The sequence below is a fragment of the Oncorhynchus mykiss genome, chromosome 26 (genome assembly GCF_057628025.1).
Source record: "Oncorhynchus mykiss isolate SJ-2025 chromosome 26, ASM5762802v1, whole genome shotgun sequence".
NCBI classification, from domain to species: Eukaryota; Metazoa; Chordata; class Actinopteri; order Salmoniformes; family Salmonidae; genus Oncorhynchus; species Oncorhynchus mykiss.
This window is the reverse complement of record NC_143047.1, coordinates 52,861,026-53,080,000: the sequence shown is the minus strand read 5'-3', so window position 1 is coordinate 53,080,000 and position 218,975 is coordinate 52,861,026. Positions and strand designations below refer to the sequence as shown.

The following is a 218,975-nucleotide window of genomic DNA, read 5'->3' as shown; positions in this document are numbered from 1 at the left end:
TTGCAATGAAACAGACACAGTTCATATCCACCACATGACTGTTAAAAAGAAACAGAACTCTGCTCAAGAATTAGCAGTGACTGCTTCAGTGCTCAATAAACAAAAAAAATAACATTTAAACGTTATTTGTAACTGAAGGTTAAAAGAAGATACACAGAATAGTTCATATTCATTTATTGAAATAATTTGTAAAAAATATGAAGAAAAAAAAATACTCACATCATTTTCGGTGACCCAATTCACATGTGGTCTTTTACCCTTTCCACAGCTTTTATATGTGTATGCCGAATACACTGGAATAAGTTTGCTTGTGTCGTAAAGAGTTGCAAATTCATATTGATTTTCATGGTTCTGACAGATCAGCCTGTAACGTTTCTGATCAGAGAGCACCGTCGGAGGTGTCCCATCCAAAAAGAATGTTTTACACTCGCTGAAATCGTTTACTACTTTTGTCCAAGCCAGTGCAGGCAGAGTGAGCAGGAGAAACACCCCACACACAAACCCCATTGTCTGTCTCTGTCTCTTTCTCTCTCTGTCTCTGTCACTGAAGAGCGAATGGAAACTGGAAGCCAGGCCTCTCTGAGAAGTGTGCTGAAGCTCTTCAGGATGTGACCTGTATATATATATACAGTCCAGTCCAGTCTGGCACACAGCCCAGATGCAGGGATACTCGTAGCAGTCCCATTGGCCAGTGTGGAATTTGCATGGGAAATTTGGGCCGTTTAGATGTACGGATGGGTAAACTGACAGAAACCTTTGTGAGAGAAAAGCAATGTTTTGTGAGCTGTGTGCACAAATCTGTAGCTTTTTTAATATTGAAACTTGTCAATTTATTTTCCCCCCGTTTCACCAAATTTGGAATCTGCGATTCAAATCAAGTCAGCTCACCCCAACAACTCCCAGTGAGCGACGAGACAGAGCATACACTCTCCCTCGCACACACAGGCACACACACACGGACACACACAGGCACACGCACACACACTCACAAGTTGGTATTCCTATATTTGTAGGGACTTCCCATTGACTTTCTCTATATTTTTATTTACTATTTCTAACTCCAACCAGACAAAACTCCTCACAGGGTGAAAGTTGACAACCAACTAAATAACCCTAACCCTAAGTGCTCTCTGGCTACAGCCTCCTGTCCTCCGGCTCCTCTATGAAAACACAAGCAAAAACAGGTAATTCAAACTAAAGCAAACACCAACTTCGGCCAGTCGTTCTACTTTCTCAGCACAAGGAGAGGTACTGACGTAGCTGCTTCCCCTTTGTACCCAGAAAACTCCTTCCTGCAATCAATGCATTGCCATGGTTAGAGGGATATAGAGGGATACTGCAATGGAATTGTCCCAAGTTAAACAATTTAAAGGCAATGCTACCAAATACTAATTGAGTGTATGTCAACTTCTGACCCACTGGGAATGTGATGAAAGAAATAAAAGATGAAATCATTCTCTCTGCAAATAATTCTGACAATTCACATTCTAAATATAAAGTGGTGATCATAACTGGCCTAAGACAGGGAATTTTTACTAGGATTACATGTCAGGAATGAGGAAAAACTGAGTTTAAATGTTTTTGGCTAAGGTGTATGTACACTTTCGACTTCAACTGTATATACATCACAACTATGAAATAACACACATGGAATCATATAGTAACCAAAAAAAGTGTTAAACAAATCAAAACATTTTATATTTGAGTATTCTTCAAAGTAGCAACCCTTTGCCTTGATGACAGCTTTGCACGCTCTTGGAATCATCTCAACTAATTTGATGAGGTAGTCATCTAGAATGCATTTCAATTAACAGGTGTGCCTTGTTAAAAGTTAATTTGTGGAATTTCTTTCCTTCTTAATGCGTTTGAGCCAATCAGTTGTGTTGAGACAAGGTAGGGGTGGTATACAAAACATGTCCATATTTGGTAAAAGACCAGGTCCGTATTATGGCAAGAACAGCTCAAATAAGAAAAGAGAAACAACAGTTCATCATTACTTTAACAACATGAAGATCAGTCAATACGGAACATTTGAAGAACTTTGAAAAGTTTCTTCATTGTGCAGTCGCAAAAACCCTCAAGCACTGTGATGAAACTGGCTCTCATGAGGACCGCCACAGAAAAGGAAGACCCGGAGTTACCTCTGTTATATGGGATAGGTTCATTAGAGGTACCAACCTCAGAAATTGCAGCCCAATAGGTTGCTGGGGAAAATCCCTTCTCTGAACACCCATCTTTTGATATTTGGCGGGGATCTGAATTGTGTTACTAGCCCAGCTTTAGACCGCTCCAACCCCAGAACTATGTCTCCTTCTGTCGAAGTCCTTCTCAGATGTTATGGTTCAGAATGGGTGTACAGAGCAAATGTAGAATACAATTTTAAATAGAAATGTAATATTTGGAAATGCATGAAGTATGAGCGGATGGTTTTGGTTTTTGCACCAACTGTTGTTTTGGTAACTGTGGTAGACGTTTAAAAAAATGGTGTTTCCGTGACTGAGAAAAACCGCGTTGATGTTTTATAAATATGTTATACATATTTAAGAGTCTTAGAAATGAAGTTATGCAGCATTAATAAAGAATTATACATATTATAAAATCTGCTACATCAGGGTCTCTGGCTCTCTGCAGGATAAAATCTAATCAAATTAAATTAAATGTATTTATAAAGCCCTTCTTACATCAGCTGATGTCAAAGTGCTGTACAGAAACCCAGCCTAAAACCCCAAACAGCAAGCAATGCAGGTGTAGAAGCACGGTGGCTAGGAAAAACTCCCTAGAAAGGCCAGAACCTAGGAAGAAACCTAGAGAGGAACCAGGCTCTGAGGGGTGGCCAGTCCTCTTCTGGCTGTGCCGGGTGGAGATTATAACAGAACATGGCCAAGATGTTCAAATGTTCATAGATGACCAGCAGGGTCAAATAATAATAATCACAGTGGTTGTCGAGGGTGCAACAGGTCAGCACCTCAGGAGTAAATGTCAGTTGGCTTTTCATAGCCGATCATTGAGAGTATCTCTACCGCTCCTGCTGTCTCTAGAGAGTTGAAAACATCAGGTCTGGGACAGGTAGCATGTCCGGTGAACAGGTCAGGGTTCCATAGCCGCTTGCAGAAAAGTTTAAACTGGAGCAGCAGCACGGCCAGGTGGACTGGGGACAGCAAGGAGTCATTAGGCCAGGTAGTCCTGAGGCATGGTCAATTGGAGATGTATTGTAATATTCTACTGCTACTACTGCTACGTATAATAATCTATTAAACTCTGTTTTAAAGTGAAATGGACACTACAGGAGCTCTGTTCAGGATGAATATCTGTTCTGGCACATTGTTAGCTTACGACACTGTAAGCCCCTACCTTTTAGGGACACACGTTCAGAACATCTCTGTAGATGAGGCTCACACTGAAGTGTGCCTGATTAAACGCACTGTGATCTCCCCTGCCCACCCTACCAAGGGCTCATCACATGGCTTCAGTAACACAAGTTTTGCATATTGTCTCTGTTCACAAAAGCCTGTCCTTCACACAGCCTTCAGATAAGAGAAAAGCCCACAAACCTATCTAATGAAACATCAAAATGCAAATCGATTCTTTTCATGAAAGTTTGTTCTTAACAGAGTCCACATACCTTCCAGATAAAACATGCAAAATGCATATTAAAACATAAAAAAGGTGTATGGACCTTCCTGTCATCGATCATTATGTGAAGAATAGACTTTTGTGAACAGAGTTGATATTCAAAACGATGTTTGCTGAAGCCTTGTGAGAAGCCCTTGTTAGATAAGTAGTCACTCTGTGTTCCAGCAGTCACAAAGGGCTGTCAAACTCAATTAGCCTATTTTATGACAAGAATTTGAAACGAGTGGGCAAAACCGACACACTGCACAGTCACAACCTGGTGTTGTGCCACACAGTGCCATGGGAACAACACATTCACAGTCATGCCAATTAACCAGCATGCCTAGGATATATTTTCCTCCATCTTTACCAAAACGTTACTCACATTTTATTTCTTTTTCTTTTAAATACCTCCCCTAATTGTTGAAAAACCAACAAATAAGTTTAAGAAGAGTTGCAGACATGTTCTCTTGGGAAGGCAGTAAATTACGCTATTGAACAGTTTCTTACAGAACCCACCAGATTAATCTACAGGTTAGTCTTCAGTTTTTATTTTAACAGTTTGCAATCTAAATGAAAAGTTATGCTTTGGTTTCAGAAATATAAAATTAGTAATACTTATTAGAATAGTCATATTCCATAGGCTATATAAATCAGTTCGTAAACTTGCAGGTACAGGGCTCCCGAGTGGTGCATCCTGTAAAGGTGCTTGTCACGCCCTGGTCTTAGTATTTTGTGTTTTCTTTAGTATTTTGGTCAGGCCAGGGTGTGACATGGGTTTATTTATGTGGTGTGTTTTGTCTTGGGGTTTTCGTAAGTATTGGGATTGTGGCTTAGTGGGGTGTTCTAGCATAGTCTATGGCTGTCTGGAGTGGTTCTCAATCAGAGGCAGGTGTTTATCGTTGTCTCTGATTGGGAACCATATTTAGGCAGCCATATTCTTTGAGTGTTTCATGGGTGATTGTTCCTGTCTCTGTGTTACTGTGTTAGGTTGCACCAGATAGGCTGTATAGGTTTTCGTGTTACGTTTCTTGTTTTTGTACTGTTCGTGTTTTCATCGTTCATTAAACATGTATCAAGAATACCACGCTGCATTTTGGTCCGACTCTCCTTCACCACAAGAAAACCGTAACAGTGCTCCACGTTAAAAAATAATTGGCGGCTTCCGGTTTAGCATGTGAATGGAGAAAAAAACTTGTGGACGAGGCTCCTACATATTAGTCAATTTTGCCAAATCTGTACTTTGCATTCCACTTTCTTACATATCATATTTGATTGATGAGTTTGTAAGTTACCTTTTTGATTCAAATGTCACATGACCTGAGGAGCAGAAGACCTGTAACATTTCAACCGAGATGGCAAACGTTAATGGTAATGATGCCGACTCCAGTCCAACCGTTAGAGTCTCATGTGGTCACACTCACGACACTCATCTTCAGAACCCCATACGGTTCTGGTCTCGGAAATTACAGCTACCATTGCCACTCAGCTCAAAACTGCCATCGATGCTGCTCTGGTCCTCCTCTCCACCATCCTGGATGGTGTCCGAGCCTCTGCAGATGAACATGGCCGCCAACTTTACAGCTTTGAACATGACCTGTGTGACTACAGTGACCTCATAGTAGCCCTTGAGAAAATGGTTGCCCATCTGAGCTCTAAACCAAAAGCTGATTGACAAGACCGAAGTCCTGGAATCCCGTTCTCGCCATTCCAATGTTCGGGTTGTTGGTATACTAGAGATATTTGAAAGAGGGTACTCAGTTAAGTTCATGTCAGACTTCTTTGCGGAGGTGCTGGGTCCTGCCATCTTTCCTTCACCCCCAAAGCTGGACAGAGCCCACAGTGTTGGCCCCTTCCCAGCGTGCGAAGATGACAACTCCAAGCCTAGAGTGTTAATTGTCTGTTTTCACTACTACCGTGACAAGGAGCGCATCCTTCAGAGGCAGGGCAGAGAACAGCTACACTTCGCTGGACGCAAGGTGTTCATCTTTCCTGACATCTGCTCGAGTGTTGCCAAGAGAAGAGCTAAATTCCTCAATGTGAAACGCCTTCATGAGAAGAAAGTGAAATTCTCACTACGCTTCCCTGCTCATCTCCACGTTGAACATGCTCGGGGGAAGCTACAGTTTGATTCCCACGAGGACGCCCAGCGTTGGTTCAACAGTCACTTCTGAGCCGTATCTTGGATCTATGACCTACTCTTTTGCCTAGCCGTCGCAAAGCACCAGTCTCAACGTCAACAGTGAAGGCGTTACTCTGGACCCTGATTTCTCTTTTGAAGAACATATCAAGACCATTTCAAGGACAGCTTTTTTCCATCTACGTAACATTGCAAAAATCAGAAACTTTCTGTCCAAAAATGATGCAGAAAAATTAATCCATGTGTTTGTCACTTCTAGGTTAGACTACTGCAATGCTCTACTTTCCGGCTACCCGGATAAAGCACTAAATAAACTTCAGTTAGTGCTAAATACGGCTGCTAGAATCCTGACTAGAACCAAAACATTTGATCATATTACTCCAGTGCTAGCCTCTCTACACTGGCTTCCTGTCAAAGCAAGGGCTGATTTCAAGGTTTTACTGCTAACCTACAAAGCATTACATGGGCTTGCTCCTACCTATCTCTCTGATTTGGTCCTGCCGTACATACCTACACGTACGCTACGGTCACAAGACGCAGGCCTCCTAATTGTCCCTAGAATTTCTAAGCAAACAGCTGGAGGCAGGGCTTTCTCCTATAGAGCTCCATTTTTATGGAACGGTCTGCCTACCCATGTCAGAGACGCAAACTCGGTCTCAACCTTTAAGTCTCTACTGAAGACTCATCTCTTCAGTGGGTCATATGATTGAGTGTAGTCTGGCCCAGGAGTGGGAAGGTGAACGGAAAGGCTCTGGAGCAACGAACCGCACTTGCTGTCTCTGCCTGGCCGGTTCTTCTCTTTCCACTGGGATTCTCTGCCTCTAACCCTATTACAGGGGCTGAGTCACTGGCTTTACTGGGGCTCTCTCATGCCGTCCCTGGAGGGGTGCGTCACCTGAGTGGGTTGATTCACTGATGTGGTCATCCTGTCTGGGTTGGCGCCCCCCCCCCCCTTGGGTTGTGCCGTGGCGGAGGTCTTTGTGGGCTATACTCAGCCTTGTCTCAGGATGGTAAGTTGGTGGTTGAAGATGTCCCTCTAGTGGTGTGGGGACTGTGCTTTGGCAAAGTGGGTGGGGTTATATCCTTCCTGTTTGGCCCTGTCCGGGGGTGTCCTCGGATGGGGCCACAGTGTCTCCTGACCCCTCCTGTCTCAGCCTCCAGTATTTATGCTGCAGTAGTTTGTGTCGGGGGGCTAGGGTCAGTTTGTTATATCTGGAGTACTTCTCCTGTCCTATTCGGTGTCCTGTGTGAATCTAAGTGTGCGTTCTCTAATTCTCTCCTTCTCCCTTTCTCTCTCTCGGAGGACCTGAGCCCTAGGACCATGCCCCAGGACTACCTGACATGATGACTCCTTGCTGTCCCCAGTCAACCTGACCGTGCTGCTACTCCAGTTTTAACTGTTCTGCCTTATTATTATTATTCGACCATGCTGGTCATTTATGAACATTTGAACATCTTGGCCATGTTCTGTTATAATCTCCACCCGGCACAGCCAGAAGAGGACTGGCCATCCCACATAAGCTCTCTCTAATTCTCTCTTTCTTTCTCTCTCTCGGAGGACCTGAGCCCTAGGACCATGCCCCAGGAATACCTGACATGATGACTCCTTGCTGTCCCCAGTCCACCTGACTGTGCTGCTGCTCCAGTTTCAACTGTTCTGCCTTATTATTATTCGACCATGCTGGTCATTTATGAACATTTGAACATCTTGACCATGTTCTGTTATAATCTCCACCCGGCACAGCCAGAAGATGACTTGCCACCCCACATAGCCTGGTTCCTCTCTAGGTTTCTTCATTGCTTGCTGTTTGGGGTTTTAGGCTGGGTTTCTGTACAGCACTTTGAGATATCAGCTGATGTACGAAAGGCTATATAAATCAATTTGATTTGATTTGATTTGTTCCATGGTTTGCTCTCTTTCTGTTGGTTGTATGATCTTGTCATTTGTAGCGCTCTTTCCCTGCTCTGAACCTCTTTCTGTAGGAAACTGATAATCTCAGACACTTTCCATTCATCATCTACTCCCCTCTGACGACTATAGTCAAGAGCTATGTCCTCTGGAATCATCTGCAGTAAGATTGGGCATAGTAGGCTTCCATAGGTTTCTGACATTACACCCAGTGATTCCAAGCTCCTAATCTGAATTTCACATTCATCATATGCCTCAATGCATTTAGATCAGAGGATTTCTTCACAGGCGTTAGATTCAGCAGCTTTGACATATGAGCACTAATCACAAGATCTTTCCTTCCAAATCTGCTTGAGTAGAGCGATTGCATTATCATAGTTACTGTCTGTTAACATCAGTCCTGCTACTGCCTTTGCAGCTGGTCCAGTGAGATATGTTTTCAGATAGATAAACTTCTCTTTATTACACAGTGAATCATTGTTGTGAATAGCAGTCTCATACTGGCTCCAAAACTCCTGCCACATACTGACATCTCCATAGAATTTCTCAATAATCAACTTTGGTAGCCTTACTGATTGTCTCTGTGATATGTTTGAGTTAGCGTCACTCACCCGGGCTGGTAATGGATTGACTTCGTATTTCTTCTTTATCACTCTTTGTGCATGGCTCTTCAGCATGATAATGCGCTCTTTGTAATCCTCCGTGCATGCAATCTCTGCCTCCAATCCGTCCAATGGCGTTAACTGTTCAAATCCAAGATCAAAAACAAACTATCCTCCTTAACTGATAGCAATTCCAACAATGTACTCAAGTGATCGGTATCCGGATTTGACTGGGCTATTTCAACGTCAATCTGATTCAAAATCCACCTTGTGGTGCCTCGAATGGTACCCCGCTTTCATCTCATTCTTTCTGCTTCATGCCGACGTTCCTCCACAGCCGGCGCAGCTCATATCCCTGGTTTCGGCACCACATTTTAGATTAACTGTCTTCAAAGTAATGACTCGGAACGTCGGGTTTGATATGAAAGCTTATTTTAGTAATAATACTTGTTCACGTTACATTTAACAACTTTAGATTCTACAGAGCAATGCAGGTAAGATGCTAGCGGAAAATCAGTTTAATCACTTTGCACCTGTACATAACTCGCGCGTTATCTCTCTCATTCCTGTCGCAAGGCATTCTGGAACTTGCAGTCAAAAGCGTAATTCAATACTAACCAATACAATTACATATGTAAATAACTGTAAAGACATGTCTTTAGATACAGCTCAATGAATTAACTTAAACATTAACTCTGTAACACATTAAAGTTACAACAATAATAGACAGTATATCTAGCTCGTCTGCCGTAATATAATAGGAGACAGTAGATGTAGCTGGTCTGTCATAATTTAATAGAGACAGTAGATCTAGCTGGTCTGTCATAATATAATAGAGAAAGTAGATCTAGCTGGTCTGTCATAATTTAATTGAGACAGTAGATCTAGCTGGTCTGTCAATGTGATAGAGACAGTAGATCTAGCTGGTCTGTCATAATATAATTGAGACATTAAATATATCTGGTCTGTTGTAATATAATTAAGAGAGTAGATCTAGCTGGTCTTCCATAATATAATAGAGACAGTATATCTAGCTCGTCTGCCATAATACAATAGAGACAGTAGATCTAGCTGGTCTGCCATAATATAATAGAGACAGTAGATCTAGCTGGTCTGTCAATTTAATTGAGACAGTAGATCTAGCTGGTTTGTCATAATACAATAGAGACAGTAGATCTAGCTGGTCTGCCATAATACAATAGAGACAGTAGATCTAGCTGATCTGCCATAATATAATAGAGACAGTAGATCTAGCTGATCTGTCATAATGTAATAGAGACAGTAGATCTAGCTGGTCTGTCATAATACAATAGAGACAGTAGATCTAGCTGGTCTGCAATAATATAATAGAGACAGTAGATCTAGCTGATCTGTCATAATGTAATAGAGACAGTAGATCTAGCTGGTCTGCAATCATGTAATAGAGACAGTATATGTAGCTGGTCTGTCATAAAATAATTGAGACAGTAGATCTAGCTTGTCTGCATTGATACAATACATGATGTAGGTGTAGCTGGTTGTTCATAATATAAGAGACAGCAGATCTTTCTGGTGTGCAATAATATGTTTGAGACAATAGATCTAGATTGTCTGCCATAATATAATAGAGAAAGTAGATCTAGCTGGACTGTCGTAATGTAATAGATCTAGCTTGTCTGTCGTAATATAATAGAGACAGATCTAGACGGTCTGTCTAAATATAATAGATACAGTAGATCTAGCTGGTCTGTCATAATATAGTAGAGAATGTAGATCTTGCTGGTCTGACATAATACAATTGAGACACTAGATGTAGCTGGTCTGTAAAAAAAATAGAGACAGTAGATCTAGCTGGTCTGTCTTAATATAATAGAGACAGGAGTTCTAGCTGGTCTGTCATATTATATAAAAGAGACAGAAGATTTAGCTGTTTTGCCATTATACACTGCTCAAAAAAATAAAGGGAACACTTAAACACAATGTAACTCCAAGTCAATCACACTTCTGTGAAATCAAACTGTCCACTTAGGAAGCAACACTGATTGACAATAAATTTCACATGCTGTTGTGCAAATGGAATAGACAACAGGTGGAAATTATAGGCAATTAGTAAGACACCCCCCAATAAAGGAGTGGTTCTGCAAGTGGTGACCAAAGACCCCTTCTCAGTTCCTATGCTTCCTGGCTGATGTTTTGGTCACTTTTGAATGCTGGTGGTGCTTTCACTCTAGTGGTAGTATGAGACGGAGTCTACAACCCACACAAGTGGCTCAGGTAGTGCAGCTCATTCAGGATGGCACATCAATGCGAGCGGTGGCAAGAAGGTTTGCTGTGTCTGTCAGCGTAGTGTCCAGAGCATGGAGGCGCTACCAGGAGACGTGGAGGAGGCCGTAGGAGGGCAACAACCCAGCAGCAGGACCGCTACCTCCGCCTTTGTGTAAGGAGGAGCAAGAGGAGCACTGCCAGAGCCCTGCAAAATGACCTCCAGCAGGCCACAAATGTGCATGTGTCTGCTCAAACGGTCAGGAACAGACTCCATGAGGGTGGTATGAGGGCCCGATGTCCACAGGTGGGGGTTGTACTTACAGCCCAACACCGTGCAGGACGTTTGGCATTTGCCAGAGAACACCAAGATTGGCAAACTCGCCACTGGCGCCCTGTGCTCTTTACAGATGAAAGCAGGTTCACACTGAGCACATGTGACAGACGTGACAGTCTGGAGATGCCGTGGAGAACGTTCTGCTGCCTGCAACATCCTCCAGCATGACCGGTTTGGTGGTGGGTCATTCATGGTGTGGGGTGGCATTTCTTTGGGGGGCCGCACAGCCCTCCATGTGCTCGCCAGAGGTAGCCTAACTGCCATTAGGTCCCAAGATGAGATCCTCAGACCCCTTGTGAGACCATATGCTGGTGCGGTTGGCCCTGGGTTCCTCCTAATGCAAGACAATGCTAGACCTCATGTGGCTGGAGTGTGTCAGCAGTTCCTGCAAGAGGAAGGCATTGATGCTATGGACTGGCCCGCCCGTTCCCCAGACCTGAATCCAATTGAGCACATCTGGGACATCATGTCTCGCTCCATCCACCAACGCCACGTTGCAGCACAGACTGTCCAGGAGTTGGCGGATGCTTTAGTCCAGGTCTGGGAGGAGATCCCTCAGGAGACCATCCGACACCTCATCAGGAGCATGCCCAGGCGTTGTAGGGAGGTCATACAGGCATGTGGAGGCCACACACACTACTGAGCCTCATTTTGAAAAGTTTTAAGGACATTACTTCAAAGTTGGATCAGCCTGTAGTGTGGTTTTCCACTTTAATTTTGAGTGTGACTCCAAATCCAGACCTCCATGGGTTGATACATTTGATTTCCGTTGATAATTTGTGTGATTTTGTTGTCAGCACATTCAACTATGTAAAGACAAAAAGTATTTAATAAGAATATTTCATTCAAACAGATCTAGGATGTGTTATTTTAGTGTTCCCTTTATTTTTTTGAGCAGTGTATAATAGAGAAAGTAGATCTCGCTGGTCTGTCATAATATAAAATGTACACTAGATCTAACTTGTCTGTCATAATATAATTTTTACAGTAGATCTAGCTGGTCTGTCATAATATAATAGAGATCATAGATCTTGCTCGTCTGTCATCATTTAGTAGAGACAGTTGATCTAGCTGGTCTGTCATAATATAAAAGAGACCGTAGATCTAGCTGGTCTGGCATAATATAATAGAGAGAGTAGATCTAGCTGGTCTGTCATAATATAATAGACAGTAGATCTAGCTGGTCTGTCATAATTTAGTAGAGACAGTTGATCTAGCTGGTCTGTCATAATATAATAGAGACCGTAGATCTAGCTTTTCTGTCATAGAGTAGAGACAGTTCTAGTTGCTCTTTCGTAATATAATAAAGACACAAGATGTAGCTGGTTGTAGTAATATAATAGAGACAATAGATCTAACTGGTCTGTCATAATATAGTGTTATGAATCCTTTTGGCCCTACAGTCTCGGGAGGATGGCAACGAGAAACGCAACAGAACTCATGCAAATTCTAACAGAACAAATAACCACAGACAATTTATAATCTACCGTCAAACACTCACGGTTTATTTGGTAAACACACGGTAAAGGGGGGTAGTAAAAGGGCCTGAGCTGGACCCAAGGACAGAAACAAATACCCCAAAACACCCGTAAGCTAGACTAGCCTACTTCAATAACAGCTAACTAACAATACAGTGGGTGGTCCGCCCAGTTCTAACTAGTGTTCTTAGACAAAGTTTACCTATGGGTAGTGTATGCCCATGGGCGACTTGTCTTGGTTCCCCCTTTTCCCACCAACAAACAAACAGTTATGAAGCACAACAATACAATACTCACAGGGGGGGACAAAGTGACATGTCGGTGCAAAAACAAAAGAGAGCTCTCCAGAGAGGTTGAGCTTTTGAGAAACAACTGACAGGGTTTTTAAACCAAGGGAAAGGGGATGTGATAGGGTAAGGGAAAAGGAGCAGGTGTCTTCTGATTGATGACTGATTGGGGAATGATGATAGTCACCTGTGAGGGGAGAAGGAGAGAAAAGAAACACAGGATACACACACAGGATACTTGCATCTGTAACATGCAATGAGAGGCTTTAAGAGAGCATGCTTTAATCTGGAGGCAAAAATAGACACGGTTTTTAGGGATGCTGATGGAAAAGGGGCAGCTGATGAGGGTGGTCCCTCAAGAGAATTTCTCTGGCTGCTAATGAGTGCCATCCAGTCCTCTGCAATATTTAAGGGACCTGATTGGCAAAAATGCCTTTCTTGCGACTCTCAAGGTGAGTTACACTTTTACACCAACAACGTTTGTTTATGGCAATATATATGACTTGAGTAAGACATTTGATTTTTGTATGTAATGTGTGGTTTATTTACTGTTTGTCTTCTGTGTGATGGCACTTTATGATGGCGTATAAATAAAAACTACAGCAAACAGACACTTACAGCTTGTTTGCTTTTGTTCCACTATTCCTGATCATTTGTATAAAAAGTAAAAACATTTCAAGAGCTTTATAAAAGCTGGAAACTATAGTAAGTGAGTACATTCTTGGGGGGCCCATGGAAGAATAAGGCTATAAAAAGCTGTCCCACAGTTGTGAGAGTGAGTAGGTGATGTTTTACTGATGTGGGCTGTGTTACTTCAATGATCATGGTTTTGCATCTAACCTTCCACCTCCAGAAAGTCAGTCCCTCCAGAAATGTGACTCTTCTCTCTATTGCTCTTTGATTGGTACAAGGTGGGGAGCGCTCTGCTTTGAAGAGAGAAGCTATGTCTTTGGCCAAAAGAGGTTTCTCAGCGTAGATGAACACCTCTGAAGAAACTTGAGTGTCTTCATGTATGGCAGGAGATCTAGACACTCCAGACCGTCTTTGAATCTATAAAGTAAAAAAAGTCAATGAATTTGCCCTGAAGAATTGAACTAAACTTGAGATTCCTTAGATATATGGAAACTCACTGCTTAGAGCATCCCATATCCTGCTTTCTAAGTAGAACTTAGTGGCTGACTCCACCAGGGCCTCTCCAATGTACGAATGTATCTCACTGGACCCAACATGACCGCTTCCTGTGCCTCGTCAACAGTTTGTGCTAACTTGATCTTACATTGTTTATTGAACTGTGTTTTGGGACAAATTAGCAAAACAATAAACTGATTATCACTACCCTTAAAAAAGACTGCCAACAAAAGGAAACCAAATCCATGTGGAAAATTATTCATGAACTACAACCCAAATGTTTTTCTAACTTAGTGCAAAATAACAGTAGCATAACATCCATCACAGTATAAAGTGACTTAACTTCTCCAACTTCTCTCTGAAGTCATAGTCCGCAATTTCTTTCAGTTCTGGCACAGGAGGTTGTAGGCCACACACTTGCCTGTATAGCCTCTCTACTCTTTACTCCATGTACCAGACAGACAGCAGTCATGCAGCCCACCTGCTTGTATACTCCATGTACCAGACAGACAGCAGTCATGCAGCCCACCTGCTTGTATACTCCTTGTACCAGACAGACAGCAGTCATGCGGCCCACCTGCTTGTATACTCCATGTACCAGACAGACAGCAGTCATGCGGCCCACCTGCTTGTATACTCCATGTACCAGACAGACAGCAGTCATGCGGCCCACCTGCTTGTATACTCCATGTACCAGACAGACAGCAGTCATGCAGCCCACCTGCTTGTATACTCCATGTACCAGACAGCAGTCATGCAGCCCACCTGCTTGTATACTCCATGTACCAGACAGACAGCAGTCATGCAGCCCACCTGCTTGTATACTCCTTGTACCAGACAGACAGCAGTCATGCGGCCCACCTGCTTGTATACTCCTTGTACCAGACAGACAGCAGTCATGCGGCCCACCTGCTTGTATACTCCATGTACCAGACAGACAGCAGTCATGCAGCCCACCTGCTTGTATACTCCATGTACCAGACAGACAGCAGTCATGCGGCCCACCTGCTTGTATACTCCATGTACCAGACAGACAGCAGTCATGCAGCCCACCTGCTTGTATACTCCTTGTACCAGACAGACAGCAGTCATGCAGCCCACCTGCTTGTATACTCCATGTACCAGACAGACAGCAGTCATGCGGCCCACCTGCTTGTATACTCCATGTACCAGACAGACAGCAGTCATGCAGCCCACCTGCTTGTATACTCCTTGTACCAGACAGACAGCAGTCATGCGGCCCACCTGCTTGTATACTCCATGTACCGATGTAATGGTCACATAAGCCCACTGCTAGCAGTCGTCTTCATGCTACAGATTTTGCCATTGACAGCTATCAATATCGTTAAGCCCTGCATAACTAACGTTGTTTCCCATTTAACAGGTATTTACACATGTTATGTTTTGTATTTTGTTCGCCCAGTATAAAAATGTGATTCAAGGGATTTTGCCATCGATAGCCATCAATATCTTTAAGCCCTGCACAACTAACGTGCTGTTTCCCATTTAACAACAGCAACAGAAATAAATGATGCTCAACTGGGACCACTGGCTGATGTGATTTATTTGGAGAAAACACAACGCAAGGAGAGTACGATATACATCTGTTACACTAGCCGATAAGTCACATTTAGGTAGCTTGTCTTCCTTAAGTCAATGATAAAGACAATAGTCCAAAAATCGAGAACTACCAAGATTTTGAGCATCTCCATTGTCTAATCTATGTCATGTTATGCCTGGCCCTGCATTCAAGCAACAAACTTGCTAGTATGTAATTTACCTTGATACTATTAACACATTCCTAAATGTTTCCATGGCTGTTATAGTTTACATGTTTTTTCAGCGGGCTTTTAATAAAACACAAGATGGTGCAGTTCACTGCGGTTAGCAGTATGACCAGGCAAAGTTTGAGGGGAACTAAATTATATAATATGGCCGGGGTTCGAGGCTACCGACGTTAGCTAAATTAGCTAGCAAGTATCTGATTTAGCTTATGCTAAGCACTGCTGATCCTGGTGCTAGATTAATGTTAGCTGAATTTTATAGCCAGTGATGAGAAACAGATCCTTCCACTGTCAACTAGCTGATCAACTTTACGATTCAGTAACAACACATTTCAAAGACAAAACCGTTACCTTTTAAAGGTTAAACTCTGCTTGCAATGGAAAAGGAAGTTCCTTCAAACTGTGAAATTTGGAAGAATGGAGGAGCTAGTAAAATGTGCATATTAAAGAACGCCTTAAGTTAGCGTGTGTAGGTGTATATTTAGCAGCTGTAGGCGTTAACTTGACCTGTGCAGGACCGCTTGCAGCCGTTTATTTAGCACATGTTGAACCGCCTGCAAGTACATTTGCATGTGCTTATTTGACGCATTTAGGCGTTAATTTAGCGCGTGAAGACGTTAATTTAGCACCTACACCTGTTTACTTTACACACGTAGCATTAAAAAGATTGTGTTTTGAACACGTGCTTGAAGACCTGAACGGGGTTCCATACAAAACAAAAGTTAAGTAATTAAGCACGAGGGGTAATGAGTAGGATTCTGTTTTCACATCTACAAGTGAATGCTTATATGCCTTCCCAATGAAGACTAGCTATAAAATTCAAGCCTATGGAAAATAGATTTTGTTTCTTTCTGGACGATTCACCATGCTGCCTGTTACATTGCGATTTGAAAAGTGTGCTCCTCCCTCACCGTTTTTGCCCGTTCACGTCACGGGCCATAAACCGGTGCCCCGCGGCTCAGCGTAATCAACTCCACCCAGTGATACAACGTAATCATCATGTTTAAAAATGTTGCACTACTATAACTAAAATCCGTAGAACGGAAAACAAGTGATTTCAAGCTCAACAGTTTCCAAATCTCTGAACATGGTTCAAATTGTATAAAATAAAATACAATATTTTGTAAAAAATAATCGTGATCCGGAAGTGTTTTGTTTTGATGCCACGTCGGTTATGGTGGGAGTATAGAGAATGATAGAGGCCTCTAGTAGCCAAAAAAATATTTTGACATAGACAGCGTCATTGATGGCTTCCACCATTTTAACGTAGTCAACTGGGTGGGGCTTCCAACTTTATTGTCTGATCCCTCCTAATGACCCTATCATATCCAAAAGCGTCATTGGGAGAGATCGGCCAATCGCGAAGAAAAAAAATACTATTTCAAATTGAGATCTTATCAATGGTGCTTTCTGTGCGCTCAGACGCCAAAATAGGAACAATATATGCTTTCTCTATCGTTCTCTATGGGTGGGAGCTTTCCAAACTTTTTTTTTTTTAATTTTTTTTTTATATCTCCCTGTCATCACATGAACATTGAAGAAGTGACTGGTTGCGACTTCAACTGTTTGTTGTAGCTTTCATTTGTAACCACATTTTCATAGCATTTGTCCTACAGAATGCGTTCCCTTGGACTGTGTAGTTTGATGTTGCATGTGATCGTTGTTTGTTCCACGGAGTTGACGTTTGAGTTACCTGATAACGACAAGCAATGTTTCTATGAAGAGCTCCAGAATGGAGTGAAGTTTGACCTAGACTTTCAAGTAAGTGATTCAATACGTGTAGTTATGATGCCATTTCCCCATATGGTTGAGTTAGTTAGTGCATTGAACTGCTTTATCTGATCCCATGCTCTAATTGTCCCTTCACACTCACTGGAAGAATGCACAAAAAGATTTTGCAGTTTTGAAACCTCAGTAAAAGTGCAGTTACTGTGGTTATACAGCTCTCTAACTGCAGTTACACTGCAAAATTACTACTGTAATTAAAACGTATTTTGGAAGCAGTATTTGCAGCATACTGCAGTTGTACTGCACTCTGACTGCAGTCTTTTTTCGTAAGGGCTGAATTACTCTAAATGTGTTTCCTTACCATCATCCTAATCTTTCCATGTTGTATATACCAGGTGATTGCAGGAGGGAACTATGATGTGGACTGCTTTGTAACAGATCCAGTGAACAACGTCCTGTATCAGGAGAGGAAGAAGCAGTATGATAGCTTCTCTCACACCACCACTATGAAAGGAACCTACAAGGTCTGCTTCAGCAACGAGTTCTCTACCTTCTCCCACAAGACCGTCTACCTGGACTTCAGGTCTGGAGAGGAGAGACCCCTACTGCCTGACATGAACAGAGACACAGCCCTAACACAGGTAAAACAATGTTAACTATATTCAACTTTCATTATATTACATATGCATTTGACTGACACAGGTAAGATCAAATCCAAATCAAATCAAATGTATTTATATAGCCCTTCGTACATCAGCTGATATCTCAAAGCGCTGTACAGAAACCCATCCTAAAACCCCAAACAGCAAGCAATGCAGGTGTAGAAGCACGGTGGCTAGGAAAAACTCCCTACAAAGGCCAAAACCTAGAGAGGAACAAGGCTATGTGGGGTGGCCAGTCCTCTTCTGGCTGTGCCGGGTGGAGATTATAACAGAACATGGCCAAGATGTTCAAATGTTCATAAATGACCAGCATGGTCCAATAATAATAAGGCAGAACAGTTGAAACTGGAGCAGCAGCACGGCCAGGTGGACTGGGGACAGCAAGGAGTCATCATGTCAGGTAGTCCTGAGGCATGGTCCTAGGGCTCAGATCCTCCGAGAGAATTAGTGAGAGCACACTTAAATTCACACAGGACACCGAATAGGACAGGAGAAGTACTCCAGATATAACAAACTGACCCTAGCCCCCCGACACAAACTACTGCAGCATAAATACTGGAGGGGTCAGGAGACACTGTGGCCCCATCCAAGGACACCCTCGGACAGGGCCAAACAGGAAGGATATAACCCCACCCACTTTGCCAAAGCACAGCCCCCACACCACTAGAGGGATATCTTCAATCACCAACTTACCATCCTGAGACAAGGCTGAGTATAGCCCACAAAGATCTCCGCCACGGCACAACCCTAACCCATGTAAGATCATAATATAATACTATATACAGTGTATTCTGAAAATATTCAGACCCCTTGACTTTTTCCACATTTTGTTACAGCCTTATTCTAAAACTGACTCACCCCCCTCCCAATCTACACACAATACCCCATCATGATGAACCAAAAGCTGTTTTTTAGAATTTTTTGAAAATTTATTCTAAATGTTAAAAAACTGATATCACTTGTGACCCGATTCAGGAAACTAGGCGTATGTCGCAAGTCACGACTTCACAGGAGGCTGTTAGAATGTAAAAAATGATTTATAAAAATGTGTTTTTTTGGCAGAAATGCCTTCTCAAACATGTGAACTTTCATGTGCCTTAATATCAAAGTTGTATGCCATCTGTAAATACAAATACAATTGTTAAATTACGAGCCTAGTTGGTTTAGCCACAGAAAAAGAGCGCAACCTTCCCGCTAGCCTTGATTGGCTGAGATAATGAGTGGGCTGGACATGCCGAGAGATGTTTGGATTGGTCTGCCATATAGCATGCGTTTGTCTATTGGAGCTGGTCAGTATGTCTAGGTAATCATGTCAAACGCTGCTTTTTTGGGGGGTTAGCTACCTTCAGATTCATGCAGGGTAGTAACGTCATGACGTGAGTTTACAAGTTTATCGACTTTCAAAGCAGAATTACTTTCCCATTGTTTCCTCAAATGCAGTGTATGATATACCATTTTGTAGCTCTGAGGCTCTACTTTTATCCAATGTAAAAAAACAAAAATTCAAATGTTGCTACATAAGACCGAATCCAGGTGGTGAGTCACATTTACCTAAGTATTCAGACCCTTTACTCAATACTTTGTCGAAGCACCTTTGGCAGCGATTACAGCCTCAAGTCTTCTTGGGTATGCTACAAGCTTGGCACACCTGTATTTTGGGAGTTTCTCACATTCTTCTCTGAAGATCCTCTCAAGCGCTTGTCAGGTTGGATGGGGAGCGTTGCTGCACAGCTATTTTCAGGTCTCACCAGAGATGTTTGATTGGGTTCAAGTCCGGGTTCTGGCTGGGCCACTCAAGGACATTCAGGGACTTGTCCCAAAGCCACTCCTGTGTTGTCTTTGCTGTGTGCTTAGGGTTGTTGTCCTGTTGGAAGTTGAACCTTTGCCCCATCTTGAGGACCTGGGTGCTCTGGAGCAGGTTTTCATCAAGGATCCCTCTGTACTTTGCTCCGTTCATCTTTCCCTCGATCCTGACTAGTTTTCCCAGTCCCTGCCGCTGAAAAACATCCCCATAGCATGATGCTACCACCACCATGTGTCACCGTAGGAATGGTTCCAGGACGTGACGCTTGGCATTCAGGCCAAAGACTTCAATCTTGGTTTCATCATACCAGAGAATTTAGTTTCTCATGGTAAGAGTCCTTTAGGTGCCTTTCAGCAAACTCCAAGCGGGCTGTCATGTGTTTTTTACTGAGGAGTGGCTTCCGTCTGGCCACTACCATAAAGGCCTGATTGGTGGTGTGCTGCAGAGATGATTGTCTTTCTGGAAGGTTCTCTAATCTCCACAGAGGAACTCTGGCGCTCTGTCAGAGTGACCATTGGGTTCTTGGTCACCACCCTGACCAAGGCCCTTCTCCCCCAATTTGCTCAGTTTGGCCGGGCGGCCAGCTCTAGGAACTTCTTCCATTAAAGAATGATGGAGGCCACCGTTTGCTTGGGGAACCTTCAATGCTGCAGACATTTTTTTGTACCCTTCCATGCACCATCAACTGTGGGACCTTATACAGACAGGTGTTTGCCTTTCCAAATCATGTCCAATCAATTGTATTTACCTCAGGTGGACCAATCAAGTTGTAGAAACATCTCAAGGATGATCAATGGAAACAGGATGCACCAGCTCAATTTTGAGTCTCATAGCAAAGGGTCCAAATACTTATGTAAATAAGATATTTCTGTTTGATTTTAATACATTTGAAAAAAATTCTAACCTGTTATTGCTTTGTCATTTTAGCGATTTTAGAATAAAGTAACATCGCAAAATGTGGGGAAGGGGTCTGAATACTTTCCGAATGCACTGTGTATATAAAAATACAATATAAACGCAACAAGTAAAGTGTTGGTCCCATGTTTCATGAGCTGAAATATAAATCCCAGAAATGTTCCGTACGCACAAAAAGCTTACATCCCTGTTAGTGAGCATTTCTCCTTTGCCAAGATAATCCATCCACCTGACAGGTGTGGCATTCAAGAAGCTGACTAAACGGCATTATCATTACACAGGTGCACCTTCTGCTAGGGACAATAAAAGGCCACTTTTAAAATGTGCAGTTTAGTCACACAACACCATGCCACAGATGTTTTGAGGGAGCGTGCAATTGGCATGCTGACTGCAGGAATGTCCACCAGAGCTGTTGCCAGAGAATTGAATGTTCATTTCGCTACCATAAGCCGCCTCCAACATCGTCCAACCGGCCTCAACCACAGACCACATGTAACCATGCCAGCCCAGGACCCCCACATCCGGCTTCTTCACCTGCAGGATCATCTGGGGGGGGGTTCCTGAGGAGTATTTCTGTCTGTAATAAAACCCTTTTGTGGGGAAGAACTCATTTGGATTGACAGGGCCTTGCTCCCCAGTTGGTGGGCCTGGCTGCCAAGTGTGTGGGCCTATGCCCAATCATGTGAAATCCATAGATTAAGGCCTAATGAATTTCAATTGACAGATTTAATTTTTATGAACTGTAACGCAGTACAAGTTTTGAAATGATTGGTTTTATATTTTTGTTCAGCATGTGAATCTAATAATCTAGATATCTATGCCATTTTATATAACTAATAAAGGTAAGATCACTGACACCAGTACAGTAGATCACAGAAGACCTAGCTGGAAAGGTACTTAGAGGTTCGCTGCTCTTAACGACGTGGGTCTATTGACACACACTAGCGCTGCATTCAATTGGAATGGGTTGAACCAAAACGGTCCACAGGATGATAAAAGCCACCCACAAGTTATTATTTTTTTTTCCCACATATTGTGCAGGACTTTTATTTTGACGAGGTAAGCAGGGAGGAAGTGGGTCAGTATGTTGAAAAATAATTGTATTTAACTTCTGGCTTCCCAGCTAATTGTTTTTGTCCAATCCAATTGAAAGCAGCGCTAGTGTATGTCACTAGATCCGTGTTGCTAAGCGCAGCTAACCTCTAGGTACCTTTGCAGCTAGGTCCATCCAGAAAGCATCCCTTACTCCTAGAGCTATATATGACTAACTCCACCCCCTAGGCACTTGACATATGTAGATGTGAACGCAATGTTGTTTAAATTGCAGATTGCCCCTCTAAGGATGTATTAATATTAATCTCGTCTCTTCTCCAGATGGAGTCGGCCTGTCTGTCCATCCATGAGATCCTGAAGGTAGTGTCTGACTCTCAGACCTGGTATCGGTTAAGGGAGGCTCATGACCGCATCAGAGCAGAGGACCTCCATGAGCGTGTGTCCTATTGGTCGATAGGAGAAACTATAATCCTTTTCACTGTCAGCATTGGACAGGTTCTCATTCTCAGGAGCTTCTTCAGCGACAAGAAGGGCAGTGTTGCAGCCAACACATAGGTCCCACCATATTATTATATATATGATACATTCTATAATACTGGGTTAGTGTTTCAGCCAACACAAGATATTGTATTATAGGTCATCTGCAACTAGACTGTAACCTACCTTCATACCCCACAACAAACTGTAGTCCTATACAGTTATATTAAGACTCTAGCTTGTGGATTCTAGCCTCTGAAAATGAAATACTGTGGTTGCAACAGCTGTTTAGTGATTTCAATCAAACGGTTAGCAACCTAACACATCTGTGGTACACCAAGCCTTTATTTGTTTTTGTCTCAGTGTACATCATTAATTTGTGCTATGACATTAATTTATTGTGTGTAAAACATTTTGTTTGTCTGTCTCGCCCTCTCTCTTGTACACAGTCACACACACCATAACCCCACAATTTGATTTCCATTTGAAATTCTATTTTCCCTTTCCTTAACCCCAACCCCTAAGCTTAAAATAGCCTTTGTCCTTGTGGGGATGTGGTAAATGTTCCCACATGGGAGAATTTTCCTTGTTTTACTATCCTTGTGAGGACTTTTGGCAATTCCTGGGCCACTTGAAGATAGGGGTGTGTCTTGACTATCATTAAAGTCAATAATGTTATATTATCAATTCTCTGTGTAATTATTATGTGATTAAACTTTAACTAGAAAGTCGGGGCACCACGGGAAAATGTTGTTTAAAGAGTTACTATTTCCCGGATTTAACTCTTCAGATATTTTAATATCTTATCGATTAATAAAGTGACAAATGTATTAATACCTCATCAGTCATATTCTGAATGTTTCAAAATCCTTGGATATCTGCTTGAACCATAGCATAAATTATGAATCCGCTATATACATATTGGCTTATTTATTTAGTAATTAAATAATTACATAAACACAATGGTTATTGGTTACTAATGCAATGAAAAGTCCCTAGTGGACTTAGCCCAATATGACGGCTTGGTAGACAATGGAAAGGGGTGGGGACAGATAAAGAGCGGGAAAGACAGAATGGACCCACTACACACAGTTTAACTATGCTCATGTAAATGCTAATACTTTGCACATGAACAGTCGCTCATTCGGAAGGAATTACAATTTATATATTTACGCCTGTATATCTCTGAAATCGTCAGTCCGTCTGCTGGAGAGTCAGTTGACAGAAAGTCTCTTGTTTTGTCCACCAGAGATCAGTCTTTTGTAGTTGTAGGTCTGTTATAATGGGTTCGTCAGGTATACCAATGGTCGTTCGATAGAGAAATGTTCTCCAGAATGCATCTTTCAGAGTACCACCCGGTGGTTCTCGGTCACGTTTACCAGACTAAAGTATTTAAACAGCTGCAGATTGAATGTTCCTGTGTAGTAGTATTCGGTTTTGTAGATTTCTTAGAGCTCTCTGGTCTATAGAGTAGTAACCATTTCAACATGTAGTTACAGTACAGCTCTCTGGTCTAGAGTAGTAACCATTTCAACATGTAGTTACAGTACAGCTCTCTGGTCTATAGAGTAGTAACCATTTCAACATGTAGTAACAGTACAGCTCTCTGGTCTATAGAGTAGTAACCATTTCAACATGTAGCTACAGAATAACGTTGTGTCGTGGAAATTTCCTCTATTTACCAAATCATGGGAGCAAACCACAACACAAGTCAGAGTTAGTTATCAAAGTCCATCTTTAATTATATGAGCTCTATCACAACCCTGTGACTCAGATAAATTCAGTGTCTCTCAATGAATTCTCTGAGAGCCCCTTCTGCCTTGCAACTGCGATCCTTTAATAGCAAAGAACACACATAGTCAGACAGCATAGACATAATAAATCGTTCAGCTTTGTCTCCTTACTCAAACCCCAGAACCATAAACCAATCCTCCATATCAACAGGCATATATCAAATTGTCATTTAGATACAACCAACTCTAAATACAACCAATCCTGGACAAGCTCACGGAGAGGATAGAATGATTCCAGACACTGCCATCCCCGATGTGAAAAGTAGGGAGTGAACTGGCACACAGACACAGTGGAGCAAAAGATATGTTTACACATGATGACCCCTTGACCTCTCCCCTCTCTGCGGCCCATGCAACTTAGTCTTGACATAGAACAGATAACTGCAACCTCGCCACAGTATTATACAAAAATACCATTCTGATGAGAAGTAACTTACAAACATATGATGAATATAAAACATCTTACCTATGTTACCAACCAATTCTGATTATTCCACAACAGTTGTCAGTGTAAATAACAGTAAAGATGATGAAGTGGTGGTGAGGGGATGGATTGTACAACTCAGAATCCCTTTGTCAGTGTAAATAAACAGTGTATTGGACATCACCCGGGGAAAATGTTTTGATACATTGATTTAGCTTGGAGTTTGCGCTTTTGGGACTGTTCCATTGGATCCATTGTTTTAGACACAGCTCATGTACAGTTGAAGTCAGAAGTTTACATACACCTTAGCCAAATACGTTTAAACTCAGTTTTTCACAATTCCTGACATTTAATCCCGGTAAAAATTCCCTATTTTGGGTGAGTTAGGATTGCCACTTTATTTTAAGAACGTGAAATGTCAGAATAATAGTAGAGAGAATGATTTATTTCAGGTTTTCTTTCTTTCATCACATTCCCAGTGGGTCAGAAGTTTACATACACTCAATTAGTATTTGGTAGTATTGCCTATAAATTGTTTAACTTGGGTCAAAGTTTTTGGGTAGCCTTCCACATGCTTCCCACAATAAATGTGGTTAATTTCGGCCCATTCCTCCTGACAGAGCTGGTGTAAGTAAGTCAGGTTTGTAGGCCTCCTTGCTTGCACACACTTTTTCAATTCTGCCCAGAAATGTTCTATAGGATTGAGGTCAGGGCTTTCTGATGGCCACTCCAATACCTTGACTTTGTTGTCCTTAAGTCATTTTGCCACAACTTTGGAAGTATGCTTGGGGTCATTGTCCAGTCAGGAAGCTTTAACTTCCTGACTGATGTCTTGAGATGTTGCTTCTATATATACACATAATTTTCCTGCCTCATGATGTCATCTATTTTGTGAAGTGCACCAGTCCCTCCTACAGATAAGCACCCCAACAACATGATGCTGCCACCCCTGTGCTTCACGGTTGGGATGGTGTTCTTCGGCTTGCAAGCCTCCCCCTTTTCCCTCCAAACATAACGCTGGTCATTATGGCCAAACAGTTCTATTTTTGTTTCATCAGACCAGAGAACATTTCTCCAAAAAGTACTATCTTTGTCCCCATGTGCAGTTGCAAACCGTAGTCTGGCTTTTTTATGGCATTTTTGGAGCAGTGGCTTCTTCCTTGCTGAGCGGCCTCTCAGGTTATGTCGATATATGACTCGTTTTACTGTGGATATAGATACTTTTGTACCCGTTTCCTCCAGCATCTTCACAAGGTCCTTTGCTGTTGTTCTGGGATTGATTTGCACTTTTCGCACCAAAGTACGTTCATCTCTAGGAGACAACGGTATGACGGCTGCGTGGTCCCATGGTGTTTATACTTGTGTACTATTGTTTGTACAGATGAACGTGGTTCCTTCAGGTGTTTGGAAATTGCTCCTAAGGATGAACTAGACTTGTGGAGGTCTACAATTATTTTTCTGAGGTCTTGGCTGATTTATTTAGATTTTCCCATGATGTCAAGGAAAGAGGCACATAGTTTGAAGGTAGGCCTTGAAATACATTCACAGGTACACCTCCAATTGACTAAAATGATGTCAGTTAGCCTATCAGAAGCTTCTAAAGCCATGGCATAATTTTGGGGAATTTTCCAAGCTGTTTAAAGGCACAGTCAACTTAGTGTATGTAAACTTCTGACCCACTGGAATTGTGATACAGTGAAATAATCTGTCTGTAAACAATTGTTGGAAAAATGACTTGTCATGCACAAAGTAGATGTCCTAACCGACTTGCCAAAACTGTAGTTTGTTGTCAAGAAATTTGTGGAGTGGTTGAAAAACTAGTTTTAATGACTCCAACCTAAGTGTATGTAAACCTCCGACTTCAACTGTCAACCCTCAGTGTAGTTTCATTATCTAGGCAGCAGATGGCAGTACCTGCATGGTGGACTCCAAGAATCAAACCCAGCTTTTATTATTTTTATTTCACCTTTATTTAACCAGGTAGGCAAGTTGAGAACAAGTTCTCAATTTACAATTGCGACCTGGCCAAGATAAAGCAAAGCAGTTCGACAGATACAACGACACAGAGTTACACATGGAGTAAAACAAACATGCAGTCAATAATACAGTATAAACAAGTCTATATACGATGTGAGCAAAGGAGGTGGGAAGGGAGGTAAAGGCAAAAAAAGGCCATGGTGGCAAAGTAAATACAATATAGCAAGTAAAACACTGGAATGGTAGATTTGCAATGGAAGAATGTGCAAAGTAGAAATACAAATAATGGGGTGCAAAGGAGCAAAATAAATAAATAAATTAAATACAGTAGGGAAAGAGGTAGTTGTTTGGGCTAAATTATAGGTGGGCTATGTACAGGTGCAGTAATCTGTGAGCTGCTCTGACAGTTGGTGCTTAAAGCTAGTGAGGGAGATAAGTGTTTCCAGTTTGCACAGTAGAAAAATGCTTATTGAAATTTTCAATTATGGTGGATTTATCAGTGGTGACAGTGTTTCCTATCTTCAGTGCAGTGGGCAGCTGGGAGGAGGTGTTCTTATTCTCCATGGACTTTACAGTGTCCCAGAACTTTTTTGAGTTAGTGTTGCAAGAAGCAAATTTCTGCTTGAAAAAGCTAGCCTTGGTTTTTCTAACTGCCTGCGTATAATGGTTTCTAGCTTCCCTGAACAGCTGCATATCAAGGGGGCTGTTCGATGCTAATGCAGAACGCCATAGGATGTTTTTGTGTTGGTTAAGGGCAGTCAGGTCTGGGGAGAACCAAGGGCTATATCTGTTCCTGGTTCTACATTTCTTGAATGGGGCATGTTTATTTAAGATGGTTAGGAAGGCATTTAAAAAAAATATCCAGGCATCCTCTACTGACGGGATGAGATCAATATCCTTCCAGGATACCCCGGCCAGGTCGATTAGAAAGGCCTGCTCGCTGAAGTGTTTCAGGGAGCGTTTTACAGTGATGAGTGGAGGTCGTTTGACCGCTGACCCATTACGGATGCAGGCAATGAGGCAGTGATCGCTGAGATCTTGGTTGAAGACAGCAGAGGTGTATTTAGAGGGCAAGTTGGTTAGGATGATATCTATGAGGGTGCCCGTGTTTAAGGCTTTGGGGAAGTACCTGGTAGGTTCATTGATAATTTGTGTGAGATTGAGGGCATCAAGTTTAGATTGTAGGATGGCTGGGGTGTTAAGCATGTTCCAGTTTAGGTCGCCTAGCAGCACGAGCTCTGAAGATAGATGGGGGGCAATCAGTTCACATATGGTGTCCAGAACACAGCTGGGGGCAGAGGGTGGTCTATAGCAGGCGGCAACGGTGAGAGACTTGTTTTTAGAGAGGTGGATTTTTAAAAGTAGAAGTTCAAATTGTTTGGGTACAGACCTGGATAGTAGGACAGAACTCTGCAGGCTATCTTTGCAGTAGATTGCAACACCGCCCCCTTTGGCAGTTCTATCTTGTCTGAAAATGTTGTAGTTTGGAATTAAAATTTCAGAATTTTTGGTGGTCTTCCTAAGCCAGGATTCAGACACAGCTAGAACATCCGGGTTGGCAGAGTGTGCTAAAGCAGTGAATAGAACAAACTTAGGGAGGATGCTTCTAATGTTAACATGCATGAAACCAAGGCTATTACGGTTACAGAAGTCGTCAAAAGAGAGCGCCTGGGGAATAGGAGTGGAGCTAGGCACTGCAGGGCCTGGATTCACCTCTACATCGCCAGAGGAACATAGGAGTAGTAGAATAAGGGTGCGGCTAAAAGCAATAAGAATTGGTCGTCTAGAACGTCTGGAACAGAGAGTAAAAGGAGGTTTCTGGGGGCGATAAAATAGCATCAAGGTATAATGTACAGACAAAGGTATGGTAGGATGTGAATACAGTGGAGGTAAACCTAGGTATTGAGTGATGAAGAGAGAGATATTGTCTCTAGAAACATCATTGAAACCAGGAGATGTCATTGCATGTGTGGGTGGTGGAACTAATAGGTTGGATAAGGTATAGTGAGCAGGACTAGAGGCTCTACAGTGAAATAAGCCAATAAACACTAACCAGAACAGCAATGGACAAGGCATATTGGCATTAAGGAGAGGCATGCTTAGTCGAGTGATCAAAAAGGTCCGGTGAGTGGAGAGGTTGGTTGGGGGTCACGGCGATTTGGACAGCTAGCCAGGCCATCGGTAGCAAGCTAGCATAGGATGGAGGTCTGTTATTAGCCACCTCTTGCGTTCCGTCAGTAGATTAGTGGGGTTGCGTGTGGTAGAGGGGATTAATCCAAATCACACAACAACAACAAAAATAAAAACAATAGATATAGTTATAGAGGCCCAAGAAGAAAACATAATAATAATAATAATAATACAAATAAATAAATAAATTGTCCGATTGTCTATTCAGATAGCAGCCGATAAGACAGCTAACGGTTAGCAGGCCGCAGATGGGCGTTCAGGTAACGTCGCGACAGAGGAGCCAGCCGGATAACTCCTTCGGGTAGATAACGTCGGCAGTCCAGTTGTGAAGGCCCGGTGGGGCTCCACGTAGGCAGTAAAACGGGTCCGGATAGGTGACTGCAGCCCAGGAGTGATTGATGGAACTCAGGAGTGATTGACGGAGATGGCTAGCTCCGGAATAATTGATGTTTGCTCCGGAATCGACGAAAGCCGATAGTCACACGGATAGCAGCTAGCTAGCTGTGAGATCCAGGTATGATTGTCCTCAGTTAGCGGTTGAAATCCAGGGACATGGAGAGAAAAATTGGTCCGGTATGTTCCGTTCCGAGCCGCGCTGCGCTGCGCCGTACAAAACTGGCGAACAAAACTGGCGATTTTCGAGCCAAAGGATAGCTGATGACCACAAACCGTGGTTAGCTGAATACTAACGATTTGCCAGTAAAGAAGCTAACTAGCTTCTGAACTAGCTTCTGAACTAGCTTCTGATTAGCTTCTGGATTAGCTTCTGGCTAGCTCCTGGCTAGCTTCTGGCTAGTTTCTGGCTAGCTTCTTGGAGTTTCTGGCTAGCTTCTTGGAGGATTACAGATTTGAGGTAAATAATACTTTTTTATAAATATAAATTGGTGAGGCGGGTTGCAGGAGAGTGTTTTGAAGATGAGTTGATGGAAAATTTAAAAAATGTATGTGAAAAAAGTTGTAAATATATATACAGTGCCTTGCGAAAGTATTCGGCCCCCTTGAACTTTGCGACCTTTTGCCACATTTCAGGCTTCAAACATAAAGATATAAAACTGTATTTTTTTGTGAAGAATCAACAACAAGTGGGACACAATCATGAAGTGGAACAACATTTATTGGATATTTCAAACTTTTTTAACAAATCAAACTCTGAAAAATTGGGCGTGCAAAATTATTCAGCCCCTTTACTTTCAGTGCAGCAAACTCTCTCCAGAAGTTCAGTGAGGATCTCTGAATGATCCAATGTTGACCTAAATGACTAATGATGATAAATACAATCCACCTGTGTGTAATCAAGTCTCCGTATAAATGCACCTGCACTGTGATAGTCTCAGAGGTCCGTTAAAAGCGCAGAGAGCATCATGAAGAACAAGGAACACACCAGGCAGGTCCGAGATACTGTTGTGAAGAAGTTTAAAGCCGGATTTGGATACAAAAAGATTTCCCAAGCTTTAAACATCCCAAGGAGCACTGTGCAAGCGATAATATTGAAATGGAAGGAGTATCAGACCACTGCAAATCTACCAAGACCTGGCCGTCCCTCTAAACTTTCAGCTCATACAAGGAGAAGACTGATCAGAGATGCAGCCAAGAGGCCCATGATCACTCTGGATGAACTGCAGATATCTACAGCTGAGGTGGGAGACTCTGTCCATTGGACAACAATCAGTTGTATATTGCACAAATCTGGCCTTTATGGAAGAGTGGCAAGAGGAAAGCCATTTCTTAAAGATATCCATAAAAAGTGTTGTTTAAAGTTTGCCACAAGCCACCTGGGAGACACACCAAACATGTGGAAGAAGGTGCTCTGGTCAGATGAAACCAAAATTGAACTTTTTGGCAACAATACAAAACGTTATGTTTGGCGTAAAAGCAACACAGCTGAACACACCATCCCCACTGTCAAAACATGGTGGTGGCAGCATCATGGTTTGGGCCTGCTTTTCTTCAGCAGGGACAGGGAAGATGGTTAAAATTGATGGGAAGATGGATGGAGCCAAATACAGGACCATTCTGGAAGAAAACCTGATGGAGTCTGCAAAAGACCTGAGACTGGGACGGAGATTTGTCTTCCAACAAGACAATGATCCAAAACATAAAGCAAAATCTACAATGGAATGGTTAAAAAATAAACATATCCAGGTGTTAGAATGGCCAAGTCGAAGTCCAGACCTGAATCCAATCGAGAATCTGTGGAAAGAACTGAAAACTGCTGTTCACAAATGCTCTCCATCCAACCTCACTGAGCTCGAGCTGTTTTGCAAGGAGGAATGGGAAAAAATTTCAGTCTCTCGATGTGCAAAACTGATAGAGACATACCCCAAGCGACTTACAGCTGTAATCGCAGCAAAACGTGGCGCTACAAAGTATTAACTTAAGGGGGCTGAATAATTTTGCACGCCCAATTTTTCAGTTTTTGATTTGTTAAAAAAGTTTGAAATATCCAATAAATGTCGTTCCACTTCATGATTGTGTCCCACTTGTTGTTGATTCTTCACAAAAAAATACAGTTTTATATCTTTATGTTTGAAGCCTGAAATGTGGCAAAAGGTCGCAAAGTTCAAGGGGGCCGAATATTTTCGCAATGCACTGTATATATACGGGACACAACAAGACGAGGACAAAAGACGTCTGAACTGCTATGCCATCTTGGAATTAACATTATTATGCTATGAAACAGGTGCTACGGTATAGTCTACAGTACAGTACCCCCTTCTGGTATTCTGGTGGTGTCCTTTGCCCCAAATGAGAGCTGTGCTCAGTTTAGGAGGAATACAGTCTATATTCTATTCTAGTTGCCAAGTAGACCTGTGCATTTCATTTCAACCTAGCTAATATAATTTAATTCAACTGTAAATGGAGATAGAGTAAGTAGGCTGCAGTAGTAACCTCGGTATCATAGATGGTAAGAGGTTAGATAAATATTAAAACGTTTAGGTACTGAATGAAAAATACAAGTTAAATGGGTTTCCATCATCTTTAAATGTACTGATGGTTTTGTAACACCAACTGTTGCGTTATAAAGCAAATGTTCCCGCTCTGGTCTTGGCGCATGAGCTCTAGTCAACAGCTCGCAGGTACAGTGCGGGTAGGCTACCTACATTATGATATTATTAGTAGTTAATTAACAGCTCGCAGATATACAGCGGGTAGGCTACCTACATTATGAGTTTATTATGGAGAAGAGCGATATTATTAGTAGTCAACAGCTCGTAGATATAGTGTGAGTAGGCTACATACATTATGAGTTTATTAGTAGTCAACAGCTTGCAGATATGGTGTGGGTAGGCTACATACGTTATGAGTTTATTATGGAGAAGAGAGATATTATTAGTAGTCAACAGCTCGCAGATATAGTGTGTGTAGGCTACATACAGTGGGATATATATTATGAATATATTTGCAAATTATGGTGGAAAATAAGTATTTGGTCACCTACAAACAAGCAAGATTTCTGGCTCTCACAGACCTAGACCTTCTTTAAAACCTGTTGTGACTAGGGGGCAGTATTTTCATTTTTGGAGAAAAAAAACGTTCCCGTAGTAAACGGGATATTTTGTCAGGAAAAAATGCTAGAATGTGCATATAATTGACAGCTTATGATAGAAAACACTCCAAAACTGTAAAAATATTGTCTGTGAGTATAACAGAACTGATGTTGCAGCTGAAAGCCTGAGAAAAATCCAATCCGGAAGTGCCCCATGTTTTGAAAGCGCTGCATTCCAATGAGTCCCTATTGAGCAGTGAATGGGCTATCAACTAGATTATTCTTTCTCCGTATTCCCGAAGGTGTCTACAGCATTGTGACGTAGTTTTACACATTTATGTTGAAGAATACCCGTAAGCGGCTACATTTCGCAAGTGGTCACCTGATGCTGCCAGAGAGATTCTCGCGTAAAATACAGAGGTAAGCACTACTCCAATCGGTCCTACTGAAAAACTAATTGTCCCGATGGATACATTATTGAATAGATATTTGAAAAACACCTTGAAGATTGATTATAAACAACGTTTGCCATGTTTCTGTCGATATTATGGAGCTAATTTGGAATATTTTTCGCTGTTTTCGTGACTGCAATTTCCGGGCGATTTCTCAGCCAAACGTGAAGGACAAACGGAGCTATTTCGCCTACAAAAATAATATTTTTGGAAAAAAGGAACATTTGCTATCTAACTGGGAGTCTCGTGAGTGAAAACATCCGAAGCTTATCAAAGGTAAACGATTGAATTTGATTGCTTTTCTGATTTCCGTGACCAAGTTACCTGCTGCTAGCTGGACAAAATGCTATGCTAGGTTATCGATAAACTTACACAAATGCTTGTCTAGCTTTGGCTGTAAAGCATATTTTGAAAATCTGAGATGACAGGGTGATTAACAAAAGGCTAAGCTGTGTCTCAATATATTTAATTTGTGATTTTCATGAATATAAATATTTTCTAGGGATATTTATGTCTGTTGCATTATGCTAATTAGTGTCAGGCGATGATTACGCTCCCGCATGCGGGATGGGGAGTCACTAGAGGTTTAAGAGGCTCCTCTGTCCTCCACTCGTTACCTGTATTAATGGCACCTGTTTGAACTTGTTATCAGTATAAAAGACACCTATCCACAACCTCAAACAGTCACACGCCAAACTCCACTATGGCCAAGGCCAAAGAGCTGTCAAAGGACACCAGAAACAAAATTGTAGACCTGCACAAGGCTAGGAAGACTGAATCTGCAATAGGTAAGCAGCTTGGTTTGAAGAAATCAACTGTGGGAGCAATTATTAGGAAATGGAAGACATAATAGACCACTGATAATCTCCCTCGATCTGGGGCTCCACGCAAGATCTCACCCCGTGGGGTCAAAATGATCACAAGAACAGTGAGCAAAAATACCAGAACCACACGGGGGCACCTAGTGAATGGTCTGCAGAAAGCTGGGACCAAAGTAACAAAGCCTACCATCAGTAACACACTACGCCGCCAGGGACTCAAATCCTGCAGTGCCAGACGTGTCCCCCTACTTAAGCCAGTACATGTCCAGGCCCATCTGAAGTTTGCTAGAGAGCATTTGGATGATCCAGAAGAAGATTGGGATAATGTCATATGGTCAGATGAAACCAAAATATAACTTTTTGGTAAAAGCTCAACTCGTCGTGTTTGGAGGACAAAGAATGCTGAGTTGCATCCAAAGGACACCATACCTACTGTGAAGCATGGGGGTGGAAACATCATGCTTTGGGGCTGTTTTTCTGCAAAGGGACCAGGACAACTGATCCGTGTAAAGGAAAGAATGAATGGGGCCATGTATCGTGAGATTTTGAGTGAAAACCTCCTTCCATCAGCAAGGGCATTGAAGATGAAACGTGGCTGGGTCTTTCCGCATGACAATGATCCCAAACACACCGCCCGGGCAACGAAGGAGTGGCTTCGTAAGAAGCATTTCAAGGTCCTGGAGTGGCCTGGCCAGTCTCCAGATCTCAACCCCATAGAAAATCTTTGGAGGGAGTTGAAAGTTCGTGTTGCCCAGCAACAGCCCCAAAACATCACTGCTCTAGAGGAGATCTGCATGGAGGAATGGGCCAAAATACCAGCAACAGTGTGTGAAAAGCTTGTGAAGACTTACAGAAAACGTTTGACCTCTGTCATTGCCAACAAAGTGTGTATTACAAAGTATTGAGATAAACTTTTGTTATTGACCAAATACTTATTTTCCACCATAATTTGCAAATAAATTCTTTAAAAATCCTACAATGTGATTTCTGGATTTTCTTTTCTCATTTTGTCTGTCATAGTTGAAGTGTACCTATGATGAAAATTACAGGCCTCTCTCATCTTTTTATGTGGGAGAACTTACACAATTGGTGGCTGACTAAATACGTTTTATGCCCCACTGTACATCATGAGATTATTAGTAGTAAACAGTTTGCAGATATAGAGCGGGTAGGCTACCTACAATATGAGTTTATAATGGAGAAGAGCAATAGTATTATTAGTTAACAGCTCACAGATATAGAGTGGGTAGGCTACCTACATTATGAGTTTATTAGTAGTTACCAGCTCACAGATATAGTGCGGGTAGGCTACCTACATTATGAGTTTATTAGTAGTTAACAGCTCACAGATATAGTGCGGGTAGGCTACCTACATTATGAGTTTATTAGTAGTTAACAGCTCACAGATATAGTGCGGGTAGGCTACCTACATTATGAGTTTATTAGTAGTTAACAGCTCACAGATATAGTGTGGGTAGGCTACCTACATTATGAGTTTATTAGTAGTTAACAGCTCACAGATATAGTGCGGGTAGGCTACCTACATTATGAGTTTATTAGTAGTTAACAGCTCACAGATATAGTGCGGGTAGGCTACCTACATTATGAGTTTATTAGTAGTTAACAGCTCACAGATATAGTGCGGGTAGGCTACCTACATTATGAGTTTATTATGGAGAAGAGCGATATTATTAGTAGATAATTAACAGCTCGCAGATATAGAGCGGGTAGGCTACCTACATTATGAGTTTATTATGGAGAAGAGCGATATTATTTGTATTTGTCAATCGGCAGCCAAGCATCGCTCATCATGTCACCAGAATAAAACCCTCGATATTTATTGGAAAGGTGCATCAAGCTCATCACCTTCCACATTCACCACCCGGTGAAGTTCATCATTTATTTTATCTGTAGCCTTATAAATTGCATGCTTTCCAGAGTCCTAGTGGTAGGACCACACAACGTATCATTGTGTGACTCCAAGTTTATTAAATCAATATTTGCGTATCCACCTCCATTTCTCGCATAATACATTTTACAGACACAAAAAGATCCCACCATGTCGAATGAACAATATATCTGTCAGCATTTAAAAAAATAAATACCGGCATTTCATGTTTACATCAGCCCTGTCATTACTTTTTTCATAGGTCAGGTCATTCATCTGCATGAAATGGTTGGATGGAAACTTGATTGGTGACGCTTAAGTGTGTTGAATATAACCGGACGGACGCCCATAAAATATACATAGCCTAATTTATTTACCGGCTGTCGGGTATTCATTCATATAAGGCCTGTCCTCGTGGTCATAACCGTCTCTCCGGTGAACCATGACGGGATACCTTAGGGTTCTGTCCTCCGTCTCGAGGTATGGAGCGACGTTTACCGAAAACCCTGCTATGCTTGCGCCTGCTGCCGCCGTGTGCCAGAGTCTGCGACACAGAAACTGTGAGTCTTTAAACTGAACCAAAACTCCTCTAGCTGCTAAGGTAGCCTGGTTTCACTGCACAGTCGTCCTCGCATGGAATAGATTCATCTGTTCAGAGTATACATTGCCAATGTATTTTATGTACAAAGTAGTGGATGTGCAGGAGTGACCTTTGATTTGTTACGTCGTATTGTTTGTGTCACAGCAATGCGATGTCGTGGCATCAGAACATATGGTGGGAACTGTGAAATTATGGGGATTTGGAATATTGTAAAAGTTGACAAACTGTGTAGAATGTTAAAAAAACAGAGGTAACATTGTCACATCACACATTGTAGGCGACCTCAATACATACAATTACAATTCAACAACGGTATAATGTACTGGCATACTTTATGCCAGGTGCCAAAGTCCAGACAGTATATGAGTGCTAACATTTTAAGGCTGGGGGGGGGGGGGGTTGTCTGGCTGTTCTGAATCTGACATGGTGTCATGTGTTACTATACTGTAGTAATAATGTATGTTTTTAATGTTTAATATGACCTGGTGTTTCCAGATGCAGCTAAACACATCAAGGTGGACCAGACAGTGTGTTACTGTAATAACATGTTACTGTAATGATGTGTTTAATGGTTTCAGATATTACTGTAATAACATGTTACTGTAAAAATGTGTTACTGTAATAATGTGTTACTGTAATCATGTGTTTATTGTTTAATGGTTTCAGATGTTACTGTAATGTGTTTATGGTTTCAGATGTTACTGTAATGATGTGTTACATGTTTAATGGTTTCAGATGTTACGGTAATGATGTGTTACATGTTTAATGGTTTCAGATGTTACTGTAATGATGTGTTACATGTTTATGGTTCAGATGTTACTGTAATGATGTGTTACATGTTTGATGGTTTCAGATGTTACTGTAATGATGTGTTACATGTTTAATGGTTTCAGATGTTACGGTAATGATGTGTTACATGTTTATGGTTTCAGATGTTACTGTAATAACATGTTACTGTAATAATGTGTTTAATGGTTTTTGATGTGTTACTGTAAAAATGTGTTAAATGGTTTCAGATGTTACTGTAATAATGTGTAATGTTTGAATGGTTTCAGATATTACTGTAATGTGTTTGTTGGTTTCACATGTTACTGTAATATGTTTAATGGTTTCAGATGTTACTGTAATGATGTGTTACATGTTTAATGGTTTCAGATGTGTTACTGTAATAAAATGTTACTGTAAAAATGTGTTTAATGGGTTTAGATGTGTTACTGTAATAACATGTTACTGTAAAAATGTGTTTGTTCAATGGTTTCACCTGGTGTTTCCAGATGCAGCTAAACATATCAAGGTGGACCATGTTGAGTCACTGTAATAACATGTTTATTGGTTTCAGATTTTACTGTAATCATGTGTTACATGTTTAATGGTATCAGATTTGACTGTAATCATGTGTTTCATGTTTAATGGTTTCAGATGTTACTGTAATCATGTGTTTAATAGTTTCAGATGTCACTGTAATCATGTGTTTAATAGTTTCAGATGTTACTGTAATCATGTGTTTAATGGTTTAATGGTTTCAGATGTTACTGTAATCATGTGTTTAATGGTTTAATAGTTTCAGATGTCACTGTAATCATGTGTTTAATGGTTTCAGATGTCACAGTAATCATGTGTTTAATGGTTTCAGATGTCACAGTAATCATGTGTTTAATGGTTTCAGATGTCACTGTAATCATGTGTTTAATAGTTTCAGATGTCACAGTAATCATGTGTTTAATGGTTTCAGATGTCACTGTAATCATGTGTTTAATAGTTTCAGATGTCACTGTAATCATGTGTTTAATGGTTTCAGATGTTACTGTAATCATGTGTTTAATGGTTTAATGGTTTCAGATGTCACTGTAATCATGTGTTTAATGGTTTCAGATGTCACAGTAATCATGTGTTTAATGGTTTAATGGTTTCAGATGTCACAGTAATCATGTGTTTAATGGTTTCAGATGTCACAGTAATCATGTGTTTAATGGTTTAATGGTTTCAGATGTCACAGTAATCATGTGTTTAATGGTTTCAGATGTCACTGTAATCATGTGTTTAATGGTTTCAGATGTCACTGTAATCATGTGTTTAATGGTTTAATGGTTTCAGATGTTACTGTAATGTGTTTAATGTTTTCAACCGTTACTGTAATATGTTTAAAGTTGAATGGTTTCAGATGTCACTGTAATAATGTGTTTAATGGTTTCAAATGTTACTGTAAAAATGGTTTAATGTTTAATGGTTTTAGATGTAGTTAAGCGTATCAAGGTGAACCAGCCGGTGGTGGAGATGGATGGAGATGAGATGACAAGGATCATCTGGGAGTTCATCAAGGAGAAGGTACTGTAGTACACCATGGACCTCTAACCCCTAACTCTACTGTACACCATGGACCTCTAACCCCTAACTCTACTGTACACCATGGACCTCTAACCCCTAACTCTACTGTACACCATGGACCTCTAACCCCTAACTCTACTGTACACCATGGACCTCTAACCCCTAACTCTACTGTATACCATGGACCTCTAACCCCTAACTCTACACCATGGGCCTCTAACCCCTAACTCTACTGTACACCATGGACCTCTAACCCCTAACTCTACTGTACACCATGGACCTCTAACCCCTAACTCTACTGTATACCATGGACCTCTAACCCCTAACTCTACACCATGGGCCTCTAACCCCTAACTCTACTGTACACCATGGACCTTTAACCCCTAACTATACTGTACACCATGGACCTTTAACCCCTAACTCTACTGTACACCATGGACCTCTAACCCCTAACTATACTGTACACCATGGACCTCAAAACCCCTAACTCTACTGTACACCATGGACCTCTAACCCCTAACTATACTGTACACCATGGACCTCTAACCCCTAACTCTACTGTATACCATGGACCTCAAACCCCTAACTCTACTGTACACCATGGACCTCTAACCCTAATTCTACACCATGGGCCTCTAACCCCTAACTCTACTGTACACCATGGACCTCTAAGCCCTAACTCTACTGTACACCATGGACCTCTAACTCCTAACTCTACTGTACACCATGGACCTCTAAGCCCTAACTCTACTGTACACCATGGACCTCTAACTCTACTGTACACCATGAACCTCTAACCCCTAACTCTACTGTACACCATGGACCTCTAACCCCTAACTCTAACACTACATATCTACAATACAAAATGTATAATACCGCCAAACAAAAATATTACAATTTACCTGTGTGTAGAGTTTGTGTGCTAGCGCTTGTATGCATGTCTGTATCTTTGTGTTTGTTTCTCTTCACAGTACCTGCTTCTCCATAAGGTCTATTTTTACCTTTAAAAAAAAATCTGATTCTACTGCTTGGATCAGTTACCTGATGTGGAATAGAGTTCCATGTAGTCATGGCTCTATGTTGTACTGTGCGCCTCCCATAGTCTGTTCTGAACATGTGAAGAGACCTCTGGTGGCATGTCTTGTGGGGCATGCATGAATGTCCGAGCTGTGTGCTAATAGTTTAAACAGACAGCTCGGTGCATTCAGCATGTCAACACTTCTTACAAAAACAAGTAGTGATGAAGTCAATCTCTCCTCCACTTTGAGCCATGAGAGATTGACATGCATATCATTCATGTTAGCTCCCCGTGTACTTTTAAGGGCCAGCCATGCTGCCCTGTTTTGAACCAACTGTAAAGTCCCTCTTTGTGGCACCTGATCACACTACTGAAAAGTAGTCCAGGTGTGACAAAACTAGGGCCTGTAGGACCTACCTTGTTGTTAGTGTTGTTAAGAAGGCAGAGCAGCGCTTTATTATGGACAGACTTCTCCCCATCCTAGCTACTGTTGTATCAATATGTTTTGACCATGACAGTTTACAATCCAGGGTTACTCCAAGCAGTTTCGTTACCTCAACTTGCTCAATTTCCACATTATTCATTACAAGATTTAGTTGAGGTTTAGTGAAATGTTGGTCCAAAATACAATGCTTTTAGTTTTGGAAATATTTAGGACAAACTTATTCCCTGCCACCCATTCTTTTTTTTTCTTTTTGAATTTTACCCCTTTTTCTCCCCAATTTCGTGGTATCCAATTGTTGTAGTAGCTACTACAGTGCCTTGCGAAAGTATTCGGCCCCCTTGAACTTTGCGACCTTTTGCCACATTTCAGGCTTCAAACATAAAGATATAAAACTGTATTTTTTTGTGAAGAATCAACAACAAGTGGGACCCAATCATGAAGTGGAACGACATTTATTGTATATTTGAAACTTTTTTAACAAATCAGAAACTGAAAAATTGGGCGTGCAAAATTATTCAGCCCCCTTAAGTTAATACTTTGTAGCGCCACCTTTGCTGTGATTACAGCTGTAAGTCGCTTGGGGTATGTCTCTATCAGTTTTGCACATCGAGAGACTGAACTTTTTCCCATTCCTCCTTGCAAAACAGCTCGAGCTCAGTGAGGTTGGATGGAGAGCATTTGTGAACAGCAGTTTTCAGTTCTTTCCACAGATTCTCGATTGGATTCAGGTCTGGACTTTGACTTGGCCATTCTAACACCTGGATATATTTATTTTTGAACCATTCCATTGTAGATTTTGCTTTATGTTTTGGATCATTGTCTTGTTGGAAGACAAATCTCCGTCCCAGTCTCAGGTCTTTTGCAGACTCCATCAGGTTTTCTTCCAGAATGGTCCTGTATTTGGCTCCATCCATCTTCCCATCAATTTTAACCATCTTCCCTGTCCCTGCTGAAGAAAAGCAGGCCCAAACCATGATGCTGCCACCACCATGTTTGACAGTGGGGATGGTGTGTTCAGTGTGACGAGCTGTGTTGCTTTTACGCCAAACATAACATTTTGCATTGTTGCCAAAAAGTTCAATTTTGGTTTCATCTGACCAGAGCACCTTCTTCCACATCTTTGGTGTGTCTCCCAGGTGGCTTGTGGCAAACTTTAAACAACACTTTTTATGGATATCTTTAAGAAATGGCTTTCTTCTTGCCACTCTTCCATAAAGGCCAGATTTGTGCAATATACGACTGATTGTTGTCCTATGGACACCACCTCAGCTGTAGATCTCTGCAGTTCATCCATGAGTGATCATGGGCCTCTTGGCTGCATCTTTGATCAGTCTTCTCCTTGTATAAGCTGAAAGTTTAGAGGGACGGCCAGGTCTTGGTAGATTTGCAGTGGTCTGATACTCCTTCCATTTCAATATTATCGCTTGCACAGTGCTCCTTGGGATGTTTAAAGCTTGGGAAATCTTTTTGTATCCAAATCTGGCTTTAAACTTCTTCACAACAATATCTCGGACCTGCCTGGTGTGTTCCTTGTTCTTCATGATGCTCTCTGCGCTTTTAACGGACCTCTGAGACTATCATAGTGCAGGTGCATTTATACGGAGACTTGATTACACACAGGTGGATTGTATTTATCATCATTAGTCATTTAGGTCAACATTGGATCATTCAGAGATCCTCACTGAACTTCTGGAGAGAGTTTGCTGCACTGAAAGTAAAGGGGCTGAATAATTTTGCACGCCCAATTTTTCCATTTTTGATTTGTTAAAAAAGTTTGAAATATCCAATAAATGTCGTTCCACTTCATGATTGTGTCCCACTTGTTGTTGATTCTTCACAAAAAAATACAGTTTTATATCTTTATGTTTGAAGCCTGAAATGTGGCAAAAGTTCGCAAAGTTCAAGGGGGCCGAATACTTTCGCAAGGCACTGTATCTTGTCTCATCGCTACAACTCCCGTACGGGCTCAGGAGAGACGAAGGTTGAAAGTCATGCGTCCTCCGATACACAACCCAACCAAGCCGCACTGCTTCTTAACACAGCACGCATCCAACCCGGAAGCCAGCCGCACCAATGCGCCGGAGGAAACACCGTGCACCTGGCCACCTTGGTTAGCGCACACTGCGCCCAGCCCGCCACAGGAGTCGCTGGTGCGCGATGAGACAAAGACACCCCTACCGACCAAGCCCTCCCTAACCCGGGCGACGTTAGGCGTCGCCCCACGGACCTCCCGGTCGCGGCCGGTTACGACAGAGCCTGGGCGCGAACCCAGGGACTCTGATGGCACAGCTGGCGCTGCAGTACAGCGCCCTTAACAACTGCGCCACCCGGGAGGCCCTTCCTGCCACCCATTCTGAAACTAACTGCAGCTCTTTAAGTGTTGGGGCTCCCGAGTGGCGCAGCGGTGTAAGGTACTGCATCTCAGTACTAGAGGCATCACTACAGACCCTGGTTCGATCCCGGGCTGTATCTCAACCCGGCCGTGATTGGGAGTGTCATAGGGCGGCGCACAATTGGCCCAGCGTCGTCCGGGTCAGTGGATGGTTTGGCCGGGGTAATCCGTCATTGTAAAATAAGAATGTGTTCTGATTTGCGTAGTTAAATAATATAAAATAAAACGTGTTCCAGTCATTTCAGTCGCTGTAGTAGCTGATGTGTATAGTGTTGAGTCAGCCACATGCATAGACATACATTTACTTAAAGCCAGTGGCATGTCATTACTAAAGATTTAAAATGAAAGGGGCCTAAACAGCTGCCCTGGGGAATTCCCGATTCTACCTGGATTTTGTTTGGCAAGGTTAAAGAACACCCTCTGTTAGACAAGTAACTCTTTATCCGCAATATAGCAGGGGGTGTAAAGCCATAACACATCCATTTTTCCAGCAGCAGACTATGATCGATAATGTCAAAAGTCTAACAAAACAGCCCCCACAATTTATTCATTATACATTTCTCTCAGCCAATCATCAGTAATTTGTGTAAGTGCTGTGCTTGTTGAAGGTCCTTCCCTATAAGCGTGCTGAAAGTCTGTTGTCAATTTGTTTATTGTGAAATAGCATTGTGTCTGGTCAAACACAATTTTTTCCAAAAGTTTACTAAGGGTTGGTGACAGGTTGATTGGTCGGCTATTTGAGCCAGTAAAGGGGGCTTTAATATTCTTAGGTAGCGGAATGACTTTAGCTTTCCTCCAGGCCTGAGGGCACACACTTTCTAGTAGGCTTATATTGAAAAAATGGCAAATAGGAGTGGCAATATCATCCACTATTATCTTCAGTAATTTTTCATTCAGGTTGTCAGACCCCGGTGGCTTGTAATTGTTGATGGACAATTTTTCACCTCTTCCACACTCACTTTACAGAATTTAAAAGTACAATGGTTGTCTTTCATAATTTGATCACATATACTTGGATGTGTAGTGTCAGCGTTACACAGTTTACAGTTTGAAGCTTTTTCTTGAGTGGGCAGCTTGATGATAGCCAGTCAATATTTAAATCACCAAAGAAAATATACTTCTATGTTGATATCACATACATGCAAAAATCGCTGACGACTTTTATTTCCCTCACCAACTTTAAACATCAGCTAACCGATCGCTGCAGCTGTACATAGTCCATCTGTAAATAGCCCACCCAATCTACCTACCTCATCCCCATATTGTTTATATTTACTTTCTGCTCTTTTGCACACCAGTATCTCTACTTGCACATCATCATCTGCTCATTTATCACTCCAGTGTTAATCTGCTAAATTGTAATTATTCGCTCCTATCACCTATTTATTGCCTACCTCTTCATGTCTTTTGCACACACTCTATATAGACTTTCTTTTTTCTACTGTGTCATTGACTTGTTTATTGTGTTATTGGCTTGTTTATTGTTTATTCCATGTGTAACTCTGTGTTGTTGTCTGTGTCACACTGCTTTGCTATGCTTTATCTTGGCCAGGTCACAGTTGTAAATGAGAACTTGTTCTCAACTGGCCTACCTGGTTAAATAAAGGTTAAATAAATCAAATAAAAAACATCAAGCATTTCACACACTGTTAGTGGTGACCACTTGGTGGTCTATAGCATCTTCCCACCAGAATGGGCTTTAGGTGAGGCAGATGAACCTGTAGCCATATTACTTCAACAGTATTTAAGATGAGATCCTCTCTAAGTTTTACAGGAATGAATATAGACCGCAACACCGCCCCCATTGGCATTTTCTGTAGATCTTATAACCATGTATTGCTACCACTGTATCATCAAAGGTATTATCTAAGTGTGTTTCAGAGATAGTCAGAATATGAATGTCATCTGTTACAAGTAAGTTATTGACTTCATGAACCTTGTTTCTCAGGCTGTTTATGTTAATATGGGCTATTTTTTAGCACCTTTCTGGGTTTGATTGATTTTAATGCTTTACTGGGAAGCTTATCAGAAGTAGACTTCCTCATGTTATTTATAGTGGAGCTGATAGTGCAGGGTGAGCTGCACACAGTGGACTTCCTATGAGTCCAGGAGCCATTGATAAGTCACTGTCCTGACCACTAACAGTACTGTACACCATGGACCACTGTCCTGACCACTCTAACAGTACTGTACACTATAGACCACTGTCCTGACCACTCTAACAGTACTGTACACCATGGACCACTGTCCTGACCACTCTAACAGTACTGTACACCATGGACCACTGTCCTGACCACTCTAACAGTACTGTACACCATGGACCACTGTCCTGACCACTCTAACAGTACTGTACACTATAGACCACTGTCCTGACCACTCTAACAGTACTGTACACCATGGACCACTGTCCTGACCACTCTAACAGTACTGTACACCATGGACCACTGTCCTGACCACTCTAACAGTACTGTACACTATAGACCACTGTCCTGACCACTCTAACAGTACTGTAAACCATGGACCACTGTCCTGACCACTCTAACAGTACTGTACACCATGGACCACTGTTCTGACCACTCTAACAGTACTGTACACCATGGACCACTGTCCTGACCACACTAACAGTACTGTACACTATAGACCACTGTCCTGACCACTCTAACAGTACTGTACACTATAGACCACTGTCCTGACCACTCTAACAGTACTATACACTATAGACCACTGTCCTGACCACTCTAACAGTACTGTAAACCATGGACCACTGTCCTGACCACACTAACTGTACTGTACACCATGGACCACTGTCCTGACCACTCTAACAGTACTGTACACCATAGACCACTGTCCTGACCACTCTAACAGTACTGTACACCATAGACCACTGTCCTGACCACTCTAACAGTACTATACACCATGGACCACTGTTCTGACCACTCTAACAGTACTGTATACCATGGACCACTGTCCTGACCACTCTAACAGTACTGTACACTATGGACCACTGTCCTGACCACTCTAACAGTACTGTACACCATGGACCACTGTCCTGACCACTCTAACAGTACTGTACACCATGGACCACTGTCCTGACCACTCTAACAGTACTATACACCATGGACCACTGTCCTGACCACTCTAACAGTACTGTACACTATAGACCACTGTCCTGACCACTCTAACAGTACTGTACACCATGGACCACTGTTCTGACCACTCTAACAGTACTGTACACCATGGACCACTGTCCTGACCACACTAACAGTACTGTACACTATAGACCACTGTCCTGACCACTCTAACAGTACTGTACACTATAGACCACTGTCCTGACCACTCTAACAGTACTATGCACTATAGACCACTGTCCTGACCACTCTAACAGTACTGTACACCAGGGACCACTGTCCTGACCACTCTAACAGTACTGTACACCATGGACCACTGTCCTGACCACTCTAACAGTACTGTACACTATAGACCACTGTCCTGACCACTCTAACAGTACTATACACTATAGACCACTGTCCTGACCACTCTAACAGTACTGTACACCATGGACCGACCACTGTCCTGACCACACTAACAGTACTGTACACCATGGACCACTGTCCTGACCACTCTAACAGTACTGTACACTATAGACCACTGTCCTGACCAGGTCTTGTAATGTCTGAGGAAACGATGGATTAATTATGGACAGAAAGTATCCACTTCATTCCCATGTTTTATGACCTGAAATAAAAGATCCCAGAAATGTTCCATACTCACAAAATGCTTATTTCTCTCAAATGTTGTGCACAAATTTGCTTACATTGCTGTTAGTGAGCATTTCACCTTTGCCAAGATAATCCATCCACATGACAGCTGTGGCATATCAAGAAGCTGATTAAACAGCATGATCATTACACAGGTGCACCTTGTGCTGGAGACAATAAAAAGCCATTCTAAAATGTGCAGTTCTTTCACACAACACAATGCCACAGATGTCTCAAGTTTTGAGGTAGCGTGCAATTGGCATGCTGCCTGCAGGAATGTCCACCAGAGCTGTTGTCAGAGAATTGAATGGCCATTTCTCTACCATAAGCTGCCTCCAACGTTGTTTTAGACAATTTGGCAATACAGTTAACCGGCCTAAAAACAACGCAGACCACGTGTAACCACGCCAGTCCAAGACCTCCACTTCCGGCTTCTTTACCTGCTGGATCGTCTGAGACTAACCACCCGAACAGCTGATTAAACTCTGGGTTCACACAACTGAATAATTTCTGCACGAACTGTCAGAAACGTCTCAGGGAAGCTCATCTGTGTGCTCGTTGTCCTCACCAGGGTCTTAACCTGACTGCAGTTTGGCGTTGTAACCAACTTCAGTGGGCAAATGCTCACCTTTGATGACACTGGCACGCTGGAGAAGTGTGCTCTTCACAAATGAATTAACTTAATCAACTTTTTCAACTGTACCGGGCAGATGGCAGACGGTATGGCGTCGTGTGGGCAAGTGGTTTGCAGATATCAACGTTGTGAATGGAGTGACGTGTATGACAGCGTGTTCCAGTTCCTGCCAATATCCAGCAACTTCACACAACCATTGAAGAGGAGTGGCACAACATTCCACAGGCCACAATCACCAGCCGGATGAACTCTATGCAAGGGGATGTGTCTTTCTGCATGAGGCAAATGGTGGTCACACCAGATACTGACTGGTTTTCTGATCCACACCTCTACTTTTATTAAAAAGCTATCTGTGACCAACAGATACATATCTGTACTCCCAGTCATGTTAAATCCATTTCCTTATTTGAACTGTAACTCATATAACGCGAACTCCTAGCAACCCAAAGGTTGCGAGTTCGAATCTCATCATGGACAACTTTAGCATTTTAGCTAATTAGAAAAAAAAATTGTAGCTATTTTTGAACTACTTTTAACCTAACTCCTAAATGTAACCTTAACCCCTAAACCCAGCTAACGTTAGCCAGTTAGTGAATATTAGCCACCTAGATGGAATTCAAATCATACAGGATGTTACGAATCATAATTCGTACAATATGTTACGAATTTGGTAAATGTACACTTGCTGACAGGTGTATAAAATCGAGCACACAGGCATGCAATCTCCATAGACACTCATTGGTAGTAGAATGGCCCGTACTGAAGTGTTCAGTGACTTTTAGCAACAGGTGTGGCTGAAATAGCTGAATCCACTAATTTGAAGGCGTGTCCACATACTTTTGGTCAGATAGTGTAAATGTAGCAAATTTGTAACATAAAATACAAAGAAACGTGCGCTCTCTTAACAACAGTCTATTCCTAGGATGCGTGAATTTCAAGTTTGGGGAAGCTACAATTTATCCTACCATTTCTACCGATCTGTTTGCCAGTTATGATTTTCATATGCACATATTCGTGAAACAATTTAATTTCAATTATAACGTATTCATTTCTCATGTGGTTAATAATACAAATCAGGATTAAAATGATAAAAATCTAAAAATGGAAATTCCACCCATGCGAGACCAACAGCCTCTGTCATAATAAATATTATGGACACATTGATTCACCGTGAGCCATTGGCGGCTAAAGAAATGAGAGGTGGCCAATGTACTAGTAAGCCTATAACTTCCATTGTCAACTAAGTAAAAATACATAAATCCAACAAAATATCCTGATGAAAATGCAGGTTCTTTCAATTGCATTCATCTCTCTACACCGCCTGTCTGCCCCCCTCCCTTTCTATCTGTCTTGACTTGAGCTATCACTAGTGAAGTGTAACATGGTAGCCTATCAAATCAATCAACTGGGTCTTGCCCAACGACTGTATATATGAAGCTCTGGCCAAAGATGTTGCTTGCAAACTTGCAACAATGTATCAACTAGCCTTTTCAGAGCCCTCAGAGTTTCCCACCAGTGAGCTCTGGACAGACAGCTGTTTTTGTGCAAAAGGAAATGTTGAGGTATTTTATGACGTTCCACTCGATATATTGGATACTGTGGATTGTTTCAAATCACAAGCCTGTAGGTCTATATACCAAGCCTGTAGGTCTATATACCAAGCCTGTAGGTCTATATACCAAGCCTGTAGGTCTATATACCAAGCCTGTAGGGTCTATATACCAAGCCTGTAGGTCTATATACCAAGCCTGTAGGGTCTATATACCAAGCCTGTAGGTCTATATACCAAGCCTGTAGGGTCTATATACCAAGCCTGTAGGTCTATATACCAAGCCTGTAGGGTCTATATACCAAGCCTGTAGGTCTATATACCAAGCCTGTAGGTCTATATACCAAGCCTGTAGGGTCTATATACCAAGCCTGTAGGGTCTATATACCAAGCCTGTAGGTCTATATACCAAGCCTGTAGGGTCTATATACCAAGCCTGTAGGTCTATATACCAAGCCTGTAGGGTCTATATACCAAGCCTGTAGGTCTATATACCAAGCCTGTAGGGTCTATATACCAAGCCTGTAGGTCTATATACCAAGCCTGTAGGTCTATATACCAAGCCTGTAGGGTCTATATACCAAGCCTGCAGGGTCTATATACCAAGCCTGTAGGTCTATATACCAAGCCTGTAGGTCTATATACCAAGCCTGTAGGGTCTATATACCAAGCCTGTAGGTCTATATACCAAGCCTGTAGGTCTATATACCAAGCCTGTAGGGTCTATATACCAAGCCTGTAGGTCTATATACCAAGCCTGTAGGTCTATATACCAAGCCTGTAGGGTCTATATACCAAGCCTGTAGGTCTATATACCAAGCCTGTAGGGTCTATATACCAAGCCTGTAGGTCCATATACCAAGCCTGTAGGTCTATATACCAAGCCTGTAGGTCTATATACCAAGCCTGTAGGTCTATATACCAAGCCTGTAGGTCTATATACCAAGCCTGTAGGTCTATATACCAAGCCTGTAGGTCTATATACCAAGCCTGTAGGGTCTATATACCAAGCCTGTAGGTCTATATACCAAGCCTGTAGGTCTATATACCAAGCCTGTAGGGTCTATATACCAAGCCTGTAGGTCTATATACCAAGCCTGTAGGTCTATATACCAAGCCTGTAGGGTCTATCTACCAAGCCTGTAGGTCTATATACCAAGCCTGTAGGGTCTATATACCAAGCCTGTAGGTCCATATACCAAGCCTGTAGGTCTATATACCAAGCCTGTAGGTCTATATACCAAGCCTGTAGGTCTATATACCAAGCCTGTAGGTCTATATACCAAGCCTGTAGGTCTATATACCAAGCCTGTAGGTCTATATACCAAGCCTGTAGGGTCTATATACCAAGCCTGTAGGTCTATATACCAAGCCTGTAGGTCTATATACCAAGCCTGTAGGGTCTATATACCAAGCCTGTAGGCCCATATACCAAGCCTGTAGGTCTATATACCAAGCCTGTAGGTCTATATACCAAGCCTGTAGGTCTATATACCAAGCCTGTAGGTCTATATACCAAGCCTGTAGGTCTATATACCAAGCCTGTAGGTCTATATACCAAGCCTGTAGGGTCTATATACCAAGCCTGTAGGTCTATATACCAAGCCTGTAGGTCTATATACCAAGCCTGTAGGTCTATATACCAAGCCTGTAGGGTCTATATACCAAGCCTGTAGGTCTATATACCAAGCCTGTAGGGTCTATATACCAAGCCTGTAGGTCTATATACCAAGCCTGTAGGTCTATATACCAAGCCTGTAGGGTCTATATACCAAGCCTGTAGGGTCTATATACCAAGCCTGTAGGTCTATATACCAAGCCTGTAGGGTCTATATACCAAGCCTGTAGGTCTATATACCAAGCCTGTAGGGTCTATATACCAAGCCTGTAGGTCTATATACCAAGCCTGTAGGGTCTATATACCAAGCCTGTAGGTCTATATACCAAGCCTGTAGGTCTATATACCAAGCCTGTAGGGTCTATATACCAAGCCTGCAGGGTCTATATACCAAGCCTGTAGGTCTATATACCAAGCCTGTAGGTCTATATACCAAGCCTGTAGGGTCTATATACCAAGCCTGTAGGTCTATATACCAAGCCTGTAGGTCTATATACCAAGCCTGTAGGGTCTATATACCAAGCCTGTAGGTCTATATACCAAGCCTGTAGGTATATATACCAAGCCTGTAGGGTCTATATACCAAGCCTGTAGGTCTATATACCAAGCCTGTAGGGTCTATATACCAAGCCTGTAGGTCCATATACCAAGCCTGTAGGTCTATATACCAAGCCTGTAGGTCTATATACCAAGCCTGTAGGTCTATATACCAAGCCTGTAGGTCTATATACCAAGCCTGTAGGTCTATATACCAAGCCTGTAGGTCTATATACCAAGCCTGTAGGTCTATATACCAAGCCTGTAGGGTCTATATACCAAGCCTGTAGGTCTATATACCAAGCCTGTAGGTCTATATACCAAGCCTGTAGGGTCTATATACCAAGCCTGTAGGCCCATATACCAAGCCTGTAGGTCTATATACCAAGCCTGTAGGTCTATATACCAAGCCTGTAGGTCTATATACCAAGCCTGTAGGTCTATATACCAAGCCTGTAGGTCTATATACCAAGCCTGTAGGGTCTATATACCAAGCCTGTAGGTCTATATACCAAGCCTGTAGGTCTATATACCAAGCCTGTAGGGTCTATATACCAAGCCTGTAGGTCTATATACCAAGCCTGTAGGTCTATATACCAAGCCTGTAGGGTCTATATACCAAGCCTGTAGGTCTATATACCAAGCCTGTAGGGTCTATATACCAAGCCTGTAGGTCCATATACCAAGCCTGTAGGTCTATATACCAAGCCTGTAGGTCTATATACCAAGCCTGTAGGTCTATATACCAAGCCTGTAGGTCTATATACCAAGCCTGTAGGTCTATATACCAAGCCTGTAGGTCTATATACCAAGCCTGTAGGGTCTATATACCAAGCCTGTAGGTCTATATACCAAGCCTGTAGGTCTATATACCAAGCCTGTAGGGTCTATATACCAAGCCTGTAGGCCCATATACCAAGCCTGTAGGTCTATATACCAAGCCTGTAGGGTCTATATACCAAGCCTGTAGGTCTATATACCAAGCCTGTAGGTCTATATACCAAGCCTGTAGGTCTATATACCAAGCCTGTAGGTCTATATACCAAGCCTGTAGGTCTATATACCAAGCCTGTAGGGTCTATATACCAAGCCTGTAGGTCTATATACCAAGCCTGTAGGTCTATATACCAAGCCTGTAGGGTCTATATACCAAGCCTGTAGGCCCATATACCAAGCCTGTAGGTCTATATACCAAGCCTGTAGGTCTATATACCAAGCCTGTAGGTCTATATACCAAGCCTGTAGGTCTATATACCAAGCCTGTAGGTCTATATACCAAGCCTGTAGGGTCTATATACCAAGCCTGTAGGTCTATATACCAAGCCTGTTGGTCTATATACCAAGCCTGTTGGTCTATATACCAAGCCTGTAGGTCTATATACCAAGCCTGTAGGTCTATATACCAAGCCTGTAGGTCTATATACCAAGCCTGTAGGTCTATATACCAAGCCTGTAGGTCTATATACCAAGCCTGTAGGTCTATATACCAAGCCTGTGACATGGGCAGTGTGCATGGCAATAGGCCTCGCTGATTATTGAGATGCAGCTGTCTGTGAAAAGCAATGCATCTAAAATATGAATGAAGATGATATGCCTTCAGTATCATTTGAAATGTTGAGATGAGAAGAAGAGGAGGGTTGTAAGCGAAGATATTGGTGCTTCTCTCTCCAGAATGTGTTCATATCTCCAGAATGTGTTCATATCTCCAGAATGTGTTCATATCTCCAGAATGTGTTCATATCTCCAGAATGTGTTCATATCTCCAGAATGTGTTCATATCTCCAGAATGCGTTGAGCTGTCTCCCCCTAATTCTTGCGCATTCATTGTTTTATTGTGTTAATTGTTTGCCCGTTGATTGTTTATTTTGATCAATTCCCCATTACATATGTCACCAGTAGTAAATTTACCCTTAATCCCCGTAATTTGGTTACATACATTTCTGTTAATGCATGAATTAATTAGGCCTACAGTCATTTACTGTGATGTTGACTGTGAAGTCGGAGTGGAAATGATGTTTGCAGAGTTCATAACCTGCTACACTTGTGAGAAACAAGTTTTGGTTTATTTCATACCATAGTTTAAGAGTGTGGTCAATTTTTTCCTTGTTTTTTTGCTAGGAGCACTCCATGTGAACAATGAGCATGTGTCTGGTTTCTCTGCTCTGTTGAGAGAGCACGAGCATTAGCATGCATAGGCTAACTGGATGTCTGCTTTTTGATTGTCTTTACTCACCACCACGAACATGCTGAGGTTCTCAGCCATTTTTTATTTACCTCACAAAGTCAATGAAGTCTGTTTATTTTTATCCATTATGAATGATAATAGTTCCTCGCAGTATTTGAAAAATTGTTCCACCACTCTCCCCTCAAATAATCACCAGGCCTCGGTGTGAAAGAGACAAATGTCATGCTCTGAGCATGTCATGTCATGTCATGTCATGTCATGCTCTGTCATGTCATGTCATGTCATGCTCTGAGCTTTAAAAGAAGCTGATGATCCTCTGTGGCTACATCATGCTCTCTGGTGAAGTACACTATATATACAAAAGTATGTGGACACCTCTTCAAATGAGTGGAATCGGCTATTTCAGCCACATCTGTTGCTGACAGGTTTATAAAATCGAGTACACAGTCATGCAATCTCCATAGACAAACATTGGCTGTAGAATGGCCTTACTGAAGAGCTCAGTGACTTTCAACATAGTACCATCATAGGATGCAACCTTTCCAACAAGTCAGTTTGTCAAATTTCTGCCCTGTTAGAGCTGCCCCGGTCAACTGTAAGGGCTGTTATTGTGAAGTGGAAACATCTGGGAGCAACAACACCTCAGCCGTTAAGTGGTAGGCCACGCAAGCTCACAGAATGGGATCGCCGAGTGCTGTCTGTCCTCTGTTGCAACACTCACTACCGAGTTCCAAACTGCCTCTGGAAGCAACGTCAAGCACAGTAACTGTTAATCGGGAGCTTCATGAGCAGCTGCACACAAGCCTAAGATCACCATGCGCAATGCCAAGCGTCGGCTGGAGTGGTGTAAAGCGCGCTGCCATTGGATTCTTTAGCAGTGGAAATGCTTTTTCTGGAGTGATGAATCACGCTTCACCATCTGGTAGTCCGACGGACGAATCTGGATTTGGCGGATGTCAGGAGAACGCTGCCTGCCCGAATGCAACGTGTCAACTGTAAAGTTTGGTGGAGGAGGAATAATGGTCTGGGGCTGTTTTTCATGGTTCGGGCTATGCCACTTAGTTCCAGGGAAGATACATTTTTATTTTTACCCCCCTTTTCAATCTTGTGTCAGAGGTGAAGGTGGAGTCATGCGTTCCATTCAACTGGTGACTGAGGTGAGCCTGCAGGCTCCTAGCCCGCCACAAGGAGTCATTATAGCGTGATTAGCCAAGTAAAGCCCCCTGTCCAAACCCTCCCCTAACCTGTATGATGCTAGGCTAATTGTGTGCCGTCCTATGGGACTCCCATCCACGGCCGGTTGTGGCACAGCCCGGGAATGAACCCAGGTCTGAACCCAGGCCTCAGATCTGTAGCTGCGCCACTCGGGAGGCCCCTTGACTGGCCTGCACAGAGCCCTGACCTCAACCCAATCGAAAACCTTTAGGATGAATTGGAACGCCAACTGCGAGCCAGAACTAACTGCCCGACATCAGTGCCCGACCTCACTAATGCTCTTGTGGCTGAATGGAAGCAAGTCCTTGCAGCATTGTTCCAACATCTAGTGGAAAGCCTTCCCAGAAGAGTGGAGGCTGTTATAGCTGCAAAGGGGGGACCAACTCCATATTAAAGCCTTCCCATAAGAGTGGAGGCTGTTATAGCTGCAAAGGGGGGACCAACTCCATATTACTTTTGGTCATGTAGTGTTATTTTTAGTGATTTTATTTATTTCTGTATAGACCGGAGTAATTATATAATTTTGGCAACTATATTTCAATTTACTTTGCAGGCACCCCAACCAAACACATATACCCACTCCTCTCCTCTCCTCCATCCTCATTAAATGTGTTATATTGTTCCAGCTGGTCTTGTCAAACGTGGACGTGGAGCTGAAGTATTATGACCTTGGTCTGCCGTGCCGCGACCAGACAGACGACCAGGTCACCATTGACTCAGCCATCGCCACCATGAAGTACAACGTGGCTGTCAAGTGTGCCACCATCACCCCGGATGAAGCCAGAGTCGATGGTATCTACTTTAATCACAGACATACATTCTCTGGTTAGAAATACATCATACATCCACAAGATGGATATTTGAATCCCAGGGGATAACACTTATTAAAGTGTTTCTATAAATATTTGTTTGACCATGGTTTCAGTGTCAGGAGGTAGATCAGCACTGCAGTTTGACAGTTAACAGCATAACTCCTGTCAGGCCTTCATCCATGACCCTTACTCCTCAGAGTTGAAGATGTGGAAGAGTCAGGGTTAGATAGATAGTTAGTTAGTTACCTGGGCTAGATGTAGTAAGGTCAGGGTTAGGTAGATAGTTAGCTGGGCTAGGTGTAGTAAGGTCAGGGTTAGATAGATAGTTAGTTACCTGGGCTAGATGTAGTAAGGTCAGGGTTAGGTAGATAGTTACCTGGGCTAGATGTAGTAAGGTCAGGGTTAGATAGATAGTTAGTTACCTGGGCTAGATGTAGTAAGGTCAGGGTTAGATAGATAGTTAGTTACCTGGGCTAGATGTAGTAAGGTCAGGGTTAGATAGATAGTTAGTTACCTGGGCTAGATGTAGTAAGGTCAGGGTTAGATAGATAGTTAGTTACCTGGGCTAGATGTAGTAAGGTCAGGGTTAGATAGATAGTTAGTTAGTTAGTTAGTAACCTGGGCTAGGTGTAGTTGGGTTAGATAGATAGTTAGTTACCTGGGCTAGGTGTAGTTGGGTTAGATATATAGTTACCTGGGCTAGATGTAGTAAGGTCAGGGTTAGAGTTATGGTTAGGTCTAATAGGTTAACTCAGGCCTCCATCTCTAACCCTAACAGAGTTCAAGCTGAAGAAGATGTGGAAGAGTCCCAACGGAAGCATCAGGAACATTCTGGGCGGAACCGTCTTCCGAGAGCCGATCATCTGCAAGAACATTCCCCGTCTGGTCCCTGGTTGGACGCAGCCAATAACGATCGGCAGACACGCCTTTGGTGACCAGGTAGATAAGTAACATACAATACGTGTTTTAGATTAGATTTGTATTCAATCACAGAGCATGTGAGGAATGTTCTGTTGTTGATGTTTGTTGTTGTGTTGTTCCACAGTACAGAGCCACTGACTTTGTGATCACCAAGCCAGGGAAGTTTAAGATGGTGTTCACCCCAGCTGATGGCAGCAAGGGGAGTGAGTGGGAGGTCTTTGACTTCGTCTCAGGAGGCTGTGGGTTGGGCATGTACAATACTGATGAGGTGAGCAGGCTGGGGCAGGTTCTTTTTTTTTTTTTAAGTTACACACTTTATTTTCCATCCAAGGAGTGAAATTTGCCTTTGACATTAAAGAACATAAACTGAGCAAAAATATAAACGCAACATGTAAAGTGTTGGTCCCATGTTTTATGAGCTGAAATAAAAGATCTCAGAAATGTTCTCTATGCACAAAAAGCTTATTTCTCTCAAATTTGGTGGACAAATGTGTTTACATCCCTGTTAGTGAGCACTTCTCCTTTGCCAAGATAATCCATCTACCTGACAGGTGTGGAAAGTAAAGAAGCTGATTAAACGGCATAATCATTACACAGGTGCACCTTGTGCTGGAGACAATAAAAGGCCACTTTAAAATGTGCACTTTTGTCACACAACACAATGCCACAGAGTGTGCAATTGGCATGCTGACTTCAGGAATGTTGCCAGGGAATGTAATGTTAATTTCTCTACCATAAGCCTCCTCCAACATCGGTTTAGAGAATTTGGTAGTACATCCAAATGGCCTCATAACCGCAGACCACGTGTAATCACGGCAGCCCAGGACCTTCACATCCGGCTTCATCACCAGCTGGATCATCTGAGACCAGCCAGACGGACAGCTGATGAAACTGTGGGTTTGCACCACTGAAGAATTTCTGCACAAACTGTAAGAAACGTCTCAGGGAAGCTTATCTTGTGCTCGTCGTCCTCACCAGGGTTTTGACCTAACTGCAGTTCGGCATCATAACCGACTTCAGTGGGCAAATGCTCATCTTCGATGGCCACTGGCACGCTGGAGAAGTTTGCTCTTCAGGGATGATTCCCGGTTTGAACTGTACCAGGCAACTGGTAGTGTTTTGTGGGCCAGCGGTTTGCTGATGTCAATGTTGTGAACAGAATGCCCCATGGTGGCGGTGGGGTTATGGTATTGGCAGGCATAAGCTATGGACAATGAACACAATTGCATTTTATCGATGGAAATTTGAATGCACAGAGATACCGATACGAGATCCTGAGGTCCATTGTCTTGTTATTCATCCGCCACGATCACCTTATGTTTCAGTATGATAATGTACAGCCTGTTTGTCCTGTCCAGTCCATCACCTCATGTTTCAGTATGATAATGTAGAGCCTGTTTGTCCTGTCCTGTCCATCACCTCATGTTTCAGTATGACAATGTACAGCCTGTTTGTCCTGTCCTGTCCATCACCTCATGTTTCAGCATGATAATGTACAGCCTGTTTGTCATGTCCAGTCCATCACCTCATGTTTCAGCATGATAATGTAGCGCCTGTTTGTCCTGTCCTGTCCATCACCTCATGTTTCAGTATGACAATGTACAGCCTGTTTGTCCTGTCCTGTCCATCACCTCATGTTTCAGCATGATAATGTACAGCCTGTTTGTCCTGTCCTGTCCATCACCTCATGTTTCAGCATGGTAATGTACAGCCTGTTTGTCCTGTCCTGTCCATCACCTCATGTTTCAGCATGATAATGTACAGCCTGTTTGTCCTGTCCTGTCCATCACCTCATGTTTCAGTATGATAATGTACAGCCTGTTTGTCCTATCCAGTCCATCACAGGGTTCTAATAGTGTTCTGTCTGTCCTGTCCAGTCCATCACATGGTTCTAATAGTGTTCTATCTGTCCTGTCCAGTCCATCACATGGTTCTAATAGTGTTCTGTCTGTCCTGTCCAGTCTATCACAGGGTTCTAATAGTGTTCTGTCTGTCATGTCCAGTCCATCACATTGATCTAATACTGTTTTCTGTCATGTCCAGTCCATCACAGGGTTTGCCCACAGCTGTTTCCAGTATGCCATCAATAAGAGGTGGCCTCTATACATGAGCACTAAGAACACCATCCTTAAGTACTACGACGGACGCTTCAAGGATATCTTCCAAATCAAATCAAATCAAATCAAATCAAAATCAAATTTTATTTGTCACATACACATGGTTAGCAGATGTTAATGCGAGTGTAGCGAAATGCTTGTGCTTCTAGTTCCGACAATGCAGTAATAACAAGTAATCTAACTAACAATTCCAAAACTACTGTCTTGTACACAGTGTAAGGGGATAAAGAATATGTACATAAGGATATATGAATGAGTGATGGTACAGAGCAGCATAGGTAAGATACAGTAGATGGTATCGGGTACAGTATGTACAAATGAGATGAGTATGTAAACAAAGTGGCATAGTATAGTATAAAGTGGCTAGTGATACATGTATTACATAAGGATACCGTCGATGATATAGAGTACAGTATATACGTATGCATATGAGATGAATAATGTAGGGTAAGTAACATTTATATAAGGTAGCATTGTTTAAAGTGGCTAGTGATATATTTACATCATTTCCCATCAATTCCCATTATTAAAGTGGCTGGAGTTGAGTCAGTGTCAGTGTGTTGGCAGCAGCCACTCAGTGTTAGTGGTGGCTGTTTAACAGTCTGATGGCCTTGAGATAGAAGCTGTTTTTCAGTCTCTCGGTCCCAGCTTTGATGCACCTGTACTGACCTCGCCTTCTGGATGATAGCGGGGTGAACAGGCAGTGGCTCGGGTGGTTGATGTCCTTGATGATCTTTATGGCCTTCCTGTGACATCGGGTGGTGTAGGTGTCCTGGAGGGCAGGTAGTTTGCCCCCGGTGATGCGTTGTGCAGACCTCACTACCCTCTGGAGAGCCTTACGGTTGAGGGCGGTGCAGTTGCCATACCAGGCGGTGATACAGCCCGCCAGGATGCTCTCGATTGTGCATCTGTAGAAGTTTGTGAGTGCTTTTGGTGACAAGCCAAATTTCTTCAGCCTCCTGAGGTTGAAGAGGCGCTGCTGCGCCTTCTTCACGATGCTGTCTGTGTGAGTGGACCAATTCAGTTTGTCTGTGATGTGTATGCCGAGGAACTTAAAACTTGCTACCCTCTCCACTACTGTTCCATCGATGTGGATAGGGGGGTGTTCCCTCTGCTGTTTCCTGAAGTCCACAATCATCTCCTTAGTTTTGTTGACGTTGAGTGTGAGGTTGTTTTCCTGACACCACACTCCGAGGGCCCTCACCTCCTCCCTGTAGGCCGTCTCATCGTTGTTGGTAATCAAGCCTACCACTGTTGTGTCGTCCGCAAACTTGATGATTGAGTTGGAGGCGTGCGTGGCCACGCAGTCGTGGGTGAACAGGGAGTACAGGAGAGGGCTCAGAACGCAACCTTGTGGGGCCCCAGTGTTGAGGATCAGCGGGGAGGAGATGTTGTTGCCTACCCTCACCACCTGGGGGCGGCCCGTCAGGAAGTCCAGTACCCAGTTGCACAGGGCGGGGTCGAGACCCAGGGTCTCGAGCTTGATGACGAGCTTGGAGGGTACTATGGTGTTGAATGCCGAGCTGTAGTCGATGAACAGCATTCTCACATAGGTATTCCTCTTGTCCAGATGGGTTAGGGCAGTGTGCAGTGTGGTTGAGATTGCATCGTCTGTGGACCTATTTGGGCGGTAAGCAAATTGGAGTGGGTCTAGGGTGTCAGGTAGGGTGGAGGTGATATGGTCCTTGACTAGTCTCTCAAAGCACTTCATGATGACGGATGTGAGTGCTACGGGGCGGTAGTCATTTAGCTCAGTTACCTTAGCTTTCTTGGGAACAGGAACAATGGTGGCCCTCTTGAAGCATGTGGGAACAGCAGACTGGTATAGGGATTGATTGAATATGTCCGTAAACACACCGGCCAGCTGGTCTGCGCATGCTCTGAGGGCGCGGCTGGGGATGCCATCTGGGCCTGCAGCCTTGCGAGGGTTAACACGTTTAAATGTCTTACTCACCTCGGCTGCAGTGAAGGAGAGACCGCATGTTTTCGTTGCAGGCCGTGTCAGTGGCACTGTATTGTCCTCAAAGCGGGCAAAAAAGTTATTTAGTCTGCCTGGGAGCAAGACATCCTGGTCCGTGACTGGGCTGGGTTTCTTCCTGTAGTCCGTGATTGACTGTAGACCCTGCCACATGCCTCTTGTGTCTGAGCCGTTGAATTGAGATTCTACTTTGTCTCTGTACTGGCGCTTAGCTTGTTTGATAGCCTTGCGGAGGGAATAGCTGCACTGTTTGTATTCGGTCATGTTACCAGACACCTTGCCCTGATTAAAAGCAGTAGTTCGCGCTTTCAGTTTCACACGAATGCTGCCATCAATCCACGGTTTCTGGTTAGGGAATGTTTTAATCGTTGCTATGGGAACGACATCTTCAACGCACGTTCTAATGAACTCGCACACCGAATCAGCGTATTCGTCAATGTTGTTATCTGACGCAATACGAAACATCTCCCAGTCCACGTGATGGAAGCAGTCTTGGAGTGTGGAGTCAGCTTGGTCGGACCAGCGTTGGACAGACCTCAGCGTGGGAGCCTCTTGTTTTAGTTTCTGTCTGTAGGCAGGGATCAACAAAATGGAGTCGTGGTCAGCTTTTCCGAAAGGGGGGCGGGGCAGGGCCTTATATGCGTCGCGGAAGTTAGAGTAACAATGGTCCAAGGTCTTTCCTCCCCTGGTTGCGCAATCGATATGCTGATAAAATTTGGGGAGTCTTGTTTTCAGATTAGCCTTGTTAAAATCCCCAGCTACAATGAATGCAGCCTCCGGATAAATTGTTTCCAGTTTGCAGAGAGTTAAATAAAGTTCGTTCAGAGCCATCGATGTGTCTGCTTGGGGGGGGATATATACGGCTGTGATTATAATCGAAGAGAATTCTCTTGGTAGATAATGCGGTCTACATTTGATTGTGAGGAATTCTAAATCAGGTGAACAGAAGGATTTGAGTTCCTGTATGTTTCTTTCATCGCACCATGTCACGTTAGTCATAAGGCATACGCCCCCGCCCCTCTTTTTACCAGAAATATGTTTTTTCCTGTCTGCGCGATGCGTGGAGAAACCTGTTGGCTGCACCGCTTCGGATAGCGTCTCTCCAGTAAGCCACGTTTCCGTGAAGCAAAGAACGTTACAGTCTCTGATGTCCCTCTGGAATGCTACCCTTGCTCGGATTTCATCAACCTTGTTGTCAAGAGACTGGACATTGGCAAGAAGAATGCTAGGGAGTGGTGCGCGCTGTGCCCGTCTCCGGAGTCTGACCAGAAGACCGCCTCGTTTCCCTCTCTTTCGGAGTCGTTTTTTTGGGTCGCTGCATAGGATCCACTCCGTTGTCCTGTTTGTAAGGCAGAACACAGGATCCGCGTCGCGAAAAACATATTCTTGGTCGTACTGATGGTGAGTTGATGCTGATCTTATATTCAGTAGTTCTTCTCGACTGTATGTAATGAAACCTAAGATGACCTGGGGTACTAATGTAAGAAATAACACGTAAAAAAACAAAAAACTGCATAGTTTCCTAGGAACGCGAAGCGAGGCGGCCATCTCTGTCGGCGCCGGAAGTAGAGATCTTTGAGGAGTAAGACATGCAACTGGCAGCCTACTGTATAGAGTTGCACTGCATTCCACATTTATACTATTCTAGATATAGACTATACCTAACTACTGTAGATATAGTCTATTCACCATATCTATAACTAACTAGATATAGTCTATTCACCATATTTATAACTATATATATAGTCTATTCACCATATTTATACTAGATATAGTCTATTCACCATATTTATACTAGATATAGTCTATTCACCATATTTATACTAGATATAGTCTATTCACCATATTTATACTAGATATAGTCTATTCACCATATGTATAAACATATATATAGTCTATTCACCATATTTATAACTAGATCTAGTCTATTCACCATATTTATACTAGATATAGTCTATTCACCATATTTATAATTAACTAGATATAGTATATTCACCATATTTATAATTAACTAGATATAGTATATTCACCATATTTATAATTAACTAGATATAGTCTATTCACCATATTTATAATTAACTAGATATAGTCTATTCACCATATTTATACTAGATATAGTCTATTCACCATATTTATAATTAACTAGATCTAGTATATTCACCATATTTATACTAGATATAGTCTATTCACCATATTTATAATTAACTAGATATAGTCTATTCACCATATTTATAACTAACTAGATATAGTATATTCACCATATTTATAACCATATATATAGTCTATTCACCATATTTATACTAGATATAGTCTATTCACCATATTTATACTAGATATAGTCTATTCACCATATTTATAATTAACTAGATATAGTCTATTCACCATATTTATAATTAACTAGATATAGTCTATTCACCATATTTATAATTAACTAGATATAGTCTATTCACCATATTTATAATTAACTATATATAGTATATTCACCATATTTATAACCATATATATAGTCTATTCACCATATTTATAATTAACTAGATATAGTCTATTCACCATATCTATAACTAACTAGATATAGTCTATTCACCATAGTTATAATTAACTAGATATAGTCTATTCACCATATTTATAATTAACTAGATCTAGTATATTCACCATATTTATAACTAACTAGATATAGTCTATTCACCATATTTATACTAGATATAGTCTATTCACCATATTTATAATTAACTAGATATAGTCTATTCACCATATCTATAACTAACTAGATATAGTCTATTCACCATATTTATAATTAACTAGATATAGTCTATTCACCATATTTATACTAGATATAGTCTATTCACCATATTTATAATTAACTAGATATAGTCTATTCACCATATTTATAATTAACTAGATATAGTCTATTCACCATATTTATAACTAACTAGATATAGTATATTCACCATATTTATAACTAACTAGATATAGTCTATTCACCATATTTATACTAGATATAGTCTATTCACCATATTTATAATTAACTAGATATAGTCTATTCACCATATTTATAACTAACTAGATATAGTCTATTCACCATATTTATAATTAACTAGATATAGTCTATTCACCATATTTATACTAGATATAGTCTATTCACCATATTTATACTAGATATAGTCTATTCACCATATTTATAACTAACTAGATATAGTCTATTCACCATATTTATAATTAACTAGATATAGTCTATTCACCATATTTATAACTAACTAGATATAGTCTATTCACCATATTTATACTAGATATAGTCTATTCACCATATTTATAATTAACTAGATATAGTCTATTCACCATATTTATAATTAACTAGATATAGTCTATTCACCATATTTATAATTAACTAGATATAGTCTATTCACCATATTTATAACTAACTAGATATAGTCTATTCACCATATTTATAACTAACTAGATATAGTCTATTCACCATATTTATAATTAACTAGATATAGTCTATTCACCATATTTATAACTAACTAGATATAGTCTATTCACCATATTTATAACTAACTAGATATAGTCTATTCACCATATTTATACTAGATATAGTCTATTCACCATATTTATAATTAACTAGATATAGTCTATTCACCATATTTATAATTAACTAGATATAGTCTATTCACCATATTTATAATTAACTAGATATAGTCTATTCACCATATTTATAACTAACTAGATATAGTCTATTCACCATATTTATAACTAACTAGATATAGTATATTCACCATATCTATAACTAACTAGATATAGTCTATTCACCATATTTATACTAGATATAGTCTATTCACCATATTTATACTAGATATAGTCTATTCACCATATTTATAATTAACTAGATATAGTCTATTCACCATATTTATAACTAACTAGATATAGTATATTCACCATATTTATAACTAACTAGATATAGTCTATTCACCATATTTATAACTAACTAGATCTAGTATATTCACCATATTTATAACTATATATATAGTCTATTCACCATATTTATACTAGATATAGTCTATTCACCATATTTATACTAGATATAGTCTATTCACCATATTTATACTAGATATAGTCTATTCACCATATTTATAATTAACTAGATATAGTCTATTCACCATATTTATAACTAACTAGATATAGTATATTCACCATATTTATAACTAACTAGATATAGTCTATTCACCATATTTATAATTAACTAGATATAGTCTATTCACCATATTTATAATTAACTAGATATAGTCTATTCACCATATTTATAACTAACTAGATCTAGTATATTCACCATATTTATAACTATATATATAGTCTATTCACCATATTTATACTAGATATAGTCTATTCACCATATTTATACTAGATATAGTCTATTCACCATATTTATACTAGATATAGTCTATTCACCATATTTATAATTAACTAGATATAGTCTATTCACCATATTTATACTAGATATAGTCTATTCACCATATTTATACTAGATATAGTCTATTCACCATATTTATAACTAACTAGATATAGTCTATTCACCATATTTATAATTAACTAGATATAGTCTATTCACCATATTTATAACTAACTAGATATAGTCTATTCACCATATTTATACTAGATATAGTCTATTCACCATATTTATAATTAACTAGATATAGTCTATTCACCATATTTATAACTAACTAGATATAGTCTATTCACCATATTTATAACTAACTAGATATAGTCTATTCACCATATTTATAACTAACTAGATATAGTATATTCACCATATCTATAACTAACTAGATATAGTCTATTCACCATATTTATAATTAACTAGATATAGTCTATTCACCATATTTATAATTAACTAGATATAGTCTATTCACCATATTTATAATTAACTAGATATAGTCTATTCACCATATTTATACTAGATATAGTCTATTCACCATATTTATAAACATATATATAGTCTATTCACCATATTTATAATTAACTAGATATAGTCTATTCACCATATTTATAACCATATATAAAGTCTATTCACCATATTATACCTAACTAGAAGAACAACTATTCAATCTGTATCGCCTGATAGAGCACTGGAAATGTAAAGGTCATTTCCTATTGAGATGACATCTGCAGTGTTTACCGTGGATGCAGTCTCTGCTAACGCGGGAACATTGCCTTTAAATTTCAATCAAAATCATCAAAGAAATTGTAGTTGTCACATGCGTCGAATCCGACAGGTGTAGTTGAAAGAGATGGGTAATCATGAGATCAGCGGTCTTCTTCGCTGAAGGCAACTTGTCTAAGGCAATGAAATGGGCTGCCTTGGAGAACCGATCAACGACCACCAGGGTAGTGGTAAGCCCTTGGGATGGAGGTAACCCTCTGATAAAGTCTACAGACAGGTGGGACCAGGGCTCGCTGGGAATGGGCAGAGGTTGTAGCAACCCAGCCGGTTGCTGGCGTAAGGACTTGCTTTGGGCACAGGTGGAACAGGGCACAACAAAGGATCTCACCTCAATCATGTTGAGCCACCAGAATTTCTGCCTCAGGAACTCCAGAGTCCGATTAACCCCTGGATGCCCAGGTAATTTAGAGGAGTGTCCCCATTGTAGTACTCGAGAACGGGCTGATTGCAGAACGTAGAGTCTGTTAGTGGGTTCCCCACCAGGGTCAGGTTCTCGGGTCTGGGCTTGTCGGATCGTGGTCTCAATACTCCATATCACAGCGGCCACAATGTGGGAGCTGGGGATGATGGGCTCGGAGTCCCTCTCCTCGTTAGGGACATCTTGTTGGCGGGACAGGGCGTCTGCTTTCTGATTCTTGGATCCCGGGCGATAGGCTGAAATCGAAATCGAGACCTCCGCAGTAGAGGCAGAAGCCTTCGCACATGCACCTGTGGGCTCAGACATGTGCGTCCCAGCTGCATTGGCTCCTCAATAATGGGTTCGGGGAGCTTGGGGTACTCAGGAAACCAGGATAATGGGGTGGTGTCAAAAAGGCGCTGTTTCACGTGTTCTCTGAGGCAGTTGTCGATTCTGGTTGCCAGAATTATCAGGGACTCAAGGTCCTCTTCCAGTTCCCGAGAGGCCAGTTCATCCTTGATGGAGTTAGACAAACTCTCTCCAGAAGTTCAGTGAGGATCTCTGAATGATCCAATGTTGACCTAAATGACTAATGATAATAAATACAATCCACCTGTGTGTAATCAAGTCTCAGTATAAATGCACTTGCACTGTGATAGTCTCAGAGGTCCGTTAAAAGCGCAGAGAGCATCATGAAGAACAAGGAACACACCAGGCAGGTCCGAGATACTGTTGTGAAGAAGTTTAAAGCCGGATTTGGATACAAAAAGATTTCCCAAGCTTTAAACATCCCAAGGAGCACTGTGCAAGCGATAATATTGAAATGGTAGATTTGCAGTGGTCTGATACTCCTTCCAAGACCTGGCCGTCCCTCTAAACTTTCAGCTCATACAAGGAGAAGACTGATCAGAGATGCAGCCAAGAGGCCCATGATCACTCTGGATGAACTGCAGAGATCTACAGCTGAGGTGGGAGACTCTGTCCATAGGACAACAATCAGTTGTCTATTGCACAAATCTGGCCTTTATGGAAGAGTGGCAAGAAGAAAGCCTTAAAGATATCCATAAAAAGTGTTGTTTAAAGTTTGCCACAAGCCACCTGGGAGACACACCAAACATGTGGAAGAAGGTGCTCTGGTCAGATGAAACCAAAATTGAACTTTTTGGCAACAATGCAAAATGTTATGTTTGGCGTAAAAGCAACACAGCTCGTCACACTGAACACACCATCCCCACTGTCAAACATGGTGGTGGCAGCATCATGGTTTGGGCCTGCTTTTCTTCAGCAGGGACAGGGAAGATGGTTAAAATTGATGGGAAGATGGATGGAGCCAAATACAGGACCATTCTGGAAGAAAACCTGATGGAGTCTGCAAAAGACCTGAGACTGGGACGGAGATTTGTCTTCCAACAAGACAATGATCCAAAACATAAAGCAAAATCTACAATGGAATGGTTCAAAAACACACATGTCCAGGTGTTAGAATGGCCAAGTCAAAGTCCAGACCTGAATCCAATCGAGAATCTGTGGAAAGAACTGAAAACTGCTGTTCACAAATGCTCTCCATCCAACCTCACTGAACTCGAGCTGTTTTGCAAGGAGGAATGGGAAAAAATTTCAGTCTCTCGATGTGCAAAACTGATAGAGACATACCCCAAGCGACTTACAGCTGTAATCGCAGCAAAAGGTGGCGCTACAAAGTATTAACTTAAGGGGGCTGAATAATTTTGCACGCCCAATTTTTCAGTTTTTGATTTGTTAAAAAAGTTTGAAATATCCAATAAATGTCGTTCCACTTCATGATTGTGTCCCACTTGTTGTTGATTCTTCACAAAAAAATACAGTTTTATATCTTTATGTTTGAAGCCTGAAATGTGGCAAAAGGTCGCAAAGTTCAAGGGGGCCGAATACTTTCGCAAGGCACTGTAAAACAAAGGAACAGAAACCAAAGGGAGTGACAGATGTAGGGGAGGTAATCAGGAAGGTGATGGAGTCCAGGTGGGTAACAACATTCTTGATCTGGGTGATCTCTGCTGGGTCAATGTTTTGGCAGAAGCTTGCTGTAATGTGATAAGGTTGGAGGCAGGTGCAGAGAAGAGTCCAGACGAGGAATCAGTGGTTCAGGATAAACATAATACTTTACTGAGAAACGGTGGCCACAGGATCACAGTATACTTGAAAAAACAACAAACACTAAGTCTCAAAAACTCACCCAGGAAACGAACGCACATGGTAAATAATTCAAGCTTTTGCAAAGGACAATAGAAATCACTTCGTTTAACAGGGAAATCATAATGGGTAAATTGGACACACCTGAGTGTCGTCAATGTCTCTAGGATGGTCTCTAACGCCCTCTGGTGACAGGTGGACCATGACAGTGCGGTAGCAGAGAGAACAGTCTATGACTGGGTTACTGTAGTCTTTGACACATTTTTGGGCCTTCGCCTGACACGGCCTAATATGGAGGTCCTGGATAGCACGAAGCTTGGCCCCAGTGATGTACTGGGCCGGACGCACTACCCTCGTAGCACCTTATGATCGGATGTCGAGCAGTTGCCATACCAGGTAGTGATGCCATACCAGGTAATGATGCCATACCAGGTAGTGATGCAACTGGTCAGGATGCTCTCAATGGTGCAGCTGAACTTTTTGAAGATCTGGAGACCCATGCCAAATCTTTTCAAGCCCCTGAGGGGGAAAAGGCATTGTCGTGCCCTCTTCACGACTGTCTTTGAGTGTTTGGACCATGATAGTTTGTTGGTGATGTGGACGCCAAGGAACTTGAAGCTCTCAACCTGTTCCACTACAGCCCCGTCGATGTGAATGGGGGTGTGCTGGGTCCTCCTTTTCCTGTAGTCCACGATCATCTCCTTTGTCTTGATCACGTTGAGGGCCACACAGCCAGGTCTCTGACGGCCTCTGACCGACTGTCTCATTGTTGTCGGTGATCAGGCCTACCACCTTGGTGTCATCAGCAAACTTAATGATGGTGATGGAGTCGTGCTTGCCACACAGTCGTTTGTGAATGGGACTAAGGAGGGGACTAAGCACGCACCCCTGAGGGGCCTCTGTGTTGAGGATCGACGTGGCAGATGTGTTGTTGCCTACCCTTACCACCTGGGGATGGCCCATCAGGAAGTCCAGGATCCAGTTGCAGAGGGAGGTGTTTAGTCCCAGGGTCCTTAGCTTATTGGTGAGCTTTGTGGGCACTATGGTGTTGATCGTTGAGCTTTAGTCAATGAACAGCATTCTCACATAGGTGTTCCTTGTGTCCAGGTGGTAAAGGGCAGTGTTGAGTGCGATTGGGATTGCTTCATCTGTTGGGGCGATATGCGAATTGGAGTGGGTCTAGCGTTTCCGGGATGATGGAGGTGATGTTAGCCATGACCAGCCTTTCAAAGTACTTCATGGCTACCGACATGAATGCTACAGAGCAGCAGTAGTCATTTAAGCAGGTTACCTTTGCTTTCTTGGTCACAGGGACTATGGTGGTCTGCTTGAAACATGTAGGTACTACAGACTTGGTCAGGGAGAGGTTGGAAATGTCAGTGAAGACACTTGCCAGTTAGTCCACACATACTCTGAGTACACGTCCTGGTAATCCATCTGACCCCGCTACCTTGTGAATGTTGACCTGTTTTAAAGGTTTTGCTCACGTCGGCTAATCACACAGTCATCTGAAACAGCTGATGCTCTCATGCATGCTTCAGTGTTGCTTGCCTCGAAGCGAGCATGAAAAGCATTTAGCCCATCTGGAAGGCGTCACTTGGCAGCTCGCGGCTGGGTTTCTCTTTGTAGTCTGTAATAGCTTGCAAGCCCTGCCACAACCGACGAGCATCAGAGCTGGTGGAGTAGGATTCAATCTTAGTCCTGTATCGCGCACCAGCTGTTATTGACAAATAGACACACACCCACCCCTTGTCTTACCTGACATAGCTGTTCTGTCCTGCCGATGTACGGAAAACCCAGCCAACTTTATATTATCGTTGTCGTCGTTCAGCCATGATTCAGTGAAACATAAGATATAACAATGTTAATGTCCCATTAGTCTCGAACGGAGCTCATCCAGTTTATTCTCCAGTGATTGCACGATGGCCAATAGAACGGATGGTAGAGGCGGGTTACCCAGTAGCCGACAAATTCTCACAAGGCACCCTGATCTGCACCCATGTTATTTCCTTCCTTTCTTCGTGTGAATAAAAGGGATTTTGGCCTTGTCTGGGAGCAACATTATGTCATTCACGTCATACTCATTAAAGAAAAAAAATCTTCATCCAGTTTGAGGTGAGTAATCCAGAAGCTCTTTTCGGCCATAAGAGATGGTAGCATCAGCATTATGTACAAAATAAGTTACAAACAATGCGAAAAAACACACAAAATAGCACAATTGGTTAGGAGCCTGTAAAACGGTAGCCATCCCCTCTGGCGCCATTTTCTTATCATTCTTTACCATGCTGAAATTCCATGATACGGATTGAATAGAGGCCACAGTCTATTCACCATAAAAAAAGATCACATAAAAACCATATAAAGTTATTGACATGCCAAAGTGGCTTGCCAAGGTAGACAGTATCATTCCTTGCTGATTCTTCCCCAGTGTTAACAGTTAATCTAGGCCTGCTTTAAAAGCTCCCCTGTGTTCTCTACAGGAACTACAAGCCAGAGTTTGACAGGCTGAAGATCTGGTACGAGCACCGCCTCATTGATGACATGGTAGCACAAGTCCTCAAGTCCTCCGGAGCCTTCGTCTGGGCCTGCAAGAACTACGATGGAGACGTTCAGTCTGACATATTGGCTCAAGGTGAGACCAACACTAATATATAATATACTGTATATACAGTACCAGTCAAAAGTTTGGACGCCTACTCATTCAATGGTTTTTCTTGATTTTTACGATTTTCTACATTGTAAAATAATAGTGAAGACATAAAAACTATAAAATAACACATATGAAATCATGTAGTAACCAAAAAAGTGTTAAATAAATCTAAACATATTTTATATTTAAAATTCTTTAAAGTAGCCAACCTTTGACTTGACGACAGCTTTGCAAACTCTTGGCATTCTCAAAACCATCAAGCGCTATGATGAAACTGGCTCTCATGAGGACCGCCACAGGAATGGAAGACCCAAAATTACCTCTGCTGCAGAGGACATGTTCATAAATGCTTCACAGAGTTCAAGTAACAGACACATCTCAACATCAACTGTTCAGAGGAGACTGCTTGAATCAGGCCTTCATGGTCAAATTGCTGCAATGAAATCACTACTAAAGGACACCAATAAGAGACTTGCTTGGGCCAAGAAACATGAGCAATGGACATTGGACAGATTTGGACATTAGACCGGTGGAAATCTGTCCTTTGGTCTCATGAGTCTAAATTTGAGATTTTTGGTTCCAACCGCCGTGTGTTTGTGAGACGCAGAGTAGGTGAACGTAGGATCTCCACATGTGTGGTTCACACCGTGAAGCATGGAGGAGGAGGTGTGATGGTGCTTTGCTTGTGACACTGTCAGTGATTTATTTAAAATTCAAGGCACACTTAACCAGCATGACTACCACAGCATTCTGCAGCAATACGCCATCCCATCTTGTTTGTGCTTAGTGGGACTATCATTTGTTTTTTAACAGGACAGTGACCCAACACAGCGCCACACTGTGTAAGGGTTATTTGACCAAGGAGAGTATTGGAGTGCTGCATCAGATGATCTGGCCTCCACAATCATCTGACCTCAACCCAGTTGAGATGGTTTGGGATAAGTTGGACCGCAGAGTGATGGAAAAGCAGCCAACAAGTGCTCAGCATATGTGGGAACTCCTTGGAAAAGCATTCCTCATGATGCTGTTTCAGACAATGCCAAGAGTGTGCAAAGCTGTCATCGAGGCAAAGGGTGGATACTTTGAAGAATCTAAAATCTATTTTGATTTGTTTAACACTTTTTTGGTTACTACATGATTCCATATGTTTTATTTCACAGTTTTAATGTCTTCACTAATATTTTACAAATAAAGAAAAACCCTTGAATGAGTAGGTGTGTGCAAACTTTTGACAGGTACTGTACATACAGTAATAATATATAATGATAATAAAACCATAATGGAATTCTTCAGTCTGACATACTGTCCCAATGTGAGACCAACACTAATATATAATATACTGTTTATACATACAGTAATATAGTTATTATTATTATGAAAACGTTCAGTCTGACATACTGGCTCAAGGTGAAACCACAGTCTAACTGTACATACATATGTTCCAATCATCGTCCAATATAACCTCATATTTTCTCTTAACTTCTAAGGGTTTCATGTTTTTATTGCTGAGAAAGGTCCACCTTGTAGCTAGCAGGAGTCCTCTTAAAGTATAATCACATCAGAAAGTCTGGATGTACAGTTCCTTTAGAAAGTGTTCACATCCCTTGACTTTTTACACATTTTGTAGAGTTACAGCCTGAATTTAAAATTAATACAATTTCGATTTTGTATCACTGGCCTACACACAATACCCCATATTGTCAAAGTGGAATTATGTTTTTTGAGATATAAAAAAAGAAATTAAAAATTAAAAGTTTAAATGTGACTGACCAGCTCAAATTGGTCTTATGTAGCAACATTTTATTTTTAATTTCTTTTTAATTTTTACATTGGATAAAAGTAGATACTCAGAGCTACAAAATGGTATTTCATACACTTCATCTGCTTTGAATGTTGATTAACTTGTAAACTCACTTTTGAGAAAAGGGCCTTTGAATGTTTTGGTACCTACTGGAGAGCTCTCCTTTGTCTTCACCCATTCAACATTCTTCACAGTGAGTAGTGTAGTAAAGATGAAGACTAAAAGTGGTAGTAGCCTACATCAAGGAACAATTCCAGTTAAACAGAAAGTGTCCAGATAAAAACATGTTATAAATATTAATGACACTTAAAAGTATAAATCATTTCAAATTCCTTATATTAAACCAGACGACACAATTGTAGTTTATTTTTTTATTGACGGATAGCCAGGGGAACAATGTACTTAAGTGTCAAAAGTAAAAGTAAAAATATAAACTATTTCAAATTCCTTATATTAAGCAAACCAGACGGCACCATTGTATTTTTTGTACTTTTATTGACGGATAGCCAGACATCACTCAGACATGATTTACAAACAAGGCATTTGTGTTTAGTGAGTCTGCCACACCAGTGGCAGTAGGGATGACCAGGGGATGTTATTTTGGGTGTCAAGGAAAATGTATGGAGTAAAAAGTACATTATTTTCTTTACGAATGTAGTGAAGTAAAGGTTGCCAAAATTACAGATACCACAAAAAACTACACAAGTCGTACTTTAAAGTATTTTTACACCGATGCCCAAAGGGCCTTTTAAAGAATTTCATGGCTACAGACGTGAGTGCTACGGGTCAGTAGTCATTTAGGCAGGTTACCTTGGTGTTCTTGGGCACAGGGACTATGGTAGTCTGCTTGAAACTTGTTGGTATTACAGACTCAGACAGGGAGAGGTTGAAAATGTCAGTGAAGACACTTGCCAGTTGGTCAGCGCATGCTCGGAGTATGTACAGTCACTGTGGGGACGATGTCCTCGATGCACTTATTGATAAAGCCAGTGACTGATGTGGTGTACTCCTCAATGTCACCGGAAGAATCCCGTAACATATTCCTGTCTGTACTAGCAAAACAGTCCTGTAGCTTAGCATCTGCTTCATCTGACCACTTTTTTATAGACCAAGTTACTGGTGCTTCCTGCTTTAATTTTTGCTTGTAAGCAGGAATCAGGAGGATAGAGTTATGGTCATATTTGCCAAATGGAGGGTGAGGGAGAGCTTTGTACGTGGCTCTGTGTGTGGAGTAAAGGTGGTCTAGAATTTTTTTCCCTCTGGTTGCACATTTAACATGCTGATAGAAATTAGGGAAACTTAATTAATTTTCCCTGCATTAAAGTCCCCGGCCACTAGGAGCGCCGCCTCTGGATGAGCGCTTTTCTGTTTGCTTTTGGTGGAATACAGCTCATTTAGTGTGGTTTTAGTGCCAGCCTCGGGCTGTGGTGGTATGTAAACAGCCACGAAAAATACAGATGAAAACTCTAGAGGTAGATAGTGCGGTCTACAGTTTATCATGCATGAGATACTCTACCTCAGGCGAGCAAAACCTTGAGACTTCCTTAGATATTGTGCACCAGCTATTGTTTACAAATGTCTTACCAGAGGCTGCTGTTCTGTCCTGACGATAGTGTATAACCCGCCAGTTGTATGTTCTTAATATCGTCGTTCAGCCACGACTCGGTGAAACATAAGATATTACAGTTATAAATGTCCTGTAGGTAAGATGTACGTGTTTTCAGTTTGTTAGATTTATTTTCCCAGCAATTGAACGTTAGCTAGCAGGATGGAAGGCAAGGGCAGATTAGACACTCGTCGCCTGATCCTCACAAGGCACCCTGATCTCTTTCCGCAAAACCTCCATTTCCTTTTCCAGCGAATCACCGGGATCTGGGCCTGGTCGGGTGCCTGTAATAGTATATCAAATCAAATCAAATGTATTTATAAAGCCCTTCTTACATCAGCTGATGTCACAAACCCAGCCTAAAACCCCAAACAGCAAGCAATGCAGGTGTAGAAGGTGGCAAGGAAAAACTTCCTAGAAAAGCCAGAACCTAGAGAGGAACCAGGCTATGAAGGGTGGCCAGTCCTCATAGACACCCTCTTGTTGTTGTTGCATAGGTTTTGGCTCCCTGGGTCTAATGACGTCAGTGTTGGTGTGTCCTGATGGGAAGACCATTGAGGCAGAGGCAGCCCACGGCACTGTGACACGGCACTACCGCCAACACCAGAGGGTAAGGAACCTCTAACCCTAATTCTATCCCTGACTCACGCCATGGTAACCAGCAACTGAGCATTAGGACCTTTCCACGCTGGTGGGAAATTCAGTCTAATTGCTAATGCTGCTGCTGTTGCATAGACAGTAACTGTTACAAATATCCTCTCCTCTTGTAGGGTAGACCACCATGTCACTGTTAAAACTATCCTCCTGTATGGTAGAGCTACCAGAACCATTTCACTAGGCATGTTAATACCTGGTTCTAACATGAATTGTTTGTCCTGATCTTGTCCTCATTCTGATTGTACCCACATTTTTAGATGATAAAATAATACATACAGTACCAGTCAAAAGTTTGGACACACCTACTCATTCCAGGGTTCTAGAACACCTACTCATTCCAGGGTTCTAGAACACCTACTCATTCCAGGGTTCTAGAACACCTACTCATTCAAGGGTTTTTCTTTATTTGTACAATTTTCTACATTGTAGAATAATAGTGAAGACATCAACACTATGAAATAACACATAAGGCACAGGTTGACTACTTTGAAGAATCTGAAATACAAAATATATTTTGATTTCTTTATCACTTTTCTGGTCACTACATGATTCCATGTGTTATTTCATAGTGTTGATGTCTTCACTATTATTCTACAATGTAGAAAATTGTACAAATAAAGAAAAACCCTTGAATGAGTAGGTGTTCTAAACTTTTGACTGGTACAAACTTGACTTGACTGGTGCTGTATATATTCTGATATATATTATTATATTATAATATTCTATTGTAAAATGGGCAGGATCAGGATTGTCGTGACTTTACTTTCATTATTCTATTGCCTGTTATTTATCTAATCAACTATGTTTAATTGTTACCCGAATAAATTAAACATGTAACAATGAACTCATTAGGAATTTGAGGCACCATGAAAGCGGTTGTTTAAAGAGTTACCATCTCCCGAATGAAAATCTAAAGGGTTTACCTATCATAAACCAACGTATTAATCATAACCTCGTGTCATATCATCATTCTGAACAGTCGTAACCTGCATCTGCAAAAAACCCAGCCTTACTTATGATTCAGTACTACACAAATTGGTTTAATAATTTATTTACTAGCTAACTAAATGATAACACAGGATAAACAGACACACTTAATACATTAGGAACAGGTCCCTAGCGTACTGACACAACTTGTTACAAAGGAGATGGAGAGGGAGAGAGAGACACTTATCGTTGATACATTGGAGGAACTACTCTCACAGTAATCATATACTTTGGGTTAGGGTAACCCTAACCCTAAACCTTTGATACACTGGAGGAACTACTCTCACAGTAATCATATACTTTGGGTTGGGGTTAGGGTAACCCTAACCCGTTGATACATTGGAGGAACTACTCTCACAGTAATCATATACTTTGGGTTGGGGTTAGGGTAACCCTAACCCTAACCCGTTGATACATTGGAGGAACTACTCTCACAGTAATCATATACTTTGCACATGACACGCCACCCATTTGGAGTAAGAAAGCATTCATGTTTTTATGTGTAAATTCCTTAGTTTGCCATGGATCTCTGTCGGAACCAGGTCCTTCATAGGAAGGTTGTTGAGCCTTTCCGCAGCACGCTTGTAAGGCTCTGATTGTCCAAGAGGGTTCACCCGTCTCTTCCACTGTTGCTCTTCTCTGCCCAGTGACTTGTCGTGTCGTCCTGAACAAAACTACAGAGTTTATTCTCCTTCCATTCGCTCTGGAAGCTGCTTCTTTGAAGATAGGCTAGCCAGCCTTGTTGATGGTTCACAAGGGTGATGAGAGTAGTAGAAAACGACAGTTTGAAGAGTAGTAGAATGGTCCCACTTAAATGTGCTTCTCTAGATACTTTACTTAGGACAGCTAATCAGCTGTACCAGTCATTATCCGTGAGCTTCTCGCCTCCTCTCGCCTCTACCTCGTTGATATTCAGAGTTCGAACCACTTTGGATGTGAGCTGCAACTACACGCCTCTCTGGTCTAAATGTTCATTTTATTACCAATAATTTGATGTACTTTCTGGTCAAAAGGGACCGTTCCGTCAGACTGACACACTCGCTGACCTCACTAATGCGCGGCTACTTACTGTGCAAAGTTTATAGGCGACAAATGATCTCTTATGGCTCCTAAAATCACATGAATATCTTAACATAAATACTTTCATCATTGTTCACAATGTAAAGGATGGAGATTTCGTAAATGAAGTGTATATACTTTTGAAGTTACAGTATTTTTTATGACATCACAAAATAACAACCCATATCACATTAGTTTCAGTGGGAAAAGTCTCTGTGTTGAACATTCCTGTGTGAATTTGGAGAGGGATGTTCTCTCCTTTAATTTACAATTGGGCGTGAGGTGTCAACCCCCCAGCAGCCCCCCCCCCCCCCCCTCTGTGGGTGAGAGGGTCTGATTTCTGTCATCCATTGCCAAGCTGATCTGATCCAGTCGGATCCTCACAGGACAGTCATGACAGGACGAAGGATGCATGTTAGCGGCAGATAAAAACAGGGCACTGTCCTCTCTCGTCCTGTAGGGCCGACCCACCAGCACCAACCCCATCGCCAGTATCTTTGCCTGGACCAGAGGGCTGGAACACCGAGGGAAACTGGATGGAAACCCAGACCTCATCAGGTAATGACTACTGAAACGCTTACCTGTAATATCTCAATAACTACTAAAACCCTGTAATTTCTCAATAACTACTAAAACCCTGTAATATCTCAATAACTACTAAAACCCTGTAATATCTCAATAACTACTAAAACCCTGTAATATCTCAATAACTACTAAAACCCTGTAATATCTCAATAACTACTAAAACCCGTTACCAAGAGAGTTTATCTATATTTTTCTTAGCTGTCTATTTACCACCACAAACCGATGCTGGCACTAAGTCCGCACTCAATGAGCTGTATACGGCCATAAGCAAACAGGAAAACGCTCATCCAGAAAGTGGCGCTAGCTAGTGGCCGGGGACTTGAATGCAAAAACTAAAGCAGGAAGCACCAGTGACTCGGTCAATAAGGATGTGGTAAGATGATGTAGGACTGTTTTGCTAGCACAGACAAGTATATGTTCCGAGATTCTTCCAATGGCATTGAGGAGTACACCACATCAGTCACTGGCTTCATCAATAAGTGCATTGATGATGTTGTGACCGTACGTACATACATGCCCCAACCAGAAGCCATGGATTACAGGCAACATCCGGACTAAGCTAAAGAGTAGAGCTGCCGCTTTGAAGGAGCGGGAGTCTAACCCGGGCACTTATAAGAAATCCCGTTATGCCCTCCGACGAACCATTAAACAGGCAAAGCATCGATACAGGACTAAGATCGAATCGTACTACACTGGCCCCGACTTTCATAGAATGTGGCAGGGCTTGCAAACTATTACAGACTACAAAGGGAAGCACAGCCACGAGCTGCCCAGTGACACGAGCCTACCTGACAAGCTAAATTACTTCTATGCTTGCTTCGAGAATAGCAACACTGAAGCATGCATGAAAGCATCAGCTGTTCCGGATGACTGTACATCACATCAGCTACGCTCTCATCATTCACAAGGCCAGGACGTGTACATTCACATTACCAGGACATGTATTCCGAGCATGCACTGACCAACTGGCAAGTGCCTTCACTGACATTTTCCACCTGTCCCTGACTGAGTCTGTAATACCAACATGTTTCAAGCAGACAACCATAGTCCCTTTGCCAAAGAACACTCAGGTAACCTGCCTAAATGACTACCGACCCGTAGCACTCACGTCTGTAGCTTGGAAAGGCTGGTCATGGTCACATCAACACCATTATCCCAGAAACCCTAGACCCACTCCAATTTTCATACCGCCACAACAGATCCACAGATGACGCGATCTCTATTTAATCTCCACACTGCCCTTTCCCACCTGGACAAAAGGAACACCTACGTGAGAATGCTATTAATTGACTACAACTCAGCGTTCAATACCATAGTGCCCTCACAGCTCATCATCATCACTAAGCTAAGGACCCTGGGACTCAACACATCCCTCTGCAACTGGATCCTGGACTTCCTGACAGGTTGTCCCCAGGTGGTAAGGGTGGGTAACAACACATCTACCACGCTGATCCTCAACACGGGGGCCCCTCAGGGGTGTATACTTAGTCCCCTCCTGTACTCCCTGTTCACTCATGACCGCACGGCTAGGCATGACTCCAACACCATCATTAAATTTGCTGATGACACAGCAATGGTAGGCCTGATCACCGACAATGATGACACAGCCTATTGGGAGGTCAGAGACCTGACCTTGTGGTGCCAGGATAACAACCTCTCCCTCAACGTGATCAAGGCAAAGGAGATGATTGTGGACTACAGAAAAAGGAGGACCGAGCACGCCCCCATTCTCATCGACGGGGCTGTAGTGGAGCAGGTTGAGAGCTTCAAGTTCCTTGGTGTCCACATCACCAACGAACTATCATGGTCCAAACACACCAAGACAGTTGTGAAGAGGGCGTGACAAAAAACCTAATTCTCCCTCAGGAGACTAAAAATATTTGGCATGGGTCCCCAGATCCTCAAAAAGTTCTACAGCTGCACCATCGAGATTATCCTGACTGGTTGCATCACTGCCTGGTATGGCAACTGCTCGGCCTCCGGCCGCAAAGCACTACAGTGGTTAGTGTGTACATCACTGGGGCCAAGCTTCCTGCCATCCAGGACCTCTATACCAGGCGGTGTCAGAGGAAGGCCCTAACAACTGCCAAAGACTCCAGCCACCCTAGTCATGGACTGTTCTCTCTGCTACTGCACGACAAGTGGTACCGGAGCACCAAGTCTAGGTCCAAAATACTTCTTAGCAGCTTCTACCCCCAAGCCATAACACTCCAGAACATCTAATCAAATGGCTACCCAGACTATTTGCATTGTCTCCCCCACCCCCTCTTTCACGCTGCTCGACTAATCGGTGCCACTGCACATCTGTACCGGTACCCCCAGTATATAACCTCGCTACTGTTATTTTACTGCTGCTCTTTAAGAATTTGTTCTTTTTTTAATTAATTTTTTACTTAACACTTATTTTTCTTAAAACTGCATTGTTGGTTAAGGGCTTGTAAAGTAAGCATTTCACCTGTTGTATTTGGCGCATGTGACAAATAACATTTGATTTTATCAATAACTACTAAAACCTGTAATATACTTAACATGCTGTTGTCTCATTGACCCCTGTAGGTAACTAACCCTAACCCCTGTTGACCTGTAGGTTCTCCCAGACTCTGGAGAGGGTGTGTGTGGAGATCGTGGAGAGTGGTGTGATGACCAAGGACCTGGCCGGCTGCATCCACGGCCTGGCCAAGTGACTACATGCATATATACCACACTATACAGTACAGTCATGTCCTTAGTATAACCCTGGCCAAGTGACTACACTAGACAGTACAGTACATTCATGTCCACAGTATAACCCCGGCCAACTGAAACCTATGATTCAATCAGATTGCGGGTTATAAGCCAGTTTCAAAGCTGGAATCCGTAATGGTGAAACTTGTTTTCTGTTTGCGATATTACAACAGCAAAGAAGTTACTTCAAACAACCAATACTGTTTAGTCTCGGAGCTCCGTTAGGGTTAGGTCTCTCCTCCGTTAAGGGTTAGGTCACTCCTCCGTTAAGGGTTAGGTCACTCCTCCGTTAAGGGTTAGGTCTCTCCTCCGTTAAGGGTTAGGTCACTCCTCCGTTAAGGGTTAGGTATCTCCTCCGTTAAGGGTTAGGTATCTCCTCCGTTAAGGGTTAGGTATCTCCTCCGTTAAGGGTTTGGTATCTCCTCCGTTAAGGGTTAGGTCTCTCCTCCGTTAAGGGTTAGGTCACTCCTCCGTTAAGGGTTAGGTCACTCCTCCGTTAAGGGTTAGGTCTCTCCTCCTTTAAGGGTTAGGTCTCTCCTCCGTTAAGGGTTAGGTATCTCCTCCGTTAAGGGTTAGGTATCTCCTCCGTTAAGGGTTAGGTCACTCCTCCGATAAGGGTTAGGTCACTCCTCCGTTAAGGGTTAGGTTAGGTCGCTTCTCCGTTAGGGTTAGGTTGCTCCTCTCCTCCGTTAGGGTTAGGTCGCTCCTCTCCTCCGTTAGGGTTAGGTCTCTCCTCTCCTCCGTTAGGGTTAGGTCGCTCCTCTCCTCCGTTAGGGTTAGGTCGCTCCTCTCCTCCGTTAAGGGTTAGGTCTCTCCTCCGTTAGGGTTAGGTCGCTCCTCCGTTAGGGTTAGGTCGCTCCTCCGTTAGGGTTAGGTCGCTCCTCTCCTCTGTTAGGGTTAGGTCGCTCCTCCGTCAGGGTTAGGTCTCTCCTCTCCTCCGTTAGGGTTCTCCTCCGTTAGGGTTGTCTCTCCTCTCCTCTGTTCGGGTTATGCTGGTCTCTCCTCTCCTCTCCTTAGTTTCATCATCATTACCACAATGCAATCGGATTGAATAGAGCCGTTAGTGTTGTCGTACACACCTGTCTATCATTAAAGTGTTTAATCTAATCCAACCTGTCATGTGATTTTGCAGCTGCAAGCTGAATGAACATTACGTCAACACATCCGACTTTCTGGACGCCATCAGGACCAACCTGGACAAGGCTCTGGGCAAGTGAAGAGGAGGAGGACAACACCAACACCACAAAACAAACTAACACTACCTTAGATTAGATCTGTGTTGCTGCCATGTTGTGGTGTCTCTCTGTAGTGTTGTGGTGTTTCTCTGTAGTGTTGTGGTGTCTCTCTTTATGTAGTGTTGTGGTGTCTCTCTCTATGTAGTGTTGTGGTGTCTCTCTCTATGTAGTGTTGTGGTGTCTCTCTCTATGTACAGTGCCTTGCGAAAGTATTCGGCCCCCTTGAACTTTGCGACCTTTTGCCACATTTCAGGCTTCAAACATAAAGATATAAAACTGTATTTTTTTGTGAAGAATCAACAACAAGTGGGACACAATCATGAAGTGGAACGACATTTATTGGATATTTCAAAAAATTTTAACAAATCAAAAACTGAAAAATTGGGCATGCAAAATTATTCAGCCCCCTTAAGTTAATACTTTGTAGCGCCACCTTTTGCTGAGATTACAGCTGTAAGTCGCTTGGGGTATGTCTCTATCAGTTTTGCACATCGAGAGACCGACATTTTTTCCCATTCCTCCTTGCAAAACAGCTCGAGCTCAGTGAGGTTGGATGGAGAGCATTTGTGAACAGCAGTTTTCAGTTCTTTCCACAGATTCTCGATTGGATTCAGGTCTGGACTTTGACTTGGCCATTCTAACACCTGGATATGTTTATTTTTGAACCATTCCATTGTAGATTTTGCTTTATGTTTTGGATCATTGTCTTGTTGGAAGACAAATCTCCGTCCCAGTCTCAGGTCTTTTGCAGACTCCATCAGGTTTTCTTCCAGAATGGTCCTGTATTTGGCTCCATCCATCTTCCCATCAATTTTAACCATCTTCCCTGTCCCTGCTGAAGAAAAGCAGGCCCAAACCATGATGCTGCCACCACCATGTTTGACAGTGGGGATGGTGTGTTCAGCTGTGTTGCTTTTACGCCAAACATAACGTTTTGCATTGTTGCCAAAAAGTTCAATTTTGGTTTCATCTGACCAGAGCACCTTCTTCCACATGTTTGGTGTGTCTCCCAGGTGGCTTGTGGCAAACTTTAAACGACACTTTTTATGGATATCTTTAAGAAATGGCTTTCTTCTTGCCACTCTTCCATAAAGGCCAGATTTGTGCAATATACAACTGATTGTTGTCCTATGGACAGAGTCTCCCACCTCAGCTGTAGATCTCTGCAGTTCATCCAGAGTGATCATGGGCCTCTTGGCTGCATCTCTGATCAGTCTTCTCCTTGTATGAGCTGAAAGTTTAGAGGGACGGTCAGGTCTTGGTAGATTTGCAGTGGTCTGATACTCCTTCCATTTCAATATTATCGCTTGCACAGTGCTCCTTGGGATGTTTAAAGCTTGGGAAATTTTTTTGTATCCAAATCCGGCTTTAAACTTCTTCACAACAGTATCTCGGACCTGCCTGGTGTGTTCCTTGTTCTTCATGATGCTCTCTGCGCTTTTAACGGACCTCTGAGACTATCACAGTGCAGGTGCATTTATACGGAGACTTGATTACACACAGGTGGATTGTATTTATCATCTTTAGTCATTTAGGTCAGCATTGGATCATTCAGAGATCCTCACTGAACTTCTGGAGAGAGTTTGCTGCACTGAAAGTAAAGGGGCTGAATAATTTTGCACGCCCAATTTTTCAGTTTTTGATCTGTTAAAAAAGTTTGAAATATCCAATAAATGTCGTTCCCCTTCATGATTGTGTCCCACTTGTTGTTGATTCTTCACAAAAAATATAGTTTTATATCTTTATGTTTGAAGCCTGAAATGTGGCAAAAGGTCGCAAAGTTCAAGGGGGCCGAATACTTTCGCAAGGCACTGTAGTGTTGTGGTGTCTCTCTGTAGTGTTGTGGTGTCTCTCTCTATGTAGTGTTGTGGTGTCTCTCTCTATGTAGTGTTGTGGTGTCTCTCTATGTAGTGTTGTGGTGTCTCTATGTAGTGTTGTCGCTGTCTCTCTCTATGTTTGTTCTTAATTGACTTGCCTTGAAAATATATATTTTTTTAATTACCCTAACCCTAGTTCAAACAGACAACTTTGAAATAATCAAAAAATTGCGTCCGTACAAGTTTTTGACCTTGTTTATGTAGCGTTAACCTAACTCGTTTTGACCCCAATATTTCAATTAGCTGTGTATCCTGTTTGAAGGGAACACGTTTGATATTTTCCTGACAGTTTGTGCTATGGACTATTTGTGCCAATCAGATGTGTTACTAGTAGTGTGTTTCTCTGCCTTCCCATTGACAGGGGAGACTTCATTTTATTTTCTTGTCTGTGGTCCAATACATTCTGGATTCATATGATTAATAACCTATTATTCATATAATGAGATCAATACCAGGGATCAATTTAAAAGAACCATTTCAATTAAGCGTAGATTACTCTTGAATGTTGTATAATTGAAAAAAAAAAAAATCTCAATAAATGCAGTATGTACAGTCATCAGTTTCCATGTAAAGACTTCTACACTGTAGACTACCGACACCGACGTCTCCACGCTGTGCCCACGTCTCCACGCTGTGCCCACGTCTCCACGCTGTGCCCACGTCTCCACGCTCTGTGCCCACGTCTCCACGCTCTGTGCCCACGTCTCCACGCTCTGTGCCCACGTCTCCACGCTCTGTGCCCACGTCTCCACGCTGTGCCCACGTCTCCACGCTGTGCCGACTACTCAAATCAAAGACTTCTACACTGTAGGCTGCTGACGTCGCTACACTGTACTAACGTCTCAAATCAAATTGTATGCGCCGTGAAATGCTTACTTACAAGCCCCTAACCAACAATGCAGTTTAAAAAATATGAATAACAATAAGAAATAACAGGAACCAGTAATTAAAGAGCATCAGTAAAATAACAATAGCGAGACTATATACAGGTGGTACTGGTAAAGAGTCAATGTGCGGGGGCACCGGTAATATGTTCATGTAGGTAGAGTTATTAAAGTGACTATGGATAGATAATATCAGAGTACCAGCAACGTGAAAGGGGGGTGGGGGTGGGGGGGGGGGGGGGGGCAGTGCAAATAGTTTCGGTAGCCATTTGATTAGCTGTTCAGGAGTCTTATGGCTTGGGGGTAGAAGCTTTTAAGAAGCCTCTTGAACCTAGACTTGGCGCTCCGGTACGGCTTGCCGTGCGGTTGCAGAGAGAACAGTCTATGACTGGGGTGGCTGGAGTCTTTGACAATTGTTAGGGCCTTCCTCTGACACTGCCTGATATAGAGGTCCTGGATGGCAGGAAGCTTGGCCCCAGTGATGTACTGGGCCGTACGCACAACCCTCTGAAGTGCCTTGCGGTCGGAGGCCGAGCAGTTGCCCTACCAGGCAGTGATGCAACCAGTCAGGATGAACTCGATTTTGCAGCTGTAGAACCTTTTGAGGATCTGAGGACCCATGACAAATCTTTTCAGTCTACTGAGGGGGAATAGATTTTGTCGTGCCCTCTTCACAACTGTCTTGGTGTGCTGTCATGTTAGTTTGTTGGTGATGTGGACACCAAGGAATTTGTAGCTCTCAACCTGCTCCACTACAGCCCCGTCGATGAGAATGGGGGCGTGCTCGGTCCTCCTTCTGCCTTGTCTTGATCACGTTGAGGGAGAGGTTGTTGTCCTACCACCACACGGCCAGGTCTCGGACCTCCTCCCTATTGGCTGTCTCGTTGTTGTCGGTGATCAGGCCTACCACTGTTGTGTCATCGTCAAACTTAATGATGGTGTTGGAGTCATGCCTGGCCGTGCAGTCATGAGTGAACAGGGAGTACAGGAGGGGACTGAGTACGCACCCATGAGGGGCCCCTGTGTTGAGGATTAGCATGGCAGATGTGTTGTTACCTACCCTTACCACCTGGGGGCTGGCCCGTCAGGAAGTCCAGGATCCAGTTGCAGAGGGAGGTGTTTAGTCCCAGGGTCCTTAGTTTAGTGATGAGCTTTGAGGGCACTATGGTGTTGATCGCTGAGCTGTAGTCAATGAATAGCATTCTCACATAGGTGTTCCTTTTGTCCAGGTGGGAAAGGGCAGTGTGGAGTGCAATAGAGATTGCATCATCTGTGGATCTGTTGGCGGTATTCAAATTGGAGTGGCTCGAGGGTTTCTGGGATAATGGTGTTGAAGTGATAATGGTGTTGACCAGCCTTTAAAAGCACTTCATGGCTACAGACGTGAGTGCTACGGGCCGGTAGTCATTTAAGCAGATTACCTTAGTGTTCTTGGGCACAGGGACTATGGTGGTCTGCTTAAAACATGTTGGTATTACAGACTTGGACAGGGAGAGGTTGAAAATGTCAGTGAAGACACTTGCCGGTCAGCGCATGCTCGCAGTACACGTCCTGACAATCCATCTGGCCCTGCGGCCTTGTGAAAGTTGACCTGTTTAAAGGTTTTACTCACATCAGCTACGGAGAGCGTGATCGCACAGTCGTCTGGAACACCTGGTGCTCTCATGCATGTTATTTTTTTTCCACCTTTGTTTAACCAGGTAGGCCAGTTGAGAACATGTTCTCATTTACAACTGCGACCTGGCCAAGATAAAGCAAAGCCGTGCGACAAAAACAACAACACAGAGTTGCACATAAACAAACGTACAGTCAATAACACAATATAAAAATCTATGTACAGTGTGTGCAAATGTAGAAGAGTAGGGAGGTAAGGCAATAAATAGGCCATAGAGGCTAAATAAAAACAATTTAGCATTAATACTGGAATGATAGATGTGCAGATGATGATGTGCAAGTAGATACTGGGGTGCAAAAGAGCAAGAGGATAAATAACAATATGGGGGTAGTTGGGTGTGCTATTTACAGATTGGCTGTGTACAGGTACAGTGATCGGCAAGCTGCTCTGACAGCTGATGCTTAAAGTTAGAGAGGGAGATGTAAGACTCCAGCTTCAGTGATTTTTGAAATTTGCTCCAGTCATTGGCAGCAAAGAACTGGAAGGAAAGGCGGCAAAAGGAGGAATAGGCTTTGGGGATGACCAGTGCAATATACCTGCTGGAGCGCGTGCTACGGGTGGGTGTTGCTATGGTGACCAGTGAGCTGAGATAAGGTGGAGCTTTACCTAGCATAGACTTATAGATGACCTGGAGCCAGTGGGTTTGGCGACGAATATGTAGTGAGGGCCAGCCAACGAGAGCATACAGGTCGCAGTGGTGGGTGGTGAATGGGGCTTTGGTGACCAAACAGATGGCACTGTGATAGACTGCATCCAGTTTGCTGAGTAGAGTGTTGGAGGCTATTTTATAAAGGACATCACCGGAGTCAAAGATCGGCAGGATAGTCAGTTTTACGAGGGTATGTTCAGCAGCATGAGTTAAGGAGGCTTTGTTGCGAAATAGGAAGCCGATTCTAGATTTAATTTTGGATTGGAGATTCTTAATGTGAGTCTGGAAGGAGAGTTTACAGTCTAACCTGACACCTAGGTATGTGTAGTTGTCCACATATTCTAAGTCAGAACCGTCCGGAGTAGTGATGCTAGTCGGGCGGGAGGGTGCGAGCAGCAATCGGTTGAAGAGCATGCACTTAGTTTTACTTGCATTTAAAAGCAGTTGTAGGCCTTGGAAAGAGTGTTGTATGGCATTGAAGCTCGTTTGGAGGTTTGTTAGCACAGTGTCCAAAGAAGGGCCAGATGTATACAGAATGGTGTCGTCTCACCAGCAGCAAGAGGGACATCATTGATATATACAGAGAAAAGAGTCGGCCCAAGAACTGAACCCTGTGGCACCCCCATAGGGACTGCCAGAGGTCCGGACAACAGGCCCTCCGATTTGACACACTGAACTCTATCTGAGAAGTAGTTGGTGAACCAGGCGACGCAGTCATTTGAGAAACCAAGGCTATTGAGTCTGCCAATAAGAATCCGGTGATTGACAGAATCGAAAGCCTTGGCAGGTCGATGAAGACGGCTGCACTGTACTGTCTTTTATTGTTGGTGATAATGATAGCGTTTAAGACCTTGAGCGTGGCTGAGGTGCACCCTTGACCAGCTCGGAAACCAGATTGCATAGTGGAGAAGGTACGGTGATCTGTTTGTTAACCTGGCTTTCAAATATTTTAGAATGATTTTATTTGTCTCGAAGCGAGCGTAGAAGTAGTTTAGCTAATCTGGTAGGCTCGTGTCACTGGGCAGCTCTTGGCTGTGCTTCCCTTTGTAGTCTGTAATGGTTTCCAAGCCCTGCCACATCCGACAAGCGTCAGAGCCGGTGTAGTACGTTTCGATCTTAGTCCTGTATTTACACTTTGCCTGTTTGATGGTTCGTCAGGGATTTTGGAATTTCTTATAAGCTTCAGGATTAGAGTCCTGCTACTTGAAAGCGGCAGCCTTTAGCTTAGTGTGGATGTTGCCTGTAATCCATGGCTTCTGGTTGGGGTATGTATGTATGGTCACTGTCTCTACGCTGTGCTCACGTCTTTACGCTGTAGGATGCTGACGTCTCCACGCTGTAGGACACTGACAGCAATGAGCATCTCAGGGAGGGATGGCAGCGCTCCTTAACACCTTTGGACTCCACACTGTGGTGTTCACACTACACCAAGTTTCATTTGAATATTTCTTGGTGGCTATTCAAGTTTTTTATTGAACTATTTATCAAATGGACAGAGGCGGCTGATCTTCCAGCCCAGGGAAGGAAAAATTCCTCTGACGTCCGGGAGTCACTGTACCACTAATGGAGGGCCACAGATTATTTCACAGGCAAGATTCAGAAAGCTGTTCCTACTGTGTTGTCTGTACAGCAGGTGGCGACATGGAGGCACAAGTAGATTCCAACTGAAACATGACATCACAGGCTGGGCTAAACAATTCCAGGGTTAAAAAGACATGATTAGACTACAGAAGCAGTTGGACTCTTTGACTGTATGATACGGGAGCACAATAGGGTTATATACTGTACTAACTTACAAGGTTGAAACATACTGTCTAGTCATTACAACAAAAGTTCAGTTTGAGGAATTACAGAATGCAGACAGATTAAAACAAGACTGAAAAACAGAAACCAAAGAACCTTTATTAAATAGTAATGTGAGGTTTCAGTTGGATTTTCTTCATTCCAAAAAACAACTATACCACGGTTTTAGTTTTAGTGTGAATCAAGGCTCCCTGCATAGTAGGATGGGGGGGCAGGTGTTCCCCAAAACAGAACCAGAGAGAGGGTGAATTAGTTTTAACTCGCCCATTGCTCCGGGACACTTTAGGACCAATGGAATGGTCTAAAAAATGTGCCCGGGCCAGTTATTGACCACTGTGTGATGTTACAGAGTCCTGCTTGTATTGACCACTGTGTGTAGTTAAAAGTCTTGCTTGTACCATCTTAGGTAGCCTGGTCCAGATCTGGTCGTACCATCTCAGGTAGCCCGGTCCAGATCTGGTCGTACCGTCTCAGGTAGCCCGGTCCAGATCTGGTCGTACCGTCTCAGGTAGCCCGGTCCAGATCTGGTCGTACCGTCTCAGGTAGCCCGGTCCAGATCTGGTCGTACCGTCTCAGGTAGCCCGGTCCAGATCTGGTCGTACCATCTCAGGTAGCCCGGTCCAGATCTGGTCGTACCGTCTCAGGTAGCCCGATCCAGATCTGGTCGTACCGTCTCAGGTAGCCCGGTCCAGATCTGGTCTGAATGTCAAGCTAAACCAAGTGAAACAAGGTGGGGGAAAAAGGTTTGTTTGTAGAGTAAGGAGACAGTACTGTAAGTGGTTACACATCAGCAACATGTTGTAGTATTAGCCAGCAGAAACAGCAGACAGCAGTCAATTTGGGAAGTATAGACCTGACTCCAGATCAGCTCATAGAAGACTGTTCCTGTGCTCCTCCATGCTGCAGAACAGACATGTTGTGAAGATCATTCAAACCTGTTATATGTATCAATGTCTAATAGAAAGTACCTCTCGACTCTTTCCAGATTTGGTTGTTTTACAAAGTGGGATTAAAATGGATTTAATTGTCATTTTTTTGTCAACGATCTACACAAAATACTCCGTCACAGTGGAAGAAAGATTCTAACATCTGTAAAAAAGAAAGAAAAATAAAACACTAATATATTGTGATTAGATAAGTATTCAACCCCCTCAGTCAATACATGTCAATACACGATTACACCTGTGTCTTTCTGGGTAAGTCTCTAAGAGCTCTTTAATTCTTCAAGCTCTGTCAAGTTGGTTGTTGATCATTGCTAGACTGCCATTTTGCCATAGATTTTCAAGTAGTTTTAAGTAAAAACTGTAACTAGGCCACACAGAAACATTCAATGTCATCTTGGTAAGCAACTCAAATGTATACTGAACAAAAATAGATAAGTGTTGATCCCATGTTTAATGAGCTGAAATAAAAGATCCCAGAAATGTTTCATACACACAAAAAGCTTATTTCACTCAAATGTTGTGCACTAATTTGTTGACATCCATTAGTGAGCATTTATCCTTTGCCAAGATAATCCATCCACCTCACAGGTGTGTTTTATCAAAAAGCTGATTAAACAGCATGACCATGACACAGGTGCACCTTGTGCTGGGGACAATAAAAGGCCACAAAAATGTGCAGTTTTGTCACACAGCACAATGCCAAGAAGTCTCAACTGTGGGTTTGCACAACCGAAGAATTTCTGCACAAACTGTCAAAAACTGTCTCAGGGAAGCTCATCTGCGTGTTCGGCGTCGTAACCATCTTCAGTGGGAAAATGCTCACCTTCAATTGTCACTGGCACGCTGGAGAAGGGTGCTCTTCACGGATTAATCCCAGTTTCAACTGTCCCGGGCAGATGGCAGACAGTGTGTATGGCGTTGAGTGTACGAGAGGTTTGCTGATGTCAACGTTTTGAACAGAGTACCCCATGGTGGTGGTGGGGTTATGGTATGGGCAGGCATAAACTATGGATAATGAACACAACTGCATTTTGTCGATGGCAATTTGAATGCACAGAGATACCGTGATGAGATCCTGAGGCCCATTGTCGTGCCATTCATCCACCGCCATCACCTCATGTTTCAGTATGATAATGCACAGACCCATGTCACAAGGATCTGAACACAATTCATGGAAGCTGAAAATGTCCCAGTTCTTCCATGGCCTGCATACTCACCAGACATGTCACTAATTGAGCATGTTTGGGATGCTCTGTATCAACGTGTATGACAGTGTGTTCCAGTTCCTGCCAATATCCAGCAACTGCACACAGCCATTGAAGAGGAGTGGCATAACATTCCACAGGTCACAATTAACAGCCTTATCAACTCTATGCGATGGAGATGTGTTGCGGTTCTTGAGGCAAATGCGGGTCACACCAAATGGGCAGCAGGGTAGCCTAGTGGTTAGAGTGTTAGACTAGTAACCGAAAGGTTGCAAGTTCAAATCGCCGAGCTGACAAGGTACAAATCTGTCGTTCTGACCCTGAACAGGCAGTTAACCCACTGTTCCTAGGCCGTCATTGAAAATAAGAATTTGTTCTTAACTGACTTGCCTAGTTAAATAAAGGTAAAACATTTTTTTTAAAGATACTGACTGGTTTTCTGATCCATGCACATACCTTTTTGTTAAGGTATCTGTATTTCACATAGATTATGGGCTAATGAATTTATTTCAATTGACTCATTTCCTTATGACCTGTAACTCAGTAGAATCTTTGAAATTGTAGCATGTTGCGTTTATATTTTTGTTCAGTGTATATTTGGCCTTGTATTTTAAGTTTTTGTCCTGCTGAAAGGTGAATTCATCTCCCAGTGTCTGTTGGAAAGCAGACTGAACCAGGTCTTCCTCTAGGATTTTGTCTGTGCTTAGCTCCATTCGGTTCTTTTTTATCCTGAAAACCTCCCCAGTCCTTAATGATGAAAAGCAAACCCATAACATGATGCAGTCACCACCATGCTTGAAAATATGGAGAGTGGTACTCAGTGATGTGTTGTATTGGATGTGCCCCAAACATAACTTTATGTCCTGAATACAAAGTGTTAATTTCTTTGACATTTTTTGTAGTATTACTTTAGTGCCTTACAAAAGGATGCATGTTTTAGAATATTTGTATTCTGTAGAGGCGTCCTTCTTTTCACTCTGTCATTCAAGTTAGTATTGTGGAGTAACTACAATGTTGTTGATCCATCCTCAGTTTTCTATCACAGCCATTAAACTCTAACTGTTTTAAAGTCACTGGCCTTATGGTGAAATCCCTGAGCGATTTCCTTCCTCTCCTGCAACTGAGTTAGGAAGGACACCTGCATCTTTGTAGTGACTTGGTATATTGATATGCTATCCAAAGTGTAATTAAAAACTTCACCCTGCTCAAAGAGATAATCAATGTCTGCTTTTTTATTTTACCCATCTACCAATAGGTGCCCTTCTTTGCAAAGCATTGGAAAACCTCTCTGGTCTTTGTGGTTGTATCTGTGTTTGAAATTCACTGCTCGACTGAGGGACCTTACAATTATCTGTATGTGTGGGGTACAGAGATAAGGTGGTCATTCAAGAAACATGCTAAACAGCATTATTGCACACAGACTGAGTCCATGCAACTTGGTAAGCACATTTTTATTCCTGAACTTATTTAGGCTGGCCATAATAAAGGGGTTGAATACTTACGGACTAAAAAAGTATACAAACATAAATTCACCTTGACATTATGGGGTATTATTGTGTGTAGGCCAGTGACATTGAATCCATTTTAAATTCAGGCTGTAACACAACATGTGTAAAAAGTCCAGGGGTGTGAAGACTTTCTGAAGGCGCTGTATACAGTGTGTCTAGTTGGATCTAAGATCAGAGTTATACTGCATCTGGCACGGCCTTCTGTCAAAACATACTGATTGGTGAATGATTCCATGGTAGGTAAGATGTTTCTGTGTAAAACTGATTTCTGAGTGCTGATACAGTTCCATACCACAACTTATCAGAGTTTAGATCTGTCACTATAGTCTTTAGTCATGTCTGATAGAATATCCCAAGGACTTCTAGACCAATCATGTCTGGTAGAATATCCCAAGGACTTCTAGACCAATCATGTCTGGTAGAATATCCCAAGGACTTCTAGAACAATCATGTCTGGTAGAATATCCAAAGACTTCTAGACCAATCATGTCTGGTAGATTATCCCAAAGGACTTTAGACCAATCATGTCTGGTAGAATATCCCAAAGGACTTCTAGACCCAATCGTCAGTCTCAGAGTCACTTCTATCAGATACGGGTGGAGCGGATTGGCTGTTGAAGTGCATGTCCTGCCCCTCCATCAGGACAGGTCAGTTCTGGTTCTTAAAGAGTCCATGAACCCCCTCCCTGTGTCTCACTGCCATAGCACGCCCTAACCTAGACTCACTGCCACAGCACGCCCTAACCTAGTCTCACTGCCACAGCACGCCCTAACCTAGTCTCACTGCCACAGCACGCCCTAACCTAGTCTCACTGCCACAGCACGCCCTAACCCAGTCTCTCTCACTGCCACAGCACGCCCTAACCCAGTCTCTCTCACTGCCACAGCACGCCCTAACCCAGTCTCTCTCACTGCCACAGCACGCCCTAACCCAGTCTCTCTCACTGCCACAGTACGGCAGCCATGTTGTCTGTTCCCCACCCATGGTGTCCTCTCCATTAACAAAAGCTGAAGAACATACACACATCCAGGTACTTTCCACAGGTGCCGGAGTTCTAGGTAAACTCATGGAAAACAGAAAGGAAAACGCCACACTGCTGCTCATGCTCCCAGATATTTATTTATAACAATGTTTCCACCATTAGGTCCTGGATACCTGATGAAGACCTAAGGGTGGAAACGTTATAAATAAATATCTGGGAGCATGAGCAGCAGTGTGGCATTTTCCTTTCTGTTTTCCCATGGTCTGTAGTTAGTCCACCAATAACCCATGGTCTCCTCTACATTAACACATGGTCGGTAGTTAGTCCACCAATAACCCATGGACTCTTCCTCATTAACCCATGGTCTGTAGTTAGTCCACCAATAACCCATGGACTGTAGTTAGTCCACCAATAACCCATGGTCTGTAGTTAGTCCACCAATAACCCATGGTCTGTAGAATGTCCACCAATAACCCATGGTCTGTAGTTAGTCCATCAATAACCCATGGTCTGTAGTTAGTCCACCAATAACCCATGGTCTGTAGTTAGTCCACCAATAACCCATGGACTCTTCCTCATTAACCCATGGTCTGCAGTTAGTCCACCATTAACCCATGGTCTCTTCTCCATTAATCCATGGTGTCTAATGGTCTGTAGTCCATTAACACTATTCTCCTACTGCTCAAGACGTGTTGTAGTTAGCTGTATCCTTCCCAAAGTTGTAATAGTTGTCCATGTCGTCCATGTTGGCCGTGGTGAGCTTGGTGAGGTTCTGGGAGCCTCCATTATCCATGTTGTTGTTTGCCCCTGAGGTCCCAAAGTCAAAGTTGTCCTCCTCATAGTGGCCCTGGCCCTCCATCTCAGGAAGAGCATCTGGGAACATATAGAGAAACAGGGCTGTTAGGGAGAGTACAGTGGTTGAACCAACCCAGAACACAGTGGTTGTACCAACCCAAACCCAGAACACAGTGGTTGTACCAACCCCAACCCAGAACACAGTGGTTGAACCAACCCCAACCCAGAACACAGTGGTAGAACCAACCCCAACCCAGTGGTAGAACCAACCGCAACCCAGTGGTAGAACCAACCCCAACCCAGAACAGTTGTAGAACAAACCCTAACCCCAACCCAGAACACAGTGGTCAAACCAACCCCAACCCCAACCCAGAACAGTGGTAGAACAAACCCCAACCCATAACAGTGGTAGAACAAACCCTAACCCCAACCCAGAACACAGTGGTCAAACCAACCCCAACCCAGAACAGTGGTAGAACAAACCCCAACCCAGAACACAGTGGTAGAACCAACCCTAACCCCAACCCAGAACAGTGGTAGAACAAACCCCAACCCAGAACAGTGGTAGAACCAACCCTAACCCCAACCCAGAACAGTGGTACAACCAACCCTAACCCCAACCCAGAACACAGTGGTTGAACCAACTCCAACCCAGAACACAGTGGTAGGACCAACCCTAACCCCAACCCAGAGGTTGAACAAACCCAGAACCCAGTGGTTGAACCAACCCAGAACCCAGTGGTTGAACCAACCCTAACCCCAACCCAGAACACAGTGTAAGAACAAACCCTAACCCAGAACACAGTGGTAGAACCAACAGGATCACAAACAAAGTTTTAACAAACAGGATATACAACCACCAAGTCAGGCTGCTCATTGACTGTTACGAACACTAAGCCTACAATAAGAAGGCTACAGGAATGGTAGTTAGGTGGCTGAATAAATAAGTGATGGATCGTGAGATGAGAGGAAGGAGAGTAAAGCCCTACCTTGTCCATCAGGGGAGATGTTCATGCTGGGTTAGGGTTATGGTAAACGGGTAAAGCCCCACCTTGTCCGTCAGGGGAGATGTTCATGCTGGGTTAGGGTTATGGTAAACGGGTAAAGCCCCACCTTGTCCGTCAGGGGAGATGTCCATGCTGGGTTAGGGTTAGGGTAAAGGGTTAGGGATAAAGCCCCACCTTGTCCGTCAGGGGGGATGTTCATGCTGGGTTAGGGTAAAGGGTTAGGGATAAAGCCCCACCTTGTCCGTCAGGGGAGATGTTCATGCTGGGTTAGGGTAAAGGGTTAGGGATAAAGCCCCACCTTGTCCGTCAGGGGGGATGTTCATGCTGGGTTAGGGTAAAGGGTTATTAGGGTAAAGGGTTTGTTCTTAGGGTAAAGGGTAAAGCCCCACCAGGGGAGATGTTCATGCTGGGTTAGGGTTATGGTAAACGGGTAAAGCCCCACCTTGTCCGTCAGGGGAGATGTCCATGCTGGGTTAGGGTTAGGGTAAAGGGTTAGGGATAAAGCCCCACCTTGTCCGTCAGGGGGGATGTTCATGCTGGGTTAGGGTAAAGGGTTAGGGATAAAGCCCCACCTTGTCCGTCAGGGGAGATGTTCATGCTGGGTTAGGGTAAAGGGTTAGGGATAAAGCCCCACCTTGTCCGTCAGGGGGGATGTTCATGCTGGGTTAGGGTAAAGGGTTAGGGATAAAGCCCCACCTTGTCCGTCAGGGTAGATGTTCATGCTGGGTTAGGGTAAAGCATTAGGGTAAAGGGTTTGTTCTTAGGGTAAAGGGTAAAAGCATTAGGGTAAAGGGTTTGGTCTTAGGGTAAAGGGTTAGGGTAAAGGGTTTGGTCTTAGGGTAAAGGGTTTGGTCTTAGGGTAAAGGGTTAGGGTAAAGGGTTTGGTCTTAGGGTAAAGCGTTAGGGTAAAGCGTTAGGGTAAAGCGTTAGGGGTTTGGTCTCAGAGTAAAGGGTTTGGATTAAGGTAAATGGTTAGGGTAAAGGGTTAGGGGTCAAGCCCTACCTTGTCCGTCAGGTGAGATGTCCATGCCGTGTTTGACCTTCATGTGTCGGCTGAGGTTCCCCTTCAGGTTAAACTTGGAGGAGCAGTAAGGACACTTGAAGGGTTTGGAGCCGGCGTGGAGGTGCATGTGACCCAGCAGGTTGTACATTCTGTTGAACGACTTCCCGCACACCTGGAAAAGTCAAAGCACGAGTAACAGTATATGTTCATAATCGTGATCGTTTGGCTTGACAACATCAGGACATGGCTATTAACTGTAGTCCCTGCTACAAGTCCCTATTTGAGGGAGTAACCAACCCCCAAGACCTAACTGTAGTCCCTGCTACCAGTCCCTATTAACCAACCCCCAAGACCTAACTGTAGTCCCTGCTACCAGTCCCTATTAACCAACCCCCAAGACCTAACTGTAGTCCCTGCTACCAGTCCCTATTAACCAACCCCCAAGACCTAACTGTAGTCACTGCTACCAGTCCCTATTAACCAACTCCCAAGACCTAACCGTAGTCCCTGGCTGCTACCAGTCCCTATTAACCAACCCCCAAGACCTAACTGTAGTCCCTGCTACCAGTCCCTATTAACCAACCCCCAATACCTAACTGTAGTCCCTGCTACCAGTCCCTATTAACCAACCCCCAAGACCTAACTGTAGTCCCTGCTACCAGTCCCTATTAACCAACCCCCAAGACCTAACTGTAGTCACTGCTTTGTTCTTAACTGACTTGCCTGGTTAAATAAAGGTAAAATAAAAAATAAATAAATAAAAATAATACAGTATATAAACTCACCAGGTCATATATAATATATAAACTCACCAGGTCATATATAATATATAAACTCACCAGGTCATATACCAGGCGCAACAACGACTCAGCCGCGAAGTGGTAGGCCACACAAGCCCACAGTACGGGAACGCCGAGTGCTGAAGCGCGTAACAATTGTCTGTCCTCGGATGCAACACTCACTACCAAGTTCCAAACTGCCTCTGGAAGCAACGTCAGCACAAGAACTGTTTGTCGGGAGCTTCATAAAATGGGTTTCCATGGCCGAGCAGCTTAAGATCACACACAAGCCTAAGATCACCATGTGCAATGCCAAGCGTCGGCTGGAGTCGTGTAAAGCTCGCTGCCATTGGACTCTGGAGCAGTGGAAATGGCAGTCAGACGGACAAATTTGTGTTTGGCAGATGCCAGTAGAATGCTACGTGACTGAATAAATAGTGCCAACTGTTAAGTTTAGTGGAGGAGGAATGTTTGGGGCTGTTCATGGTTCGGGCTAGGCCCCTTAGTTCCAGTGAAGGGAGATCTTAACGCTACAGCATTCAACAACATTCTAGACGATACTGTTCTTCCAACTGTGTTACAACAGTTTGGGGAAGGCCCTTTCCTGCTTCAGCATGACAATGCCCCTGTGCACAAAGTGAGGTCTATACAGAAATGGTTTGTCGAGGTCGGTATGCCTGGCCTGCACACAGCCCTGACCTCAACCCCACCGAACACCCATGGAATGAATTGGAACGCCAACTGCGAGCCAGACCTAATTGCCCAACATGAGTGCCCGACCTCACTAATGCTCTTGTGGCTGAATGGGAGCAAGTACCTGCAGCAAGGTTCCATCTAGTGGAAAGCCTTCCCAGAAGAGTGGAGGCTGTTATAGCAGCAATGTTCCATCTAGTGGAAAGCCTTCCTAGAAGAGTGGAGGCTGTTATAGCAGCAATGTTCCATCTAGTGGAAAGCCTTCCCAGAAGAGTGGAGGCTGTTATAGCAGCAATGTTCCATCTAGTGGAAAGCCTTCCCAGAAGAGTGGAGGCTGTTATAGCAGCAAAGGGGGGACCAACTCCATATTAATGTCCATAATTTTGGAATGAGATATTTGACGAGAAGATGTCCACATACTGTTGGTGATGTAGTGTAAAGCCAACATGAAATGTGATACCAGGCCTATAGTGTCTGAAAAAGTGAATCCATTCTTCTCTAGCTAATAAAAACCTGTCTCCCTATCTTCTGAATCAAGCTTGTACTCAGTACAGTAGCCTATGCTTCGGAGGGGGGAGGGGCAGGTAGCCTAAACACAGACAGGTAAAGATTTTCACCTGGCAGGCAGACAGAATACGTTTGAGTGACAGCGTGGGGGCTTTGTATAGGCGTTTTGTTGTAGGACTAGAAACAAATGCCTGGAACATAACATAACGTTATTAACCGGTTCCCATGCTTTTAAAATAACAGTTATGTTCCGGAACAGTATGGATCACGTTCCTTCCAGGTTCCCTTGCTGTTATTTTCCGGTTGTGTTCCCTGAACTTGTTCCAACCCTGGATATAAACTCACCTTGCATTTGAAGGGTTTGACGGGCAGGTGGACGATCATGTGCGTTTTGAGCGTCTGTTTCTGGATGAAGCTCTTGAAGCAGATGTGACACTGGAAGGGTCTGATGCTGTTGTGGATCAACATGTGTCTCTTCAGGTTGGCTGACAAGGTGAACTCACGGGAACACACCTCACACTTATGACCCTTCATTCCCTGACCAATAAGAACACAGGAGGACAGTTAGATGAGGACAATTGCAGAAGAATGAATGAACATGAAGTTAGTTCAAATTCTGTAAAGAAGCTGAAGGAAAAGCATGACTATACTGGGATCAGACCTAGCTTGGTCAAATACTTCTAAAGGCTTGATGGTACTTAACTTGGTTGGCCTGTTTGGGATTATTGCATTCCATTGCACACTAAATCAAGCACAGCTCTAGTACTGATATGATTCATATGCATCTGAGCCAGGTCTGATTGGGATACATGAAAGATCAAGTATTCTTTGTTCTAGATAGCAGACAGACAGACACAAGTAGCCCAGCGGTTAAGAGCTTTGGCCCAGTAACCGAAAGGTCGCTAGTTCGAATCCCCGTGTCGGCCAAGTTGAAAAGTCTGCCGTTCTGCCCTTGGGCAAGGCAGTTACCCCCAACAACTTCTCCTCTGGCGCCAATGACGTAGATGTCAATTAAGGCAGCCCCCCGCACCTCTCTGATTCAGAGAGATGGGTTAAATGTGGAAGACACATTTCAGTTGAATGCATTCAGTTGTGGAACTGACAGACTGACTACACTGACTGACTACACTTCTCAGGTTGGTCATCTAATCTATACCAACACCACTGACTACATCTCTCAGGTTGGTCATCTAATCTACATCTCTCAGGTTGGTCATCTAATCTATACCAACACCACTGACTACATCTCTCAGGTTGGTCATCTAATCTATACCAACACCACTGACTACATCTCTCAGGTTGGTCATCTAATCTATACCAACACCACTGACTACATCTCTCAGGTTGGTCATCTAATCTATACCAACACCACTGACTACATCTCTCAGGTTGGTCATCTAATCTATACCAATACCACTGACTACATCTCTCAGGTTGGTCATCTAATCTATACCAACACCACTGACTACTCCTCTCAGGTTGGTCATCTAATCTATACCAACACCACTGACTACACCTCTCAGGTTGGTCATCTAATCTATACCAACACCACTGACTACATCTCTCAGGTTGGTCATCTAATCTATACCAACACCACTGACTACATCTCTCAGGTTGGTCATCTAATCTATACCAACACCACTGACTACATCTCTCAGGTTGGTCATCTAATCTATACCAACACCACTGACTACTCCTCTCAGGTTGGTCATCTAATCTATACCAACACCACTGACTACATCTCTCAGGTTGGTCATCTAATCTATACCAACACCACTGACTACATCTCTCAGGTTGGTCATCTAATCTACACCTCTCAGGTTGGTCATCTAATCTATACCAACACCACTGACTACATCTCTCAGGTTGGTCATCTAATCTATACCAACACCACTGACTACATCTCTCAGGTTGGTCATCTAATCTATACCAACACCACTGACTACATCTCTCAGGTTGGTCATCTAATCTATACCAACACCACTGACTACATCTCTCAGGTTGGTCATCTAATCTATACCAACACCACTGACTACATCTCTCAGGTTGGTCATCTAATCTATACCAACACCACTGACTACACCTCTCAGGTTGGTCATCTAATCTATACCAACACCACTGACTACATCTCTCAGGTTGGTCATCTAATCTATACCAACACCACTGACTGACTACACCTCTCAGGTTGGTCATCTAATCTATACCAACACCACTGACTACACCTCTCAGGTTGGTCATCTAATCTATACCAACACCACTGACTGACTACACCTCTCAGGTTGGTCATCTAATCTATACCAACACCACTGACTACATCTCTCAGGTTGGTCATCTAATCTATACCAACACCACTGACTGACTACACCTCTCAGGTTGGTCATCTAATCTACATCTCTCAGGTTGGTCATCTAATCTATACCAACACCACTGACTACATCTCTCAGGTTGGTCATCTAATCTACATCTCTCAGGTTGGTCATCTAATCTATACCAACACCACTGACTACATCTCTCAGGTTGGTCATCTAATCTATACGAACACCACTGACTACATCTCTCAGGTTGGTCATCTAATCTATACGAACACCACTGACTAAACTTCTCAGGTTGGTCATCTAATCTACATCTCTCAGGTTGGTCATCTAATCTATACCAACACCACTGACTACATCTCTCAGGTTGGTCATCTAATCTATACCAACACCACTGACTACATCTCTCAGGTTGGTCATCTAATCTATACCAACACCACTGACTACATCTCTCAGGTTGGTCATCTAATCTATACCAACACCACTGACTACACCTCTCAGGTTGGTCATCTAATCTATACCAACACCACTGACTACATCTCTCAGGTTGGTCATCTAATCTATACCAACACCACTGACTGACTACACCTCTCAGGTTGGTCATCTAATCTATACCAACACCACTGACTACACCTCTCAGGTTGGTCATCTAATCTATACCAACACCACTGACTGACTACACCTCTCAGGTTGGTCATCTAATCTATACCAACACCACTGACTACATCTCTCAGGTTGGTCATCTAATCTATACCAACACCACTGACTGACTACACCTCTCAGGTTGGTCATCTAATCTATACCAACACCACTGACTACATCTCTCAGGTTGGTCATCTAATCTACATCTCTCAGGTTGGTCATCTAATCTATACCAACACCACTGACTACATCTCTCAGGTTGGTCATCTAATCTACATCTCTCAGGTTGGTCATCTAATCTATACCAACACCACTGACTACACCTCTCAGGTTGGTCATCTAATCTATACCAACACCACTGACTACATCTCTCAGGTTGGTCATCTAATCTATACCAACACCACTGACTGACTACACCTCTCAGGTTGGTCATCTAATCTATACCAACACCACTGACTACACCTCTCAGGTTGGTCATCTAATCTATACCAACACCACTGACTGACTACACCTCTCAGGTTGGTCATCTAATCTATACCAACACCACTGACTACATCTCTCAGGTTGGTCATCTAATCTATACCAACACCACTGACTACATCTCTCAGGTTGGTCATCTAATCTATACGAACACCACTGACTACACTTCTCAGGTTGGTCATCTAATCTACATCTCTCAGGTTGGTCATCTAATCTATACCAACATCACTGACTACATCTCTCAGGTTGGTCATCTAATCTATACCAACACCACTGACTACATCTCTCAGGTTGGTCATCTAATCTATACCAACACCACTGACTACATCTCTCAGGTTGGTCATCTAATCTATACCAACACCACTGACTACATCTCTCAGGTTAGTCATCTAATCTATACCAACACCACTGACTACATCTCTCAGGTTGGTCATCTAATCTATACCAACACCACTGACTACACCTCTCAGGTTGGTCATCTAATCTATACCAACACCACTGACTACATCTCTCAGGTTGGTCATCTAATCTATACCAACACCACTGACTACATCTCTCAGGTTGGTCATCTAATCTATACCAACACCACTGACTACATCTCTCAGGTTGGTCATCTAATCTACACCAACACCACTGACTACACCTCTCAGGTTGGTCATCTAATCAGAACCAAGGACTATATACAGTTCCTGGAAATAACTACTTTTAATAAAGACTAACTAAACTGAACCACTGAGAGCAGTCAGTCTACCATGGCCTTTGAAACCTTCTGGGTTATGGTTAGAACTAGGGGTTCCAGTGGTCTCAGACGGTCAGTACCTTGTGGATGAGGGATGCTGGCGGAGGGCTAGGGTTGAAGGTCAGCGGTTAGAGTTATGGTTTAGGTATATTGTGGGTGAGGGATGCTGGCAGAAGGCTAGGGTTGAAGGTCAGCAGTTAGAGTTATGGTTTAGGTATATTGTGGGTGAGGGATGCTGGCAGAAGGCTAGGGTTAAAGGTCAGGGGTTAGAGTTAGGGTTTAGGTATGTTGTGGTTGAGGGATGCTGGTGGAGGGCTAGGGTTGAAGGTCAGCGGTTAGAGTTATGGTTTAGGTATATTGTGGGTGAGGGATGCTGGCAGAAGGCTAGGGTTAAAGGTCAGGGGTTAGGATTAGCTACATGGCCAAAGGTATGTGGACACCTGCTCGTCCAACATCTCATTCCAAAATCATGGGCATTAATATGGACTTGGCCCCCCCTTTGCTGCTTTAACAGCCTCCACTCTTCTGGGAAGGCTTTCCACTAGATGTTGGAACATTGCTGCAGGGACTTTCTTCCATTCAGGCACAAGAGCATTAGTGAGGTCGGCACACAGTCGGCGTTCTAATTCATCCCAAATGTGTTCGATGGGATTGAGGTCAGGGCTGTGTGCAGGCCAGTCAAGTTCTTCCATACCGATCTCGACAAACCATTTCTGTATGGACCTCACTTTGTGCATGGGGACATTATCATGCTGAAACAGGAAAGGGCCTTCCCCCAAACTGTTGCTGCAAAGTTGGAAGCACAGAATCACCTAGAATGCATGCTGTAGCGTTAAGATCTCCCTTCACTGGAACAAAGGGGCTTAGCCCAGACCATGAAAAACAGCCCCAGACCATTATTCCTCCTCCACCAAACATTACAGTTGGCACTATTCATTTGGGCAGGTAGAGTTACCTGGCACCCACCAAACCCAGATTTGTCCATCAGACTGCCAGATCGTGAAGGGTGATTCATCACTCCAGAGAACGCGTTTCTACTGTTCCAGGATGCAATGGTGGCGAGCTTTACACCACTCCAGCCGGCACTTGGCATTGCGCATGGTGATCTTAGGCTTGTGTGTGGCTGCTCGGCCATGGAAACCCATTTCATGAGGCTTCCGACGAACAGTTGTTGTGCCAACATGTTTTGGTTGGTGAATATATTTATAAAAGGCACCTTAGAGAGATTATTACAGCCATCAAAACGCCACGCATGGGTAAGCCCACACAAATCACAGCTCATATTTGAAATGTCTCTAAAAATCCACCATGGGGAAAAATGAAAGGCAGTTTGGAACTCTGTATCGAGTGTTGCAACCGAGAACAGACCATTTTTACGCGCTTCAGCACTCGGCGGTCCCGTTCTGTGAGATTGTGTGCCCTACCACTTTGCGGCTGAGCCGTTGTTGCTCCTAGACATTTCCACTTCACAATAACAGCACTTACAGTTGACCGGGGCAGCTCTACAAGGGCAGAAATTTCATGAACTGACATGTTGGAAAGGTGGGATCCTATGACAGTGCCACGTTGAAAGTCACTGAGCTCTTAGGTAAGGAAATTCCATTTCAAATGTGTGTCTATGGAGATTGCATGGCTGTGCGCTCAATTTTATACACCTGTCAGCAACTGGTGTGGCTGAAATAGCTGATTCCAATCATTTGAAAGGGTGTCCACATACGTTTGGCCATGTAGTGTACCTTTCGGCCTTGTAGTGTGTGAGGGTATGCTGGCGGAGGGTTATGGGTAGGGGTCAGAGTTAGGTACCTTGTGTGTGAGGGCGTGCTGGCGGAGGGTTATGGTCAGGGGTCAGAGTTAGGTACCTTGTGTGTGAGGGCGTGCTGGCGGAGGGTTATGGGTAGGGGTCAGGGGTCAGAGTTAGGTACCTTGTGTGTGAGGGCGTGCTGGCGGAGGGTTATGGGTAGGGGTCAGGGTTCAGAGTTAGGTACCTTGTGTGTGAGGGCTGCTAGCGGAGGGTTAAGGGTAGGGGTCAGGGGTCAGAGTTAGGTACCTTGTGTGCGAGGCTGTGCTGGCGGAGGGTTATGGGTAGGGGTCAGAGTTTGGTACCTTGTGTGTGAGGGCGTGTTGGCGAAGGGTTATGGGTAGGGGTCAGAGTTAGGTACCTTGTGTGTGAGGCCTTGCTGACGGAGGGTTATGGGTAGGGGTCAGAGTTAGGTACCTTGTGTGTGAGGCCTTGCTGGCGGAGGGTTATGGGTAGGGGTCAGGGGTCAGGGGTCAGAGTTAGGTACCTTGTGTGTGAGGGCGTGCTGGCGGAGGGTTATGGGTAGGGGTCAGAGTTAGGTACCTTGTGTGAGGGCGTGCTGGCTGAGGGTTATGGGTAGGGGTCAGGGGTCAGAGTTAGGTACCTTGTGTGTGAGGGCGTGCTGGCGGAGGGTTATGGTTAGGGGTCAGGGGTCAGAGTTAGGTACCTTGTGTGTGAGGGCGTGCTGGCGGAGGGTTATGGGTAGGGGTCAGAGTTAGGTACCTTGTGCGTGAGGGCGTACTGGCGGAGGGTTATGGGTAGGGGTCTGAGTTAGGTACCTTGTGTGTGAGGGCTGCTAGCGGAGGGTTAAGGTTAGGGGTCAGAGTGAGGTACCTTGTGTGTGAGGGCGTGTTGGCGGAGGGTTATGGGTAGGGGTCAGAGTTAGGTACCTTGTGTGTGAGGGCGTGCTAGCGGAGGGTTAAGGTTAGGGGTCAGGGGTCAGAGTGAGGTACCTTGTGTGTGAGGGCGTGCTGGCGGAGGGTTATGGGTAGGGGTCAGAGTTAGGTACCTTGTGTGTGAGGCTGTGCTGGCGGAGGGTTATGGGTAAGGGTCAGGTGTCAGAGTTAGGTACCTTGTGTGTGAGGGCGTGCTGGCGGAGGGTTATGGGTAGGGGTCAGAGTTAGGTACCTTGTGTGTGAGGGCGTGCTGGCGGAGATGGTGCAGCTGGACAAACTCCAGCCCACAGTGGGAACAGGAGTATGGCCGAGGACTCTGGTGTTTCAGTAGATGGTTCTGCAGCTGGCTGCGATAGGTGAAGGACTTGTTGCACTCTGTACACTGGTAACTAGTTGGTCCCTGGTGGCTGGTCTGGTGGCGCTTCAGATGGGCGTAGGTGGGGAACTCCATGCCACACTGGGAACACACGTGGCAGCGCCCGCGCTCGTGTTTGGTCTCGTGGGCGCGGAGCTCGCTGGGGTAGGCGAAGCCACGGCGACAGAAGCGGCAGCTGTAAGGTTTGACGTCGGTGTGCTGCAGCATGTGTCTCTTCAGGTGGGAGGTCTGGGTGAAACCCTTCTTACACACGGTGCATTTATGAGGCCTAGTTCCCTGGTGGGTGAGCAGGTGGGTCTGCAGGTGGCTGGGCTGTTTAAACAGCTTCCCACAGTGGGGGCAGGCGTGGGGCTTGATGCCCTGGTGACCCAGGATGTGAGTTACCAGGTTGTACTTGGAGGTGTAAGACTTTTCACACATACGACACTTCCATCTCTTCAGCCCCTCCCCCATGTCCACGCAGTACGACTCATCTATCTGGATGTTGATGTCTAGACGGTCAACCCTCCGGCCGTGGTGACGATGGGTCCCTCCTCTTCCTGCTCCTGCTACTCCTCTTCCCCCTACTCCCTGCTCCAGCTGGTTGCCCCACATCATACCCTGGCTGTTCTCATGGTAGATCTCCCCCCCCTCATACCCCCCCACCTCACTGGACTGGAAGTAGCTGCTGATAGTCTCCTCCTGTCCTCCTTTCATCAGGCTGTTTCCCTGCTCTCCCTCCTCCTCCTCCTCCCTTGCTCTCTCCTGATGCCCCCTCTGCCCCTGCAGGCCTCGATGCCCCGGCTCCCCTTTATGGCTGTGCCCTGCCTGGGAGTGTGTGTGAGGGTGTGTGTTAGCCTGCTGGCTGGACATGTCTCTGTCACACTCGGCACAGCCTTTTTGGGCGGCGGCACGGAGAGAGGCGGGGTCAACCTGGACCAATCCCCCTCTAGTAGTAGCCAGGTTGTTCAGCATGTGAACACAGGACGTCAGGCCAGTGATAACCCCTTCTCCTTTCACTTGGGATGACCCGTCCACAGGCACTCCAGCATGGCGCTCGGGCCCTACCATCTTCCCCTCGGGGGGTGGTCCGTGCCACCTCCTCTGGCTACAGCTGGGCTGCATGTGTCCGTCTTCAGGCAGGTTGTCTCCCAGGTAATCTCCGTTAGCTCCTATCAGCTGATCAGCGTATTCGTAATCCACCCCCTCTACAGGCAGGGCAGGGGACTCTTTAGGTTCTCCTGTGTAGAAACCATTAGGAGCGATGGTAGCACCAAACACCTCATTCTGAGAGATGAGCCCCAGAACAGCAGCCTGGGCTAGAGACAGAACCACCACAGGATCAGTCTGAGTGCCAGAATCAACCTGTCTGGCCATCTCCCTGGGCTCACATCTAACCAGGCGCCTGCTGGCTTCCTCCTGAGACACAAAGAGGGAGACAAGGTTATTAATGCAGTCAACACATCTTTACTATCTATGATGTTGATCAGAGATAGCAGCAGAGTCAGTGAGGAGAGAATTCATCACTAACATCACCTCTCAACACTGGTCAATCATCATCAATAATATCACCCATCAGCCCCTGGTCAACCATCATCAATAATATCACCCATCAGCCCCTGGTCAACCATCATCAATAATATCACCCATCAGCCCCTGGTCAACCATCATCAATAATATCACCCATCATCAATAATATCACCCATCAGCCCCTGGTCAACCATCATCAATAATATCACCCATCAGCCCCTGGTCAACCATCATCAATAATATCACCCATCAGCCCCTGGTCAACCATCATCAATAATATCACCCATCAGCCCCTGGTCAACCATCATCAATAATATCACCCATCATCAATAATATCACCCATCAGCCCCTGGTCAACCATCATCAATAATATCACCCATCATCAATAATATCACCCATCAGCCCCTGGTCAACCATCATCAATAATATCACCCATCATCAATAATATCACCCATCAACCCCTGGTCAACCATAATCAATAATATCACCCATCATCAATAATATCACCCATCAACCCCTGGTCAACAATCATCAATAATATCACCCATCAGCCCCTGGTCAACCATCATCAATAATATCACCCATCAGCCCCTGGTCAACCATCATCAATAATATCACCCATCAGCCCCTGGTCAACCATCATCAATAATATCACCCATCAGCCCCTGGTCAACCATCATCAATAATATCACCCATCAGCCCCTGGTCAACCATCATCAATAATATCACCCATCAGACCCTGGTCAACCATCATCAATAATATCACCCATCATCAATAATATCACCCATCAACCCCTGGTCAACCATCATCAATAATATCACCCATCAGCCCCTGGTCAACCATCATCAATAATATCACCCATCATCAATAATATCACCCATCAGCCCCTGGTCAACCATCATCAATAATATCACCCATCAGCCCCTGGTCAACCATCATCAATAATATCACCCATCAACCCCTGGTCACCCATCATCAATAATATCACCCATCAGCCCCTGGTCAACCATCATCAATAATATCACCCATCATCAATAATATCACCCATCAGCCCCTGGTCAACCATCATCAATAATATCACCCATCATCAATAATATCACCCATCAACCCCTGGTCAACCATAATCAATAATATCACCCATCATCAATAATATCACCCATCAACCCCTGGTCAACAATCATCAATAATATCACCCATCAGCCCCTGGTCAACCATCATCAATAATATCACCCATCAGCCCCTGGTCAACCATCATCAATAATATCACCCATCAGCCCCTGGTCAACCATCATCAATAATATCACCCATCAGCCCCTGGTCAACCATCATCAATAATATCACCCATCAGCCCCTGGTCAACCATCATCAATAATATCACCCATCAGACCCTGGTCAACCATCATCAATAATATCACCCATCATCAATAATATCACCCATCAACCCCTGGTCAACCATCATCAATAATATCACCCATCAGCCCCTGGTCAACCATCATCAATAATATCACCCATCATCAATAATATCACCCATCTGCCCCTGGTCAACCATCATCAATAATATCACCCATCAGCCCCTGGTCAACCATCATCAATAATATCACCCATCAACCCCTGGTCAACCATCATCAATAATATCACCCATCAGCCCCTGGTCAACCATCATCAATAATATCACCCACCAGCCCCTGGTCAACCATCATCAATAATATCACCCATCAGCCCCTGGTCAACCATCATCAATAATATCACCCATCAGCCCCTGGTCAACCATCATCAATAATATCACCCATCAGACCCTGGTCAACCATCATCAATAATATCACCCATCATCAATAATATCACCCATCAACCCCTGGTCAACCATCATCAATAATATCACCCATCAGCCCCTGGTCAACCATCATCAATAATATCACCCATCATCAATAATATCACCCATCAGCCCCTGGTCAACCATCATCAATAATATCACCCATCAGCCCCTGGTCAACCATCATCAATAATATCACCCATCAGCCCCTGGTCAACCATCATCAATAATATCACCCATCAGCCCCTGGTCAACCATCATCAATAATATCACCCATCATCAATAATATCACCCATCAACCCCTGGTCAACCATCATCAATAATATCACCCATCAGCCCCTGGTCAACCATCATCAATAATATCACCCATCAGCCCCTGGTCAACCATAATCAATAATATCACCCATAATCAATAATATCACCCATCAACCCCTGGTCAACCATCATCAATAATATCACCCATCAGCCCCTGGTCAACCATCATCAATAATATCACCCATCAGCCCCTGGTCAACCATAATCAATAATATCACCCATCATCAATAATATCACCCATCAGCCCCTGGTCAACCATCATCAATAATATCACCCATCAACCCCTGGTCAACCATCATCAATAATATCACCCATCAGCCCCTGGTCAACCATCATCAATAATATCACCCATCAGCCCCTGGTCAACCATCATCAATAATATCACCCATCATCAATAATATCACCCATCAACCCCTGGTCAACCATCATCAATAATATCACCCATCATCAATAATATCACCCATTCAATAATATCACCCATCAGCCCCTGGTCAACCATCATCAATAATATCACCCATCATCAATAATATCACCCATTATCAATAATATCACCCATCATCAATAATATCAACCATCATCAATAATATCAATAATATCACCCATCATCAATAATATCACCCCTCAGCCCCTGGTCAACCATAATCAATAATATCAACCGTCATCAATAATATCACCCATCAGCCGCTGGTCAACCATCATCAATAATATCACCCATCAGCCCCTGGTCAACCAGAATCAATAATATCAACCGTCATCAATAATATCACCCATCAGCCGCTGGTCAACCATCATCAATAACATCACCCATCAGCCCCTGGTCAACCATCATCAATAATATCACCCATCAGCCCCTGGTCAACCATCATCAATAATATCACCCATCAGCCCCTGGTCAACCATCATCAATAATATCACCCATCAGCCCCTGGTCAACCATCATCAATAATATCACCTCTCAACCCGGGTCAACCATCATCAATAATATCACCCATCAGCCCCTGGTCAACCATCATCAATAATATCACCTCTCAACCCGGGTCAACCATCATCAATAATATCACCCATCATCAATAATATCACCCATCAGCCCCTGGTCAACCATCATCAATAATATCAACCATCATCAATAATATCACCCATCAGCCCCTGGTCACCCATCATCAATAATATCCCCCATCATCAATAATATCACCCATCAGCCCCTGGTCAACCATCATCAATAATATCACCCATCATCAATAATATCACCCATCAGCCCCTGGTCAACCATAATCAATAATATCACCCATCATCAATAATATCACCCATCAGCCCCTGGTCAACCATCATCAATAATATCACCCATCATCAATAATATCAACAGTAATCAATAATATCACCCATCATCAATAATATCACCCATCAGCCCCTGGTCAACCATCATCAATAATATCAACCATCATCAATAATATCACCCATCAGCCCCTGGTCACCCATCATCAATAATATCACCCATCATCAATAATATCACCCATCGGCCCCTGGTCAACCATCATCAATAATATCACCCATCAGCCCCTGGTCACCCATCATCAATAATATCACCCATCAGCCCCTGGTCACCCATCATCAATAATATCACCCATCAGCCCCTGGTCACCCATCATCAATAATATCACCCATCAGCCCCTGGTCAACCATCATCAATAATATCACCCATCAGCCCCTGGTCAACCATCATCAATAATATCACCCATCAGCCCCTGGTCAACCATAATCAATACCAATAACAGCAACTCAACTGAGGTAGCCTATCGGTTAAGAGCCAGCAACTGAAAGGTCGGTTCGAATCCCAGAGGCAACTAGGTAAAGAATCTGTCGACGTGCCCTTGAGCAATGCACTTCACTCTAATTGCTCCTGTAATTCATTGTGGATAAGAGCGTCTGCTAAATGACTAAACTGTAAAATGACAGAGGCGGATTAGGAATCTTGATAGAGGAGTCAACTATCTAACGTTGGTCAACTGAGTTGAACTCGGGATAACAGGTGACATGAGAGGCTCACCTTTTAGTCAGCCAATTTCTATGGCAAAGAAACCTTCAGAACTACCCTGCTCCGGGGCACACTGTCTCAGGGCTGTCATTTATGCTGAATGAAGTGTTGGAGCTGTGTGTTGAGGACCAACCAAATCAAATCCCCATTCACAATCCTTTACTTTAGATTCATCTAGATTCTATACCGATCCATAATATAATCTGAACATGTAGCTAACTGAATGAATCCACACAGCTGCAAAACACACACAGTAAGAAGACTACAGCTACACTTTCATGGTAACAAACTGTTGTTCTTACATGATAATATGATATGGTGACAGATCTGGTCTGAGAACAGTTAGAGAGAGAGAGAGAGAGAGCGAGAGGACAGAGAGAACAGACACAGAGAGAGAGAGAGCGAGAGAGAGAGGACAGAGAGAACAGACACAAAGAGAGAGCGAGAGAGAGAGGACAGAGAGAACAGACACAGAGAGAGAGAGAGAGAGAGGACAGAGAGAACAGACACAGAGAGAGAGAGCGAGAGAGAGAGAGGACAGAGAGAACAGACACAAAGAGAGAGCGAGAGAGAGAGGACAGAGAGAACAGACACAGAGAGAGAGAGAGAGAGAGAGAGAGGAAAATGAAAGCAGGTGATGGAGGAGAGGGGGAGGGGAGAAAGAGGATGAATGAAAAGGGGGGAGAAAGAGAGGGGGAGGGAGAAAAAGAGAGAGTGGGAAAAAGAGGGAGAAAGAGAGAGAGGGAGAAAGAGAGAGAGAAAGAGAGAGAGAAAGAGAGAGAGAAAGAGAAAGAGAAAGAGAAAGAGAGAGAAAGAGAGAGAGAGAGAGAGAAAAAGAGGGAGAAAGAGAGAGAGAGAAAGAGAGAGAGAGAGAAAGAGAGAGAGAAGGAGAAAGAGAGAGAGAAGGAGAAAGAGAAAGAGAGAAAGAGAGAGAGAAGGAGAAAGAGAAAGAGAGAAAGAGAGAGAGAAGGAGAAAGAGAGAGAGAAGGAGAAAGAGAGAGAAGGAGAAAGAGAGAAGGAGAAAGAGAGGGAGGGATAAAGAGAGAGAAGGAAAGAGGGAGAGAAAAAGAAGGAAAGAGGGAGGGGGAAAGGAGGAAAGAGGGAGGGGGAAAGAAGGAAAGAGGGAGGGAGAAAGAAGGAAAGAGGGAGGGAGAAAGAAGGGGGAGGGAGAAAGAGAAGGAAAGAAAGGAGAAAGAATGAAAGGGAGGGGAGGGAGGGAGAAAGAGAGAAGGAAAGGGGGGACGGAGAAAGAGAGAGAAGGAAAGGGAGGGGGAGGGAGAGAGAGAATGAAAAGAGAGACACTGGAGAGAAAAGAGGAAGGGAGGGCAGAGAATGAGAGTGAGAGGGTGAAAGAGGCGGGAGGGGGAGAGGGAGGCAGTGAGCAAACAAAAAAGAGAGGAAAGGGAGGGGAGAGAAAAGGGAGGGGGAGAGGGAGTGAGCAAGCAAGAGGGAGAGAAAGAAATGACTAAATGAAAGGCAGACAAAATGAAAGATTAAATCGTGTAGAGAGGGAGAGAGAGACAGAGAGAGCACGAGAGATGACAAAATGAAAGATTAGATCATGAAGAGAGAGAGAGAGATGACAAAATGAAAGATTAGATCATGAAGAAAGAGACAGAGAGAGAGAGCGAGAGACAGAGCGACAGAGAGAGCGACAGAGAGAGAGAGAGACAGAGACAGAGAGAGAGAGCGACAGAGAGAGAGAGAGCGACAGAGCGACAGAGAGACAGAGAGAGAGAGAGACAGAGAGACAGAGAGACAGAGAGAGAGAGAGAGAGAGACAGAGAGAGAGAGAGACAGAGAGAGAGACAGAGACAGAGAGAGCGAGAGAGAGCGAGAGACAGAGAGAGAGCGAGAGACAGAGAGAGAGAGCGAGACAGAGAGAGAAAGCGAGAGACAGAGAGAGAGAGCGAGAGACAGAGAGAGAGAGCGAGAGACAGAGAGAGAGAGAGAGAGATGACAAAATGAAAGATTAGATCATGAAGAAAGAGAGCGAGTTGAAAGAGCTTTAAACAGACATTTGAGGCTGTTGGGACGAAATATGGAGAAAGGTTTCACCTAAAAGGAGGGAGAACATTTTAAACAACAAATATCACATTTTCTCAAACTGTGAATGTTCCAACTAATCACCACTAAACCAAACTACTGAACACACCAAAGGTAAATGTTAACCTTAATCCTGTGGTTACCAGCCCAGAACTCACCACATTCTTCCTGTTGTGATGTTTCAGGTGCTTCAAGGACCTCATTCTCCAGACAGAGAGACAGAGTGTCTCAGAGACAGAAGAGAGGAAGTGTTCTGCTCCTATTTATACTCAGGAAGGAGGCGGGCCTTCTGGCTCCTCCCCCTACCAGAGTGTGTGTGTGTCTCTCTCTCTCTCTCTCTCTCTCTCTCTCTCCACACAAGTACAAAACATTATGAGCGCCAGCTCTTTCCATGACAGACTGACCAGGTGAAAACTATGATCCCTTATCGATGTCACTTGTTAAATCAAACTTTGTCACATGCGCCGAATACAACAACTGTAGACCTGCTTACTTACAAGCCCTTAACCAACAGGTGTAGACCTCACAGTGAAATGCTGACTTACAAGCCCTTAACCAACAGTGCAGTTCAAGAAAGAGTTAAGAAAATATTTACCAAATAAACTAAAGTAAAAAATGTGAAAAAATAACACAAAATAACAATAACGAGGCCAAGTCAGTGTGCGGGGGTCATTTGTACATGTACCCACTGTAGCGCCTTACGGTCAGATGCCGAGCAGTTGCCATACCAGGCGGGGATGCAACAGGTCAGGATGCTCTCGATCTATCCACTTCAATCAGTTTAGATGAAGGGGAAGAGACAGGCTAAAGAAGGATGTTTAAGCCTTAAGACAATTGAAACATGGATCGTGTATGTGTGCCAAACAGAGGATGAACGGGCAAGACAAAGTGCCTTTGAACGGTTATGGTAGTAGGTTTGAGTCAAGAACTGCAACGCTGCTGGGTCTTTCACACTCAACAGTTTCCCCATGTGGATCAAGAATGGTCCCCCACCGGCCTCACAACCGTGTAACCACGGCAGCCCAGGACGTCCACATTGGGCTTCTTCACCTGTGGGATGGTCTGAGACCAGCCACCGAGGCAGCTGATGAAACTGAGTTTACACAACCAAAGAATTTATACACAAACTGTTAGAAACCATCTCAGGGAAGCTCATCTGCTCGTCGTCCTCACCAGGGTCTTGACATGACTGCAGTTTGGCGTAGTAACCGATTACAGTGGGTAAAATGCTCACCTTCGATGACCACTGGCACGCTGGAGAAGTGTGCCCTTCACAGATGAATCTCGGTTTCAACTGTACCGGGCAGATGGTATGGGCAGGCATAAGCTACGGACAACGAACACAATTCCATTTTATCGATGGCAAGTTGAATGCACAGAGATACCGTGATGAGATCCTAACGCCCATTGTCGTGCCATAATGCACGGTCCCATGTCGCAAGGGTCTGTACACAATTCCTGGAAGCTGAAAATGTCCCAGTTCTTCCATGGCCTGCATACTCTCCAGACATGTCACCCATTGAGCATGTTTGGGAATGAAGAGGAGTGGCACAACATTCCACAGGCCCCAATCAACAGCCTGATCAACTCTATGTGAAGGAGATGTGTCGCGCTGCACGAGGCAAACGGTGGTCACACCAGATACTGACAGGTTTTCTGATCCACACCCCTATCTGTTTTAAACAGTTATCTTTGACCAACAGATGCATATCTGTATTCCCAGTCCTGTGAAATCCATAGACTAGGACCTAATGCATTTATTACACTGATTTCCTTATGAACTGTAACTCAGTAGAATATTTGCAATTCTGGCATGTTGTGTTTATATTTTTGTTCAGTATAGTTTCCTCAGATGCTCTTCTGTTATGAAACCAACCAGGTTGATAGTTACACTAGAAGAATACTGACTGAATCAAATAATCATGAATTTTGGGCTCCCGAGTGGTGCAGCTGTCTAAGACACTACAGTCCCTGGTTTGAATCCAGGTGGGATCACATCCGGCTGTGATTGGGAGTCCCATATGGCGGTGCACAATTGGCCAAGCATCTCCGGGGTAGGCCGTCATTGTAAATAATAATTTATTCTTAACTGACTTGCCTGGTTAACACTACACCACTACTGGGGGAAACTGGGCTCAACACTGTCCCCTGGTCAACACTACACTAGTACTGGGGGAAACTGGGCTCAACACTGTCCCCTGGTCAACACTACACTAGTACTGGGGGAACTGGGATCAACACTGTCCCCTGGTCCCCTGGTCAACACTAGACTAGTACTGGGGGAAAATGGGATCAACACTGTCCCCTGGTCAACACTACACTAGTACTGGGGGAAACTGGGATCAACACTGTCCCCTGGTCTGTCCCCTGGTCAACACTACACTAGTACTGGGGGAAACTGGGCTCAACACTGTCCCCTGGTCAACACTACACTAGTACTGGGGGAAACTGGGTTCAACACTGTCCCCTGGTCAACACTACACTAGTACTGGGGGAACTGGGATCAACACTGTCCCCTGGTCTGTCCCCTGGTCAACACTACACTAGTACTGGGGGAAACTGGGCTCAACACTGTCCCCTGGTCAACACTACACTAGTACTGGGGGAAACTGGGTTCAACACTGTCCCCTGGTCAACACTACACTAGTACTGGGGGAAACTGGGCTCAACACTGTCCCCTGGTCAACACTACACTTGTACTGGGGGAAACTGGGCTCAACACTGTCCCCTGGTCAACACTACACTAGTACTGGGGGAAACTGGGCTCAACACTGTCCCCTGGTCAACACTACACTAGTACTGGGGGAAACTGGGTTCAACACTGTCCCCTGGTCAACACTACACTAGTACTGGGGGAAACTGGGCTCAACACTGTCCCCTGGTCAACACTACACTAGTACTGGGAGAAACTGGGTTCAACACTGTCCCCTGGTCAACACTACACTAGTACTGGGGGAAACTGGGCTCAACACTGTCCCCTGGTCAACACTACACTAGTACTGGGGGAAACTGGGCTCAACACTGTCCCCTGGTCAACACTACACTAGTACTGGGGGAAACTGGGCTCAACACTGTCCCCTGGTCAACACTACACTTGTACTGGGGGAACTGGGATCAACACTGTCCCCTGGTCAACACTACACTAGTACTGGGGGAAACTGGGTTCAACACTGTCCCCTGGTCAACACTACACTAGTACTGGGGGAAACTGGGCTCAACACTGTCCCCTGGTCTGGTGTTGTAATAGACAGTATGTGAGACACCATGATTCTAATGAGTAATGGTTAGACAACAACACACTGGGACACTTCTAGAGATAACTAACACTAGCTTTAAGTAGATCAGATTCACAGAGGTTTGTTTAAAGCATATTTCTGAATCAAATATCAGTCAGTAAAGTTGGTATAATACATGGTCTGGAAGAGGGGGAACAACATGATGGAGAGAATATGAAGGAGAGAGGGAGAAAACAGATGGAGAGAACATGGTGGAAAGAGGGAAGAGGGAGGATACGCTTTCAGAGGAGAGGACAAAATGGGGGCGTAATGGAGGAAGCACAGGGAGAGAGGGAGAGAGAGTGAGCAGAGAGAAAGAGAGCAGAGAGAGAGCTAGAACAGATGATTGCATGGAATGAAAGAGGGATTGAGGGGGGAGGGAAGGGAGGAGATAAAGAGAACAGGGGAGGGAGGGAGTGAAATGGTGGAGTGAGGGAGAAGGAAAATAAGAGGCAGCAGCAGTGGGGGAAGGGAGAATAGTAGAGAGAGAAAGAGAGAAAGAGAGAGGAGATGGGGGCAGGGAGCAATGTGAGAGAGAAAGAGAACGGGAGGGGCAGGGTGCAACGTGAGAGGGAGGGAGAGAGAGAGAGAGAGAGAGAGAGAGAGAGAGAGAGAGAGAGAGAGAGAGAGAGAGAGAGAGAGAGAGAGAAAGAGAACGGGAGGGGCAGGGTGCAACGTGAGAGGGAGGGAGGGAATGCAGAGAGAGGGAGGGAGGGAGGGAGGGGGAGAGAGAGAGAGAGAGAGAAAGAGAGAGAGGGAGAGCGCAATGGAGCGAAGGAGGGAGGGAGTAGGAAGGGAGTGAGTGAGTGAGATGGAAACCGAGAGCAAAAGAGAGAGAAACCAAGAGCGAGAGAGGCAGAGACAGAGAGAGTGGGGAAGAATGAGAGACGGACAGAGCAAAGAGGAACAGAAAGAGAGAGAGGGGGAAGGGAAAGAGAGAAACAAGACCGAGAGAGAGAGGCAGAGACAGAGAGTGGGGGAGAATGAGAGAAGGACAGAGGAACAGAAAGAGAGAGAGGGGGAAGGGAAAGAGAGAGAGAAACATATAGAGAGAGGAGAGATAAAGTCTTGCTCCATGATGTGTTGTTACACAAACATGGCGACCACAAAACCGTTTAATACACAGACAGCTTGAGAATATTAGTTCGATCAGTGAATTCAAGAACACAGGTTCATGGAGCTATACTCCCTGTATCTTCATACCCATGGGAGCCGAAACGTCCGAACCACGTTAGCCTATGGTCATCTAGCAAGGCAAAGACCCTGTAGCCTAGCCAGGCATAGACCCTGTACCCTAGCCAGGCACAGACCCTGTACCCTAGCCAGGCACAGACCCTGTACCCTAGCCAGGCACAGACCCTAGCCAGGCACAGACCCTAGCCAGGCACAGACCCTGTACCCTAGCCAGGCATAGACCCTGTACCCTAGCCAGGCATAGACCTGTACCCTAGCCAGGCATAGACCCTGTACCCTAGCCAGGCACAGACCCTGTACCCTAGCCAGGCACAGACCCTAGCCAGGCACAGACCCTGTACCCTAGCCAGGCATAGACCCTGTACCCTAGCCAGGCACAGACCCTAGCCAGGCACAGACCGTAGCCAGGCAAAGACCCTGTACCCTAGCCAGGCACAGACCCTAGCCAGGCACAGACCCTAGCCAGGCACAGACCCTAGCCAGGCACAGACCCTGTACCCTAGCCAGGCACAGACCCTGTACCCTAGCCAGGCACAGACCCTGTACCCTAGCCAGGCACAGACCCTGTACCCTAGCCAGGAATAAATAAATAAATAATAATAAAATAATAAACATTCACCTGCTGTAAGGTAGGAGGTAGACTACCAGGTTAAACATTCACCTGCTGTAAGGTAGGAGGTAGACTACCAGGTTAAACATTCAACACACCTGCTGTAAGGTAGGAGGTAGTCTACCAGGTTAAACATTCACCTGCTGTAAGGTAGGAGGTAGTCTACCAGGTTAAACATTCACCTGCTGTAAGGTAGGAGGTAGTCTACCAGGTTAAACATTCACCTGCTGTAAGGTAGGAGGTAGACTACCAGGTTAAACATTCACCTGCTGTAAGGTAGGAGGTAGTCTACCAGGTTAAACATTCACCTGCTGTAAGGTAGGAGGTAGTCTACCAGGTTAAACATTCACCTGCTGTAAGGTAGGAGGTAGTCTACCAGGTTAAACATTCACCTGCTGTAAGGTAGGAGGTAGTCTACCAGGTTAAACATTCACCTGCTGTAAGGTAGGAGGTAGTCTACCAGGTTAAACATTCACCTGCTGTAAGGTAGGAGGTAGACTACCAGGTTAAACATTCACCTGCTGTAAGGTAGGAGGTAGTCTACCAGGTTAAACATTCACCTGCTGTAAGGTAGGAGGTAGACTACCAGGTTAAACATTCACCTGCTGTAAGGTAGGAGGTAGTCTACCAGGTTAAACATTCACCTGCTGTAAGGTAGGAGGTAGACTACCAGGTTAAACATTCACCTGCTGTAAGGTAGGAGGTAGACTACCAGGTTAAACATTCAACACACCTGCTGTAAGGTAGGAGGTAGTCTACCAGGTTAAACATTCACCTGCTGTAAGGTAGGAGGTAGTCTACCAGGTTAAACATTCACCTGCTGTAAGGTAGGAGGTAGTCTAAAAGGTTAAACATTCACCTGCTGTAAGGTAGGAGGTAGACTACCAGGTTAAACATTCAACACACCTGCTGTAAGGTAGGAGGTAGTCTACCAGGTTAAACATTCACCTGCTGTAAGGTAGGAGATAGTCTACCAGGTTAAACATTCACCTGCTGTAAGGTAGGAGGTAGACTACCAGGTTAAACATTCAACACACCTGCTGTAAGGTAGGAGGTAGTCTACCAGGTTAAACATTCACCTGCTGTAAGGTAGGAGGTAGTCTACCAGGTTAAACATTCACCTGCTGTAAGGTAGGAGGTAGTCTACCAGGTTAAACATTCACCTGCTGTAAGGTAGGAGGTAGACTACCAGGTTAAACATTCAACACACCTGCTGTAAGGTAGGAGGTAGTCTACCAGGTTAAACATTCACCTGCTGTAAGGTAGGAGGTAGTCTACCAGGTTAAACATTCACCTGCTGTAAGGTAGGAGATAGTCTACCAGGTTAAACATTCACCTGCTGTAAGGTAGGAGGTAGTCTACCAGGTTAAACATTCACCTGCTGTAAGGTAGGATGTAGTCTACCAGGTTAAACATTCACCTGCTGTAAGGTAGGAGGCAGTCTACCAGGTTAAACATTCAACACACTTGCTGTAATGTAGGAGGTAGTCTACCAGGTTAAACATTCACCTGCTGTAAGGTAGGAGGTAGTCTCCCATGTTAAACATTCAACACACCTGCTGTAAGGTAGGAGGTAGTCTACCAGGTTAAACATTCACCTGCTGTAAGGTAGGAGGTAGACTACCAGGTTAAACATTCAACACACCTGCTGTAAGGTAGGAGGTAGTCTACCAGGTTAAACATTCACCTGCTGTAAGGTAGGAGGTAGTCTACCAGGTTAAACATTCACCTGCTGTAAGGCAGGAGGTAGTCTACCAGGTTAAACATTCACCTGCTGTAAGGTAGGAGGTAGTCTACCAGGTTAAACATTCACCTGCTGTAAGGTAGGAGATAGTCTACCAGGTTAAACATTCACCTGCTGTAAGGTAGGAGGTAGACTACCAGGTTAAACATTCAACACACCTGCTGTAAGGTAGGAGGGAGTCTACCAGGTTAAACATTCACCTGCTGTAAGGTAGGAGGTAGTCTCCCAGGTTAAACATTCAACACACTTGCTGTAAGGTAGGAGGTAGTCTACCAGGTTAAACATTCACCTGCTGTAAGGTAGGAGGTAGTCTACCAGGTTAAACATTCAACACACCTGCTGTAAGGTAGGAGGTAGTCTACCAGGTTAAACATTCACCTGCTGTAAGGTAGGAGGTAGTCTACCAGGTTAAACATTCACCTGCTGTAAAGTAGGAGGTAGTCTACCAGGTTAAACATTCACCTGCTGTAAGGTAGGAGGTAGTCTACCAGGTTAAACATTCACCTGCTGTAAGGTAGGAGGTAGTCTACCAGGTTAAACATTCACCTGCTGTAAGGTAGGAGGTAGACTACCAGGTTAAACATTCAACACACCTGCTGTAAGGTAGGAGGTAGTCTACCAGGTTAAACATTCACCTGCTGTAAGGTAGGAGGTAGTCTACCAGGTTAAACATTCACCTGCTGTAAGGTAGGAGATAGTCTACCAGGTTAAACATTCACCTGCTGTAAGGTAGGAGGTAGTCTACCAGGTTAAACATTCACCTGCTGTAAGGTAGGATGTAGTCTACCAGGTTAAACATTCACCTGCTGTAAGGTAGGAGGCAGTCTACCAGGTTAAACATTCAACACACTTGCTGTAATGTAGGAGGTAGTCTACCAGGTTAAACATTCACCTGCTGTAAGGTAGGAGGTAGTCTCCCATGTTAAACATTCAACACACCTGCTGTAAGGTAGGAGGTAGTCTACCAGGTTAAACATTCACCTGCTGTAAGGTAGGAGGTAGACTACCAGGTTAAACATTCACCTGCTGTAAGGTAGGATGTAGTCTACCAGGTTAAACATTCACCTGCTGTAAGGTAGGAGGCAGTCTACCAGGTTAAACATTCAACACACTTGCTGTAAGGTAGGAGGTAGTCTCCCAGGTTAAACATTCAACACACCTGCTGTAAGGTAGGAGGTAGTCTACCAGGTTAAACATTCACCTGCTGTAAGGTAGGAGGTAGTCTACCAGGTTAAACATTCACCTGCTGTAAGGTAGGATGTAGTCTACCAGGTTAAACATTCACCTGCTGTAAGGTAGGAGGTAGTCTACCAGGTTAAACATTCACCTGCTGTAAGGTAGGATGTAGTCTACCAGGTTAAACATTCACCTGCTGTAAGGTAGGAGGTAGTCTACCAGGTTAAACATTCAACACACCTGCTGTAAGGTAGGAGGTAGTCTACCAGGTTAAACATTCACCTGCTGTAAGGTAGGAGGTAGTCTCCCAGGTTAAACATTCAACACACCTGCTGTAAGGTAGGAGGTAGTCTACCAGGTTAAACATTCACCTGCTGTAAGGTAGGAGGTAGTCTACCAGGTTAAACATTCACCTGCTGTAAGGTAGGATGTAGTCTACCAGGTTAAACATTCACCTGCTGTAAGGTAGGAGGTAGACTACCAGGTTAAACATTCACCTGCTGTAAGGTAGCAGGTAGTCTACCAGGTTAAACATTCAACACACCTGCTGTAAGGTAGGAGGTAGTCTACCAGGTTAAACAATCAACACACCTGCTGTAAAGTAGGAGGTAGTCTCCCAGGTTAAACATTCACCTGCTTGCTGTAAGGTAGGAGGTAGTCTACCAGGTTAAACATTCAACATAGTTTTACTGGACCATTAAAATGTGTCCTATGTACTGGTTCCATAGACTACAGTTCTACTGCACCTTCCTCCTCTCACCAATGGGCCCAGCAAGTTCTAATGATGACAGTGAAACATAATAGGTTATAGACAGTAGAGATCGAATAGGTTATAGACAGTAGAGATCTAATAGATTATAGACAGTGGAGATCTAATAAGTTATTGACAGAAATATAATACAGTAGATTACATACAGTAGAGATCTAATAGATTGTAGACAGTAGAAATCTAATAGGTTATAGACAGTAGAGATCTAATAGGTTTTAGACAGAGATCTAATAGGTTATAGACAGAGATCTAATAGGTTATAGACAGTAGATATATAATAGAGTATAGACAGTAGATATCTAATAGGTTAGACAGTAGAGATCTAATAGGTTATAGATAGTGGAGATCAAATAGGTTATAGACAGTAGAGATCTAATAAATTATGGACAGTAGAGATCTAATAGAGTTTAGAGAGTAGAGATCTAATAGGTTATAGACAGTAGAGATCTAATAGGTTATAGATAGTATAGATCTAATAGATTATAGACAGTAGAGATCTAATATATTGTAGACAGTAGAGATGTATAGACAGTAGAGATCTAATAGATTATGGACAGTAGAGATCTAATATGTTATAGATAGTAGAGATCTAATAGGTTATAGACAGTATAGATCTAATAGATTATGGACAGTAGAGATCTAATCCCTTATACTACCCACCACTGCGACCTGTATGCTCTAGTCGGCTGGCCCTCGCTACATATTCGGCGCCAGACCCACTGGCTCCAGGTCATCTATAAATCTATGCTAGGTAAAGCTCCGCCTTATCTCAGCTCACTGGTCACGATAACAACACCCACCCGTAGCATGTGCTCCAGCAGGTATATCTCACTGGTCATCCCCAAAGCCAACACCTCAATTTTCATTTTTATGATTAGAGTGATGATAACAACTGTTGAGTTCATTAATTAAGAGAGAGGCAGTGGGCTGAACACAAGACTACAACAAGACGACAGTACACTAGGCCCTCGCAAGAATCCCAAAATAATTTTGTTCTTGCACTTTCCACTTTACTATCAAAACTGGTTGATGGTGGACTACAGGAAACGGAGTACCAAGCACGCCCCCATTCACATCGACAGGGCTGTAGTGGAGCGGGTTGAGAGCTTTAGGCTCCTCGGTGTCCACATCACTAAGGACCTATAGTGCCTTCAGAAAGTATTCACACCTCTTGACTTTTTCCACATTTTGACCAGGGACGTTTTCCAATGCCTCGTAAAGAAGGGCACCTATTGGTAGATGGATATTGAACATTGAATATCCCTTTGCACATGGTGAAGTTATTAATTACAATTTGGATGGCGTATCATTATACCCAGTCACTACAAAGATACAGATGTCCTTCCTAACTCAGTTGTCAGAGAGAAAGGAAACTGTTCAGGGATTTCACAAAGCCAACTGTAACTTTAGAACAGTTACAGAGTTGAGTGAAAATGGTGTAACAGCATCTCTTCAATATCAGGAGGTTGGCCCCCTAAGACCGCCTACAGATGCACCATTGAGAGCATCCTGTCAGTCTATCACAGCCTGGTAGGTTTGGGTGATAATCTTTATATCACACCTTCATACCGACCGTGTGCCATCCAGGGACATTCGGTAATACCAGCACTGAACACCAGGGCTGCTATTTTGGAACCCCACTGAGCCTCTGTAATCCGTAGGTTAGCAATACTAACAAGTACATGTGAAATCCCATTCAGAATGCTACAGTAACTCCATTCTAACCAGCGCATTGCCAACATTTTATAGAGTCTCTGACCTAAACCATGCTGACCCTAACCCTAACCCTAAACCATGCTGACCCTAACCCTGACCCTAACCCTAAACCATGCTGACCCTAACCCTAACCCTAAACCATGCTGACCCTAACCCTAAACCATGCTGACCCTAACCCTAACCCTAAACCATACTGACCCTAACCCTAACCCTAACCCTAAACCATACTGACCCTAACCCTAACCCTAAACCATACTGACCCTAACCCTAACCCTAACCCTAAACCATACTGACCCTAACCCTAACCCTAACCCTAAACCATACTGACCCTAACCCTAACCCTAACCCTAAACCACACTGACCCTAACCCTAACCCTAACCCTAAACCATACTGACCCTAACCCTAACCCTAACCCTAAACCATACTGACCCTAACCCTAACCCTAACCCTAAACCATACTGACCCTAACCCTAACCCTAAACCATACTGACCCTAACCCTAAACCATACTGACCCTAACCCTAACCCTAAACCATACTGACCCTAACCCTAACCCTAAACCATACTGACCCTAACCCTAACCCTAAACCATACTGACCCTAACCCTAACCCTAACCCTAAACCATACTGACCCTAACCCTAACCCTAACCCTAAACCATACTGACCCTAACCCTAACCCTAAACCATACTGACCCTAACCCTAACCCTAAACCATACTGACCCTAACCCTAACCCTAAACCATACTGACCCTAACCCTAACCCTAACCCTAAACCATACTGACCCTAACCCTAACCCTAACCCTAAACCATACTGACCCTAACCCTAACCCTAACCCTAAACCATGCTAACCCTAACCCTAAACCATACTGACCCTAACCCTAAACCATGCTAACCCTAACCCTAAACCATACTGACCCTAACCCTAAACCATGCTGACCCTAACCCTAACCCTAAACCATGCTGACCCTAACCCTAAACCATGCTAACCCTAACCCTAAACCATACTGACCCTAACCCTAAACCATGCTGACCCTAACCCTAAACCATGCTGACCCTAACCCTAAACCATGCTGACCCTAACCCTAAACCATACTGACCCTAACCCTAAACCATGCTGACCCTAACCCTAAACCATGCTGACCCTAACCCTAAACCATGCTGACCCTAACCCTAAACCATGCTAACCCTAACCCTAAACCATGCTAACCCTAACCCTAAACCATGCTGACCCTAACCCTAAACCATGCTGACCCTAACCCTAAACCATGCTAACCCTAACCCTAAACCATGCTAACCCTAACCCTAAACCATGCTGACCCTAACCCTAAACCATACTGACCCTAACCCTAAACCATACTGACCCTAACCCTAACCCTAAACCATGCTAACCCTAACCCTAACCCTAACCCTAACCCTAAACCATGCTGAACAACAATATAAATGCAACATGATGCAACATGGTCCCATGTTTCATGAGCTGAAAAAAAATATCACAGAAATGTTCCATACGCACAAAAAGCTGATTTCTCAAAAATATTGTGGACGAATTTGTTTACATCTCTGTTAGTGAGCATTTCTCCTTTGCCAAGATATTCTATCCACCTCACAGGTGTGTTTAATCAAAAAGCTGATTAAACAGCATGACCATTACACAGGTGCACCTTGTGCTGGGGACAATAAAAATGCCACTGTAAAATGTGCAGTTTTGTCACACAACACAATGCCACAGATGTCTCAAGTTTTGAGGAAGCATGCAATTGGCATGCTGACTGCAGAAATTTCCACCAGAGCTGTTGCCAGAGAATTTCATGTTCATTTCTTTACATTGTTTTAGATCACTCATTTTGCAGTACATCCAACTGGCCTCACAACCGCAGACCACGTGTATAGCTTTTGTGGGCAAGCGCCCCATGGTGGGGTTATGGTATGGGCAGGCATAAACTACGGACAACGAACACAATTGCATTTTATCGATGGCAATTTGAATGCACAGAGATACCGTGACGAGATCCTGAGGCCCATTGTCTTGTTATTCATCCGCCACGATCACCTTATGTTTCAGCATGATAATGTACATACTGTTTGTCCTGTCCAGTCCATCACCTCATGTTTCAGTATGATAATGCACAGCTTGTTTGTCCTGTCCAGTCTAGAGGTCGACTGATTATGATTTTTCAACGCCAATACCGATACCGATTATTGGAGGACCAAAAAATCCAATACCGATTAATCGGCCGATTTAAAAAAAAATCTATTTGTAATAATGACAATTACAACATTACTGAATTAACACTTATTTTAACTTAATATAATGCATCAATAAAATCAATTTAGCCTCAAGTAAATAATGAAACATGTTAAATTTGGTTTAAATAATGCAAAAACAAAAGTGTTGGAGAAGAAAGTAAAAGTGCAATATGTGCCATGTAAGAAAGCTAACGTTTCAGTTCCTTGCTCAGAACATGAGAACATATGAAAGCTGGTGGTTCCTTTTAACATGAGTCTTCAATATTCCCAGGTAAGAAGTTTTAGTTTGTAGTTACTATAGGAATTATAGGACTATTTCTCTCTTTACCATTTGTATTTCATTTACCTTTGACTATTGGATGTTCTTATAGTCACTTTAGTATTGCCAGTGTAACAGTATAGCTTCCGTCCCTCTCCTCGCTCCTCCCTGGGCTCGGATCAGCAACACAACGAAGCAGTGTTACCCATACAGAGCAAATGAAACAACCACTCCATGCAGAGCAAAGGAAACAACCACTCCAAGGCTCAGAGCGAGTGAAGTTTGAAAGGCTATTAGCGCGCGCTAACTAGCTAGCCATTTCACTTCGGTCACACCAGCCTCATCTCGGGAGTTGATAGGCTTGAAGTCATAAACAGCGCAATGCTTGACGCACAATGAAGAGCTGCTGGCAAAATGCACGAAAGTGCTGTTTGAATGAATGTTTACGCACCTGCTTCTGCCTGCCACCACTCAGTCAGATACTTGTATGCTCAGTCAGATTATATGCAACGAAGGACACGCTAGATAATATCTAATAATATCATCAACCATGTGTAGTTAACTAGTGATTATGATGGATTGTTTTTTATAAGATAAGTTTAATGCTAGCTAGCAACTTACCTTGGCTTACTGCATTCGTGTAACAGTCAGTCTCCTTGTGGAGTGCAATGAGAGAGAGGCAGGTCGTTATTGCGTTGGACTAGTTAACTGTAAGGTTGCAAGATTGGATCCCCCGAGCTGACAATGTGAAAATCTGTTGTTCTGCCCCTGAACGAGGCAGTTAACCCACCGTTTCTAGGCCGTCATTGAAAATAAGAATGTGTTCTTAACTGACTTGCCAAGTTAAATAAAGATTAAATAAAAGGTCTAAAAAAATTACATAAAAAAAAAAAAAATCGGCACCCAAAAATACCGATTTCCGATTGTTATGAAAACTTGAAATCGGCCCTAATTAATGGGCCATTCCGATTAATCGGTCGACCTCTAGTCCAGTCCATCACCTCATGTTTCAGCATGATAATGCACAGCTTATTTGTCCTGTCCAGTCCATCACCTCATGTTTCTGTATGATAATGCACAGCTTATTTGTCCTGTCCAGTCCATCACCTCATGTTTCTGTATGATAATGTACAGCTTGTTTGTCCTGTCCAGTCCATCACCTCATGTTTCTGTATGATAATGTACAGCTTGTTTGTCCTGTCCAGTCCATCACCTCATGTTTCTGTATGATAATGTACAGCTTGTTTGTCCTGTCCAGTCCATCACCTCATGTTTCTGTATGATAATGCACAGCTTGTTTGTCCTGTCCAGTCCATCACCTCATGTTTCTGTATGATAATGCACAGCTTGTTTGTCCTGTCCAGTCCATCACCTCATGTTTCTGTATGATAATGCACAGCTTGTTTGTCCTGTCCAGTCCATCACAGGGTTCTAATAGTGTTCTGTCTGTCCTGTCCAGTCCATCACAGGGTTCTAATAGTGTTCTGTCTGTTTGTCCTGTCCAGTCCATCACAGGGTTCTAATAGTGTTCTGTCTGTTTGTCCTGTCCAGTCCATCACAGGGTTCTAATAGTGTTCTGTCTGTCCTGTCCAGTCCATCACAGGGTTCTAATAGTGTTCTGTCTGTCCTGTCCAGTCCATGACAGCGTTCTAATAGTGTTCTGTCTGTCCTGTCCAGTCCATCACAGGGTTCTAATAGTGTTCTGTCTGTCAACTTCACACAGCCATTGAAGAGGAGTGGCATAACATTCCACAGGTCACAATTAACAGCCTTATCAACTCTATGTGAAAGAGATGCATGAGGCAAATGGTGGTCACACTAGATACTGACTGGTTTTCTGATCCATGACCCTACCTTTAAAAAATAAAAAGGTATCTATGCCCAACAGATGCATATCTGTATTCCCAGTCATGTGAAATCCATAGATTCAGGCCTAATACAGTTCATGTAACATTTTACAAAATGTAACTCAGTAAAATCTTTGAAATTATAGCATGTTGTGTTTATATTTTTGTTCAGTATATATAGTTAGAGGAATTTGATGTGAGCTAGCAACAGACAGACTGGTTTCGTGCGGACAAACCAAATACAGTCACTCAGCAACCGGACACGAACACAATCTGTGGAGAAAAACACATGTTCAAATATTTGCATAACCTTTGATTGGAGGATAGCTGTGGGGGTTATCCAATCAAGATCAAATCTTCTGTTCTCCTCAAGTTCATTAATGGCAATTTTGAAGAAAGACCAGTCTCTTTGACACGTAACATTAATTTTAGCTAAACAGACTGGCAACGAGGCTAGATTGGTACCAGTTTAGAGTTGTGGTTTGTTGGTTAGTACTAGTACACCGTATACAAAGGTATTTGGAAAAAGCCATGGGATGGTTTTTAAATACCGTTGAAACTATTTCTTTGAAGTTTTTTTAAACAAATGGTAATATTTGTAGCCATTTTAAGTAAATAGCTGAAGTCAACTTGTGCAATACAACAGGAGATAAAGAAGACCAGGTTCTTAATTTCTTTTTGCTCGTCCTCAGTCACGTGATATTTGTTTACAAGCACACAACAATGAGAGACCGGAGCCTTGTAAGTCACTCACTGTTGTGCAGCTCATGCCAGGTGATCTGGAATTCACAACTAAATGTTTGCCAGCTAGATATCTTATAACCAACTAACTGTCTAAAATGTGATAAATGCAATGCATTTAATGCTTTGCTCTAATTTAGTAGCTAGTTCGCTATCTAGCTAAGTGGTTAACCTCTTCATCCTACCCCCTCTTTTTTCGAACATTCTGTTAAAAATCGCGCAACATTTCAGCGTCCTGCTACTCATGCCAGGAATATAGTATATGCATATGATTAGTATGTGTGGATAGAAAACACTCTGAAGTTTCTAAAACTTGTTAAATCACGGCTGTGACTATAACAGAGCGTGTGTTTCATCGAAAAGCGCAAGAAAAACTTGTCACTGAAAGCTGAAAAAAGTATCCATGCGCCCCTTTCACCAAATTTAATATGGACACGGATGCATTTCCTACAGCTTCCACACGATGTCGCCAAAAACGTCATTTTCATTGACAAAAATCCTTTGAGACATTACCAATAGATCCGTCATTCCATCCAGCCTACCTCAATCGATTTTGGAAGATTGAAAAATGGACATTGTTTTCTTGAGTAGCTGCTATTGAATACTGATCGCCCAGTGATCAATTTGATCGCTTATTAACGTTTACAAATACCTAAAGTTGGGTTACAAAAGTAGGTTGAAGTGTTTTGTCAAAGAATATAGGCAACTTATATCATTTTTAAAAATGACGTTGCGTGTTGGAAGAGAGCTTTTTTCGTGAAGCAGACAGGCTATACAAATGGATATTTTGGGCATTCATGGACGGATTTAATCGGGAAAAAGACCAATTTGTGATGTTTATGGGACATATAGGAGTGCCAACAAAGAATATCATCAAAGGTAATGAATGTTTTATATTTTATTTCTGCGTTTTTGTGTAGCGCCGGCTACGCTAATTATTTTGTTTACGTCGCCTTCAGGCATTTTGGGGTGTTGCATGCTATCAGATAATAGCTTCTCATGCTTTCGCCGAAAAGCATTTTAAAAATCTGACTTGTTGGCTAGATTCACAACGAGTGTAACTTTAATTCAATACCCTGCATGTGTATTTTAATGAACGTTTGAGTTTTAACGAGTACATTTAGCATTTAGCGTAGCGCATTTGCATTTCCAGGTGCCTACTTGAGACGTCTGCGTCTCAAGTAGGATCAAGAAGTTAAGAGTTGTGGTTTGATGGTTGGCACTAAACTGAGTCAAAAAAAAGAATCGTCCCTTTTTCAGAACTCTTGTCTTTCAATGATAATTCGTAAAAATCCAAATAACTTCACAGATCTTCATTGTAAAAGGTTTAAACACTGTTAACCATGCTTGTTCAATGAACCATAAGCAATGAATGAACATGCACCTGTGGAACGGTCGTTAAGACACTAACAGCTTACAGGCAATTAAGGTCACAGTTATGAAAACTTAGGACACTAAAGAGTGACTGACTCTGAAAAACACCAAAAGAAAGATGCCCAGGGTCCCTGCTCATCTGCGTGAACGAGCCTTGGGCATGCTGCAAGAAGGCATGAGGACTGCAGATGTGGCCAGGGCAATACATTTCAATGTCCGTAATATGAGACACCTAAGACAGCGCAACAGGGAGACAGGACGGACAGCTGATCATCCTCGCAGTGGCAGACCACGTGCAACAACACCTGCACAGGATCAGTACATTCGAACAGCACACCTGCGGGACAGGTACAGGATGGCAACAACTGCCCGATTTACACCAGGAACACACAATCCCTCCATCAGTGCTCAGACTGTCCGCAATAGGCTGAGAGAGGCTGGACCGAGGGTTTGTTAGGCCTGTTGTAAGGCAGGTCCTCACCAGACATCACCGGCATCACAAAGCAGTGTCGCACTGCTTTGCTTTATCTTGGCCAGGTCGCATTTGTAAATGAGAACATGTTCTCAACTGGCCTACCTGGTTAAATGAAGGTGGGGAAAAAACACCAATCGGGACAAGTTCTTCCAGTTGAAAAATATGATGTAAAGGTGTTACAAGCCGATGACAGAGAACATAAAAGCCCTTTTCTGAACAATAAAAATGGCCAAATAAAAAGGTAGTAAACCCAAAATGGCTTTATAAAAAAAGTATACCAGTGACTGAGCCTACGAGTGACTAGAGAAGGCCAGTCAACCCTGGTATATAAAGTGCAGTGGTGTGTAAGGGTTTTGCAGTTTAAAATAAATCTCAATGTGCCATGGTAAAGGGTGTCAATTGATTCCAAACACTGAGCAGAAGCATTCATATATAAAATATCCCCATAGTCTAGTATAGGCATAAATGTAGCTGATACTAGCCTCCTTCTGGCTTCAAAAGAAAAACAGGCCTTGTTCCTAAAATAAAATCCCAACTTCAGTTTACATTTTTTTGTAAGTTCTTGAATGTGCAATTTAAAAAAGAGGCCATCATCAATTCAAATTCCAAGATATTTATATGAGGTTAGTCTCAATCTCCTTGCCCTGACAGGTAGTAATAGGTGAAAGGTTCAGAGGTCTATTTCTTGCTTTAGAAAACACCTGTAGTTTAGTTTTGTCAGTATTGAGGATAAGCTTTAATTGAAAGGTATGTTGAACAGTATAAAAAGCAGTTTGCAAGTTCTGGAAAGCTTTTGTGAGAGACGAGGCACAACAATAAATAACAGTATCATCAGCATAAGTGAAGTTGTGCATTTTGCACATTTTTGTCTAAATGATTAATATAAATAGTGAATAAGATGGGACCAAGTACACAGCCCTGGGGCACACCACTACAGACAGAAATGAGCCCATCAAACAGAGTGCACTGAGTTCTATCAGACAGATAGTTAGCAAACCATGCAACTGCATGCTCCGAAAGACCTACTCTCGACAATCTCTGTCTCAGTATAGCATGATCAACTGTATCAAAAGCCACAGTGCTGTTTTTTGTCAAGGGCTTCAGTGATATCATTTAAAACATTCATGCCTGCTGTAATTGTGCTATGTTTTTTACTGAAGCCCGAATGGTAATCTCCTGTACCACCTCAATGACATTACTATTACTATTATCTACTGAACCACCTTCATGACATTACTATAATTTACAGTACCACCTCCATGACATTACTATAATCTACTGTACCACCTCCATGACATCAATCAATCAATCAATCAAATTTATTTTATATAGCCCTTCGTACATCAGCTGATATCTCAAAGTGCTGTACAGAGATGACATTACTATAATCAACATGACCACCTCCATGACATTACTATTGCTATAATCTACTGCACCACCTCCGATATTAATATAATTTACAGTACCACCTCCATGACATTACTATAATCAACATGACCACCTCCATGACATTACTATAATCTACTGTACCACTATTACATTACTATTAATATAATCTACTGTACCACCTCCGTGACATTACTATAATCTACTGTACCACCTCCATGACATTACTATAATATACTGTACCACCTCCATGACATTACTATAATCAATCTGACCACCTCCATGACATTACTATAATCTACAGTACCACTATTACATTACTATTAATATAATCTACAGTACCACCTCCATGACATTACTATAATCTACTGTACCACCTCCATGACATTACTATAATCTACTGTACCACCTCAATGACATTACTATAATCTACTGTACCACCTCCATGACATCACTATAATCAACATGACCACCTCCATGACATTACTATAATCAACATGACCAACTCCATGACATTACTATAATCTACTGTACCACTATTACATTACTATTAATATAATATACAGTACCACCTCCATGACATTACTATAATCTACTGTACCACCTCCATGACATTACTATAATCTACTGTACCACCGCATTGATATTACTATAATCTAATATACCACCTCTATGACATTACTATTACTATAATCTACTGTCCCACCTCCATGACATTACTATAATCTACTGTACCACCTCCATGACATTACTATAATCTACTGTACCACCTCCATGACATTACTATAATCTACAGTACCACCTCCATGACATTACTATAATCTACTGTACCACCTCCATGACATTACTATAATCTACAGTACCACCTCCATGACATTACTATAATCTACAGTACCATCTCCGTGACATTACTATAATCTACTGTACCACCTCCATGACATTACTATAATCTACTGTACCACCTCCATGACATTACTATAATCTACTGTACCACCTCCATGACATTACTATAATCTACAGTACCACCTCCATGACATTACTATAATCTACTGTACCACCTCCATGACATTACTATAATCTACTGTACCACCGCATTGATATTACTATAATCTACTATACCACCTCTATGACATTACTATTACTATAATCTACTGTCCCACCTCCATGACATTACTATAATCTACAGTACCACCTCCATGACATTACTATAATCTACTGTACCACCTCCATGACATTACTATAATCTACTGTCCCACCTCCATGACATTACTATAATCTACTGTGCCACCTCCATGACATTACTATAATCTACTGTACCACCTCCATGACATTACTATAATCTACAGTACCACCTCCATGACATTACTATAATCTACTATACCACCTCCGTGACATTACTATAATCTACTGTACCACCTCTATGACATTACTATTACTATAATCTACTGTACCACCTCCATGACATTACTATAATCTACTGTCCCACCTCCATGACATTACTATAATCTACTGTGCCACCTCCATGACATTACTATAATCTACTGTACCACCTCCATGACATTACTATAATCTACAGTACCACCTCCATGACATTACTATAATCTACAGTACCACCTCCGTGACATTACTATAATCTACAGTACCACCTCCATGACATTACTATAATCTACTGTACCACCTCCATGACATTACTATTACTATAATCTACTGTACCACCTCCATGACATTACTATAATCTACTGTACCACTTCCATGACATTACTATAATCTACAGTACCACCTCCATGACATTACTATAATCTACTGAACCACCTTCATGACATTACTATAATCTACTATACCACCTCCGACATTACTATAATTTACAGTACCACCTCCATGACATTACTATAATCTACTGTACCACCTCCATGACATTACTATAATCTGCTGTACCACCTCAATGACATTACTATAATCTACTGTACCACCTCCATGACATTACTATAATCTACAGTACCACCTCCATTACATTACTATAATCTACTGAACCACCTCCATGACATTACTATAATCTACTATACCACCTCCGTGACATTACTATAATCTACTGTACCACCTCTATGACATTACTATAATCTACTATACCACCTCTATGACATTACTATAATCTACAGTACCACCTCCGTGACATTACTATAATCTACAGTACCACCTCCATGACATTACTATAATCTACTGTACCACCTCCATGACATTACTATTACTATAATCTACTGTACCACCTCCATGACATTACTATAATCTACAGTACCACCTCCATAACATTACTATAATCTACTGAACCACCTTCATGACATTACTATAATCTACTATACCACCTCCGACATTACTATAATTTACAGTACCACCTCCATGACATTACTATAATCTACTGAACCACCTTCATGACATTACTATAATCTACAGTACCACCTCCATGACATTACTATAATCAACATGACCACCTCCATGACATTACTATAATCTACAGTACCACCTCCATGACATTACTATAATCTACTGAACCACCTTCATGACATTACTATAATCTACAGTACCACCTCCATGACATTACTATAATCTACTGAACCACCTTCATGACATTACTATAATCTACTATACCACCTCCGACATTACTATAATTTACAGTACCACCTCCATGACATTACTATAATCTACATGACCACCTCCATGACATTAGTATAATCTACTATACCACCTCCATGACATTACTATAATCTGCTGTACCACCTCAATGACATTACTATAATCTACTGTACCACCTCCATGACATTACTATAATCAACATGACCACCTCCATGACATTACTATAATCTGCTGTACCACCTCAATGACATTACTATAATCTACTGTACCACCTCCATGACATTACTATAATCTACTGAACCACCTTCATGACATTACTATAATCTACTGTACCACCTCCATGACATTACTATAATCTGCTGTACCACCTCAATGACATTACTATAATCTACTATACCACCTCCATGACATTACTATAATCTACTGTACCACCTCCATGACATTACTGTAATCTCCAGTACCAGACTATCAACTCATAAACCAGATGTTCAGTAGCACCTGGTATGCAGTGTTTATTCACCAAGATCTGACTACTATTAATTATCTATTACATTGGGCGTACCTGTAATGCAGTACAATAATCCATATCATTGTGTTGCCTAAATATCTGTCCCTGACTGTATTGTGGGTGCAATTCATTATCAGGTAGAACAGAAAAGCAGCAGTACACCAGACCTGGTAGGGCCAGAACTGTGTTCCCCTGGACTAGATTTTAATTGTTGTTGAGGCTAATGCTGATGCTTCACAAAAGACTAGAGATTGGGTCAGAAATCCATTCATTTGGAACAAGAAGCATCAGCCTCGAGTCTATTGCATGTTGATGCAATGGAGTGTCTGCAACAACGTATCTTCACCAACTCAGACCTGGCAGACCTACATTATCAGTTTCAAAGTAGCCTAACCATTCCTCCATGGTCGTACCAATTGTATCCAACAGCACAAAAAAACATCGGGACTTGTTTCAATTGGTTGGTCATTATTAGCCTCTGAACACGCGCTGTATCTTTAAATGGGCCGATAACTTGGCAGGAAAACTAAGTTGAAGAAAGACAGGTTCTGGACGGGCCTACTAAAGATAGGTTCGGCCAGACCCGCTAGTGGCATGGAGGGCTCAGCTCTGAGATGGGGATACCTAGTGTGGCCTCGCTACTCGTTTATGGGTCTCTTTCACACTCCCTCCATCCCACCCTCACGACGCCATCGGTTTGTGGCATGGGACATAGAGTGTGGAAGTCAAATAAAAGACGACATTTTGGCTACATAGTGGCTGACGTAGACTGGCTTTTTGTTTACAAGCCGATGTTAACCGCCATAAAGATAACGAAACAACCGCGTAAACAAGCACATTACACACTCGCGATACACAGAGAGCCATTTCCAAACCGAGTGAAAAGGAATGAGATAAATGACGCTAGACTAGAAACACTGTCGCCTCTCCGGCCGGTCTACTCTATTCGCTCTGTTGTTTCCTTCCTTTATTTCACCAATGAACATATATTCAACTCACCTGGTTCCAAAAGAGGTTTATGGTGGCGAAGTGATTGTGGTGGGTGTTAATATGAGAAACCAGTTTGAACGTGGTGTCCCCCGTTGACGTTGTATGTAGAGCAGGACGGAAGGAGGAAGGGATTGAAAGAGGGGTGACGTAAATGAAGAAACAACAGAGACCTCCTCCTCCTCCTCCTCGCTGGCAGACAGGAGAGAAGTGCTGATAAACTGACATGGAGAATAGACACCTCGTTCGTATTGCCATTTTTACTAAGATATAATACATTTACCACCTTTACTTTCTTTTTAGTCATAGACCACATTTCGGTAGGCCAATAGGCTCCAACTCAAGGTCTGCCCCTAGCGGACTAAACCTCATTCCATGGTGAAGGAAGTTTATAGTGAACTTCACCATCAGAGAGAGTGGAGCAGAGACCAGGCTTTGCGGAATCTCGCTCCGACTTCATCGATTCGCTCAAGGTCAAAAATCATGAAACGCCTACCTTGTATCTATGTTTGTCCTCTGTAGTTGCGTGCCTTTCTTTGTTTGCTGAAATCTATACTTTTTCAATAAACATTCATCAAATACAACCACCGACGTTTATTCTCGTTTCTGAAGTAAAGGGATGACATGACGTATGCCTTTGTGTCCAATCAAATCACACGATCTACAGCTAGTGACAACCATTCAAATGTAGATCATTACAGGCGCCAGTAAACAATACATTTGTTCCATAACTTTATTGACTTGGCACATTTCTGTCCAGACTCTAGAGATACTGAGAAATAACGAGGGAGAAATCATATAAATATTTTTATATAGGTTTCATTTACACACTTCATCGGATTTACATTGACACGTGTGCTGAGTTGCCACCTTCGAGAAACGGAAACAAGCAAAAAGTCGGTGGTTGTATTCACGTTTATTGAAAATGTATGGATTTCAGCAAGCAAAGAAAGGAAAGCAACTATTGTTACAAAGGTCTCTAACCATGGAGTGGACTTTGGTCCGCAAGGTCTGCCACATGCAACCAATAGAGGCAATAATTATAAAAATGTTCTTCTCATTACTCTCTATTTATAACTGATAATAATAATAATCGATATAGTCGGGGCTAGATTCCGCAAAGCCTGGTCTCTTCTCCACTCTGTTGGTGAAGTTCGTAAACTTCCTTCACCATGGAGTGGAGTTTGGTCCGCAAGGTCTGCAACCAATATTGGCATTAATTATTAAAATGTTCTTCTCATTACTCTCTATTTATAACTGATACTAATAATGAATAATATCTCATTAAGTCCTTATTGAGCGTTAAGCCACCAGAGGGCGCTCTAGCACAATATACCCTGCAGACAGGCTTGGTGCAGACCATAGAGAATAATAGAGGCCCCTAGTCGCCAAAAGATTCTATTAATATAGGTTGTATTTAATATAGTTAACTGGGTGGGACTTCCAACTTTATTGGCTGATCCATCCCGATAACCCTGTTGGAGTCATGTCCTATCTGGATCATCATGAAGAAAAATTACTACTTCAATATGGAGATTGCCTCAATGGCGCTGCCCATGCTGTTATGCTATAATGGGAGAGATTTGATTTTATGCTATAATGGCAACAGATATAAAGATGAGTCCTCTATCTATCTCTATGGCGCAGGCCCAGACTTGCCTTGTATTTTTGAAGGAGAGTAATTCCTTTAATTCCTCAGTTTGGAACTCGGTAGTGAGTGTTGCAACCGAGGACAGATGATTTTTATGCTGTACACACTTCAGCACTTGGCGGTCCCGTTCTGTGAGCTTGTATGGCCTTCCACTTCTCGGCTCATAGACGTTTCCACTTCACAATAACAGCACATACACAGAACCCAAACCGGCTGCGCGCGTGCGCCATCATGCGCTATCATGCATACATTTATTTTGTCCCCCTACACCAAATGCGATCATGACACGCAGGTTAAAATATCAAAACAAACTCTGAACCAATTACATTAATTATGTTATTCTATAGACCATACTGTATTAATAATACCAGGGTAGGTTACTTTATGTTATTCTATAGACCATACTGTATTAATGATACCAGGGTAGGTTACTTTATGTTATTCTATAGACCATGCTGTATTAATAATACCAGGGTAGGTTACTTTTTGTTATTCTATAGACCATACTGTATTAATGATACCAGGGTAGGTTACTTTATGTTATTCTATAGACCATACTGTATTAATGATACCAGAGTAGGTTACTTTATGTTATTCTATAGACCATACTGTATTAATGATACCAGAGTAGGTTACTTTATGTTATTCTATAGACCATACTGTATTAATAATACCAGGGTAGGTTACTTTATGTTATTCTATAGACCATACTGTATTAATAATACCAGGGTAGGTTACTTTATGTTATTCTATAGACCATACTGTATTAATAATACCAGGGTAGGTTTATGTTATTCTATAGACCATACTGTATTAATGATACCAGGGTAGGTTTATGTTATTCTATAGACCATACTGTATTAATGATACCAGGGTAGGTTACTTTATGTTATTCTATAGACCATACTGTATTAATAATACCAGAGTAGGTTACTTTATGTTATTCTATAGACCATACTGTATTAATGATACCAGGGTAGGTTACTTTATGTTATTCTATAGACCATACTGTATTAATAATACCAGGGTAGGTTACTTTATGTTATTCTATAGACCATACTGTATTAATGATGGTAGGTTACTTTATGTTATTCTATAGACCATACTGTATTAATGATGGTAGGTTACTTTATGTTATTCTATAGACCATACTGTATTAATGATACCAGGGTAGGTTACTTTATGTTATTCTATAGACCATACTGTATTAATAATACCAGGGTAGGTTACTTTATGTTATTCTATAGACCATACTGTATTAATGATACCAGGGTAGGTTACTTTATGTTATTCTATAGACCATACTGTATTAATAATACCAGGGTAGGTTACTTTATGTTATTCTATAGACCATACTGTATTAATGATACCAGGGTAGGTTACTTTATGTTATTCTATAGACCATACTGTATTAATGATACCAGGGTAGGTTACTTTATGTTATTCTATAGACCATACTGTATTAATGATACCAGGGTAGGTTACTTTATGTTATTCTATAGACCATGCTGTATTAATAATACCAGGGTAGGTTTATGTTATTCTATAGACCATGCTGTATTAATGATACCAGGGTAGGTTACTTTATGTTATTCTATAGACCATACTGTATTAATAATACCAGAGTAGGTTACTTTATGTTATTATATAGACCATACTGTATTAATGATACCAGGGTAGGTTACTTTATGTTATTCTATAGACCATACTGTATTAATGATACCAGAGTAGGTTACTTTATGTTATTCTATAGACCATACTGTATTAATGATACCAGGGTAGGTTACTTTATGTTATTCTATAGACCATACTGTATTAATGATACCAGGGTAGGTTACTTTATGTTATTCTATAGACCATGCTGTATTAATAATACCAGGGTAGGTTTATGTTATTCTATAGACCATGCTGTATTAATGATACCAGGGTAGGTTACTTTATGTTATTCTATAGACCATACTGTATTAATAATACCAGAGTAGGTTACTTTATGTTATTATATAGACCATACTGTATTAATGATACCAGGGTAGGTTACTTTATGTTATTCTATAGACCATACTGTATTAATGATACCAGAGTAGGTTACTTTATGTTATTCTATAGACCATACTGTATTAATGATGGTAGGTTACTTTATGTTATTCTATAGACCATACTGTATTAATAATACCAGGGTAGGTTACTTTATGTTATTCTATAGACCATACTGTATTAATAATACCAGGGTAGGTTACTTTATGTTATTATGTTATTCTATAGACCATGCTGTATTAATGATACCAGAGTAGGTTACTTTATGTTATTCTATAGACCATACTGTATTAATGATACCAGAGTAGGTTACTTTATGTTATTATATAGACCATACTGTATTAATGATACCAGAGTAGGTTACTTTATGTTATTCTATAGACCATACTGTATTAATGATACCAGGGTAGGTTACTTTATGTTATTCTATAGACCATACTGTATTAATGATACCAGGGTAGGTTTATGTTATTCTATAGACCATACTGTATTAATGATACCAGAGTAGGTTACTTTATGTTATTCTATAGACCATACTGTATTAATAATACCAGGGTAGGTTTATGTTATTCTATAGACCATACTGTATTAATAATACCAGGGTAGGTTACTTTATGTTATTCTATAGACCATACTGTATTAATGATACCAGAGTAGGTTACTTGATGTTATTCTATAGACCATACTGTATTAATGATACCAGGGTAGGTTACTTTATGTTATTCTATAGACCATGCTGTATTAATAATACCAGGGTAGGTTTATGTTATTCTATAGACCATACTGTATTAATGATACCAGAGTAGGTTACTTTATGTTATTCTATAGACCATACTGTATTAATGATACCAGGGTAGGTTACTTTATGTTATTCTATAGACCATACTGTATTAATGATACCAGGGTAGGTTACTTTATGTTATTCTATAGACCATGCTGTATTAATAATACCAGGGTAGGTTTATGTTATTCTATAGACCATACTGTATTAATGATACCAGAGTAGGTTACTTTATGTTATTCTATAGACCATACTGTATTAATGATACCAGGGTAGGTTACTTTATGTTATTCTATAGACCATACTGTATTAATGATACCAGAGTAGGTTACTTTATGTTATTCTATAGACCATACTGTATTAATGATACCAGAGTAGGTTACTTTATGTTATTCTATAGACCATACTGTATTAATGATACCAGAGTAGGTTACTTTATGTTATTCTATAGACCATACTGTATTAATGATGGTAGGTTACTTTATGTTATTCTATAGACCATACTGTATTAATGATACCAGGGTAGGTTACTTTATGTTATTCTATAGACCATACTGTATTAATAATACCAGGGTAGGTTACTTTATGTTATTCTATAGACCATACTGTATTAATGATACCAAGGTAGGTTACTTTATGTTATTCTATAGACCATACTGTATTAATAATACCAGGGTAGGTTACTTTATGTTATTCTATAGACCATACTGTATTAATGATACCAGGGTAGGTTACTTTATGTTATTCTATAGACCATACTGTATTAATGATACCAGGGTAGGTTACTTTATGTTATTCTATAGACCATACTGTATTAATGATACCAGGGTAGGTTACTTTATGTTATTCTATAGACCATGCTGTATTAATAATACCAGGGTAGGTTTATGTTATTCTATAGACCATGCTGTATTAATGATACCAGGGTAGGTTACTTTATGTTATTCTATAGACCATACTGTATTAATAATACCAGAGTAGGTTACTTTATGTTATTATATAGACCATACTGTATTAATGATACCAGGGTAGGTTACTTTATGTTATTCTATAGACCATACTGTATTAATGATACCAGAGTAGGTTACTTTATGTTATTCTATAGACCATACTGTATTAATGATACCAGGGTAGGTTACTTTATGTTATTCTATAGACCATACTGTATTAATGATACCAGGGTAGGTTACTTTATGTTATTCTATAGACCATGCTGTATTAATAATACCAGGGTAGGTTTATGTTATTCTATAGACCATGCTGTATTAATGATACCAGGGTAGGTTACTTTATGTTATTCTATAGACCATACTGTATTAATAATACCAGAGTAGGTTACTTTATGTTATTATATAGACCATACTGTATTAATGATACCAGGGTAGGTTACTTTATGTTATTCTATAGACCATACTGTATTAATGATACCAGAGTAGGTTACTTTATGTTATTCTATAGACCATACTGTATTAATGATGGTAGGTTACTTTATGTTATTCTATAGACCATACTGTATTAATAATACCAGGGTAGGTTACTTTATGTTATTCTATAGACCATACTGTATTAATAATACCAGGGTAGGTTACTTTATGTTATTATGTTATTCTATAGACCATGCTGTATTAATGATACCAGAGTAGGTTACTTTATGTTATTCTATAGACCATACTGTATTAATGATACCAGAGTAGGTTACTTTATGTTATTATATAGACCATACTGTATTAATGATACCAGAGTAGGTTACTTTATGTTATTCTATAGACCATACTGTATTAATGATACCAGGGTAGGTTACTTTATGTTATTCTATAGACCATACTGTATTAATGATACCAGGGTAGGTTTATGTTATTCTATAGACCATACTGTATTAATGATACCAGAGTAGGTTACTTTATGTTATTCTATAGACCATACTGTATTAATAATACCAGGGTAGGTTTATGTTATTCTATAGACCATACTGTATTAATAATACCAGGGTAGGTTACTTTATGTTATTCTATAGACCATACTGTATTAATGATACCAGAGTAGGTTACTTGATGTTATTCTATAGACCATACTGTATTAATGATACCAGGGTAGGTTACTTTATGTTATTCTATAGACCATGCTGTATTAATAATACCAGGGTAGGTTTATGTTATTCTATAGACCATACTGTATTAATGATACCAGAGTAGGTTACTTTATGTTATTCTATAGACCATACTGTATTAATGATACCAGGGTAGGTTACTTTATGTTATTCTATAGACCATACTGTATTAATGATACCAGGGTAGGTTACTTTATGTTATTCTATAGACCATGCTGTATTAATAATACCAGGGTAGGTTTATGTTATTCTATAGACCATACTGTATTAATGATACCAGAGTAGGTTACTTTATGTTATTCTATAGACCATACTGTATTAATGATACCAGGGTAGGTTACTTTATGTTATTCTATAGACCATACTGTATTAATGATACCAGAGTAGGTTACTTTATGTTATTCTATAGACCATACTGTATTAATGATACCAGAGTAGGTTACTTTATGTTATTCTATAGACCATACTGTATTAATGATACCAGAGTAGGTTACTTTATGTTATTCTATAGACCATACTGTATTAATGATACCAGGGTAGGTTACTGTATGTTATTCTATAGACCATACTGTATTAATGATACCAGGGTAGGTTACTTTATGTTATTCTATAGACCATGCTGTATTAATAATACCAGGGTAGGTTTATGTTATTCTATAGACCATACTGTATTAATGATACCAGGGTAGGTTACTTTATGTTATTATGTTATTCTATAGACCATGCTGTATTAATGATACCAGAGTAGGTTACTTTATGTTATTCTATAGACCATACTGTATTAATAATACCAGGGTAGGTTACTTTATGTTATTCTATAGACCATACTGTATTAATGATACCAGAGTAGGTTACTTTATGTTATTATATAGACCATACTGTATTAATGATACCAGAGTAGGTTACTTTATGTTATTCTATAGACCATACTGTATTAATGATACCAGGGTAGGTTACTTTATGTTATTCTATAGACCATACTTTATTAATGATACCAGGGTAGGTTTATGTTATTCTATAGACCATACTGTATTAATGATACCAGAGTAGGTTACTTTATGTTATTCTATAGACCATACTGTATTAATGATACCAGGGTAGGTTACTTTATGTTATTCTATAGACCATGCTGTATTAATAATACCAGGGTAGGTTTATGTTATTCTATAGACCATACTGTATTAATGATACCAGAGTAGGTTACTTTATGTTATTCTATAGACCATACTGTATTAATAATACCAGGGTAGGTTTATGTTATTCTATAGACCATACTGTATTAATAATACCAGGGTAGGTTCCTTTATGTTATTCTATAGACCATACTGTATTAATGATACCAGAGTAGGTTACTTTATGTTATTCTATAGACCATACTGTATTAATGATACCAGGGTAGGTTACTTTATGTTATTCTATAGACCATGCTGTATTAATAATACCAGGGTAGGTTACTTTATGTTATTCTATAGACCATGCTGTATTAATAATACCAGGGTAGGTTTATGTTATTCTATAGACCATACTGTATTAATGATACCAGAGTAGGTTACTTTATGTTATTCTATAGACCATACTGTATTAATGATACCAGGGTAGGTTACTTTATGTTATTCTATAGACCATACTGTATTAATGATACCAGGGTAGGTTACTTTATGTTATTCTATAGACCATGCTGTATTAATAATACCAGGGTAGGTTTATGTTATTCTATAGACCATACTGTATTAATGATACCAGAGTAGGTTACTTTATGTTATTCTATAGACCATGCTGTATTATTGATACCAGAGTAGGTTACTTTATGTTATTCTATAGACCATACTGTATTAATAATACCAGGGTAGGTTACTTTATGTTATTCTATAGACCATACTGTATTAATGATACCAGAGTAGGTTACTTTATGTTATTCTATAGACCATGCTGTATTAATAATACCAGGGTAGGTTTATGTTATTCTATAGACCATACTGTATTAATGATACCAGAGTAGGTTACTTTATGTTATTCTATAGACCATACTGTATTAATGATACCAGAGTAGGTTACTGTATGTTATTCTATAGACCATACTGTATTAATGATACCAGGGTAGGTTACTTTATGTTATTCTATAGACCATGCTGTATTAATAATACCAGGGTAGGTTTATGTTATTCTATAGACCATACTGTATTAATGATACCAGGGTAGGTTACTTTATGTTATTCTATAGACCATACTGTATTAATGATACCAGGGTAGGTTACTTTATGTTATTCTATAGACCATACTGTATTAATGATACCAGAGTAGGTTACTTTATGTTATTCTATAGACCATGCTGTATTAATAATACCAGGGTAGGTTTATGTTATTCTATAGACCATACTGTATTAATGATACCAGGGTAGGTTACTTTATGTTGTTCTATAGACCATACTGTATTAATGATGGTAGGTTTATGTTATTCTATAGACCATACTGTATTAATGATACCAGGGTAGGTTACTTTATGTTATTCTATAGACCATACTGTATTAATAATACCAGGGTAGGTTACTTTATGTTATTCTATAGACCATTCTGTATTAATGATACCAGGGTAGGTTACTTTATGTTATTCTATAGACCATACTGTATTAATGATACCAGAGTAGGTTACTTTATGTTATTCTATAACATAAAGTAACCTACCCTGGTATCATTAATACAGTATGGTCTATAGAATAACATAAACCTACCCTGGTATCATTAATACAGTATGTATTAATGGTATTTCCAAGGGCAGCTCCAACCAACATCTCCAATCTCATCTCAATGATTGGACTCTAGGTTAGCTGACTCCAATTATCTTTTGTAGAATCATTAGCCTAGGGGTTCACATACTTTTTCCAACCTACACTGAATGTTTAAATGATGTAGTCAATATAGACAAGAAAAATACAATTTGTGTGTTATTAGTTTTAGCAGACTGTTTGTTTGTCTGTTGTTGTGACTTAGATGAAGATCAGATCTAATTTTATGACCAAATTATGCAGAAATCCAGTACATTCCAAGAGGTACTTTTTCTTGCCACTGTACATGAGGGCCATCTAGGGGTTGAAAAATCCAAATTACGTGCAGAAGCAGTGTTATTCTGGCCCAATATGAATGCTGATATAGAGCATACAGTCAGAGCCTGTGAAACATGCCAGAAATACTTTGAGTCAAATATCTAGCAATGTGCATGAAAGATCTGGTCTAATCAACAATCTAATATTATTTGTCACATGAGCTGAATACAACAGGTGTAGACTTTACCGTGAACTGCTTCCTTACAAGCCCTTTCCCAACAATACAGAGTTCAAAAGTCTGAACATTTGTATTGGTTTAGCCCAGGCCCTTTACCGCTACCAGTCAATGCCTAGGCAGATGGCACAAACGGGGCAGTTTGATTGGGCAGAGCAAGAGTTCAGTCTGTTTCCATCAATAGCAAGCGCGAGGGGGAGGGGACTGAGCTGGTTTTGAAGTTAGAATGGGTAACTGATTCTGAGCTGGTTTTGAAGTTAGAACGGGTAACTGATTCTGAGCTGGTTTTGAAGTTAGAATGGGTAACTGATTCTGAGCTGGTTTTGAAGTTAGAATGGGTAATTGATTCTGAGCTGGTTTTGAAGTTAGAACGGGTAACTGATTCTGAGCTGGTTTTGAAGTTAGAATGGGTAACTGATTCTGAGCTGGTTTTGAAGTTAGAATGGGTAACTGATTCTGAGCTGGTTTTGAAGTTAGAACGGGTAACTGATTCTGAGCTGGTTTTGAAGTTAGAATGGGTAACTGATTCTGAGCTGGTTTTGAAGTTAGAATGGGTAACTGATTCTGAGCTGGTTTTGAAGTTAGAATGGGTAACTGATTCTGAGCTGGTTTTGAAGTTAGAATGGGTAACTGATTCTGAGCTGGTTTTGAAGTTAGAATGGGTAACTGATTCTGAGCTTGTTTTGAAGTTAGAATGGGTAACTGATTCTGAGCTGGTTTTGAAGTTAGAATGGGTAACTGATTCTGAGCTGGTTTTGAAGTTAGAACGGGTAACGGATTCTGAGCTGGTTTTGAGCTGCAGTTAATGGCCAACCCAGGAATGGCAGACAGCTGTGACCATTTGCTGGACTGTAAATTACGTGTATGTGTAGAATATAAACTGTGTGGCTAAGAAGAGTTGATCATCGAGTTTCGAGACCAGATTGCAACTCTTGCCGCGTTCAAATCAACTCGGAACTCGAAAAAACTCAGACTGGGAAAAATCTAATTGAACATTGGTCATCCAACTCCTACTTTTTCCAAGAGTTCCCAGTTGTTTTGAACAAGGCATCTATATATGGGCAATTCTAGTTTCCTCTGGATCTCTGTTGTATCTTCTTGTCTAAGAAATATTAAAGAAAACTGTTCTTTTAAAAAAGTCCTTCTTTATCCAAGGTAACCGGAGCCGTACAAGTATAGTGCTTTGAGCTGGAATCTCCCTCTGTCCAACTGCTGTACGCGGGCTGCGTGTCCCCTAGGCCGATTCAAGGCGGTCGGTCACATTTAGGACACAATATAATGTATTATTTTACAGAAACATGGTTGTCAGAGAAAGATGATGTTCCATAGCTAAGTGAATGTGAGAAGAGTAGAGGGATAAACTGAAAATCTGTTTTTTCCTTGGACACAAAGTGTCATGCTCAGCAGAGCGGACTGTGACATTACCTTCGATAAGGGGCGAAGACAGGGTTAGGTTTTCTCATAAATAAATAGTCATATTGGAGACTTCTGAGGCATGATACCTCAGAAGGATGTAGATGTTGGGCTAAGACAGAACACCCTGTCAATATAAGGAACGTTTGTTTGGTGTGAGACACTTGGTTGTGACACTGTATTTACATTTTAGTCTTAATCTCCCAATTTATTCAAAGCCCTATCAAAGCATGGTCCATTCTTCAGTGGATCTAAGAAAGCAGATGTAAGAACCCATACATTATTGCCTGTAACATATGCTAACATCAAACCTAATAATGTAAAACCTTCCATTACCGCTTTTCCTAAAAGTCAAGATGCCAACCTGGAAGAACAAAGGTTACGCTGAGGGAGATGTAGTATTCAATCAATATATCCTGTAGGTTTTCATGTGTCAGTCTTTGTAGTGACGGAAGACATGTGGCCGTGGTAATGTCCTGCTTCTGGTGGTTCTGTAAGAGGGGAACAGGGTGTTGGTTCTGTAAGAGGGGAACAGGCTGTTGGTTCTGTAAAATAGTAACAGGGTGTTGGTTCTGTAAGAGGGTAACAGGGTGTTGGTTCTGTAAGAGGGGAACAGGGTGTTGGTTCTGTAAAATGGTAACAGGGTGTTGGTTCTGTAAGATGGTAACAGGGTGTTGGTTCTGTAAAATAGTAACAGGGTGTTGGTTCTGTAAGAGGGTAACAGGGTGTTGGTTCTGTAAGAGGGGAACAGGCTGTTGGTTCAGTAAGAGGGTAACAGGGTGTTGGTTCTGTAAGAGGGGAACAGGGTGTTGGTTCAGTAAGAGGGTAACAGGGTGTTGGTTCTGTAAGAGGGGAACAGGGTGTTGGTTCTGTAAGATGGTAACAGGGTGTTGGTTCTGTAAAATGGTAACAGGGTGTTGGTTCATTAAGAGGGGAACAGGGTGTTGGTTCTGTAAGAGGGGAACAGGGTGTTGGTTCAGTAAGAGGGTAACAGAGTGTTGGTTCTGTAAGAGGGGAACAGGGTGTTGGTTCTGTAAGAGGGTAACATGGTGTTGGTTCTGTAAGAGGGTAACAAGTTGTTGTTGTCAGTTCTGTTAGATGGTAACAGGGTGTTGTCAGTTCTGTTAGATGGTAACAGCTTGTTGTCAGTTCTGTTAGATGGTAACAGCTTGTTGTCAGTTCTGTTAGATGGTAACAGCTTGTTGTCAGTTCTGTTAGATGGTAACAGCTTGTTGTCAGTTCTGTTAGATGGTAACAGCTTGTTGTCAGTTCTGTTAGATGGTAACCGCTTGTTGTCAGTTCTGTTAGATGGTAACAGCTTGTTGTCAGTTCTGTTAGATGGTAACAGGGTGTTGTCAGTTCTGTTAGATGGTAACCGCTTGTTGTCAGTTCTGTTAGATGGTAACCGCTTGTTGTCAGTTCTGTTAGATGGTAACAGCTTGTTGTCAGTTCTGTTAGATGGTAACAGCTTGTTGTCAGTTCTGTTAGATGGTAACAGGGTGTTGTCAGTTCTGTTAGATGGTAACAGCTTGTTGTCAGTTCTGTTAGATGGTAACAGCTTGTTGTCAGTTCTGTTAGATGGTAACCGCTTGTTGTCAGTTCTGTTAGATGGTAACCGCTTGTTGTCAGTTCTGTTAGATGGTAACCGCTTGTTGTCAGTTCTGTTAGATGGTAACAGCTTGTTGTCAGTTCTGTTAGATGGTAACCGCTTGTTGTCAGTTCTGTTAGATGGTAACCGCTTGTTGTCAGTTCTGTTAGATGGTAACAACTTGTTGTCAGTTCTGTTAGATGGTAACAACTTGCTGTCAGTTCTGTAAGAGCACCATGGCGGCATGCTCTTGGAGCTGGTTCCATGTCTCAGTCATGACTTTGTTTCTCTCCTCCACAGATTGAACCCTGAAACACAATACAGACAAACACACAAAGCCAGAACAATTACAGTATATACAATAGAGTACTGTGGAAATCACCAATTACACAATACACAGACACACAACCAGGGCAGTTGTACGCAACAGACTACTGTAGAAAACCCCCAGGACTATTACACACAATACAATAGACTACTGTAGAAAACCCCCAGGACTATTACACACAATACAACAGACTACTGTAGAAAACCCCCAGGACTATTACACACAATACAACAGACTACTGTAGAAAACCCCCAGGACTATTACACACAATACAACAGACTACTGTAGAAAACCCCCAGGACTATTACACACAATACAACAGACTACTGTAGAAAACCCCCAGGACTATTACACACAATACAACAGACTACTGTAGAAAACCCCGTGTTAAAACCACGTATTAAACCTCTCCTTGGGACCCAATACAACAGGCCAACACGTTTTAAACCTCTCCTTGGGACCCAATACAACAGGCCAACACGTTTTAAACCTCTCCTTGGGACCCAATACAACAGGCCAACACGTTTTAAACCTCTCCTTGGGACCCAATACAACAGGCCAACACGTTTTAAACCTCGCCTTGGGACCCAATACAACAGGCCAAGGCCAACACGTTTTAAACCTCTCCTTGGGACCCAATACAACAGGCCAAGGCCAACACGTATTAAACCTCTCCTTGGGACCCAATACAACAGGCCAAGGCCAACACGTTTTAAACCTCTCCTTGGGACCCAATACAACAGGCCAACACGTTTTAAACCTCGCCTTGGGACCCAATACAGCAGGCCAAGGCCAACACGTTTTAAACCTCTCCTTGGGACCCAATACAACAGGCCAAGGCCAACACGTTTTAAACCTCTCCTTGGGACCCAATACAACAGGCCAACACGTTTTAAACCTCTCCTTGGGACCCAATACAACAGGCCAAGGCCAACACGTTTTAAACCTCTCCTTGGGACCCAATACAACAGGCCAACATGTTTTAAACCTCTCCTTTGGACCCAATACAACAGGCCAAGGCCAACACGTTTTAAACCTCTCCTTGGGACCCAATACAACAGGCCAAGGCCAACACGTTTTAAACCTCTCCTTGGGACCCAATACAACAGGCCAACTCGTTTTAAACCTCTCCTTGGGACCCAATACAACAGGCCAAGGCCAACACGTTTTAAACCTCTCCTTGGGACCCAATACAACAGGCCAACTCGTTTTAAACCTCTCCTTGGGACCCAATACAACAGGCCAAGGCCAACACGTTTTAAACCTCTCCTTGGGACCCAATACAACAGGCCAACTCGTTTTAAACCTCTCCTTGGGACCCAATACAACAGGCCAAGGCCAACACGTATTAAACCTCTCCTTGGGACCCAATACAACAGGCCAAGGCCAACACGTTTTAAACCTCTCCTTGGGACCCAATACAACAGGCCAAGGCCAACACGTATTAAACCTCTCCTTGGGACCCAATACAACAGGCCAAGGCCAACACGTATTAAACCTCTCCTTGGGACCCAATACAACAGGCCAAGGCCAACACGTATTAAACCTCTCCTTGGGACCCAATACAACAGGCCAAGGCCAACACGTATTAAACCTCTCCTTGGGACCCAATACAACAGGCCAAGGCCAACACGTTTTAAACCTCTCCTTGGGACCCAATACAACAGGCCAAGGCCAACACGTATTAAACCTCTCCTTGGGACCCAATACAACAGGCCAAGGCCAACACGTTTTAAACCTCTCCTTGGGACCCAATACAACAGGCCAACACGTTTTAAACCTCTCCTTGGGACCCAATACAACAGGCCAAGGCCAACACGTTTTAAACCTCTCCTTCGGACCCAATACAACAGGCCAAGGCCAACACGTATTAAACCTCTCCTTGGGACCCAATACAACAGGCCAAGGCCAACACGTTTTAAACCTCTCCTTCGGACCCAATACAACAGGCCAAGGCCAACACGTATTAAACCTCTCCTTGGGACCCAATACAACAGGCCAAGGCCAACACGTTTTAAACCTCTCCTTGGGACCCAATACAACAGGCCAAGGCCAACACGTATTAAACCTCTCCTTGGGACCCAATACAACAGGCCAACACGTTTTAAACCTCTCCTTGGGACCCAATACAACAGGCCAAGGCCAACACGTTTTAAACCTCTCCTTCGGACCCAATACAACAGGCCAAGGCCAACACGTATTAAACCTCTCCTTGGGACCCAATACAACAGGCCAAGGCCAACACGTTTTAAACCTCTCCTTCGGACCCAATACAACAGGCCAAGGCCAACACGTATTAAACCTCTCCTTGGGACCCAATACAACAGGCCAAGGCCAACACGTTTTAAACCTCTCCTTGGGACCCAATACAACAGGCCAAGGCCAACACGTATTAAACCTCTCCTTGGGACCCAATACAACAGGCCAACACGTATTAAACCTCTCCTTGGGACCCTATACAACAGGCCAAGGCCAACACGTATTAAACCTCTCCTTGGGACCCAATACAACAGGCCAAGGCCAACACGTTTTAAACCTCTCCTTGGGACCCAATACAACAGGCCAAGGCCAACACGTATTAAACCTCTCCTTGGGACCCAATACAACAGGCCAACACGTATTAAACCTCTCCTTGGGACCCAATACAACAGGCCAAGGCCAACACGTATTAAACCTCTCCTTGGGACCCAATACAACAGGCCAAGGCCAACACGTATTAAACCTCTCCTTGGGACCCTATACAACAGGCCAAGGCCAACACGTATTAAACCTCTCCTTCGGACCCTATACAACAGGCCAAGGCCAACACGTATTAAACCTCTCCTTGGGACCCAATACAACAGGCCAAGGCCAACACATTTTAAACCTCTCCTTGGGACCCAATACAACAGGCCAACACGTATTAAACCTCTCAGCCATTCAAGGTATTTGAACTATTCCAGAGCTAATACAGCTGATTTAACTTGTCAACTAATCATCAAGCCCTTGACTAGGTCAATCATTGAGTTAACTTGTCAACTAATCATCAAGCCCTTGACTAGGTCAATCATTGAGTTAACTTGTCAACTAATCATCAAGCCCTTGACTAGGTCAATCATTGAGTTAACTTGTCAACTAATCATCAAGCCCTTGACTAGGTCAATCATTGAGTTAACTTGTCAACTAATCATCAAGCCCTTGACTAGGTCAATCATTGAGTTAACTTGTCAACTAATCATCAAGCCCTTGACTAGGTCAATCATTGAGTTAACTTGTCAACTAATCATCAAGCCCTTGACTAGGTCAATCATTGAGTTAACTTGTCAACTAATCATCAAGCCCTTGACTAGGTCAATCATTGAGTTAACTTGTCAACTAATCATCAAGCCCTTGACTAGGTCAATCATTGAGTTAACTTGTCAATTAATCATCAAGCCCTTGACTAGGTCAATCATTGAGTTAACTTGTCAACTAATCATCAAGCCCTTGACTAGGTCAATCATTGAGTTAACTTGTCAACTAATCATCAAGCCCTTGACTAGGTCAATCATTGAGTTAACTTGTCAACTAATCATCAAGCCCTTGACTAGGTCAATCATTGAGTTAACTTGTCAACTAATCATCAAGCCCTTGACTAGGTCAATCATTGAGTTAACTTGTCAACTAATCATCAAGCCCTTGACTAGGTCAATCATTGAGTTAACTTGTCAACTAATCATCAAGCCCTTGACTAGGTCAATCATTGAGTTAACTTGTCAACTAATCATCAAGCCCTTGACTAGGTCAATCATTGAGCTAGTTCAGGGCTACAACAACATTGTGAAATGTCTGGGGGTCCCCGAGGAGCTTTGAAAAACACTGACCCAAGTCATACTGGTAAAAGCAGTGTGTGTGGCTCTCTTTTCATTAGAGTTTCTGATTATTCCCCCAGGCACCTGCAACAAGCCCATTCAGATGTGCCACAGCTTTTCCTAGTTTCATGTTATATCAGACCAATTCCATGCCATATGACGTCACCACCTGATGTTATAACTAGACCACTGACATACTGTTGATGGGTTCTGACTTCAAAACTTGAAATATGCTTACACATGTTACTGGGGGAGAGAGAGGGGGGATGCAGAACATTTACATTCTGTCATAACATGTTATTGTTAGACACCAGGTACCCTATGGAAAGGAGAAGGGCCTCAGTCTGGGACGAGTCAACAGGACGGCCGTGAGTTGGGGAGGAGTGAGGGATTTGGGCCGAGGTCAGATGAAGTGAGAAAGAACAGGCATCACTAAAGTCCTGTCCAGCAACAGAGATGTTTTGGCTGTCCAGATGTGCAAGGAGGAGACTCAGCATAGGAGGAAGGGTAAATTCCAGTGCTTGTTTAAATACGTTTTTGTCTGTTCAGCTGTCTGACCCATTGGGTGAATACATTTGGTTTGAGCTTTTCCTACCGTTAGTTTGTACTCTGTTTATTTAGAACCTAACACAGTATTAAATGCCGGTTGTTTCACACTCTGATGTCATCAACTCTGTTTCAGCAACTAGTGTTTAACAGGAACAAACAATCAGAGATTAATTTTGAAGTGTGTCTGGATGAGTCCAAACTGATCTGGAAAGACAACATATTATTGTGATAATGGCGTTTAGCTGTAGGTACAGTAATAGCAGTTGGACTGACAGTTGTTCCTGCACCTAGAAAGGCTGAATAAATCCGTTCTTAAACAGAGCTGAGCCTGTAAACAAACCTTTGTTGGAAATACAGGTTGCATGTTTCCTCCAAGTTAGAGGTGCCTGTCCCTGATTGGCCCTGGGGTGATGATGCTCTGCCGACATATTCGTGTCTGTACGGCTTGACGACAGCAGCATCTCGGAGACGGAACACAAAGAGTCGACTCCCTCTGTCCTCCCCCTCCTCCCCACTGTCAGGACGCTGATCACCTGGGGGAGAAGGAATTGCTTAATATCCCACCATTAAAACTGAATTGAGTTATTTTATATAACAGTTAAAGGCTATGTTGATATCCTGTAGGTCAGTAAATGTAAACTAACAATATTTTCCATTTAAAATATATTAGACCATAAAGAGGGGATCAGTTGCTGGTCACCAGAGGTAGAAAAGCCTGGAACCGCGTTCAGAGGGCCAGTCCTCTCCTGGCTGTACCTGGTAGAGAGGAACCGGGCTCAGAGGGCCAGTCCTCTCCTGACTGTACCTGGTAGAGAGGAACCAGGTTCAGAGGGCCAGTCCTCTCATGGCTGTACCTGGTAGAGAGGAACCGGGATCAGAGGGCCAGTCCTCTCCTGGCTGTACCTGGTAGAGAGGAACCAGGTTCAGAGGGCCAGTCCTCTCATGGCTGTACCTGGTAGAGAGGAACCGGGCTCAGAGGGCCAGTCCTCTCCTGACTGTACCTGGTAGAGAGGAACCAGGCTCAGAGGGCCAGTCCTCTCCTGGCTGTACCTGGTAGAGAGGAACCGGGCTCAGAGTGGTGACCAGTCCTCTCCTGGCTGTACCTGGTAGAGAGGAACCGGGCTCAGAGGGCCAGTCCTCTCCTGGCTGTACCTGGTAGAGAGGAACCGGGCTCAGAGTGGTGGCCAGTCCTCTCCTGGCTGTACCTGGTAGAGAGGAACCGGGCTCAGAGTGGTGGCCAGTCCTCTCCTGGCTGTACCTGGTAGAGAGGAACCGGGCTCAGAGTGGTGGCCAGTCCCCTCCTGGCTGTACCTGGTAGAGAGGAACCGGGCTCAGAGTGGTGGCCAGTCCTCTCTTGGCTGTACCTCGTAGAGAGGAACCGGGCTCAGAGGGCCAGTCCTCTCCTGGCTGTACCTGGTAGAGAGGAACCGGGCTCAGAGGGCCAGTCCTCCCCTGGCTGTACCTGGTAGAGAGGAACCGGGCTCAGAGGGCCAGTCCTCTCCTGGCTGTACCTGGTAGAGAGGAACCGGGCTCAGAGTGGTGGCCAGTCCTCTCCTGGCTGTACCTGGTAAAGGGGTGGCCAGTCCTCTCCTGGCTGTACCTGGTAAAGGGGTGGCCAGTCCTCTCCTGGCTGTACCTGGTAAAGGGGTGGCCAGTCCTCTCCTGGCTGTACCTGGTAAAGGGGTGGCCAGTCCTCTCCTGGCTGTACCTGGTAAAGGGGCGGCCAGTCCTCTCCTGGCTGTACCTGGTAAAGGGGTGGCCAGTCCTCTCCTGGCTGTACCTGGTAAAGGGGTGGCCAGTCCTCTCCTGGCTGTACCTGGTAAAGGGGCGGCCAGTCCTCTCCTGGCTGTACCTGGTAAAGGGGTGGCCAGTCCTCTCCTGGCTGTACCTGGTAAAGGGGTGGCCAGTCCTCTCCTGGCTGTACCTGGTAAAGGGGTGGCCAGTCCTCTCCTGGCTGTACCTGGTAAAGGGGTGGCCAGTCCTCTCCTGGCTGTACCTGGTAAAGGGGTGGCCAGTCCTCTCCTGGCTTTACCTGGTAAAGGGGCGGCCAGTCCTCTTCTGTACCGGTGGAGATTTAGGAGCATATATCACCATTAAGGCCAGATGGTTTTTCATGACATGACATCAGGTGTGTTGCTTTAGAACCATGAGGTAAAGAAGACGTGAGGTAAAGTAAGAACAAAACCCAAGCACTCCTAGCAGCTGGGCCAGCCCCGTTACTATCTACCAGCCCCGTTACTATCTACCAGCCCCGTTACTATCTACCAGCAACATTACTATGTACCAGCAACTTTACTATCTACCAGCCCCGTTACTATCTACCAGAGCCGTTACTATCTACCAGCCCCGTTACTATCTACCAGAGCCGTTACTATCTACCAGCAACATTACTATGTACCAGCAACTTTACTATCTACCAGCCCCGTTACTATCTACCAGCCCCGTTACTATCTACCAGAGCCGTTACTATCTACAAGCCCCGTTACTATCTACCAGAGCCGTTACTATCTACCAGCCCCGTTACTATCTACCAGAGCCGTTACTATCTACCAGCCCCGTTACTATCTACCAGCCCCGTTACTATCTACCAGAGCCGTTACTATCTACCATACCCGTTACTATCTACCAGAGCCATTACTATCTACCAGCCCGTTACTATCTACCAGCCCCGTTACTATCTACCAGAGCCGTTACTATCTACCAGCCCCGTTACTATCTACCAGCCCCGTTACTATCTACCAGATCCGTTACTATCTACCAGAGCCGTTACTATCTACCAGCCCCGTTACTATCTACCAGCCCCGTTACTATCTACCAGAGCCGTTACTATCTACCAGCCCCGTTACTATCTACCAGAGCCGTTACTATCTACCAGCAACATTACTATGTACCAGCCCCGTTACTATCTACCAGACCCGTTACTATCTACCAGAGCCGTTACTATCTACCAGAACCGTTACTATCTACCAGCCCCGTTACTATCTACCAGAGCCGTTACTATCTACCAGCCCCGTTACTATCTACCAGAGCCGTTACTATCTACCAGCAACATTACTATGTACTAGCCCCGTTACTATCTACCAGAGCCGTTACTATCTACCAGAGCCGTTACTATCTACCAGCCCCGTTACTATCTACCAGAGCCGTTACTATCTACCAGAGCCGTTACTATCTACCAGAGCCGTTACTATCTACCAGCCCCGTTACTATCTACCAGCCCCGTTACTATCTACCAGCCCCGTTACTATCTACCAGAGCCGTTACTAACTACCAGCAACATTACTAACTACCAGCAACATTAGTAACTACCAGCAACATTACTAACTACCAGCAACATTACTAACTACCAGCCACATTACTATCTACCAGCCCCGTTACTATCTACCAAAGCCGTTACTATCTACCAGCAACATTACTATGTACCAGCAACTTTACTAACTACCAGCAACATTACTAACTACCAGCAACATTACTAACTACCAGCCACATTACTATCTACCAGCCCCGTTACTATCTACCAAAGCCGTTACTATCTACCAGAGCCGTAACTATCTACCAGAAGTGTTACCTATGTACCAGCAACATTACTATCTACCAGCAACATTACTCTCTACCAGCAATATTACTAACTACCAGAGCAGTTACTATCTACCAGAGCCGTTACTATCTACCAGCAACAATACTAACTACCAGCAACATTACTCTCTACCAGCAACATTACTAACTACCAGAGTAGTTACTATCTACCAGAGCCGTTACTATCTACCAGCAACATTACTAACTACCAGCAACATTACTATCTACCAGCAACAATACTAACTACCACCAACATTGCTAACTACCAGCAACATTGGGGCGGCAGGGTAGCCTAGTGGTTAGAGAGTTGGACTAGGAACCGGAAGGTTGCAAGTTCAAACCCCCGAGCTGACAAGGTACAAATCTGTCGTTCTGCCCCTGAACAGGCAGTTAACCCACTGTTCCTAGGCCGTCATTGAAAATAAGAATTTGTTCTTAACTGACTTGCCTGGTTAAATAAAGGTTAAAAAAAAAAATATATATATATAAAATAAATTACTATCTACAGAGCCACTACTAACTACCAGCAACATTACTAACTAGCAGCAACATTACTAACTACAGAGCCACTACTAACTACCAGCAACATTACTAACTACAGAGCCACTACTAACTACCAGCAACATTACTATCTACAAGCAACATTACTATCTACAAGCAACATTACTATCTACCAGCAACATTACTATCTACCAGCAACATTACTATCTACAAGCAACATTACTATCTACCAGCAACATTACTAACAACCAGCAACATTACTAACTACCTGTCACGTTCTGACCTCTATTTCTGTTGTTTTGTATTTATTTAGTATGGTCAGGGCGTGAGTTGGGTGGGCAGTCTATGTTTGTTTTTCTATGTTTTGGGGCATTTCTATGTTTTCGGCCTAGTATGGTTCTCAATCAGAGGCAGGTGTCATTAGTTGTCTCTGATTGAGAATCATACTTAGGTAGCCTGGGTTTCACTGTGTGTTTGTGGGTGATTGTTCCTGTCACTGTGTTTGTCGTCACAGGATAGGACTGTTTTGCGTTCTCACATTTCTTGTTTTCGTTAGTTTGTTCATGTGTAGTGATTTATTAAAATATGAATAACCACCACGCTGCGCTTTGGTCCGCTTCTCCTCCTCCTACAGACGAACGCCCTTACAGAATCACCCACCTACCAAGGACCAAGCGGCGTGGTAAACAGAGGCAGCAGCAACAGCAGCAGCAGGAGAAGCGACTGGTGCAGCAGGAGCAACAGCAGCAGCAGCAAAATCAGCAGTGGGAGAGGCTGCACTACTTGGAGAGATGGACTTGGGAGGAGATTCTAGACGGGAAAGGACCCTGGGCAGAGCCAGGAGAATATTGCCGCCCCAACGCCGAGCTGGAGGCAGCAAAAGCAGAGAGGCGGCATTATGAGGAACTAGCACGGCAGAGCGGATGGAAGCCCGAGAGTCACCCCCAAAAATTTCTTGGGGGGGGGGCACAGGGGGAGTGTGGCAGAGTCAGGAGTCAGACCTGAGCCAACTCCCCCCGTTTATCGTGAGGAGCCAAGAAGGAGCTCAGAACCAGAGCTGGTGTTGGAGGTGAGCGAAGCAGAGACTGTGAAGGAGTTAATGGGGAAATTGGAGGAGAGTGATATGAGGGACTTGCTGGTTTGGTGCATGAGGCACGACATTCGCCCGACGGAGCGTGTCAGGGATTTAATGGCACCGGGGTCAGCTCTCCATACTCATCCTGAGGTGCGTGCGAGGGGTCTGGTGAAGACTGTGCCAGCCTCACGCACCAGGCCTCCTGTGCATCTCCCTAGCCTTGCACGTCCTGTGCCATCTCAGCACTACCAGCCCCGTTACTATCTACCAGCCCCGTTACTATCTACCAGAGCCGTTACTATCCACCAGCCCCGTTACTATCTACCAGAGCCGTTACTATCTACCAGCAACATTACTATGTACTAGCCCCGTTACTATCTACCAGAGCCGTTACTATCTACCAGAGCCGTTACTATCTACCAGCCCCGTTACTATCTACCAGAGCCGTTACTATCTACCAGCCCCGTTACTATCTACCAGCCCCGTTACTATCTACCAGCCCCGTTACTATCTACCAGCCCCGTTACTATCTACCAGCCCCGTTACTATCTACCAGCCCCGTTACTATCTACCAGCCCCGTTACTATCTACCAGAGCCGTTACTAACTACCAGCAACATTACTAACTACCAGCAACATTAGTAACTACAAGCAACATTACTAACTACCAGCCACATTACTATCTACCAGCCCCGTTACTATCTACCAAAGCCGTTACTATCTACCAGCAACATTACTATGTACCAGCAACTTTACTAACTACCAGCAACATTACTAACTACCAGCAACATTACTAACTACCAGCAACATTACTAACTACCAGCCACGTTACTATCTACCAAAGCCGTTACTATCTACCAGAGCCGTTACTATCTACCAAAGCCGTTACTATCTACCAGAGCCGTTACTATCTACCAGCCCCGTTACTATCTACCAGAGCCGTTACTATCTACCAGAGCCGTTACTATCTACCAAAGCCGTTACTATGTACCAGCAACATTACTAACTACCAGCAACATTACTAACTACCAGCAACATTACTAACTACCTGCAACATTACTAACTACTAGCAACATTACTATCTACCAGAGCCGTTACTATCTACCAGAGCCGTAACTATCTACCAGAAGTGTTACCTATGTACCAGCAACATTACTATCTACCAGCAACATTACTCTCTACCAGCAATATTACTAACTACCAGAGCAGTTACTATCTACCAGCAACAATACTAACTACCAGCAACATTACTCTCTACCAGCAACATTACTAACTACCAGAGTAGTTACTATCTACCAGAGCCGTTACTATCTACCAGCAACATTACTAACTACCAGCAACATTACTATCTACCAGCAACAATACTAACTACCACCAACATTGCTAACTACCAGCAACATTACTATCTACAGAGCCACTACTAACTACCAGCAACATTACTAACTAGCAGCAACATTACTAACTACAGAGCCACTACTAACTACCAGCAACATTACTAACTACAGAGCCACTACTAACTACAAGCAACATTACTATCTACAAGCAACATTACTATCTACAAGCAACATTACTATCTACCAGCAACATTACTATCTACCAGCAACATTACTATCTACAAGCAACATTACTATCTACCAGCAACATTACTAACAACCAGCAACATTACTAACTACCTGTCACGTTCTGACCTCTATTTCTGTTGTTTTGTATTTATTTAGTATGGTCAGGGCGTGAGTTGGGTGGGCAGTCTATGTTTGTTTTTCTATGTTTTGGGGCATTTCTATGTTTTCGGCCTAGTATGGTTCTCAATCAGAGGCAGGTGTCATTAGTTGTCTCTGATTGAGAATCATACTTAGGTAGCCTGGGTTTCACTGTGTGTTTGTGGGTGATTGTTCCTGTCACTGTGTTTGTCGTCACAGGATAGGACTGTTTTGCGTTCTCACATTTCTTGTTTTCGTTAGTTTGTTCATGTGTAGTGATTTATTAAAATATGAATAACCACCACGCTGCGCTTTGGTCCGCTTCTCCTCCTCCTACAGACGAACGCCCTTACAGAATCACCCACCTACCAAGGACCAAGCGGCGTGGTAAACAGAGGCAGCAGCAACAGCAGCAGCAGGAGAAGCGACTGGTGCAGCAGGAGCAACAGCAGCAGCAGCAAAATCAGCAGTGGGAGAGGCTGCACTACTTGGAGAGATGGACTTGGGAGGAGATTCTAGACGGGAAAGGACCCTGGGCAGAGCCAGGAGAATATTGCCGCCCCAAGGCCGAGCTGGAGGCAGCAAAAGCAGAGAGGCGGCATTATGAGGAACTAGCACGGCAGAGCGGATGGAAGCCCGAGAGTCACCCCCAAAAATTTCTTGGGGGGGGGGGCACAGGGGGAGTGTGGCAGAGTCAGGAGTCAGACCTGAGCCAACTCCCCCCGTTTATCGTGAGGAGCCAAGAAGGAGCTCAGAACCAGAGCTGGTGTTGGAGGTGAGCGAAGCAGAGACTGTGAAGGAGTTAATGGGGAAATTGGAGGAGAGTGATATGAGGGACTTGCTGGTTTGGTGCATGAGGCACGACATTCGCCCGACGGAGCGTGTCAGGGATTTAATGGCACCGGGGTCAGCTCTCCATACTCATCCTGAGGTGCGTGCGAGGGGTCTGGTGAAGACTGTGCCAGCCTCACGCACCAGGCCTCCTGTGCATCTCCCTAGCCTTGCACGTCCTGTGCCATCTCAGCACTACCAGAGCCGTTACTATCTACCAGCCCCGTTACTATCTACCAGAGCCGTTACTATCCACCAGCCCCGTTACTATCTACCAGAGCCGTTACTATCTACCAGCAACATTACTATGTACTAGCCCCGTTACTATCTACCAGAGCCGTTACTATCTACCAGAGCCGTTACTATCTACCAGCCCCGTTACTATCTACCAGCCCCGTTACTATCTACCAGCCCCGTTACTATCTACCAGCCCCGTTACTATCTACCAGAGCCGTTACTATCTACCAGCCCCGTTACTATCTACCAGCCCCGTTACTATCTACCAGCCCCGTTACTATCTACCAGAGCCGTTACTAACTACCAGCAACATTACTAACTACCAGCAACATTAGTAACTACAAGCAACATTACTAACTACCAGCCACATTACTATCTACCAGCCCCGTTACTATCTACCAAAGCCGTTACTATCTACCAGCAACATTACTATGTACCAGCAACTTTACTAACTACCAGCAACATTACTAACTACCAGCAACATTACTAACTACCAGCAACATTACTAACTACCAGCCACGTTACTATCTACCAAAGCCGTTACTATCTACCAGAGCCGTTACTATCTACCAAAGCCGTTACTATCTACCAGAGCCGTTACTATCTACCAGCCCCGTTACTATCTACCAGAGCCGTTACTATCTACCAGAGCCGTTACTATCTACCAAAGCCGTTACTATGTACCAGCAACATTACTAACTACCAGCAACATTACTAACTACCAGCAACATTACTAACTACCTGCAACATTACTAACTACTAGCAACATTACTATCTACCAGAGCCGTTACTATCTACCAGAGCCGTAACTATCTACCAGAAGTGTTACCTATGTACCAGCAACATTACTATCTACCAGCAACATTACTCTCTACCAGCAATATTACTAACTACCAGAGCAGTTACTATCTACCAGCAACAATACTAACTACCAGCAACATTACTCTCTACCAGCAACATTACTAACTACCAGAGTAGTTACTATCTACCAGAGCCGTTACTATCTACCAGCAACATTACTAACTACCAGCAACATTACTATCTACCAGCAACAATACTAACTACCACCAACATTGCTAACTACCAGCAACATTACTATCTACAGAGCCACTACTAACTACCAGCAACATTACTAACTAGCAGCAACATTACTAACTACAGAGCCACTACTAACTACCAGCAACATTACTAACTACAGAGCCACTACTAACTACCAGCAACATTACTATCTACAAGCAACATTACTATCTACAAGCAACATTACTATCTACCAGCAACATTACTATCTACCAGCAACATTACTATCTACAAGCAACATTACTATCTACCAGCAACATTACTAACAACCAGCAACATTACTAACTACCTGTCACGTTCTGACCTCTATTTCTGTTGTTTTGTATTTATTTAGTATGGTCAGGGCGTGAGTTGGGTGGGCAGTCTATGTTTGTTTTTCTATGTTTTGGGGCATTTCTATGTTTTCGGCCTAGTATGGTTCTCAATCAGAGGCAGGTGTCATTAGTTGTCTCTGATTGAGAATCATACTTAGGTAGCCTGGGTTTCACTGTGTGTTTGTGGGTGATTGTTCCTGTCACTGTGTTTGTCGTCACAGGATAGGACTGTTTTGCGTTCTCACATTTCTTGTTTTCGTTAGTTTGTTCATGTGTAGTGATTTATTAAAATATGAATAACCACCACGCTGCGCTTTGGTCCGCTTCTCCTCCTCCTACAGACGAACGCCCTTACAGAATCACCCACCTACCAAGGACCAAGCGGCGTGGTAAACAGAGGCAGCAGCAACAGCAGCAGCAGGAGAAGCGACTGGTGCAGCAGGAGCAACAGCAGCAGCAGCAAAATCAGCAGTGGGAGAGGCTGCACTACTTGGAGAGATGGACTTGGGAGGAGATTCTAGACGGGAAAGGACCCTGGGCAGAGCCAGGAGAATATTGCCGCCCCAAGGCCGAGCTGGAGGCAGCAAAAGCAGAGAGGCGGCATTATGAGGAACTAGCACGGCAGAGCGGATGGAAGCCCGAGAGTCACCCCCAAAAATTTCTTGGGGGGGGGGCACAGGGGGAGTGTGGCAGAGTCAGGAGTCAGACCTGAGCCAACTCCCCCCGTTTATCGTGAGGAGCCAAGAAGGAGCTCAGAACCAGAGCTGGTGTTGGAGGTGAGCGAAGCAGAGACTGTGAAGGAGTTAATGGGGAAATTGGAGGAGAGTGATATGAGGGACTTGCTGGTTTGGTGCATGAGGCACGACATTCGCCCGACGGAGCGTGTCAGGGATTTAATGGCACCGGGGTCAGCTCTCCATACTCATCCTGAGGTGCGTGCGAGGGGTCTGGTGAAGACTGTGCCAGCCTCACGCACCAGGCCTCCTGTGCATCTCCCTAGCCTTGCACGTCCTGTGCCATCTCAGCACTACCAGAGCCGTTACTATCTACCAGCCCCGTTACTATCTACCAGAGCCGTTACTATCCACCAGCCCCGTTACTATCTACCAGAGCCGTTACTATCTACCAGCAACATTACTATCTACCAGAGCCGTTACTATCTACCAGAGCCGTTACTATCTACCAGAGCCGTTACTATCTACCAGCCCCGTTACTATCTACCAGCCCCGTTACTATCTACCAGCCCCGTTACTATCTACCAGCCCCGTTACTATCTACCAGAGCCGTTACTATCTACCAGCCCCGTTACTATCTACCAGCCCCGTTACTATCTACCAGCCCCGTTACTATCTACCAGAGCCGTTACTAACTACCAGCAACATTACTAACTACCAGCAACATTAGTAACTACAAGCAACATTACTAACTACCAGCCACATTACTATCTACCAGCCCCGTTACTATCTACCAAAGCCGTTACTATCTACCAGCAACATTACTATGTACCAGCAACTTTACTAACTACCAGCAACATTACTAACTACCAGCAACATTACTAACTACCAGCAACATTACTAACTACCAGCCACGTTACTATCTACCAAAGCCGTTACTATCTACCAGAGCCGTTACTATCTACCAAAGCCGTTACTATCTACCAGAGCCGTTACTATCTACCAGCCCCGTTACTATCTACCAGAGCCGTTACTATCTACCAGAGCCGTTACTATCTACCAAAGCCGTTACTATGTACCAGCAACATTACTAACTACCAGCAACATTACTAACTACCAGCAACATTACTAACTACCTGCAACATTACTAACTACTAGCAACATTACTATCTACCAGAGCCGTTACTATCTACCAGAGCCGTAACTATCTACCAGAAGTGTTACCTATGTACCAGCAACATTACTATCTACCAGCAACATTACTCTCTACCAGCAATATTACTAACTACCAGAGCAGTTACTATCTACCAGCAACAATACTAACTACCAGCAACATTACTCTCTACCAGCAACATTACTAACTACCAGAGTAGTTACTATCTACCAGAGCCGTTACTATCTACCAGCAACATTACTAACTACCAGCAACATTACTATCTACCAGCAACAATACTAACTACCACCAACATTGCTAACTACCAGCAACATTACTATCTACAGAGCCACTACTAACTACCAGCAACATTACTAACTAGCAGCAACATTACTAACTACAGAGCCACTACTAACTACCAGCAACATTACTAACTACAGAGCCACTACTAACTACCAGCAACATTACTATCTACAAGCAACATTACTATCTACAAGCAACATTACTATCTACCAGCAACATTACTATCTACCAGCAACATTACTATCTACAAGCAACATTACTATCTACCAGCAACATTACTAACAACCAGCAACATTACTAACTACCTGTCACGTTCTGACCTCTATTTCTGTTGTTTTGTATTTATTTAGTATGGTCAGGGCGTGAGTTGGGTGGGCAGTCTATGTTTGTTTTTCTATGTTTTGGGGCATTTCTATGTTTTCGGCCTAGTATGGTTCTCAATCAGAGGCAGGTGTCATTAGTTGTCTCTGATTGAGAATCATACTTAGGTAGCCTGGGTTTCACTGTGTGTTTGTGGGTGATTGTTCCTGTCACTGTGTTTGTCGTCACAGGATAGGACTGTTTTGCGTTCTCACATTTCTTGTTTTCGTTAGTTTGTTCATGTGTAGTGATTTATTAAAATATGAATAACCACCACGCTGCGCTTTGGTCCGCTTCTCCTCCTCCTACAGACGAACGCCCTTACAGAATCACCCACCTACCAAGGACCAAGCGGCGTGGTAAACAGAGGCAGCAGCAACAGCAGCAGCAGGAGAAGCGACTGGTGCAGCAGGAGCAACAGCAGCAGCAGCAAAATCAGCAGTGGGAGAGGCTGCACTACTTGGAGAGATGGACTTGGGAGGAGATTCTAGACGGGAAAGGACCCTGGGCAGAGCCAGGAGAATATTGCCGCCCCAAGGCCGAGCTGGAGGCAGCAAAAGCAGAGAGGCGGCATTATGAGGAACTAGCACGGCAGAGCGGATGGAAGCCCGAGAGTCACCCCCAAAAATTTCTTGGGGGGGGGGCACAGGGGGAGTGTGGCAGAGTCAGGAGTCAGACCTGAGCCAACTCCCCCCGTTTATCGTGAGGAGCCAAGAAGGAGCTCAGAACCAGAGCTGGTGTTGGAGGTGAGCGAAGCAGAGACTGTGAAGGAGTTAATGGGGAAATTGGAGGAGAGTGATATGAGGGACTTGCTGGTTTGGTGCATGAGGCACGACATTCGCCCGACGGAGCGTGTCAGGGATTTAATGGCACCGGGGTCAGCTCTCCATACTCATCCTGAGGTGCGTGCGAGGGGTCTGGTGAAGACTGTGCCAGCCTCACGCACCAGGCCTCCTGTGCATCTCCCTAGCCTTGCACGTCCTGTGCCATCTCAGCACTACCAGAGCCGTTACTATCTACCAGCCCCGTTACTATCTACCAGAGCCGTTACTATCCACCAGCCCCGTTACTATCTACCAGAGCCGTTACTATCTACCAGCAACATTACTATGTACTAGCCCCGTTACTATCTACCAGAGCCGTTACTATCTACCAGAGCCGTTACTATCTACCAGCCCCGTTACTATCTACCAGCCCCGTTACTATCTACCAGCCCCGTTACTATCTACCAGCCCCGTTACTATCTACCAGAGCCGTTACTATCTACCAGCCCCGTTACTATCTACCAGCCCCGTTACTATCTACCAGCCCCGTTACTATCTACCAGAGCCGTTACTAACTACCAGCAACATTACTAACTACCAGCAACATTAGTAACTACAAGCAACATTACTAACTACCAGCCACATTACTATCTACCAGCCCCGTTACTATCTACCAAAGCCGTTACTATCTACCAGCAACATTACTATGTACCAGCAACTTTACTAACTACCAGCAACATTACTAACTACCAGCAACATTACTAACTACCAGCAACATTACTAACTACCAGCCACGTTACTATCTACCAAAGCCGTTACTATCTACCAGAGCCGTTACTATCTACCAAAGCCGTTACTATCTACCAGAGCCGTTACTATCTACCAGCCCCGTTACTATCTACCAGAGCCGTTACTATCTACCAGAGCCGTTACTATCTACCAAAGCCGTTACTATGTACCAGCAACATTACTAACTACCAGCAACATTACTAACTACCAGCAACATTACTAACTACCTGCAACATTACTAACTACTAGCAACATTACTATCTACCAGAGCCGTTACTATCTACCAGAGCCGTAACTATCTACCAGAAGTGTTACCTATGTACCAGCAACATTACTATCTACCAGCAACATTACTCTCTACCAGCAATATTACTAACTACCAGAGCAGTTACTATCTACCAGCAACAATACTAACTACCAGCAACATTACTCTCTACCAGCAACATTACTAACTACCAGAGTAGTTACTATCTACCAGAGCCGTTACTATCTACCAGCAACATTACTAACTACCAGCAACATTACTATCTACCAGCAACAATACTAACTACCACCAACATTGCTAACTACCAGCAACATTACTATCTACAGAGCCACTACTAACTACCAGCAACATTACTAACTAGCAGCAACATTACTAACTACAGAGCCACTACTAACTACCAGCAACATTACTAACTACAGAGCCACTACTAACTACAAGCAACATTACTATCTACAAGCAACATTACTATCTACAAGCAACATTACTATCTACCAGCAACATTACTATCTACCAGCAACATTACTATCTACAAGCAACATTACTATCTACCAGCAACATTACTAACAACCAGCAACATTACTAACTACCTGTCACGTTCTGACCTCTATTTCTGTTGTTTTGTATTTATTTAGTATGGTCAGGGCGTGAGTTGGGTGGGCAGTCTATGTTTGTTTTTCTATGTTTTGGGGCATTTCTATGTTTTCGGCCTAGTATGGTTCTCAATCAGAGGCAGGTGTCATTAGTTGTCTCTGATTGAGAATCATACTTAGGTAGCCTGGGTTTCACTGTGTGTTTGTGGGTGATTGTTCCTGTCACTGTGTTTGTCGTCACAGGATAGGACTGTTTTGCGTTCTCACATTTCTTGTTTTCGTTAGTTTGTTCATGTGTAGTGATTTATTAAAATATGAATAACCACCACGCTGCGCTTTGGTCCGCTTCTCCTCCTCCTACAGACGAACGCCCTTACAGAATCACCCACCTACCAAGGACCAAGCGGCGTGGTAAACAGAGGCAGCAGCAACAGCAGCAGCAGGAGAAGCGACTGGTGCAGCAGGAGCAACAGCAGCAGCAGCAAAATCAGCAGTGGGAGAGGCTGCACTACTTGGAGAGATGGACTTGGGAGGAGATTCTAGACGGGAAAGGACCCTGGGCAGAGCCAGGAGAATATTGCCGCCCCAAGGCCGAGCTGGAGGCAGCAAAAGCAGAGAGGCGGCATTATGAGGAACTAGCACGGCAGAGCGGATGGAAGCCCGAGAGTCACCCCCAAAAATTTCTTGGGGGGGGGGCACAGGGGGAGTGTGGCAGAGTCAGGAGTCAGACCTGAGCCAACTCCCCCCGTTTATCGTGAGGAGCCAAGAAGGAGCTCAGAACCAGAGCTGGTGTTGGAGGTGAGCGAAGCAGAGACTGTGAAGGAGTTAATGGGGAAATTGGAGGAGAGTGATATGAGGGACTTGCTGGTTTGGTGCATGAGGCACGACATTCGCCCGACGGAGCGTGTCAGGGATTTAATGGCACCGGGGTCAGCTCTCCATACTCATCCTGAGGTGCGTGCGAGGGGTCTGGTGAAGACTGTGCCAGCCTCACGCACCAGGCCTCCTGTGCATCTCCCTAGCCTTGCACGTCCTGTGCCATCTCAGCACTACCAGAGCCGTTACTATCTACCAGCCCCGTTACTATCTACCAGAGCCGTTACTATCCACCAGCCCCGTTACTATCTACCAGAGCCGTTACTATCTACCAGCAACATTACTATGTACTAGCCCCGTTACTATCTACCAGAGCCGTTACTATCTACCAGAGCCGTTACTATCTACCAGCCCCGTTACTATCTACCAGCCCCGTTACTATCTACCAGCCCCGTTACTATCTACCAGCCCCGTTACTATCTACCAGAGCCGTTACTATCTACCAGCCCCGTTACTATCTACCAGCCCCGTTACTATCTACCAGCCCCGTTACTATCTACCAGAGCCGTTACTAACTACCAGCAACATTACTAACTACCAGCAACATTAGTAACTACAAGCAACATTACTAACTACCAGCCACATTACTATCTACCAGCCCCGTTACTATCTACCAAAGCCGTTACTATCTACCAGCAACATTACTATGTACCAGCAACTTTACTAACTACCAGCAACATTACTAACTACCAGCAACATTACTAACTACCAGCAACATTACTAACTACCAGCCACGTTACTATCTACCAAAGCCGTTACTATCTACCAGAGCCGTTACTATCTACCAAAGCCGTTACTATCTACCAGAGCCGTTACTATCTACCAGCCCCGTTACTATCTACCAGAGCCGTTACTATCTACCAGAGCCGTTACTATCTACCAAAGCCGTTACTATGTACCAGCAACATTACTAACTACCAGCAACATTACTAACTACCAGCAACATTACTAACTACCTGCAACATTACTAACTACTAGCAACATTACTATCTACCAGAGCCGTTACTATCTACCAGAGCCGTAACTATCTACCAGAAGTGTTACCTATGTACCAGCAACATTACTATCTACCAGCAACATTACTCTCTACCAGCAATATTACTAACTACCAGAGCAGTTACTATCTACCAGCAACAATACTAACTACCAGCAACATTACTCTCTACCAGCAACATTACTAACTACCAGAGTAGTTACTATCTACCAGAGCCGTTACTATCTACCAGCAACATTACTAACTACCAGCAACATTACTATCTACCAGCAACAATACTAACTACCACCAACATTGCTAACTACCAGCAACATTACTATCTACAGAGCCACTACTAACTACCAGCAACATTACTAACTAGCAGCAACATTACTAACTACAGAGCCACTACTAACTACCAGCAACATTACTAACTACAGAGCCACTACTAACTACCAGCAACATTACTATCTACAAGCAACATTACTATCTACAAGCAACATTACTATCTACCAGCAACATTACTATCTACCAGCAACATTACTATCTACAAGCAACATTACTATCTACCAGCAACATTACTAACAACCAGCAACATTACTAACTACCTGTCACGTTCTGACCTCTATTTCTGTTGTTTTGTATTTATTTAGTATGGTCAGGGCGTGAGTTGGGTGGGCAGTCTATGTTTGTTTTTCTATGTTTTGGGGCATTTCTATGTTTTCGGCCTAGTATGGTTCTCAATCAGAGGCAGGTGTCATTAGTTGTCTCTGATTGAGAATCATACTTAGGTAGCCTGGGTTTCACTGTGTGTTTGTGGGTGATTGTTCCTGTCACTGTGTTTGTCGTCACAGGATAGGACTGTTTTGCGTTCTCACATTTCTTGTTTTCGTTAGTTTGTTCATGTGTAGTGATTTATTAAAATATGAATAACCACCACGCTGCGCTTTGGTCCGCTTCTCCTCCTCCTACAGACGAACGCCCTTACAGAATCACCCACCTACCAAGGACCAAGCGGCGTGGTAAACAGAGGCAGCAGCAACAGCAGCAGCAGGAGAAGCGACTGGTGCAGCAGGAGCAACAGCAGCAGCAGCAAAATCAGCAGTGGGAGAGGCTGCACTACTTGGAGAGATGGACTTGGGAGGAGATTCTAGACGGGAAAGGACCCTGGGCAGAGCCAGGAGAATATTGCCGCCCCAAGGCCGAGCTGGAGGCAGCAAAAGCAGAGAGGCGGCATTATGAGGAACTAGCACGGCAGAGCGGATGGAAGCCCGAGAGTCACCCCCAAAAATTTCTTGGGGGGGGGGCACAGGGGGAGTGTGGCAGAGTCAGGAGTCAGACCTGAGCCAACTCCCCCCGTTTATCGTGAGGAGCCAAGAAGGAGCTCAGAACCAGAGCTGGTGTTGGAGGTGAGCGAAGCAGAGACTGTGAAGGAGTTAATGGGGAAATTGGAGGAGAGTGATATGAGGGACTTGCTGGTTTGGTGCATGAGGCACGACATTCGCCCGACGGAGCGTGTCAGGGATTTAATGGCACCGGGGTCAGCTCTCCATACTCATCCTGAGGTGCGTGCGAGGGGTCTGGTGAAGACTGTGCCAGCCTCACGCACCAGGCCTCCTGTGCATCTCCCTAGCCTTGCACGTCCTGTGCCATCTCAGCACTACCAGAGCCGTTACTATCTACCAGCCCCGTTACTATCTACCAGAGCCGTTACTATCCACCAGCCCCGTTACTATCTACCAGAGCCGTTACTATCTACCAGCAACATTACTATGTACTAGCCCCGTTACTATCTACCAGAGCCGTTACTATCTACCAGAGCCGTTACTATCTACCAGCCCCGTTACTATCTACCAGCCCCGTTACTATCTACCAGCCCCGTTACTATCTACCAGAGCCGTTACTATCTACCAGCCCCGTTACTATCTACCAGCCCCGTTACTATCTACCAGCCCCGTTACTATCTACCAGCCCCGTTACTATCTACCAGCCCCGTTACTATCTACCAGCCCCGTTACTATCTACCAGAGCCGTTACTAACTACCAGCAACATTACTAACTACCAGCAACATTAGTAACTACAAGCAACATTACTAACTACCAGCCACATTACTATCTACCAGCCCCGTTACTATCTACCAAAGCCGTTACTATCTACCAGCAACATTACTATGTACCAGCAACTTTACTAACTACCAGCAACATTACTAACTACCAGCAACATTACTAACTACCAGCCACATTACTATCTACCAGCCCCGTTACTATCTACCAAAGCCGTTACTATCTACCAGAGCCGTTACTATCTACCAGAGCCGTTACTATCTACCAGCCCCGTTACTATCTACCAGAGCCGTTACTATCTACCAGAGCCGTTACTATCTACCAAAGCCGTTACTATGTACCAGCAACATTACTAACTACCAGCAACATTACTAACTACCAGCAACATTACTAACTACCTGCAACATTACTAACTACTAGCAACATTACTATCTACCAGAGCCGTTACTATCTACCAGAGCCGTAACTATCTACCAGAAGTGTTACCTATGTACCAGCAACATTACTATCTACCAGCAACATTACTCTCTACCAGCAATATTACTAACTACCAGAGCAGTTACTATCTACCAGAGCCGTTACTATCTACCAGCAACAATACTAACTACCAGCAACATTACTCTCTACCAGCAACATTACTAACTACCAGAGTAGTTACTATCTACCAGAGCCGTTACTATCTACCAGCAACATTACTAACTACCAGCAACATTACTATCTACCAGCAACAATACTAACTACCACCAACATTGCTAACTACCAGCAACATTACTATCTACAGAGCCACTACTAACTACCAGCAACATTACTAACTAGCAGCAACATTACTAACTACAGAGCCACTACTAACTACCAGCAACATTACTAACTACAGAGCCACTACTAACTACCAGCAACATTACTATCTACAAGCAACATTACTATCTACAAGCAACATTACTATCTACCAGCAACATTACTATCTACCAGCAACATTACTATCTACAAGCAACATTACTATCTACCAGCAACATTACTAACAACCAGCAACATTACTAACTACCTGTCACGTTCTGACCTCTATTTCTGTTGTTTTGTATTTATTTAGTATGGTCAGGGCGTGAGTTGGGTGGGCAGTCTATGTTTGTTTTTCTATGTTTTGGGGCATTTCTATGTTTTCGGCCTAGTATGGTTCTCAATCAGAGGCAGGTGTCATTAGTTGTCTCTGATTGAGAATCATACTTAGGTAGCCTGGGTTTCACTGTGTGTTTGTGGGTGATTGTTCCTGTCACTGTGTTTGTCGTCACAGGATAGGACTGTTTTGCGTTCTCACATTTCTTGTTTTCGTTAGTTTGTTCATGTGTAGTGATTTATTAAAATATGAATAACCACCACGCTGCGCTTTGGTCCGCTTCTCCTCCTCCTACAGACGAACGCCCTTACAGAATCACCCACCTACCAAGGACCAAGCGGCGTGGTAAACAGAGGCAGCAGCAACAGCAGCAGCAGGAGAAGCGACTGGTGCAGCAGGAGCAACAGCAGCAGCAGCAAAATCAGCAGTGGGAGAGGCTGCACTACTTGGAGAGATGGACTTGGGAGGAGATTCTAGACGGGAAAGGACCCTGGGCAGAGCCAGGAGAATATTGCCGCCCCAAGGCCGAGCTGGAGGCAGCAAAAGCAGAGAGGCGGCATTATGAGGAACTAGCACGGCAGAGCGGATGGAAGCCCGAGAGTCACCCCCAAAAATTTCTTGGGGGGGGGGGCACAGGGGGAGTGTGGCAGAGTCAGGAGTCAGACCTGAGCCAACTCCCCCCGTTTATCGTGAGGAGCCAAGGAGGAGCTCAGAACCAGAGCTGGTGTTGGAGGTGAGCGAAGCAGAGACTGTGAAGGAGTTAATGGGGAAATTGGAGGGGAGTGATATGAGGGACTTGCTGGTTTGGTGCATGAGGCACGACATTCGCCCGACGGAGCGTGTCAGGGATTTAATGGCACCGGGGTCAGCTCTCCATACTCATCCTGAGGTGCGTGCGAGGGGTCTGGTGAAGACTGTGCCAGCCTCACGCACCAGGCCTCCTGTGCATCTCCCTAGCCTTGCACGTCCTGTGCCATCTCAGCACTACAGTGCTCCTAGCAGTGCTAACTGTGGCGGGCGTGGTGCTGGTCAGGCACCGTGTTATGCAGTTGTGCGCACGGTGTCCCCAGTACGCGTGCTTAGCCCGGTGCGCTACATCCCAGCTCCCCACATCTGCCGGGCTAGGGTGAAGATCCAGCCAGGGCGGTTGGTGCCAGCCCTGCTCTCAAGATCTCCAGTACGCCTTCACGGCCCGGTCTATCCGTCACCACCTCCACGCACCAGCCCTCCGGTGGCAGCCCCCCGTACCAGGCTGTCTCTCCGGCCCATCCTTACAGGGGCTTCCTCCTCTCCAGCGCTGCCGGAGCCTCCCACCTGTCCGGCGCCTCTGCCGGAGCCTCCCGCCTGTCCGGCGCCGCTGCCGGAGCCTCCCGCCTGTCCGGCGCCTCTGCCGGAGCCTCCCGCCTGTCCGGCGCCTCTGCCGGAGCCTCCCGCCTGTCCGGCGCCGCTGCCGGAGCCTCCCGCCTGTCCGGCGCCTCTGCCGGAGCCTCCCGCCTGTCCGGCGCCTCTGCCGGAGCCTCCCGCCTGTCCGGCGCCTCTGCCGGAGCCTCCCGCCTGTCCGGCGCCTCTGCCGGAGCCTCCCGCCTGTCCGGCGCCTCTGCCGGAGCCTCCCGCCTGTCCGGCGCCGCTGCCGGAGCCTCCCGCCTGTCCGGCGCCGCTGCCGGAGCCTCCCGCCTGTCCGGCGCCGCTGCCGGAGCCTCCCGCCTGTCCGGCGCCGCTGCCGGAGCCTCCCGCCTGTCCGGCGCCGCTGCCGGAGTCTCCCGCCTCTCCGGCGCTACCAGGGCCTTCCTCTTCTCCAGCGTTGCCGGAGCTTCCCGTCTGCCCAGCGCCAGCTGAGCTTCCCGTCTGCCCAGCGCCAGCTGAGCTTCCCGTCTGCCCAGCGGCACCAGCGCCGTCCGTCTGCCCAGCGCCGCCAACGCCGCCCGTCTGCCAGGAGCCGCCAACGCCGCCCGTCTGCCAGGAGCCGCCAGTGCCGCCCGTCTGCCAGGAGCCGCCAGTGCCGCCCGTCAGCCAGGGGCCGCCAGTGCCGCCCGTCAGCCAGGGGCCGCCAGTGCCGCCCGTCAGCCAGGGGCCGCCAGTGCCGCCCGTCAGCCAGGGGCCGCCAGTGCCGCCAGTCAGCCAGGGGCCGCCAGTGCCGCCAGTCAGCCAGGGGCCGCCAGTGCCGCCAGTCAGCCAGGGGCCGCCAGTGCCGCCAGTCAGCCAGGGGCCGCCAGTGCCGCCAGTCAGCCAGGGGCCGCCAGTGCCGCCAGTAAGCCAGGGGCCGCCAGTAAGCCAGGGGCCGCCAGTGCCGCCAGTCAGCCAGGGGCCGCCAGTAAGCCAGGGGCCGCCAGTGCCGTCAGTCAGCCAGGGGCCGCCCGAGCAGCTGCCCCTCTGTCCCAAGCTGCTGCCGCCCCTCTGTCCCGAGCAGCTGTCCCTCTGTCCCGAGCAGCTGCCCCTCTGTCCCGAGCAGCTGCCGCCCCTCTGTCCCGAGCTGCTATCGCCCCTCTGTCCCGAGCTGCTATCGCCCCTCTGTCCCGAGCTGCTATCGCCCCTCTGTCCCGAGCAGCTGCCCCTCTGTCCCGAGCAGTTGTCCCTCTGTCCCGAGCAGCTGCTTCACCTCTGTCCCGAGCTGCCCCTCTGTCCCGAGCAGCCCCTCTGTCCAGTGGGGTCATTGAGAGGGGTGGCCATGGTGAGTAAGCCAGGGAGGCGGACAATAAGGCGGACTAAGACAATGGTGAAGTGGGGTCCGCGTCCCGCGCCAGAGCCGCCACCGCGGACAGACGCCCACCCAGACCCTCCCCTATAGGTCAAGGTTTTGCGGCCGGAGTCCGCACCTTTGGGGGGGGGTACTGTCACGTTCTGACCTCTATTTCTGTTGTTTTGTATTTATTTAGTATGGTCAGGGCGTGAGTTGGGTGGGCAGTCTATGTTTGTTTTTCTATGTTTTGGGGCATTTCTATGTTTTCGGCCTAGTATGGTTCTCAATCAGAGGCAGGTGTCATTAGTTGTCTCTGATTGAGAATCATACTTAGGTAGCCTGGGTTTCACTGTGTGTTTGTGGGTGATTGTTCCTGTCACTGTGTTTGTCGTCACAGGATAGGACTGTTTTGCGTTCTCACATTTCTTGTTTTCGTTAGTTTGTTCATGTGTAGTCATTTATTAAAATATGAATAACCACCACGCTGCGCTTTGGTCCGCTTCTCCTCCTCCTACAGACGAACGCCCTTACACTACCAGCAACATTACTATCTACCAGCAACATTACTAACTACCAGCAACATTACTAACTACCAGCAACATTACTAACTGCCAGCAACATTACTATCTACTAGCAACATTACTATCTACTAGCAACATTACTATCTACCAGCAACATTACTAACATAACTGATCATATTGTTGCAAAGAGTTCTGGGATATTAGAATCCTGTTGTCTTAAACATTGTCATCATCAACTCAGCACTAAACTAAATCCAGAAATAATCTAGATTAAAATATGTATAAAATATGCCTTTCAAGATACACTATTGCCCAATGTTCCAGTACCTCTTATGAACAGAGGCTTCAGAACCAAGCAAACACAAACGTTGGTTTAGTATAATTGGTCCATGTCATATAAATCTAAGCAGAGTATGAAATAAAATGTTTATCTTTTTTGTCTTGCAAGACGTTCCAGTACCTGGTATGAGCAGAGACTGCTGCGTGGGGTCCAGTAGAAACACAGGATTCCAGGGATTGGCCAGGAGATGAGTGTCTGGGAGGGAGAAGCAGCACACTACTCTCCTGTCTACCATGTCTTGGAGGAGGATCTTCCCATTCCTCTGCATGATCAGAGCCTGTTAACCAGGGACCATCAGGAAACATGATCAGAGCCTGTTAACCAGGGACCATCAGAAACATGATCAGAGCCTGTTAACCAGGGACCATCAGAAACATGATCAGAGCCTGTTAACCAGGGACCATCAGGAAACATGATCAGAGCCTGTTAACCAGGGACCATCAGGAAACATGATCAGAGCCTGTTAACCAGGGACCATCAGGAAACATGATCAGAGCCTGTTAACCAGGGACCATCAGAAACATGATCAGAGCCTGTTAACCAGGGACCATCAGAAACATGATCAGAGCCTGTTAACCAGGGACCATCAGAAACATGATCAGAGCCTGTTAACCAGGGACCATCAGGAAACATGATCAGAGCCTGTTAACCAGGGACCATCAGAAACATGATCAGAGCCTGTTAACCAGGGACCATCAGAAACATGATCAGAGCCTGTTAACCAGGGACCATCAGGAAACATGATCAGAGCCTGTTAACCAGGGACCATCAGGTAACATGATCAGAGCCTGTTAACCAGGGACCATCAGAAACATGATCAGAGCCTGTTAACCAGGGACCATCAGAAACATGATCAGAGCCTGTTAACCAGGGACCATCAGAAACATGATCAGAGCCTGTTAACCAGGGACCATCAGAAACATGATCAGAGCCTGTTAACCAGGGACCATCAGAAACATGATCAGAGCCTGTTAACCCGGGACCATCAGGAAACATGATCAGAGCCTGTTAACCAGGGACCATCAGGAAACATGATCAGAGCCTGTTAACCAGGGACCATCAGGAAACATGATCAGAGCCTGTTAACCAGGGACCATCAGGAAACATGATCAGAGCCTGTTAACCAGGGACCATCAGAAACATGATCAGAGCCTGTTAACCAGGGACCATCAGAAACATGATCAGAGCCTGTTAACCAGGGACCATCAGAAACATGATCAGAGCCTGTTTCCCAGGGACCATCAGAAACAACAGCAGAGTCAGATCATGTCAGATAAAATAGGAGAGTTAGAGAATGTATTTAAGTGTCACTCCATAATGATCCAAACCTCAGATGTTTTGTATCCACATTGTGGACCACTAACAGGGAGTTCCAGTTCCATATCAGGAGATGCAGAATAAGTTGACCTATTAGGACACGTACCCATTAAGCCCACTTCAAACTCTGGATAACAAAATTATCATAAATCATTCTGCTGTTGAAATGCAAATTAATTACTTAAAAATCATACAATGTGATTTTCTGGATTTTTGTTTTAGATTCCGTCTCTGACAGATGAAATGTACCTCTGATGAAAATTACAGACCTCTACATGCTTTGTAAGTAGGAAAACCTGCAAAATCGGCAGTGTATCAAATACTTGTTCTCCCCACTGTAGTCTCCACATTGACTCTGTACTGGTACCCCCTGTATATAGCCTCCACATTGACTCTGTACCAGTACCCCCTGTATATAGCCTCCACATTGACTCTGTACCGGTACCCCCTGTATATAGCCTCCACATTGACTCTGTACCGGTAACCCCTGTATATAACCTCCACATTGACTCTGTACCGTAACACCCTGTATATAGCCTCCACATTGACTCTGTACCGGTACCCCCTGTATATAGCCTCCACATTGACTCTGTACCGGTACCCCCTGTATATAGCCTCCACATTGACTCTGTACCGGTACCCCCAGTATATAGCCTCCACATTGACTCTGTACCGGTACCTCCTGTATATAGCCTCCACATTGACTCTGTACTGGTACCCCCTGTATATAGCCTCCACATTGACTCTGTACTGGTACCCCCTGTATATAGTCTCCACATTGACTCTGTACCGGTACCCCCTGTATATAGCCTCCACACTGACTCTGTACCGGTACCCCCTGTATATAGCCTCCACACTGACTCTGTACCGGTACCCCCTGTATATAGCCTCCACATTGACTCTGTACCAGTACCCCCTGTACATAGCCTCCACATTGACTCTGTACCAGTACCCCCTGTATATAGCCTCCACATTGACTCCGTAACGGTACCCCCTGTATATAGCATCCACAATGACTCTGTACCGGTACCCCCTGTATATAGCCTCCACATTGACTCTGTACCGGTAACCCCTGTATATAGCCTCCACATTGACTCTGTACCGTAACACCCTGTATATAGCCTCCACATTGACTCTGTACCGGTACCCCCTGTATATAGCCTCCACATTGACTCTGTACCGGTACCCCCAGTATATAGCCTCCACATTGACTCTGTACCGGTACCTCCTGTATATAGCCTCCACATTGACTCTGTACTGGTACCCCCTGTATATAGCCTCCACATTGACTCTGTACTGGTACCCCCTGTATATAGCCTCCACACTGACTCTGTACCGGTACCCCCTGTATATAGCCTCCACACTGACTCTGTACCGGTACCCCCTGTATATAGCCTCCACATTGACTCTGTACTGCCCCCCCACCCTGTATATAGCCTCCACATTGACTCTGTACTGCCCCCCTCACCCTGTATATAGCCTCCACATTGACTCTGTACCGGTACCCCCAGTATATAGCCTCCACATTGACTCTGTACCGGTACCTCCTGTATATAGCCTCCACATTGACTCTGTACCGGTACCCCCTGTATATAGTCTCCACATTGACTCTGTACCGGTACCCCCAGTATATAGCCTCCACATTGACTCTGTACCGGTACCCCCTGTATATAGCCTCCACATTGACTCTGTACCGGTACCCCCTGTATATAGCCTCCACATTGACTCTGTACCGGTACCCCCAGTATATAGCCTCCACATTGACTCTGTACCGGTACCTCCTGTATATAGCCTCCACATTGACTCTGTACTGGTACCCCTGTATATAGCCTCCACATTGACTCTGTACTGGTACCCCCTGTATATAGCCTCCACACTGACTCTGTACCGGTACCCCCTGTATATAGCCTCCACACTGACTCTGTACCGGTACCCCCTGTATATAGCCTCCACATTGACTCTGTACTGCCCCCCCACCCTGTATATAGCCTCCACATTGACTCTGTACTGCCCCCCTCACCCTGTATATAGCCTCCACATTGACTCTGTACCGGTACCCCCAGTATATAGCCTCCACATTGACTCTGTACCGGTACCTCCTGTATATAGCCTCCACATTGACTCTGTACCGGTACCCCCTGTATATAGCCTCCACATTGACTCTGTACTGCCCCCCTCACCCTGTATATAGACTCCACATTGACTCTGTACTGCCCCCCCCCCCACCCTGTATATAGCCTCCACATTGACTCTGTACTGCCCCCCTCACCCTGTATATAGACTCCACATTGACTCTGTACTGCCCCCCTCACCCTGTATATAGACTCCACATTGACTCTGTACCCCCCCCCCCCCCCTGTATATAGACTCCACATTGACTCTGTACTGCCCCCCTCACCCTGTATATAGACTCCACATTGACTCTGTACTGCCCCCCCCCCCCCCCCCCTGTTTATAGCCTCCACATTGACTCTGTACTGCCCCCCCCACCCTGTATATAGACTCCACATTGACTCTGTACCCCCCCCCCCCCCCTGTATATAGACTCCACATTGACTCTGTACTGCCCCCCTCACCCTGTATATAGACTCCACATTGACTCTGTACCCCCCCCCCCCCCCCACCCTGTATATAGCCTCCACATTGACTCTGTACCCCCCCCACCCTGTATATAGACTCCACATTGACTCTGTACCCCCCCCCACCCTGTATATAGCCTCCACATTGACTCTGTACCCCCCCCCCCACCCTGTATATAGCCTCCACATTGACTCTGTACCCCCCCCCCCCACCACCCTGTATACAGCCTCCACATTGACTCTGTACTGCCCCCCTCACCCTGTATATAGACTCCACATTGACTCTGTACTGCCCCCCTCACCCTGTATATAGACTCCACATTGACTCTGTACCCCCCCCCCCCTGTATATAGACTCCACATTGACTCTGTACTGCCCCCCTCACCCTGTATATAGACTCCACATTGACTCTGTACTGCCCCCCCCCCCCCTGTTTATAGCCTCCACATTGACTCTGTACTGCCCCCCCCACCCTGTATATAGACTCCACATTGACTCTGTACCCCCCCCCCCTGTATATAGACTCCACATTGACTCTGTACTGCCCCCCTCACCCTGTATATAGACTCCACATTGACTCTGTACCCCCCCCCCCCCCACCCTGTATATAGCCTCCACATTGACTCTGTACCCCCCCCCACCCTGTATATAGACTCCACATTGACTCTGTACCCCCCCCCCCCCCCACCCTGTATATAGCCTCCACATTGACTCTGTACCCCCCCCCCCCCCACCACCCTGTATATAGACTCCACATTGACTCTGTACCCCCCCCCCCCCCCCCCCCCACCACCCTGTTTATAGCCTCCACATTGACTCTGTACCGGTACCACCTGTATATAGCCTCCACATTGACTCTGTACCGGTACCCCCTGTATATAGACTCCACATTGACTCTGTACCCCCCCCCCCCCCCACCCCACCCTGTTTATAGCCTCACTTTTGTTATTGTACTGCTGCTCTTTAATTATTTGTTACTTTTATTTCATACTTTTTTCTTGTATTTTTCTTAAAACTGCATTGTTGGTTAAGGGCTTGTAAGTAAGCATGTCACTGTAAGGTTGAATTCTCCTAAGATAGGAGTCGTACGATAAGATAAGAGAAGATAGGAGTAGTGATGGTCTGTCATGGACAGACGACAGTGAAACAGAGAAACACACTAGTCCAGCATCACAACATCTAATGAGACTGAGAGATGGACCCGGTGGCCAGAGAGAGTCAACATAATAAAGATGGTTTACCAGGCGCTGGAGGAACGGAACAGCAGCAGTCACCACGGGGAAACAGCCTGGATCTGATGGTCTGACAGATAGGAGACAGGAAGTTATAGAGGGAGGGGAAACAGCCTGGATCTGATGGTCTGACAGGAGAGACAGGAAGTTATAGAGGGAGGGGAAACAGCCTGGATCTGATGTCTGACAGATAGGAGACAGGAAGTTATAGAGGGAGGGGAAACAGCATGGATCTGATGGTCTGACAGATAGGAGACAGGAAGTTATAGAGGGAGGGGAAACAGCCTGGATCTGATGGTCTGACAGATAGGAGACAGGAAGTTATAGAGGGAGGGGAAACAGCCTGGATCTGATGGTCTGACAGATAGGAGACAGGAAGTTATAGAGGGAGGGGAAACAGCCTGGATCTGATGGTCTGACAGATAGGAGACAGGAAGTTATAGAGGGAGGGGAAACAGCCTGGATCTGATGGTCTGACAGATAGGAGACAGGAAGTTATAGAGGGAGGGGAAACAGCCTGGATCTGATGGTCTGAAACATATTAGACAGGAAGTTATAGAGGGAGGGGAAACAGCCTGGATCTGATGGTCTGACAGGAGAGACAGGAAGTTATAGAGGGAGGGGAAACAGCCTGGATCTGATGGTCTGACAGGAGAGACAGAAAGTTATAGAGGGAGGGGAAACAGCCTGGATCTGATGGTCTGACAGATAGGAGACAGGAAGTTATAGAGGGAGGGGAAACAGCCTGGATCTGATGGTCTGACAGGAGAGACAGGAAGTTATAGAGGGAGGGGAAACAGTCTGGATCTGATGGTCTGACAGATAGGAGACAGGAAGTTATAGAGGGAGGGGAAACAGCCTGGATCTGATGGTCTGACAGATAGGAGACAGGAAGTTATAGAGGGAGGGGAAACAGCCTGGATCTGATGGTCTGACAGATAGGAGACAGGAAGTTATAGAGGGAGGGGAAACAGCCTGGATCTGATGGTCTGACAGATAGGAGACAGGAAGTTATAGAGGGAGGGGAAACAGCCTGGATCTGATGGTCTGAAACATATTAGACAGGAAGTTATAGAGGGAGGGGAAACAGCCTGGATCTGATGGTCTGACAGGAGAGACAGGAAGTTATAGAGGGAGGGGAAACAGCCTGGATCTGATGGTCTGACAGGAGAGACAGAAAGTTATAGAGGGAGGGGAAACAGCCTGGATCTGATGGTCTGACAGATAGGAGACAGGAAGTTATAGAGGGAGGGGAAACAGCCTGGATCTGATGGTCTGACAGGAGAGACAGGAAGTTATAGAGGGAGGGGAAACAGCCTGGATCTGATGGTCTGAAAGATAGTAGACAGGAAGTTATAGAGCAGTGCATCACGTTTCTATCAATGCTTATGTAATGTAACTTGGTATGGGTTATTCAAGTTAACCTTGTGTAGAACAGAATACTGTAAACCTTTCTGATAGTTGTGTGACATTATGAGAGTCCAGTCCTCTTCCTGCGTCGACTAGATGACATGCTCCACTCTTACAGGTGACCAGTAGATGGACCAGTGTGCTGCTGTGGTTCGGACCCTGGCTGAGTAGGGCATCCTCAGTAGCCGTACTAGGCCAGTAATCCACAAATATTATGCTGCTGAACACACTGTCTGCTTCCACTGAGACAACAGACAGAGGAAGACCTACATAATGGAGGAGAGAGATGAGAGACTTACTGCACATAGTCATTTTCACTAAATCCAATTAGGAAATAAATCCATACAGCGCAGCTAGGTCCTTACACAGATAAGAAACAGGCTCCAGGGTCTGTACATATGAAATGGAAACTTATAACTGAGGTAAACAAAACAAAGAAATAAGAAAACATTTACTTTGAAATATTATGGTTGTGTGCTTTTTACCAGGGGCCTCATTTATTAACGTTGCGTATTCATCAAAATATATCCCAAAACATGCACTGGTTCAGGCAGAAGTTGGCATTCATAAAAACTGAACTTGATATTAAATAACGGTTAAATAAAAAATAAAATATGAGAATGTGCTTATCCTCACGCAAACTTTAGACCAATGGTCACCAACCGGTCAATCGACTGGCCGATCTTCAAGGCATTCCTAGTCGACCACCAAACATTTCGGTACAAAAGCCAACGATAAAGACTTGCACTCCTTTTGTTTTTATTCGTATAGGTGCACTTGATTCAGAAGCCATGTTGGCGGTAGGTGCACTTGATTCAGAAGCCATGTTGACGGTAGGTGCACTTGATTCAGAAGCCATGTTGGCGGTAGGTGCACTTGATTCAGAAGCCATGTTGACGGTAGGTGCACTTGATTCAGAAGCCATGTTGGCGGTAGGTGCACTTGATTCAGAAGCCCTGTTGACGGTAGGTGCACTTGATTCAGAAGCCATGTTGGCGGTAGGTGCACTTGATTCAGAAGCCATGTTGACGGTAGGTGCACTTGATTCAGAAGCCATGTTGGCGGTAGGTGCACTTGATTCAGAAGCCATGTTGACGGTAGGTGCACTTGATTCAGAAGCCCTGTTGACGGTAGGTGCACCTGATTCAGAAGCCATGTTGGCGGTAGGTGCACTTGATTCAGAAGCCATGTTGACGGTAGGTGCACTTGATTCAGAAGCCCTGTTGACGGTAGGTGCACCTGATTCAGAAGCCATGTTGACGGTAGGTGCACTTGATTCAGAAGCCATGTTGACGGTAGGTGCACTTGATTCAGAAGCCATGTTGACGGTAGGTGCACTTGATTCAGAAGCCCTGTTGACGGTAGGTGCACTTGATTCAGAAGCCCTGTTGGCGGTAGGTGCACTTGATTCAGAAGCCATATTGTCGGTAGGTGCACTTGATTCAGAAGCCCTGTTGACGGTAGGTGCACTTGATTCAGAAGCCCTGTTGACGGTAGGTGCACTTGATTCAGAAGCCCTGTTGACGGTAGGTGCACTTGATTCAGAAGCCCTGTTGACGGTAGGTGCACTTGATTCAGAAGCCCTGTTGACGGTAGGTGCACTTGATTCAGAAGCCATGTTGGCGGTAGGTACACCTGATTCAGAAGCCCTGTTGAAGGTAGGTGCACTTGATTCAGAAGCCCTGTTGACGGTAGGTGCACTTGATTCAGAAGCCCTGTTGACGGTAGGTGCACTTGATTCAGAAGCCCTGTTGACGGTAGGTGCACTTGATTCAGAAGCCCTGTTGACGGTAGGTGCACTTGATTCAGAAGCCATGTTGGCGGTAGGTGCACTTGATTCAGAAGCCCTGTTGACGGTAGGTGCACTTGATTCAGAAGCCATGTTGGCGGTAGGTGCACTTGATTCAGAAGCCATGTTGACGGTAGGTGCACTTGATTCAGAAGCCCTGTTGACGGTAGGTGCACTTGATTCAGAAGCCATGTTGGCGGTAGGTGCACTTGATTCAGAAGCCCTGTTGGCGGTAGGTGCACTTGATTCAGAAGCCATGTTGGCGGTAGGTGCACTTGATTCAGAAGCCCTGTTGACGGTAGGTGCACTTGATTCAGAAGCCATGTTGGCGGTAGGTGCACTTGATTCAGAAGCCATGTTGGCGGTAGGTGCACTTGATTCAGAAGCCCTGCGCTCTGGGTAGACAGTGTTCCCATTTTAACCCTTTAATTTGTCTGAAAAGACAAACTCCGCCTACCCGGAAGGTCTGTAGATAAATTGAGTGCCGCTGGCCAATCGGATAGCTCAAATCACCGTGCCTACAGCTTCCACGATTCCGGCCACAGCAAGGTTTGATACTAGCCTAAAGCTTCCACGATTCCGGCCACAGCAAAGTCTGATACCAGCCTACAGCTTCCACGATCCCGGCCACAGCAAGGTTTGATACTAGCCTAAAGCTTCCACGATTCCGGCCACAGCAAAGTCTGATACCAGCCTACAGCTTCCACGATTCCGGCCACAGCAAAGTCTGATACCAGCCTACAGCTTCCACGATCCCGGCCACAGCAAGGTTTGAAACCAGCCTACAGCTTCCACGATCCCGGCCACAGCAAGGTTTGATACCAGCCTACAGCTTCCACGATTCCGGCCACAGCAAGGTTTGATACCAGCCTACAGCTTCCACGATCCCTGCCACAGCAAGGTTTGATACTAGCCTAAAGCTTCCACGATTCCGGCCACAGCAAAGTCTGATACCAGCCTACAGCTTCCACGATCCCGGCCACAGCAAGGTTTGATACTAGCCTACAGCTTCCACGATCCCTGCCACAGCAAGGTTTGATACTAGCCTACAGCTTCCACGATCCCGGCCACAGCAAAGTCTGATACCAGCCTACAGCTTCCACGATCCCTGCCACAGCAAGGTTTGATACTAGCCTACAGCTTCCACGATCCCGGCCACAGCAAAGTCTGATACCAGCCTACAGCTTCCACGATCCCTGTTTTTATGAGTGAATTCATGTTTAAGTTTTTATTCACCACTGTCAACACTGTTTTAATTCACTACTGTCAACACTGTTTTAATTCACTACTGTCAACACTGTTTTTATTCACCACTGTCAACACTGTTTTAATTCACTACTGTCAACACTGTTTTAATTCACTACTGTCAACACTGTTTTTATTCACCACTGTCAACACTGTTTTAATTCACTACTGTCAACACTGTTTTAATTCCTCACTGTCAACACTGTTTTTATTCACTACTGTCAACACTGTTTTAATTCACTACTGTCAACACTGTTTTAATTCACTACTGTCAACACTGTTTTAATTCACTACTGTCAACACTGTTTTTATTCACTACTGTCAACACTGTTTTTATTCACTACTGTCAACACTGTTTTTATTCACTACTGTCAACACTGTTTTTATTCACTACTGTCAACACTGTTTTAATTCACTACTGTCAACACTGTTTTTATTCACCACTGTCAACACTGTTTTAATTCACTACTGTCAACACTGTTTTTATTCACTACTGTCAACACTGTTTTAATTCACTACTGTCAACACTGTTTTTATTCACTACTGTCAACACTGTTTTTATTCACTACTGTCAACACTGTTTTAATTCACTACTGTCAACACTGTTTTTATTCACTACTGTCAACACTGTTTTTATTCACTACTGTCAACACTGTTTTAATTCACTACTGTCAACACTGTTTTTATTCACTACTGTCAACACTATTTTTATTCACCACTGTCAACACTGTTTTAATTCACTACTGTCAACACTGTTTTAATTCACTACTGTCAACACTGTTTTAATTCACTACTGTCAACACTGTTTTTATTCACTACTGTCAACACTGTTTTTATTCACTACTGTCAACACTGTTTTAATTCACTACTGTCAACACTGTTTTTATTCACTACTGTCAACACTGTTTTTATTCACTACTGTCAACACTGTTTTTATTCACCACTGTCAACACTGTTTTTATTCACCACTGTCAACACTGTTTTTATTCACCACTGTCAACACTGTTTTTATTCACTACTGTCAACACTGTTTTTATTCACCACTGTCAACACTGTTTTTATTCAACTTTATTACAAAACATAAAATGTGCTTCTCTACTTCCACTCTTGCTGCAGCTGCAACGAATGAATAGCAAAGTGTATCGATAACCCTGCATTTGTACTATTATTAACAACCAGTGGTGTGTATTCATGGAAGCCAAGGGAAGCCAAGCTTCCCCAAAAATTTACCAAGAAAAAAAAACAATAATCTTTTTTCTCTCTCTGTTTCATAATTCTCCTTCAATTCGCATGAGGCTGAATGTATCTCACCGGAGAAAGCATCCAAGCGAGCGAAACAGCGCCCTTCTGTCTCTTTATGTGTAGGCCAAATATCTGTTGCGGTCTGGTCAAAAAGTATGACATTTCAGTCTGAGCCTCCCGGTCGCGGCCGGCTGCGACAGAGCCTGGGCTGAGCCCAGAGTCTCTGGTGGCACAGCTAGCGCTGCAATGCAGTCCCCACGGACCTCCCGGTCGCGGCCGGCTGCGACAGAGCCTTGGCTGAACCCAGAGTCTCTAGTGGCACAGCTAGCGCTGCGATGTAGTCCCCACGGACCTCCCGGTCGCGGCCGGCTGCGACAGAGCCTTGGCTGAACCCAGAGTCTCTAGTGGCACAGCTAGCGCTGCGATGCAGTCCCCACGGACATCCCGGTCGCGGCCGGCTGCGGCAGAGCCTGGGCTGAACCCAGATTCTCTGGTGGCACAGCTAGCGCTGCGATGCAGTCCCCACGGACCTCCCGGTCGCGGCCGGCTGGGACAGAGCCTGGGCGCAAACCCGGAGTCTCTGGTGGCACAGCTAGCACAGCAATGCAGTCCCCACGGACCTCCCGGTCGTGGCCGGCTGCGACAGAGCCTTGGCTGAATCCAGAGTCTCTGGTGGCACAACTAGCGCTGCGATGCAGTCCCCTAGACCTCCCGGTCGCGGCCGGCTGTGACAGAGCCTGGGCTGAACCCAGAGTCTCTGGTGGCACAGCTAGCGCTGCGATGCAGTCCCCACGGACCTCCCGGTCGCGGCCGGCTATGACAGAGCCTGGGCGCGAACCCAGAGTCTCTGGTGGCAAGCTAGCGCTGCGACACAGTCCCCACGGACCTCCCGGTCGCGGCCGGCTGCGACAGAGCCTGGGCTGAACCCAGAGTCTCTGGTGGCACAGCTAGCGCTGCGATGCAGTCCCCACGGACCTCCCGGTCGCGGCCGGCTGCGACAGAGCCTTGGCTGAACCCAGAGTCTCTAGTGGCACAGCTAGCGCTGCGATGCAGTCCCCACGGACCTCCCGGTCGCGGCCGGCTGCGACAGAGCCTGGGCGCGAACCCAGAGTCTCTGGTGGCACAGCTAGCGCTGCGATGCAGTCCCCACGGACCTCCCGGTCGCGGCCGGCTGCGACAGAGCCTGGGCTGAACCCAGAGTCTCTGGTGGCACAGCTAGCGCTGTGATGCAGTCCCCTAGGCCACCCGGGAGGCCCCATCTATTTTATTTTAACCCCTTTTTCATGGTACCCAATTGGAAGTTACAGTCGTGTCTCATCGCTGCAACTCCCGTACGGCTCAGGAGAGGCAAAGGTCGAGAGCCGTGCATCCTCCGAAACACAACCAAACCAGGCCGCACTGCGTCTTGACACAATGCCAACTTAACCCGGAAGCCAGCCGCACCAATGTGTCGGAGGAAACACTGTGCACCTGGCAACCGTGTTAGCGTGTACTGCGTCACTCGGGAGGCCCTACGTTGGTTGTTTTTTACCCAAAAAGTTACTGGGAGGTTTTATATATACAGTGGAGAGAACAAATATTTGATACACTGCCGATTTTGCAGGTTTTCCTACTTACAAAGCATGTAGAGGTCTGTAATTTTTATCAGAGGTACACTTCAACTGTGAGAAACGGAATCTAAAACAAAAATCCAGAAAATCACATTGTCTGATTTTTAAGTAATTAATTTGCATTTTTTTGCATTACATAAGTATTTGATCACCTACTAACCAGTAAGAATTCCGGCTCTCACAGACCTGTTAGTTTTTCTTTAAGAAGCCCTCCTGTTCTCCATTCATCACCTATAAACCTGCAAAATCAGCAGTGTATCAAATACTTGTTCTCCCCACTGTATATATATATATGGAGTGTGCAACTGTCTTTGTTTTCATAGCTTCCAGGTTATTCTCCGTTAATCAGCACCTCTACACTAAATCATTTTCTCTGGGTGTGCACCAGTTCATGCTTTTCATTAAACTAGCTAACTTGCCCATGAAAGGAAGTTAGGCTAGCGAGCAAGCATTTTAGCCAGGTAGCCTTGGACAACAAAATAAAAGCGTGTACTGTATGACAGAGTCATAGACCGTTTCGTCAACATGAAAGAGAGGAGGATTGGCGTTGGCGTTTCTCTACCAGTAGGTGCTGGAGGCAGCTCCTGTTTTCTTTGTCTCTTGCGGTAACATTAACTTGCTTGACCGTGCTGTAGGTCATGTAACTGTTTGTTACATGCAATATGCTTTGTGGACTCCACCGGACAGAGGTAGCTCTCTTTTTATTCAGCCACTATGTCTTCTTATTGTCTCCGCCTTAGGCCTACATACCACGGTGGCATATGAACAAACAGATTACAGAGCAAACAAAATTCATCACAAAACATAGGTTGTGATATGGCTTCCCCAGTGATTTTACCCATGCACCACTACCCTTTCTCTGGTCATGGAAACAACATGAATTTGTGCATGAAGCAGATGCGATGCAACTCCAGTTTCGCCATCAGGTGGAACCAGTAGCGATGCCTGGGTAAAATCACTGGGGAAGCCAAGACAGAAATAAAAGCCATATTCCAACCTGTGTTGTGATAATTTCGTTGTTTGCTCTATAACCTGTTAGTTCATATGCCTCGCCACCGTGATGTACAGGCCGAAGGCCGAGACAAAACATTCTTGAATTCAAACTATTTTTACAGGTCCACAACAATGTGCAATTATTTTAGTCTTTCAGAAACAGACAGATAGGCTACAGCAAATGTCAGTGCAAAAGAAATGTCAGTGCAAAAGGAAACATGCCAACCCCTCCAAAGACGTGATCAAGTTCACCATGAATTGATATTTCTTGGCCTAATTCCAATACTTCCAAAGCACACAGCAAATGAGGGTGTTATTGTTTTCCAAGCAGAGTTTTAATGCTCGTTCACGCGTACACAGGTTTACCACAGGTCTGATTTAGAACTGGACACTTCATCAATCTCAACATTATCGTGCATGCGCAGTCTTTTCAGAAAGGGACACACAGATATTTAGTGTAACATTTAGGTAACTGTGTGCACAGTGAACTCACCTAAGTGTCTGTCCCAGACAGTGACCAGTCCAGTAACCAGTCCCAGAGTTATGTGTCTAGTACAGCTGCTAACAGCAGAACACAGGATCTCCTGGGCATTAGGCCATAACGCATCAGGCTTGGGCTCCGGGTCTGGAACAAAGAGACAACATGATGAGAAGCTACTTTTGGGGCGGCAGGTAGCTTAGCGGTTAGATCGTTGGGCCAGTAACCAGCAGGTAGCTTAGTGGTTAGAGTGGAGGGGCGGCAGGTAGCTTAGTGGTTAGAGTGGAGGGGCGGCAGGTAGCTTAGCGGTTAGAGTGGAGGGGCGGCAGGTAGCTTAGCGGTTAGAGTGGAGGGGCGGCAGGTAGCTTAGTGGTTAGAGTGGAGGGGCGGCAGGTAGCTTAGCGGTTAGAGTGGAGGGACGGCAGGTAGCTTAGTGGTTAGATCGTTGGGCCAGTAACTGAAAGGTTGCTGGATTGAATCCCCGAGCTGACAAGGTAAAAATCTGTTGTTCTGCCCCTGAACAAGGCAATAAACCCACTGTTCCCTGGTAGGCCGTCATTGTAAATAAGAATGTGTTCTTATTAACTGACTTGTCTAGTTAAATAAAGGTAAAAACATTTTTTTTTAATAAACATTTATTATGCAACACTGCTGGCCTCCTGCTGGTCATGAACATATACTACACCCAGAACATTCTGGTAATATACTGACATACAGTAGAAGGGCCTGTATTCATAAAGCCTTTCAGAGTCTAGGATCAGTTCCCCCTGTCCATGTAATTATATTTGTAATAATCTCAATGATAAAACTGATCCTAGATCAGACACTTGAATACAAACTCAGGATCTTTTTTAACATCACAGATCCTACTGTTATCGCATAGTACATGTGACTAAATGACCCCCAACCTACCTGGTTTGTCTTTGGGAGCTTTACACAGTAAGTACTGCAGCAGATTGTGTCTGCCGCTCCACCACAGACACACAACTACAGCCACTCCTCCTGGAGAGAGACAGACAGGCGACATGGAATCAGTTGTCCTGAGTCTGCTCTGAACTGCCAGGACCTAGGACCAATAGTATAATAGTATGACGCTTTGCCTGTTTGATGGTTGTCGGAGGGCATATTGGGATTGTTATCAGCTTCAGGGTTAGTCCCGCTCCTTGAAAGCGGCAGCTCTAGCCTTTAGCTCAGTGCGGATGTTGCCTGTAATCTATGGCTTCTGGTTGGGGTATGTACGTACTGTCACTGTGAGGACGACGTCATCAATGCACTTATTGATGAAGCCAATGACTGATATGGTGTACTCCTCAATGCCATCGGAGGAATCCCGGAACATGTTCCAGTCTGTGATAACAAAACAGTCCTGTAGCTTTGCATCTGCTTCATCTGACCACTTTTTTATAGACCGAGTCACTGTTGCTTCCTGCTTTAATTCTTGTATTATTATGCGTAGGTCATCGATTTTATTTTTCTCTGCCTTCTCGTCATGCAAATTATGGATCTGGGCCTGTTCCCGGGAAAACAGTATGTCATTCACGTCAGGCTCGTTAAAGGAAAAGTATTCTGCCAGTTCGTGGTCAGTAATCACAGTTCTGATGTCCAGAAGTTATTTTTGGTCATAAGAGATGGTAGCAGCAACATTATGTACAAAATAAGTTTAAAAAATACATTACAAACAACGCAAAGAAACAAACAAAAAAACACAATTGGATAGGAACATGTAAAATGTGTCTTCACTATTATTTTTCAATGTAGAAAGTAGTACAAATAAAGGTGAACCTTGAATGAGTAGGTGTGTCAACTTTTGACTGTAGGACGCTAGGCCAATTGAGCGTCGCCCCGCGGACCTCTCGGTCGCGGCCGGTTACGACAGAGCCTGGGCGCGAAAAGATTGTACTTTTTGGAGAAATGTCCTCTGGTCTGATGAAACAAAAATAGAACTGTTTGACCATAATGACCATCGGTATGTTTGGAGGAAAAAGGGAGAGGCTTGCAAGCCGAAGAACACCATCCCAACCGTGAAGCACGGGGATGGCAGCATCATGTTGTGGGGGTGCTTTGCTGCAGGAGGGAATAGTGCACGTCACATAATAGATGACATCATGAGGAGGGAAAATTATGTGGATATATTGAAGCAACATCTCAAGACATCAGTTAAAGTTAAAGCTTGGTTGCATGGCTCTTCCAAATGGACAATGACCCCAAGCATACTTCCAAAGTTGTAGCAAAATGGCTTAAGGACAACAAAGTCAAGGTATTGGAGTGGCCATCACAAAGCACTGACCTCAATCATATAGAAAATGTGTCGGTCAGAACTGAAAAAGTGTGTGCGACCAAGGATGCCTATAAACCTGACTGAGTTACACCAGCTCTGCCAGGAGGAATGGGCCAAAATTCACCCAACTTATTGTAGGAAGCTTGTGGAAGGCTACCTGAAAGTTTTGACCCAAGTTAAACAATTTAAAGGCAATGCTGTCAAATACTAATTGAGTGTATGTAAACTTCTGACCCACTGGGAATGTGATGAAAGAAATAAAAGCTGAAATAAATCATTCTCTCTACTATTATTCTGACATTTCACATTCTAAAAATAAAGTGGTGATCCTAACTGACCTAACACTGGGAAGTTTTACTAGAGTTAAATGTCAGGAATTGTGAAAAACTGAGTTTAAACGTTATTTGGCTAACGTGTATGTAAACTTCCGACTTCAACTGTATATATATATATATATATGTAAACCTATATCCATCCTGCCCTACCATTTCGAATCCCACCGGGCTGAGGTAGTTGGATGGGCTATTTATAGATGGGCTATGTACAGGTGCAGTGATCTTTGAGCTGATCGGACAGCTGGTGCTTAACGTTAGTGAGGGAGATATGAGTCTCCAGCTTCAGTGATATTTGCAATTCGTTCCAGTCATTGGCAGCAGAGAACTGGAAGGAAAGGCGGCCAGAGGAGGATTTGGCTTTGGGGGTGACCAGTGAAATATACCTGCTGGAGCGTGTGCTACGGACGGGTGCTGCTATGGTGACCAGTGAGCTTAGATAAGGCGGGGCTTTACCAAGCAGAGACTTATAGATGACCCGGAGCCAGTATGAAATATGACAAATATGAAATATGACAAATATGAAGTGAGTTCCAGCCAATGAGAGCATACAGGTCGCAGTGGTGGGTAGTGTCATGACGTTGGCCTGTGGGTAAGGTTTATGACCCCCCCCATAAATACCTTTCTCCCTTCCCTCTCTCTCTGACTCTACTGAGGGACTCTTAAAACCTCTTAAAGGGGCCTCCCGGGTGGCGCAGTGGTTAAGGGCGCTGTACTGCAGCTGTGCCATCAGAGTCCCTGGGTTCGTGCCCAGGCTCTGTCGTAACCGGCCGCGACCGGGAGCATCCAACCCGGAAGCCAGCCGCACCAATGCGCCGGAGGAAACACCGTGCACCGGGAGGTCCATGGGGCGACGCACAATTGGCCTAGCGTCGCCCAGGTTAGGGAGGGCTTAGGAGGAGTTGCTGGTGCGCGATGAGACCAAGCCCTCCCTAACCCGGGTGACGCTAGGCCAATTGTGTTTCCTCCGGCGCATTGGTGCGGCTGGCTTCCGGGTTGGATGCGTGCTGTGTTAAGAAGCAGTGCGGCTTGGTTGGGTTGTGTATCGGAGGACGCATGACTTTCAACCTTCGTCTCTCCCGAGCCGAAATAGGATGCCGATCCTAGATTTAATTTTGGAAGGAGAGTTTACAGTCTAACCAGACACCTAGGTATCCACATATTCTAAGTCAGAACCGATCGGTTGAAGAGCATGCATTTTGTTTTACTTGCATTTAAAAGCAGTTGGAGGCCACGGAAGGAGAGTTGTGTGGCATTGAAGCTCATTTGGAGGTTAGTTAACATAGTGTCCAAAGAAGGGACAGAAGTATACAGAATGGTATCGTCTGCGTAGAGGTGGATCAGAGAATCACCAGCAGCAAGAGCGACATCATTGATGTATACAGAGAAAAGAGTCGGCCCGAGAATTTAACCCTGTGGCACCCCCATAGAGACTGCCAGAGGTCCGGACAACAGGCCCTCCGATTTGACACACTGAACTCTGTACTGAGTAAATTGACTTTTAAATGCCGTCAAACCAAGGCTCTGCATCTGTCCTCATGCTCCTAGACCTCAGTGCTGCTTTTGACACCATCGATCACCACATTCTTTTGGAAAGCCTAATTGATCTGCAGGGACAAGTTCTTGCCTGGTTTAGATGTTATCAGTTCGTCACTGTGGATGGTTTGTCCTCTCACAAATCATTGGTAAATTTCGGTGTTCCTCAAGGTTACGTTTTAGGACTACTATTGTTTTCACTATATATTCTACCTCTTGGTGATGTCATTCAGAAACACAATGTCAACTTTTACTGCTATACGGATGACACACAGCTGGACATTTAGATGAAACATGGTTAAGCACCAAAATTGCATACCCTGGAAGCCTGTGTTTCAGACATAAGGAAGTGGATGGCGGCAAATGTTTTACTTTTAAACTTGGACAAAATAGTTGGCGACCTGGTCAGCGTGCACTGCGCCCGGCCCGCCACAGGATTCGCTAGTGTGCGATGAGACAAGGATATCCCTGCCGGGCAAACCCTCCCTAACCCGGACAACGCTGGGCCAATTGTGCACCGCCCAATGGGTTTGAACCCAGAATCTCTGGTGGCACAGCTAGTACTGCGCCACCCAGGAGGCCAAAATTCAGAATCTTTTTTTCCAAAAATGATGCAGCTAATTCATGCTTTTGTTATTTCTAGATTAGACTACTGCAATGCTCTACTCTCCTGCTACCCAGATAAATCACTAAATAAACTTCAGTTATTGCTAAACACGGCTGCTAGAATCTTCACTAGAAGAAGAAAATGTGATCATATTACTCTAGTGCTAGCCTCTCTACACTGGCTCCCTGTTAAGGCTAGGGCTGATTTCAAGGTTGGACTACCTGGCCTGATGACTCCTGGCTGTCCCCTGTCCATCTGGCCATGCTGCTGCTCCAGTTTCAACTGTTCTGCCTGCGGCTATGGAACCCTGACCTGTTCACCAGACGTGTTACCCTGTTCCAGACCTGCTGTCTCAACCTCTGAATGTTCGGCTATGAAAAGCCAACTCACATTTACTCCTGAGGTACTCACATGTTGAATACTCTACAACCACTGTGATTATTATTTGACCCTGCTGGTCATCTATGAATGTTTGAACATCTTGAAGAACAATCTGGCCTTAATGGCCATGTACTCTTAAAATCTCCACCCGGCAGAGCCAGAAGAGGACTGGCCACACCTCAGAGCCTGGTTCCTCTTTAGGTTTCTTCCTAGGTTCCTGCCTTTCTAGGAAGTTTTTCCTAGCCACAGTGCTTCTACATCTGCATTACTTGTTGTTTTAGGCAGGGTTTTTGTACAGCACTTAGTGACATCTGCTGATGTAAAAAGTGCTTTATAAATACATTTGATTTTAATTTGATAAAGGGGATGTATTTTACTACAAATAGAAGGGATGCTTCTAAGAAGAGAGTAAGATAAAAACATTTGATTTAAGAGCGGATAAAATTGATATTTTATGTGTTGTCGATCTCAATCTGCAACAGGACCCATGGCATCAATTAAAGATTTAAATACAGAACCCATGGCATCAATTAAAGATTTAAATACAGAACTGATGGCATCAATAAAATATTTTAAAACAAATTCATGATATTCACAAGTAATGAAAAAACATTTGTTAAATTGTCTTAACCCACCTGTCTGAGGCTTAACTCCTCCCAGGACAGGAAACAGACCTCCAGGAAGCAGGAAGTGACTGGTCACACAGCTTCAAACACAGCATCTCCATGGTTACAACACTAACACGTCATCTCCACGGTTAAAACACTAGTGCACCTTTCATTTCCAAGTCTAAAGTCGATGTCAACATGAGCTCATGATGGAGTGATTGAAGTCCAAAGGCAAGCAATGGGCGGATTCCATTATGCTGAGCCGAGGCGCACCGGTCGGTGGCCCTTCTCAAATGGAACAGTAATCTGCATCACTCGGTCATGTTGTCAACAAGGCAGCATGGTGCATCATCCAGAAACATACATCTCTTTTGCATAAAATACATGTTTGGATTTTAGAACTAGTTTTCAGTGGGAAGGCAGATAAAGTGTTTTTATCAAAATAAATAACTTTTGTAATGTGAAAACACAGAATCATACTAATAACTGCAGTGGTTAATTACATCACTTGTGTTTTGATCTGAGTCCGCTGTGGGACAGAGCTGGGCACCTGGCTCACACCCGGGAGGCAGCCTGGTTCCAAAACTAATCAACTTCACCAGGTGCAAAACACGCTGACACGGCCGCCCAGGCCAGATTAATCCTCTCATTATCAATCAACAACTTCCTTACCCGGCCGTCCAGGCCAGATTAATCCTCTCATTATCAATCAACAACTGCCTGACACGGCCGCCCAGGCCAGATTAATCCTCTCATTATCAATCAACAACTGCCTGACACGGCCGCCCAGGCCAGATTAATCCTCTCATTATCAATCAACAACTTCCTTACACGGCCGCCCAGGCCAGATTAATCCTCTCATTATCAATCAACAACTTCCTTACACGGCCGCCCAGGCCAGATTAATCCTCTCATTAGCAATCAACAACTTCCTTACACGGCCGCCCAGGCCAGATTAATCTTCTCATTAGCAATCAACAACTTCCTGACATGGCCGCCCAGGCCAGATTAATCCTCTCATTATCAATCAACAACTTCCTTACACGGCCGCCCAGGCCAGATTAATCCTCTCATTATCAATCAACAACTTCCTGACACGGTCGCCAAGGCCAGATTAATCCTCTCATTAGCAATCAACAACTTCCTGACATGGCCGCCCAGGCCAGATTAATCCTCTCATTAGCAATCAACAACTTCCTTACACGGCCGCCAAGGCCCGATTAATCCTCTCATTAGCAATCAACAACTTCCTGACATGGCCGCCCAGGCCAGATTAATCATCTCATTATCAATCAACAACTTCCTTACACGGCCGCCCAGGCCAGATTAATCCTCTCATTAGCAATCAACAACTGCCTGACACGGCCGACCAGGCCAGATTAATCCTCTCATTAGCAATCAACAACTTCCTGACACGGCCGCCCAGGCCAGATTAATCCTCTCATTATCAATCAACAACTTCCTTACCCGGCCGCCCAGGCCAGATTAATCCTCTCATTATCAATCAACAACTTCCTTACACGGCCGCCCAGGCCAGATTAATCCTCTCATTATCAATCAACAACTGCCTGACACGGCCGCCCAGGCCAGATTAATCCTCTCATTATCAATCAACAACTTCCTTACACGGCCGCCCAGGCCAGATTAATCCTCTCATTATCAATCAACAACTTCCTTACACGGCCGCCCAGGCCAGATTAATCCTCTCATTATCAATCAACAACTGCCTGACACGGCCGCCCAGGCCAGATTAATCCTCTCATTATCAATCAACAACTTCCTTACACGGCCGCCCAGGCCAGATTAATCCTCTCATTAGCAATCAACAACTTCCTTACACGGCCGCCTAGGCCAGATTAATCTTCTCATTAGCAATCAACAACTTCCTGACATGGCCGCCCAGGCCAGATTAATCCTCTCATTATCAATCAACAACTTCCTTACACGGCCGCCCAGGCCAGATTAATACTCTCATTATCAATCAACAACTTCCTGACACGGTCGCCAAGACCAGATTAATCCTCTCATTAGCAATCAACAACTTCCTGACATGGCCGCCCAGGCCAGATTAATCCTCTCATTAGCAATCAACAACTTCCTTACACGGCCGCCCAGGCCAGATTAATCCTCTCATTATCAATCAACAACTGCCTGACACGGCCGCCCAGGCTAGATTAATCCTCTCATTATCAATCAACAACTTCCTTACACGGCCGCCCAGGCCAGATTAATCCTCTCATTATCAATCAACAACTTCCTTACACGGCCGCCCAGGCCAGATTAATCCTCTCATTATCAATCAACAACTGCCTGACACGGCCGCCCAGGCCAGATTAATCCTCTCATTATCAATCAACAACTTCCTTACACGGCCGCCCAGGCCAGATTAATCCTCTCATTAGCAATCAACAACTTCCTTACACGGCCGCCTAGGCCAGATTAATCTTCTCATTAGCAATCAACAACTTCCTGACATGGCCGCCCAGGCCAGATTAATCCTCTCATTATCAATCAACAACTTCCTTACACGGCCGCCCAGGCCAGATTAATCCTCTCATTATCAATCAACAACTTCCTGACACGGTCGCCAAGGCCAGATTAATCCTCTCATTAGCAATCAACAACTTCCTGACATGGCCGCCCAGGCCAGATTAATCCTCTCATTAGCAATCAACAACTTCCTTACACGGCCGCCAAGGCCCGATTAATCCTCTCATTAGCAATCAACAACTGCCTGACACGGCCGCCCAGGCCAGATTAATCCTCTCATTAGCAATCAACAACTTCCTTACACGGCCGCCCAGGCCAGATTAATCCTCTCATTAGCAATCAACAACTGCCTGACACGGCCGCCCAGGCCAGATTAATCCTCTCATTAGCAATCAACAACTTCCTGACACGGCCGCCCAGGCCAGATTAATCCTCTCATTAGCAATCAACAACTTCCTTACCCGGCCGCCCAGGCCAGATTAATCCTCTCATTAGCAATCAACAACTTTACACGGTCGCCCAGGCCAGATTAATCCTCTCATTAGCAATCAACAACTTCCTTACCCGGCCGCCCAGGCCAGATTAATCAAATCCTCTCATTAGCAATCAACAACTGCCTGACACGGCCGCCCAGGCCAGATTAATCCTCTCATTAGCAATCAACAACTTCCTTACACGGCCGCCCAGGCCAGATTAATCCTCTCATTAGCAATCAACAACTTCCTTACCCGGCCGCCCAGGCCAGATTAATCATCTCATTATCAATCAACAACTTCCTTACACGGCCACCCAGGCCAGATTAATCCTCTCATTAGCAATCAACAACTTCCTTACACGGCCGCCCAGGCCAGATTAATCCTCTCATTAGCAATTAACAACTTCCTTACCCGGTCGCCCAGGCCATATTAATCGAATCCTCTCATTAGCAATCAACAACTTCCTTACACGGCCGCCCAGGCCAGATTAATCCTCTCATTAGCAATCAACAACTTCCTTACACGGCCGCCCAGGCCAGATTAATCGAATCGTCTCATTATCAATCAACAACTTCCTTACACGGCCGCCCAGGCCAGATTAATCCTCTCATTAGCAATCAACAACTTCCTTACACGGCCGCCCAGGCCAGATTAATCTTCTCATTAGCAATCAACAACTTCCTGACATGGCCGCCCAGGCCAGATTAATCCTCTCATTATCAATCAACAACTTCCTTACACGGCCGCCCAGGCCAGATTAATCCACTCATTAGCAATCAACAACTTCCTGACACGGTCGCCAAGGCCAGATTAATCCTCTCATTAGCAATCAACAACTTCCTGACATGGCCGCCCAGACCAGATTAATCCTCTCATTAGCAATCAACAACTTCCTTACACGGCCGCCAAGGCCCGATTAATCCTCTCATTAGCAATCAACAACTGCCTGACACGGCCGCCCAGGCCAGATTAATCCTCTCATTTGCAATCAACAACTTCCTTAACCGGCCGCCCAGGCCAGATTAATCCTCTCATTAGCAATCAACAACTTTACAAGGTCGCCAGGGCCAGATTAATCCTCTCATTAGCAATCAACAACTTCCTTACCCGGCCGCCCAGGCCAGATTAATCAAATCCTCTCATTAGCAATCAACAACTGCCTGACACGGCCGCCCAGGCCAGATTAATCCTCTCATTAGCAATCAACAACTTCCTTACCCGGCCGCCCAGGCCAGATTAATCCTCTCATTAGCAATCAACAACTTCCTTACCCGGCCGCCCAGGCCAGATTAATCGAATCCTCTCATTAGCAATCAACAACTTCCTTACACAGCCGCCCAGGCCAGATTAATCATCTCATTAGCAATCAACAACTTCCTTACCCGGCCGCCCAGGCCAGATTAATCCTCTCATTAGCAATCAACAACTTCCTTACCCGGCCGCCCAGGCCAGATTAATCGAATCCTCTCATTAGCAATCAACAACTTCCTTACACGGCCGCCCAGGCCAGATTAATCATCTCATTAGCAATCAACAACTTCCTTACCCGGCCGCCCAGGCCAGATTAATCATCTCATTAGCAATCAACAACTTCCTTACCTGGCCGCCCAGGCCAGATTAATCCTCTCATTAGCAATCAACAACTTTACAAGGTCGCCCAGGCCAGATTAATCCTCTCATTAGCAATCAACAACTTCCTTACCCGGCCGCCCAGGCCAGATTAATCAAATCCTCTCATTAGCAATCAACAACTGCCTGACACGGCCGCCCAGGCCAGATTAATCCTCTCATTAGCAATCAACAACTTCCTTACCCGGCCGCCCAGGCCAGATTAATCCTCTCATTAGCAATCAACAACTGCCTTACCCGGCCGCCCAGGCCAGATTAATCCTCTCATTAGCAATCAACAACTTCCTTACCCGGCCGCCCAGGCCAGATTAATCGAATCCTCTCATTAGCAATCAACAACTTCCTTACACGGCCGCCCAGGCCAGATTAATCATCTCATTAGCAATCAACAACTTCCTTACCCGGCCGCCCAGGCCAGATTAATCATCTCATTAGCAATCAACAACTTCCTTACCTGGCCGCCCAGGCCAGATTAATACTCTCATTAGCAATCAACAACTTCCTTACACGGCCGCCCAGGCCAGATTAATCATCTCATTAGCAATCAACAACTTCCTTACCCGGCCGCCCAGGCTTACCCGGCCGCCCAGGCCGCCCATTCAAACTGAGGACCCAGGGCCCTAACAGATCATCAGTAGCTGTCTGGGTATAGTCTGATTCAGACTGAGGACCCAGGGCCCTAACAGATCATCAGTAGCTGTCTGGGTATAGTCTGATTCAGACTGAGGTCCCAGGGCCCTAACAGATCATCAGTAGCTGTCTGGGTATAGTCTGATTCAGACTGAGGACCCAGGGCCCTAACAGATCATCAGTAGCTGTCTGGGTATAGTCTGATTCAGACTGAGGACCCAGGGCCCTAACAGATCATCAGTAGCTGTCTGGGTATAGTCTGATTCAAACTGAGGTCCCAGGGCCCTAACAGATCATCAGTAGCTGTCTGGGTATAGTCTGATTCAGACTGAGGACCCAGGGCCCTAACAGATCATCAGTAGCTGCCTGGGTATAGTCTGATTCAGACTGAGGACCCAGGGCCCTAACAGATCATCAGTAGCTGTCTGGGTATAGTCTGATTCAGACTGAGGACCCAGGGCCCTAACAGATCATCAGTAGCTGTCTGGGTATAGTCTGATTCAGACTGAGGACCCAGGGCCCTAACAGATCATCAGTAGCTGTCTGGGTATAGTCTGATTCAAACTGAGGACCCAGGGCCCTAACAGATCATCAGTAGCTGTCTGGGTATAGTCTGATTCAGACTGAGGACACAGGGCCCTGTCAGGTCTTATTTTCTGTTATCATTACAATCTGAGGATTTTAAGACTAACCACTCTCATTCAACTGTAGTGTTTACCTGGGTCTGTCCTCTGGGTCTGTAGTGTTGCTGGGGTTAGTAACCATGTACTTCCTGTATACAGACTTAAACACAGCGTCCTGGTCCTCCCATTGGCGACTGCTGATCAGGTGGTTCTGTCCTGAGCCAATCACATTGCCATCCTCGGTCTTCTGCAACACCTCAAATGGACTCTTCATGGTAGAGCCTATCAAATATGACAGACATATTGCCTTCCTGTTATTCTCATGTTGATACAATGTATATCTGTTATTCTCACATTGAAACAATGTTCTTAACTGACTTGCCTAATTAAATAAATAAATCTGTTATTCTCATGTTGATACACTGTCTTTACAATATATTTTTTAAACTACTGTTTGGTTACCGGGTCGACACCCACAGTCTCAGATCGTTTTGAAATTATTTCTGTTGTTAGAAACAGATAAGATTAGCATTCCTGCAAATTATTTTGTTGAAATATAATTTGATATCTGAGAAATTAAGCTAATTGATTGCAGCCAAATTGGCCTTTTTAATTTATAGGATTCATATAATATTCAATAAATATAGTACCTAACATCCAATTTGGACCAAACTGTTTCTACTAATGAGTCTGACATGAGGAATCCAAAGGAATGGTCAATAGCCACTCAGACCCCACACCCACAACACCCCAACAACGACAATACAGGTTCTGACCCCTAGATGGTGCTGTTCATGCTATTAGGTGGGAAAAGTTTGAAGACCCCTCCAATGTTAAAGGGATTGTTCACCCAAATTGCAAAATGACATTGGTTGTCTATTGACAAGGTGTGACAGCAACCCATGCTTGGGTTTTTCAGCCACTGTTTTAAGTGCTAACTTCTTAGCATTTGTCGCACAAATTCAATGCAAGTCAATGGTACTTATAATAGCATTTTCATGCTTCATGTTCATTAGAACACTATATAGGTAATAGGGTGCCATTTGGAAGGCTGCCATGTTATACAAACCGTGAGACACAATCCAAAAGAGGTCTCTTCACAGTCCCCAAGTCCAGATCAGACTATGGGAGATGCACAGTACTATATAGAGCCATGACTAGATGGAACTCTATTCCACATCAGGTAACTGATGCAGCAGTAGAATCAGATTTAAAAAGCAGGTAAAAATACATGTTATGGAACAGCGAGGACTGTAAAGTAACACAAACATAGGCACAGACACATGCATACAAACACGATAACATACGCACTATACACACACACACAAACACGTGGATTTTGCATTGTAGATATGTGGTAGTGGAGTATGGGCCTGAGGGCACACACAGTATGTTGTGAATTCTGTAGTGAATGTATTGTAATGTTTGTATAACTACCTTCATTTTGCCAGACCCCAGGAAGAGTAATGGGGATCCATAATAAATACAAATCATCCTAAAGAATCAAAGAAATTGATTGTGTAACTGTATAATCTGACTTAGATATGAAGCACAAAAATGCTAATATATGTACTGTTGACTTGCATGGGATTTGTGCCGCAAATGCTAAAAAGTTAGCATTTGAAACAGTGGCCAGGTTAACAAAACCAAAGCAAGGGCTGCCATCATACCGCTCCTCCTCTCGCTGGACTACCTCCTCCTGCTCTCCCTGGACTGCCTCCTCCTCCTCTCCCTGGACTGCCTCCTCCTCTCCTTGGACCTCCTCCTCCTCTCCCTGGACCACCTCCTCCTCTCCCTGGACCACCTCCTCCTCTCCCTCTCCCTGGACCTCCTCCTCCTCTCCCTGGACCACCACCTCCTCCTCTTCCTGGACCTCCTCCTCCTCTCCCTGGACCTCCTCCTCCTCCCCCTGGACCACCACCTCCTCCTCTTCCTGGACCTCCTCCTCCTCTCCCTGGACCTCCTCCTCTCCCTGGACCACCTCTGCCTACTCTCCCTGGACCTCCTCCTCCTCCTTCTCTCCCTGGACCTCCTCCTCTCCCTGGACCTCCTCCTCCTCCTCCCCCTGGACCTCCTCCTCCTCCTCTCCCTGGACCTCCTCCTCTCCCTGGACCTCCTCTCCCTGGACCACCTCCTCCTCCTCCTCTCCCTGGACCACCTCCTCCTCCTCTCCCTGGACCACCACCTCCTCCTCTCCCTGGACCACCTCCTCCTCCTCTCCCTGGACCACCTCCTCCCCCTGGACCACCTCCTCCTCCTCTCCCTGGACCACCTCCTCCTCCTCTCCCTGGACCACCTCCTCCTCTCCCTAGACCTCCTCCTCTCCCTGGACCACCTCCTCGTCCTCCTTTCCCTGGACCTCCTCCTCCTCTCCCTGGACCACCACCTCCTCCTCTCCCTGGACCTCCTCCTCCTCTCCTTGGACCACCTCCTCCTCTCCATGGACCACCTCCTCCTCCTCCTGGACCACCTCTTCCTCCTCTCCCTGGACCACCACCTCCTCCTCTCCCTGGACCACCTCCTCCTCCTCTCCCTGGACCACCACCTCCTCCTCTCCCTTGACCACCACCTCCCTGGACCACCAACAACTGATACTATATACTCGTTGTTGGGTTGGGATTGGTGTGGGGGGCGGTCATGGGGGGCGGTCCGTGGATGGATTTTGACCATTTATTTCGATTTCTCATGTTGGACTCATTGTCAGAAATAAAGATGGGTCCAAATTGGATGTTAGGTACTATTTTTATTGAATATTATATGAATCCTATAAATTAAAATAAAATCAATAAGCTTAATTTCTTAGAGATAAAATTATATTTTTATCAAAATAATAATTCAGGAATGCTGAACTTATCTGTTTCTACAACAGAAACTATTTCAGATTGATCTGAGATGGTGGGGGTCATGTCTTGCTGAAATGACATGGAACAACCCTACCGTGATCTGTTAAAGTTTGGTACGACAGTATGTCATGGGAAGTACCTGTGTGAGGTTTAGGTGGTTTGATCTTCATCAGCATGGCGACAGGAGACAGTTTGCCTGTATCTCCTATTCCAGGTGCATGCTGGGACAGCTCTTTCAGCCAGGAGTCTTTAGGGAACCTGTACACCTCTAAACACTGACAACCATTACCTGTTGGGAGACATGAAAATAATATGAGGATTGAATGAAATATTCTAGATGCATACTTAGGACTGGACTAAACAGATGGAAAGGCCTGCATACTTAGGACTGTACTAAACAGATGGAAAGGCCTGCATACTTAGGACTGGACTAAACAGATGAAAGGCCTGCATACTGTACTTAGGACTGGACTAAACAGATGGAAAGGCCTGCATACTGTACTTAGGACTGGACTAAACAGATGGAAAGGCCTGCATACTGTACTTAGGACTGGACTAAACAGATGGAAAGGCCTGCATACTTAGGACTGGACTAAACAGATGGAAAGGCCTGCATACTGTACTTAGGACTGGACTAAACAGATGGAAAGGCCTGCATACTGTACTTAGGACTGGACTAAACAGATGGAAAGGCCTGCATACTGTACTTAGGACTGGACTAAACAGATGAAAAGGGCTGCATACTTAGGACTGGACTAAACAGATGAAAAGGCCTGCATACTTAGGACTGGACTAAACAGATGGAAAGGCCTGCATACTGTACTTAGGACTGGACTAAACAGATGGAAAGGCCTGCATACTGTACTTAGGACTGGACTAAACAGATGGAAAGGCCTGCATACTGTACTTAGGACTGGACTAAACAGATGGAAAGGCCTGCATACTGTACTTAGGACTGGACTAAACAGATGGAAAGGCCTGCATACTGTACTTAGGACTGGACTAAACAGATGGAAAGGCCTGCATACTTAGGACTGGACTAAACAGATGGAAAGGCCTGCATACTGTACTTAGGACTGGACTAAACAGATGAAAAGGCCTGCATACTGTACTTAGGACTGGACTAAACAGATGGAAAGGACTGCATACTATACTTAGGACTGGACTAAACAGATGGAAAGGCCTGCATACTGTACTTAGGACTGGACTAAACAGATGAAAAGGCCTGCATACTTAGGACTGGACTAAACAGATGAAAAGGCCTGCATACCTAGGACTGGACTAAACAGATGGAAAGGCCTGCATACTGTACTTAGGACTGTACTAAACAGATGAAAAGGCCTGCATACTGTACTTAGGACTGGACTAAACAGATGAAAAGGCCTGCATACTTAGGACTGGACTAAACAGATGAAAAGGCCTGCATACTGTACTTAGGACTGGACTAAACAGATGAAAAGGCCTGCATACCTAGGACTAAACAGATGAAAAGGCCTGCATACTTAGGACTAAACAGATGAAAAGGCCTGCATACCTAGGACTGGACTAAACAGATGGAAAGGCCTGCATACTTAGGACTGGACTAAACAGATGGAAAGGCCTGCATACTGTACTTAGGACTGGACTAAACAGATGAAAAGGGCTGCATACTGAACTTAGGACTGGACTAAACAGATGAAAAGGCCTGCATACTGTACTTAGGACTGGACTAAACAGATGAAAAGGGCTGCATACTGTACTTAGGACTGGACTAAACAGATGAAAAGGCCTGCATACTGTACTTAGGACTGTACTAAACAGATGGAAAGGCCTGCATACTGTACTTAGGACTGGACTAAACAGATGGAAAGGCCTGCATACTGTACTTAGGACCGGACTAAACAGATGGAAAGGCCTGCATACTGTACTTAGGACTGTACTAAACAGATGGAAAGGCCTGCATACTGTACTTAGGACTGGACTAAACAGATGAAAAGGCCTGCATACTGTACTTAGGACTGTACTAAACAGATGGAAAGGCCTGCATACTGTACTTAGGACTGGACTAAACAGATGGAAAGGCCTGCATACTGTACTTAGGACCGGACTAAACAGATGAAAAGGGCTGCATACTGTACTTAGGACCGGACTAAACAGATGAAAAGGGCTGCATACTTAGGACTGGACTAAACAGATGAAAAGGCCTGCATACTTAGGACTGGACTAAACAGATGGAAAGGCCTGCATACTGTACTTAGGACTGGACTAAACAGATGGAAAGGCCTGCATACTGTACTTAGGACTGGACTAAACAGATGGAAAGGCCTGCATACTTAGGACTGGACTAAACAGATGGAAAGGCCTGCATACTGTACTTAGGACTGGACTAAACAGATGAAAAGGCCTGCATACTGTACTTAGGACTGGACTAAACAGATGGAAAGGCCTGCATACTATACTTAGGACTGGACTAAACAGATGGAAAGGCCTGCATACTGTACTTAGGACTGGACTAAACAGATGAAAAGGCCTGCATACTTAGGACTGGACTAAACAGATGGAAAGGCCTGCATACTGTACTTAGGACTGGACTAAACAGATGGAAAGGCCTGCATACTTAGGACTGGACTAAACAGATGGAAAGGCCTGCATACTGTACTTAGGACTGTACTAAACAGATGAAAAGGCCTGCATACTGTACTTAGGACTGGACTAAATAGATGGAAAGGCCTGCATACTGTACTTAGGACTGGACTAAACAGATGGAAAGGCCTGCATACTGTACTTAGGACTGGACTAAACAGATGGAAAGGCCTGCATACTGTACTTAGGACTGGACTAAACAGATGAAAAGGCCTGCATACTTAGGACTGGACTAAACAGATGAAAAGGCCTGCATACTGTACTTAGGACTGGACTAAACAGATGAAAAGGCCTGCATACCTAGGACTAAACAGATGAAAGGCCTGCATACTGTACTTAGGACTGGACTAAACAGATGAAAAGGCCTGCATACTTAGGACTGGACTAAACAGATGAAAGGCCTGCATACTTAGGACTGGACTAAACAGATGAAAAGGCCTGCATACTTAGGACTGGACTAAACAGATGAAAGGCCTGCATACTTAGGACTGGACTAAACAGATGGAAAGGCCTGCATACTGTACTTAGGACTGGACTAAACAGATGAAAAGGCCTGCATACTGTACTTAGGACTGGACTAAACAGATGGAAAGGCCTGCATACTATACTTAGGACTGGACTAAACAGATAGAAAGGCCTGCATACTGTACTTAGGACTGGACTAAACAGATGAAAAGGCCTGCATACTGTACTTAGGACTGGACTAAACAGATGAAAAGGCCTGCATACCTAGGACTAAACAGATGAAAGGCCTGCATACTGTACTTAGGACTGGACTAAACAGATGAAAAGGCCTGCATACTTAGGACTGGACTAAACAGATGAAAGGCCTGCATACTTAGGACTGGACTAAACAGATGAAAAGGCCTGCATACTTAGGACTGGACTAAACAGATGAAAGGCCTGCATACTTAGGACTGGACTAAACAGATGGAAAGGCCTGCATACTGTACTTAGGACTGGACTAAACAGATGAAAAGGCCTGCATACTGTACTTAGGACTGGACTAAACAGATGGAAAGGCCTGCATACTATACTTAGGACTGGACTAAACAGATAGAAAGGCCTGCATACTGTACTTAGGACTGGACTAAACAGATGAAAAGGCCTGCATACTTAGGACTGGACTAAACAGATGGAAAGGCCTGCATACTGTACTTAGGACTGGACTAAACAGATGGAAAGGCCTGCATACTTAGGACTGGACTAAACAGATGGAAAGGCCTGCATACTGTACTTAGGACTGTACTAAACAGATGAAAAGGCCTGCATACTGTACTTAGGACTGGACTAAATAGATGGAAAGGCCTGCATACTGTACTTAGGACTGGACTAAACAGATGGAAAGGCCTGCATACTGTACTTAGGACTGGACTAAACAGATGGAAAGGCCTGCATACTGTACTTAGGACTGGACTAAACAGATGAAAAGGCCTGCATACTGTACTTAGGACTGGACTAAACAGATGAAAAGGCCTGCATACTGTACTTAGGACTGGACTAAACAGATGGAAAGGCCTGCATACTGTACTTAGGACTGGACTAAACAGATGAAAAGGCCTGCATACCTAGGACTAAACAGATGAAAGGCCTGCATACTGTACTTAGGACTGGACTAAACAGATGGAAAGGCCTGCATACTGTACTTAGGACTGGACTAAACAGATGGAAAGGCCTGCATACTTAGGACTGGACTAAACAGATGGAAAGGCCTGCATACTGTACTTAGGACTGGACTAAACAGATGAAAAGGCCTGCATACTTAGGACTAAACAGATGAAAAGGCCTGCATACTGTACTTAGGACTGGACTAAACAGATGGAAAGGCCTGCATACTTAGGACTGGACTAAACAGATGGAAAGGCCTGCATACTGTACTTAGGACTGTACTAAACAGATGAAAAGGCCTGCATACTGTACTTAGGACTGGACTAAATAGATGGAAAGGCCTGCATACTGTACTTAGGACTGGACTAAACAGATGGAAAGGCCTGCATACTGTACTTAGGACTGGACTAAACAGATGGAAAGGCCTGCATACTGTACTTAGGACTGGACTAAACAGATGAAAAGGCCTGCATACTGTACTTAGGACTGGACTAAACAGATGAAAAGGCCTGCATACCTAGGACTAAACAGATGAAAGGCCTGCATACTGTACTTAGGACTGGACTAAACAGATGAAAAGGCCTGCATACTTAGGACTGGACTAAACAGATGAAAAGGCCTGCATACTGTACTTAGGACTGGACTAAACAGATGAAAAGGCCTGCATACTGTACTTAGGACTGGACTAAACAGATGAAAAGGCCTGCATACTTAGGACTGGACTAAACAGATGAAAAGGCCTGCATACTGTACTTAGGACTGGACTAAACAGATGAAAAGGCCTGCATACTTAGGACTGGACTAAACAGATGAAAAGGCCTGCATACTGTACTTAGGACTGGACTAAACAGATGAAAAGGCCTGCATACTTAGGACTGGACTAAACAGATGAAAAGGCCTGCATACTGTACTTAGGACTGGACTAAACAGATGGAAAGGCCTGCATACTGTACTTAGGACTGGACTAAACAGATGAAAAGGCCTGCATACCTAGGACTAAACAGATGAAAGGCCTGCATACTGTACTTAGGACTGGACTAAACAGATGGAAAGGCCTGCATACTGTACTTAGGACTGGACTAAACAGATGGAAAGGCCTGCATACTTAGGACTGGACTAAACAGATGGAAAGGCCTGCATACTGTACTTAGGACTGGACTAAACAGATGAAAAGGCCTGCATACTTAGGACTAAACAGATGAAAAGGCCTGCATACTGTACTTAGGACTGGACTAAACAGATGAAAAGGCCTGCATACCTAGGACTAAACAGATGAAAGGCCTGCATACTGTACTTAGGACTGGACTAAACAGATGGAAAGGCCTGCATACTGTACTTAGGACTGGACTAAACAGATGAAAAGGGCTGCATACTTAGGACTGGACTAAACAGATGGAAAGGCCTGCATACTGTACTTAGGACTGGACTAAACAGATGAAAAGGCCTGCATACTTAGGACTAAACAGATGGAAAGGCCTGCATACTTAGGACTAAACAGATGGAAAGGCCTGCATACTTAGGACTGGACTAAACAGATGAAAAGGCCTGCATACCTAGGACTAACTATCACTTCCGTCACTCGTCAATCTTTTGAACTGTTGGGAAGCCAGGTGCCAGGACACTTGACTTGTAACTCCACTAGAAACAATATTGTTTATACTCATACCACAGATAATCAATAAATTACTGTGTTGTGTAATTTAATATTCAGGATGATGTATTCATCATTATGCAGATGAGATGTGACCATGATCTGTGTAATTTAATATTCAGGATGGTGTATTCATCATTATGCAGATGAGGTGTGACCATGATCTGTGTTGTGTAATAAACCTTACAGCTGATGGTAGCAGCTCCGTAGTCTCCTCCTCTGGACAGTTCAAACTTCACACAGACACTTCTCTGGTTGAGGTCATCCTGGTCACATTAAAAGGTTCATGATAAGATATAATATAATGATATGATATAATCTAATGATAACTGGGATGAAACCAACTAGACAAACTATGTCCATTGCCTTCCACCTCAGACTCTGCAATCACCCGCCAATCACTGACAGGGACCTTGCTATCTGGGATTCTTGGGACGTCCCCATTGAAGTTTACATTTACCCCATTTAGCAGCCGCTCTTATCCTGAGCTGCTTCCAAGAGTAGTTTGGGTCAATTACATATTTTCTTTCTTCAACTAGTCACCTTGACCGCGAGTCACCGTAATCTCCTCCTACTCTGTACATGAATGGCGCTGATGCATTGGTAGTACCCACCTTGCTAATGACAGGGCCTATTGTCTATTGTCCCTCCATCAGGACCTAATGGCCTGGCACTCAGGCTATATTGTCCCTCCATCAGGTCCCTAATGGTCTGGTATTCAGGGGTCTATTGTCCCTCCATCAGGTCCCTAATGGTCTGGTACTCAGTGTCCCAGTAATCACTCTGACATCAATGCAAATGAAATCGAAAAATCGCATCAAAACCTTGTCATCAAAACAGTATCATACTTTTAAAATTAAATTAGGCTACATTGTTTGAACTCACTGTGATTGATCAATTTGAAGAAATAACTTCAACAGGTTGAAACTGAGTGGAAAACATGGTCATTGGATGTTGTTTCAAAGGCAAACAACTATATGGACAGCCTTTCTAAGGTGATGATTAATTCAAAGCATTTAAGATGCTGCATGTAGAACACCAATCTGCATATTAGACCTGATGAGTACTCCTCGGCCTATACATGAGCCCAAGCTGATGAGTACTCCTCGGGCCTATACATGAGCCCAAGCTGATGAATACTCCTCAGCCTATACATGAGCCCAAGCTGATGAATACTCCTCAGCCTATACATGAGCCCAAGCTGATGAGTACTCCTCGGCCTATACATGAGCCCAAGCTGATGAGTACTCCTCGGGCCTATACATGAGCGCAAGCTGATGAGTACTCCTCAGGCCTATACATGAGCCCAAGCTGATGAGTACTCCTCGGTCTATACATGAGCCCAAGCTGATGAGTACTCCTCGGTCTATACATGAGCCCAAGCTGATGAGTACTCCTCGGCCTATACATGAGCCCAAGCTGATGAGTACTCCTCGGTCTATACATGAGCCCAAGCTGATGAGTACTCCTCAGGCCTATACATGAGCCCAAGCTGATGAGTACTCCTCAGGCCTATACATGAGCCCAAGCTGATGAGTACTCCTCGGCCTATACATGAGCCCAAGCTGATGAGTACTCCTCAGGCCTATACATGAGCCCAAGCTCAAATCAAATCTATTTGTCACATACACATGGTTAGCAGATGTTAATGTGAGTGTAGCGAAATGCTTGTGCTTCTAGTTCCGACAATGCAGTAATAACCAACGAGTAATCTAACTAACAATTCCAAAACTACTACCTTACCAGAGGTATGTGGCAGGGTCTACTGGACATTGGCGACATGAGCCCAAGCTGTACTCCTCGGCCTATACATGAGCGCAAGCTGATGAGTACTCCTCGGCCTATACATGAGCCCAAGCTGATGAGTACTCCTCAGGCCTATACATGAGCCCAAGCTGATGAGTACTCCTCTGGCCTATACATGAGCCCAAGCTGATGAGTACTCCTCGGCCTATACATGAGCCCAAGCTGATGAGTACTCCTCGACCTATACATGAGCCCAAGCTGATGAGTACTCCTCTGGCCTATACATGAGCCCAAGCTGATGAGTACTCCTCTGGCCTATACATGAGCCCAAGCTGATGAGTACTCCTCGGCCTATACATGAGCCCAAGCTGATGAGTACTCCTCGACCTATACATGAGCCCAAGCTGATGAGTACTCCTCGGCCTATACATGAGCCCAAGCCCCCCAAAAATGACAGGATTTAATAAAATGATTGTGCTGTTATACAATAGCCTACCGCATATTACACTTTGCAGAAAAACATCAAAAATGCTATTCTGTTCTCCTGAAATACCTTTACTCTTCATATCATAATGTTTCTTTAGACCTGTCTAAAATAAATTATAGATATTAAATGGACTTTTCTTAAAAAAGGTGCACATCAGCGGCTTGTATGCGTGGAGGCCTGGAGATGCTACATGTGTTTATGTTAATTAAAGGTGAATTACCGTAAGCCCGGCAGTCATTTGCATGACAGTTACCGGCTGACAAAATGTAATGACTGCCACAGCCCTAGTCCCAAGGATTCCGGATAGCACTAACCTCACTCACACCTGTGAGCTACATACTCCTTTATCTAGCCTTGCTGGTGCTCAAAGTACCTTCTGAATGCTGCCCCCTAATGGTGGGATGTTATAATGGAAAACTGACTAACTGAATTCCTAACAATAACATATTGCGATAAAAACAAAACTGAATCAAAATGGTCATTAAATAATGATTTATTTTACCAGATCAGTTGACTGAGAACACTCATTTCCAGCAACGACCTGGGGAACATTTACAGGGGAGAGGATAGAGGAGGGATGGAGGGGGGATGAATGAGCCAATGGAAAAAATAAAGAACAAACTTACTGTTTCATTCATGACTTTTATCAGGTGGCTGGTTTCTGAGTAATAAGCAAACAGTCTGGCAACACCTACAGTCAGATGAGGAGGTGTAAGAGGAAGAAGTAGAGGAAGAGGGGAAGGAGGTGAGGAGTTGGAGGAAGAGGAGATGGATAAGGGAGAGGAGGTGGGTGAGGAATTGGTAGAAAAGGAAGGAGAGGAGGTGGATGAGGGAGAGGAGGAGGTGGGTGAGGAGTTCGTAGAAGAGGAGGGAGAGGAGATGGATGAGGGAGAGGAGGAGGTGGGTGAGGAGTTCATAGAAGAGGAGGGAGAGGAGATGGATGAGGGAGAGGAGGAGGTGGGTGAGGAGATAGAAAGAACAACTAGAATAGTTTTGGTGTTACCCATAGACATACAATATAATAGTGTATTTCTGTGGTGTTACCCATAGACATATGATATAATAGTGTAATTCTGTGGTGTTACCATAGACATATGATATAATAGTATAATTATGTGGTGTTACCATAGACATATGATATAATAGTATAATTATGTGGTGTTACCCATAGACATATGATATAATAGTGTAATTCTGTGGTGTTACCATAGACATATGATATAATAGTGTTCTGTTTAAATGTGTGGTGTTACCCACAGACATATGATATAATAGTGTAATTCTGTGGTGTTACCATAGTCATATGATATAATAGTGTAATTCTGTGGTGTTACCATAGACATATGATATAATAGTGTTCTGTTTAAATGTGTGGTGTTACCATAGACATATGATATAATAGTGTTCTGTTTAAATGTGTGGTGTTACCCATAGACATATGATATAATAGTGTAATTCTGTGGTGTTACCATAGACATATGATATAATAGTGTTCTGTTTAAATGTGTGGTGTTACCCATAGACATATGATATAATAGTGTTCTGTTTAAATGTGTGGTGTTACCCATATCATCCAGGGATGCCAGCAGGTAGACCATCTCCCCCAGACAGGTGATGTGAAGAGAGGTGATCTCTACCTGGTCCTCCTGCCATACTGGCACACAGTAGGGAGAGGAAGAGGAGGAGGTGGTGATACCCTGAGGCTGAGCCATAACAGACAGCCCGTGGGAGTGACCCAGGAAGATGTACCTGCCATCCTCAGAGCAGGCCATGCAGTTGGTCCTCACAGGGAGCTGAGAACAAACACAGGATATGTGTTGGACTATCATGTGGTGAACACAATTAGACTGGGTTTTATGCATCAAGTTTCATCATGTCAATAACATAACAGAAGTTTATAAGGCTAAAAGAAGATAAATGAGAAAATATATGGGTTAGTACCTTTACGTCCCCTGAGACCTGCATAACGGGTATAGTTTTAATAGCTTGCTCTGTGACCCTGACAGTTTCTCTCTGTGAGATGAAGTCCCATGCCCTGTCTACAAGTCTGTCCAGGACCTTGTCTATCATTCTGAACGGCTGGGGGAGCTGGTCCTGGAGTTGATCCGGGTCACTCAGGAACAACTCCTCCTGGTCATCACCGTGGCCGCTGTCGGGGGGCTCGGGGATATCTGCAGGCCCTTTTCTGATGTATACTGGCATCCTGCTGAGAAAGCGGATATGTCGTAATGTCATCAATACCTGGGAAGGTTAAATACTGATGTCATCATACCCCTTTTGATCGATCAACCAATCAAGAGTGTTCTGCCTTAACACTGATTGGAAAGTTTTCTTACCCGAGTTGCTAGCTAGTGTCGTTTGTCTCCTTATTAGCTAACGTTACGTTAGCATCAGTGGCATTGGAAACAAACATTGTGAAGCTTTACACACAGACTTTTCTCAAAACTCTTCTGACAAGAGACACAGAAGTACTTGCTAGTTAATATACTGTCGACACAAAATAAAATTACATTTGGCTTCATTGTTCACTTTGAAGTTAGAAGTTACTATTACCTTTCACGTCAGAAATTGGATAACCAAAGCCCGTCCTTAACATATGATCCTTGCTAATTTGGATCTTCGGGACATCCCCAGTTGAAGTTGAAAATTATCCCGTAAAGCACTGACCTTGCAACACATTTCTTTCCGGTGAGTTGTGTAGAGTCGTCATGACAACAACGCCTCCCTTTACTCTGCTGCGTGGAACCAACAGTCATGCGCTCAAGCGAACTGGCTACCGAGAGAGATAACTAGAGATATAACTGGCTACCGAGAGAGATAACTGGCTACAGAGAGAGATAACTGGCTAACGAGAGAGATAACTGGCTACCGTGAGACAACCGTTCACTGACCATTTTACTCGCCCTAGCAGAGCTGGTTAGGCTGGTTTCATGTTATCCAGAGCGTAGGTGACTGCAACTGTGATGCTGGCAACAATGTATGTTTTGCCAACGTTTACTGACACCGGGCGTATTCAACAGGTGTTGAGAGACCGAGGTAAAGACAGTTTCAGGTTGGATATTCGAAGGATATTCGCCTGTAGTTTTCCTTACGTCCACCAACAGCAGTTAGGGACCGTCAACATAGTGACAAATCACATTTTTCAAATTTCAATAGCTCTTTAACCATTACTCCAAACACTTTCAAAACTGGTTGTAGCTAACCCGATGGCATAGACACACATTGCACACGCTTCAGTTTGTCCATTTTCATCTCACAGGGGTTTACATGCATTTTTCAAAATGTAAAATTTCAATAGCTCCTTGGTCATGTGACCTAATGTCCACTGACTACCCTTCTATTTTGCACACTCTTGTTTGTGTACTGTAAAATCACGAGGTGTAACATACATTTTTCATAGTTTCAAATTTGCAAAAGCCCCTTGGTCATGTCAATTGCACACCTAAGAAGCATGCAGTGGATATGCACCCATATTACATAACCTCTAGTCATGTATCTTCTATATTGTTGTAACGTAAACTCCTACATCGCCTTGGTCCGTACAATTGCCCTTATTTTAGCGCCCCAAAAACGTAATACTTCCAGATCACTGTAATGTCAATACCATTGTAAAGCACAATTTCTCCCCTTTCCAACAAAATCAATTACATGACCTAAACTCTGCCCGTTTCTGCATAATTCAAGCAGGCAATGAGCCCCGTCGGTCTTTTTAAAAATGGCGGGTGTTGAAGCGAAACTAATGCGTGATAGTGAGAAGGACAGATGTTGTCGTGTGGGAAAATAGCTTTTTTCACTAGATCTGTCCAACTTATCACCTTATCGCCTCTAAAATGTAAATAAAACACTATAAATAGTTTATATAATGTGTCATTACATACCTATTTGAACATTTGTGTCGAATTTGAATCGGGTTTTAGGGCAGTGCCAAAGTGATCTTAGAAGTAAACAGCGGCTTTGAGAATGATGATCGCATGCAATTATGAAGCAAAACATGACTAGGTATCCCCCCCTTACTTACTGTCCATTTCTTGTTTTTAAAGGATGATAGAAGTGCTACACCTGGTGGAGAGAGATTGTAAGACAGAAATAGTTGCTTTATGCGTGCTGTACGTTACGACATGACACGTCAAGATGTAACGGAAGGTCAGTTTTTTAAACTTTTCTCCAATACTATAGAGCCATTACCATGTCGATCAACGCTTGTATAGAAACCTAGTTCACGCCCCCTAGTCAACACAGTCGCTACAGTCCCATTAGTTTTCTTTGTAGCCTCGTTTGAATGTCGCGGTTACGCACATTTGTATGGAATGGGGTGAGTTTACGTTACATTAATATTAGTTTGAAAATTAGGGGGTTCAGTCCAGTGTTGTGTTTACCCTTTTCTTTAATATTTATCTACAATAATTGGTAGTTCTAAGTACTTATTTTCCCAGTTTTTTATTTTTCCACAGTATTTAACAGTGGTACACAATAGGACAGAGACAGATAATATCTCCTTTCGTCGTTAATATCAACCATAAAGGAAAAGGGCAAAGTACGAGAGTCATGCTAATAATTGTCCAAAGCAGGGATGGAGAGTGAGCTGGTGAGGTAGGCTGGACAATACATATACTGAACAGGGATGGAGAGTGAGCTGGTGAGGTAGTCTGGACAATACATATACTGAACAGGGATGGAGAGTGAGCTGGTGAGGTAGTCTGGTCAATACATATACTGAACATGTAACCACAGTAATGGGGGCCAGTAAATCAATGAATAAAAATGGAATATTGACAAATTAAACAGAAATTGTAGACCTTTAATATTTTCCAACATGTCAACAGACGCTTAACTTCAATTAAGCATGAAACATTTCACAATGTTAACTTTCTCTTTATCCCTGGTTGATGTACATTTCAGAGCCTCTTCAGTGTGGATGGGGTATAGCATACGTTTTCAACAACAAAGACTGCACTTCCAGTTTGTGTTATTTCCTATGTTGAACCCTTTTGTCTTCATTCCTAGTTACAACACATGGAACCACCGTTGGCATGCAAAACATCCAATCAAAACAAAGCGGAACACGTTATAAATAATATCAAATATTAATGCAGTATGACGAATTACAAATTATCCATCCATTGTGTTATATCGTGAATTGTCTGACATGCCGTTACTGTTGTCAAAAGATTATAAACATGTTAAATAAAGTTACTAACCCAGTCAGTCTTTGGGCCACATCCAGGTTCTTTATCAGTGGCACACATGAAGCAGTTGTTGGCTTTGTTGAACTCCGAAATCATAGGTATGAACTGAACATATGGCTGTCCCAACTACATAAAAATAAAGAATTGACATTTACTTTGTCATTACATACCAGACATTTTTAGTATATCCTCAGCCATTTCTTTTTGCAGTTGCTCCATGTGTTTTTGAAGGTTCCATATCAATTTGGGAGGGGATGTTGGGGAAGTTCTGTGCAACTTCCTTGGCCATCTACACCAACAAATAAAATAGAGTTTTTGACCTAATTGTCACATAAAAGCTAACCACTCATTATTGAAAATCTAACTATCAACCCTGCATTACAAAGACCCCACAGCTGAATGTGTCCTGCTACACTTTATGTCCTCCCAGTCATCTTTACCATGGCAGGATCTTCTCATTTTGAAGTATTCTCTTTTTCTGTAAAAATAATGGAATTATGATTAGTTATAGGCAAATGAATACACAAGCCAAATGTGTATGCTGTTTTCCTTATCACTATATTCTAGTAGTAATTTATTAGTAGAGGTAATTTCCTTTATGCCCCATTCTACACACAGCCTAAATTGTAGGCACTGAACCATTTACAGGACAATAATAAAAGTAGCATATAAGATCCAACCCTCACAGAGTGAATAAACGTAGAGCGTTTGTAGACTTTAAGAACAAAAATATGAAGTGACATCAGTACGTGCTTAAAGAAAGAAAGTCATATCACAAAGATCACAGATGACAGTGCCCACCCAACTCATGTCCTGACCAACTAAAACAAAGAAATAACACAAGAACTAGGGTCAGAACGTGACAAGTTGAGTAATATGAATGTGCAAGTAGAGATACTGGTGGTGCAAAGGAGCAAAAAAAAATATAATAATTACAATATGGGGATGAGGTAGTTGGATGGGTTATTTACAGGGTTACAGTGGTGCAAAAAAGTATTTAGTCAGCCACCAATTGTGCAAGTTCTCCCACTTAAAAATATGAGAGAGGCCTGTAATTTTCATCATAGGTACACTTCAACTATGACAGACAAAATGAGAAAAAAAATCCAGAAAATCACATTGTAGGATTTTTTATGAATTTATTTGCAAATTATGGTGGAAAATAAGTATCTCTCATCTTTTTAAGTGGGAGAACTTGCACAATTGGTGGCTGACTAAATACTTTTTTGCCCCACTGTAGGTACAGGTGCAATGATCTGTAAGCTGCTTTGATAGCCGATGCTTAAAGTGGCCTAAATCAAATTTTATTAGTCACATGCGCCGAATACAACAGTGAAATGCTTACTTACGAGCCACCAACCAACAATGCAGTACAAATAAGAATAAGAAATAAAAGTAACAAGTAATTAAAGAGCTGCAGTAAAATAACAATAGCGATACTATATACAGGGGAGTACCGGTACAGGGGCACCGGTTAGTTGAGGTAATTGAGGTAATATGTACATGTAGGTAGAGTTATTAAAGTGACTGTATACATGATAACAACAGAGAGTAGCAGCGGTGTAAAAGAGGAGGGGGGTGGCATTGCAAATAGTCTGGGTAGCCATCTGATTAGATGTTCAGGAGTCTTATGGCTTGGATGTAGAAGCTGTTTAGAAGCCTCTTGGACCTAGACTTGGCGCTCCAGTACCGCTTGCCGTGCGGTAGCAGACAGAACAGTCTATGACTAGGATGGCTGGAGTCTTTGACAATGTTTAGGGCCTTCCTCTGACATTGCCTGGTATAGATGTCCTGGATGGCAGGGAGCTTTGCCCCAGTGATGTACTGGGCCGTACGCACTACGCTCTGTAGTGCCTTGCGGTCGGAGGCCGAGCAGTTGCCATACCAGGCGGTGATGCAACCATGCTCTCGATTGTGCAGCTGTAGAACCTTTTGAGGATCTGAGGACCCATGCCAAAACTGTTCAGTTTCCTGAGGGGAAATAGGTTTTGTTGTGCCCTCTTCACAACTGTCTTGGTGTGCTTGGACCATGTTAGTTTGTTGGTGATATGGACACCAAGGAACTTGATGCTCTCAACCTGCTTCACTACATCTCCGTCGATGAGAATGGGGGTGTGCTCTGTCCTCTTTTTCCTGTAGTCCACAATCATCTCCTTTGTCTTGATCACGTTGAGGGAGAGGTTGTTGTCCTGGCCCCCACGGCCAGGTCTCTGACCTCCTCCCTACAGTCTCATCGTTGTCGGTGATCAGGCCTACCACTGTTGTCATCTGCAAACTTAATGGTGTTGGAGTCATGCCTGGCCGTGCAGTCATGAGTGAACAGGGAGTACAGGAGGGGACTGAGCACGCACCGCTGAGAGACCCCTGTGTTGAGGATCAGCGTGGCGGATATGTTGTTACCTACCCTTACCAACTGGGGGCGGCCCGTCAGGAAG

At 43.9% G+C, this 218,975-nt stretch overlaps 4 protein-coding genes and 1 long non-coding RNA gene across 14 annotated transcripts in view; 2 read left to right on the top strand and 3 right to left on the bottom strand.

Annotated features, from left to right (window-relative positions):
• The window catches only part of LOC149971512 (uncharacterized), a 3,105-nt gene extending 2,512 nt beyond the window's left edge, over positions 1 to 593 (bottom strand). The window contains exon 1 of the long non-coding RNA XR_016492396.1: positions 220 to 593. This is a non-coding gene — a long non-coding RNA (uncharacterized LOC149971512). The remainder of the gene's footprint in view (positions 1 to 219) is intronic.
• Positions 594 to 17,027: 16,434 nt separating this feature from the next.
• tmed3 (transmembrane p24 trafficking protein 3) lies at positions 17,028 to 22,838 on the top strand. The gene is given in 3 exon segments (NM_001124409.1): positions 17,028 to 17,279; positions 17,642 to 17,887; positions 22,002 to 22,838. Coding segments are annotated over 3 exon segments (624 nt in total). The 5' UTR covers positions 17,028 to 17,135; the 3' UTR covers positions 22,236 to 22,838.
• A 10,224-nt stretch (positions 22,839 to 33,062) lies between these two features.
• Positions 33,063 to 82,812, top strand: LOC110516389 (isocitrate dehydrogenase [NADP], mitochondrial). Its single transcript, XM_090222082.1, has 11 exons — positions 33,063 to 35,749; positions 38,024 to 38,115; positions 54,093 to 54,258; positions 55,057 to 55,217; positions 55,324 to 55,467; positions 57,243 to 57,366; positions 69,543 to 69,707; positions 73,630 to 73,742; positions 76,296 to 76,393; positions 79,008 to 79,100; positions 80,277 to 82,812. Exons 1-11 carry the CDS (start codon positions 35,632 to 35,634, stop codon positions 80,359 to 80,361), a joined length of 1,359 nt encoding a protein of 452 aa, XP_090078208.1. The 5' UTR covers positions 33,063 to 35,631; the 3' UTR covers positions 80,362 to 82,812.
• Positions 82,813 to 87,346: 4,534 nt separating this feature from the next.
• Positions 87,347 to 135,260, bottom strand: znf710b (zinc finger protein 710b). 7 transcript variants are annotated; one of them, XM_090222079.1, is made up of 6 exons: positions 135,082 to 135,224; positions 134,598 to 134,777; positions 103,790 to 105,331; positions 97,036 to 97,227; positions 94,712 to 94,883; positions 87,347 to 92,779 (listed from the first exon to the last, which is right to left on the bottom strand). In XM_090222079.1, the coding sequence occupies exons 3-6, from the start codon at positions 105,287 to 105,289 to the stop codon at positions 92,589 to 92,591; spliced, it is 2,055 nt and encodes a 684-aa protein (XP_090078205.1). In that variant the 5' UTR covers positions 105,290 to 105,331; positions 134,598 to 134,777; positions 135,082 to 135,224; the 3' UTR covers positions 87,347 to 92,588. The 7 variants fall into 7 exon arrangements, with proteins under 7 accessions (XP_090078205.1, XP_090078204.1, XP_036819301.1 ...); XM_090222078.1 differs by lacking the exons at positions 134,598 to 134,777; positions 135,082 to 135,224 and adding exons at positions 111,805 to 112,131; positions 112,169 to 113,765; XM_036963406.2 differs by lacking the exon at positions 134,598 to 134,777 and having other exon boundaries at positions 135,082 to 135,260.
• Positions 135,261 to 146,028: 10,768 nt separating this feature from the next.
• Positions 146,029 to 214,278, bottom strand: wdr93 (WD repeat domain 93). 4 transcript variants are annotated; one of them, XM_090222074.1, is made up of 15 exons: positions 213,908 to 214,278; positions 213,296 to 213,557; positions 212,919 to 213,147; positions 211,981 to 212,045; positions 209,309 to 209,387; positions 203,380 to 203,529; positions 200,493 to 200,679; positions 194,577 to 194,647; positions 189,720 to 189,809; positions 188,823 to 188,954; positions 181,491 to 181,716; positions 180,050 to 180,110; positions 175,033 to 175,189; positions 152,483 to 152,675; positions 146,029 to 147,743 (listed from the first exon to the last, which is right to left on the bottom strand). In XM_090222074.1, the coding sequence occupies exons 2-15, from the start codon at positions 213,554 to 213,556 to the stop codon at positions 147,653 to 147,655; spliced, it is 1,992 nt and encodes a 663-aa protein (XP_090078200.1). In that variant the 5' UTR covers position 213,557; positions 213,908 to 214,278; the 3' UTR covers positions 146,029 to 147,652. The 4 variants fall into 4 exon arrangements, with proteins under 4 accessions (XP_090078200.1, XP_036837606.1, XP_090078202.1 ...); XM_036981711.2 differs by having other exon boundaries at positions 213,296 to 213,560; positions 213,908 to 214,091; XM_090222076.1 differs by lacking the exons at positions 146,029 to 147,743; positions 152,483 to 152,675; positions 175,033 to 175,189; positions 180,050 to 180,110 and adding an exon at positions 181,040 to 181,371 and having other exon boundaries at positions 213,908 to 214,259.
• Between the last annotated feature and the right edge of the window lie 4,697 nt (positions 214,279 to 218,975).

Excerpts from the sequence above, each read along its gene's own strand:
- LOC110516389 (XM_090222082.1), top strand. The coding sequence starts at position 35,632 with ATGACGGGATACCTTAGGGTTCTGTCCTCCGTCTCGAGGTATGGAGCG. Across the intron at positions 55,218-55,323 it reads GACACGCCTTTGGTGACCAG|TACAGAGCCACTGACTTTGT; the intron begins GTAGATAAGTAA and ends GTTGTTCCACAG. Across the intron at positions 57,367-69,542 it reads CTTCAAGGATATCTTCCAAA|GTGTTCTCTACAGGAACTAC; the intron begins TCAAATCAAATC and ends AAAAGCTCCCCT.
- znf710b (XM_036963403.2), bottom strand. The coding sequence starts at position 134,864 with ATGTATTATATCTTAGTAAAAATGGCAATACGAACGAGGTGTCTATTC. Across the intron at positions 97,228-103,789 it reads AGCACGCCCTCACACACAAG|GGAATGAAGGGTCATAAGTG; the intron begins GTACCTAACTCT and ends CTTATTGGTCAG. Across the intron at positions 94,884-97,035 it reads TCAAACCCTTCAAATGCAAG|GTGTGCGGGAAGTCGTTCAA; the intron begins GTGAGTTTATAT and ends TGACTTTTCCAG.
- wdr93 (XM_090222074.1), bottom strand. The coding sequence starts at position 213,556 with ATGCCAGTATACATCAGAAAAGGGCCTGCAGATATCCCCGAGCCCCCC. Across the intron at positions 194,648-200,492 it reads GACCCAGAGGACAGACCCAG|CTGTGTGACCAGTCACTTCC; the intron begins GTAAACACTACA and ends CTGTGTTTGAAG. Across the intron at positions 188,955-189,719 it reads AGCTCCCAAAGACAAACCAG|ACCCGGAGCCCAAGCCTGAT; the intron begins GTAGGTTGGGGG and ends TCTTTGTTCCAG.